The following is a 288358-nucleotide window of genomic DNA, read 5'->3' as shown; positions in this document are numbered from 1 at the left end:
GAAAATACAAGTTCCCAAGTACCTCTCTGATCTCCCAAATTTGCTCTGCATCTCCTCACACTGCACACCTCAGTGACAGTAGCATTGTTGCTCAAAGGGGCCCCAGTCCTCCATCCCCTTCCTCCTAGGTCTTACATGAAGAATGGGGGGGAGGAAAGGGCTTCCAAACTCCACCTTGCTGTTCCCCAAGAGCTCGCTGGGCAGCCAACTGAAGCCCACGGGGACGAGGTCTGAGGGGGGAAGGCAAGGTTCCCGGACCAGCTCCCAAAAGCCGCTTGCAGACTAGTCCGGCTAGGCTAGATTTGGGGACCAGGGCCACTGTTTCGACCGAAGTCGGCTCCTTTTTTCCTTTTTTGTCTGGAAAACGAGCTCCAGATCCCAACTGCCAATCTCTTCAATGACCATCCAATGTCCTCCACCAATGACTATCTCTGAAATAGCTGGCTCTCTACAGAGAGGGAAGAACAGGGCTGAGGTGAAGGGGTAGAAAAGTGCACAGTGGAGAAGGGAAGGTCGCAAAGATGAGGTAGGAAAGCAGGGAGGAGAGGTAGGGTCTCTTGGGGCAGGAGAAAGGGACCTTCCAGGTGTACCAACAGTCCCCCATCAGAAGCTAACGGGAGTTGGTTGGAATCAGTCCAACCATTAAGGAACCTTAATCTAGAACTACAGGGGGGTGAAATTGTGCACACCCTAGACCTGGAGATCTTGTTAGGCAAGTGCAAATGCGCCCCAAGGAAGTCAAAGACAAAGGGGAAAATCTCATAGCAGCACGTTCTGTGACATCAGGGAATGGGCGTCAGTCAGGAGATGGCCAACCCGGGTGCATCGATACAATGGACTGTTACTGCAGCATAAGAAAAGGCAAATAGAGAAGCATTCCGAGAAAAACCTTCCTAAGAATTGACGATGAAGTAAGCAGAATTAATTCCTAACAACGTAAATGGGAAGAACATCAAATGGAACAGTGTGTAAACATAATGATCAAGCTTGACTCCAGAAATGAGAACTGCCTCCCCCCAAAGAGTGGGGGGCCTATGAGTGTGGAATGGCACACATGCTATCTATCAGTAAACCCTTTGTTACAAAGGAGGCTGGCTGCACGTGTGAGAAGGGCATCAATCAATCTTTGTGAGAAACTTGGGGTGATTAAAGAGAATTTTTAAAAACCCACAGGGCTGGGCAAATCTTAAGAAAAACTACACCAAATCAGTAATAAAAGAAATACACAACAAAACGATCCTTGAAGTTCATCTCCAACCCAATAAATTATGAAAGATGACAAAATACAGAAATAATTGATGGCGGGAGCTCTAGGGAGGCAGGCACACTGTGAACTAGTCCAATGTTTCTGGGAAACGAGCCGGAATTCCCACGAGCTCATCCGCTATATTGCTCACACCTGCCGACCAGGGATCAAGAACAGGGCGGGAAAAAAAGGCCCATCGCTGACCACAAGTCTCACAGCAACACTTTTTTGGTAGCAAAAACACTAGAAACACAATGTGTGCCGTTTGGTAGGGAATGGTTCGACAGATGGATACTATTCTGTCACGAGAAATGGTGGAGGTTGAACAATTCAATGGGAACCGAGACATCACAAAATAAGCAGAAACAAAGCAACAGACACGCCACAACACAGATGAGTGAAGGAACGCCAAGTCCGAGGCCGAGAACCGTTCTCGACCCTGCGTTCCGTTCTGTTCCGGACAACAGATGAAGGAAGAGCTGCACTGCCCGCCTTCTATGGAGGTGGGTGAGCACGGGTACATAATGGTATATACACTATCAGATGCAGGCACTGAGAGGCACTTTGGGGATGGGGCAGGGGGTGCATCAATAAAATTTAGAGTTGAAAAATATATTTAGAATAAAGCAATTTGTACTTGGAGTGGGGCTAAAAAGGCTGAGCGGTTGAGACCTGGATTTTGATACTTAGGAACAACCAAACTGGGGAAAGGTACCCAGTCTGTGCCCAGAGAAATGGGAGACCCAGAAAACAAGGGCAACCGGAACGTGGGTGGGCCCCCGACTGCCACCACAGGGCCTCTCTCTGTGCTCGCGCCCCTACCTGGGGGCCTCACAGAGGAGAGAGGCCCCGGGCGGTGTGGGGCCCCGGGGAGCCACTGATTCCTCACTGGGTCACACCAGATCACAGAGGGACCTCTCTATCTCTAGGCACCAAAAAGCAAGCTGTTCTGGAAATAAAAAAAACTATTTCAGCATATATTTACCAGGGCTCTTGGCCAGGCAACCTTTTATTACACGGGGAAAGACACATACCAGGCACTAGATACTGCAAAATGGGTTTTGATCTTTCCTTATACCAACAAATATTCCTTCAAATCTTCAGAAAGCGGAAGCAGCACATCTGGATGCTTTTAAATTTAAAAAAACAAGTTAAATACAAACTTTCGTATGTAAAATAGATTATTCAGCAACAACCTCAGCCCGGTAACAGGCTCTTTCACAGATTTCAGCTCAGGAAAAAAAAAAAAAAAAAAAAAGATCCAAATAAGTACAAAAAACTTAATTTTAGTTTTATATAGAAAAAAGAAACTTTGAGAAAAATAGCTTTACCTTGGATAGTCTCTCTTGAAATAAACAATTCTTGTCATCTCTTATAACGGGGGGACTTTACCCCAATCAGCTGAAAGACAGCAGTAACAATCTTGGGTTCACAGTAATTACAAATCCAGTTACAGGAGCTAAGCCAAGTCTCTTCCTTTCCAGAAAAGGGAAAACCAAGTCTCCATAATAAAAGCAAGTCAGTGTTCTGAAAGTGAGTGACTATGCAGGCAGGAGTTCCGGATGGGATGGGACTGACAGGCAGGAGCAGCTGCAATCACACTCAGCTGTAGCGGGAGGGACCCGCCGACCTGCCCGCTGGGCCCAGCAGCCGCTGGGCTGTCCCACCCAGCCGCCTAAACTCCGGGGGCTGGAACCAAAGCACATCTGTCTGTCTGTCTGAATCTTTCAGTCGTCCTTAAGAGAGATCCCTCTAGCTCCAAGGTAGCAGCCACTGATGTATAAGTTAAAAACCTCCACCCCTCCCTTCTCTCCTAGTTATTAACCCCAAGAACCAGCAGGAGGGAGTGGCTCAATGAATAGTCCTTTCAGAAATAAATATTCATAGAAGTAAATCTAGAGTTTCATTTGGGTGGGCAGATTTGGCCTCTACCCAGTTTTTGAACACAAATATACACACGCACACGCACGCACACACACTCTATATAGATAGATAGATATACACGTACACGGACACATACACACAGAGTAAACCCTGCAATTCCTACATTCTTGAAGAAAAAAAAAATGTCCTTTAACCACACATTAAATTAGTGTTTGTTTTCATAGGGATTGCCCGGCAGAGGATTCTGCAAGAGGGCACAGAGTTACAAGAGGGCGCTCAATCTTCTGCACCCCCAGGCTGAGGCTCCAGATGCCTCCCCGCAGGCCTTGACCTGCTACCTGCAAAGCAGCCGAAGTGATGCTGGGACTTTCTAACTCATGAGGCATGAGGTAAATCGAACCATCGGGGGAATGTCCCAAGCAGCTGCAGGGAACAAGGGGAGTGTTTTCAGAGTAGTTGCTGATGAAGGATTTCCCACACCATCCTCTTCCGGAAATGAGGCATCTGATTCTGTAAGGAATCATCCGAGACATTACACAGAATCTCACACAAGGGGGACGGTGGGGGGGAGAACCACTGTCATTTCATCGATGAGATTACTTGGGTCCTTTATGCTACTTTGGATATCATTAAGAAAACCGCGTTATCCGCCGCTAACCTCTTCCGCTAGAGGAATTCCTACCTATTGATCCATCATAAACTCCCCAAGCCTGCAGAAGATTAAACTTTTGGTTATCTGGGAAAAGCTGGAGAAGTGTTCCTGTTAATCCAAACTGTGGTTTAATTGATAAATCACCACATCTAAAAATCTACCAAAATCGCTGACTGGCAGAATGCCATCGAGACCAAGGTGACGCGTAGCTGCCAAAACTGTTAGCAGCCCATCCCAAGGATTTGGGATTTTCCAATACAGAAAGTGGAGCAGAGGCAAGAAGTCAAAAATTATGAGCTTAAATGCCATCTCGCCATCTGGGAAAATCTTTTCTCTTTGGGCCTGAGAATCATAGAACTTCAAGAGGTGAAAGCAAACGGCTCTCACCAGCGATAATGTCAAGTCTCTCCACCGCTCTTGACAAGTGGTTGCCCGCCACCTCCAAGGCAACCCATTCCCCTTTCACCCTGGGAAGAAGCTAATCCTTACTTCAAGTCTATATTTGCCTCTCTGCCTCAGGCTCCTGAATGAAATGGTTTCTATGTCCCTCCCGGATCGAAGTCTCATACAAATTACAGGAGGAAGAGTGAACTTCCAGCGAGTGAACTTCGATTTGTGGCCCAATTCTCAGAATTCTCAGACCCAGGAGAAAGTCTTCTCAGCCATGTGTTCTTACCCACATGTTTTCTCGGGAACAGAAAGAATTCTGTTTTATCCTCTCTTAAAAAAAATACTATCTGGCCTAGGGGATGGTTCTCAGAAAGGAGGAAGGATACATAGGGCACTATGGTGATGGAATAAAGAGCAAACATCAATAAAAACATATTTCAAAACTAGGTAAAGAAGCGTCCCCTTGCATACATCTGGGCTGTAAGAAATAGGACACAGGGGGGATAACAACCAAGTATAGGAAGGCCAGAGGCTTCACAAACCTGTGTGAAGGTGATGGGCTTGTCCTGAGAGAGATAATCTGCATATTTACAAGTAAACATTCCACAATCACTCCCGTTGGTTTGCTGAGGAATCTCCTACAAAGAAGGAAAAGGATAAAACAACAACCTTATCTAAACAAAAGCCCCTTTTCTTCAGTGTAAGTATATAATATAATAAAGTAAGGATTCAATTTGCTTTTATTCCAAAGTTTAAGAGACCCTTTGCAGAGGATGTTGGATTATCAGTTTAGGATCAAACTCCTAACTTTGCCTCAATTGGGCTTTAGGATAGCACTGGCAGACAGGGATGCTCGTCAAGGACGTATCAGCCAAATTAATAGTCTTAATGAGCTCCAATGTGGTTTAAATAGACACTACCCCAAGTCACAAAGGGACAAGTCACTCTGGTAAGTTTTTCAAAAGTTCTGAACCATTCTTTCCTGGGCTTTAATAGAGCCAGGGGGACAAGAAAGGATTCTTGCTAACTTTAATTCATTGTGATCTTGTCATCTGGTTTTCACCTGTTGCAGTGACACTGAGACTAAACAGTGTTCCGGAAATGAGGCATCTGATTCTGTAAGGAATCATCCGAGACATTACACAGAGTCTCACACAAGGGGGACGGTGCGGGGGAGAACCACCGTCACTTCATCGATGAGATACTATCAACATGACAATGACTCAAAGGTCAGAGAGGTTCAATACCCAGGGAAGTAAATCGACACGCAAATTCAAACTCGGTTCTTCCGACTCCAAGCCCAGGGTTTTTTCCATTGTCCCCACTTGCTCCCCACTTAAAGGCTAACCTCTGAGAACCTTTGAAGACATGATTCATTCTAACACGTTCTTCCAAAACCCCCTCTCTCAAAGCTTCATGTTCCAATCTGCCAGTTCAAAGGTGAACAGCCGTTATTCTACAATGTTGACTTACTCCAAAGGGTGGGGTTGGGGCTTATTATCACTCAGTAGAGCTACAATGTGGTCGCTAGACATTGCATCATGGTCAAATCTGGCAAAGCAGGAGGGAGGAGGCCAAGAAATATTACAATTAATTCATGGTGAGCATGGTGGGCATGGAGGCCAGGAAAAAGAACAAGGATGTGAAACCCACAAGTTCACATACTACGTCTGCACTTAAAAGATCCAGCCTCCTGCCTCGGATAAACTTCTTCTCATGCTCAAAAGCTGCTACTCAAACCAGCCAGTCATCTTTCCTTCACCTTACTAAACAGGACTATAACGAAGTTAAAATGGACCTTTAAAAGGAAATAAAAAAGCAAATGGCCTTGGTTAATTCTCAGGTGAATAATCAGGACTTGGCTCAAGTGGAAGAAAATATTCGTGTGAACATAACAATGAATGGAGGGAGCCCTAGAGGGCCAACTGTAAAGGCCAGAGCAATCATTCGGCCTTTCCTTTTTCCAAAGCACTCTGGGAATACAAAGAGAGCATCCTTATCATCCCCCATTCACCGGGAGACAGCCAGGGACATGGTGGGGCTAGAACATGGTGGGGCTACAGCCGGCACTTAGCACTTACGTAGGGCTTGGCGCTCTCCAGACTCCACTCTGCAGGAATTAACTCTCTGTTTCTTTTGGCCTTGCTTTCTTCTTGTAGATATTGGCTGAAAAGGAGAACAAAGAAATGCCCATCAGTCCCATCAGAGACCCAGGATCTCACCAGGCCCATCTTCCCCAAAGCAAGTCCTCACTACAAATTTTTAAAGGAAATCCTACACAGGGGCTGGAACACAAGAGCGAAGAAAAACCTCACCTAATACTAACTATCCTGAAAGGGACGAGAAAGCATAGACTATGGAGTGCAATCTTTAAAAGGAAAACTAAGCCCCTGAGGGCTAAACCCTCTTGAGAGAAAGCTGACCAAGGAACGCACTGCTTTCAAGCTAACGGTATGAGAGCAAATAAAGTTTATCCAAAATAATCGGGACAACTCGGAAGTAATTTATATTGATATGTGACTTGGGAGAAATCCTGAAAACAACAACAAAAACCCAGCAGAGAACTGGAAACAAATCGGCAGACATTTGTCTTCTAATAGGATCCTCAATACAAACCCTACCGGCTGGGTGACCAGTATTGTCATCAGATGTTGCCCTCTTGAAATTCACTTAAATTAGGTCATCCTTAAACAGACTATTCCTCCTCCCCGGCCCTTCAAGTCCTGGGAAAGGGGGAGGGTCAGAGATGTTACCTGGATATAATCAGAAAAATGGGAAACCAAAGATCCTGACAGTAACGGTTAAGGATCCCTTGGACCTCAAGATACATTTTCTTCCAACAAAGATTAAAGGGGTCAAAATGTATGTCATTTCCTTCCTTGCATTTCATGTGAATCTGAATCAATTATACTAAGTTTAACAATACGTTGATTCATTATAAACCTATGATGTACAAAATCATTGGTGCTGACCAAAAGCTAACAGGAGAGAAACAAAGGCAAACAAATCATGCAGATCCTTTGACCTAACAACACCACTAACGGGCATGAATCCCAAAAGCTATTTAAAAAAAGAAGTAAAGCAAAGGACTTAGATGTAGAAAAATATTTATAGCAGCTCTTTTCTCAGGGCAAAGAACTGGAAATTAAGGGAATGCCCATCAACTGGGGAATGGCTGAATAAATTGTGGGATGTGATTATGATGAAAGTCTTGTTCTAGAAGAAATGATGAGCAGGATGCTTTCAGAAAAACCTGGAGTCTTCCATGAGCTCCAACAAAATGAAATGGACTGTGTACAAAGTTAACAGCAACGTTGGGGGATGACCAGCTGTGAATGACATTGCTGTACAATGATCCACGACTACTCGGAAGGACTTCTGATGAAAAATGCTATCCATACTCACTGATTGTGTCTGAATAGAAGCATTATGTTTTTAAACTTTATTTTTCTCAAGGGCTTTTTCTTGGGGGGGAAGGGAGAGAGGAGAGATCTATATTTTCTTTCACAACAGGACTTAGGGAAATGTTTTACAAAAGTTCACATGTACCTTTCTCAATGAGGGTGGGGAGGAGAGAAAAGGAGAGAATATGGAACACCAAAGTTTTAAAAAACAATGTAAAATATTGTTTTCTATGTCAATGGGGAAAGTAAATATTAAATTAAAACACAGTTCCTGTCCTCATGGAGCTTAGAGTATGACAGAGGCATATGGCACATAAACAGATGAGCCAAAACACAAAAAGATCCAATTCAACAAGGCTTTATCAAAGCCCTACCATGCATCAAGCACTTGGCTGGATGTTCATTTACAAAGACTTTTACATAAATCATCTCAAACACGTGAGCTTCATGAGAACCGTGTTCTAGGAATTATTATTCCCAACTTTAGAGATGGGCTCAGAGGGCTAAGTAGTCTGACTGTTGTCACAGCATAAGAACTAACTTTTGAACCCAGCTGCAGAGGTCGTCATGAATAGACAGATTAAGTCTTGTATTTTATAATCGTATACCATGAATGAGCTATTCCAATCCTTTCACTTTACCCATTTGGAATCTGGGGTGTTAAATAACTTACAAGGTCATTCCTGTAGTTACACATGTGACCAAGTAGGCTTTGAACTTGGGTCCCCTGGGCTCTGCCCACTCACTGTGAAAGGCAAGCAGGAAGGGACGGTGCACTTGGCTATAGGCCTGTGTTCCATAAAGACGAATATTCTAAGAAGAAGAATTACTTACCAATGATACAATGAACATGGACTATCACAAAATACAATAGATAAAATGAATGTCAACAGAACAGGTCATTACTCTTTAAGAGAAATAGTCTCAAAAATGTTTTTAAATGCTCTTTGTTCTTCAAAATATCAGAACCAGCTCAAGCTCGGCCAACTGTGTTATGTTCTCTAAAGCCTTCAATCCAAAAGTCACACAATTTAACTTAACTAATACAAGTGCCAATGTTTACGATAAAAAATGTCACAAAGGTAAATTGTTATTTTTCCCACTCCCCACACACGATCCTTCTGAAAAAGATGGAGGACCCCACCCCTTCCCTTAAAGAGGCTCTCTCCCCCTACTTCCAAGGAAAGATGGTTCCTGCCCAATGCCTTGGGTCTCCGGCAAGACCCTTCACTGGCTTCCTCAACTACTTACAAACCCAATCCTTCCTTTATTCTTGATCTTCTCCTTTTCCCTAGGAAACTCCTGAAACAAACAAGCCACAACTCACTCCCTCAGGTGGAATCATGCCATTTGCTCTCTACCAGGCCAATAATTGCCAAGGAATTTAATGGGGAACCCAGGGAAGAACAGTGGTTCCAAAGTCAGGAGTTAGATTCATATCTCCCTTCTGACACCTACTGGGGATTCTGACACCTGGGCCTCAGTTACCTCATCTGTAAGCCAGCTGAACTTAAAACTGTTAATTTTTTTTTTTTTGGTGATCAGACTACAATTCTTTGCCCAATGCCTGATGGAGAAGAGAAGCTCAATAAATGCCTGTTGATGGAGTAAGATGGGGGTGCTGGAGTAGGGGTGGGAGGGCACCATATCAAGCAAAGCCTGCCAACTCTAGAGCCAGGAATCCATGGCCTGTCGATCTCCTATGAACAGTTCGGTCACTGCTTTTATTTCAGGTTCCATTTTAGGCCCTAACAGTGTAGGGAACATGGTAAACATTGGATAAATATTTACTGAATATTACAAGTGAATGACAGGACCTAGAACCATATTCCCTAAAGTCCCCTGCAGGTCAAGATCCAAGAGAGTTGAGCAACTCTCAGGAAAAGGTGTATGAAGGAAAGCTGGGGAAGAGGGTCTTTATTTACAAAACCCAAAATTAATATGAAGAGATTTCTGGAGGGAAGGCCCAGCTCTAACAGTATGTGAACAACTGAACCATGGTTCCAGGGGCACAATGCAGGGCTGGGGCAGACTGTGACATGCCAAATGCAGGCTAGGGGAGCAGCCCGGTACAGCTGTGAGGGGCCCAGAACCTCAGGTCAGACATCCCACCAGCAATGGGGCTGGGGTTAAGCTGCCTTTCTTTGCCGAGTTTCTGCATGTGCTGTGGGAGCCAGCTGGGGGCAAAGGCTCTCTGTGACATTCTGTGATGCTCTGTCCCCACGTTCAGGCCCCCAAGCCGGCCTAAGTTTCCTGTTATTGATCAGGTGACAGTGCAGTGCTGGGAGCATGTGACAAAGCATCTCAACCACAAATAAAGTTCACATGTTCTCTCTTGTGAACCTCACAACATGCTCTGTAAAGGAAGGAAGGATCACAGGTACTATCCTTATTATACGGATGAGGAAACCGAGGCTCAAGCTAAAGTTGGAGACAACCGAGAGCCCCGCCCAAAGGCAGAATTCGATGACTATGCATTTGGACCTAAGCATTATTAATAACAGATCAAGCTGACCCTGGAGTGAGGGCTCCAGTCCTTAGGCCTGTTCTGATATTTCTGTAAATGACTTGTTCAAAAACTATCACCATTAAGTATATTAAATGTGTGGCTAACACGAGACTAGGAGATAGAGCTGTCCCATTGGACACAAGACTAGAGGTCCCTAAAGACAGGGCCTGAAATGACCCCCGAAGTAAACAAAGGAGAAAGTCGCCTCCTTAGGTAAAACAAATCCACAGTGCCAGGAAACGCTAGAGGATATGCATCTCAAGAAGAATTCGTTTATAAACCTCTCAGGGGTTTTCGCTAACAGGGGCCACAGCCAACCCAAGAGACTCCCAGACTCCTAGCCATGACAGAAGGAAGATGACCCAGGCGGATGAACTCTCAGATGCTCTTTCCAATTTTCTGATACCTCAAGCAAGAATCAGACTGGGGGAGGAAACAACATCTATTCTGGCAATCCTCATCTTGACCCGCCTACGTGGGGTGAGGAGGTGTGGCCCAGACCCCCAACGTCTGTGAAGGGGACCCCAGAGCGGGGGCACAGCTGGCTACATGTTCTAAGGACCGTGTTCTAAGACAGTGTTAACTCAGGGTGACCAGCAACACCATCATCCTAGCTCAGAAAGGGGCATATCACACCAGCTATGCCCTACAATGACCAGTGGTGACACTTGCCTACCTGCACCATACACAGTCTTAAACATGATGCATCTCATTTGAGAAAAACAGTGCTCCGAGTCGCACCCAGGACCCGGCTGAAGCCTAAGGACGTGTGGCCATTTCTCACGAAGGAAGGAAAGCGCCGGCCTGACCAGTGCAGCAGGAGGAGCTCCTCCAGAGCCAGAACTGTCCTTTCTAACCCCAAAGACACTAGCTTCATGTCTGGAGAATGTAGATGACTCTCTGAAGTGTAGATGTGGACCAGGACTAGCACACAACCCAAAACAAACCAGGATGCTGCAATGTCTCTGGGATTGAAGTTAAAACCAAATATTCAGCAGTTTTTCCATCCATGAGGCCCCAAGATTGGCAGAGAGATGCCCAGCTGGTGATCGCTATGACCCACAAGGTAGTCTGCCTTTACTTACAGCATCAGGTTACAGATACGGTGACTCTTTTGCCCCATGGAGTCCAGGTACCGAACAGCCTTCTTCCTCACATCTATCACCTGGAATGAAAAAACACACACATCAAAAGCCAGAAACCCGGGTACTACTTATACCAGAAGCAGAAAACTCCCCTCACTTCTAAATGAGGAAAGAACAATCCAGCCCCTCCCCTAAAACCCTCCCTCCTACTCCTCTCTGACGAAGCAGGATGGTGGCGGCCGCGGCCACCGCTTCCTTTCCACAGAGCGCGTCTCTGCTGTGGGTCGCCCGGCCCTGTTCTCAGGTGTCCCGGGAAGGTTTGTGTCACACACAATACACCAAGATCCCCGGTGCTAAGGGAGCGCTTTCAAAGTGTTTTTAAAATAAACCCAACTCACCACCAAGCTCCAGTGCACCCTGCGGTGAATGGGCACCAAAATAATGTCTTGCTCAAAGAGGTCCACTCCTTTGGTCCACCTTCTCACTGACTGGTAACCACCGGCATTCAGTTTGGGGTAAAAGAAGGTGCTAAAGGCATGAAGCCTTGGCAAGCCTTGCTTTTTATTTCTCTCCACCAGAAGATTCATGTAAAAATTAATTATCTATAAAACATCAAAGAGGAAGGTCAGGACAAGTTTAAACTGGAAGAATGCTCTTTCCCACCACAAGGGGAAAGCCCAGGGCTGAGCCTGACACATCACAGCTGCCCCACAAATGCCTTCTGCCTCCATGAAGGCCCACCCAGGGAGGAAGGTGTGCAAGAGTGAGGACCCAAAAGGCAAGAGAACTAGAAATAGGAACAAAGACGGGTCACGGGGAAGTGTCAACACAGGAGACAGACAGACAAAAAACAGAAAGGGCACAGATCCAAATGTGAAAGAGAAAAAGGGAAAGAAGAGGGTGGAAAATGCGAAAGAAAAGTGTTGGGAAGAGGGCAAAAGGAGGGAAAAAAACAAATCTAAATTTTCTAGATTGTGATCAAGTCACAAAAATGTCTGTTGGGACAAGGTCAATTTGATTCATTACAAGGGCCATTGAGCCCCTACCTTCTTTGTGCCAGGAACAGGGCACACAAAAACCAAAGCCCCAAGGCCAGGCCCTGGTGCGGGGGAGGAGCAGCTCCCACAAACAAAACCCAGAGAACCTGAAGTGGAAGAGTTCTGCCAGAGAGGTGGAGGGGGGAGACCAAGAGGGCAGGCCGCCCCAAACTGGAAAGAGGATGAGAGAGCAGTCCAGGATGCCGGCAAGACCAGAGGTCCCCAACAAGCAGTGGAGGGCAGACCGAGGCCAGGCTGAGGGGGCAGCAAGGACCCCCCCAGTCAACCATGCTCCTCTGGCAGTTCTGTGCTGGAGGCAAGACTAAGCAGGCCACTGCGGGGCCCAGGCCGGGACTGGGGGGCTGTGTGAGAAGAGAAAGGCAATAGAGAAGAGGACAGAACTCTTCCATCAGAAGGAATGGAGGTCTCCTCAACAGACACAGGCAAGCCTGGAAAACGGGCAGGGTCAGAGGGAAGGCAAAGAACTGTTTTAGACCCATTAGGTTTGAGAGGTCCTTGAAACACAGGGGGTCCAACACCAGAAACAGCGATCGTGTCATCGGGGGGATGACTTCATTAGCATTGGCTTTGCTGCTGCCCCCAAAGGACCAGGGGACTTTTCAATGACTTCTACCTGAAACCTCCGTGGGTGGCTTCCCCAGTTAGAAGGGGCTCCCTAGTGCAGGGACTTTCCTACTTGTATTCCCAAAGCTTAGCACAGTCAGTGTTCTGTAAGTTCTTGATTAATCATTCTGGGATTCGGGAGCAAGACTGCAGCTAGAGATGTAGGTAGGAGCTGCTCGCCTGGAAACTGAATTCCAAAGGGAAGCGGCCCCGGAACAGAGGCTGGGAGAGACAGAGGACAGCGATCCAGCCGGGGAGTCTGAAAAGGGGCAGCCCCATGCCTTGCAGAAGCAGCAGCCCAAAGCAGCGCCAGCCCCAAGCCCTTGCTTGGCCCAGCTGGGCCCAGAGCTCCCATTTCCCTGGAAACGGCGATGAGTCCAGCAGTTTAGGCGAGCTGGTGCCAGACAGAAAAGGGCAAGGGTTAGGAGACCAGCTGAACCCCAGGAAACCCCAGGGAGGGCTTGTCAACTCTGCCAGGCCCCAGCCCAAAGTGGATCCTCCGGCCTGGTAGCCGTGTGTATCTCTGGCAATGAGTCCAGCAGTTTAGGCCAGCTGGTGCCAGACAGAAAAAGGCAAGGGCAGCAGTGAAAGGCCCAAGAGAGGAGACTAGCACCCTGGGGGTGAGGAGGGAGGCTGAACCCCAGGAAACCCCAGGAAGGGTTTATCAACTCTGCCAGGCCCCAGCCCAAAGTGGATCCTCCGGCCTGGTAGCCATGCGTACCTCTGGGGTGTCCTATGGGTTTATAGTCATTCAGATAAAATTCTCTGGTTTGCCCTAGGCTTTTTCCTCTTCATAAAACTTAAAAAGCTGTATTTAAAAATCACTAAAACATTATGAATCAAAGGTTGGGGGGGTGGAGGGAAGAGAACCTGACCTCATCATTGAGCCAGTGATAATTCTTCAAGGTCTGTATATCCCCTCTGGTGATTCTTAATTTGAAAGCACTGCTTAGGATCTCATCCTGGGGGCCACAGCCTAGGGCACTATTAACCTCTTTTTCCATATCCTGAAATACAAAGTCCATAGTTTACATCGTTAATTTTAGAACCACACAATACAGAATTATGACTTATATTAGGTACATTCATTGGAAGTAACTCTCAGGAACACAATTTTAATATAATACATATATCGACTAGCGACCTAAGTGGAAAAAAATAATTTCTGATTTTTTTTTTACCCAAGATATTATGCAATATTACCACTGGATGAGAAAATACGCCAACATGCCAGAGTTGTTACGTCCAGTAGTGACGTCTACTACAATATGTCAGTAGAGTACATACACATCACGAATTTGCCCAAACTGCCATTTTTTGTAGTTTACCCATTCTCCCCATGAAGCTTTTTATAAATGGAAAGTGACAAAGATGTGGGGTTTTCTGCCTACAATAAGAACTCAGGTATCAGGAAATGCTTTTTAAACCAATCCTCTTAAGGATCTCCCTGGGCCTCTGACCCTAATAGGAAAACACCGAGTGCAATTGCATACTTTATTTACTTTGTCCTGGGAGAAAATGAACAGAACCTAAGAAGGAGGAAGGAAGGAAGGACAGAGAATTGAAAACCCAGGCAGCTGAGGGGCCACCTCACTGCTTGGACAAGATGTAAATTCCTAGATGAAAGAATGCCTTAGTAAGACCAGGAGGAAGGACTTTATCATTTTCTCCTCCCTCAGCACAAGCTATTGCGCACACACACAATAACAAGAGCTCGAGAGTCGATCCTGTCCCGGTCTATTTTTTTTTTTTTTCTTTTACATCTTTTCATATCACCTGATGAAACAGCCCCACAAGCATTGCATGGGTCCAGGCCCAGCACTGGACTCGTGTACACATATGTAAGATGGGCAGCCCAGCTCAAAGGCACCCTCAGAGACAGACAGACAGACAGATCTCCCGGCCCAAGGCTGGGGCAACTCGACCTTTCAGTCCCACCATGGCTCTGACCTGTCTGAGCCTCACCTGTCACTGGGGGGCCACAGGGTTGGAGGGGAGGGGGGTTGTTCTGGCTTTACAATTCCAGGACTCTTCAGATGAAGAACAAGAGCAGAACAGGGCAGGGTGACTGGAGAACCCTCTATGGAGTTAGTCCTTGAAGGACAGAGGAGAGGAGAAAAGGACCACATGCCCTGAGGGTGAAGGACTCGGCCTCCCTGCTGGAGAGGGTCCATCCCGGGGAAGGGGACGGGCTGGGTGACCAAGAACTAGGAAGCTCAGGCTGACCCCCCACATGTGGAGGGAGAGACCCCATCTGCCAGGCCTGTCCACAGGAGACCGGGGAGGCTCAGACTGGGGAGCTCAGCCAGGCTGAGCGGTCTCAGGTGGGAAGAGATCTAACTGGGCTTTCTGGAGATGGTGAAAAAAGAGAAGAGTAAATGTGAGACGGTCCCAAAGGAAAAAACAAAAGGAACCAAGGATGGAGTAAGAAGCAGAAGGCTGGAGAAGAGGGACCCAGGATGCCTTCCCCCATGGCATCCCAGAGAAGGATTTGAGGAAGTCCAAGTGGACGCCTCCCTAGGGGGACTTCCAAGGACAGAAGGCAACGCTGACCAAGAATCCCTTTGGGCACTCATTTGAGCCCAGGATTCCTGTCTTTCTACAGGAGGGTAAGAAGAGATTTTAATTAGGCTCGCTGCTTTAACGTCAACCTGTTTTTGTCATTTTCACGGGTGCACAATCCTGACGGTGCAGAGATGTGAAGCATCCCGATTTAAGCTCCCCAACCCGGGCTCATTTGTTCTCTTGCCCTTGGCTCTGGCCATCGAGGGCTAGCCCGGGGCCCTTGTCGCTCCCTGCTCTTGGATTTCTCGCACACTGTGTATCTATCTGACCAACCAAAGGTTTGATCGACGTTCCAAGCAACCTTGCCCCAGTCCCACAGGCCAAAAGGGGTTTATCCGTGCCAACGGCAGAGGACCAGGCGAGCTGGCCGTGCCCAGTACCTCGGTGAGCTCAGCAAACTCCTCGGAGCTCTTTTCCTTCTCTTTGCCTGAAGCCTGCTGTTCTTTCATCTCGGGCCCAGAGTGTCTCCGCTTGAACATGGCCGTATTTCCATTGCCCAAGCGAAGTCTGGCTGATACTTCCTCTGAGAGATCAGACTCCGACGACGGCTGCGACTGCCCCTTCCCCTTTAAAAAAATATTATTGTTTGATAGTTTTACCATTTTCAATGCTAGACTTGAAAGCACTGTTGTCCACATAAAACCATGTGGTTTCTCTGAAATAGAAAGCAGAGCAGAAGCAGGAGAGGAAGCCAAACAGTCCATCCTGTAGCTCTGACCTCACTCTATGAAGGCGCTCATCTAGCATTATGTGAGCTGGAGGAAGGGGACATGCCCAAATGGCTCCATCAGCCGTACCCATGCCCGCTTCTGCAGGAAGAACAAAATCGGCTTGTCGGGTCGCACACTAGACCCGTGACTTTCAGTAAAGAACTTCACAAAGACAAATCCAATGCTTCTTTCCCCCTTAAAGGAGCAGCCCCTGGAGGCATGAGGTTAGCGGTCAGCAGGTCATCTTCCATCGGGCCTCTGGGTGGTTCAGCTGCCAGGAGTCGGTGTGGATTGCTCCTATGCCAATACCAAGCAGTGGCCGACGGCCCCAGGAGGGGACTGAGCTGGGCTCACACATGTCTTTTATCTGCTCTGTGGAGTTTTATTCACCAGATCATTAATGGCTAAGAGACTTAAGGGGGATGTGGGCAAGGGTTTACCCTGGGGGGCCCTCAGGGATATAGAGGGGGAGAGACTGATATGATCAAACTGGGGTGACTAGAACTACCACTGTGGTCAGATCCTAAGGTAACCAAGATTGGGTTTTTAATAAGCAAAAGCCTTTGTGCCAAGAGCGACAGAAGTAGGTAGGTTAGTAGAAAGGCTCTCTTCAAGGAGTCCACTTTCTAAAAGGGAGTTTTCTCCCCATGTCTCAGTACTTGATCATCTTAGCTCCTTCTCCTTTGCTGAAATCATGAGCATTTGTCGAGTCTCTTGAGCTCATCTGGACCCTTCCTAATTACTTAGGCCACTGCTTACAAACATTCGGAAGCAGGTCTGAAACCTCAGCCCCCAAAAAGCCAAGTACAAAGTGACCTTCTTCGAAAAATAAACCAAGGGGCTTCTTGGAGTGTGCCCGCCTCTCCTGCGTGGGTGGGCACAATTCAATTCCTTCCCCAGAAGTCAAACAGCCTGGCTCGATTCAGAAATGCCAACAACCCTGGGGGGGGTGGGCAGAGGAGATGATGCCCCCTCCTCGACCCTCCTCCACCACTGAATTTCTGGCAAAAAATCAGGGAGAGAAGGATCTCAAGGCAAGATGGAGAGAGTTTTCTTTCCTCTAAGATTAAAAGAACACATCGAGAACAATGAAATTATAGATGAAATGAAAAGGCAAACCTGGGATGCGGGAAAACCTGCTTTCTTTGCAGTATCATGAAGCCACAGTATCAAATTCTCTAATTTTGGGGGGAGGATTAGGAATCAGAAAGTAAACTTTATTTAAATCAAACAACAAAAATATGCTACAGAGAGTCCCATACTTACACTTTCATTTTCTAATTTCTGTTCACTTTTCTTTTCTTCTGTTTTTGCCTTAAAATGCCTAAAAAGGGAGAAACAGAACAGTATCAACTTTGTCGATAACTACAATCATGTATGATTCCAAACTTTTGTGAGACTTAAGTCGTGTAGAAGAAGAATGAAAAGCAGTATTTTACAAAAATTATGATTGGGGCCAGAATTCCTGACCAAAAAAGAATTACACAAATTATTGATAATAATATAAAAAATGACAAATAAACGTAAACAAACTTTCAAGGTTTCCCCTCCAACTCAGGAAATTGGCAAAAATGGTTATAGACCAAAATGTTGGAAGGATTGTGGTTAAGATAGGCACATTAATACACTGCTGGGGAAACCCTACTGAAGAAAAAAGAATGCTTTTAGAGACTAAAATGTTTACACCCTTTAATTAAGCAATCCTACTCCTGGGTATATACTTCACTTTACAGTTTAGGAAACTAAGGCAAATGGGGTTAAGTGACTTGCCCAGAGTCACATGCCAAATAGGATGTACCTAAGGCTCAATTTGTACTCAGGCCTCCTGACTCCCAAGTTCAACCTCTCTCCTCTGTTCAAGCAGAATAAGGAGGATAACATACTCAATGGTCACCACTACGTAAAAGAAAACTTTCAAGAAAGCAACTGAACACAGATGAAGGGCAACCACGCAGCTCTGACCTGGAGAACAAAGGATGGCCCAGGGCCGAGTGTCTGAGTACCCCTGTTCTTGGTCACAAGTAAATTTAGCTGGGGAGGAGTGAAGTGGGTACACTGGCGAATGAATTAGGTGCGAAAAAGACAAAGAAACCATTTTCTTAATTGGGAGAGAGATCTGCTTGCTACAAGAGGAGTCTCAAGGCCTGGCTACACTACGCCCTCCACATGGGTCCTTTGGCACCCAGGAAACCTCTGAAGCTGTTTCCTTTCCAACAAAGTGAGGGAATTGGGCTTGATGATTTCCTTCCAATTCTCAATTGATAACCCCAGTGCTCAAAATAACTTTAGGGATGGGTTTCCCCTTTGGCAACACAGAGAGCAGAACTCTTGACAATTTGGCTGTGCCCACAAACTGCTCTGCAGCCACACTCAGACATGGTCAGACTGGTTTTTGGATGCCAGGCAGACAGGTTGTTTGGGGATCTCAAGGGGAACCCTTCTAGGTGAGAAACAGAGCTTGCCAGAGCTTGCCTTGGGGTTCTTGCCACAGAGAATGGGACTTTCCTACCAAAAAAAGAGAAGCAAACAAAAATCCCTAAATCCTGTCTTACTTTTCCTAATACATTTAAACTTTATTGTTAACATTAAGGAAGGTGTAAAAAAGTGAAACATTTGTTAACAAAATGCCAGAGCACATCTGGCACAAGCCAAATCTAACTCTAAGCCTTTTCTGGGCATTGATCGCTTGGTCCTGCTTGGGTTCCAATCTATGGATGACACAGTGCTAAGGGCACTGGCCATGGAGCCTCCTCAAAGAGAGGGAGGATGGTCACAATCCAGAGGAAAAAGGACAAGGGAATAGAGATTGCCTGTTGTCCAGACTGTGACACACAAATGGGAAGTCCAGTGAGTTAGCAGTACCCGAGGAAAAATGTGAAACAGAGAACCTTTGGTCTCCCCAAAATGAGGAGCCAAGAGGCATCCTTGAGAGCCTTCTTGCGGAAGGTCCACACAAAGGGAAGCACCCAGGAAGGCCTCGACAGGAAGAGGTCTTCATGAGGAGGAGGTGGCGGCGCCCCTAAGGGGCTGGAGCACCCACTGAGGATTATGGGAGAAATGGAAGACAAAGGCAGGATGGGACTGACAGACAGTCGGGGGAGGCCCTCCGGGAGGTCTGGCACACGGTTGAGATATGGCTGTGCAGACTGTCAACAGGGAGATGCTGAGAGTCTGAGCTCAGCACAGGAGTGCAGGGGGCCCAGAGCTGCTACATACAAGGAAACGACATTCATCAGTTCCTGTCAAACCGTGACATCAAACACTGAGCTTAGACTCAGAGGCGACATAATGCCTCAAGAAAGATGCCCAAGGAGACTGTTTACTCTTTCACCTGAAGAAGTCCTGAGAGTTCTAGAAAACATCTAGAAAAGGGGAACCACTACAAAAACATTTCTTGGAAGCACCCAGAAATCAACAGCTGGTTACCTCTTCTCATTTCTCATAACCCGAACAGGTCCCCATGATTCAGTAACTCTGTCTGTAAGGAACAAAGACGAAGCCACGATTAAACTTGATCACAAGTGAAATACACACTTTCCCACCACCCATTTAATATTTTATTTTCTGCAATTATATAAAGATAGTTTTAAACATTCATCTTTGCAACATGTTGAGCTCCACGCTTTTCTCCCTCTCTCCCTTCCCTTCTTTCCCCAAATCAGCAAGCAATCTGATAGAGAAGTTACACATGTACAATTCTGTTAAACATCTCAAATCCACACTTAACCATGCTCATGTGCGGGGCTCTCTCTCTCCTCCCCCCCTCCCCTTTGCCTTCTTCCCTCCCTTCCTTCCTCTTTTTCAGTTTAGAGAGCTGCTAACACATCGAGCCGCTGGTTCCCAGGAAAGGCTGAGACCAACATTTCAAGGGAGGTCAGTCAATTCACAAAAAACAAGCTGTCTAATGAATAAAGGCCTTCATTTTTTACTCATGATTTTTATTGTGAACAAATCCCATAGGTTCAGAGCTGCCATTTGGTGAAAGGTGGAGAATCTAAAGAACTAAAAAGCTACCATATATTTGGATGATAACAAAGAAGCACCTTTTCCCCCTGAACAACTCTTGCTAAATACCTTAATGTTTCAAAACACTGTCCTTCTGTCCTTTACAATGCATAATTTTTCAAATTAAGATGAAATGAAATATGATATATGGACTCCTATGATGAACTAAGTAGATGAGTGAAAAAATCAGGCCACAAATGGGAACTCACATTGCTTTGGAACAAGCTGACCTGCTCTCATCCCGAGGTGTTGGTCTTCCCCCCAGCCACCATTCCTTACTCCTTCCACATGACATCGATGAGAACTTAGGAACAGCAAAATTTCAGAAGATCAGCAACAAAAGAAAGGTCTGTGACACTCATTCATTTCCTGTTCAGCAAGTTTCTCTAAACAGGTATTACAAAATAGCCCAAGGAGATGCAAGGGAGCAGAGGAAGCCACACTGGCCAGGCGACAGCCAGAGCATTGCTGGGCCCATCCTGAGCCCCGGGTTTGACAGAGTGATTGACCGATTCGATCTCTCGGTTGTGCTCTAACTATAAAACCTGGATAATACTGGTAACGCAAAAAAAAAACATGGAAACAAAATACTGAAAAATACATTAAAAAAAATCCTTTAAAGTCATAAGCTAAAAGTTTACAGACACAACTCAGTAGGTTGAAAGATGTCAGAGTGATAGGACTAAAAATTAACGTACATCTTTTACTGTAGAGATGTGGCTGAGAAATTTGGGAGAAAGATGCTGGACACTAAAGGCATTCTTGCTAAATCCACTTTTTTAACCTAACCAACTCCACATTCCCATTGAGCTGCTGCTTCTTTTCCCAACAGTCCTTAGACCAGATTGTGACATTTCATCAAAATATCTTATGTAATTCTCCGACTTCCTGGTTAGACTATTGAACATTCGAGAAGAATCAAAATGGAGCTTAAGAAAACAGTTCTGCTGACTACTCATGTCACAAATATAACTCCCATGTGAAAAGAGTCTTTTTACCAAAATTTCAATTGAATTTGGCTACTTTTGTACGTGCTATTTCACATATATAGGGGCTTTAGAGTGAAATCCAGTATCGATTGTCAGGCCTGATTCAGAGTTTCATGGCTGCAAACACATCTCTGACCTGCCACTTCTCCCCTCCCCTCCCCTTACTCTCCCCCATCAATGCTTTTCTGCATGAGCTTTCACCCACCCACTTCTTAAACAAAGATCACAAGGCTTTCTTTCTCTTGCAGGCTTAGAGAAAGGCCTGGGAAAAGGTCTGCTTCCCACTTTCACCAGGTGCTCTTTCTCTCCCTTGCTCACATCATGGAAGGAAACTGCAAGTTCCTGGGATAGAACCTTAGCAGAAATCATTCATATTCTTAGCCCAATTCTCAGAATTCAAACTATAAATGACCCTATGGGGAAGAGAAAAACACAAAGGGGATGTCCAGGCTTCAATTGAAATGGGTAGTTCCTATTTGCTGCCCAACATCACTTCCAGGCCTATCAAGCTCTCATGGGAACCAGCATCATACCAAGGGGGACGTCTCCTTTAATGCTAACTTTCCACACCTGCCATGACTCCACCTCTCACTCCAGAGCCAAAGGGGTTACTTCCTGGCCAGACTAGTCCAAACACTGGTTCTCCAAGCTTCTGGGTCCCTGCCCTTGCCCATCATCCACCTCTGCCCTACCCCTCCCACCCCCGGTTCAGCCTGACTTTCCCCTTAACCTGGATTCTCTCCTATCACCCACAAGTTTCTCTTCCTCTGACACTCTTTCCATCTTCTGGGACTCCCTCCGTCCCCTCCACCTAATGCCAGTGTCTTCCTGGCCGCACCTTCCCTTAGCCTCCCCCTCACTGTTACTTCCAGCACCCCCGACCTCAGCCACCCATGTGGCTCAACTGCTCTGGAGGTCACCCCCCGACCCCCGCCACGGGCTTTGCTCAGTAGGCTTCCTCTCAGCCTCAGGTCAAGCCCTTCTTTCTCAGGCTTGGGGCCTCCTTCTCCAAGGCATCAGATACTCCTCTAGTCCCCCTACCCCCCAAAACTCTCTCAGACCCTGTGCTCAGGCTTTCCTTCCCCTGCACTGTCTTCGCCCCCCACCTCCTTTGCCCCTGGTCCAGCCATCTCTATGCCTTGTCCAACTCTACCCCGGGATCCTCCCACTACCGCCCACCTCACTCCCCTTCAGGTCCAGCAAAGCAATAGCCATGCAGCTGGGGAGGGGGAGGAGGGGCAGGGTCCTCTGCCTGTGTGCCTTATGATCTCTCTGGGACCCTCCCTGCACTGAGGCAGTCCTTTTAAAGCCCTGGGATTCTCTGTGCATTGCAACTGGCCCAATCTCTCTCACCCTCCCCCCACAGGGCCCCTTACTGTTTCCAGAGGCTTTTCACCACAAGCTCCTTCTTCTCCACTTACACCCATCTCACAATCCCTGACCTCAGTCCCCACCCTTTCCGATCCAACCCTTCCACTCACATCCTCAATCCAATCCCCTGTGGCATTCAGCAGGATGCCCACCCTGTCCTTTCCCAAGATGGAGGTCCCCTCTTTAGCCGGCAGAGCTGAAGGTCTTTTCTCCTCCGTCCTGACCCACACCAGTGGCTGGCCTCTCTTCCCAGAGCCTCCCTAGGGGTTGTGCTCTTCTCTTGCTTGTCCCCCGTCTGCTGCTTCTCTGTCCCCCCAGACCACGCCAGATCTCTAGATCCTCACTGTCAACTGCCTAGCGGACATCTTGATGCAGGTGCCCATCAGAACTTCGTGTCACTTCTCCCCATTTCTGTCTTCCAGTCACCTGAGTTCCCGTCCTTCACTCGCCCTCAGCCCACTGCCAGTCAGTCCTGTCCAAGCCCCCTCGTGTCTGTCCTCTGGCCATCCAAAGCACCCTCCTGGCCAGGCCCTCCAATCGCCTCCTGGATCACTGCCCACGCCCGGCTTCCCAGCCTCTCCAAGTCACTCCCTCTTCGGCTCACAAAGCGGCCATGCTACCTGGTCATGCCAACCTGTCTGCTCTTTGCTCAGGATGCTTCGGGATGCCCCAGCACCCCTCCCCCCCCAACCGGCCTGGTCCGCCTTTCCTCCCGACTCCCAGCCCCTCCTCTCATCCCAGCCTAATGGACCTTGCTATTCATCACCAGGACGCTCCTTCTTCCTCTCCCTTCCCTGGCCCACAGCCCCCATCCTGCGCTCCTCCCAAGCCCTGCTATAAAGCCCCACTTACTTCAGAGCTCGACTCATCCTCCTGACAAATCTTAGGACTTCGCATATGGTCATTCATGTACTCCCCCAAAGGGAATGGATGCTCCATGAAGACACTTAGCATAGTGCCATGCACACAGTAGGCATTTAATAAATGCTCACTAACTGAGCCCAAAGGGAAGAAAAATAAGCTAAAGAAGATAAGAGGGAAAGGAAAGCTAGATTTTGGGAAATCGCTAGATTTCTCTGGATAGCCCAATGAATTTCACATTCCCTCACATAAAGAAATTTTAAAATTTTACCAAAATCCCAAAAAATGTTTTGAAATTTAACCAATTCTAAAAATCTAAGTCTGCTTTTCGTTATCGTGACATGTTCTACTGTCACCAAACTAGAATCACAAACTGTTTTCGGGTCTTATTACTGGTGATGCTAGAATGAGCACCAGCTGTGTCTCAAGCACTTTCCATATGTGAGTCCATTTGGTTCTCAGCACGACTGTGTGAGATCTAAAGGATCCTTGCATTTTGTAGCTAAGGAAACATCTGGTTCAGCAAGGCTAAGTGACCTGGCTGAGGTCAGTTTTGTGACTATTGGAGGCAGGATTAGAACCCAAGTCTCCTGACTCCAGTTCCAGCACTTAAGAGCATTCACAATCAGGACATCAGAAAAGGAGCCCAGGGTCCAGGTGGAAGCACAGCATCCCGGCGGCTGTGCCAAACCGAGCAGCCGAGGCCTAGGGCCGTGAGGTCCACCTCCCCCCGCCCCCCCCGAGGAAGCGGGGGCCCCTGTCCTTCCTGGCTGTCAGTCTTTCCCAAGACACAGCAGGAGCACCACACCGCGCCCCTCAGCCCACCGCCTGTCATTACCCGTGGTGGTTTGCAGTGACAGGAGTGAGACAGTTTCCATGGCATCCTTCTTTAAGTCGCTGCAACAGCCTCTGATACTTCTCTCTTTCCTCTCTCTGAAAACCCTAGGGAAAGGAAGGAGACACTGACAAATGCCAAAAGAGAAAGGGCCGGCCCACACGCTGAGAATCCATGGTGGGAGCCCGGCCTTGGTGCCCACCAGGGGCAGCGCCCCGGCCACGCTGTGGCCTGTACATGGCCACTGTCTGAGGGTGCTGATGGCCACCATATTTAAAGGCTTTCATGTCAATGGACATTTCCTAAATACTAGGTCAGGTTTAATGTCCACTGTTCTAGGGACTGAGACATGATTCCTGGCCTTGGGGATTCCTCATTTGACTAAAAGCTGCTCAAAAGCAGGGGTTGTTTTATTCTGTGTCCTTTTATCCTCAGGGCCTAGCATACAACAGGTGCTTAATAAATGCTTGTCAATCAACTGATATGGAGTTTGTCTAACAGAAAGATAAACATAAATGAACTAAAGTCAAAACGACAGAAGATCTGGTGCACTGGAGAGCTGCAAAGTGTTAGCTGAGGTTTGAGGGAGGTATGGGGGACAGGACAGGAAATGTCAGCGTGGTGACAGTTAACTGGACTTTGAAGATGATTGGTAATTCAACAGATGAAGAAAGGGGAGAGAGGAGATTCCCAACCCAGATAACAGTAAGAACAGAAAGGCAGAGAAGAGGCTAGTTTGGCCACAGTCTGGAGATCCGTGGAGGGAGGCAGAAGAGAAGGACCAAGGGAACCAGATCCACACCCAAGGAAGATCCACTAAGCCAAGGATGGGCTAGAGTGTAGAGGGAATGGAGCAGGAAGACCTGTTCGGAGGGCATTGGAGCAGCCAAGGCAAGGGCTAATAAAAGTCTGAATGTGGCAATGAGCACCAATGGGAAGGAAGAAAAAGGGATAGTCGAGAGAAATGCAGCAGAGACAAAATCAACAAGATTTGGGAATAAAATGAATATAAAAGGTGAGCGAGGGATAATATTAACATATTGAACACAAAAAGCGAATTGGGATACACCTGGCAGAAAAGGAGGAACCACCAATCTCTAGGGAGAAACACTGAACTTAATTTGGAAAAGGCCGAGTAGGTTGGTGGTTGCCCTTCATTCTTGAAGAGGACCCCATCTTAGAGTCAAGTTACAGCGCGTTCAGTTGGGGCTGATCAGACCAACACAAGTCCGGAATGCTCTGCATTTGGCACGGGCTCCCTAAATTTGTGTCTCTCGTATTTCTTTTGAATTACTTCAATTCTGTATTGTCTATGGAGCTGAGCATCTTCTCTGTCGAGGGCAGTGAATCAAATCCAAAGTTCTTCTAAGTGGCTTTAAGTGTATCTTTGTATCACTTCTTCTAAGCTCCGGGTGAGCGCTTGCCCTGGGTTCTCCCTAAGTCTTTTGGGCACACATATAGTTGACATGTGAACAACGTGGTCAGCCTATCAGAATTGAACTCTCTAGAGTAGAATACGGATGCTTGGCAGTTTAACTTGAGAAAGGACCTCAGAGTCCGGGACCTCGTCCTGCCAGGGGATCTTCAGGATCTTCCTAAGACAACTCAGATAAAAGCAATTCACAGTTTGGCTCTGGGATGCTATCCAGGTTTCACAAGCATCCAACCACGAGACCAGCACAAAGGCTCTGCAAACCTTCATCTGGGGGCAATCTATTTCCTCTCCCACATTTGCCTTCGGAGCCTCCCAAACACTGAGCTAGCTCTGGCACCCACCTCATCACCTACGTGGACCTCCCTAGAAAATATCCTGCCAAGCTAAGTGGACTTTTCCATTTATGGTAACCAACGGCTCCACACACAGACGGCGTGGTGCTGGCCGAGGGAGCGCCTGTGTTCTCTCGGTGTTGGGCCAAAACGAGCCCAGCAGCAGAGAACGGAGCCACATTCTGCCGCGTCCCAGCTTCAGGGGCTGCACGGAGCGCACCATTGTCTGCAAACAAAGTCACGTGCTGACACTCCCTCTACTTTGGCCTCGGCTCGTAGCCTTTTCAAGCTCAATAACCGACCATCGGCGCTGTGGCGTTCCTTGACGCTATGTATGCCCTCTTTGAAGACATCTGAAAGGCGCGGTTGAAAATATCATGCTACAGAGCAAGGACCCAGCCTTGTGTCACTCCGCCGGCGACTGGGAAAGTTCAAGAACACTGACCATTATCTAGAACCCAGGCAAGAATGACATCATGAAACTGACAGACAATACTGGACCTCCCCGGGCAATCAGACTTTGACACACATTTCTGTAAGCCCTGCTGACTGACGGGTCAGATAAGATGGATGCTGTGTACAAGTCTCCGTTCTGCACCCAGCACTTCTCCTAGAGTTTCTGGGCAGCAAATGCCATTTCTGAGCTCTGGCTTTCAGGTAGACAATCATTTTCAGGTGAAGGATCAGCCTATTAACAACTGTGGCATGAATCTTGCTAGCAATGACTAAGAGAGACCCCTGTGATTTTCACGGGCCAATCTAAATGGAAAATGGAGCATCCATGAACTCCTAGAGGATACCCTCCTCCTGCTACAGAATCCTGAAAATTTCAGTCAACTTTTCTATAAGCAAGGGACATCTCCCCATCTTGTTAATCTCATCTGGGATAAAATCAGCACCAGGTGCTAAGGAAAATATTGTGTTGAGGGTCAACTCCCTTCAGGTGATTGGAGTCCAGAGGCAGCTGGGTTCAGAAGAGCAGTCTGGTCTGGAGATCCCAGCATCAAGGTACTAGTTCATGCCATGACAGGAAATGAGGGTGATGAGGGACAGCGGGTCAGAGGCAAAATCTCAGGGAGCACTCACCATGAAAGGGTGGAAAGAGGATGAGAACCCAGCAAGATAGAAGAAATTGGAAAGATAGGAAGAAAGTAAGCAGCATATGATGTCTCCCAAGTCAAGAGAGAAGGTCCAAAAAGAGAGAACAGTCAAGAGTCTCAAATGCCAGAGGACAGGATGCTTTAGGACCTAGAGTGCTGATTTAGCAATTATAAAGATTCAATAGTGCCCTTGGAAAGGCAATGCTGACCAGAATGATGGGGATGGAAATCCTAGTTGAAACCAGTAAGGTGAAGGCAGGAAGACAGAAGTTTTGATTAATAGAAGAGAGGAACTTAGAGAACTATGTCAGTGTTCTCAGGAAAATGGGAGGTTGAGCATCTTTCCTAACTTTTAGAGGATAATCATATTAGGGACTTATCAAGTCCCTTGTATCCCTTGATACAATTTATCAAGAATTGTCGAAGTGCCCCAAGACTCTACTGGTAGGCTCGTGTCCCAAGGAGGTCAACGACAAAACATGTCCAAAATGTAGTTAAGTACCCACTGACTGGAAAATGGCTAAATGAGTAATGGTACATGACTATAATGGTACAATGACTACTACGCTGTAAGAAATGATGAGTGCAAAGAGCCACGGGAAGACCCGAGTGAATGGATACAAAATGGCACAGACCCGGGCAACAACAGAAACAGGACTACCACCTACATGGAAAGAATAGCAGCAGCAAAGCCAAATGGAAAGTTCTGAAATAAAGACCGAGCCCTGCCCCCATGCCTCTCTACAGAGGCACAGGCACAACACTGCGTGTAATATCAGATTTCTTTCAGTATATTGATTTGCTTTATTCAAATTCTCTTTCTTCCCCTTTAAAGAATGTACTGCTGCCAAGCAGCAAAGTCAGCATTGCTATATCATACACAGTGCATCCATGGGTAGGACTGATTTCCCCACTGGATCTCAGAATCTTGGGAGAAAGGTGCTTCCTACCAGTAGCAGGAGCTGCCAGAGCTGAGGCTCTGCGGTTGGGCCCCAGGGGTATGCTGGCCATGTTGGGCCAGAGCTGGCCACAGACACAAAGATCAACAAGTAAGAGTGAGAATGAGAAAAGCAAGAGAGTATAGGGAGCATCAGTGAGTATAGACAAAGTGAAGGGGCACACGAGGCAGAGAGACCTGTGAAAGTGTGCCCACGGAGGAGCATCTGAGGTGGGCCCGGGAGTCAGAAGGACCTCTACAGAAGATGGCAGGACAGCAGGGAGGGAAAGAGGCAAGTATGGTGCTGCTGCTCCTGAAAAAACAGGATGAGGGAACAAGTGGTCAGGAAGAGAGCAATGGTGATGGGAAGAAGGCAGCGAAAATGTGCATGCAGTCCCAAGAGGGGCTGGGAAGAGCATGAATTTGAAGGGTCTGGGTCCAAATCCCAGCTCCACTCCTTCCTGCTTGTGTGTGCCCGGCCAAGTCACTGCCCTCTCTGGGCCATGCCGGCAAGATAAGAAGATGAGACTGGATGTCCTAAGCCCCTCCTCACGGAGGCAAGAGGACAGAGGAGGGCCACAGTGCAGCCCGAGGCTGGCCCTGGGCAGGGAGGGGTGCAGTCAGGGCAGGAGAAGACTTCCATGGTGTAGAAAATTCAGGGGGCAGTGGAGGAGGCTCACCCCCGCCCTCTGACATGGCCACATTCAAGCCGCCACGACCAATCAGAAGCGTCCAAGCATCCAGGAAGGCAGGCACCGTCTGCTGACGGGGTCCTTGCAGCTCCGACACTAGCAAACAGAACCAGAATGATCCGGGGGGACTTGCCTCTTCCACAGTGCAGCGCGGCCTCCTCGTGGCCCGGCCGGTTTCTGCAGAGCGGCTCTCCGAAGACTTCCGGTCCTGAGCGGGCTGTTTCCGGGCTACAGAACTGTCTGGGGGAGACTTGGCAGAGTGACGGCCACTCATTCTTTTGTTAGAAACTTCCTGGTTACGAGGGAAACTATTGGATAGAACAGAAAGCATCAACAAGACCGCAACCCCCAATGGCTTGGCATTCAAGCTCCAAGAGCGGCAGGGCCCGGGGCTAGACCGCCGGGGCGCCCCAGACCCATCCTTGCAGCATGCCGATCTGCAGCGTTCCGTAAGCGGAGGTCCAGATCCCAGAGAGCCTGGCAGAGCTTGGGGTCCAGCCTGGGCCTGCCTAGTTTTCCAAGTCCTGCCACAGCTCCCGGCCCCCCCCACCGGTAACAGCTCTCCCCAAAGCCAGAGCCGCCACATCTCTGCCACTGAAGCTGGCGCCTCCTTCCTTCCGGGGCCTGACCTCTTGCGAGAACCCCCATGCAGTATTTTCTCACCCGTTCCACAGGACCCAGAAATTGGAGGGATTTAGAATATTCAAGGCTCAGAAGCGTTCATCTAAGTATACCATGACAACTATTTTAGCTTTTATTGGGGGGATGGCTGGGGACCCTAGCCTTCATTTAAAACAACACTCAAGAATATATTTTTTAGGATGTTAACTTCAGGATTCAACAGAATCCAAAATTAGGGACTTTCCTGCCTTGGCTAACAAAGAGCCAGCCAGCTGTCCTTCTCTGTTGGAAGCGCTGTCTATCTCAGAGGTTTTGATCGAGCCTCCCCAGGGCTGGTGGTGCAGGGCAATGGGGTCAGCACAGAGGGTCACCTTCTCATCCCTAATGTGTCTTTCATCCACCTGCTGAGACTATGAGGCAAGGACAGATTTTTTTGTCTGTTGTCTTTTTAAAGACTATTAATGATGTGCTTTAAGCATCCTAAGCAATCAGGTAACAGGGACAAGAAAACAAAAACATTTTAAGAGGTTTCATAATGTGTTACTATTAAGCTGGTAAATTTCTATGTACAGACAAGCAGAATTATCAGAACGCAACAATTACCTAAAGGAAGGCATAACGTGGCGTCGGTGATCTCGACTCACTTTATTTGAATGTTTACTTGCTCCATTTCGTGTTTTATTACCTACAAACAGAAGTGTATTAGTAAGTGTGGGGGAACCAGAGAGTTTAACTAGTTTGCACTTGGAAAGCATTTTGATTTTCTAAATTAAATTACTTCCCTCCACCCCTGTCTTGGAAACCTCAGCTTCTTGCCTCCTAGAGCAAAGAGCATCCAAAATGGGATTCTGAACATTCAAACAACTTGGAGGCAGCCTTTCAGAGTAAGGGACTTTTCCTGGGCCATCATCCTATGATGCTTGTACGTTAAACAGTTCTGAGAGAATTACTTTAATTATCAGCAGAATTGGCCAAGCAGAAAAGAAGGATGGCTCAAAAGCACCAGCACAGACCTAGTCCAACGTGGGCACACAAAGGTCCTGAAACATGCACAGCTCCACATTCTGTGTCACAAGCATCATCAAAGGCTTAGAGGAAGAGGCCAGGACCCAAGGGGGGAAGCAAAGCAGTCAACTAGTTTGCTTCCCTTTGGAAAAGAGTTAATCCTTGAGTCCAAAGCTGCTTCTAAAGTCCAGGCCTTCTTATCCGGCATATCACACTCCCTCCCACCTCCTAACCCCCAAATCATCCCATCTCCTGGGTGGGAAGATAGACTATAGCCATTAGCCTTCAACAAGAGTTGGTACCACATAAAGTGGTCAAAAACAAAGTGAAGAGTGATGGGCAAGCAGCTCTGCTCAACAGAAGCTGTAATTCAAAAGAAAAGACATTCCTGAGGTGTTCAGCATTGGTTTTATCCCTCCTCTCCACCACAACTCCAATTTGATTAGAAAGGTTCCCTTTGAAAGGGACCTGTATGTGCCAAAATGTTTGTGGCAACCCTGTTTGTAGTGGCTAGAAACTGGAAATTGAATGGATGCCCATCAATTGGAGAATGGCTGAATAAGTTGTGGTATATGAATGTTATGGAATATTATTGTTCTGTAAGAAATGACCAGTAGGATGAACACAGAGAGGACTGGCGAGACTTACATGAACTGATGCTAAGTGAAATGAACAGAACCAGGAGATCATTATACACTTCGACAACGATATTGTATGAGGATGTATTCTGATGGAAGTGGATTTTTTTGACAAAGAGACCTAACTGAGTTTCAATTGATAAATGATGGACAGAAGCAGCTACACCCAAAGAAAGAACACTGGGAAATGAATGTAAACTATTTGCATTTTTGTTTTTCTTCCCGGGTTATTTATACCTCCTGAATCCAATTCTCCCTGTGCAACAAGAGAACTGTTCAGTTCTGCACACATATATTGTATCTAGGATATACTGCAACATATTTAACATAAATGGGACTGCTTGCCATCTAGGGGAGGGGGTGGAGGGAGGGAAAAAATCGCAACAGAAGCGAATGCAAGGGATAATGCTGTAAAAAAATTACCCTGGCATGGATTCTGTCAATAAAAAGTTATTATTTAAAAAAAAAAAAAGAAAAAAGAAGAAAAAGAAAGAAAGATTTCCTTTAATGAATATAAACTGCTTGCATTTTTCTTTTTCTTCCCGGGTTATTTCTACCTTCTGAATCCAATTCTCCCTGTGCAACAAGAGAACTGTTCAGTTCTGCACACATATATTGTATCTAGAATATACTGTAACCTATTTAACATGTAAAGGACTGCTTGCCATCTGAGGGAGGGGGTGGAGGGAAGGGAAGGGAAAAGTTGGAACAGAAGTGAGTGCAAGGGATAATGCTGAAAAAAATTACTGGCATGGGTTAAAAATTTTAAAAAAATTAAAATTAAAAAAAAAGATTCTCTTTCATATATTGAAAACTAAAAGAAAAAAGAATCATCTGCTATTTTTCTCACCCGATGTAAGCACATCTCTAGAGGGTCCAGATTTTGTCAATTTAGGAGATGAACGTTTGGGCAATACCTTAAAAATAAAAAAGGAACCATTATGGTTAGAAAATTTGTCTTAAAAAAAAAAACTTCATATCAAAATCATCCTAGTGCATAACTCAACTGTCTTCAAAAATGCCAAACTTCAATTTTTAAAACCTCTTAAAATGATGTAAAATAAAAATCACAGATGCTGAATATACATTTGTTTCTCCCATTAAAATATTAGAAATTATCTTGTTTATATAGCCCTTAAATTTTAAAATCACGTCTCCTGCCTTTTGTCATTTTGACAATAAGGACACTTGACAAGGATCAATGAGCTGAGTGTGGCTTTCATTCCCACTGACCTCTCTGGGAGAACTCCCAGTGTGTGCGCCATTGCAGCCACTAGCCTCCGGGCACCTCGGGCTGAGGTGGACCGGAGTGCCAAATAAGTTGGTGATATCCCAGACGCTCTTCTTGACCCGGTGAAACAAGTAATCTACAAATCCAAGCAGCACAAAATGAACATTTCACAACAAAAGTAGTTCCTCTTTCAGAAGGGGCCTGCACAGCACACGTAGATATATTTACATATACTAGAAAGGTAAAGGTTCCAGAGACTGAGGGCCTAGATTCAAAACATACTTCTGATACTCACTACCTGGAGCAGATGGCTTCCCCTCCATGGGTCTCCTTTCCTCCTCTGTAAAATGGGAATGGGAGTGGGAGTGGGGATGGGCAAGAATTGAGCTTAACAGCCTCTGAGGTCCCTTCCAGTTCCATATCTAGCACCAATAATCAGAACCCTAATGCGCAGAACACACAGCAGCTACCGAATGCCTGGCTCATTTTAAAATGGCCCCAGATCTCCTGGATGAATAATTTTATTGAACTTATAAGAAACTGGAGAAGATTTTTTTCTACCTAGAAACTTTTTGAAGTGAAAGAGCCAGATTTTCCGTTTTCTCCATCACACAATAACAGTTTGGGAAAACCAAACACCGCAACAAAAACAATCAATCCTCGACTCTCCCCAACCTTCAACTCTGGGCAGGCTCTTGCTAGAGAGATGAGGCCCTAAGGTACAATGAAAGCTTGCTTGAGGCACCATCTCAGCACCTTCCCTCCAACTGTGCTTGGATACGTCAGATCAAAGGTCACTGGCCTCCCTGATCAGATTCTGTACAGCACTGATTGGGTCTCTGTGAATCTTGGGCCGACCAGCACCACAGCCTTCTCTGGCTCTACTTCCATCCCATCTTTCTGATGGGATCCTGGACTGACTTTGGGTTATCATCCTATAAAGAGAGAAAACTCCTGGGCCTTTACTCACTCATTTGCTCCCTCTAATATCACCCCACCCCCTTCTACTCTACCCTGCCGGTCTACTATAATCAACACAAGCAGAAAATGGCTCGTTTACCCAATTAAATCTTCCAGTCTAAGAGGGCACCCAAAACAGCACAGTTTTATATATGTTTAAAAAAATCTCTTCCCAAAACCGTTTAACAGAAAAGCAATTCAGATCAAGATCATATATCACAAACTACAAAAAGGTCCAAATGGGTACTCAACTTGAATATCTGAGGTCATACCAGAAAAAAAAAAAATACAACCTCAGAAGGGAATCAGACTAGGTAACCTTTCACAGGTAAAGATAGTGGGAAGAACTTTTAAACAAACAAGGGATAGTGACGATCAAAAATTATAAATTAGACTCATTTTCATTACATGAAATTGGAAAGCTTTTGCTTAAATAAAACTCATGATGCTAGGGTAAGGAGGAAAGATATCAGATGGGAAGAAAAAAATCTCCTTCAAAACTTTCTAAAAAAAAGTCCTAAAGTCCTAGACATAAGGAAATATACACCTACACATACCCACACCCACACCCACACCCACACATACACACACAGACACTCCAGAGCTCACCCCAAATAGGTTAAGTGTTCAAAGGATACTAACAGTACTGAAAAGAAGGATTGCAAATAATTGACAATTTTATAAAAGATTGCTTCAAGTCACAAAGTCAAAACAATCCGGAGCTTTCGTCTCGATCCAAACTGGCCAAAATGACCAAAGACTATTGTCCGAGAAGACACAGAAAGACAGTCACACTAAGATATTGTTGATAAAGCTTTAGGCTGGGCTGAAAGCCCATTTAAAATTGCACTTAAAAAAGAAAGGAACTGAAATGTCCATCCCCTTTTTTCTAGAGTACATACGTACCAGGAGGAGGTTAGGATAGAGATTCCGAAAGGATCCACAGACACCAAGATATTTAAAGCAGCCATTTCTCCCAATACTAAAAACTAGAACAAAGCAAGTGCCCATGGACTGAGGCATGGCTAAACAAATCGTGGCACATGAATGTAATTATTATGTAACAGGAAGCAAGGAATTATGAAGAATTCAGAAAAGACAAATGTAAACTATTGCAGAACCAGGGAAACAACACAATGACAACATAAATACCAAGGGAAGAAATGAATGAGATAGCTGTGTGATCACAGTGACTATTCCTTCCTCCATTCAGCCTCCCCTCCCCCTCCCTGCTGGGCCCAATCCTGTCCTAGGGTCCTGGCTGCGCCCCCAATCACCCCTCAATCCCTATGCTCTCCATGCTCTCCCCACTCCCACTAGCAGTTCCCATCCTGACCTTCTGGTGGATCCACTGGCTCCATTCTTTCCTCTTTTCACCAGTCCCCTGCCCCTTAATCCTACTGGAAAGTGAAGCTCAGTAGTGGTGGTGGGAATAAAAAGGTGGGAATGGACGCAAAGGGTTCCTAGTCGGACTCCCAGACCTGAGCACTGCAAGGAGGGAGGGGAGGCACTGCTGACTCCGGGAAGTGCAGCAGAGGAAGGTCTGAATGCCTGGGTGCGTGAGGGGCCAGACTGCCCATGGGGACTGATAAAAGGTCAGGGATGAGATGTGCTGGGTCAGCAGTGAAGGGACCTCAGGAGTGGAGGCAGCTAAAAGTCACTCAAGGCCTAGTGAACATGTGAGGTTCTCTAGTGAAGAACCAGGATTTCAGTGACAGAGGGAAATCCCAAGGAAGCCAGGCCAGCATCTTTCATCCTAAAATCGTCTGAGGCACTTAGGCTCCTGGGTTAGCCCAAGGCTTATGCAATGAAATTTTTCATGTAAAGATATCTATCTGTAATGTTCTATAGGAGACAGAGAAATGGGGGACGACACTAAAGATCCACCTATAATCTGCGTGCTCTCCTCACGAAGGGGACCTGCCATCCCTTCCTAGGATGCCGACTGGCTTCAGGAAGTTCTACGGCCAAACACCAAACCATTAACTGACTGGTGACAAACTGAACCTCGTGAGGCCTCCAAAGCTTTTACAACTCGTGAACCCTGCCTGAGCTTACAGCCACCACAGCTGGCATAGAGGGAAGTATCTGAAGGATGATGCAGACAATCCACTCAAATTTAGAGGATAACTGACAATATTTTCCCCCAAACAAATTTTTTTCCCATCTTTTCTTCTCTCCTCTCCTTTTTCTTCCTTCCATTTCTTCTATTACTACTACAATAAATTCTCCTGCTACTTGTAATACTACTAATTTTACTATTGCTAGTATTATAACTATTACAACTTCTACTACAACATCAACATACAGAGAATTGAAAATGAATATTTAATACCTAACCGTGGTCTTTTGGCTTGTATTTCATCAGTGGCTGGAGTTCTGAGGAAAAAAAACAGAAAATCAACATCATTACCTTATCAGGTATAAATACTCCATTATTCATAAATAAACCAAATCATTCCATCATTCCTCCACTTCCATCTTATTATCAAATGGGTTCCAAAAAATGTTCTGAGATAGAATGACACACTATCGATCACTTCTGTTCATATGGGGGAAATTGTCATTAATTTGTCAGTAATTAATTGTCATGACATTTGAACTAGCTAAATAGCTCATTTTTAAAATGCCATTAACACTGAAAACAATCATATGCAACAGAAAATCACCTAAGCAACCTGCTCTTTTTGTACTGGAAAAGGGCTTACACTGAAAAAAAAAAAACTCATTTATACTGAAAAAAATCTCAGTACTTAAAATACACTTAAGATTTTAACAAACAGTGCTCTTAAAAACAGAGGGGGATACAATCTCACTCATTTGAACAGCGTATTAGTGCCTCAAGTCCTTCCGAGATTTTAGAAGGGCAATCTGAACCCTCGAATAGCATCCCGAGAGTCCAGCAGGCTCCGCACCCGCAAACTCCCCCAAGCAATAAAAATACAGGGACTTTGGCTACAGAACAAGCACTCCACCCTGACCCCGTCCGTGGGCTTCGGGTTAAGCGATCCTTAAACTCCTTCAAAGACAAAGCCAGACAAGCAGCTGGAGCAGATTCGTTAAGGGCTCACAATCTGGCAGGAGTTCGCAAAGGCACAAGACTAAGCACACGGGCCTACAAAGGGAACTCCCTGAGTCCGGACCCCCACAACAACCGTTAACAGGGTCACAGCTCACAGACCCCAGGGGACGACCCTCTGCCCAAAACTACTCAAGCTCCCCGGAGCCTAAGGGAGGAGCCAGGGAGTAGGGGAAGGCTTTCCAGAATTCCCGGTAAGGAGAAACGGAAGGAGCCGCCTGCGCTCGCCCTCTCCCTGGCAGATCCCCGCGTTGTGGGGGCGTCCCGAAGTGCGGACCCTTCCAACAACATGGCCTTGGCAAGTCACTAACTTCTGGGAACCTCCGTCTCCCCGAAAGAAAAAGGCAAAATCAAGCACTAAGCGTGGGCATTTTACAAAATAACAAAGAAAAACGATTTAAGAAATTGGCTCAGGGCTCCCCAGTGGTTTCTAGGCCCCCCCATTCTCCTCAGCGGGGATTCCTCCTTTTCCCCCCTCCCCATCCTCGGTACCTGCTTATCTGCGCAAGCGCAGTATGTCCTCGGGAAAAGGCCAGCTTTCCCCCTCCCTCCCCTCAGCCCCCCACTGCGGACCCTTACCCGCAGATGACAAACGCAGAGAGGGCAGGTGGACCAAAGGTCGATCGTCCCAACCCCTCTTCCGAGTCCGGTTGCCGGGTCTGCCAGACCGGCCCCAATAGGCCGTCTCTGCCCCGCCCCCAATTCTAGGGACCCCGGGTTGGTGGGAGCGATCTCGCGGGCCCCGTTTTAAAGACAAGGAAGCGGAGGCGCAGCGGAATACGAAGGGGACAGGCCTGCGGGCTCTCCGAACAGAGGCCCCGACAGGCACGGCCGCAGCCCCGTTCTCAGAGCGCACCCAGCAGGAGCCTAGTAACTGCTCCGAGCCCCGCCCGCCGCCCTCACCTGTCCGAGAGCCTCCTCTTGAGCAGGGGTCGGGCTGCGAGTTCGGGGCGGCCGCGCGGCCTCCGGAAAACCGAGTGGAGGACACTAAGCAGCCATCTGTACATAACAGGCCGGCGCGGAAACCGCGGAGGCCAACACAGGCCTGAAGCCGGAGGCCGGAACCGCAGCAGCAGCCCCAGCCGGAACCGCCTGTGCCACTGCCACAGGCGCCGCCTCTGCTGCTGCCCCCGCAGCCCCAGCTCCTGCTCCTGCTGCCGCTGCCGCCGCCGCCGCCGCCGCCGCTCAGGCTGTAGCCCAGGCAGTCGCTGTCCCCGCCGTAGCCTCAGCCTCAGACGCCAGGAGCCCCACCACGGCAACGTCGCAGGCTTTTGACACCACCTCAGCGCCAAGCGGAAGCGCGTACCCACGACGTGGGCGCCGGTCATTGACGTCACCGACCCCCTTGCCTAGTTGCGCCGCCGGGGCCCGGGTGCACCGACGCATGCGCAGACGCCCCTGCCCAGCCCCGCCCCAGCTCCACAGAGACCTTAAGAACGCGGCTCTGCCCAGCTCTGGCCCGGACGGGGCCGAGCGGTTCAGGGGCGGAGCTATCGCCGCCCTTCCGCCAATCCTGCGGCGCGGGCAACGGAACGCGACACCGCCCACTGCGCCCCACCCTAACGCTCTCTTTCTGGAAAATGGAGTCGGAGGCTCCTGACGGGCGCGGGCGACAGTTGGGCTCGAGCGGGCCGTGAGAGCAGACGTCGGGCGCGACACCCGTGACCGTTGGTGCCCGTCTCCCCTCGCAGAGGCGTCTGGGGCGGGCTGTGCCCGCGCATGCGTTGTTGCATCCGTGGCCTCCCCCTAGAGTGGGCTTTGGGTCTCTCCTGGAACCCCCAGGGAGGGGGGCTTTCTGCCCCACCTGCGGGCACGCCAGAAGTCACATGGTCCGGGATGGATGCCCGGGGAGGCACACGCTCTGCACGTGCCGAGATACCTCCAGAGAGGGGGGGCTCCCCATCCTACGGGGCAGGGCCCATCCCACCACCTGCGGGGATGCCTGAGGTCACGTGGTCTGTGATGAATGAATGGGGCGTCTCCGGATCTGCACGTGCTGGGATTCCTCCAGAGAAGGGGGCTCACATCTTACCAGGGTGGCGCCTTTCCCATCTGGGAGCAGCTTGGACCTCCTCCGCTCCTCCTTTTGCTGCTCGGGTAGCTGGATGCTCCTCCTGGCGTGGTTCTCTCCCCACTATATTCCCCCTTTCCCCCCCACCGCCCCGTTAGGGTTACTCCAGCGCCTGCTGCGGCATTCCCACCATAGGGAGGGCTCCCCCTCCCCCTCCTGTGACGTTGGGAGAATGAAGGCTACAGACTCAGGATGCCGGGCACGGGGCTTAACTTTTTTGGCTGGGGGGGGCGGGCGGGGATAGTGGTCCATCTCGCCACCACCAATATTTTCTCTCCTAAATTTTTTTTAATTCAAAAAATACTGATACTAAATATTTGACAAAAGTTGCACTCTGCTTTTAGAGACCAATTAACAGGAAGCCCCTCTAGGTGCCAGGCCCTGTGCTCATGGTAGAGGATATGGGAGAGACAGCGTGCCGACAAGATCTGAACAGGACACGTTGGAACTAATCATCGGGGAGGCGTTAGCAATAAAAAATGAAATTTATTTAAGATAAATATGTAAATAAAATTTAATTGGACAAAAAATACAAAGGGAGAGAAATAAGTAATAATTCAGCAAACAATTCTAGCTGTAGCCCTGATGCATTATTTTATTTGTATTTACTATATATAAGCACACTGCTATTTTTCCTGATGCAATAACAAAAAAAAAAAAAAAAATTAGGAACACAAGGAACAAAAGACTAGAAAGCTCATGTGCTACTTCTCCAGCCATTATTGTCTTATCTTGATTTCAGCCTCATTTCAGCCTCTGACTTATCAAGCTAATGCTCACAATATCCTACACATATCTTGTAAATACCGGGTTTTCAATTCATAGAAACAAAGGGTAGAAATCATCTGGTCCAATCTGTTCATCTTCAAAATAAATCCCAACAGGTAAATATGAATAAGAAAATAAGGTCAAAGAGGTAAATGAATTTACTTAAGGTCCTAGTTCTCAAAGGCTTGCTTTACTTCCATTGGATTGGTGCCAGTCATTTTTCAGGGCCCAGGCCGAAGTCCCATCTCTCACCTAAGACTGGTCCAGCCAGCAGTGACCTTTCCCTTTAATGTATATTCAATTACTTGATACCACTACTGCTAATAATTCCTTGTTGTGGTTGGGTTGTGTGTTCTCTGTGATCCCATTTGGCAAAGATACTAGAGTGATTTTCCATTTCAGTTCATTTTACAGATAAGGAAACTGAGACAAATAAGGTTAAGGGGCTTGCCCATGGTCATACAGCTAGTTCCTGAGGTGAGATTTGAACTCCTGATTCCGGCATAGTGCTGTTAAAGACTCTGCCATCTCCTGCTCTATTCAGAATAATATTTGTTGTTAGATTGTGAGCTTTTTGAGGACAGGAGCTACCTTTTGTTTCTTTTTTGCCTGATTGATTGATTCAGTCTAGCACTTTAAAATATGCAAAGTGCTTCATACATATCTCACTGTATCCTTTATTCAAATGGATCCATATCAATTCACCATTTCTCTCCAACATCCCATCCAAGACAATCCATCCAAACTGGCCCAACTTGTATGAAAGTATCAAGATGATAGTCCTCTGTTTTAGCATTCCTTGATGTCATGAAGTGACCTTCCCATCTTCTCTGTCTTGCAATGTCTTGAGGGCATCCCTTACTCTTCTCTTCTGCATTCTTGTTGGTGACATATTGCAGCTCCTCCATACACCTCTCAATTTCTCCCAGCATGATTCTCATCTTTAGTTTTCCAGAAGCAGTGACCTCTCTTATGGAGAATTGCCAGTAAAAATCTTTGCATTGAAAAGATGGGCATTTGCCATAATGGAAAATTTAGGGTTTGTTACAATGAACAAACCTCTGCAATTTTTGAAAACATATCAACCCACTTCTTCCTGTTCAACTCTGTCCCTTTGAAATGCTGATCCCAGACAGGTACTGTCTGACAAGGTCTATAAGAGTTTCCTTCAGATGCATGTTGAAGCCAGAACAAAAGACAGCATTCATCCAGGTCAGACTAAACTCCTTTTAGTGATTACAGACTCCTGACAGAAACTGTAGAATCTTGGGACCTGAAGCAATCAGCACAATGTCATCTGTAAATTGGAGTGTTTGGAGAATGGACCTCACCATTTGTGGGAAATCCTTCCTTAACTTGTATTCTTCATCGAATCTTCTCAATCTCCATGTCTTGTTAGATGATTATTACCGAAGAGTCATTGAACAGAATTATTTTTGTTGTTAGATTTTCTAAGGAACCTATCCTGCCTGGTGATTGCATCCAAATTTATGTTACATAAACTATGGCCTTATTGCAGTGAGGCATTGCACTTCCACAGAGAATACAAAAAGAGGATAATAAGCAAAATTGTCATCCTCAAATCTTTCCCCACATTTCCATTTTGTTGTCAGATCTTTGACTGACTTGGTGAAGTTAGAAATTAATCAGCTAACAGTCATTTAATAAGCACTCACTGTGTGCCAGGCAGTGTGCTGTTGTCTTGTAATACAAACAAAGGGCAAAAGGGACCTGTATATGCCAAAATGTTTGTGGCAGCCCTGTTTGTAATGGCTAGAAACTGGAAAATGAATGGATGCCCATCAATTGGAGAATGATTGGGTAAATTGTGGTATGTGAATGTTATGGAATATTATTGTTCTGTAAGAAATGACCAGCAGGATGATTTCAGAGAGACCCGGAGAAACTTACATGAACTGATGCTGAGTGAAATGAGCAGAACCAGGAGATCATTATATACCTCAACAACGATACTGTATGAGGATGTATTCTGATGGAAGTAGATTTCTTTAACAAAGAGAAGATCTAATTCAGTTCCAGTTAATCAAGGATGGACAGAAGCAGCTACACCCAAAGAAAGAACACTGGGAAATGAATGCAAGCTGTTTGCATTTTTGTTTTTCTTCCCGGGTTATTTTTACCTTCTGAATCCAATTCTCCCTGTGCAACAAGAGAACTGTTTGGTTCTGCACACATATATTGTATCTAGGATATACTGTGTGACATTTAACATGTATAGGACTGCTTGCCATCTTGGAGTGGGGGTGGAGGGAGAGAAGGGAAAAGTCGGAACAGAAGTGAGTGCAAGGGATAATATTGTAAAAAATTACCCAAGCATGGGTTCTGTCAATAAAAAGTTATAATTATTTAAAAAAAAAAAAAGACAGTCCCTTCCCTGGAGGAGCTCACAATCTAATGGAAGCTACAAATGTCTTTGTACAAAAGAGATAGGAGATATTCAGCAGGAGAGAGGAACTAGAATTACAAGAAATAAGGAAAGGCTTTCTGTAGAGAGATAACTCTCCCCCAATTGAGAAAATTTTAAAAATCAAAAAAAGACACACTCTTGAAAAAAGTGCAGTTAAACAAAACCCACAGTGTTTATACCCAAAAATGTCTGTGCACATTGGTCATTGCAATAATCAGAGTTCCTAGTCCAATGTTGCTCTATATTTAGGCTGGCTTCAGGAGAGTACTTAGCTTGGTTTTTGGAGGGGATATCCTGCTGACTGGAATCTGCAATAGCACATGACTCAATGACAGGAAAGATAGTATTATGCCTTGTTGTATTTTTTTGCATGTGTTGCCACATTGAGGCTGTTTTTCTTGCATATCTTCTTTCTGGACCTGGGTAACAGCAGCTGCTGCAAGCAGAGGCTTCAGGTATATGTCTCCTTCACCAGAGTGGCAAACAAGCTGTGTGCCCAGCCTACCTGGGCCCTAAAAGGAGTAGATATAAAAAGTAGAGGTTATTTCTTTTATTTTTTATTAAAGATTTTTATTTTTAAAACATATGCATGAACATATCCAACATATATAGGACTGCTTGCCATCTAGGGGAGGGGGTGGAGGGAGGGAGGGGAAAAATCGGAACAGAAACGAGTGCAAGGGATAATGTTGTAAAAAAATTACCCTGGCATGGATTCTGTCAATATAAAGTAATTATTAAATAAAAATTAAAAAAATTAAAAAAACATATGCATGGATAATTTTTCAACATTGACCCCTGCAAAACCTTGTGTTTCAAATGTTCTCCCCCTTTCCTTTACCCCTTCCCCTAGATGGCAAGTAATCTAATATATGTTAAACATGTTTAAAAATATATGTTAAATCCATTATATGTATACATATTTATACAATTATCTTGCATAAAAAAATCAGATCCAAAATGGAAAAAAAAATGAGGAAGAAAACACGGTAAAAATATATGTTAAATCCAAAATAGTCATAAAAAAATAAAATTCAAGCAAAGAACAACAAAAGAAGTGAAAATGCTATGTTGTGATCCCCACTCAGTTCCCACAGTTTTCTCTTCATCACAAGATCATTGGAGCTGTCCTCCATCAGAACTGATCATCGTATAATCTTGAAGTGTTTGTGAAGTTATTGAAGTGTATAATGATGATCTGGCTCTGCTCATTTCACTCAGCATTAGTTTTTGTTAAGTCTCTCCATGTCTCTCTGAAATCATGCTCCTGATCATTTCTTATGCAACAATAATATTCCGTAACATTCAGTTACTATCACTTATTCAGCCATTCTGCAGCTGACGGACATCCACTCAGTTTCCAGTTCCTTGCCTACAAAAAGGGTTGCTACGAACATTTTTGCACATGTGGGTCCCTTTCCCTCCTTTAAGATTTCTTTGGGGTAGAAGCCCAGTAGAAACACTGCTGGATCAAAGGGTATGCACGGTTTAATAATCCTTTGAGCATAGTTCCAAATTGCTGGTGGAGCTCACTTCTTGGATTATCTGTCCTCTTCTGATTTAGCTCATGTCAGAAGAGGAGCCTCTTCATTATCTAGGCTGCCTTTTGAAATATATTACTAATCCTATTCTTAGGAGTTAAAAGTAAAAGGATCTTACATCCTGAGTTGTTTGATGGAACATTTTCTCTACTGACCTACTGCGGTTGGAGTGCAAGCTCCTTAAGGGCAAAAGCTGCCTTTGGCCTTTATTTGCATCCCTAGCACTTAGCACAGTGCCCTGCACATAGTAGGTGCACAGTAAACGTAAGACAGAAAACTTCAATGTTTTCCAACACTACCCAGTATAGAGTGGGTCTCACTCACTTTGCTCAAGAGGGGATTTCAGTTCTAAGTTATGCATTCCCTATCGAGTGGGAGCCATGTTCTTTTTGAGCAGGGGGCTTGGGCTACTCTTTGAGAAGGACACTCACTTTCCAAGCAGGTATGTGGTTTACCCGCCTTGGCGATGACTCATATTAGAAATGAAAGACTGACTCAGGACAGGTACACTCTGCCAGAAACAGACCTTTGCATTGGGATGCTGCTGGCGGTACCCTGAGAAATATAGCTGCAACTATTCTTTGAGTAGCCTCTCAAGGGGGTCACTAGGAAAAGCTTCCATGGCCAGAGGAGAGGTCAAAGATAACCTGGGCTGTGGAAGTACTTGGGTCCTAACAAATATGGCTACACTCTGAGAATGCAAATGAAGAAATTAAAGAAACGATATTACCCATGGAAATGTCATAGGTTCTCTTTGGTAGTAGTGTTTCCAGTGATTTCATATGTATAAATGATATATTGCTTGTTTCTCAGTGGTTGGGAGAAGGAATGAAAGGGAAGGAGCAAATTTATAATTCAATGTTTTTAAAAGAATATTAAAAATAAATTGTAATTTTTTAAATAGTAAGTTTCCCTAGTACTTTTTTTTTTTTTTTTGCTGAGGCAATTTTCTGCTGACTTCAGAGCTGGTGCTCTATCCACTGTGCCACCCAGCTGCCCCTTCCCTAGTACTTTTGAAGTGCTTAATTGGACAACATCTCATTTATTTAGACTGGGGGTTTCATCTCTCATATAAAGTGAGTGAGCATATCCTGTGTAACATCAGATTACAGAAGAAAAAAATTATCCTGTATTAAAATATGTTAGAACCCCTGTCTTTCATAAGAAATGCTACTTTGGGGCTCTAGTTTTAGAAAAGTCTTGTGTAGTTTTGAGTGGAGCAGTACTAGAAGTCGTAAGCAATTTCCAAGTCTTTCTGCCACAGCCCAGGTACATAGGGTTGGATTTCCTTGAATTTCCCCAGACTTTCTGTACATGATAAGAAAACAATACCAATATCTTAGTGTTTCTATCCTGGCCTGGGTTAGCACTGATGAAGTGACTGCTCTAGCCAGGCACTATGCCAGGGGCTGGAAATACAAGATCAAAGAGTGATCCCAACAAGCCAATGTACACAAGTGTACATGGGTATATGAAGAATAAATGACTTTTTTTGTGCAGCATGATAATTGTGGAAATTATATATATATATATACATATATATATATATATATATGAAATTACACGTGTTTAACATATATTGGATTACTTGCTGTCTAAGGGAGAGGGTATGAGGAAAGGGAAAGAAAAAAAAATTTGCAACACAAGGTTTTGCAAGGGTGAATATTGAAAACTATCTCATATGTGTTTTGAAAATAAAAAGCTTTATTTTCACTCTCTGTTACTGTTTGTTTACATTCTTGTTTTCCTTCGCAGATTTTTTTCTTTCTAGATCCAATTTTTCTTGTATAGCAAGATAACTGTATAAATATGTATACATATATTGGATTTAACTACCTGCCAGCTAGGGGAGGGGATGGGGGGAAGGAGAGGAAAAGTTGGAACAGAAGGTTTTACAAGCGTCAATATTGAAAAAATTACCCATGCATATGTTTTGTAAATAAAAAGCTATAATAATAATAAGAAGAAGAAAATAAAAAGCTTTATTTAAAAAAAAAACTCAAAATATAAAAACAACCTCTGTAAATAGGAGCAAGAGGTGTCCACTAGAGGCCCAACAAGAGGTGTCCATTAGTGGCCCAATCAGAACTGACCAGCTGGATAATACAGCTCCTTTTCTTATCTTTTCCCTTCTGTCCACACGGAAGATCATACCCTTACCTACAGATGCTTTGCCCAAAAGAATGTAAATTTTGATCAATGAATCTCCCAAGATATCTTAGAGTTTACTTGCTAAATTTCTTTTTTTTTTTCTTTCTTAATAGTATTTTATTTTTTCAATTACATGGAAAGATTGTTTTCAACATTCATTTTGGAAGATTTTGAGTTCCAGAATTTTTTTCTCCCTCTTTCCTTTACCTTCCCCCTTCCCCAAGACAGCAAGCAATGTGATACAGGTTATACATGAACACAGATTTCTTTCTTAAGGAACATGCCTTAATCCAAATCATTCTGGCTGTCATTGATGATCCAATAATAAGTCCCAGGCCAAGTCCCATTTGGTCTTTGGTTGGTCCTAATTGGCTCAAAATGAATGTAAATAATAATTATTTCTAATTTTAGCCATAAACTCTGAGGATCTTTCTTTCTTTCTTCCTTCCTTCCTTCCTTCCTTCTTTTTTTTTCCTCTCTCTCTTTTTTAGACTAAATAAAAGAGATCATTCTCTACCTCATTTCTTACCTAGTGTTAATCACTGTTTGAACTTTGTCTCAATCATCCGGGGCCATCTCTACTCATCTAAGACATATCTTGCCAATGTCTTCAAAGGGTATTGAGATTGTTAAATAAAACAAACTGAAGTCCTAGGTTGAGATGGATTGATTCTGTTCTGAGAATTTGAGGAGGAGAAAGAGAAAGGAGGATACAATATACTATTATAAAAAGGAAGAAAGGGGGGGTAGAACTTGCTACTTGTATAATTGAGGGACAAAAGAATAATACAGAAACATGAAAGAAGGTGTGGGGGAAGTAGATCAGATGAACTTCACTCTTATCTGAAACAGAGGTTGAATACATACAAAGAATACATCAAACTTATTCGGAAAACAAGTGGAGATGGAGTATAAGAAAGGAGGATAATAGTGGTGAAAGATTATCACAAACAAGGTAAATTTCTTAATCCTGATGGGGTGAGGGAAAAAAGAATTAAAATCTAAAAGGTTGCCTTACAATGCCTCTTGTTTTTGTCCTTCATTCTTTTTTTATATATAGCTTTTTATTTATACAACCTATGCATGGGTGATTTTTCAACATTGACCCTTGCAAAAACTTCTGTTCCAACTATTCCCTTCCTTCCCTAGATGGCAGGTAGTCCCATACATGTTAAATATGTTAAAGATATGTTAAATACAATATGTTTTCTTGTTGCACAAGAAAAATCGAATTTAGAAAGGGAAAAATAACCTGGGAAGAAAAACAAAAATGCAAGCTGTCCACATTCATTTCCCAGTATTCTTTTACTGGATGTAGCTGGTTCTGTTCATCATTGATCAATTGGAACGGAATTGGATCCTCTCATTGCCAAAGAGAGCCATGTCCATCAGAATTTATCCTCATTTAGTCTTGCTGTTGCCATATATAATGATCTCCTGGTTCTGCTCATCTCACTCAGCATCAGTTCCTGTCAGTCTCTCCAGGTCTCTCTGAAATCCTCCTGCTGGTCGTTTCTTACAAAACAATAATATTCCCTAACATTCATATACCATGACTTATTCAGCCATTCTCCAATTGGTGAGCATCCCTTCAATTTCCAGTTTCTGGCCACTACGAAAAGGGCCGCCACAAACAGTTTTGCACATAGAGTTTGACCTTCATTCTTGAAGAGAACCATGACATCAGGGAGGACACATCATACAAATGAACTGGATTTAAGTGAGAGAGGCCTGTACAAAACCATCAGCCTCACTTTTTCCACTGGAGCTGTCTGGATCCTCTGGCTAGATATAGATCAGGATGCCTGGAGATGGACCCAGATGCAATGGGAGATGTTGGCCCTTTTAAGCTAAAGTCTTTAACAGATCTCAGTTTGAGGCAGACCAATTAGTGATTAAGACTAGGTAAGTGCTTTATTGCACTCAGTGTAGTAGTTACTCATGATTCCAGAGAATTGATAATGAAACTTGACTGTTATCTACCTTTGGACCCAGAAACGATGGAATCCTGATGAGGAATAAGACGAATATTTTTTGAACGTGACCAGTATAGAAATTTATTTTGCTTGACTATTTTGTTGTTGTCAACGAGTTGTTTTTCAGTTGTGTCTGAGTCTTTGTGACCCCATTGGGGCTTTCTTGGCAAAGATACTGAAGTGGTTGACCATTTCCTTTTCCTGCTCATTTTACTAATAAGGAAACTGAAGAAACAAGGTAAAGTGACTAGCCCAGGCACACAGCTAGTTAGTGTCTGAGGCTAGATTTGAACTAATGAAGATGAGTCTTCCTGATTCCAAGCTCAGTACTCTATGCAATATGGTGCCCTGTAGCAGCCACTCTATAACGACTTGCTAATTGTTATTATAATCATTTCACATAAATCTTCCTATGGTCCTCTGAATTTTTTTTCTTTTAAAATTTATTTTATTTGAAAAAAAAAACAGAAAAGAAATACAAAACAAAATAAAGCAAAATAAGATAATATTGGTATATGCTCAGCAGAATATAAGGATTCAAAATAAATAACAAATTACCAGATCAAGAAAGCATATATGTTTAAATGGACATTCATGAATACATATATATGTGTGTATATATATATATATGTAGAAGAAATATTCATGAATGTCTATTTTTTTAAATTTCCTTGTAAATTGTTCTTTGGTTCTCTGCTGCACATCTTATTTACTTTATTCTTCTTTCCCTCTTTCATCTTTGCCACTCCCAAGCAAGCTACATTTAAGAAAAAGATATATTTATATATACATATGTAGATATATACATACATACATGTACTCACACTCACCCCCACATACACATACACACACATTTGTTTCCTATTCTTGATGCCTCTTTAATGAAATTCTGCTCCATAATCTGCCTTGCTATTACTTAACCTCCCCCCACCCAAGGATCCCTCTTCTTATCTCACCCTTTGCTTCTCCATCTGCCCATCCCTCCCTCCTTATTTATTTATTTATTTATTCATTCATTCGTTTGTTTGTTTGTTTGTTTTGCTGGGACAATGAGGTTAAGTGACTTGCCCAGGGTCACACAGCCAGGAAGTGTTAAGTGTCTAAGACCAGATTTATTTGTTTATTTATTTATTTTTTCTCTATTTTATTTTTTTATTTTTTTTAATAACTTTTTATTGATAGAACCCATGCCAGGGTGGTTTTTTACAGCATTATCCCTTGTATTCACTTCTGTTCTGATTTTTTCCCCTCCCTCCCTCCACCCCTTCCCCCAGATGGTAAGCAGTCCTTTACATGTTAAATATTTCACAATATATCCTAGATACAATATATGTTTGCAGAACCGAACAGTTTACTTGTTGCACAGGGAGAATTGAATTCAGAAGGTAGAAATAACCCGGGAAGAAAAACAAAAATGCAAGCAGTTTATATTCATTTCCCAGTGTTCTTTCTCTGAGTGTAGCTGCTTCTGTCCATCTTTGATCAATTAAGGCTCTCTTTATCAAAGAGATCCACTTCCATCAGAATACATCCTCAAACAGTATCGTTGTTGAGGTACATAATGATCTCCTGGTTCTGTTCATTTCACTCAGCATCAGTTCATGTAAGTCTCACCAGTCCTCTCTGTATTCATCCTGCTGTAAGACCAGATTTAAACTCAGGTCCTCCTAACTTCAGGGCTGGTGCTCTATCCACTGTACTACCTAGCTGCGCCGCCCCCCCCCCCCTTTCTTTATAGATTTTGGAAATATACCTTCATAATATAAATGTAGTGTTGCCTAATGAACCCATTCCCGATGTGAGGATTTTTCCGTTCATCATATCTTACACTGAAATAATACACTATTACATTGAAATAATCCAGTATTATTCAAAGTACAAGACTGAGCTGATCTTTGAGGTTTCTTGGATCTCAAAATCCAGTTGTTCAAACTTACAGGACTCTTCTATATCATCACCTGAGAAGTTGTCCCGGTTTTCTGGGGTAGAAAAAATCATGGTTGGGTTCTTCCCATACACAATGATGAAGATGACACATGGATGGGTTATTAGGGACCTTTTTGTGTCACCAGAGAGCCAATCATGATTAGGATTACTAAAGGAAATCACTCCCATTTATCCATCAAATAAAGAGTACATCTAGCTTGCCTCTAAGGACCCTTCCTCTGGGAGCCAATACTTGTATTTCTCCCGTTGACAGGCCTCCACAAAAAACATACACACCTTCAGGTAACCATCATTTAACACAGTGCTAAGCACACAGTAGGGATGGTCCCTAAGCATTTATTGATCACATTCCTAGAGTTACTTCATCTCCCATAAGATCGGGCCGGACTGGCCGGATTTGCAGTTTGGTCCTTGTGCACATTTCTAAGTGCTGCCCCGTCCCTAGAATGCTCTCTCTCCTTGTTTTTAAAATCCTCGGCTCCTTTTAACTAGGTTTTTTTTTTTTTTCCCAGCAGTTAGTGTTGCCCCCACTCCAAATCGCTTGGTATTCTGTTTGTATTTGCATCCACTTATCTACTTGCCAATACTCCCTCCCCTTTGATCCTGGCTTTTAGCCATTTCAAGTTAAATAATTTACATCATACAGTAACTGACCTCGATGCTGTTTTTCATCCTTGTTGAAGGCTTCTGGCAACATCACAGAAAACATCATGAAAAGACATGGGAGCAAACACACAGCCCTGCTTCACTCCACTGGTGACTGGGAAAGCAAGAGAGGGAGACCCGGAGAGGGTCCTTGTTACCATCCCTCATTCAGAACCTGTGAAAATTCTTATGGGCCAGAAAGTGAAACAAGGTGCTAACTCACTGGAATTGATAGAAACGATGCTTATGTACTTAAGTTCACACTTTTAAGAGTTTTAAGAGTTCACACATTAGCATTCAAGATTCACAAGTCAGGATTCAGTTGGGAGATTCACAGGTCAAGAACCCACAATCCCACTCTCTCGGAGGAGGAGTCAACCTTTGGGTTTACATCTTTAAGAGATCATATATAAGAAACTCTTGGAGCTTCAGCCAGGAGTCATTTGGGGAGATTGAGAAGCCAGAGAGTGCAGTCGGGCAGAATGGGGTATTCCAAAGAAGAGAGGCTGAAGCTGAAAGAGGCAAAGGACTAGCAACAGGAGCTCTTGGAACTAAGATCAGGGCTATTTTGGAAGAGACAATAAAGGATCTGGACTTTAACTGCTGCATTTGAGGTGATTATTACACAGAACTGAAACTGAGGCTGCCTCCAGAAGCTCCCCAAGAAATCTGCTCCCAGAGAACGATGGTATTTTAGAAAAGAAGACTCACCATGCTGATCTCATGACTGTATGTCTGTGAAATCTTGCCATATCAGTGCCATGCCAAAAAAGGGATCCATTTATATTAGAATTATTTTAGAAAGAGTGTGAAAATCTCTTGGCAAGATAAGGTCCTTTCTCAAGCTCAAGAATTCTGACTCTTCCACAGAGGCGGCAACTCTGATGGGCTGGCCACACGGTTTGAATGCCAAACGTATGTTTGCCTAAAAGATTATTTCATGGGGAACGCATACAAGGCAAGCACTCACGGAGGTCAGAGCAGGTGATACAAGGACATTGTCAAGGTCTCTCTGAAAAGCTCTGGAATCAATTGTGAGATGTGCGAGACACCGGCATAGGACCGCCTAACATGGCATGGACACGGCAAAGATGGTATGAATTCTACAAGCAAGGAAGTAGTAGTTCAAAAGAAATGTAAGATGTACAAATTTAGAAATCTCTCCACTCCAAATGTTCAAACAGACTATTTGTGCCCTGCCAGTGGCAGAGCCTTTGGAGCTTGCATTGGTTTGATTAGCCACAGTCAAAAAAGGAAAGATAAATAAAAACTTGTCTCTTTGTGTTTTCCTCCTCCCTCTTCTGGAAAAAAAGATACTGCTTCTTTATTGCTGATCCAAAAAAAGGGACAAGAGAACTTGTTAACTGGCTTCTACCAACAAATACACTAGGATCACAAGTTTGGACCTGGAAGGGCCCTCATAAGTTCTCTAATTCAAATCCTCCTTTATTTTAATGAAAAGAAAACTGAAGCCCAAAGTGGTTGTAACTTGCCAAAGTAACAAGCATTGGTGCATTTTGAAGGCACCAATGCTTTTGTTTTTAATTCTTTATATATTTTATAAATTTTATTTTCATTGTCAAGTATTTTTCTCCTTCTCCTCACCCTTCCCCAGAGAAAAAGTAAAAGAAAAAACAAAATCCAACAAAATAAGCATAGTTGAGCAAAATAAATTCCCAGATTGGCCATATCTAAAAATATATCTTATTTTGTATATTAATCTATCACTTCTCAGTCAGGAAGCAGGATGGCAATTTGCAACTGGAATCATGGTTGCTCATTGCACCTATCAGTTTTATGAAGTCATCAAAACTGTTCATCTTTGCAATTTTATGTATAATGATGTCATATATACCATATATGAAGTTTTATATATACACACACAGATACACACACACACACACACACACACACACACACATATACATTATAAATTGTTTTCCCAGGTTCTGCTCTCTTTACTCTGAATCAGCCTTCTTAGGTATCTCTGAAACTTTTTCTTCATTTTATACAGCACAATAATATTCCATTGTATTCATACATCATAATTTAGGCGCCATTCCCCAATTGGTGGGCATTCCCAGAGTTCCCAGTTTTTTGCCACCATAAAAAAGAACTGTTATCAATATTTTTGTAAGTCTAGGTCCCATTCCTCTTTCTTTGATCTCTTTGGGGATATAGGCCAGTAGTGCCTTGCTCACTTTGATTTGGTGACTTTTGGGACCCTACATTCCTTTGGGAAGATATAACATAATTAATTAATCAAACAACGCTTCCTATGTTCTAGCACTTAAATGCTTTTTTTCTTCATTCATCCATCCATCCATTTACTTACTTATTGTGTTAAGCCCCAAGGATACAAAAGCCAAAACAGACCTAATTCTTCATCTTTGCCATCATACCATCTGCCTTCTGGGAACAGGAAAGAAAGTTCAGGTTGCACCTGAACAATTTTTTTTTTATTTGTGAAGTCCATTGCTTGAGGCAAAGAGAAGCAGGGCAGACATAGCTATTTTGTAGATTGCTTTGCTTTAATGAGCTTTTAAGTGCTGGCTAGGAGCCGTTACATGCCAAGCAGTGTGGATTTCTTGCTAGTCTTGCTCATTTTCTTCTTTGCCTGGCTGCGCTGGATTGAAAACCAGGGACAAAATGAGGTTTCCTTAGTCTGAAATATGGTTTTTAATTAGTTCCATGCAGATGCTAGTGAACTCTGGTATATTTTGCATTCTTCTTTAAGTTTTTTTTCCTATAAAATGTTTTTATTCATTCTTTTTTTTCTTTTTCTTATACTATCAGATCCCAATGACTCCTCTGTCAACAAATACAACAGGACCTTCCCTTTTAAAAAAGATTTTTTTTCTCAATTGTTAACATTCTTTTATTAAAAATAATTTTTGAATTCCAAATTCCCTTCCATCTCTTTGCTTTGAGAAGGCAAGCACTTTGATAGAGATTAGATAGCTACAGTTATGGAAAACATTTCCACATTCACCATGTTGATAAGAGAATTAAAAAAAAAGAAAAAAAAAGAGAGAAGGAAAGAAAAAGCATGCTTTATTCTGTGTTCAGATTCCCTCAATTCTTACTCTACAGGTGGATAGCATTTTTCATCATAAGTCCTTTGGATTCAAAAGAAGAATAGACACAGAAGCGTTAGAAGGAGGAGGAAGGCTTGTGGTTCTAAAAACCTACTCACATTAGAAATGGGTTTAATAGGCAACACTACATATATAATAGGAAGGACATAGCATCCTCCAAAATTTATAAAGAAATAAGCGGGGAGAGATAGATAGATGGGAAAACAGAGAGTGAGGGAAGAAGACATGGGAGGGATCGTTGGGTGGAGAAAAGTTAAGTAAGAGCAAAGCAAGTTATGGAACACAAAGCAAAGAGTCTGCAGGGATAAGAAAGTTCTCTCTCTCTCTCTCTCTCTCTCTCTCTCTCTCTCTCTCTGTGTGTGTGTGTGTGTGTGTGTGTGTGTGTGTGTGTATCTACATATATATACATAAATATATTTTTTCTTAACTCTAGCTTGCTTCTGGGAGATGAAAGAGGGAAAATGAATAAAGTAAATTAGATGCACAGCAGAGAACAAAGAACAATTTACAAGAAAGTAAATAAAAAATGGACATTCATAAATATAATTCTTCTATAAATATATATATACTTTCTTCATCTGGTAATTTGTTATTATATATTTTGAATCCTCCCTGATGTTCTGCTGGACACATGACAATGTTCTCTTTTGTTTTACTTTATTTTGTTTTGTATTCTTTTTCTGTTTTTTTTTTTTTAATTTTTTTTTCAAATAAAATAAATTTTAAAAAAAAAGTCCTTTGGAATTGTCTTAGATCATTGTATTTCTGAGAATGGTTAAGTCATTCATAGTCCTCCTCACTCTAGGGAGCCAGTGCTCTATTAATTATATAACCTAGTTGCTCTAGTCCAGGGGTCCTCAAACTTTTTAAATAGGGGGCCAGTTCACTGTCCCTCAGACTGTTGGAGGGCCAGACTATAGTAAAAAAACAAAACCTTTATTTTGTGGGCCTTTAAATAAAGAAACTTCATAGCCCTGGGTGAGGGGGATAAATGTCCTCAGCTGCTGCATCTGGCCCACGGCCATAGTTTGAGGACCCCTAGATTCATAGTCAATCACGGTTAAAATGTTGCTATTCATTTTTCTCCTGGTTCTGCTCACTTCACTTTGTTTCAGTTCACATAAATCTTCCCCTCTCATCATTTCTTATAGCACGACACTACTCTGTCACAATCATATACTTTAACTTGTTCAGTCATATCACAATTGATGGGTATTGCTTCAATTTCTAATTCTTTGTCACCATAGAAAGAGCTGCTGTAAATGAATAGGGAGTTTATATTCGTCCACGTAGGAACTTTTCCTTTTTCTTTGATCTCTTTGAGATACAGACTATTTTGGGATATGGATTATTTCTGAATACAAAGTATTTCTGAGTATGCAGTTTTATAGCCCTTTGGCCATAGTTCCAAAATTAATCTCCAAAACAATGAGATCAGTTCACAACTTTACCAACAATGCATTAGTGTTCCATTTTTCCACATTTCCTCCAATTTTTGTTGTTTTCCTTTTCTGTCATACTAGTTAATCTAATAGGTGTGAGGTAGCACCTCAAAGTTGTTTTAATTTGTATTTCTCCAATCAATAGTGATTTCGAGCATTTTTTTTCATATGATTACAGATTACAGATAGTTTTGATTTCTTCTTCTTCTGAAAACTCCCTATTCATATCGTTTCACTATTTATCAATTGAGAACTCATTTAAGTTTTTGATTTCATTTTCCCCACCAAACAACAGCAACAATGAAAAACCAGAATTCCAACGTCCATGCCTTTGAAGCCCAAGTTCTAGCTAGTCAAAGAAGGATAGGTTCATACGGAGTCCGGAGCTGGAAAGGAACCTCAAAAATCAGGTAGTCCAACTTCCTCATTTTTTACATCAGATAGATAAAATGACTTCAAGTCCTACAGATAGAAAGCAGCAGAATCCAAATCCTATAACTTCACATTCAACCAACAGACATTAAGTACCTAATATATATTATATTGTAAGGATACAAATACAAAAACATGATCATTCTTGCTCTGAAGGAGCTTATGTTCTCTTTTTCTATTTTAAAAAGTTTCATAATTTCTTTTTGCATCACTTTCTTTTCCAAACATATCCTCTACTGCACTCCCTAGAAAACTATTCTTTGTAACAAAGAATGCAAACAAAAGAAAAAGAGAGAATAAAAGCAAAATTAATCAACAAACTAAGTCTGTATGCAATGCTCCATACACAGTCATTTGCAAATGGAGGGAAAGATGGAAGGCATTTAACAATTGCTTATTGATTGATTAATTTATAGTCAATTTATTTGAGATAATGTTGTAACTCTCAAAAAACAAAAAATAAGCTCCTTATTGTCACTGAACCATATAAAGGGCTTATGTTCTACAAGGTGAAAAAGTGGGAACAGTAAACCAGATTAGTACATTCAGAGAAGGTTGGCCACTAGGGGCTGATTATTTCCCTCACATCAACGTACAAATTGTTTTCAAAGGCATGGGGAGGTTGGAGTCCATGTGTTTGGAAAGAGTACATACGATTATAAAATCACACATCTTTGAAATATCAAAGTAAATAAATAAGTAAGAACTAGCATATAATCTGAAACACGAATCCATGAGAATTGTATACAATCTGAAACAAGGCTCCATAAGAATTGTATACAATCTGAAACAAGGCTCCATAAGAATTGTATACAATCTGAAACAAGGCTCCATAAGAATTGTATACAATCTGAAACAAGGCTCCATAAGAATTGTATATAATCTGAAACAAGGCTCCATAAGAATTGTATACAATCTGAAACACGGCTCCATAAGAATTGTATACAATCTGAAACAAGGCTCCATAAGAATTGTATACAATCTGAAACACGGTTCCATAAGAATTGTATATAATCTGAAACAGGGCTTCATAAGAACTAGTATACAGGGGGCAGCTAGGTGAGGCAGTGGATAGAGCACCAACACCAAAGTCAGGAGGACCTGAGTTCAAATTTGAACTCAGACACATAACACTTCTTAGCTTGTGTCCCTGGGCAAGTCACTTAACCCCAATTGCCTCAGCAAAACCAAACCAAACCAAAAACTAGTATACAATCTGAAACAGCTCTTTGGGAAAATGCATTTTTGTAACTGAATGGAGCATAATAGATCATCCATAATTTGAGAAGCACAGATGTAGTAAAGGCAGGGAAGGGAGAGAGGAAGAAAATAAAGAGAGTGAGGGAAATTGGGTTCAAATTCTGCTTGTGGAAGCAGACATGCCCTTAAATGGAAAAAATAATGCTTAATATATAGGATTGCTGGGAAACAAATGAGACAAAGCACAGCGTTGTTCTTGTTCGGATTGTTCTTAATTTCTCCAGCAGAAGTCTTCTATCCTGGGCTCCTAGTCTCAAAACAGCTTGGGACGTCATTTGATGCATCCACAGCCCTTTGCCTTTGCCCTTTGCCCAAAGCCCTTGCCTGCTTCCCGGCGGCCTGAGAACAACAAGAAAATGACTGTACTCCTCACTGATTTCCACACCCCAAGCCAAGCTCCCGTGAGCCACCCACAGAGACCTGAAACTATTTGAATTCATCACTTTGCAAATATGAATTCTCGAATTCAAATGTGCCCAAGAACGACTGGGGTGAGGGTGGGGATGGGGAGGTGGGAACCACATGACGTTTCCTTGAGAAGAGGAGGAGTCAGACTGAGCAGGTAGGAGTCGGAGGCTCACCTTTCCATTCACTCGCTGCTGGTAACTTCCTGCTGTCACTCCACCTCTGGCTCACCCATCCTAGCTGAGGCTGAGGGAGCTTTGGGACCTAGAGCGGGGAGACTGCAGGGAAGGAAGCTGGCCCTCCTGACCCCCCAGTCCTGCCCTCTGCCATTCCCCATGCTGAGATTCCTCCTCCTCATCTCCTTGGTGTATTTGATCAGCTCCGGTAAGCTCCTTCTTTCCATTTTTTTTTAATGTCATTTTTAGAAGAAAAAAATGATTACTATGTTGTTATAATTTTGTGTCTTAAACATCTGCTTTATGATGTGAAACATTTTCCAAAGAAGTTTTTTGTTTTTTAAAAGAAAACTATGATTTTATTTATTTCCTTTCCTCAGACAGACTTGTGGCTCCTTCAAGATAGTTAAATAGGTTTGCAATCAGAACCAATGGGATTGCCGTTCACAGCTAAAATCCACCCTGTTTTTCATGTGCCAAGAAATGTTGTCAAGTTTTAATTGAGTAGTTTGCGGTGTGTTCTTTCATACAACCAGATCCTTTGGGAATCTCATCTTAAAAAAAAAAAAAAAAAAGGAAAAAGGAAAAATTCCAGCATTCCGTATGCTTGAAATCCATATTGAAATCACAAAGTTTAAGCTTAAATACTGTGACCAGGCTCAGTCTGTTTGTAAATGTTGCTAGACTTTCCTGCTTGGAAGCAAGTGCAAAGCAGAATTCCAATGGAAATGGAGCACATGCCTTATGGAAGACAGACTAGGAGTTTGGGATTTTCCACCGAGGGGCAGGGATGATCAGGTGAATAGCTGGGAGTAGGATTCGATCGATAAGCATTTTTAAAGCACCTAGAAGTCAATTAGTGATTTTAAAAAGGGCAAAACTAGTTCCGTCCTCAAGAAACTTACCTTTTTAGTAAGGAGGCAAACACAAAAATCATGATTCTGTATACATAAAAATCATATATTGTAAATAGAGTAGATGTAGACATAAAAACCGTATATTGTATACAGACTAGATGGAAGTAGTCCCAGAGGGAAGGTGCTAGCAGGGAAAGGAAGGGGAGGAAGGAGAGAAAGTGGAATTTGGGCCATGGAAACTGAGAGGGGAAGGCCAGAAGTGAAAAAGTCCTTGTCTCATTGGAGGAAGTAGCATCCATATTTTTATAAGAAATTAGGTATTTCTGTTACATTTGTTTAAAAGAAAAAGAAATTTAGGTCAAACACAGTCGCCGCATGTGTGAACTCTTCTACAAGCAATGGTATTTCATGGGATTGTTGCAGGTAGGGAATCTAGAGCTTATTCCCCAAAAGAGTGCCAGTGTGTTTGACTTGCTCAGCTAATAGTAATAGTAATCATTCCCATTTAGTGTAGTACCTACTATGTATCAAGTATGAACGAGATAAGGTGAGATCTTTCAAGACAGTTATGAAAATCGAGTAAGGCTTCATCTATTTCAAAGTTTGAGTAGGCCTGAAGGACTTTAAGCATTAAGTTGAGGGCATACTTAAAGTGTCTCCTCCCTGCTATCCTCCTAAGGACATACTTAAAGCCCCCTTCCTGTTATCCCCCTAAGAGCATACTTAAGTCCCCTTCTTGTAATCCTCCCTATTTCAACCAAATATGGGCAACTATGTACTTATTGGTCAAGTTCAATTTCTTGGGTAGTTCCCTTGTTTAGAATGTAAGATCCTCAGCCTATAAGGATGAGGGTCAGTGGTGGGAGGGGGAATTTGCATTAGGGATGAACCTGACCCCTACAGTGCTTCCTCCCTTTGATTATCTCTCTGCTGGATGGGTGGGATGCCCTATTCTCACGAGAATGTATAATAAATTTTGCTTTGCTTCTAGAGATCTCTTCAGCTTTTTTTATTAAATGGTTTCTGACCCACACAGGTACTTAACAAACAGCATCTCCTTCGATCGTCAGAATGATCCTGTAAGGGAGGTGCTTTTGTTAGCCCCATTTTACAGATGGGGAAACTGAGGCAAAGCGATACAATGATTTGGTAACATTTTTACAGATGGGGAAACTGCGGTAACACAACTACTAAGGGTCTGAGGCTGGATTTAAATTCTGGACTTAATGACTGTCATCCAGAGCCCTTGAATTTCTTTAAGGATAGTTTTCCTGCCTCTGTAAAATCAGGCTCAACAGTCTTTAGAGGATTCATATCACAAAGTGCTTCAGTTATTCTCCCCATCTGCTGATGCATTTTAATGAAACATACTAGTAAGAAATCAGAGCCAACATTGTTTAACTCGGTGACTACAAAGTAAGGCAATCTTTCGCCAGAAATCAAGTACAATCAACAAGAAATCCAAATAATCTTGTTCTAATGGTTTCTAATTCGTGTTTTTCCCTTGCTTCTTCCCTTCTCTTCCTTGAAATTGTAAGGATGATGAACATCTGTGTGTAATCTATCTACCGATACATGAAGGGCTAGAAATGGGAGAAAGAACGATTATCCTAAGGAGAAAAAAAGATCAGGTAGTGATTCAAATCAGAAGTCTCAAAAGTACAAATTTTGAGCATGTGTCTTAGTCCTTTTTTCTTCTCCCCTAAGATGAAGGGGGTCGAGGAATTGGGTTGGATCAGTTCTGAAGGGCTCTGGGATCTGCTCACCTTTAAACTCTGCTCCCTGAGAGATCTTTTACCAAACTGACAAAATCCTTCAGATTTGATTTATCAATGGGATTTTTAACAGGAAACTCCCAGAAAAGACTGTAAATGGCTAAGAATTGATCAATTAATTGACAAGCATTTATTAAGTATTTACTATATACCAGGCTCACACAAAGAATGAAACAATAGGAGTTTACTCAGGGATTTACTGTGTGAAATCACAGGTTTAGGACTCGATTCAAAAAAGCCAGGTTGGATTCCAGGGTGCGGCTTGCTGCCTTCACAGCCCCCTCCCACAAGTCACGGGCAAAGTGGACTCTGACTCTGATGTCAGGGGACAGTATTCTGCAGGTGCCCTTTTTCTCTCTTAAACCTTTGGAAACTACTCCCCTTCCCCCAGAGGCTGATAAAGGGGACTTTGTGAGCTTGTGTGCTGAACATACAGAGACCTGGGCTCCCTGAGCTCAGTAAATATTGAGAAGTTTAATGATTAGAGAGTTCCAGAAAGTTAAAACTCGAAGGGAACCTTAGAAATCTGTGCCAAATCCCTCATCTGACAAGGAGGAGACTGAGACATGGAGAGGAAAAATGGTAGAAAGTGGTGTTGCAAGACGGTGCTCTTCCCAAGGGAAGACAGCAAGAGGATTCAGGGAATGGCGCCCTGAGAGGGGACTTGGGAAGTCCTGAATTTAAACTGGCTTCAGACACATCTTAGGTGTGTGATCCTAAGCTTGCCTTTTAACTTCTTAAACTCTGTCTGCCTCAGCTGCATCAACTGTAAAATGGGACACCTTACAGAACAGGGCTGTTGTAAGGATCAGATGAGTTGGTAGTTGTGGCTGGTATACAATAGGAGTTTAATAAATGCTTGTTCCCGTTTCCTTCAGATGTGGCGTTCCATTCTGCATCCATCCTCGTGCCTTTGCAGCAGGCAGTGCCTGAAATGCCCTCCCTTTCTCTTCTAACCCTTTAACTTCCTTTAAAGCTCAGCTCCTGCCACTTCCCACCTGGGACTTTTCCTGATGCCCCCAGACTGGCTAGTAACTCCCACCTTGCATTTCTATCTTATAGCATTTTCTATGTACGTATCATCTTTCCAATTAATATGCTTTCCAAAGGAATGGGCCACTTAATTTTTATCTTTTTTATTCCTGGCATTTAGCATAGTTCCTAGTATACAGTAATACTTAGAACACAGATGCTGTATGTGAATGAAGGTCACTTTTCCATATCCCATAAATGCAGCAAATTCAGCAAATATTTATAAATAGTAATAATAAAAATCAGCAAGTATATAGCTGTAAGGTTTGCAAGGAATTTTAAAATGTATATATATAATGTGTATATATGAATATATCTGAATGCATTTCTAGAAATAGTTGAATTCTATATAGGAATATATTTGATTTTGTTCCTAGACAGCTGGCCAGCACAGTGGATAAAGTGCTGGCTCTAGATAGAATCTGTATATATGAATATAAATATATATGTTTGTATATGACATATCAATATATTCACATAGATATATAATATATAAGTCTATATAAATACATATTGATATATACATAGATATATAATATATGTACATATGCATATTGCTATATACACAAGTATATAATATATAGATATTGATATATACATAGATATATTATAGGTCAATATAAATAGATACATATAATATATATGTGCATGTATACATATTGATTTATACATATATAATATATACCTATTGGTGTATACATAGATATATAATATATAGGTAATATACATAGATATATACATACATATAATATATATGTGCATATATACATATTGATTTATACATACATAATATATATATACCTATTGGTGTATACATAGATATATAATATATAGATAATATACATAGATATATACATACATATTAATATATGTAGATATATGATGTTTACACACTCAAGATATACCTACATAGATATATAATATATGTAGCTATACATATTGCTATACACACAATTATACATATATACACATATTGATATACATAGATATAATATATATACACATATCAATATATGCATAGAGAATGTATGTGTACATATTGATAAATATACATAGATATATAAATATATATTACTACATATTCTATATGTATAGAATCTATATAGATAGATATTCTACATCTTGGCTAAGATACTGGAGTTGAAAAAACCCAAGTTCAAATCTGTCTTCAGACACGTATTAGCTGTGTGATCCTAGGCAAGTCACTTAACTCTGCTTGCCTCAGTTTCCTCATTTGTTATATGAACCGGAGAAGGAAATGGAAACCCCTCCAGTACTTTAGCCAAGAAAATCCCAAATGGGGTCACAAAAAAGTCCAACACCTGCCCAAAAGCAGTGACAACAAGCTCTTACGGGAAGCTAAGTCCTGTGCTGGATGCTGGGAATGGGCGAGATAGAATGAGACTTTGGCCAACTCGAGCGGCCCATGCACTCAGGTTTAGAACCGGGAAGGACTCACAAGTCCCCGGGTCCAAGCCTTTCCTAGTCCTGAGCAAGAATCCTCAAGCCTGAGAGAGGGGAGCCAGGAGCTCATAAAGGAGCAGGAAGTTTGGTATGTCCAGGAAATCATCTGAGTTAAAGAGACTATTAGCCAGCCAGAGCCACAGCGAACCTCCCCAGGTTTGGACGAGAGCTTGGGGGAGGAGGGGACCGGGATTCTGAGTCAGGGGAGGGCTGGGCAGGAAAGAGTCCCTGGGAGTGGCCTGGGTGGCTCCACTACAACAGTTGAGGGAGATAAGAATGAGGGTAATTCCGGAGCCTTTTTCTGGGAGGAACTTTGGCCTCCGAGGCCAGAACTGGGACAGTTTCAGGTGTGGGATCTTGTTTCAGGGCAAAGCAGATAAAGAAATAAACGCTCACCTGTTATAGAAAAGGGGAAATATCCCACTCTGATGTCATGAGCCCAACTCGGGAAATTACATTTCTATCAATTAAGAAAGGCAGGTACACCTTGGCAGCTAGTTCTGCAAACGTAAGTAGGGAGGCGTATTTCTTTTACTTTATTTTTCTCTCTTTCGTTCTGGAAACATGACCTATATGGAAACATGTCTTTCCCACTTTCACATGTATAATAGCTATCACATGCTCGCCTTCTCACCCGTGGGAGAGGGGCAAGAGAGGGGGAGATCATTGGAAATTCAAAATTGTAAGAAGTGGATGTTAAAAATAAAAATGTCAAACGACAGCTGAAGGCGATGTGAGAGAGATCCATTTCACAATCATGCTTTGGATATTATACGTTGCTGGGGTCGACATTTGGGCTTCTACCTCCCAGACCCGTGTTTCCTTTTGCCCTCATTCCCTTTTTTGTAGAATCAGAGAATGACAAAGCCCTCCTGATTGTCTTCCTTCTACTTCTCTTTTGCTTCTTTTTTGTTTTCCCCTTCTTCCCTTGATTCCATTCTCAGAACTCTGACTAAGAGGTTGACCTGCGTCCTGGGCAAATCCCTTCTGTGTTTGTTTCCTCATTGGTAAAATGGTCTAGGTGGTCTTTAAGGACTTCTTGCTCTGGGATGCTCTGATTCTGTCACCTCTTCTCTCTGGGCCACAGTTTCCTCGTGGTTCGATTGGGTTCTCTTCCAGCTCTGACTTCAGATCCTAATCCCCATGATCCTATGATTGAGGCAGTAAATTTGTATGGTCTCCTTCCTGATATGTGAGTGGCTATGTGGTCTGGTGGAAAGACTATATGACTTGGAAGAGAGAAAAACTGGCTCTGACGACCTATCTGACATCTTACTCCTCTGAGCCGCAGTTTCCTTGCCTGTAAATTGGGGATGCCCCTTTAACACAGCCCAACAGATGATCTAGCTTGGGCTTTCCCCGGTCTCTTCAGCTCGGTTAAATCAGAGATACAGCAAATAAAACTCATCACACAGATACTGACTAACAGGTGGATCTTGTTCACAGTCATCAGAGGGAGTGGCCCACGTGTTAGGTGCTTTCCTGGTTTGTCAGCTTGTGGGAGCCCGTGTCGCGCTTCAGGACTGTAAGCTCTCGGGGGGATTTTGCCTCTTTTGTCTCCCTAGCATTGTGCCTGACACATAGTAGGTGCTTAATAAAGGTTTACTGACTGACTGTACTTGCATGTGAGTGTTCTGCCCAGTGCCCTATAAATGTGGAACGCCAACAAGGAAACCGGACCCAGAGCTGGAAAACCGGGTCTAACCTCGTCCTTAACTCTTCCGATGATCCGCAGGTAGCACTTAGAAGGAACTGAAACAAAGGGCCTGAATAAAAGATTAGCTCACCAAGCATCAAATAAACTCCCCTGGAAAAGGCACAGCTTCCGAAACCTGTTCAGCGTGTTTCAGCCGCCGGTGCCTTCTTCGCAACCAGAACAACAGCTTTGGCTGCAACTTAGCAGGTTTTAGATTATAAAGTAAAGAGGCTGTGGGCGACCACTTTGGCAATGCGAGGAAAGGCCGCAGACTATCAAAGAACGGTGTGTCCCCTTCAGCGTCTGGGGCTGTAAAATAGTTTCAGTGCAAACCAACCGACATATTCTTCGTGCATTCTGTCTGGGATTCATCAAATATTTGCCCTCATTTTTTCCCCACAATTCCATTCCATTCAATCCAATAAACATTCGTTCTTCCTTCTTTCCACATTTCGATTCAGCAAACGTTTATTTTTCCTCCTTTATGCCTTAGTTCCAAATGTGAGTTCAAACTTGAGATAAACTTTGAAGGGCATTAGGGTTTCACAGAGACAGAGGTAGAGTGTGAGGGATCCGCTTATATAAAGGACAGGGGAGGGTTGTAATATTATATGTGAGAAAGAGCGGGAAGGCCAGATTGTGAACCAGGTGACAAAGAAAGGGGGAGGGACCCATAACAGAAAGAGAAAAGTTTGTAAGAAATGTGGATATGGAGGAAAAGACGAGGCATTCTGGTTTGACCAAATTGAGATGAATATGCCCTTGGGATTATTTTATTTTATTTGGGATATTTAATTTTTGTCTCTTTTGTTTATCAGGTTAGCTAATGGTTTTTCAACTGCTTCAATGTCTTTTTTAAAAAACAAGTCACTTTTATTTATCATTTCAATAAGGTTTCTTATTTTTCTATTTTATCTTTTGTTTAAAAAAATAATCTGCTGTCCCTGCCTGCCCAGGAAAGGAATGCTCTTGGAATGGAGTGGGTTGGGTACAGGGAGGGCAAGGGCCTCTTCAGGAAAAGTGTGTTATTTACAAAAGGTAGCCTCGTTTGGAAACGAATGAGGGAAATGCTATGGGTACTTCTCAAAATGGGAATCTCGGTCCCGAAAGGGCCAGAGGTTAGACGAAAGGTATTGTGGGACCACAGAGAGCCGACATCTCCAGCCAACTTCACCCCCGTCATCCATCTCTTCCCTCTACGCTTCCATCCCTCCAAGTCACTTCCCCCTCTCCTTCTGACTTTCAGAGCCAGACGAAGAATGCCCCACATTCACCAGGCTCCACTTCCACAACGCCGTCGTGGGCACAGACCTCAAGGTGAGACTGCTGCTGTACACACGGGAGAACGCCACCTGCGCCAAAGTCCTCGAGTCTCCCTTCCCCGGGAGCTTCAACCTGACCAAGAAGACCACCTTCATCATCCACGGCTACAGGCCCACGGGCTCCCCGCCAGTCTGGCTGTCTGAGCTGGTGCAGGGCCTGCTCCGCGTGGAGGACATGAACGTGGTCATGGTCGACTGGAACCGGGGAGCCACCCACATCATCTACGCCATGGCCTTCAAGCACACCAGGCCGGTGGCCGAGAGCCTGACTGAAACCATCAACCAGATGCTGGTAAGGGGCCCGTCCCTGGGACAAACGGTGCCGCCCGCCCCCTTTCTTGGAGGAAGTCAGGGGTCCCGCAACTAGTGCCTGAGGCTGAACTTGAACTCGGGCCCTCCTGATTCCTTTACATGGGCAGTTTATGGTACCCTGCCACTGCTTCTCATAACCATGGGAGATGAGCTGAATGGTGGGCCCAGATCCTCTGGGCTGGGTGACGTGTGAAGGGTCTAGGAGGGGCAGCATGTCCAAGAGGGTCTTTGGGAGCAGGGAGAAAGGCATGTGACTCCCACTTCCCCTCCTTCTTCCCTTCCCGGTGGAGTAAGGTGCAAATTTGTTGTTTAGTCAATTTTTCAGTTATGGGCGTGAGCCCCTTTGGGGTCCTCTTGGCAGAGATCCTGGGTAGTTGGCCATTTCCTTCTCCAGCTCCTTTTACAGGTGAGGAAACTCAGGTACGTGGGGTGAAGTGACACTAGTAAGTGTCGGATGTTGGATCTGAACTCAGGAAGATGAGCTCTGGGCCCAGGGTCTCCTGAATGGCAAAGACCTTGCTCTAACCTTCCATTCTCCTTCCTCAGCACCCTAAGGGCCAGGGTCCCACTCCCTTCTGCCCTCTCCCTGTTCCCATCCCCTCATGCACTCTCTCAAGAGTTTCTCCTACCTTCCAGTCTCTTCCACCTCCAGTCTGTCCTCCATACAGTGTCAAAATATCCTTCCTAGAACACATCATTTTCCCTATTACCCCTTAAATAAGATAGAATATCCTCTACTTTAATTTTTTATTTTAATTTTATTTTTTATTTGATTTTTAATTCTTTTTTCTCTTTCACCTTCACAGTCCCTAAGATCCGGCCCCAGTCTTGCCATCCTCATGGGCTTGGATCTCTTTCATGTATTCTGTGTTCCAAAGAGACCGGCCCACTCACTGTTTCTCTCCCATCTCCACACCTTTGCTTAACCTGATCCCCCTGCCCGGGATGCCCACCCCTCTCCGCCCTTCCTCATGGAATCTGTCAAGGTCAGCTTATCTGTCTTCCTATGGAAACCTTCTCCTGGTCTCCTACGTCGTTCCTCCTAGTGACTAAATATTCCTTGAGACCAGAGACTTTTTCATTTTCCCTTTGACTCCCCAGCACATGCTCAAAAAATCATGTATTTGATAATCTCAGCAACGTGGAGGTTATTTGCATTGATGGCCTGGTAACCTAGAGACAGAGTCCCAAAGAAACCCTGAGTTCAAATCCTGACCCTGACACTAATTAGCTGTGTGACACTTAACCTCTGCTTGCCTCAGTTTCCTCATCTGTAAAGTGGGGATAATAACAGCCCCCGCCTTCCAGGGTTGTTGAGAGGATTTGGTGAGTTTGTGTATCTCTTGTCAAGTGTTGGGTGACCGTGTGAGGGATGTCTGAGTGTTCACTGTCATTATTGGGCTGTGAGCAGCACCTGCTGCTGGTGGAGGCAGTTTTGAGAGTGCAGTGGGCAGAGCTCTGGGCCCGGACTCAGGAAGGCCTGGGGTGCAGCTGTGTGATTCTGGCCTTAATCCCCCGAGTCGTTTCCTTATCATGACTTAGGGGTAAGAAGGGTATCTTCCTCCAAGAGTTGTTTTGTAAAGCGTTTTGCAAACCATAAATGCCATAAAGACACCAGCTCTTGTCATTATTATCGTAATCTCTCCTTGCCTCTCCATCCTGGGGTCATCCCGTAAGAACGTCACGGGGAGTCCACCGTTTGTGCTGGGAGCCACTCTCTGCCATCCGGGGATGAAGGGAGCTGCCCTTCTTCACCCCCTTCTCTCTCTCCCAGGCTGTAACCCCCTTTCTTCTTAGGTCAAACAGCTCTTTGGTGACTGGCTAGCCCCCAAAACAAAGACAAATACAAAAGGGCCCGAGCCCCCACTTCTTTAGTGACAGGCCAAGGGCTAAGGGGGTTAAGAATCATCAAGTCAAGTTTTTGAAAATTATTTTTAAATGTTACACAATAATTTTAATCATATAATAAAAATGACTCCCATCTGTAATACTTAGAGCTTACAAAGGGCTTTATTTGCCCATCTTGGCAGCCGGGCTAACACAGGCTGAGGTAACAAACCCACCGATGAATCAGGGGGATGTGACTGACCCCAAGCACGTAAAGACATCCCCCTGAGGCGGATGGGCGGATGAGCGCGACCCTTCCAAGGGCCACAGAGGCAGCTGCGGGGCGCTCAGGGCTTGGCCAGACATCCAGCACCCTTGGCCATACTGCGTCCCATCGCCGGCCATCTTGAACTTCGTCCTGCCCCTGGACTACGGTGACTGGAGGAGGGAGGGAGGCCGAGGACTTTGTGCGAGTCTGCCTCGTTTAAATGCAATTCCTCAGCAAGTCGAGACATCGGCCCATGATGTCATTGGTTCTCCCCAACAACAACACTACATACCATTAGAGCCTCCCAACAGCCCCATAAGGTGTGGGCTGTGATTAGTCCCATTTTACAGATGAGGAAACTAGCTGAGAAAGGCTGAGTGGTGTGTCCAGGGTCAGCTGGAGAGGTCCTCCCGAGCTCAAGTCCAGCCCTCAGAGGCCTCTGGGTCTCGCGTATACAGTAGATGCTTAATACTTGCTTGTTGGATTGGATTCGATTGCTCTGATGAGATACATATATGTGGGTGCACTTTTGTTTTTGGCTTGGGAGATTCAAAGGTTTAAAAGACATCCATGTAGGTTTTTTCAGAGAGTCATGGGGGATTAAGACCTGGGGGAAAAGCTTTGCCAAATGTTCCCCACGGCTGCTGCTTGCCCGCCTGATGGTCCTCCCTCTTGGAATCACAGGCCAATGGAGCGTCTCTTGACAACATTTACTTGATTGGAGTCAGCCTCGGGGCCCATATAGCCGGATTTGTTGGACAGATGTATGATGGGAAAATTGGAAGAATTACAGGTAAGGCTTCTGGGGGCCTGAACACAGCTTGTTTGTTTCATGGACAATTGTGCCCAAATGTTGTTTGAATTCTGGGGCTCCCCACAAGGTCAACCCCTAATTAAATGTATGTGTACAAACACATCTAAATATATACATACGTGTGTGTGTGTGTGTGTGTGTGTAATATATACCAGAGACAAATATAGATAGATATCTATATGTGTAGTTATCTTTTTTTCCTGAGGCAATTGGGGTTAAGTGACTTGCCCAGGGTCACATAGCCAGGAAGTGTAAGTGTCTGAGGTCAGATTTGAACTCAGGTCCTCCTGACTTCAGGGCTGGTGCTCTATCCACTGCACCCCCCCCAGCTGCCCCATGTGCTTATTTTTATTTGATAGAAGAATCAGCTCTGATTTCACCGATACATGGGACTCTCCAAGGGAAAAACTCCTCCCCATACAGATCACCGTGTCCTCTGCATTTAGGGTTGCTGGGAAGGTCTGGATGTTAGGTGACTTATTCAGGATCACACGGCCACCATGTTACTGGTGGGACCCGAACCACGGGCCTTCTGCTCCTAGTGCCATTTTTCCTCTCACTTTTTACAACCATTTCAGTCACTTGAGTCTAGCTCATCTTGGCGACCTTCTACTTTACCCCATTGTCCCCTGGGGTAAGGCTTTAATGCATCGCGTTACTTCCTTCTTCATCAGTTCGCACAGATCTTCCAGCGTTTCTCTGAATTCCCCATTCTCCGCTTCTCACCACACGATGGCGTGCCGCCACACCCATGAGCAAAGTGGTTTGGATACAGGGCAGAGTCCAGAAGACCTGGGTTCTGATCCAATTATGTGACTGGGCAAGTCCCTAACCCTCTGTCCCTAAATGTCCTTTTTCTCTGGGTGACCCGGAAGCATTAATTTTTACTCTGAGGATATTCAAACAATTCTGATTCTTCTTAGCAGAACTGGACTCTTGTGTATCCCACATTCCCCCCCTCATCCCCCCAAACAGCGTAACAGATCTTAGACAATTTGCTCGGTGCAGTCCACAGCTACAGTTGTCTCTGATGTCTACAGACTTACTCGTTTGCTAACCATGTAAGAAAAAGTAGGTGTTTCTTGCCTAAGCTGTTCTGGAGGAAGCCCTGCTGGTTCTTGGTAATCACTTCTCCTTCTTCTCCTCCTTTTCCTCCTCTTTTGCTTTCTCCTTCCTTCTTCTCTTTCCATCTCCTTTTCCATCTCATCTTTCATCTCCTCTTTCTCCTCCTCCTCCTTTTCTTCCTCTTTCTCCTCCTTCCTTCCTCCTCCTCCTCCTCTTTCTCCTTCTCTTTCTTATCTTTCTTCTCCTTTTCTTCCTCATCTTTCTTCTCCTTCTCCCTTGCCTTCTTCCTTGAATATATATGGTATTTGCGCTTCTCCATTTTCCACTCATCCTTCTTCATCATTCAAGGCTCATGAGCTGTGTTTCAGCCATTCAGTCGATCCTCGAGGACGTTGTCCATCTATCTGGCCCAGGTGGCCTGAATCCAACAAGAACTGGTTAGTTTCCATACATTCCAAAATCATGGATATCAACTCCCTGCAGATAAGATTCATTCTCTGCAGATAAGAATTCATTATTTGGTTTAAAAGATTGTTGGGAAAACTGAAAAGCAATATGGCAGGAACTGGGTATAGACCAGTATCTTATATCTTATATTTGCCAAGATAAAGTCAAAATGGATACATGATCTAGATATAGAGAGAGATTTTACAAGAAAATTAGAAGACTACAGAAAATATCATTTGTCAGACTTGGATAGATGAACAATTTCTGAATAAATGAGAGAGTGAGCAAAGTTAGGTGTAAAACAGATAATTTTGATTACATTAAACTAAAAAAAATTTGTTCAAATAAAAGAAATTAGTTAAGAAGGACATCAGGAAATTGGAGAGAAATTATAATTTATCAGATAAAGTTCTCATATCTACAATATGTAAACAACTTTGTCAAATCTAGAAGAATATAAAGAATACAAAATACAAGAAACAAAGAAAACTTGTATTCTTCTAGTTATTCTCCAATAGATAAATGGTCAAAGGATATAAATAGAATGTTTTCTTTGTTTGTTTTTTTTAGTTTACAAAAGGCAAGTTTAATAAGATCACTAAAATTTATTTTTAAGTTCTTACAAATGACTAGTATTTTAATACATAAGAATATAATAGAGTAAGCATTTCTCTTTTTTTTAAATTTTTGTTTTTAACTTCTTAAGCAAGTCATGTTAGCTTTTCTTAGCATTCATTGCTTCACCTGTAAGACAAGGAAACTGAACAAGATGACATCCATGTACTAAAAATATTTTTATTCTTATTTGTGAAGATTGTTTATTGCTTAAAATGTACTAACAAGATTCACTATGTAGCAAAAATAAGTATTATATTTAAATCTTATGATTTAGAGCTAAAGTGACCTCGGTCATCATCTAATCATCTGGTTCAACTCTTTTCCTTTACAAATGAGCAAACTGAGACTCAAATGGTCAGTTGACTTGCTCAAAGATCACAAGACAGTAACAAACAGAGAAGGGATTTCGAACCCATTTTACAGTAAGTTGTAAAATGAGATTACAGATATTGATGAAATTAAATTGACCTTGTATTGCCTTTCTCTTGTCTCCCACAAGTAGTGGTATTTCTCCAGATCTTATTAAATACTTCAAAATGAATAGCTAAGATGACTAAAATGTATTTATTAGCTGTTATATGTGGAATCAGCAAGATTTCAATAAAAAAAAAGATGTCCTGTCCAACCTCTATAGATTGAGATAATCATCACTGTGTCACCATTTAGGAAAAAGGAGGCTAATTCTCCCATTGATAAATGGTCAAAGGATATGAACAGAAAATTTTCAGATGAAGAAATTGAAACTATTTCTAGTCATATAAAAAGGTGCTCCAAGTCATTATTAATCAGAGAAATGCAAATTAAGACAACTCTGAGACACCACTACACACCTCTCAGATTGGCTAAGATGACAGGAAAAGACCACGATGATTGTTGGAGGGGAAATGGGAAAACTGGGACACTGATGCATTGTTGGTGGAATTGTGAATGCATCCAGCCATTCTGGAAAGCAGTTTGGAATTATGCTCAGAAAATTATCAAATTGTGCATCCCCTTTGACCCAGCAGTGTTTCTACTAGGTTTATATTCCTAAGTGATATTAAAGAAGGGAAAAGGACCTGTATGTGCAAAAATGTTTGTGGCAGGCCTTTTTGTAGTGGCAAGAAACTGAGGTGGATGCCCAGCAACTGGAGAGTGACTGAATAAATTGTGGTATATGAATGTTATGGAATATTATTATTCTGTAAGAAATGACCAGCAGGATGATTTCAGAGAGGCCTGGAGAGACTTACATGAACTGATGCCAAGGGAACTGAGCAGAACCAGGAGAATATTATACACCGAACAACAAGATTATATGATGATCAATTCTGATGGAATGGCTCTCTTCAACAATTAGATGATTCAAAGCAGTTTCAATTGTTCAGTAATGAAGAGAGCCATCTACACCCAGAGAGAGAACCATGGGAACTGAGGGTGGACCACAACATAGCATTTTCACTATTTCTGCTATTATTTGCTTGAATTTTTGTTTTCCTTTTCAAGTTTTTTTCTTTCTAGATCCAGTTTTTCTTGTGCGGCAAGTGTATAAATATGTATACATATGTTGGATTTAACATATATTTAACATGTATGGGACTACCTGCCATCTAGGCAAGGGAGTAGGGGGAAGGAGGGAAAAATCAGGAACAGAAGGCTATACAAGGGCCCAGTGTTGAAAAAATGACCCATGCATATGTTTTCTAAATAAAAAGCTTTAATAAAAAAAAAAAAGAAAAAAAAAAAAAGAAAGAAAAGGAGGCTAAATAAATAAATATGTTTTAAATGACTGCCTTGCTGGCGATACTGTAACAGTTGCTACATTAGAAAATTAAGATTGGGAATTTCCATACCTTGTGAACTGAATTTCTAAAGATGCAGCTAATGATTTTGAGCAAATTGCTCAGAACAAAGCAATTTTACTAATCAGTGCTGCTGAACAGGAAGTTTTCAAATGAGGAAATCAAAACAATTTGTAATCATATGAAAAAATGCTCTTAATCATTATTGATTAGAGAAATGCAAATTAAAACAACCATGAGGGATCATTTTATGCCTATCAGATTGATTATGATAGAAGGAGAAAGTAACAAATATTGTAGAGATGTGGAAAAATTGGGACCATCAATTCATTGTTGGTAGAGTTGTGATCTGACCCAACCATTTTGGAGAGTAGTCTGATATCACCCTCAAAGAGTGATTAAATTAATTATAATGTTTGACCCAGAAATATTACTATTTGGTCTATTTCCAAAGATGATTAGGAAAAAAAAAGGAAAAGGACCTATGTTTTAAAATGTTTATAACAACTGTCACTGTGCTGGCAAAGAGCTGGATATTACAAGGGTGCCCCTCCATTGGGGAATGGTTGAACAAGTTGTGGTATGTGATTTATGATGGAATACTACTGTGTTAGAAGAAATGATGATTTAACAATCAGCAGACTGATTTCAGAGAGGCCAGCAGAGATTTACATGAACTGATGCTAAGTGAAGTGAGCAGAACCAGGAGAACATTGTACACGGCAACAACAAAATAATACGATGATCAACTCTGTTGGAAGTGGCTCTTTTCAATAATGAAGTGATTCAGACCAGTTCCAATGGACCTGTGATGGAGAGAGCCATTTGCATCCAGAGAGAGAATTATGGGGGACTGAATGTGGATCACAACATAGTTATTTTTTCCATTTTTTGTTGTTGTTTTCTTGCTTGTTTTTTCTTTCTCATTTCCCGCCCCCCCCTTTTGATCTGATTTTGTACAGCATGATCAATGTGGAAATATATTTAGAAAAAAATGACATGATAATTTTGTTGTATATTTGAAAGGAATAGCAAATTGTGCATAATAGATTCATATACAATCATCTTTTTATTGTCCTAAATTATGGAAATGTTTCATTCCATAGATTAAATATTAAAAAAAAGAAAGAGGGATTTGGATTGGATCAGCACCAAGATCCCCTCCAGATTTGGATCAGTGTTTGTGGGATCCCTTGATCTCTTCCAGCTCCAAATCTCTAAGATTTGAGGATTCTTCTACTTTGAGCAGATAGGACTTTGGGCCATTTCTCCAAAGCACTCACCACGCGGTGAGCAGCATCATCTGAGATGATCTCTGAGTCCATCAGACAGACAGAACAAGGATGCTTGATTGTACAGAGAGAAAATGGGCCCCAAAGCCCTCCTGATGGCTGTTCCTCTCCAAGCTCCGTCTCACTCTATTCCAGGTCTGGATCCCGCAGGACCCCTCTTCAATGGGAAACCCCCAAACGAGCGGCTGGATCACACGGACGCCCAGTTTGTTGATGTCATCCATTCAGATACCGACTGTATGTACTGCTTTTGTCTGTTTACTCCTAACTTTAGAAACCTTGGGAAGGGGAGAACAAGGAGAAAATCAGTGTAATGTGTCTATCACAGCTTGCGGGGCACTGGGACTAAATCTTTGGTGACTTAAAATGTTGTAAATGACTAGATCACAGCTCGTGGGGTTAGACCTAGCGAGGGCTTTGAGAGACAAATTTGGCAGCTCAGTTTACTGAGTTCATTAAACCCCCAAAGAGGATGGTTTATCCATGACTGATGTGCGTCTCTTAAAATAACTAACAAAAGCAAATTGAGATTGACGTTTTGCTGTAGTAGAGACGGATGTGACTACCACATGTCAAAACTAGACCTGGTTTCTTAACTGCCCAGTCATTTCTTTCCAGCTATTTTATGTTGGTGAAGTCTATATTAAGGGACCAATAGAATGTAAGAGGGATAAAAAATCTTAGCTTCTGAATTCTTTTTATGTCCTGGACTTTTTGGGAAGGCGGCTATGGAGCCTTCAGGAAAAAAAAAAGTTTTTAAACCATAAGGATATGAATATGAAGAAACCAATTATATTGAAATAGGGGTTTCAAAAAATTTTTAAAAAAAACAAGTTCACAAGGGGCAGTTAGGTGGTACAGTGTATAGAGCACCAGCCCTGAAGTCAGGAGGACATGAGTTCAAATCTGGCCTCAGACACTTAACACTTCCTGTCTGTGGGACCCTGGGCAAGTGACTTAATCCCAATTGCCTCAGCAAAAAACAAGTTCACATACCCCAGGTGAAGAACTGATCTAGCATAACTGCTTCATTTTACAGATAGGAAAATGGAAGCCCACAAAGTCAGGATTGGGACCATAACCCACATCTTTGGAAAAGATTCTGAAACATCACTTCTCTTTATTTTTGGCTTATAGGCTATTTTTAATCAGATGTCTTGTGGAATATTGGAGGATTTTTCAAATTCGAAGAAATATAAGCACTTACCAGATGTTTGGATAAACTTTGCCTGGGGGGAAATGGGTAACTTTAAAGTCTGCTATGAACGGGCTTCTTCAACTAGCTATATGGGATATGGGGGAAGTCACTGGACCTCCCTGAGCATCAGTTTATTTGAAAAATACGAATGTTAATACCTAAGAGAAATGCTAATTCTAATAACTATCCTGCCTGTCCCTCATTCTGCAGATAAAATAACACGTTTAAAAGCTTGAATAAGTTAAAAGCAGCCCAGAGACCCGCTGTGCTATGATGATTTCTTTGTTTTTTAGTCTTTGGCTTCAAAGAAACATTAGGAAATATCGATTTCTATCCAAATGGAGGACTGGATCAACCCGGTTGTCCCCAAACAATACTTGGTGGTAAGTACAGATGTTTTGTAATTGGAAAATGTTAAGAAACATTGCATTAGAAGGCATCTTCGGGTAGCGATTTTATTAATATTAATGAAGAAATGTGAACCTGGCTCTGCACTCTGTTGTCCCATTACAAGGATTTCTGTTCTATTATAGGCAGATTTTATTTCCTCCTTGAGGTTTTTCTCACCTTCTGACTGATCTTCCTTAAAACCCTGTCAGCCTTTTCCTTCTCTGGTTCCCATTCCCTTTGGACTTAGCAGGAGAGGAGAGGGCTCCCATTTGCTTCTGCTCACGAGCCTCCTGAGTGAACAACTACAAGGTTCTCATTCCAGCTCTGGGAATCAATCCGTTTGCCTGCCATGGCGGGGTGAAAGATTCCCGATCCAGGGTCTGTAGAGTTACATACCTGAGAATGAAACGGAACTGGGGGTGGCTCTGGGAATTGCTCAGAGATGAGCATACCCCAAGTAAATATGAGTGACATTGTGGAGGCAGCTCTCTCAAACCTGCTTTGCCTGGGAACTGAGTGAACCCTGTCCTCCGATCCAACTGGCTATTCCTTTTACCCTGGTGTTTGATGAAGAAAGAGAGAATGAATCAGGAAGAATTAAGTCAGGGACAGTAACCGATGAATTCAAGGCTAGAAATCTAGATACGTCTGGGATATGAGTCATTCCTATTCTGGTGGGTAAATATGATTGGATAAATTCTACCAGAGAGACAGTGAAGGGAATAGCAACGTAGTTAGATGCCACTTGCAGAATAATATGGGAAAATGGAATGACTTCGGACAAGTTGTTGGCAGGGAAAGGAAGACCGTGTGTTACAATTGACGGTAGTTTCACTCCTAGTATGGTTTACTAAAGGGGTAGTTTCACCTCTTCAGAAGAATTAGTAGAGCATTCAGGGATTAATCATCCATCCTGTATAAGGAAATCTGTGTAGAGGTTAATAGACTTTTTTATGAAGTATTAGCCAAATTTGAGGGGCTAGAAAAAGATGTGAAAAATTATTTTAAAAGGGAGTCCTACCGCGGCTACCTGAACGGCAAGTGCATCAGCTGTGGGGACGACTAATCGGTGCCGTGTCCTCACCTGGGTAAGCACTGTTAGTGATGGAAGCCTGGGCTCCTATTGTCCTTTCCCATATCTCTAGCGTTCTTCTCCTTACTCTAGCTAACTCTGGTCAGTCTAACCTGCCAGACAATGGCTTTCTCCCACCTGGTGGAGTACTTTGTTTCTCCTGGTTATTTGTGAGTTCCCTGGGAGAACTTGTCCTTTTCGGTTTCTAACTATATGCTCTCTCAATTCTATTTCATAGCTACCATTGTTGGTGTCTATTATATCCCTTCATTTTGTCTGTAATCCTTCCTCTAAATAAATCTACTTTTATCAGAGAGAATGGCCGTTGTGAATCTGTCACGGTTATTTTGAACTAGGGGTTGCTATCCCACCACATCGGTCAAGATCCGGAAGGAAGAAGTAGAACTAAAACCCCATCAAAAGGCTTGATCTGGCTCCTGTGGGGATGTTCCCAATCCTGGGAAGGGGGGACACCCATTCTTTCAAGAATGTAAAACAAATCTTTCCTACATTCAAAAAACAATCTACAGGGTCCCTGCCCTCAAGAATACTTCTCACCTAATGGGTGGGGAAATGACTTATACATAGATAAATGGGGAGGAGGCATGCAGGAGACTCCAGGCCCCAGGGTCTCATGGAATCGACACCTTGGGTACTGCAAGGTCATAGTTAGAGAGACTCCCACCCGGGGCAAACAGGATTGACCAAGATGGGAAAGTAGCCAGCGGAGGAGTTGGGCCAATAAAGTAGCCACCTTCAATATTCTTGTTAGCTATTTGCTAAATTCTATTAGGTTGAATCTTCACTCTCTAAATTTTGGCATCTTGTGGCAAAGTACCAGTCACCCACTGTAATCAAAGCTCTGGCTCAGATCCCTGAGGAGCCAGTCTGGCCTAGTAAATAGCGTGTGACTCCAAGTTCAAATCCCATCTCAGACGATGACTTCCTGCCGCAGTCTGTCCCTCCGTTTTCCCATCTGTAAAATAAGGGCTTGGACGTGACGCTGCTCAGGGCCCATCCAGCCCTACTTCTGCCAGGAACTTGGCTCTCCGAGGTCGGCAGAAACGCCGCACTCAGTGTCCTCAGACTTCCCTCCTCGTCATCTTGCTTTGCCGAGAGAGGGAAGCTGTGGGTCACCTGTGGGGGGCCCGGCCCTGTCGAACGTGAGCCAACTGTGACTCTACCCGTTGCTGTTAGAGTGAACGTCAGCATTCAAAGGTAACCTAACCTTGTGTTTGTGATGCAGGGTTTGAGTATTTCAAATGTGACCACCAGAGGTCTGTTTTCCTCTACTTATCGTCTCTGGAAGAAGGCTGTGACATCACCGCTTACCCGTGTGAGTCCTACCGCGACTACCTGAACGGCAAGTGCATCAGCTGTGGGGACGGCCGGCCCGTGCCGTGTCCGCACCTGGGTAAGCGCTGCTCTCTCTCGAGGTGTTAGTGATGGAAGCCTGGGCTCCGCTTGCCCTTTCCCAAAGGGGACCTTGAACAAAGCTGGGAAAACACTTGGTACAAAGGACAGAGTCTCTCGGGTGTAAGAATGATGGGTACCGGCTGGCCTGTGGCAACCGGACTCTTGGGTCCCGCAGAATGAGAAAGCTGAGGGGATGTTTTACCACCTGGCAGAGTTTGCTAAGAAGTTGCGGAGCTCTGGTCGGGTCTTGGGAGAGCTGAGTTAGTCTTCTGAACTCAGGTTGCCTCAAACAGTAATTTCTGAGAATATGAAGACAGGTAACATGGGTACCTCGGCGTGCTTAGGTGTTTATACCCCGTCCGCTAAGTGGGACATCATAAAACCGCAACTCAGAAAGGGGATGTAAGTCTCCTGCAGTCTTGTTCCATTCTTATTCCAGAACCAGTGTGCTTCCTATGCCACCATACTGTGTCCTACAAATGTTTTAATAATAAATGATATGTGGATATATATGTGTGTGTGTATATATATATATAAAATATATATATATTTGAATATACATATAAAGTACAGTATGAATTGGTCTCCTGATACATATATATATATATAAAATATATGTGTTTGAGTATATATATAAAGTATAGTGTATATATATAAATATGTGTTTAAGTATATATATAAAGTATAGTGTATATATAAATATATGTCTTTATATATATAAAGTATAGTGTATATATAAAACAAATATTATTATATTTTATATATAATAAATTATATATAATATTATATATAAATAAATAATAACAATATAATGTATTGAGTGTGTGTGTGTGTATAGTATAATATGAATTGGTCTACTAATATATTTTATATATAATAAATTGCATATATTATATAGAAATAAAAAATAAATAATAATAAAAATATAATGTATTTGAGTATATATATATATAGTACAATATGAATTGGTCTCCTAATATATATATATAATATATATATGTATTTGAGTATATATATAAAATATTATATATATATATTTCAGTATATATATAAAGTATAGTATGAATTGGTCTTCTGATACATATACATATATAAAATATATGTGGAGTACGTATATATATAAAGTATAGTATATATATAATATGTATTTGAGTGTATATATAAAATATAGTATATATATAAAGTATAGTGTGAGTATATATGTATTTGAGTATATATATAATGTATATTATATATGTATTTGAGTGTATATATAGATATATAGTATGTGTATATATATATATTTGAGTATATACATATAGTATATATTTATAAAATATATGTATTTGAGTGTATATATAAAGTATAGTATATATCATATGTATTTGAGTATATATATAGTGTGAGTATATATGTATATATATATATATATAAAGTGTGCATATATATGTATTTGAGTGTATATATATATATATAATATAAAGTATAGTACATATATAAAATATGTATTTGAGTATATATAAAGTATAGTGTATATGAGTATATATATATGAAGTATACTATATATTTATAAATTATATATATTTGAGTGTATATATAAAGTATAGTATATATAATAGATGTATTTGAGTGTATATATAATAAAATATAGTATATATATGTATTTGAGTATTATATATATAAAGTACAGCATATATAATATGAGTATATATATATAGTATATATATAAAAATATCTATTTGAGTATATATATAAAGTATGTATCACAGTAGCAGGAGTGTTCCCTGAAAAGAAAAAGAAATTAAAGTTTATAGAGTCAAAGATTTAAAGCTGCAGAAGCTCTCAAGTTCAGCCTCCTCAGTTTATGGATGTAGAAACTGAAATACAAAGAGGTTAGGAGATTTTTCCAGAGCCATACAGGTAGTAAGTATCTGAAGTGAGACTTGAACTCAGGTCTTCTTGATTCCAGGTTGAGTGGCTTAGCCACTATACCAGACACAGTGGGATTTGGATGAACCTCCTGAAGTAGTCCTACGGACTCATATCCTATTAGCAGTTCCAATTTTGGAAAGTAGGGTCTGTCATTCTTTTTCTTGGGAATTCTTTGTGACCTTATACAGGTGTCTTCATTTTTCTAGGCCTCAGTTCCCTCATCTATAAAATGAGAGGGTTGGATTTGAGCCCTTCCATTTCTAATTTAATAATTCTGTCATTTGTACCCATGTGTTGTAGTGCCAAGAGTCTTGGTTTGGAGTCAGAGGAGCTGAGTTCGAATTCTCCTTTGGGGTTTTAATCTCCCTACTTTCCTTGTTTATAAAATGAAAGGCTTCCACCAAACGATCTCTTCTAAAGTCCTCTCTGGCTCCAAATTTATGAAAAAGCAACACTGCTGTGACAAGAGATGAAGGACTCCTTAGCCAGCCTTTTTTGGACCTTCTGCTCTCCTGTGTGAGAGCATCCATTTCCTAATCTGTGGTCATGGCAACATTTGGTGCCAAATAAATGCTCTTTCCTTTCATAACTTTTTTATGCCTTTGCATGACAATGTCACCTAGTTCTCAAAGAGCAGCCTCTAAATCTGCAGTAGCTTGTTGCCAGCTCACCTTCAGCGGATGACTCTTTTTAGCCATAAATGTTCTCGAGGACTTCCTCATACACCCCTGGTGCTTAATAAATGTTTATTGACTAATTGTTTAAAACGCGATTGATGAAGACATAGAAGGGTCACAATCTGCTTCAGTGAAGGGAAAGCCCCCGCCACTGAGTCATAGATGTCCGGGAAAAATTAAAGATGTACAATCAGATCTGCTGCTGTTTAGTCGACTTCATGACCCATTTGGGGATTTTCTTAGTAAAAATTCTCGAGTGGTTGGCCATTTCCTTCTCCAGATCATTTTACAGATGAGGAAACTGAGGCAATCAGTGTGAAGTGACTTGCCCAGGACCCCAAATTAATAACTGTCTAAGGCTGGATATGAACTCAGATTCTCCTAACTCCAGGCTCCGCACTCTACTCGCTGCGCCACCTACTGCCCTTACAGTCAGGTTACATTCACTGTTTCCCCTTGCCTTCCTAGGTTATCATGCTGACCAATGGAAAAACTACTCATTGCTAAAGGACCCTCCTGTGACAAAAGCTTTTTTTGCTACAGCCAATGAAAAGCCATTTTGTAGTGAGTGACCAGCGCTCTTTGCTTTACCCCCAAATGTCCCTCAAAAAGCATGTTCCCTGAGGGTGGGTCAGATCAATAAGGAAGCAGACGGGACCACTGAGGTCTTGGGATTGAATCAATGAAAACTTGGGCCTCAGTCTCAGGCTCTGAGACTACATGACAACCAATCCCTGTAATTTGGTTCAATTCAACAAGCATTTATTAAGCTCTTACTGAATATCAGGTCCCAGGTGCTTGAGATAGACAAAATAAAATCATTCCAGTCCATAAGGAGCAAGTATTCTATTGGGGAAAATGGCGTGGAGACAGAGAAGACTGCATGAGATATAAAGTGCAAAATCATTTCAAGGCACTAAGTCCCAGGGAGATTGGAGCAGACGTCCCAGAAAAGGTGAACTACCTTCAGAATCTGGACAGTTTACTCAGGTGACCTTGTTGAGGTCTAGATTTGGGATACCTAAATGAAATTAGGGCTTAGTGGAGGTCTAGTGGCGCGAGTCCCCCATAAAAGCATTTATTGGCCCGAAGAGCTAGACTGATAAAAGAGGTTTATTGTTGGGTTTGGAAGTAAGGAGATAGGTGAAGATAGAGATAAGGAGGACAGAGGGTCCTCACATGGCTACCATGTTTGGAATCTCCGCAAAGAGGGGTTCCCAGTGTGGCCTTTTTATAATAGGAGACTTAACTCGAGGGGCTTTTGGGTGTAGCCCCAAAGTTGGCTCAGATCCGGGTGGGGCTGGGACAGGTCCAGATCTTCTATTGGAATTCAAAGGCACCAGGATTTGTGAGTCAAAGGGTAATTACATTCCCTAGGAGGGGATGGGAATCTAGAAACTAATCTTTCCCAGCAATTTAATCGCTCCTCTGTCCTCACTCTACTCATCTATAAAATGCAGGAGCTGAGTGAGAATGACCTTCAAGGCCCCTTTCAGTTCTAAATCTGTGATCTCAGCATTTGCTATTTGAAAACCCAGTTGTCACATGGCAGCTGCACCAGTATCCCAAGTCTCCGGGCTTCCCATGGCATTGGCCCCCAAGCTTGTGGGTACCTGACCACTGCCTTCACCCCCACCTTTACCTACCTCCATTTCCCCTGTTACTTCCCAGGTTCTGTAATATCATTATTGAAAGCCCCCTCTCTGCCACCTCCTGTTTTATGCACTTTTCTATGCTCCAACTGGAAAAAGACAATGGAGAGAAAGCAGATTTCCCATGAGTCACTGAGGCTGGTGCCTTAGCGCAAGAGCCACAAGTGGGTCCAGGAGTTATGAAGTTCAGACCTCCTCTTGGGATGGCGTGTGGGCGTGAGATTCATGAGCTTAGAACACAAAGCCATGGGCTCTACAAGGAAAAGTGTCTCCCTTCTTCTCAGCAGACAGAAAAAAATCTGAAATCCATTTTTACTGATCTGTTCTAACAATACAGATTTCTCCCTGTGTACAATCCATCCTCCATCCCAAAGAGTCATCTCATATAACAAAGAATATTATTTGAAGGGAAAAAAAGAAAAAAAATCAGCAACATTATTCAGTACGTTGGGAAAAAAATCTGACAATAGTCATCAACGTTCCACCCACCTCCCACCTCTGCAGAGGAGCTGGAGGGAAGGTGAGACTCGCAGAGAAGAAATGCTCAGCGTCTGCAGGGGATGTCCCAAGCAAATGGCGTTCTCCTGCTGATGAAACTCTGGGGAAAACTGTGCTGTCCACGCCCACAGATGAGAATGGGAATTGTCGTGAACTGAGAGGGGCATTCACCCATCCCTCCATCCATGTACCCACCATCCAGCTGGATTTTGGGGTCGGAGTCTCTGTCCAAGTCTTTCTCAAGGCAAGGATGCCTCGTGGTGGGAAGGCGATCCCTCTCTCAGAGCAGGGGGGCTCAAACTGCGGCCCGCAGGCCAGATGCAGCAGCTGAGGACGATTATCCCCCTCACCCAGGGCTATGAAGTTTCTTTATTTAAAGGCCCACAAAACAAAGTTTTTGTTTTTACTACAGTCCGGCCCTCCAACCGTCTGAAGGACAGTGAACTGGCCCCCTATTTAAAAAGTTTGAGGACCCCTGTCTCAGAGGCTTTGCTGGCCGAGAACAAATTCTGCCCAAGCTCCCAAGCTGGGTCTGGCACTGGATGGCGAGTCTGTCATCGGAAGGTCAGCCAGTGCGCAAAGGGGACGATTTTTCCCAGCCACGTGTACTCTGAAGACTGTTGAGGCACAGAGGGAATGAGCTTGTGTCACTGAGGGGAAGTCCCCCAAAGACAAGCTCCCCATTCTGGAGCTCTGTTCAATGAGGAGATGAGACGCGATAAGCTCGGAACTTTTTTCCAGCTCATCCTGGGCACTCTGAAGTCACCCTGGGCAAAGCGCTGTCCTAGGTGCTAGGGGCCATCGAAGACCTTCCCGGTGCGGACCACCTGTCCTTCCCTGTCCCGGACATCTCTCCCACTGCCATGCCTTTGCACAGGCTGGGCCCTGGCCTGGAAGGTTCTCCCTCCTCACACCCACATCTTGGACTCCTCGGATCCATTCCACGCTCAACGGAATCATGAGGTTCTTGCTTGATCCACTTCAGTGTTTCCATTCTTCCTACCCCTAAATGAGTGTGAAAACAATTAAGTTGGCTTTTCTAAGCCCCTTATTTTCATCCAGTTAAAAGTAAGCCCTTAGAGAACAAAGACGGGTGGCTTTTGGTCTTATATCTGCTGTGCCTAGCACAGTGCTGGGTCTATAGCAGGAGCTTCATAAAGGCTTGTTGAGTTGAACCAAGATTCAAAGAGAAATAAGATAAAGCCCCCAGCCTCATCATGGCCAGGGGGAGGGGGAGATGGGACCAGCATAACCCTGATGTCAAAGGCTCCTTCCTCCTCCACAAGTGCTCAGACTCAGTGGGCAACAGAGAACAGATTTTATTTCTACAGTAAAAGAACATAGGAAAACTCAGGCCCAAACCCATGTGGGGTACAGGGACCCGGCCCCCAGGAGGCCTTCTGTCTCTCCTCGGGAATCCTCACCTAAAGACTCTGGGAGGACAAGGGGAAATCATTCGGGAGATGCCCGTGGGGCAGATACGGAAGGAGCCGGTCTGATGCTGACCAAGGCTCTATCTCTTTGCAGTATATCACTACTTTGTGGACATCATGACTTGGAACAAGAACACGCGGAAAGGTTACATCACCATCAAGTTAACCGATCAGGCTGGGAACACAACAGAGTCCAAGATCAGTCAGTAAGTTGAGGGAAGGGGGGGTAAATTGGACAGTGTGAAGTCACTCGTGTGTATGTATGCATTTCTATGTGTGTGCACATGTGTGCATGTATGTGCTGCAACTTGGGTGTACATGTGTGTATGTGCCAGAACCTGTGTGCATGTGCTGCAATGTGTGCACATGTGCTAGAACCTGTGTGCATGTGTGTGTCAGAATCTGGGTGCATGTGCTGCAATCTGGGTGCACGTGAGCATGTGTGCGTGTGCCAGGATCTGGGTACATGTGTATGTGTGTGTGTGTGTCTACATGTCATGGAATCCCTGTGTTCTTGCACATGCCCACACACCTATGTAAGTGTTCACGTGCATCTTTGTGGGGCGCAGTATTTGGCTATCTTGTTAAAGGGCATAAGTGCAGTTTGCCGAGTTTTTGACCCTCTGGATAAAGGACAAGGCTTTGCTGGGGCTCCTTGGGACTCTGGCTCCAGAAGCGACGCCGCCTCCTGCGCTCTCTCCATCGCCTTTCACCTTTTCCCACTGCTGTCACATGACCCGTTAATGCTCAAACAGGTCTCTCGCAAGTCCTGGCTATAGCCTTCAGAGCCCAGAGGCTCCCCAGTACCACGGTCCTCCCCCTCAGAGATGTGTTCCATATGGTTTTATTTAAACTGACCCGTTTAGACACTCCTGAGACTTGGCCCAGTGTGGTGGACAGAGTTGGGACAGCAAGCTGGCTCCAGAGTGCACAGAGCACGGGGCTGGGAGTCAGAGACTCCCCTTCATGAGTTCAAAATCTGACCTCAGCTACCTATTAGCTGTGTGGCCCTGGGCAAATCACTGGGCCTTGTTTGCCTCAGTTTCCTCATCCGTCAAATGAGCTGGAGAAGGAAATGGCAACGTTTCATATCTTTGCCAAGAGAACCCCAAATGGAGTCACAAGCTGAGCATGACTAAAAAATGGCTGAATCACAACATTAATATTAATAATCTTTGTGTGATGATCAACTACGATAGTTTGGTTCTGGACTTAGTAGTCCAGGGATCCAAGGCAATCCCCAAAAGGATGGATGGAAAACACCGTCCACATCCAGGGAGAGATCTACGGAGACGGAACCTAGATCAACACACTATTTTTGCCTTTTTTTTCCCCTTGTATTTTTTCCCTTTTTGATTTTCATCTCCCCAAACGACTCATATGGAAATAGGTAAAACCAAATGCACACATTTAACAAAAAATGCTTTACATGTAATTAGGGAAAATAAAGATAATTTAAAAATTAAAAATCCTTCCAATCAACTCTAGGATCCTTGAGGGCAGAAACAGCTTCCTTGCTTTCTTTGTGTCCCCAGTGCCTAGCACAGTGCTCCAACAGATGCTTGGTTGTTGACGGATTGGTTGGTTAAGCACCAGTTTTGTGCCAGACATTTTGCCAGGCACCAGGAGGCATGGCCAAAAGTGAAGCTGTCCCTGCCCTCAAGGAGCTTACATTTCGTGATCACACGGTCATAGATTTAAAGCCTTCTCCCCAGATAACATCTAGTCGACGAGTGTAGGTTCAGTTCCCGACTCTTCTGCTTTGGGAAATCAGGCACCTTTCCCTGGGATCCTCAGTTTCCTTCTCTGTAAAAATGAGTGGGTTGGATTGGCTGGCCCTTAACGTCCCTTCCAGCTCCCAATTTGTCATCCTGTGATGTCTGTTGATCAAAGTCAGCTTTGCCAGATTGGGAGAGGGAAGATGGGAATGGAAGAGTAGAAGAGAGAAATGAGAGGAAAGGAAGCCCGGTGGCTTTGGCTGGGCAGACTCGGGTGCCGGCCTCTGCAGGAGAAGGGTGTGGAGGCAAGCAGGGAGGCCACAGATATATGTGGGCACAGAGATAAAGCATGTGTACATGTAGATAGGTGGACAAGACCCATGTATGTGGTACATCCTTATCCTCATGTTCCTTGAGGTTGACCTATTTAATGACAAGATATCTCTTTTTAAAAACCTATTTCTCTCTTCCAGCGAACCTGCCACATTTCAGAAGTATCAGCAAGTGAGTCTCCTTGCCAGGTTTGCTCAGGATGTGGACCAGGTGAAGGGCATCTCCTTGGTGTTCTCCACTGGGCCTGTGATCTGGTCCAAGTACAAACTCAGGATCATCTGGCTAAAGCTGAGGCCCATCACTCGCCCTGAGAAGTAAGCAGGACAGCAGCACGGTTGCCCGATGGGTCTTCTCACGTGAGGGTCAGAACAGGTCCAATGACTGCTCCGGGGACAGAACGAGAGCTTCCAAAGCGAGGGAGTGAGGGGGACCAATGGTCTCAGGAGGGAATATGGCAGATTGTCTAGTAATGGGCCCAAGAACTGGATAGATAACTCAGCTCTGGGACATCCCTTACTTTGTGGGGTGTTGCATCTTAAGGCAAACTGGTTGCTGATGTTTGCCTGAGGGGGATTATAGTCTGGCTGGGCCTGTGTATATTTTCAGCAGCTGCGTGGCCCAGGAAAGGCGTTCACCTTTAAGCTATCCCTTTCCTGCCCTCATTTCCTCATGTCAAATGGGGTGGGAAATGAGCATTATATCTCCTTGGCAACCCAATGGACAACATCCCTTCCAGTTCTAAAATGTCAATACTGCAAACACTTGTGGAAGACATTTGACCCACACAGGGGGCTTCTGAGGAAGAAGTGGGTGTTCTATGAGTCAACACAGATTTCTGAAGCAACCCATAAGGTGCCTGCCCTTGAGGAGTTTACATTCTAGATAATTTCACTTTTTCTTTTGGGGGTTGCTGTGAGGATCAAACGTAAGGTGCCCTCCAGATGCTGGTTATTGTCACGCCTTGGGAACAAAATGACTTTTGCTTCCATTCTATTGGGGAGATTCAGCATGTAGGTCTGGGGTACACACAAGAACAACACTTAATAAATAAAATAAAGACTAGGGAGAAATAAAAAAAGGCAAACTGGGGGAAGGGGACAAACTGTCCCAGACAGGGACAGGAGAGTCCTCGGGTCCAAGTTCTTTGTTCTGTGGAGGGATCTCCCCTCCGAATGGAAGCTCCTTGAAGGGAGGGCCTTCCTTTTCTTTTCGTCTCCTCGGTGCCCATGGCATTTGAACAACCTTAATAAATGCTCGTTTTTGTGTTCTTCCTTCTCCCAGGCCACAGATGTGCAGATATGATATCGTCCTGACAGAAAACAAAGAAACGGCTTTCCAGCCCATCCTTTGCTAGATGCCGATGTCATCATTTCGTTATCGGTGGACCAGAACACATCTTCATGGCTGCCTGGAGCTATAGCCCCCAGTGCCACAATTTTAGAACCATGAAATAATTATGGAGAGTGAGAAAGATGGGGAAGCCAGAGCATCGGTTGGGGCCGGCCCCTTTAACCTCCTGCACTTGGACTCAGTGGATGCGGGACCAGCCAACACCGTGTTTCTGGATGTTTAGAATAACACGGGGTGGGGGTGGGGGTGAGGCTGGGCCCAGGAGCGGCAGGAAGCCCAACTTGGATCTCACTCCTCTGTGCCTCTTGCTCTGAGGCCTTAGCCTTTCTCTTCCTCAATTTCGGCCTTTGCCAAGACTCTGAACTACCTCTTGGGGATGCTGGGAAGGAGAAGGATTCCAGTCTGTGAAGGGGCTGGAGACAGGAAGTGAAAATTCCTGTTCATGTATATTGTCTATGTAATATGTGAATATCTTATTTATTCTGAGGGGTCCAATGACACGTGAGCTTTTGGAGGGCGGGGACTGTTTGCTTTTGTATCTCCAATGGCTTGTTTAGTGCCCGACACAAAATAGGTGCTTAATAAATGCTTTGGACTGAAATTTAGGTGTTGGAAGGCCTTCCTTCCCCAGATTCCGTCTCCAACAAACAGTACTCTGGGTTTTTTCTCTTCTTGGGCAGGAGGGGGGTCCCAGAGGCTCCGGGGCTCTACCGTCAATGGATGACAGCAGAGGGGCTAGACGGGCAGAGGGGCAGCGGGAAGGAGTGGAGGCCCCCAGGGGGCTGAGGGGCAGAGGGCATTCAGAGGGAGGAGCCTCCATGGCAGCAGAGGGATTTCCTTGCCAGGACTTGGACGGCCAACCCCGCGGCCATGAGAGGGCCAGGACGGGGGCGGCTCTCTGAGAGGTGCTGGAGGCGCCGGGGAGGGGCCGGACCTGGCCTCAGGAAGCCTGCGGTGCCGCCTCAGGTAGCTTCCAGCTCTGAAACAGCAGCCTTACGGAGGCTTCTCGAGCTGCGGCCCTGCTGGAAGCACCGGTGGGGGGCAGGGGCGGAGGGGGTCGGCCACAGGGGTCCCAGAGAACGCAGATGGGCTTAGATTCTGTGCGTGGAAGGTCCGAGCGTCCGCCCGCTAACCCGCGGACAGCGGAGAAAGCTCCGGGACCGCGTCTGGACTCCAAGGTGGTCTTGTTAGCCAGATCACGCCACACGAGGAGGAGGGGGCGCCTTTCCCGGGCCAGCCAGTCGGCCTGTTAGGCGAGGTGGAAGGCGGGGTTGGACGCTGGAGCCGGCGAGCGACAGACAGCGCGGCCCCCGGGAGCTGCCCGGAGAGCTAAATGTCCTCGTTTTTTAACAGATGGGGAAACTGAGGCCTAGGAAGATTGTGCCTCTCTGGGGCGGGGATTTGAACCTAACTGGGGCAAGGAAGAAGCGCTGAAGCCTTGGCTTGATCACTGGCTATTTGAGTGACGCCTCTGGGAAGTTTCTCCCTCCAGCTCAGAGTGGGACCGCGACCCAGAGCTACCAGCCATTCACACCTGCCCTCAGGGGGCGGGTCTTCATAAAACCCCGCCCACAGGCTCAGATCAGAGGCCGGCCCATGTGGGCGGGGGAGGTGGAGCTAAGACTGACCCCACCCCCTCAGGGGAGGACTGGCTCCCGCTGGTTGGCACAAACGCAGCTCCAGGTGAGGCACAGTGGGTCAAACCCGACTGTGGCTCCGCCCCTGCCCTCCCAGTCCCTCTTCCTATTTGTCAGATCTGGATCAGGCTGGGGACAACGTCCATCCTTATCAGGTTTGGGCATGAGTTTTGCTCCAACAATTTTCCCTCCTCCCCTTTCTTCCATTGGCTAGAGATAAAGCGGGGCCGCCCCCAGGTGGGCGGGACCATCCCCGATCGGCTACGCCCCGCCTCTCTGCCAGCAGAGTTCGCACTCTGGCCCCGGACGGGAGGGGCGAGGGCTGGGGTCCGGTGTCCGGCGCGCGGCCATGCGGCCCCTTTTCGGCCTGCTCCTGGTCTTCGCCGTCTGTACCTTCTCCCTCTACCTGCTGTCTACGCAGCTGCCGCGGAGCGCGAGACGCGATGCCCGCCAAAGCGAGGAGGGCGAGGATCCGGGCCCCAGGTACTGGGAGACCTCGGGCTCGGGCCGGGGTCGGGGCGTCCAGGAAGGCGCGGGGAGGCGGGAAGGGAATCCGGGTCGTGGGGAGCGTCTGAGCCGGCGAGATGGGGAGGGGAGAGCGGCTTCGACTCCACTTCCGGCGAGAGGGTCGCGCCCCTCCCCTACTTCCGGTGAGTCCTCGCCCCTATTTCTGGTGGGTTCAGCCCCGCCTCCACTTCCGGTGGTCCCTGGTGTCTTCCCTAATCCCCTCCTCTCCTCTTCCCTTCCCCCGTTCCCCTATTTCCGGGTTAGTTAGGGGACCTGGGTTCGAGTGACGTTTCTGAACCCCCTCTTTGGGGCATGTGAACCAGACCATCTCCCCGAATTCTGCTGCTAAATCTGGGCTTGGATTGGGATGAAAAGCATTGATTGAGCACCCGCTGTTTACCTACTCCCGTTGTAAGGGGAATAGCTTAGTGGGAGAGTGCCTGCGGTTCTAATGGGGAAATCCTGCTGCACTGCACTTAGTGGGGGAGGGGCCGGCCTCAACTCCTTCTTTGCTAAGGGTTATGTTTTACCCAGGGTGTTACTTAGCTCATTTACATATCCCTTCTTACCTCATTTACATATCCTTATAAAAGATGACATCCCCCTCAAGGACCAGAGAGAAGGGGCCTTAACCTGAGTCCAAGAGCTCGGTTTGTTTTTTGTCTCCTCATGTTTTCCTGCGTAATCCCCCGAGTTCTGGTTTTTCATTTGAAGCCATCCCGAGAAGAGCTTCCCGAAGGGTCACCACAGAGACGGGCGGCCGGGCGAGGGGCCGAGCCTGGGCCCGGGATTACCGCCCCGTGGGCTGGCGCCACCTTGGCCTAGAACAAGAAGCCCCCGGGGTCTCCTGTGTCTCATCCACGAGGCTCCGCCAGGATGGCATCGGCCCGGAGGCAGAGCCCCCGATAACCCTCGGGGGGCTGTCAGCTCCTTAAAGGAGGCGGCCGTGACCCGGGAGCTCCCCAGGGCTCCCTCCGTGGGCTGGTAGCGGAGGCAGGACTCGAACCCGGGTCCGCGTAGGAATGAGTTAGAGCCAGGGCGTGGCCTGTGGCTTCTGGTGCCCCCCGCCCCCCACCGCGTGTCTCCATGGCTCTCCCCTCCCCCGCAGGGTGCTGAAGTTCCCTTCGGACCTGGAGGAGCTGCGGGAGCTCTCGGCCTTCCTGCAGTCCTACCGGGGGGAGCACCAGGCCTACGTGCTGCTGCTCTTCTGCAGCGCCTACCTCTACAAGCAGTGCTTCGCCATCCCCGGCTCCAGCTTCCTGGTAAGCGCTGGCCGCGCTCTGGGAGGGGGCGGGGCACGGAGCCTTCGAGTAACCTGGGGGGCCGCGAGAGTCCCGGGGGGGGGGGGGGCACAGAGCCTTCTGTCCGGGTAACCTGGGGGGCCTCGAGAGTCCCGGGGGGGGGGGAGGGAGGGGGGCGGGGCACAGAGCCCTCTGTCCGGGTAACCTGGGGGGCCGCGAGAGTGCGGGGGGGGGGGGGGCACAGAGCCCTCTGTCCGGGTAACCTGGGGGGCCGGGAGAGTCCTGGGAGGGGGCGGGGCACAGAGCCCTCCGTCCGGGTAACCTGGGGGGCCGCGCTCTGGGAGGGGGCGGGGCACAGAGCCTTCGAGTAACCTGGGGGGCCGCGAGAGTCCCGGGGGGGGGGGGATGGGAGCCCGGGCCCGCCCCCAGGTTCTCTGGCTGCCCTGCCCCCCCTTTTCTCCGCAGAACGTTCTGGCCGGAGCCTTGTTTGGGCCCTGGGTAGGCCTGGTGCTGTGCTGTGTGCTGGCCTCGGTGGGCGCCACCTGCTGTTACCTGCTCTCCAGGGCCTTCGGAAAGCAGTTGGTGGTCTCCTACTTCCCGGAGAAGGTGGCCATGCTGCAGAAAAAGGTGAGCGGGGCGCGGGCGGTCCCGGCTTCCCGCCCTGGGCCCTGGGAGGCCCTGCTGGGGTGCGGCCCCACAGCCTCTGGATCCGACCCGGCCAGGCCACCCGCTGTGCCCCGGGGCACCGCCCTTCCGGCCGGCCCAGCTCTGCTTTCCCTGGCCCCCAGTTAGCGACGTCAGAAAGAACATCTCCCCGAGCGCCGTAGAGCAGGGCGGAATGATTCCTGGGAGCCCCGTCTGGCCCCCCGATGGCCCGGGTGCTTTGTCCCCCATCACTGCTCCGCCCCTCACCCCCCTGCCCGAGGCTCCCACAGGGCCTGAGGCCCCGCTAGCGCCCGAGGCGGGCTGCGACTTCTGAGGGCCGGTCTCGTTCCTGGCGCCCCCAAACTCGCGGAGACTCTGAGGCCGCCCTTGGGGACCCCCGCCCACCCCGTGCCCTCTCTGCAGGTGGAGGACAACAGGAACAGTCTCTTCTTCTTCCTGCTCTTCCTGAGACTCTTCCCCATGACGCCCAACTGGTTCTTGAACTTCTCATCCCCGATTCTGAACATCCCCATCGTGCAGTTCTTCTTCTCGGTCCTCATAGGTGAGCGCCTTGGGGGGGGAGCACTCCCTGTGGGGGGGGGCACCAAGCCTGCAGCGGTGGGAGGGCCCGGGCCCGGCGGGGGGCACCGTGGGGGGGGGCACCGTGGGGGGCGTCACCCCGCCCAGGCAGCCCGCTCGGTGGGCACATGAACAAGGGCACGAGCCTCCAGTCAGGGATCGGAGCCGAGGGCCTGCACAGGGGCAGGATCAGGTGCTGGGGGGTGTTCCGGGTGTCCTCAGGGGGCGGGCCTGGAGGTGGCCCCCCCCCCAGGATTTCAGAGCCAGGCAAGTTCTCAAAGGTTCCAAAACTTGGGCTTTTCGAAGAATTAGGGCCCAGGAGAAACGGCTGTTTTAGAGTGAAAGTGAATGGGAGGGGCAGTGGGCAGTGGCACAGAGAGACCCCACCTGACCCCAGCTGCCTCCCCCAGGCGAGGGCACACGGGCAAACACAGGGAGGGCCAGCGAGCTGCTGGTCGGGCTGGAGCTGGGGGAGGAGGGGAGACAGGCCAGGGGCAGGCCAGCACGCCCCCGAGGGTCATCCCCAGGATTCCCGGCCGGGCTGCAGCCTCAGGCCTTCCCGCTTCCCTCCCGCCAGGCCTGATCCCGTACAACTTCATCTGCGTGCAGACCGGCTCCATCCTGTCCTCCGTCACCTCCCTGGACGACATCTTCTCCTGGGCGACCGTGCTCAAGCTGCTGGCCATCGCCCTGGTGGCGCTGATCCCGGGCACCCTCATCAAGCGCTTCAGCCGCAAGCGTCTCAGGCTGGACGAGCCCGGCGGCGCTCACCCGGGGGGCGCCAAGAAGGGGACGTGACGGCCGGCCTCGGCGGGGGGCCCGGCGCTTGGCGGGCCGCCTCCGCACCTCGCCTCCCCCAGGAAGGTCGAGGGGGGCTCGTGTCCCCAGCCTAGCGCGGCCGCGGGGGCCTCTCGGTGGGCAGCCCTCCCGGCCTGTGGGGAGCCCACCTGACACTCAGGGACACTCGGACAGACGTCCTCTGCATTTGCTTGGAGGCCCCCCAGCCTTTCCTCGGCCCCTGCTGGGTCGGGGCTGGCGCCCTCTGCCTGCCTGCGTCAGGAGCCCCGCGCTCTCCTGTCTGTCCAGGTGTCGTTTCTCTCTGTGAGGTGACCCGACCTCCCTGAAGTGTGTCCCGTGGTCCCGCCCATGGTGCATCCGCCCTTGCTTGGGACCTTTATTCTGGTGGTCTGGGGGACCCTGGGGCTCTGTAGGCGGGGCTTACGGAAGTGGGGGAGCTGTGTGTAAAGGGGCTTTCTCCCGGCCCTTGGGACCAAGGCTGTGGGCAAGGGGAGGGAGGGTGAGGAGCCGCTGCCCACTGAGGACCACAGGACAGTGTGGGAGGGGTCTCCGAGCCCCCCCAGTGCGGTGCCTTTGGGCCCTGGCCTCTCCCGTCCCCCTGATCACTCTCCATCTGCCGGAGACAATCTGAAGCAAGGTTTGGGACAATCTGCTGATGATCTTGTAGTCGCCACGAATGATTTTGGGGACGATTTCCTTTTTTAATTCAGACAGAAGGTCCTTTCTGTTATTTATATTTTGTGGGTTCCCTTCGGAGCAGGTCTGCAGGAAGGGAGTCCCTGGGGACTTTGCTCAGGATACGAGGCCCCCTAGCCACGGGGGGGACCGGGACCCTCCTTCTCTGGAGACATCCTGGAGGGCCCGCTCGGGGCCGGCCTGCGGCTGGCACTCAATAAACGCTGTCTGCCTCGGCTGCGCTGTTCCTCGATGCCGACTCTTGGCCACGGTTATGGCCTTGGTCACGTGGCACTTTCAGGTTTACAAAGGGTTTCCCCGACGTTTTGTTTGAGTCCCCCACCCCCTTGGCGGGGACTGTCCTTGTTGCCATTTTGCAGGTGATCCTAGGCTCGAGGGGCTTCCGTGGGGGCCCTCCCTCTGCCTCCTCATCCACGCTGGTGCCGGCCTGGCGGCCCTGCCAAAGGAGGCAGGAAGCCACAGCCGTTGTAGCCAGGCAGGACAAGGAGCACCCGGTTCTAATGCAGGGCCCGGCTTTCCCCTGCAGCCTTGGGCCGGTCCAAGCACTGGGGCCTCTCCGCCTGTCTGTGGGAGCAGGAGCTGAGGACCAGTGCTGGGAGGGGCCGCCCGCCCACCCAGAGTGGCTCCTGTGGGCACGCGCTTCCAGGCTGGCCACGGCTGCAGCCGCCCCCGGGAAGCAGAGCCAGGCCCTCTCATTCAGCCAGGAAGTGCTGGAGGCGGCACTTGAACCCGGGCACTTTTTATTCCATGCTTTTCCTTGCTCCGATTGATGGTCAGTGGGTACAAAAAATGAGGAAACCATTCCCGGGGAAGCCAATGCAGGAATTAATTAGGGGACCCCTAAGTAATGCTCCCAGGCAGTCAGGTTGGCAAAGTAGCCTGATCCCTGCCCGTGAGAGGGCCCTAGGTGCCGTGAAGGGGTGGCCGGGGGGCGAGTCTGACAGGCTTCCCCAGGGCCCGGGCCGGGATTTTGGTCTGTCCCTGCGGGTCGCCCACGGGACTGATTGGGGTGGGCGTGGGAGGTGAGGGGTCAGAGTGACCTTTTTCCACTAAGTGGACATGTCCTAAGACTGTTAAGTATCTAGGACTGAATTTGAACTCTGTCCTCCCATCCACACCTTCCTCACCAGAACGGGAGCTCCTCAAGGCCAGGCTCCACTTTGCTTTTTGTCCCCAATGCTGAGGGTGGTATTGGGCACACAGTAGGCACTTCATAAGTGCTTGTTGCCCGAGTGAGTGCAGATGCAGAGTTCTCTGGAAGGACAGCCCAGTTCTCTTTCTGCAGCTGCGTATGGGGGTGTGTGGGGGGTCATATGGACAGATGGCAGGGAAGGGGGTCCCCAGTACCAGATGGGGGTGGGCCCAGCGCAAGATTGTCCCCAGGAGAGTTGGTACCGTGTTTCCCCGATAATAAGACACTGTCTTATTTTTTTTTGGACAGGGGGGAAAAAAAACCCACCAGAGGGCTTATTTTCAGGGGAGGGCTTATTTTAATGCTCTCAATGGCGCCAGCAAGCAAATCACTGGGGAAGAACAGGATGACGCGCTCACTGCTGCAGCTCTGATTGGATGCAGATTGGAGCGCAGCGTGCGTTTCAATGGGGGGGGGGGGAGACAGTGCATACAGAGGGTACCGTAAGATAGCATGTAGCGCAGGGGATCACCTTCACTACAGTAGCAATCTCAATAGGGCTTATTTTCGGGGGAGGGCTTATTTTAGAGGAATCTTACACAGTAAGGGGAGGGTTTATTTTCAGGATAGGTCTTATTATCGGGGAAACACGACAACAAGACAAGATGACGGTGTTGCCCTGAGACTGGTTGGTGTTAGGAAGGGGAGGGATGCAATTGGGGAAAGGGGAGGACTTCCGAGGAGGCAGCAGTGAGTGGTGTCCCCCTCCCTCCCTGGAGATGGCCAACAACCTGGGAGAGCCAAAGGCGGCTGCCAGGGGTCAGTTTGGGATTGGGCTCTGGAGGAGAAAGGAGCCCAAACTGGATCCCCGCTGCTTCTTAGACATCCACCCAAGGACAGGGAAACATGGTGCCCCCTGCTGTTGACCTTGACCTTGTTTCCCCTCCCATGATATGAAGGGCTATAAATGTAGGAAATAAAGTTAAATTGAGGGAGGCCTCCATTTTGAGGGCAGAGCTAGCTTCCTGAGGCATCTGTAAGATGAGCATCCCAGATGCTTTAGGGGAAGGGCGTGGGGCTCACGAAAGCCAGATTCCCTTTGCCTTCAGGGTCGCAGTGGCCCGACTGCCCACCGGCGCCACAATACCCACTGGGACACACCAACTTGGCGGGCTGAGGGCTGCCTGGTTTTTCTGACCCTCCTCCCTCACCCGTTATCAGCTGAGACAGAAGGAAGCCAGCGGGTCTCTGGGAGGGAAGAGAGTTTTATTGCCATTTCTTATTTATTTCCCTGGGACACAGCGGCTCCGCCATCTTGTTCGTGGGGATGGAACCCCAAGTTTGCAGGGCGGCTTTCCCTTTGCTTCCTGGTGGAGCCCAGGGCTTTTCCTCTGGGGACTGAAGCCCGTGGCCGTCCCTCGTGGGTTCATCTCCCTGCCCAGGAGCCCCCGCGAGGCGAAGGCGTGGACCCTTGGTTTTTGTTCCTTTATAAAATCGGACAGTTCACTGGCAGCAATAAATACGTAATCGTTTGTGTTCGACTGTAAACCAACCCTTCTGATCGACAGAAAAACGATCGTGACATCAGCGATGACAAAATAATAAAATCATAATAAAAATGCCATAACTTAAGAGCTTCCGTGTAGTCCAGCTACAGAAAGTTTATAAAATGGAATAATTTATCGGGCACAATACTGCTCTATGGAGAAGGAATCCGGAGGTGCCTTCGCCTACCTGGTGGCCGTTAATTACAGCCACAAAATTAAAATCGACATCTCATCATTACATGTAAACAAACAGGCGGACCCAGTGAGTAAAGGAAACTGGCCTCCGCCCCTCCGGCCGCCCGGCCGGACCCCCGCGGGGAGGGGCGCATGTGTGTGGGGGAGGGGGATGACGCTGCTTTGATCTGGAACCGTTTTAGGCCTCGATAAACAAAGGCAGAGTGCTGCCAGGACCCACTGGGGCAGGTGGGACCAGGATGGAGCCTGTCTGGGCTGTCAGGACCCACGGCTGTCCCCTGCCCAGCCCCATCCTGCCTCAGTGTTGGGGGGGGGGGGGGAGGGGGCTGGGAGAGTCCCCAAGGTGACTGGCTCTTGTAGACTAACACTTGCCCTGGTGAGTGAAGGATGAATGAACACAGACTACAGGGTCGGGTCTGGAACTGCTCGGGGGAGCCCGCGTCCTGCCTTCAAGGTTAGCCCCGAGGCCCCTGCTCCTTTCTGGGCAAAGCAGACAGGAGGTCGGCGGGGCCGGATGCCCCAGGGTGTCCTGAGCTGTGGGGGGGCAGCGGCCTCAGAAAGAAAGAAAGCCGGCCTCCCTTCCCAGAGGAGGCTCCTGGCCTCCGGCCAAGCCCCGGCCCCTCGGGGGGAATCTCAGCCCGTGCCATGATCTCGCTGGGATTGCTTCCTGCTTCCCGTTTGCCTTCCCATCATCACTAGGGCCGGAGGCCTGGTCCCCGATGGATCAGCAGCACTAATTCCTGCCCCAGAAACTCCGAGGGACACTGCTCTAAATTCTATTTCCTTCGTAAGTTTTTTGCACAAATTATGGTGTCTCTCTCAATGTATACATAATATATACATATACCACATATAGTTCACTCTTTACAGTACAAAGTGTTAAAATGTCAAACAAAAATAAATATTCATGTTACAGTAGCTCGAAGAGTCAATAAAAGAGATCCCTGCCATTCGTGATTGAAATGCTCAGTGAGGATTCACTTCGTTTGGACGCCGTTTGCCCCGAGCCGGGGCCAGTTATTGCCGAGCGCTCCGGGGAGGAGGGAGAGGGAGCTCGGCCCCCGCGTTACCACGTGGCCGAGCTGTAATGCTTGTTGGTCCGGACCGTGGCGTCCGAGCACTCCCCGTCCGAAGAGTCACAGTCGGATTCTCCCAAGGGCCCGGGATTCTGTGCGGGGAGAGAGCGCTCAGGGGGAGCCCGGGCTCGGGGCTCATCTGCAGGTGGGGGCGGGGGGAGAGGGGGGAGGGGCGGGGGCAGAGGGGACACCACCCACCTCGTAGCCGTGCTCCTCCCCGCAGAGCTTGCCCAGCGACATCTGCGTCTTCACCCTGCGCACGGCACACTCCTTGTCCGAAAGCCCGTCGGACTGCGTGGAGATCTCGATGGGGATCTCGGGGGTCTGGGACAGCAGGTCCTCCAGGCGCTCGGCCAGGCGGTCCTCCAGCCGGCGGCCCAGCTCGTCGGGGCTGTTGGAGTGGTCGCTGGTGTTCCCCTCCTCCCCGTCGGACACGGAGAAGTTTTCCGAGCTGAAGGTCGAGTAGGACTGGCAGCTGCTGATACAGCGGTGGGGCCTGAGGCCCCGGGAGTCCGTCAGCTTCCCCGGCCCGGCCCGCCCCAGGCCAGCCTCGGAGCTCCCATCCGGGCTCCCCCACGTGCTGACACGGGGAGGGCCCCAGCCTCCTCCCCCAGACAGGGGCGGTGACACTCCCCCCCCCTCGCTGTTTTGGGCGCTCCCTCCCTATGGCCCGACCCAAGGATGAGCCCCCCAAGGGTCCCAGCCGGGCCTGGCCCAGGCTCCCGGCTCCCAGCTCCCTCCTCGGGACCGATTTTAGCGGGCATCGAGCCGTAGTTGGGAGCAGGCCGCCCAAGGCGGACCCGGGGCTCCGAGCCCGCAGAAGGCTCCAGGCGGGGCCTTCTGTGTGGAGGCTGTCCCCAGGGCCCCAGAGAGACCCCCCCCCCCCAATCTCAGCGGGCTGAGCCCAGGCTAGCCCATAAGGAAACAGGCTCGGGGTCTTGCGGGCAGGGAGGCTGCCCCCTTTCCTCTTGTGCCTCAGGCCTGCCACAGCAGCAGCTTCATGAACATGTGCCAACCGGACATCTGTTACCCCTGGGGCCGCCCCAGCCCAGCAGCCCCTGGGCCACCTGAGCGCGTTACCTCTGTCTTCGGGGAAACTCCACTTCACTGTCCACTTCTCCTTCCTCTTCCGAGGAGTCGTCCCCGCTCTGGGAAGGACAAGGAGAGACGGGCTTTAGGGCCCTTTCGAACCTCCCCAGAAAAGAAGCCGTCATCATTGCCCCTCATTGGGGACCCTGGATGCAGGCCAGGGAGGGCACGAGCTCGTCGGGGCCTTTCAGAGAGAAGGAAGTGGGGGGGAAGGGGGGAGACACCATCCCCCCACCCCTAGCCCATGACCCCACCATGATTTGAACCCATGGTCTCTGACTCACAAGCCAGGAGTCTCGTCCTCCTTATCCCGGGCTGTCCCCCACACCCAGTCCCCATGAAGCCCAAATCCAGACGGCTCGGCCCCAGGCTCCTGCCCCCCCAACCCTTCAGTGGGGGGGCCTGTGCCCTCCTTGCCCCTCCACCACCATCCTCTACAGGAAAGTAAGAGTAAGAAGAGAATTTCTGCTGGGAAGCCAGCAGGACCGTGGTCAGTGTCGAGGAAGAGCCAGAGAGCCTGAGCAAGTGCCCAAGGTCACGCTGGCTCATCCCCTGGTGCCCTGAGAGACGGCGGCTGGCCGAGACCCGGCCGCTTGGACAAGGTGCCCCCGGGGGCAGACACCCCCACCCTCCCAAGCTCACATTCGGGGGCGGGGGCAGCAAAGGTCATTTGGGCCGATTTTCCCTTGAGAGGCCTCAGTGAGAAGCCATGGCTGGGAGCCACAGGAGGCCCAGGGGAAGCAGAGTGTGTGTGTGTGGGGGTCCCATCATGGCTGAGGCTGCTCCCAGCTCTAAACTCTGGCCGGGACCTGGCACGTCGCCCCCTCATGTTCAGGGTAGAAAGTGCCGAAGGGACGATGTCCAGGGCTACTTAGTGGCAGAGTGGGGACTCCGGCCAGGCGTTCCGGCCTTTCTGGGCAGAGGGACCCGGGTCAGTCCTTAACTGGGGGAGAAGGCTCTTGTTTCTATGACAGCCGACTGGACGGGGGTCACCGGCCCCCGGGCGGCCGCCATCACCGGCCTTACCTTCTGAAGGGGTCTCGTTTTTCGAGGTAGCATCGGAGGGGTCATGTGCTGGCGGGGGCTGAAGGAGGACAGAGGCTGGCGGCCGTGGAACTGCGGAGCTCCCATCTTCTCGGAGCCCTGGCCAGCTTCACAGAGGCCGGCGTGGCCCGGGGCCGCGGGCAGGGGGAGGCTGGCGCTCTGGGCCTCTGGCTCTGAAGACGCTTCCTGCGGCCGGCCGGCCTCGGGCTGGCACTGGAGGCAGGGGTCGTGGGGGTCTGCCTGGCAGCGGGCCCAAGGGCCGGCCGGGCCCCCTGGGGGCTCGGAACTCTTCCAGCAGTCTGCCGCCATGGCCGTGGAGATGAGGTCGGGGCTGGAGCCGGCCACCTGTCTTTGCGCGTGGTTACTGAGCGGGCTGCGGAGGGCCGCCGCCGGCCCAAAGTACCGCAAGTTGTTAGCGCAGTTGGCGATGTCCTGTCCGTGCAGGTTGAGCCTGGGGTGGGGGTCAAGGGGTGAGGGCTTCGGGGGTGGGGGGTACTGCTGTTGCTGGGAGCCGTGGGGATGGGAAGGATGGAGGGGGGCGGGAGGCGGGCAGGGCGCCGCGGGCTGGGAGGAGGCCTCCTGCGCTGGCTGGTTTTTCAAGATGGCCACAAAGTCACTATGGCTCCCTTTGCTGTTGGCGCGACGGTGGCGGGGCTTGCTGCGGTAGCGGCCTTTGCTGCCCGGGGTCGATATTCTGGGGCTCCCGGAGCCCGGGGATGCCTGGGGCGCCACCTCTGTGGCGGGGATGCCTTCGGAGCGCAGGAGATCCGGCCTGGGAGGGAGGAAGCAGTTACCCCGACCTGGCCGGACTCAAGCTGAGGGACAGTGGTGGCCATGGAGGGAAGGCCACTGACCCACACACACACACACACACACACACACACACTTCAAATCAAGGGAAGCCTGGGGCCCAGTGACATCAGAGGTGCCTTCTGGCTTTGGAGCTGGCCAGGCCCGATGCCGCTTCCCCTCCCCCAGTGCCTCCAGGGTCCAGGCCCGATGCCCCCAGAGGCCTGCAGGATCCCAGGGCGGGGGTGGGGTGCTGGGGCCTCACCGTTTGGTGGGCAGCCCCGGCTTGTGAGCCACGCCCTTCCGCTTCATCAGCTTCTCCACGGCGTTGGGATGGATGATGGGTCTCACGGGGTGCCCTTTGTACGTGCCCGGGTACTTCTTCTCCACGGCCTGCTCGCGCCTGCGTAAGAAGACAAGGCGGAAGGAGGCTAGAAACCGCTGGCAAAGCTCCGCGCTCCCGGTCATGGGGCAGAGGAAGGGGCTCCCCAGAGGGGCTCCCGGAGCTCTGCCTTTCAGCCCCGAGGCCCCTGAGGAGCGGCGGCTATTTCCCAGAAAGTCACCCTCACAAGGAAAGGAGGAGGAGCCTCGGGATGATGGAGGATCGCCATGGGCACAGAGCCCTGGGGGCACAAAAAGAGGCCCAGCCTGGCCACAAATCTGTTCTAGACAGAGTGGGCACCTCGTCCCCTTGGGCTTGGGGGACACCTCGTCCCCCTGGGCTCCTGGTCCCCCTGGGCCGGGGCACTGGCGCCCTATTTCACCAGGGCCCATCAAACTGTGTTGGGGCTAGTCGGGCGCCGAGGGGACCCGGGGCCACCCCTGGGGGAGGGGCAGACCCCGCGGGGGGAGGGGCAGACCCCGCGGGGGGAGGGGCAGACCCCGCGGGGGGAGGGGCAGACCATGAGGGGGGAGGGGCAGACCCCGCGGGGGGAGGGGCAGACCCCGCGTACTTGATGAGCTCCTTCTCGCGGACCTCCAGCTGCAGCATGATGGCGCTCAGCTCCATGTACAGGTTATTGGCGCGCTCGAGTTTCCGCTCGTAATGTTCCCGGATGTCCAGCGCGTGCCTAGCCAAGAAACCACGGGGTTCAGGGAGAGCCGTCGCCCGCCGTCCTGCGGGCGACACCTCGGGGGCAGCCATGGGCGTGGTCACAAAAAGAGCGGGAAGAAAACGGGTGAACGGGCAGGGGCCCCAGCTCTCCCAGACTGACAGGGGGAGCCGGGGGCGGGACCTTGGGGGCGGGACTTCCGGGGACACCGCCCAGAAAGAAAGCGGGAAAGATCTGGGCAGAACCGGCCGGGGGTCAGACGGCAGCAGGAGAGCCCGAAGGGAGCCCCGGGAGGAGACCTGAGTTCTTCTCGGCGCCGCCGAATGAGCTCCTCGTCCAGCCGGTGGATGCAGGTCCCCTCGCTTTTGATCTTCTCGAAGTGTTTCTTCACTTCCTCCCTCCATTCGGCCTGTGAGAAGGGAAACCGAGGCACGGTCGGGGCCGCCCGCGGGGCCTCGGGGATCCGCAGAGCGACGCGCCCCCCGCAGCGGGGGCGGATGAAGGCTCCCGGACCGAGGCGGGCTCTGGGCCCTGGGCTTCCTCCCAGGGGGCGGGCGGGACCCCAGGCTGGGGAGCGAGATTCAAGGGAGCGCTGCATGAGCAGGGTCCGGCTGGCTCCGGGAGGCGGAGGGAGGGAAGCCGGCGCCGTTTGGCCGAGCACGGGCGGCCGCCACAGCACGGAGGCCTTGAACGCCAGGCTGAGGAGCCCGGATTTCGTCCTACGGGCAGCGGGGAGCCGGGGCCTTCTTGAGGCAGGGAGGGACGGCGGGGCCGGGCGGGGGAAGGGCGGGGCCGGGCGGGGCCGGGCGGGGCCGGGCGGGGCCGGGCGGGGGAAGGGCCCTCACCTGAGATTTGAAGTAGGTCTCCTGCGGCGTGGCGAGCACATCTGCAGAGGCGATGTCCAGATGCAGGAGCGTCTGGCGGAAGGAAGGCCGGTTGCGGGGCTTGCTCTGCCTAAAGTGGAGGCGGAGGGGGGAAGGGGCTGTGAGTGCCTCCGCTGGCTGCAGGGGCCGGGTCAGGAAGGCCCCAGGTACCGACGGTCTGGGCACATTGTTCACCTTCACCCGCCTCAAATTCCTTGTAAATGGGGATTCTAACCCCACTCTCCCACAGGCTGGCATTCAGTAGGTGCTTAATAAATGCTGGCTCGTTTCCTTTTTCCCTTCAAAGAATCACAGGTTTCAGGCTGGGAGAGATTCGAGGCCACCATAGGTAACTTCACTTTGCCGATGGGAAGACTGGGGCCCAGAGAGGCTGAATGTGTGAGGCTGGATTATCCAGGGCAGAATCTGAACCCAGTGCGCCCTGAGGCCTCCTGGCCGGCAGGGGCCGCCAGACCTTGCTGAGACCTAACATCTGGGGACCAAGCCTTGAGAGCCAGGACTCGGGCAGGTCTCCAGGGCGCTCCTCTCCTCCCCACTCAGACCTTTGGGTGGGAGGAAGGGCCTGGAGGAGGCACCGTGGGGGGCTTTGAGCCGCAGCCCGCCCTCCATGGGCCCCGCCCTCTCTGAGCTGGGGGGGAGGCCGGCTCACCAGGTCTGCTTCATGAGGATCTTGAACCCATCGGGACACGTGGAGGGGACGGGCAGGTGCAGGCTGTTGCTGCCCACGCCCCAGATGATGGCCGAGGAGTCCACGTCTTTGTACGGGATCTCCCCCGTCAGCAGCTCCCACAGCACCACGCCAAAGGACCTGCAACAAGGAAAGCCATCATGGGTACGTGGGGAGTGGGGCTGCTGGAGACAAGAAAGCTGCTAGCGGGGTGGCCACGGCCTCAGCTGCCCCCTCTGTGAGAACGAGGGCAGAGGACACGAGGTCCCTGAGCTGCCCGGGGGTCAGGGCACGGCCAACAGGGATTTTTCACTTTGCTTTGGCGGAAGAAGCGGGGGGAGCTCAGCTCTCCACGCCTCAGCCACTCCTAGGTGGAGAGCAAAGGTCGCTGGGCCTGTGGGGTCACTTTCCACCTGGGGCTCCCGTTAAAGCTGGCCAAAGGTGGCGGCTGCCATCTAGAGCCACTGGGGGCTCTGGGAGAGACTGTGGGAAGGCGGAGGAGCCCTCTGATCTCACAGATGAAGAAACTGAGGCACAAAGAGGGGAAGGCCCTTGCCGGGGTCACCGAGCCGGGAAGTGGCCGAGGCAGGATCCCAACAGGTCACTGTCTGGTCACTGTGACCGCCCCTGCAGTTGTAACTGGGACTGGGAACAGACTGAAGGGGCCGGCCTCATGGCTTACCTGCTGATGCCAGGCCAGTGGACATCACACCTGGGCTTCTCTGGGGCTTTAAAGTTTGAAGGGCTTTAGATAATCCCAGCAATGGGGAGACAAAGGTCAGGACATCAGTAATCCCATTTGACAGGAAGAGAGGCTAAGAGACTTGGTCAGGGCTGCCTACTGCGTGCAAAGCGAGGCTTGGGGGGCGATGAGAAAAGAGAAACGGGCGTGTTTTGCCTCTGGGAGCTGGTCCGGGCCTGGAGGGGGCCGAGAGACCGGATCCCCACTTCCTTTCTCTTTTTCAGGGAGCCTGCCTAGGTCAGCTACACAAAGACCATTGCAAAAGACCAAAACAAAGCACGAGGAGCCCACAACAGAGATTGCAGCGTTTGAGGGAAATGTCCCCAAAGAGGACCCTGGGTCTGCCGCTGCCTCTCTGTTCGGGGCCCAGGGCACGGCCATTCCCAGGTACATGAAGGTGAGGCCTTCTCAGCTCTGGGGAAGAACTGCATTTGTGAATGCCTCCTCTGTGCCGAGTGCTGAGATTCCGGGACAAAAATGGAACCATCCTGCTCTCCAGAGCCTTCCATGTGCCAGGGGCTCTCGGACTACAAAGACAAAAGTGTCATTGGGGCTCCCCTCTCCTGGGGGTCACAACACGGGCACAAATGGGAATCTTGGTTGTTTGTGTTTAGAGCAGGGTTAGGAGGAGATGCCAGGGAGCAGCAGAAGGAACTGAGCTGCCAACAGCTTGCCCAGGGGCCTCAGGCAGCCTTCCCCGTGTCTAGGGGACCCCACGACCACCCCTGTCCCCCCAATGCCCCGTTAATAGCCACAGGATCCCAGGCTCTCCAGCTGGAGTGACCTGCCCTTCTGGAAGGGGGAAAGGAGCCAATTGGGGGGTGGGGGGAGAGAGAGCCACTCACCAGATGTCCACTTTTTCCGAGACAGGCTCATTTCGGATCACTTCCGGGGCCATCCATGCCACGGTGCCAGCAAAGGACATTTTTGTGCTTTTATCACTGAGTTCTTTGGAGGTGCCGAAGTCAGAAATTTTGACCGCGTCTGTATGAGTGACTAATACACTAGAGAGAGACAGAGATTTGCAGGCTCGGGATTACTCCATCATACGGCACACAGCACCATGTACTCTGCTCCACACTTGGGTACAGTCACACAAAGCGAATCTAGCCTGTGCTCGAGGGCTTTACTGTGGAGGGACATGGAGCACAGCCGGAACTCGGGGAGGAGTCAGAAAGTGTGTCCATAGAAAGGACAAAGGAAGAGAGCAGGTTCTCAAAGCTGCCTGGCTTAGCCTCCCGCAGGAGGGCCTATCTGTGGGAAGCAAGCACAGGCTAGGAGAGCGTTGATTCACAGGCGAGATCTACAGCCTCAGCTCTCACTTCCTGCCACTCTTCCCCCATTGGGTCCCTCCTTCCCCCTGCCATCCCTCCCCCACTGGGTCCCTCCTTCCCCCTGCCATCCCTTTGGACTCCACTCACTTAGGGGATTTGAGGTCCCGATGGATGATCTTATGTAGATGTAAGTAATTCATGCCGCTGGCAATCCCTGTGGACCAGTCCACCAGCAGGCGGGGAGTGATCTTTCTTCCAGCTCGCAAGACCTCGTAGAGCTGTCCATGAGCACAATATTCCATGATGATGCAATAACACGGGGCCTGGGTACAAACACCCCTTCCAGGAAGAAAAAGAAAAAGGCCCAGTGACGTTACTAGAGGGTCATTTTTAATGCTAGACAAAGTTTCTGAAGAAGAGCCTTGTTAGGAGTAATGATGAATCCAGGGCCCAGATTAAGCACCTGCTCTGGCAGCTCGGGCACCGAGTGTGCCAAAGGAAAGTGGAAGCAGTCTGCCTCCGGCCTTCTACTCCATTTGTTGGAAAAACAAAATGCTTGTGAATGTGTGTGAGTGTGCATGTGTGTGTATATGTATGTATTTGTAAATGCGAGTGTGTGTATGTGTGTACATGTGTATGTGGGAGGGTGACTGTGAGAGGGCGTGTGTGAATGTATGTGAGAGTACGTATGTATGTGTGGGTGAATTGTGTTTGAGTATTGGGGGGGGGTGTCCATGGGAGAGTGAGTGTGATGTCTGAGTGTATGTGTGAGTGTGTGTTAGTGTATGTATGTGAGTGATTGTGTCAGTGTGTGTTGCCCACTAGGATCCCCCAGTCTAACCTCATTTTATAGAGGGAAACAGGCAAAGGGAAGGGCCAGGACCTGCCCCTTACCAGTGCAGAGGCAGCAGAACTGACCCCCCCATCCTCCCTCTTATCCTAGCATTGAATTAAGGGACCTTCAGGGCCATCTGCACTCCCTACGCCCCCCACTTTTACAGGAGAAGGCAAGGGCTGCAGAGGTCAGAGGTCATCATGTGGGGCACTCTCCAGACACATGTCCAGAGATCCTAAGGAGGAAGGGAAGGAGCTGAGGGGAGAGCCCCGGGGGTCCTGACACTCAGGCAGCCCCTTATTTGAGTTACACCCTGGGACAGCGGCCGCTGGCATCAGACCGCACTGGATAATGGGGACTAAAGCACAGGGGGCTGACCCTGTCAGGCTCTGCCGAGGCTCTACAACGCTCACCTCGCTGGCCCCTTACAGCCCTGGTGGGGCTTTAAAATAGGAGAAAGCGGCCCGGCCGTCCGTGGCCTGCACTCACTGGCTGATAGCCGGAGCCACCTCCTCTGCACGCTGGAATGACCGCCACCCACCAAGGGGACGGGGCCCACTTACTTGAAGGCGATGATGTTGGGGTGTTTCAGCTTCCGCAGGTGCTTGATGTCCGTCTCGTTCTGCTCCCTCACCTTCTTAATGGCCACCTCCTCTGCCCGGAACTTGCCCAAGAAGACGGCCCCTTGGGCTCCGCTGCCCAGCCACTGCAGCTCCGAGATCTCCTCGAAGGGGACTTCCCACGTATCTGGGCGCACGAGGGAGAGACGGACATGAAGAGATCCCTGTCTGAGGCCCTGTGGGAGCCCCCCACTCTACTGCCCTCTGGGTCATGGCACGTGGACCCTGGTTTATGGACAATACAGGATTACAGGACACAGACTAAACCATCGGAGGTAGAGCTAGAAAGAACCGGGTCTCCTGGGCCAGACACTTCCTTTTGAAAAATGAAATATCTGTGGATCACAATACAGCATTTTTACCTTTTTTGTTGGGCGAGGGCAGGAAAGGAGGGAGAAAAATTTGGAATACAGGTTTTGTAAGGGTAAATGTTGACATTTATCTTCACATGTATTTTGAAAATAAAAAGCTATTAGAAAATAAAACTCATTAGACAAAAAGAAAAATGAATCTGCACCCTCTTTTGTTTTCATCCACATGGCCCACTGTATGCCATCTGATCCTCCCTTGCCCAGAGTGCCAGCTTTGCAAGAAATTAAAAACGGGCTGTGAATGTCGATTCTGAGAATACAAAGACAAAGATGAAAACAAGAGGTTTTGACTTCAAGGAATTTGTGTTCTACTTTGGGGGCTGCAGGAGAACACAACATGGAGGCAGAAAAATGAACCCACGACAATCTGAAGGAGAAGGTGCCGGAGCAGGCAGAGGAGGGTCGATTCAGTGAGCCGAGAAGGTGCAGTTTTAGCTCTGAAAGAAAACTGACTCCCCATTCATTGGAACAGTGAAGGATGAGCAAGTTGGAGGAGAAAGGGAGACATGGGCACTGCACATGCCAGCTCTGATGTCGGCACTGCCCAGAGATGCACCATTCCTGATTTCTCAGCTTGGAAGTTTGAAGGCAGGGACTCAGAAGCCATCTAGTGAGCCTCGCTCTCATTTTACAGAGCCTGCAGATGTCCTGTGATTCTGATTGAGTGATTCTGCCAGGCTTCTTGCTCCCTAAGCAACACACTTACACAGGCAATGTTTGATGGTGTTTGGGACACTCGACTGGGTTAGATTGGATCCCTTACCTAAAGAGAGCAGGGGATCTGCAGGTTCAAATGGCTGCAGTGATTAGGAATTCTGTCAATTTAATTCTCGCCACAATGCCTCAGTTTCTCCTCAATTTGTCCACTAATGATCGCTTTATTTAAAGCTGGCGGGACCTGCTTACCCTGTAGAGTTGGGTTTATAAAGGTTTCTGTAGCTCCCTTGATTCACTTGAGTAAAATTCTGACCCGCTCTTTGTCAGGCCATTCAGGGCTGCTTGCCTGGCTCTGCCGTGTACATTGCTTCCTACCTCTCAGAACGGGAACCACCAGAGTGAGGAGGAGATGGGCACACGGACACACCCTCGATGTCCTTTGTCCATTTGAGTAACCACATAACTCAGGGAGGGTGGGCAACAAGGGATATGAAGATTTTTAACCAAATTTTAAAAGAATCATTTTTACCCCCTGTTCACCAATCCTTGCACAAGCGCTGCTAAGTAAAATCCCTTTTCCCTGGACACTCTGTAGCAGCAGTGCCAGGGATCACGAACATGGCAACAGGCAGTTGGAAGGATTGAGGAAAGTCTGGCCCTTTTGGATTGGAAAGTTGAGGACTGGGCTGTCGTTGCTTTGGGATGTCCTGACCCTCTCCCCATGACAGCCTTGATGCCTTCTCTGCCTCATCTCCACAGCCCAACATCTGTGGCGGGGATTGTTCTACAGGGACCCCCATCACTCTGCAGAGTTATATGAGAAGTCATAGAATATTTGGCAATTCCAGGATAAAACACAATCTCCTTCGCTGGGCAAACAGGGCCTTCCCTCCAGCCCACCTCTCCAGCCTCATCTCCCAGTATTCTCCTTCATATAGTCTGTTCCAGCCAAGCTGGCTTCCATGCCGTTTTCAGATCTCAGCACGTCCTTTCCTAAACTCAACTAGAAAAGGGGGCCACTAAGCTGTGCCTATAGATCCCTGCTGCAACATCCCAAGTTTTAAAATGCAACATTATTCCTATTTTGTTGGATTTCCCAATTACTTTTTAATTTGGTCTGGGTGGCGTTCGGGAGGGGGACGCCCCGTGTTGGCTGCCTTAGACTTAGACCAACCTTCCCATGCCTGAATGCACTCCCAAATACCATCACCTCCTGATCCCAGAATTCTTTTTTCCTTTAAGGCTCAGTTCAGTGATCACCTCCTCTGAGAAACCTTCCCCAGTTTCCCCTGGATGAGAGCTTTTTTTTCTCCTCAAATGTTCCATACACATACATGTTATCTAGCCGTCTCCTTTGACCCCATCATTCCCTATTTTGTGTAGTATTTAACTGTGTCCATATCACACATCCCCTCAGTGGACTACAAGTTCCGCAAGAACGGGGACCGCTTCATTTCTGTCTCTGAAGCCCAGTTTCACACCGGGCAGGCTATTAATTCAGCTTATTTCTTCATCTGGCCAAAGGAAACGAGCAGTTGTTAAACAAAGACACTCAATCACCTGAACACCCTAATTGTCAGAGAATTAATTACCAGCCCTAATTGCCCGAGACAACACTAAATCAGACCAGCAAAAATGGCACAATTAGGAACAAGCCAGTGTGGCAGGAGCTGTGGAAGAGACGGCTCCATTCATTTGCCGCTGGAGGGTTGGTTCAACTATCCTGGAAAACTCTGAGACGATAACTAAGAGCTACCCAACTACTTGTGCCCCTTGTTAAAGGAAGTCGGTGTCAGATAGAGATGGACCATAGTGTGAGTGCGTACACACATGTGTGTTTATGTGCATCTACTTACATCTACATATGTACACAATGCACAATACAGGTGTGTGTACATTTATGTACATATAACATATAAATGTGTATCTATTAGATGTCAGCTCTATTTGTCCCAGTCCAAACCTGAAAATAAATTATGTCCAATGATTCAGGAAGGAGATGTTCCTGCACTATAAAGAACAATGAACATAAATAATTCAGAACCATATGGGAAGACTAGCATCCAGCAATGTAAAGTGGAGAAAGCAGAGCCAAAAGGCTCTGTGAGAAAGTAAAAGAAAATGGGTCTAAAAGACATTCAGACTGAGATCAAACAATTTTAGGCCAATTTTAGACCAAGTCCTTCCTTTCTGTTAATAAACCGTAAAGGACAGAAATGGCAAGTGACAGGCCCGTCAAGAAAAATCACTCAAGGAAGCACTTTTGCTGACTTTGTTTTTTTAAGGGAACATACTATGTTTTTTGGGGGAAAGAGAATGAGTCAAAACATTTCAATTTTTAAAATCTTGTTGAATTGAACCTCATCTAATGGCGTCATTTTATTCAGGAGGAGACCCAGTGAGAGGTCACGGAGGCTATATAATAACATGCATTTTATATAATAACTACATTATAGTAATAACTATCTAAAATTTCAATGTGGGTTAGCACTAATTGTTAAGAACTTCTTCCCCTTCCTCTCACGGACTGGACAGAAAAAAGCTAATGTTTCTTCTATACATTGGGCCTTAAAATATTAGAAAACAGCTCTTGTGCACCAGAGGCGCCAAATATGTGCTGGAGTTGGGGGAATGTGGCCACCAACACTCTCAAGGGTGGTCCAAAGCAGATTAAAATGCAACTGGGAAACAAAAGGAACAAAAGTACAATAAAGCATTGATAATAATATACGACAACATGTGTCCCAGAGATCCTTGTGCACGACTTTGTGGCCTCTATTCCTATTTGACCTGGACACCACTGGGGTAGCCCGTGCTCCAGGTCAAAAGCTCCCCATCTCCTTCAGGTGATTCTCATAAAGCACGGCCTCACTGCTCACAACTTGTGCGACCTTGGGCCCAGCATGTAACCCTTGGCCCTGATTTCCTCATTTGAAGAAGGAGGTTGTAATAGCTGGTTTCAGGGATCCTCTAAACTTCAATCCATGATCCACAAGATCCCTCTATGGGATCTTTCCCTCTGTCTGACCTTCGTGGGCTGTAAGTCTTATAGAACATATACTTATGTGTTTCATAAGCACCGATTCACGACTCCGTTAATAATGAATGTGCTTCTCTTTGATCAGCAACTCCAGAAAGTGCCATTTTTGTCTTTTGTTACCTTGGCTAATCTGAGATGTATGAAGTGAAACTTCAGGGTAGTTCTGATCGTCATTTTTCTTGTAATAAGTGATCTGGAACAATCTTTCATGTGATTGTTCATATTTTTCATTTCTTTATTTCAAAATTGCTCGTTATATCCATTAACCCACTTACCTATTGGATTTGTATGAAGTGTAGTTTTCAGTTCCACTGACTTTTGTGCTGTTCCTGTACTTTAATCTCTTTTTCTTGAGGATTTCTAAATTTAGACTAGGAACTTTTTAGAGCTAGGGGACTAGGGATAGTATCTGCAATGTCTTTGATTTGGGAAATTTTTAAAAAAAAACTTTCTTTTATTTAATATTTTTATTTTTCCTCAGTTACATTTAATGTGGTTTTTTGAGTTCCAAATTCTCTCCCTCTTTTATTTCCTCTCCCTTCCCTGAGATAGTAAATAATTATTTTACATAGAGTCATACAAAAAGATCTCTATACTTGCCATGTTACAAAAGAAAACACAGACCAAAAAAAACCCCCTGATTTGGGGAATTTGGATATGAGACCTCTCTTCTCAGATGCAGGTCACCCTCCTCTATAACTTGGAACACCGCCTGGAACACTGAGAGATTAAAGCATTTGCCCAGAGACAGAATTAAGTAAAAAACTATTCATGTCCCCGATTATGGAAGACAAATGGAAAGGGACTTTGATGAATGATCTCAGCCTTTAAATAAACTGTCCTGTTCTTTTGTGGGTGGGACAACAAAGTAGCCCGAGTGGGGAAAACATCAAGCAAGAGAAGATGTGCTAGCACCCCCAGCCCTCTAATGAGGGGCCACCGGGGTTGTTTCAGAAAAGTTGAAAGGACCATTGAAAGGATTTGGTGGGCTTTGGGGGCTTCTCTGCAGTGGGGAAAGACATAGAAAATGAGGAGTGAGAGGATACTCTAGAAGTGAGCAGGAATAACAGCAGCGCTTTGGATTCAGTGCCTCAGGCTGAAATTCATGTTCTGCTATTTAATCTCTCTGGGTTTGTTTCCTTCATTTGTAAAGCTGGACTCCAGCATTAGAACCTCATGGCCTCTGAGATGAGGTCCAGCTCTAGAACCTAAAGGCCTCTGAGGCACAGCCCAGCTCTAGAACTAGAACATCTCTCTCTGGGCCTCAGTTTCCCTGTCTGTAAAACGAGAGGGCTGGCTGTTCCCCCTGGATCCCCAGGGCTCCCCACAATCCAGCGCATACCTTGCTGCTGGAGCTTGTAGTCTGTGGAGTAGGCTTTGCCTATGATGTTCCACACCGGCCTCAGGCAGCCGAAAAGTCCTTCGAGGAAGCCGCCGCTCCCGCTCCCTGATCTGCTGAACTGGACCTTGACGTCCTCGGTGCCGCTGGTGTTCTCCCCATCGCCCGCATGACCATTGCCCTGAGAAGTGGCCATCTCAGATTCCTCTTGTTCCCTGAGCTGCAGGACACTGTTCTCAAAGTGGTCCCTTGAGTCCTCGCTGACACTAGTGAGGGCAGTTGTGGCGATGGGGCTGGTCAGGCCCTCCGTCAGCTCGGCTCGCAGAACCCCCTTGTCTCCCACGTCCTCAAAGAGCTTGGGAGAAGGGTGGTTCCTGGGGGACGTGCGTTCCTCATGGAGCCCGCCAAAAGCTCTGTTCTCACTCAGGGTCAGAGTGGGAGAGGAAGCCCAGCTTAGCTGCTCCTGAGGGCTGCTCATTGTGCCATGGGTGTGCATAAGAACTGGGGAGGATGTCTGGAGAATGGCTTGAGGACAGTCCCGTAGCAAGTAAGGGCTTCAGGATCTAGGGAGAACAAAAAAAAAAATGTATGAGTTCATAGAATCATAGGTCTGGAGGTGAGGAGGAATCCCTGGGGGAGGAAACTGGGCATGTGTGGGTTCCTGACTCTACATCCACTGCACTCTGCGTTACTGAATTGGGGGACCCCCATCCAGGAGGCATTGGCAAGGATTCAGAGCAGACAGGAAAGAGGCAGAAGGGGAGGGCCTTGTAAAGTTTTCCCAATGCTGAGCCAGTGGAGAAGCTGAAGAGCACTATTGCTTCCTTCATGGTCAAGCAAGAACAGAATCTCATCTGAGCCCTTTGAGAGATAGGAAAGAGAAAAAAGGTAACACTCAGTACTGCATTTATTGGAGGGGGTTAAAAAAAAACTTCTGCTTATTTGTATCCACATCCCAAAGTCCTTGATAGAGAGTGAAGAAGGAAAGTGGAGAAAGTTGGGGAAACTTCAGCACCCTGGCTAGCTCCTACTTCTTGGGAACAGTAAGGGACTTGAGAGCCTTTTTGTTTAATCCATATTAGACAGGAAGTCCTGAAACAAAAAACTGGACAAGCAGTCCTCTAGACTCCCCTGGGAGATGTCTTAGAGACCAAGAAGCAGTCCGTTCCATGTTCCTTCATCAAGCCTAAATGTGCCTCTTTGAAGTTTCCCCTACAGTCCCTGCTCTCTGTTCTGTCTTAAACATATGGAAAAGCCCTTCTAATTCTGGAAGATGACTATCCTGCTCTCCGTGAGATTTTTCTTCTCCAGGCCAAGGATTCCCATTTGTTCAATTGAACACAGCTCTTCCCATCATGGCTGACTTCCTCCTCCATCCTACTATTGTCCTTCCTGAACTGTGGAGTCTCATTTTTGAGCGGTAGCCAAGAATGGAACCAATAATATTCTTGTTCCAGACTCTAGGCCTCTTTTACTGAATCTCAAGTCAATAGGATCTTTGTGATTGTTCCTGTATCAAGGCTCTGCACACACTGGGTTTGCAGGCTTTATGCCTTCAACCTTCCAAACTCTTTTTTTCCCTAGCTAGATTTGGTACAAGAATCTTCAAGTTCATGCATTGGATTTGGGATCAAAAAAGACAGATTCAAATCAGGCTCCGACACTTAATAACTGCATGATCATGGGGGTAAAGGGGAGAGACATGCACATTTAGGCTTCTTTGGTCTCAGTTTCCTTATCTGTAAAATGAGAGGGAATAGAGCAGATCAGCTCAAGTTATTCTTCTGTCTCTAAGGTTTATAATCCTAAATCCCTTTACTCTCAGGTCCCTGCTTTCTTTGTAAAATGAGGCAAATTAAATTTGAAGCATTTGTTCTTGCTCAGCATTGTTCTCACCATTGGAAGCCATACGTGGACTTCATTATGTACTTATACAGAAAAGCAAGCTTGACAAAACAGATTCTTAGCATCCCAATTATCTCTCTCCTTCTGTTACTATCTATAGAAAGATTTTATTTGCTATTGGGCAGGCCCAGAAATTTTTTTATAAGAAAGACCGCCAAAATCAGAAGAAATAAATTCAAATCCCACTTGTCACTCATATTGCCTGTGATATGGCCCAGTAAGGGAACCTTTCTGAGCCTTGGTTTCCTCACTTGTAAAATTCACAATTCGAACTCAATGGCCCCTAAAGTCCCTTCATCTCGAGAAATATAAGAGCCAATACAGAGAAGGTCCAGCGTGTAGACAGAATCATCTGATTTTAAAATGATTTTTAATCATTTCACAATAATTTCTCCTACCTGTGCCAAAATATATATATACATATATATATATACACACACACACATATATATATTGATTATAAGGAGATATCATAATAAACAAACATTTTCATCCTACTATCTCTCGTATGTGCAAAAGCTTTGTATCATTTGATGCTGTTTGGTCCTCAAAGAATTCTTGACTTCTGCTCCTTCTAGAGCAGAGCAAAGAGGGAAAAAGAAGGGGAACAACAGCTGTTTGCTCCCCAGGTCACATGGGCATGCTGCCAGCCACCTTGGCTCTGCTCCAAAATCATAGAGAGAAAGAAGACTTGATATGTTATCCTAAGATGTCCTATAATTCTCATATTTTCATTTGAACTCAGGACATCTTATGACTAGTATTTCCTCCCTCGATTAATATATACGGAGGAGGAAAAGTATGTGATTGCAAGGATTCAGTAGAAATACGGGTGAAATTGGCCAATTTTGATCTTTGACCCCTAATAGAATTTCTCATCTAACTATAGTCAGATTTAAAGCTGAAACCTGGCTTTATTCTTCGCATTCTTTTCTATGCTGCTCTGCCATGCTAAGCATGGGCACCATCTTGCCTGTTCCTGAATAAATTTCTGGATATTCTGGTCTAAATACCGAGATGACTCAAATGGCTCTGTGATCTCATCTATTTGTCCTTCCAGCAATAAAACTCACCATCCACCTCTGCTATGTGCATTTCACACAGATGATTAGAATATCTACCATAAAACAGATAGTCTCTTTCATATTCGAGTATCATTATTTTAATCAATATCTTAAAACTAAATTACTTATTTGTAGTCATAAAACCAGAGGGTCAGCTTAGGAACAGACTTTTCCACCCAGACTCCATTTTAGTTTTGTTTAGAAAAAAAAAAGAATAAACAAACATGTTTTTCCCCCCAAATAGAATAAAAAGAAAACCATAAAAATATCAAATATTATCTACAGATTTCCAAAACAAATGTACCTAATTCTAAGAAACTTGCGAATAGATTTATACGTAGAGGAAAGAGTCAGGACCCAGGGCTGAATCTTGACTGCTCTTTTTCACCTGTGTGACCCTGAACAAGTCTCTTAATCTCTTCTTGTGTTTCAGTTGCTTCATCTGTACAGGGAAGTCCATAATGATATCTTAGGCAAGAGTGTGTTCTGATTTCTCCAATTCTATAGTACAGGGAGCTATCTGCAAAGTTGAAACTATATTAAATAGTGCAGAGAAGGGTGAGTAAGACACAGTTCTTGCCCTCTAGTGTTCATGGGCTGCAAAGGAATCAGAGATTTTCAGGGACCCAGAGACAAAGACTGGGGCAGTTTAGAGCCATTCTGGGACGAGGAACAACCTAAATCACTGTGATCTAAAGAAGGACAAAGACCCAGAAAACAGGCCCAGGAGGGCAAGAAGATAGAGCTGGCCAGCAGTTAACAAGCTGCCCTGGACACGGGAAATTGGATGCTACAATAAGAAGCTTAGCAGACAAGCTGATTGCCGAGTTATCCCAGAGGGAGACCCAGCTGGTTAGGAAGGCAAAATGATTACTGAATTATTCAAGGAGACCTAGCAGTATAAGAAGCCTACGGTTTCAGCAGCACTTTTATTATAACAAAGAATTAGAAACTAAGAAGGTGTCCGTCAACTGGAATACACACACATACACATTCATATCGGGGAATATCATTATGTGATGAGAATTGAAAAATATATATTCAGAATTGATGAAGACTAAAGTGAGCAGAATGTTAGAGAAATAATTTTTAAAAAACACCACAGCCTTAAAAGATTTTGAAATCCTGATCAAAGCAATGAGCAGTCATTTGGTTCCAGGACAATGCCCGTTACTTACCTGCCATGAGGCTGTGAGATGGGGAATGAGATGCTTGAACAATGTTTGAATTTCTTTTGCTCAACTAGATTTATTTTTGATAAAGGAGATTGTTCTTTTTTGAAGTTGGTGAGGAAGAGATAGTCGAGGAAGGTACAAGGAAAAAATGTCAGTAGAATTTCTTAAAAGTACAAAAGAAGATTCTTAAAAATTTCAATAGTATAGAAAGAGATACAGACAAGCAAGGTAATTTTGAAACTAGCGAGATAAATTTAACAATGTAAGTTAAATGTATTAGAAATCTGTGGTTTCGCATTTAATTCTTTTTATGGAAGTATTCCTGGTTGATGATGTTTGTCAAGTACAAAATTTTTTTTAAAAGTGTATTTTAAATTCGAAATCTGATTGCTGATGGATGAGTTATTCACGAGGGAGACCCAGTAAGTTAAGGAGCTTAGTGGGCAAGCTGATTGCCAATCTAGCCATGAGGGAGACCCTGCCGATTAAGACCTCTGCAGTCTTGGGTAGGTTTTGCCCTCCCCCTCCCTTTTCTCGGAGGATGGCTCTGTGGTAGCTTGACAGGCAATAAGCTGGTCTCTTTGGAACGCTATAATATAATTGGAACTCTTTGGTCTAAGAGAACAGATTCACCCTCCAGTCTGACAAGGGAACAATGCTGGAAGGTCTATCGCAGACAAGATTTCTAAGCAAGGTAGGCAGGTGGCCTTAGCCTTGCTGAGCCGTGCTTGCTTTCAGGCACAGTTAACACAGCCAGGAAAGACTGCTCTTCACACTGTTCAAAAACCTGACACAAGTCTTGGACAATGTTTTCTCCAAACTTTGCATGGCCTGAATGACACTGCACCTCTTTTTCCTGCTCTTAAATGAATAGTATTTTTGCCTAAAGGTCTGCACAGTGATGGGGGGAATCAGTGATGAGAAAGGGAAGCCAGAGAGCAAGGGTTGCTGGGAGAAAATAAGTGGGAATAGGATGGAAAGAATGGAGATTCTCCCTTGCCTGATCTGAGAAACTGGCAAACCAGATGCCCATGTAAGGGAGCCATGAGAAATGCCAAGAAGGTAGAGAAAGGAAGGAGGAAGGAGGCCATCAAACAGTAGGAATTAGCTTAGACAAGAGGAGGGAGAACTCAAGATCAAGGCTACAAATGACCTAAGGAACTTACACACTTAATGGACATTGAATGGGGGGAAAGGAGGTCGTCATCTTCTTATAATCCTCTTAATAAAGTTTTTCCCTTGAAATCCACATATTGGGCTTTAGAGTAGATAACATTCAACTAATTCATTAAATGTTAATTAATATATAATTTACATGTTTCCCCAGTTTTCCTGGCTGGGGACTATTAGTCAGTAAAGGGACAAGTTCCTAGAGATTGTATGGGACAGGTCGGGTGCAAGACCCCCTTCCCAATCTAATGAACTAATCAGAGACATCATCAGGTACAAAGAGAAGGCATTTATTTAATTCCTGCAGGGAAAGGCCTAGGCACACACTTGGGAGCTATCCCAGCTCCCGCCATGTGCTCCTGGAACCTGACCTGCTCCCGGCTTGTCCAGGGTTTAAACACAAAAGACTCAAGCCTTCTCATTGGATAGATTGGATAGATAGATAAGATGTAACTGTCCTTGGCCAATGATCACTAATGCTGGCTACCTCCCCCATCTCCTGCAACTTCCTGCATTTCCAGGTTCAAAGTTCACTCCTCCAGAGAACAAATGACTCCTCAAAGTTCTAAAATTCTGGGAACAGGGATCATGTGACAATTCTGAGAAATATTTCTTCCAATCAGTCCCATTCAAGATTGTCCCCAGACTCAGGATCTGGAGAATCGCTGATGATGGGGCTCCATTTTTATTCCTCTACCACTAGCACGGAGTTCTGCACACAGAATTCACTAGATCAATGTTTATTTGAATTACATTAAATTGAATTGAGCTCAGAGGATCATTCCGATTCCTGGGCTGAGATTTACAGGAAAGGGAAACCACAAAGAACAAGACTTCCTGGAGAGGACTGGCGGAATTGGAGGGGATTCGGGCCTGTTTCATCCAAGGGGTGGGGTTGGAAGAAGGCCCAATTCAATGCAATTGCTACCAGGTAGCAATTCCACAATAGATAAAGGCTCAAAGGACAGGAATAAGCCATTCTCAAAAGAATAACAACCTATTAATAAACATTTGAAAAGAATATTCCAAACCACTATCAATAGGAAGAATGTAAATCAAAACAACCTTGAATTTTTACCTCACTCCCAGCAAACTAGCAAAAAATGACAAGACAGAAGCCAAGATTGCAGGAAGATAGACATACTTGTGCATAGTTGGTGGAACTGCAAATCTGAGAACTATTTTGGAACCCAATTTGGTAGCAAGTAAATAAAGTATCTCTGGGGTCGCTATATACTCTTTGACCCAAAAATTCCATGACTAGGCTTGTAGCAGAGGAAGTCATTGATAAGTCTCCATATAGAGCAAGATAGTACAGCAGCACTTTCTGTCTTAATAAAGAATTGAAAACAAAGTCGTGGTCCATCAATGGCTAAGCAAACTGAATATTCCTGTGCTGTAAGAAATGATGATTGCAATGAGTACAGAGAACACTGGACAGAGCTATATGAACAGATGCAGACAGCAGTAAATTGAGCCAAGAAAACAATACACACAATGTAGCTGTACAATGTATAGATATAACAATCTACACAACAATGTAAATGAAAACACACAATGATTAATGTGAATGTTACAAAATTATGAAGAAATATGAGAAGACTCTCCCAACTCACTCCTTTGAGAAGGTAAAAGGTCCACAAATATTGCACATTGCTCATATTGTCAGACCTTTAATGTATTGATCAGTTTTTCCCCTTTGTTATATGAGATGGCTTTTTGGAGAGGCAAGGTAAAGAATATTATTATGCTGTTTAAAAAAAGGCATCAAGATAAATTTCTAATTATTTTTTGATGTTGTTACATTCTTAATAGCCTACTATGAACAAGGAGCAATGAGGATAAAAAAATAAAAAATCAATCAGTCCTTGATCTTGGAAAGTTCATCTACTACTGTGTACGTTCCAGGTTCCAGATTAAATAAAATGGAGGTGAGGCATTCACAGATGGAAAAGTCAAGGCAGGTTTCACTGCAAAGGGAGGATTGGAGCCATGGCTTAGAGAAAAGTGGTTTGTTTGAAGCTATCGTTTTGAGAAATCAGTAGGTTCACCTGAAAATATTATGAGTACAATGTGGGAGAATGTGCCTTAGGATTATGGGAGAATTCTCTGTCGCTACTATTCTTATTATGTTGCTTTAATAAATGCTACAGATTTGAGCTGTGTCAACTGGATAACTGGGATAGTCCTCTGGGCACAGTTCCATATTGCTCTCCAGAATGGTTGGATCAATTCACAATTCCACCAGCAATGTGTCAGCATCCCAATTTTCCCACATCCCCTTCAATATCTGTCATTATCTTTTCCTGTCATGTTAGCCAATCTGAGAAGTGTGTAGTGGTACCTAAAAGTTGTCTTAATTTTCATCAGTCATGTCTGACATATATTGGACTAGGGGAAGGGTGGGGGAAAAGGGGGGGGGGTTAGAATACAGGGTTTTGTAAGGGCTAATGTTGAAGAATTCTCCAGTTTTGAAAAATAAAAAGCTTTAATAAAAAATAAAAATAAAAAAAATTTATCAGAAAAAATTTCTTTAAAATACTTTCAAAAATTAATTTTTTTCCCTTCAAATACATCCAAGACAGGTTTTTTTTTTTTAATTTTAATTTTGAGTTCCAAATTCTCTCTCTCCTTCCCCTCACCAACTTGAGAAGGCAATTTGATACATATTAACACGTACAGTCAGTCAAAGCATATTTCTACACTAGCCATCTCCAGAATAAATTTCAGCTCCTTTGTCTGAAATTCAAGGCCCTTCAAAACATTCTATCATCTCCTATACTTGCAAGCTCTCTATTCTTGGACCAAGGAAAATCACTCTCTGTCCTTATCCCTACCCTGACTCTAACCCTAAACCCTAAATGCTGCCTGACTCTGTCTGTTGGAAACCCTAAACTTCTTCAAAGCTTAACTCAAATGCCAAGCTCTACCTGGGACTTTTCTGATCCCCCGAGCTGTCCTATCGCTGACAAATGATTTTTCCTTCATACATATGCTGTATTTACTTACATATTTCCCTTGATAGAAAGTAAACTCCTTGAGGGCAGCGTCTGCTTTGTTTTAGTTTCTATATTGCAGGCACAGTGTCTATAGGAAGCGCATAAAGAAGGTGTTTAAAACAGACACATAGATGACAAAGGAAAATAAGCACTGCCTTGGAGTCAGAGGACCTGGATTCAAATTCTGCCTCTTTGACCTTCCTATCTAAGTGTTCCTTGCAAATCAGTTAACTTCTCTTGGCCTTCTTCATCTAGAAAATAAAAAAAAAATTGGTCTCTGAGGCCCCATCCAGTGATAAATAAACCAAATCACTTCACCCTTCCTGGGCCTCAGTTTACCCTTGTGTTGCACTCATTGGTTTCTGAGGTCCTTCTGGCTTTAGATATATATGCCCATGTTCACCAGCATTTTGCCCCATGCCAGATCTCTTCCCTCATTACTTCTATTAATGTTCTTGCTTCCCACATCAAATCTCCATGCTTGGCTTTCTGGACAACTGTGCCAATTCTCCCTACTCTTCCTGGTCTAAGGGGCAAAGGGACAAGATAGAAATGGGTGCCAAAGGACCTTATGGAAGATCTTGTTGAGTTGGAAAATCCTCACTCTCTGAACATGTACAGTCTGTCTCTCAAGGTCTCTCACTCTCACTCCCCCACTCTTTTTCATTAGCCTCTTTCAGTCTTAGCTCCAGTTTACCCATCAGCCATAGTGCTAGAAGTGAACCATCCCAGGCAGCTTTAACACCATCTGGCCCTTTCCATGGACCCATGTGACCCTATCCTTCTTCTGAACAGTTTTCCATGATTTCCTGAATTTAGCCTTAAAGGGATCAATCATCCCAGTACCAACTGTACCGAAAAGCAAAGTTGTAATGGGCCAGAATTCTGGCCCTTAACAAGGTGTTAACTCAGTGGAATTGATAAGACAATGGTTATCTAGTTTAGTACGGTGATTGATAGTTCTCTCGTTCAGAACATGTACTTAGTACTTAATATAGTTCTACAAGGTTCACGCCTACAATGGCCTATAATAAAGCATATAAGCTGGGACAAACTCAGCCAGAGACATTTATTCCATCTCACACTATCGTGGTGGCTGGCCTGTGCTCCTGCATTTCCCCCACTGAAACCAAGTCCAAGTCAAGTCTGAAGAACTCCGGAAAACTAGCAGAGCCCCAGGCAAGGAGACTATAAAGATTTTTGGACTTTATCTCTGGCTGTTCTCGTGATGATTACTCTACTGAAATGAAGGCTGGTCCAAGACCTCCAGAAAGCTAAACCAGAACATTACAGAAAGTAATGAGCAAAAAGGAGAAAACACTTTATAAGTGAAATGTGGATACTAAGATAAAGAGGGAGAAATAGATTGCCTAAGTATATTTTGAGCCATATGGCCTAAATCACTCTCCATCCTTTCTTCCCTCCCAGAGGGCAAAACTAGAGACATTTTGACTGCATCCAAACAGCTGGTACTGGGCTGGATAAGTTCCACAGGGCAGGATGAACAAGTTCCCAAAGGACATAGCAGGCCCATCTGGGTGTATGCTCTTCTCTGGCACAAGTCAAAGTCTAGTTGTTTGTTCTGAACCGTCAGGAACCTTCTGGAACCCAAAGGTTGCTTGTCCTGAGCTTTGACTAGCCTTTGAATGCCTGGAGGATTTCTCCCACCCCCAAATCCTACAGCTCTACTAAAACATTTAAGTTTCAGGAACTGGACGACTACAGACACTGAACAAATGGTGCATTGCCCCAGCTTGGCAAACCTAGTCCCTTCAGCAATCGCCACAGAATCCCAGGGTTGGAAGGGACCTCAAAGGTCAGCTGGTCCAAAATCTGCCAGGAAAGGCATCATTTTACAGTACACTTGGCCTTTGAGTCTCTGTTTGCCTACCTCCAGGGAGGGAGGACTCTCTACTTCTCGGGTAACTCATTCTACTTGGTCAAACTTCTCTTACAATCAAACCCAAGTCTGCCTCTCTGTGATTCCTCTGCCCCTGCCTTCTTCTCTCCTCTAGGGCAAAACATAACAAAGCTAATTCTTCCAATAACAGCCCGCTTAGTTCTGCCTCAGTTTTCCTAAATATTCCCAGCTTTTACAGCTGATGATCAACAACTCTTCATCATCCTCAGGGGTTTCACCTACCCAGGCTCCTTTTTTTCCACTGTCTTTCCCAAAATGCAATGCCCAGAAGTGGACACAATGCTTGGCTCTGGTCTGGCAAAGGCACTAAGAGGGATCTCTCCTCTCCCACTCGAGAGCATTTGATTCGAGATCTTACACTGATCCAAACGCCTCCTTTTCTCCTCAGCCTGCACTTCTGATCTCATGTCTTTTCTTCTCCTCAGGACCTACTCCAGCTACCTCCTTCCCTTCCTTCCCTACACACCTGAGCCTCTTCCTTCATGAAGTTTTCCCTGATTTCTCCCAGTCACTAATGATCTTTCTATCCTTGCAATATTATCAGCACTTTGGACATCTCCAGCACCCTTGATAAATGTGATTTTTTTATGTCCCAGAGGCAAACTCATGTCCATTCTTCTCTGGGGCCGGCCAGTAAGGAAGAGCCCACTAACTCCTAACATAACCAGTCTATTTACACTGACCCTAAATACTCCTCTTTGTGACTTCCACCCTGTGCTCCCGGGACAAAAGAGCATCTGTGCAACCTGAGTGGTGTGTCATTGTGCATAGAAGTTGAAAACCTCGGTTCAAATCTCACCTGAGACATTCAGCTACTGTGAGATCGTGGGCAAGTCACTTCACCTGTCTGCCTCAGTTTCCTTAACAATGATTGGAGGATTGGATTGAACAAGATGGTTCCTGAGGCCCCTTCCAAATATAGCTCTGTGCTCCTCTACTCTCTTTTAGGTTCAATATATGAAAACATTTGCATGAGCCCTCTCTTCTCCCAGCTAAACATGTCTAGTGCCTCTCCCCAGACTTCCCACGACCCATGTTCCTTTATATGCTCCCTAGCTAGTTGAAGTATGGAATCCAGAAATGAATACAACACACCAGATTGGGGCTGACCAAGACACAGGTCAATAGGAAGTCCTCATTAATTCAATATTCTGGTTAATAAATAGCACATAGATCACAAAAAAGATGCTCAATTTGAAAAATTTAAGATAAACAAAAAACACTGAAAAAACTCTTGAGCATAACCAAAAATCACATGAGATATTCTGGTGCCCATAATGAATGGAAATGTGGCACTGCCACATTTGGCCAAAGCTAAGGACTTTTTCTTTTAGCTTTACTGGGGGCAAAACAACTGTAGAAGGGTAGAGCAATGTTCCCTTGGCTGGGAGCCATAAGCTCGCTCCTCAACTCTTCTAACAGAGTGAAAGTTGCCCTGTCATGACTGTACCAAGACTGGGAACAACTTGAGCTTGGGCATTTCAGACCGCCTAGGACTGGCGGCTGCCCATGAGCCACAATCAGGAGACAATTACACCCTAGATTGGACTCTCCCAAGAATTCTCATCCCTTTTATAGGGGGAGGCACTTCTCAGATGAGAACCCTGAAGCTCAAAAGGGACATAATGTACCCAGATATTGATCTCCAATGTTGCCTGGAAGTGATCTCAAATGCCTTTGCTATAGAGATTTTGTTTTGTTCTTCTCCCCCCATCTTCACCCCCTACCCCACACTCCAGAGTCCTCAAACACCATCGGTGGCTTTGTTGGATGTTTAAAGAACTTTACATTCTAGAAATTCTTCTGGATCGAACATAACCCATTCTTATTTCTTACATTAATGTCCTTTCTAGGTAATAGCCCTCTACCCTAGGGAACTGAATGATCTCCTTAATAAAGAAAAACTACTATCCAGAAACAACAGTGTCAGTGTCCGACAATATATTTATGATTTGGTCCCATTAGTTTCCCATCTCTTGGCAGGAGAGGTTCAGAGATCTAGATCTAGAGCAAAAGGGACTTCAAAGTCCATCTAGTCCAACTCCTTTGCTTCACTGAGAGGAAAGTGAAACCCTCAAATCAAGTCCTACTGATAACTAAGGTTTAGGTCCTCTGAGCCTACTGCTTCATTCTCTTTTATTATAATGTTCTTGATATGGTTTAAATGTGTTTCCTCTTTGTCAGTCAAAAATTCGAGTATTTGAAGAAATCTAGGGCCATCTTGATCAGCCCATTAAGCTCTAGGTGGAGCAAACCTATTCCTAACCTTTAAGGAATCTTTACCAGAACATCTTTGTTAGATGGCCATCTGGCCTCTCCAACTTCTTCCTGCCATCAGCTCTCATTCTGTATCACTGTAATTATGTAACAACTTTCTAGTTGCTTCTTTACAAATTTTTTTCCATAAGCTATTTATCAAATGTTGTCACACACAGATTATCTTCCATCCTTTTCATCAGGTGAAGTGACTTGCTCAGGGTCACACAGATAGGAAATGTCCAAGGCCAGATTTGAACTCAAAAAGATGAGTTTCTTGACCCCAGACACAACACTGTACACAGCAGCTGTCCCGCACTTGCTAGACTTACAATGTGGAGACTAGGAAAACCATGGTGGTACATTATGGGAAGGCCTTGGAAAGAATATCAGACTGAGGCCCACTGCCATTCACTAAATGGGGCCACTCACTTCCCTTTCTCTAAATCCAATCTCCCTGAGGCAGGCCTTATGGCTGCTCAGAATAGTTCCCTCCTGCCTGCCCCCCACAATGGCCTGACCTTGAAGCTATCACTCAATCTAACTGTTGCCTTTTCTAGCCAACTCTCAGCTACTCTTTTAGCCATTCTTTGAATCCATCCTGCACTTCCCCACCTGGATGTCTCTGCTTCTATAGTTCCCTCTCTTTTGAATGCTCTATCCTTTCATCTGCAACCATCCTTCAAGGCTCAGCTCTTCCATAGTTTTCTATGATTTTTCGATTGTGATATTACTCATTTGCTCTCCCCATATTGTATACTTAAAATTTAGATTCTACTTATCAACATTATATTATTATATTGCTACTATGTGACTAGCATTTTATACCTCTCCTTCCCTCACTTCTTGTGCTGAAAGAACCTGGGGAATAGAAATAAAGTGAGAGGCAAAGGCTATTAGAAACTTCTGTCATACTGGCAATAATTTCTGGGGCACAAATTAGTAATATCCCAACTTCTTGAACTCATGTAATCAATTTTGAACTCTGGATCCAATGTCAAAATTTTTTAAACAACAACTTCAACTAAGAAGTTTAAAAAACCGAACACTAGAATGCTACTCCAGCCTTGTCAATGTAGGCTATTTCATCATGTTGAAGTTGCCTAAACACTTAATAAGCACCTCCTATATCCCAGGTAGAAAAAAAAACAAAGATAAAAATGAAACAGTCTATAAAACTTTGTGGGGACAGGTAACTGAGAAAAGGAATGAATGAAGCTGAAAAAGTAGATGATGAAGATGGAGATGAAGTTGGTGGAGAAGAAAAGGGACAAAAGAGAAAACAAGAACCAGAAGAGAGGAGATGAAGACGACTAAATGGAATAACCTATTTTGAAAATTTCCTATTGTGATTTTACTGTTTTTGCCCATATCTTCTAGGATCTCTAGGGGCACAGATTCATTGGCCTAGGCAAATGTAAAACACCTCAAAGGCCCCCTAGTCCAAGCACCATGTTATGGAGATGAAGAAACAGCCAGGAGCAGAAGTAACTTACCCAAGATCACACAGGTATTAAGTACCTGCTGTAGGATTAGAACCCTATCCACAAGGTGATGGACAAGTGGTGGGCTTCAGTTTCCTCCTCTGTAAATAGGGGTTGGATTGAGGGTCTCTGGGGTCTCATTCAGCTTCATAACCAAGGCCCCATAATCTTTCTACTATGCTACACATAGCTCTCCGATTCTTTTGGGAACATCCAAGGATTTGGCCAAATCCAAGTAGAAGTGGGAAGGACCAATAAAGATTAAGTGGAGGAGCAAAGTGTCCTGTACCCCGCCTTCCTGGCTTTCCCCACTTGCTCTCTGAATCCTGAGGACTCAGCCATTAATGTCACTTGAAGTTTCGCCATCTCTTCCAGTCACACACCTGTCTCAATAGATCTTTGCATCATCCTCAGCACCAAGGACAGCGCTTGATGCCCAGCAAGGCAGCCTTTAAGCACTGAACTCAGTTGAACCTGGTTCAAAGGATGTAACCACAACAACAGCAGCTTGATATTCTGGGGCAGGTGCCCCAGAAGCAGGGGTAAAGGATGAGCTCTGCTTATTTGCGTGTCTTTCCTATATGAAGGAAAAACAATTTTGGTGTAAAAATAAATAAAAACTAAAAGGAAATAGGACAGCTTTTTAAAAACGGAGAGTCACCATCACTTTCGTACTAGAGATCAGATTTGCAGGTTTAAAAATATATAACTAGTTAAGAGTTCAGTTATATTGAAGAGACCAAAAGCTGAGGGAAAGCGTTCTCTGTAAATCCCAAATCCAAAGAGGACTCAAGCTCCTGCCAATTAGGGGAACATTTGTGAAGAGCCCGGTTCAATCCCCCCTACCCTCACCCAGTGGGACCACACAGCCATTCCAAAAAGGCAAAAGGCGGAGAGTGGGAGCTGCTGATAGAGATTAATTAAAAGCTGAACTTTGTACAATGTTCTCAAATTCACAAAGTGCTTTATGTATGTGATCTTCTTCCACCTTTGGAACAATAGAACATTGGGAATAATAGGTATTATTGTCCCTATTTCAGAGACTTGTGCTTCTTTGATTTTTGAACAGATTAAAACAACTATTTCTGTGCCTTGGAAAATGAAGAACATTTAGCACTGGAGCCGGCAGGAACCTCAAAGTCTACCCAAACCAACCCCCTTATTTAGCATTTGCCCAATGTCACCCCGACTGTGATGGAGCCATGATGAACTGGGGGGAGGCAGGAAGATTAATCAATCAGGAAAATGTCATAGTTAAGACTGTGGCAAAAAAAAAAAAAAGGGAACGAAACATAGGTTGGAGATGGATGGAAGGCCTAATCCAACACTTAGATTGTCAAAGGAAGTGCCAGATTGTCAGCAGGACAGACAGGGTCTCCCATAAGAGGGGAAATATTGATGTCAGGAGAAGTGGAGCTTGAGGTTCAGACATGCTCAGAGCTTGGGGCATAGGAACCTGGAGATGAAAGTCCTGTGGTCCAGGGCAGAAGCTGTTCTAAAGACCCCAGGATGGAGATGGAGGCTGGCTTCTGTGGGAAGGTAGCCATGAATGAGGATTGGGAGAGGGGAAGGGACAGTGTGAAAATCACTTCAACTCTCGGGGTCTGTTTCCCTAGAAATTCTGAATTCCACCTCTGAATCTTTGTTTCCCCAAGAAATTGATCCCTAATTTTTCATTGTTGACATAGTGGGGAGAAGAGAGGAGATGCACACTGGCTGCAGAAGTGCCAATACGATTTTTTTTTTGGCAAGAGGGAGGGTTGTTTCTGTTTCTAGGACTGGGAGTCCTAAGCTTGCTTTTAATACTCTTATTTCTGCTTTGCCTTCTTTTTCTGCTGACAGAGTTTTATTATCTTTCTGGTGATATTTTAATCAAGGAAATGCCCAGAAAGTGTGTACAAGAACACCATGAACTTGGGCAGAGCAGAGATTTTGCCCGGGGGAAATTAATCATTCTCTCTTGGATCAGATCATTGTCCTAGAATGTCCATTTCCCTTTGCACCAGAGAGAAATCGATACAAGTCACTAAATAATTCAGGGGAAGCTGGCTCAAGTTTCACTGGGAAAGAAAACTCCAGGCTGCGCATGGAACAGCGTTAATAGTCTCTGGTTTGTTTTTTTTTTTTTCCTAAAGGATTCTCCCAGTATTGTTGTTGTTCAATCTTCATTTTCTAAGAGGACTGTTCTAAAATGGGGATGAAAATGGTCATTTCCCAAACACTTCCTAAGCTTCTACCAGGAGAAGTTGTAAAGCAAGAACAATGACCCGCAGCAATCGGAGGCAGAGAGAGCCTCCTGGCTCATCTGGCCTCCAACCCCTCAGATGAAGGAAGTGGGACCTGAGAAGGGGAAGCGTCTGAGGAGTAAGAAACAGAGGCAGGATGGGAAACAATCAATAAGCATTTAGTCTGTGCCTTTGGCTTTGCAGGGGATGTGTTTGAGAGTCTTTTAAACGAGGGGGAGAGACAGAGAGAGAATGGAAAGGGGAGAGACAGAGACAGAGAGCTGGGAAAAGCCACCAGGGGGTGCTGCAGTGAACAGAATGCTGAGCCTGGAGTCAGGGGAAGCCGAGTTCAAATGCAGCCTCCGAATTTATTGGCTGTGTGATCCTGGGCAAGTCTGTGGGGGTCTGGGCAGCTCTTAGTCCAAGGAGGAGGGGGAGCCTTGGGCTTTCCATCATGGCAAGCCCTTGACGGCCAAGGTTATCGGAGCCTTGTCCTAGGAGCACAGAGTGAAGTGCAGCCCTCTTATGGGGAGGACTCGGGTGTCCAGGGAGTGACTCCGTGGTGGGGAGCCTCCAGGGTGGCAGATGGCCCTCCACTGTGCAGCTCTAGAGCCAGGGCCTCCTTCCACTCTCCTCCGCCGGGGAAGCAACAGAGCCAAGGTTGCCCAGTCCTTTGTCTCCCATGAGTTTATAGACAGACGACCTCAGAAGGAGCTCATTGCTGTGGCCCAAGGTGCAGTGGGGAGGGTGGATGGACAGACCGAAGTCCAAAGCCAGGCCCTGTCTGTTAGCAAAGCTCAGGCTCCTGTCCCATTTGATTTCCCCGACCAGCTGGCCCTGCTTCTCCCTCCCGGCTCCCTCAGCACCAGCGGTTCCCTGGCCTGGCAGCCATGGACTCTCCAGAGAGAGCTCCCGGGCCAGTCTCGTCCAGCACGGGCCTCCCTCCGGCTCGAAGCCTCGGGTCATTGTCCCTCTGCCCACTGGGCAGCCATGGGACAGGGCAAGTTCCCAGTGACTGAGCAGTTGCTCTCCACAACATTTAAAACACCTACTACGTGCTGTGCCGAGGATTCACACACAAAAAGGAAGCCCAGTCCCTGCCCCGAAGGAGGGAAGAGCCGAGTGTGACACAGAGAAGGAAGCACAGAATTATCTGAGGAGCAAAGACGCTTCCTACCTTCATGCGGTATATCCCCAGGTCGGTATTTCCGTCCCCAGAAGAGTTTAGCATCATCTGCAAAGATGGGGCGTTCACTGGCAGCTCCCGTCTTCCCGATTATCTGCAAACAGATCAGAACACGATCAGTGCGTGTGCAGCCCTGATCCTGGAGGAAGCAGGGCCCAGTGGGAGGGGACTCTGACCCTCTGAAGGGGCAGCTTGGCCGGGACCAGGGCTGTGTCCCCGAGGCCCTTCCCACTCGCTCGTCGCTCTGGCCAGACAGGAGCCCAATTAGAGACCGGCTCTTGGGGAGACTCGGGGAACCAGATTACAGCGGATGGCCCGAGGTCTGGGGACATGACCTGAATCCCACGGGGACTGTGAGTGGGGGAGAATGACAGCTGGTGTTTCCATAGCAACCAGGATTTGCAAATTGCTTTGTAGACAAAGACTCAGGAAATCCCTCCAACGGCCTTGAAGAGGCTGCCTCCATTACTGCCATTTACAAGTGAGGAAACTGAGGCTCAGAGAGAGTAAAGGGACTTGCTCATGCCCTGCTTAGTAGGACAGCTAGAGGGCACTGCCAGGCCGGGAGCCTCAGACTCTTCCTACCTGGGAAGCCCTCCGGAACCTCTGCCAAGAAAACCCCAAATGGGATCACAGAGAGGAGGACTCAAAAAGTGAGCGGGAACAAGGAGAGCTTTTTCATCAGCACAGTCCGAGTTCTCTTTACTCGAGAAGAAAGACCACTGGCTTTGGGATCCGGGGACCTGCGTCCAACTCCTCCGACCCGACGCTGGGCGACGTCCCCGCGCCTTTTTTGGCCCCATTTCCTTCTCTAGACCTCGGACCTTCTGTCCCGGGGGCAGGGGTGGTGGGGAGGCTGCCTATGGACAGAGATGTCCTGTGGGCTGCTGGCCCTTGGCTCCTGTCTTTTGCGCACTTAAGTTAAAGCTGATTTAAGTGACTTTTGTTCTAAGTTTGAGGCTTATGACTGACCTGACCTTCACTGACCTTCCTCATTTGAGGGTTGAGGGGAGATCAGCTGACCAGGCCAAAGGACCTGAAGCTCAGCTGGGGATCCCATTACCCAGGGGACCCCTCCCTCTCACTGCAGCACGTCCCTGGCTGCCTCTTGCACTTTTGTGATGCCTTTTCCCTTTCAAAATCCCCCCCCCCCCATTTTTCTCAGCTTGATTTCACAGATTTCAAGCCAGAAAGACCTTAAGAGACCCAACTCCTTATTATACAAGGGAGGAAATCGGAGTCGTTATAGGTGAAGGGACTTCCTTACAGTTGCACACGTATAGAGGCCAGGCTGGTACAGCACCGCAGCGCAGAGTGCTCCCCAGGGTAACCCCCAGCTTTTAAAGGATGCAGCTCTGCAGGTGGCTGGCTTTTTGGCCACTCAGGTTATTGCCATGTTGGATCACAGTACTGGAAAGCTCACTGAACCACGAGTAGCCAGAAGGTTGGGATAAAAGAAAGTGGGGGGAGGGAGGGAGGAAAGGAGTGGTGTAGACCATAACAGCAAATAAGCATTTTTATATGAAAAATAAAACAGAAAAATGGAAAGGAGTCTGTGGTAGAAGCTGTAATTTTTCTTCTGTACTGCTTGATTTTTTAAAAAGTCTATCTTACATTTCAAAGTTGGTCTCATTTTCCTTCAATTCATACTTCCAAGATGTTTTCTCATACTTTCTCATACCTTTCTTTAAGCAGACCTATTGATAATCCTCACTCCCTTCCCCTCCACCATTTCACCCAATTAAAAAACAAAACTCTCTTAATTACTGCGAACAATAAAGCAAAATAAATAGCTAATAGGATAATTCTTTACCTTAAGTCCATCACCTCTCCTCAGGAGATGGGATAGTTTACCTCTTTATTTGAATGAGAGGAGAAACCAACTCTCTGATGGGTGGTCACAAACCTGACTCGCTTTAGGTAGCTTTAGTGAAGCTACCTATGGAAATTAATCTTTTATCAAATTTAAGGTTTATGATGAACTTGACAAATATTTCATTTGATCCTGACAATAACTCTGGGAAGTAGGTGCTGTTATCATTTCCATTTGACAGATGAGGAAATTGAGGCAGAAATCAAGTGACTTAAGTTTGCATCACTCAGCTAATAAGGGTCTCAGACTGAATTGGAACTTGGGTCTCTTGCCTCCAGGTCTAGTGCTCTATCCACTGCGCTGTCTAGTTTCTGTATTTTACTGCTCATGGGATATGGAAAGAGTGCTGGATGTTTGATCAAAGATACCATGTTTGAACGAGTCCATTGCTAGTTTGGTTCCATTAGGGTGGGAAGTTGTTTTTCATTTTTTTCTTTGTATCCTCCAGTGCCAAACCCAGAGGCCTATACAATGACAAGAACTTCATAAATCATTCAACAAATCATTCAACTTTTTCACTTCCTACCTACAGAACCTTGGACAAGGCCTTTCCTCCCTGTCTGGGTCTCAGTTTCCTTATCTGTAATAAGAAGGATTCAGAGAATCCTTCACTGAGAAGAGAAACAATCCTCCAGAGAAGCCCTCTTCCACAAAAAGGAGGAAAGGGAGAATCACCACCCAGTAGCATAACATGGCTAAGATTGTTATCAGAGCTCCCTGTAATCTCAGAGAGGGGAAAGTGAGGCAGATGAGCAGCTTCACAGCACTTCATCGAAGTCATGGTCCTCTTGGAGAACGAAGGACAAACAAAAACAAACCCAAAGCGCTCTGATTCTCATGGATTGGCCACCAATAGGTCACAATCCAAGCCCCATTTGGTTATGGTTCGGGTCCAGATTGACTCAGGTTGAATGTAAATAGCAGTGATTTCTGCTTTAGCCAGAAACTCTGAGGATCTCCTCTCAGCTATTCATTTTTCAGATTGTTTTTTCTTTGGACTAGGTGAAAGAGGAGATTCTTTGCCTCAATTTCTACCAAGCCCTAATCACAGAATGGGTTCGAACTCAGTTTCCACCTTCGCTTAAAAAGACCAAGGTCTCCCATTTCAATCCTGGGCCATCTCCAGTCATCCCGATCTACATCTGACCATTGGAACCAAGTGGCGCTGGAGGGGAAAGTGAGGCCTTGCCCAGTCCTCCCTCACTTAAATCCAATTCACTTGCCCATCATGGCACCCCCTCCCTGATATCATGGGAAACTGAAGGACAAATAACAGCTGTTACCATTGCCATCTTCATCAGATTAGTGAGAGCATTTAAATCTTAGTCTATTTCTTAAACTATAACCAGGAGCACAGCAAAATAAAGAATAATCAAGCCCCCTTCTCCTTGGATTTATTTCTGTTCTCTCTAGCACCTTTCCAGTGCTAGAGATCTTATTTGGACATCAATTCATGCTAAAGGGTATCTTAAGACTAACAAGTAGAGGGCCCATTTCTTCTCTAAATAGAGAAACAGGTTTTAAACCTTTTGATTTCATTATTACATAAAAGCCTGGCTTGGCTTTTCTCCTCTGGGTAACTATCAGGCTAGATTTTTTAGCCCCCAGATTTATTTCTGAGCACATTTCTCCCATTCTGAGATGGGACAGCAACCACACAGATAAATGACAACAATTACCAAACCTTGACAATAATAGGAGACTTCTGGGGTAGGTTTGACCAGCTTGGGGAATTCTTCTACCTGTGCAAAATGGCAAACTTGGAACAAAGCAGTGGTTTCCAAAGTTGGAGCCGGAGCCCCTGGGGCTGTGATCCATGGAGTGTGTGAGGAACTAGAGTGAGAAAGTACATGAAAATCTTAACCCCCCTGCCATCATGAGGGCTCCTGCCCAATACAATCATAATCCAGCCTCATCGCCCAACCCTTTTCAAACCCACCCTTTCCTGTGCAAGTTCCTGTGTGTCTCTCTCAGGACAGTTATACCCTAATTACTACCTGAGTGCCAAAGCCATCAGATGTATAAATACCACCTGGCCTCCTCCCCCTTTCCCAGAATAGGTACCCCTATACTCCTAGACCATCTGCAGGCTACAGCAGGCTTCCAGGAACTGTGGGCTCTGAGCTCCACAGCAGTTTCTAGGCAGGAAGAATGTCCCCTACAGTTTTGGTGGAACAGAATGAGTCCCACCAGATTAATAAACAGGAACAAGATGGGATCTTCAATGCTAATCTCATTACACTGTCTTCTTCTCTGGGCTCCCTCCCCTCCCTTTCACTCTTGCCAGCTGGCTGAGGAGGGTACATTGTTCTCCCAGAAGCAGGTACTAGGAGTCACTCTCACCCCTCCCCATATACAAAGGGTTGTTTCCACATCTCCCTCCCTCTGACACCATCCTGGTGCAGATCCTCACCTCTTCACACTCACTTTTCCATCTGATCTTAAAACTGATCTGACCATGACACCCCCTCACTCAAAAAACTCCCCACTGAGGCAATTATTTCATTTCATCTTGTGCTTGTTGAGTTCATAATCTATGCTCAGTGGTCCATGGAAATGATTTGTGAGCAAGTAAATATTCACCTACTGGGGATCTCTGCTTAAGCCTTGTTTTACTGATTCTTGTCCCTGACTCAGAAATTCAAGTTCTGGAGAGTTGCCTGAAAGATTCAGTTAAGTTAAGGGACTTGCCCAAGTGTATGCAGTTAGTGGAAGAGGCAGGATTTGAACCCGGGCTTGCTATCCACTAGTCTCCTGCATAATGTGTAGTTTCTGTTGCCCTACCCCCACAGACACACTACATACAGCCATTGCTTCATTTTGTTAAATGAAGAGAGCTTGGGAATAAAAGCACCTTGGCCAAAGACACCCATTCCTTGGGTGCTGGCTCACTGCCCTCCCAGCTGTCTCAGGGTCCCAGCCACAGGCTACTAGGGCCCAAAGGAGCTGCAGAACAGGAGGGTGAATTGGGATGGAGGGATGAGGAGGACTTCCTGAGTGTTCCTAGAGGGAACTGCTTTGGGCCCCTGTCTTCTCTTTCTCAGATTAGGGTGGACACATTTTGTGTGCCCTTCCACACCTCTTCCATAGCCAGAATACTTTTTAATCTTTCACCTGGACTCCTGTAATAACGGACTATCTGGTCACCTGACTATGGGCAGAGCAGAGACGTGGTCTGGGCAGGGGGAACACTCTCTAGCTCCACATCCATGGCACTCCAAAGGATCCAAGTGGAAATATCGATATAAAAATGCTCCTCCATTTGACAGAGATGATTGGAGTTTCCAGATGAGCTTGCAAAATTGGCTGCTTTCTGTCCTGTGAGTCCATTTCCGCCTGACTATGTGATGCTTTTCATGGGCTCCTCTGCTTAGAGAGACCTCCCAGAACAATTGGACTGGCTGATAACAGACACAGGCCCATCAGAATTCCCAAGTTAAAATACCTCGCATCTTGGCAGAGGGAGAAGATTTCTGAAGCATTTTATTTATAGCCTTTGTTTTTATATCATGTTAATTTCTCAATGTGTTTCCTCCATTACCTCAAATAATTTTTGAAAAGAGGACAAAAAATAAGTCTAGCAAAATTCAAAATATATTAACCCAGTTCAGCAGAAGAGATAATGTCTATACCCACAATGCCCTCCCTCTGCAAAGAATGAACTCAGAGATCCAGCCCCATGTCTTTTCTTTGGGATAGATGGGTATAGAACCTCGACTAGCCCCAAAGGGTGCTGGGCCAGAAGCCCAAGAAATCACTCTCCCGACTTCCCATCCCAAAAGGATTTGATTCAGTTGATATTCTTAATAATATTTAATAATTACTTATAGATAATATCAACTGAATCAAGTACCTACTACATGCAAGGTACTGAGCTGGGCCTTCCGGACCCCAAAACAAGATACCCCTGCCCTCAAGGAATATATGTGCTATAGAGAAAGATAGTGTGCTCGCCAATAAGTAATTAAAGACTATGTATAAAATATGTTTCAAATTCGAGTTCCAGGTGGAGTGGGGCCTCCTTCGAGGAGAACACCGTACACAGTAACAGCAAGATTATGGGATGATCAACTGTGATGGACTTGGCTCTTCTCAGCAGTGCAATAATTTAAGACAATTCCAGTAGACTCGGGATGGAGGGTGCCATCCACATCCAGAGAACTATGGAGAAGGAAGAAAGGAAGAGAGGGAGAAAGAGAGAGAAAGGAAAAGCAAAAGCAAGGAAGGGAGAAAGGAAAGAAGGAAGGAAAGAGAGAGAGGAAAAGGAGAAAGAGAGGGAAAGAAGAAGGAAGAGAGGGAGAGAGAGGAAAGAAGAAATAAGTCTTTGTACTTGGCCAGAAGACAGCTGGATGGATTGAGGTGCATCCATTATATACCATGATCTTTGGGGTGAATGGCAGTGGAATTCTTGGGTCAGGATACCATTGAGACCCCAGGTAGCCAAGAGGTGAGAAAGCATTAAGTGTTGCAGTAGAGAGGGCCCTGGGGTCTGGAGTCAGGAAGACCCGAGTTCAAACCTGCTGCAGACACTTATAGCTCACCTAGCTTCTGCTCTGTAAAATGGGGTTTATTCCTTCCTCTCGAGGTTATTGTGAGGATCAAATGAGATAACAACTGTCAGGTGATTACCACAGTGCTATGTAAATGTTACCTGTTTTGATGCATTGTCTATAGTGATCTGGAAAGTTCACAGGGAGGTCTGGCCATGGATGGGAAACGTCCCCTAGATATTTATCTCTGCTCTCCTTTTTGAATGTTGGAGGCACTCGGGGCTCCCGCGGCTTGACTGATCTAAGATGAGTGTTGGGTCCCTTCCAAGTGATTGCTAGGATCTCTTTCTTCCATATGGTGTAATTCCCTTCTGTCTTTGACAGTTTTCTAGAAAAATATGCCCGGGTTTAGAGTGTTTCCGGGGAGATGCTGGCTGTGATGAGGTAACTCCCATTGTCCCTTTGGGGCATCGGTCTCTATAACAAATGGCCTGAACAGGCAAGACAAGGGCCTAAAGGAAGGTGGCTGCTGTGCGGGTGGAGAGAAGGGGACAAGAGCTGTTATGGGAGAGTGTGGTAAGGAGAACAACCCTGAAGTAGCGAACCAAACCCGGGAGACCAGAAGGATGGGGCACCCAATAAAAATGGGGAAAACCTTGGAAGAAGGGAGGGGCTGAGGGGAAAGATGATGACTTTGGAAATAGCCCACGAACGGTTGGTGGTAGGAACAGAGCTCAGGAGAGCACTTGGGGTTAGGAACATAGGTCTGGGGGTTTTCTCCACAGAGAAGATGACCACAGATCTACTTCAGGGAAGCTGCCCTAGCATGGGTTCCTGTACCTGCCTTCTCTAAAGACATGTGCAGGGACTTGCTCCTGATCACACTGATAGTAAGATTATGACTGGCTAAAGGCTCAAATGATAGCATTTTTTGACAGTAAAGTATGTATTAATTGATGTATATACATTGTTTTAGATATAACAGACTAATTTAAATAAAACTTTTATAGGCACCGGGAAACGCAAAATTTTGTGTGACCCACTTTACTGCAATAGTCACTTTATTGCAGTAGTCCGGGACTCACAATATCCCCGAGATACACCTCTACCTTTCCAGCTAATGGCTAATGGGTGAATTTGTTTTCCAGATTATGTGACAGGGAAGTATGGAGAGCTGTACTTATTTATTTTTGATTTGTTCATTGGAAGGGAGGGCAGGGGAAGAGACAGAGACAGGGCCCTTCTATGACCTGTTCTAACTGCCTCGTCTCCTGTCTGATTAGAATGGCTACCCGGAGATGAGCCCCATTATCTGTCCCTGTGTGTTCAGCTGTCGTTCAGTCTGTTTGTCCCCGGACAGTTTTGTGTACGTTTTTGCACGTGGCCATTGTCTCTCTCTCCACGGGATCCAAGGACTCTTTTGAAGGCTGCAGTGTCACGTCCCTGTGGGCCTTTGGGAAAGACCATGTGGCCCAGAGATGATGGCTAATGATGATGGGGGCTCTGCCCTCCTTCCTGGATGAGCCATGTGGCGCTCCACGGAGCAAACCACTGCCTCCTTGGATCCCAACCAATCAGGGCCATGTGTCTGGGTCCAGGCAGTAGGAGTAGGGGCTGGGCACATAGTTAATCGAGTTAGACTTTACCAAATATGGCAGATCTGGAGGCAGATGTCCTTCCTTGATTGCTCTAAGACCTTATGATTAGATTACGCTCATTCTCTTAAGGAAACAGGAATGTACCAGAGGCCACCAAGTAGTTTTCAAAGCACCAGCTCATTTATCCGCAGTTTAGTCCAGATTATTTCTCTCTTCCTATATTGTCTGCTCATTTCAGCTCCAGGGATCCGGATGCCAGTCCTCAGAACCCCGGACCTAGGCAGGCTTTTATGCTAAAAAGACCCAGGGACAACTCACAGCTCTCGGCTTTAGGCTCCCACAACTGCTGCTTAACAGCATTAGCATAAGTAGTTCAGCCAGAGGGGAATTGGACAGCAGCTGAGGCAGCCTAATCACCCCCCCTGGGGAAAGCCCGGGGAATTCGCTGACCAGCTGGAGAGAGCAATCGAATCTGGGCTAATGATAATTCTTCCTGTCTCGTATCTGGGGTCTGCTTTGAACACATGTGTGCAAACGCTGGGGCCGGCAAAGATCTCCAGGATCACTTGGCCCAGAATGGAAAGCATCCCCAAACAAGAGCCTGGCAGCTTCACTTTACTGAAGCTCAGTCTCGAGAAAACTGGGGACAACGGAACCTTTCCTGACAAGAGTCCCAGGCTCAGCGTCTTAGGTTCAAAACTGGCCCCTGGGAGCTGCTGGACAAGACAATTTCCCTATTTATCCACAAAATGATGGGCTCCTTGACTTCCAAGAGCCCTTACCCAAGTTTCCAATGTATTTCAAAGTCTTCCATGAACTATGTAATTAATGGCTGATTATTTCTTGAAGGCCCCCATTAATAATGCCAACAGCTGCCATATACAGTACAATTCTTGAGGTTTGCTAAGTGCTCACCATAGCTCGTTTTACTGGAGCCTCACAATAATCCGTGGCTTTTACCCTCCCCCTATATGCTATATGGCAGAAATGGACTGGACACACAACTACCACTGACCATGTAGCCACGTAGCCATTGGAAATAGGATCTGGATCCTGAGTGAGTTCAGCAGGCCGGTGCTTATCACAGGGATGGCACAGGCTGCTGTCCACCCATTCACTTGCAATATTTGCTCATATAAACAGAGTGAATGAGAAGATTCTATTAGTTGCTGGAGGCAAACAATTAAGTGATACCACTGTGAGGTATACACCCAAAGGAGGTCAAACTGACAGAGGGGAAGGTCCTTTCCACACCAAAATAGCTAGAGCAGCACTTTTGGGAGCAGCAACAAACTGGAAGTGGGCGCTCATGGACTGGTAAATGGCCAAAGTGTGGTATAAGAATATAATTATAATAATATAATAATATAGTGGGATATTCTTGTACTGAAAGAAGTGGAGGATATAAAAAATTCAGAGGGATCTGAAAAGAATAGTTAGATGAACCAGGGCAGAAGTAAGGAGAATCACAATATTGACCCAAAGGAAACGACACGGACAGACTTTGGAGCACTGAGCGTTGCAGGGGCCAGTTGGGACTTTGGAAGGCAAACATAGTGAACTATGCCTCCTGCCTCTTGTCCGAGGTCCAGAGTTAGGAAAGACGTCAAGGGTGCAAAGAAGCTCGTATTTTCAGACAAAGACACTGTGTTCATTAATTTTGCTGAACTGTAATTAGTTACAAGAGAGGGGTCTACTGTGGAATCGGTGGAAAGTGGTAGCAATTAAAAAAAAATAAAATATTTTTTAAAGGAATAATAATAATAATAATAAATACCGATAACCTGTGATTTTAATGCAGTGAGCAGGGGCCAGTGTTATTTGTGGTTGAGACATCTGCTCTAACTACAAGTTCAAGGACCAATTGCTGATCATTAGGGGCCCCTCTGAGAACTATGTGCTGTCATCCAGGACTGGTACCAAAGTTGGTCATGATTCCAAAGACCAAGACTAGCAGGCTCTGCCCCCATATAAGGACAGTGGCAGTCCATCTTGTCAGATGTTTTATAAAGCGATTCTCCACTCTCGTTCACATACTTGTATTTTAGGCTGGTTTAGCTAAAATTCACCTATTTATCAATCAATTCTTTTTTCTAATCTCTTACCACCTCGCATTCTGCATTTCACAGAGTATGTTGAATATGTTTGTTGAATTTTTAAAATTTAATTTAATTGTTGAATTTTTCTAATTTTAAGAATAAAAAAAAATCAGTCAGAGGGGATCTCCACACCTGTCAAGTCTGACCTATACCTGAGAACCTCCTGCATATCCCAGACAAGTGGTCATCTGGCCCTTGTCAAATTATTCAACTAAATCTTGTTTGAAATCTTTCTGTCAGCAAAGACTCTCAAAGTGGCTTCTACATTCAGAAACAGAAGCAGAATTCTGGAGCTGGAAGGGACTTAAGGGGTTGCCATCTTGTCTAATCTGTTCCCAGCCAAGAATTTCCTCTATAACATCCCAGAGAAGTGGACCGCTACTTCTTGTTGGAAGACCTCTAGCAATGGGGAGCTCACCATCTCCCAAGCAAGCCCATTCTACTTGGGCATCATGCACCTATGAATGTTCTCCCAGAGCAGGTCTAAGCCTAATAGTGCTAATAGAGGCACACCTGTCCCTTTTTTTTTTTTTTTTTTGAGGGGTGGCTACAGAGCCTGGGGGAACAACAAATAATGACTTCAAGAATCATAAATCAATAAAAATCAATACATCATTTACTACTGAACAAACTATCTTAAAACCAATTTAATAAAAAACATGGTTTTAACAAGATCACCTCAACACCATCCCTCTCTGTAGCCATGGAAGTAGTAGATTTGTTATCTTTATTATTGAAAATCCTCTTTTCCCATCACTTAAATTTATGTGTATTCCCTTTTCTCTCTTCTGCCCAACTCCTACTGAGCCATTCTTAAAATAAAAACACATTTAGCAAAAGCAGCCAACAGACTAGAAGGTCTGATGCTCTACTCATTGGTCTTCACCTCCAATCTTCCACATCTATATGGAAATGGAAGAAGGGGACATTTATCACAATGTCCATCTCCTCTAGCACCATCATTACCCTACAAGGCACTTTTTCCTGAGCAGGTTCTGATGCCAAGAGTAGCTTCTAGACACAACTGGATCCTCACTTATTATACCTCCTGGCACCTTCTGGCTGACCAGATCAAGATAGTGGAGGACAAAGAAGAGGAAGAGCATCCTGGGAACCCTAGGCAGAGGCTATCTTCTTTCCAGATCAACTTTAACTGGCTGCTATCAGGAGATTAGCATGTTTGCCATGTATTCTCCAAAGTATTCTCCAAAGAAAGTGGAGGATCCTGAGAAATTCTTTGAAATACATCCAACAATCAAATAACGGGGATCGTTGGGAAGAGTTCTAGACTTGGGCAGACAGGGCATAATTGGATATTCTGGTTCAAAATTCTAGTTGAATTTTTCTGTAATTTCTCATTAAAAAGATTCTTTTCCTTTATCATAACTCATAGTATGGTATGGTAGGAAGAGAATAAGAGCTAATAGATGGGAAGTCAGTAGCTGTGGTCCTTCATTTTTAAAAAGGACCAAGTGACATCATGATGTCAAGGTATAGTGTAATGCCCTAGGGGCTGCCAAGATCAGTACCAGCAGGTCAGACCACAGTTCGGGCAGAGAATTCACAAAAGCATCCTAGGTCTAAGCTACAAGGGACCCGAGCAATTTCTCACCCTCATTTTCAGATGAGGAAACAAGGTTTAACTGGTAGTCCAAGGTCACGCAAATAACGGCAGCATTTGAATCCAGGTCCTCCAAATCCTTTGGGGCTACTTTCTAACTACAAATGGGATAAGTTTAGCCTACCTGAAGGTGCTCAGAGCTAAAAGGGAAACCTTGAGAAAAAGGTGCGAAGCAGGCTTCAGGGAATTCTGTCCCATCATCCACCGCCCAGTTCCCAGCACACATTAGGTACCTTCTCATGTACATACTGATGCCCCCCACCCACCCCCACTTCTGCCAAAGAACTAAGAACGCCCCCTTCCTCTGACTCCTGAATCTGACAATCATCCTTTAGGGTAGGATTTCAGAAATATATCATTCATTCCTTCAGTGAGATAAGAAATTTGAAGCACTTTGGAAAACTATGGTGTGTTTTTATATGAACGTTAGTTCCCAGAATCCCAGAATTTGGAATCCCAGAATTCCTGAATCAGAAGATAGAAACCCTGCACATAAGTGTCCAGCCTTTGCTTGAAACCTCCAGGCAAGCTCCTTTGACTGTTCAGTGGGCATAATAATATGAATATGAATGAACATGAGAATTGAAAGGATCTCAGAGACTCTCTAGTGGGGTCTGAATCTGACTCAGAATCCCCTTCAAGTCCCAGGAAGTGGCCATCCTCCCTTGAAGAACCCATAGAAAAGTGAGACCCTCTCTGCCCTCCAGGAGGTTACTTCTAAATACGAGGGACAACTCTAAAAACCCAGGTGATTCTTCGAAAGCAAAGCTTGGCCCACACAGACAAATCTGCTTTCTTATGTTCGGGTCCCAGGAAACAAAAGAAATCCTACGTGTGACCTTGGACTACACAAGCCTGGCGAGCAGACCCGGCTCGGATCCTGTCCTACAGGCTGCCACTTCCGAATCTCACATGTGGCCATGAAATCGTATTTATAAAACTAATACCTTATAAAAAGGAAGGCTGAGAAGTTAAACCTTCTTGGGATTAACATTATTGAGAGCTGTTAGGATGAGCCAGTGCCTGGGATGTAGACGGGAAAAAGCCAATGAACAAAAGCAGCACAAGGGAGCAACCTGCCCTCAGCCCCAGCCTTGGGGGCTCTGTTACAGGCTCAGGAGGGGGATACTGAGGCCACAGGTCACGGTGCAGTTGCATAACCACCGAGCTGGGGTCCTGGCCCACCAAGAGCTAAGGCTGGAGAAGGCGTGATGTACATGACGACACCCCGAGCCAGCACACGACTAGTGAGACAGACAATAAGCCTGTGGGAGTTCTGAAAGAGGAGAGAGATCTCTGTGGGCTGAGCTAACAGAATGGGTTCCCGGGGGAGGTAGGATGGCAGAGTGGGTAGGGTTAAGCTGGGGAGAGAGAAAAGAAGGGAGAGAACAGGTTGGGTATTCTTATGGGGGAGGCACAAGCAGGGACTGGGGTTGGTGCTCAGGTCAGTCTGAAGAGCTCAGTGGGAATGGAAATTTTGTATCAAGGAATGATGGGAAGTAAGACTGAAGGGGCAGCTATAGGATGGGGTCTCTGCTCTTAAATCATTTACTCTCTCTGGGCCTCAGTTTCCACAACTGTAAATGAGGGTGTTGGACTAGATGGCCTCCAAGGTCCCTATGAATGAAAAGCTAATTTAAAAATTTATTATTTCTTTTTAAGTAAAAAAAGTCAGATGGAGCTGCAGATTCTCTCTTGCCAAGTGATACGCTCGACTTCAGGGGTAATTTGAGGTAGCTAGGTGGGCTCCATGGATAGAAGATGAGATTCAGACTCGAGTCAAATGCAGCATAGGATACTCCCTAGTTAGGTGACCCTGGACAAGTCACTTGGGGGCTGAATGCCTCAACTTTCTCCACTGCAAACTGGGGAGAATATTAATCCATAACACCTCAGATGATGAGGGTAAAAGGAATAAATATTTCTAAAGTGCTTAAAGCAACATATAAATATTAATCACTGTAATCATTATCACCATAACCTCCCAGCAAGACTGCCCAAGAGTGCCCATGTGCTTTCTAGTCAGGATTTGGGACATTCAAGGCTATTTATCTGCTCAAGATTTCTATTACACTCGGACAGACATGACCTTCTCAGTCCTCCCAAAAGCTATTCACTATGGACAGAAAATAATTAGGCCTGTTTTTACCTTCTAAGCCAGCAAGGAAGAGGCTAACGGGAAAGGAGTTGGACCCTGAATGCAGGAGAGCAGAAAGGAACAAAAATTTGTTAATTCTGAGGTTAAGAATCTGGGTGAGCCAAGGACAGTGGTGCACTGGACAGAAACGGGGAACTCTGGGAGATGAGCAGAGCTAGAGGGAAAGATATCGCAAACTCAGCATGTTTAAAACAGAACCTCTCTAGTAGATATCCAGGGCCAAATGTCCAACAGGCAGATACAGGACAGGAGCTTGCGGCGGACTCTCAGGAATGGGCCCTCTGGGTCTTCAGGAGCACCTGAATCCATGGGAGCCCATCCACACCAGTGGAAACACATTGTAAAGCTCAGCCCAGGCTGGTGGATTGTGTATGACGGGAGGCTAAGTTATTAGGGCCTATGGACTGCAGAATCCAAGACCACTTGGGAACAAGGACAAGAAAGAGAAAGCTCATGTAAAGAGATCATGACTAAGGGCTATTTGCAGGACTAGAGAGGACCTCAGAGGCGGTCTAGTCAAACACTCTCATTCTAGACAGAAAGAAATCCAGAAAAATTAAGTGCATCTCCCAAGGTTCCCCCAGGCAGGATGGGACTCAGGCAGGAGTCATCCCCAGGCCCTTTGCCTCCAAACCCACGCCTCCCTGGAGTACCACACACACACTGAAGTGTTTGTTCCCCATCCAACACAACCTGATTTAGCTTGTGTTCTCACCGGGTGACAGACAAGCTGGATCCCCCTTTGGAGGGGAGTGACGTTGCGCTCTTCCCACTCTCCTTTCTCTGATAATCTTACTAGCTAGCTCTCATTTCTCTTGGTCTCCCTTCCCCCAGGAATCATCTCCTCCCACCCTTTCCAAACTCAACAGCGCTCCTTTTTTTTCAGAGCCATCTCTTGATTTCTGATCTCCTGAAAATGAAAGGGATGGCAGAAGACTGATGCAATCTCCCCTTGCTGATTCTCTAGGTGATCGAGGACATGAATGGCCATAAATGGCTGGAGGCTTTTTTGGACATTATGGGAGTTTCAGAGTACTATCCTAATGCAATAAACATCCCCTATTACTGCAAAATGAAGTAACAGCAACCTTGGGTAGATTAAGTCTGTACATTATCAAGGCAGAATCAATGAAAAAAGCTTCAATTTGTCCTTTCCTTCAGATGCCGTGCTCCCCCCAAATTAATGAACTTCCTTAAGGAAATTAAAGAACAATGTTTATGAGAATTTCTATGTGGAAAAACAGGTCAGTTTTGATCTAGAGTGAATCGAGATTATATGCTACGTCACAGCACTTGGAAGGATGAAATTACTATTATTATTACTAGTATTAGGCAACATTTTTTAACGTTTCTAACAATTTTTTCAATTAAATAACTGTTTGGGTTGACTAGTTCTGTCTCTAGATGGGGCAGAATACTGGCTCTGGTATTGACTGGAAATCTGGACAATTCACTTAACCTACTCCCTGGGCCTCAGATTCCCCATAAATTGTACAAAGGGGGTAACATCTGGAAAATGAGGAGAGTTATACCAGGCAACTTCTAAAGCCCCTTTGAGTTTAAATTCACACTCCTGTGGGAATTGGATAATAATTAGAGCTGTTCACTAGGGTCTGGGCTTCCCTGAACTGATAGATATTTAAGAATGAGATGAATGCCCAGGCTTTCTCCTCCAACTTTTCCCTGTCCCCAATCAGGCTTGTTACGCCTGTGTTTATATCTTAAAGTGACTCCAACCTAACTTATCAGCCTTACTGTCTTCCTCAGCCAAACTGTCCTCAGTTCCTCACATACAATGTTCCATCTCTCAGTCTCAATGTCTTTGCATTTCTTGTCCCCATCCCTGGAATTACAGAGAATGTCTTTTCTTCTCTTCTGATCTCAAGGAATTCTTTAAATTTCTTTTGAGACACACCTCCAGCACTCCCTTCTACAGAAAATCTTTGCTGCTCTCCCTCCCCAACAGTTATCGCTCAGTCTTCCTAATTATCTTTATCTGGTATAAAGGAGTGACCATTCACTTGGCTGGAGTTTTTGAGAAAAGCTAATACTCAGACAAATCTGCTTTGATAAACTTGTGTGGGGCATAGGTCTGCTCAATTTACAAGGAAAGCAGTTAGTCTCACTGTGAGTTCTGAGACCAGCATTTGCTCATTTTGAAGATGACAAATGAGTAGGAGAGTGAATGGAGAATACAGCATGCTTTGGCCACTTGGATTTAAAGAAATAGAGATCTTTTATATCAATATTGGGGGAAAATATGGATATCAGAGGGAATTTATGACAGAAGTAATTCATTTGATTGTACAACGTGAGAGTTTGATTACTAACAGGAAGCTTAGAAGAGTTCCTTTTCAATCTGAACTCAGAGAGAAGGCAGAGAGGAGGACTCAGGTTCTAACTCATTTGCATTTAACTCTCTAGCAAGGGCTCTTAGCCATATTTGTGTATCATACTCCTGAGCAGCTTTCTGAGCAAGCTCGGAATCATGTCTTTAAATGTATAAAGTAAACGACAGCGGATTCCAAAGTAAGTCAATTAAATGGAAATTCAGCGAGTGAAATATTTCTTAAAACCAAGTTTGTGGTTCCAGAGCAAAGAATTCTAAATCTGAGGTCCCCAAAAATACTGCAGCATGTGTTGAGTGCTTGTCACCAAGGAAATGGCAGGCCCAGTACCTGTCTGTTTGTCTTGGGCAAGGTTGCCACTGCTGACTAGTGCAAACAATTGTGCAAACACAATGCCTCTCACAAAGGGGCTGAAATGCCTTCGGGCTCTTCAGCTGGACCACGTGTTTCCTTCAAGGGGTTTATTCCTGGGTCACCACAAGGCCTTTTAGTCACTAACAGCTCTGGCAGGAGGGGAAAGACACTTGGGACACCAGACAAAGATGAACACAGAAAGAATTGAAAGAGATCACCAATGAAATGACAAGGTGTCCAAGGGTTCCATAAAGTGAGGGTTTGCCTCAAGGACTCTGGGACCTCATCATTGAGGATATTCTCCCCAGTGGGGCACATCATACTCCATTCACTCCTGCCCACCATCTGTCCAGAGCACCTCTTGTTCACACTCTTCCATAAACACTCTGGAGGAGGCGGCTCCATTGACCATGTTCTTGACATGAGTGTGGCTACCACCACCACTTACCAGCAGATTCTTTTTTACTCTCACTACATGATTTATCTTCCCTTTTCTTGGCCATACAAATTTGCATCTAAATATATTAAATGTACTTAGATTCTATATCATAAAATACATTAAATATATAATGTATGTATATGTTTAAACACCCTACGTATCTCTAACAGGAAATAACACAACAGATGCAAAAAAATTGCAACTAAAAGGCAGAATCATTTAATTAGGTAATTTCCTAACTTGGGAAAATCATAGAGAATACCAGGCAGTCACTGAAAGATCTCCAAATATCCTCAGTACTTTCAAGAGCTTCAACAAATTAATCTCTGACCATAGCAGAATGTAGCAAGGGGTAGTCAAAGACCACAATAAAGCAATCAGTAGCTAGTGAGAAAGAGGGTGGTGGGTATGGAGTCAGCAGAGACCCGGATGTGTGTCCCACCTCAAATAGTTATAAGATGTGTGACCTGTTTCCTCATGTGTGAAATGGGGAGATATAGAGATGACTGAGCCTAGAGCCAGGAAGAGCTGAGTTCAAATCCAGTCTCAGACATTTATTAGCTATGCAACCTTGGGCAAGTCAATTAAGCCCGTTTGCCTCAGTATCCTCATCTGTAAGATGAATTGGAGAAGGAAATGGCAAAGCACTCCAGTCTCTCGGCCAAGAAAACCCCATATAGGGTCACAAAGAGTTGGACATGGATGAAACCACTGAACAACAAAAATAACTATAAGTATATCCCTCCCTTACAGAGTTTCAGTCAGGCTCCAATGAGATTATGTAGGTAAAAGGGTTGGCAATTTTAAAGTGCCATAAAAATGCCAATTATCATTATCAGCAATGAGCCTTGGGGATGCTGGTCAAATGACTGCTTGATCATCCCTGAAGGCCTGCCCATGCTCGGGTGGCAGTGTGGCAGCAGAGTTGGCAGGGGATACCGAAAGACAAACTTTTCAGTAAGGTCATACATGAGCAGGAAGTAGCAAAGACTGAAAAAATTCTGTCCCTAGATAGTGGGCACTAGAGAAACAGGTAAAGTCATAAAAGAGTCATCGGAAATTGCTGCGGTGTTCAAAGACAGGCTCGAAATAGATCCTGGGCCAGAAAGGCTTGTTGTGTCTGAGCTAGCCAACCTGGGATATTCAATTTATGCCGCAACCTTGCAGGGTAATTCTGGAGACACACGACAGCAGAGCAGTTAGTGATCCCGGGAAGAGAGCCAGGAAAAAAAAAAGCATTTGGATCAGGTGATAAGCATACCAAGAAACAAAGGTCTCCTGCAAAGGCTACAGCTCTTGCCATAGCTAAATTTACATTGGTTTGAGATTGGAGCAGAGCAGGAAAGTTCTCATTTGCACCTGTTAGAACAGAGGTTGAACCTGACTGTAAAGTCCAGATGGTCGAGTTCTGGGAACCCACATTGCTCCTATTAGTGGCTTTTGAGGTCACTTGCTATTGGGACTTTACAGATTGTAAACCATGCCAAGGGAATATAGGTTTCTGCAGCAGAAAATTGGTAGTCAAATGGACAATTGGCAGAATCAGAAAAATCAAGAGAAATTTTGTTTCTCTGCTGATAGTTTGTAGTTCGCCTCTGATTTGAAGCCAGTATTCACATTTTATACTTAGTCAAACAAGGCAGCAAATATTGTATGGTAATTGGAGTGTAAGCTGAAGATAAAGACCAATATGTTTATTATATTGAACAATTCTTAGCTGCAAAACTGGAGTTGACCATGATGTGGAAATCTAGCAATGTTTCCATGAGATACTGACCATAAGTTGCAGGACTAAGGTAAAATGTTTTTGAAAAATATGTTTGCAAGGGCAGCTGGATGGTGAAATGGATAGAGCACCAGCCCTGGAGTCAGAAGAACCTGAGTTCAGATCTGGTCTTGGACAGCTAACATTTACTAGGTGTGTGACTTGAACAAGTCACTTTATCCCAACTGTCTTGCCTATATATATTTGCAAATGTTCCCAGTAAACAGATGGAAATGGATAAAAATGTGATCACAAGAGGATAGATACAGAATGGTTGTTATTGCTATTAGTTTTTATTTTATTTTATTTTTATTTTTTCTTTTCTTTTTTTTTTTTGTTATTGCTATTAGTTAAATTATATTGTTATGATCAGTAGTCCTGATTATATAGTCGTGTTGGGTTTTAAAATTTCTTTCTATTTATTTTGTTTGCTTTTGTTAGTTGTTTCCAACTTATTATGAAATTTTTAAAAGAATCATGTTAACTGACAACTTTTGAAAAAAAGTCATGAAAAAAAGGAATTAACAGAAATTCCTTAGGTATACAGAGCCAGGAAAAATGATTGGCGTTAAGTGACTTGCCCAGGGACACACAGCTAGGAAATGTTAAGTGTCTGAGTTCAGATTCGAATTCCTGACTTCAGGGATGGTCCTCTGTCCACTGTGTCACCTATATGTCCTCAGATAATTTACTTTTTAACAGTAACGAGTAACGAACAGTTACTCGTGTTTTTTTTTTTTTCTTTTAGACAAACTTATACTAAATATCAGATTATTTGGAAAACTAAAAAGTAGGAATATTTATTTATTTTTAAAAATTATTTAATAAACAGGAAGGTAAAGGCAGTTAAGAACCCAATATTTTGAGTTTTATTATTGCTAAAACAGTTAAGGCCCAGCCAGGCCTTCTAGATTTCTGATTTAGGGCTTTTTAAATCTCCCACAAAGGATCTATGGGAGATCTTTTCCCTCCACCTTATGATCTTTTTGTGGATACCAAGGCATACTTAGGATGTCTATCTATTCTCATTTTTTTTCTCCTTCTTTTCCCCCTTCTCCTCCTCTCTCGCCTTCCCTCTTTCTGTTTGTCTCTTTTTCTGGTCACTCATGTCCTTCACAAATCTTATGCTACTTCTCTCATGGGAATCCTCTTTGGGAATATGTAAAAGTCTCCTCGTATTTAAATCGAATATAACAAGCACCCAATAGTTTTTCTTAATTCAGTCATGTCCAACTTTCTCTGACCAAATTTGGGTTTTTTAGCCAAGATATTGGAATAGTTTGCTATTGCCTTCTCCAGTTCATTTTGTAGATGAGGAAACTGAGGCATATAGATCAATAGTTAAGTTTAAAAATCTATTTTATACCAAGGCAGTAGTTGACACTTTTTTGCTTCCACTCAAAAAAATTGTCAAATCCTGATTGAAAGGAATAGCTTCAGATCTAACAAAGTTTGGTTAATTTAAATAGCCTTCAGAGCTCTTTTGAATGCATTTGATATCAGATGCTTCTTCCAGAAATGATTCCCATTCAAGAAGTCACTGCATCTTAGGGAAATGATATAACTTGTCCAAAGCACACATTCAATCCTAGAACTGAGGCTTGAACCCAAGTTGTTCGAGTCCTTTTTTCAAATTTATTGTGTGCGTGTGTGTGTGTGGGGGGGGGGTTGTAGGGATGGAGGGAGGGCAGTGTACTGGACTAAATTGCTCAAAACATTTTAGTTGTATAACCTTTAGCAAGTCACAATATCTTAATTTCTTCCTCTGTAAAAAATGGGGGTAGACTCAATGACCCCTCCTGTCCCTTAAGCTTTTAGTCTATGATCCTTCGATTGGTTTAGAGTTAAGCATATATTTTGGTCTAGAATTTTTAATGGGGTGAGATTCTTGTGAGTCTTTCAAACAACATCTCTATTTCCATTTTGTTCCAGCAATAATAGCAAGAGTATTGACTCAAAATTTATAAATTCCTGTGAAGCAGGTAATACAATTATTATTTCCATTTTATAAATGAGGAAACTAAAACTCACAGAGGTTAAATGAGTTGGCCACAGGTTTTAACTAAGAAGCATCTGGAACAAAGTTCAAATATTGGTCTCAGGACTCCAAGTCTAGCATTCCCTTCAAACTGGGGCCTAGAGATCATGCCAGAGAGAAGCTAAGCCTTATAGCTCCCTATTCTTTAGGACCTCCTCTTTACCCAGGGGCCAAGTTTCAGTGTTCCTATAGGTATCACCTCTGAGAAGTGCAAACAAACCCCCACTCACACAGTCTTCAGATGTGGAGGATAACTGGAATAGTAAAATATTCCATTTACCATCCCTGGATTTTCCTAGGTGAAAATTTGATTTCTAGGCAACAGTATCTCTATGTATCCTCTCGCCAATTCCTTGAAATTTTGTGTTTGCATCCCTAGCACCTAGCACAGTGCTGGATACAAAGTAATCTCCAGATGCTTTCCATTGCTTCAGAACAGATGAGATAACATGTTAAAACACTTTCTTCCTTCTTCCCCGGTTCCCAATCTAGGAGTCATCCTGGATTCTTCCTTCTCTCTCAACATCCTTTATGAAATATGGTGGCAAGGCCTGTTACCCTCCCTCTGCACCAGCTCTTTGCACTGCCCCCATCCCAGGGCAGGCGCTCAGCTGCTGGTCTCAAAGCTCTCCTCATTCCAGGTGATTTTCCTAAAGGAAGGTCTTATGTGCCTCTATGCCTCAATAAACTCCACGGCTTCCCATTGCCCCCAGGAGCAAATACAAAATTCTCTGTTGGCAGAAGGACTCTGGATCTTACTCTTCACAGGGGTTTTTCCTTAATCACCAAACCTAATGGCCTTCACTCAGTCCTCATCCTTCTGGACCTCTTGATGATCTTGGACAATGTCACTTTCCCATCTAGGAAAAGTTTCTCCTTGAGGTTTTTCTTCTATTTGTCCTTCCACCCCTTGGCCTCCTTTACTGGATATCTCTATATAGTCACTTCTACCCTTTTCTCTTTCCCTTCTATATACCAGTTTTCTTGATGATCTCATCAACTCCCAAGGGTTAAATTACTATCTCTATGCAGATGGTTCCCAGATCTGTACAGGGTGTACCAATTGCCTTAGTGCAATTTTAAACTTAATAAGCTTTTAACAATATATATTATTTACTTTAAAATTCCATTTTATTTTCAGTTCCAAGTTCTTCCTCTCCCTACCTATAGGGTAGGCAAGAAAAACAAAATCTTTTTCAAATGTGTATAATCATGCAAAACAAATTTTAACTACATCCAAAAAGAAAGCAAGAAAGAAAAAAGCCAAATGAACAAAGAAAATATGCCTCAATCTGCCCTCTGAGTCTGTCAGTTCTCTAGCATGTTTCATCAGATACCCTTGCAGAATTGTGATGGGTCATCGTGTGGACTGGAGTTCTTAAGTCTTTCAAAGTTTTTGTCAAAATTGCTATTATAATATAAATTGTTCTCCGATTCAGTTCACTTCGTTTTGCATCAGTTCATACAGGTTTTCCTGAAACCCTCTCCGTAATTTCTATACTGCATTAGGATTTCATTACTTAGTAAACCCTTGGGATTCCCTGTATATTTAAGCTTCCTCAGTTCCACTGCTTCCTCAGTTCCACTCCCCTACCACAATTGTTATTTGGCTATTTCAAGTTGAATGTCCCTTAAGTATTTCAAACTTATAGAACCAAAGCAAGATTTATTCTCTTTCCTTCCTCTTTCCACTCTCCTCTTCCTGCTGAGGGTCCATCTGTCCTTCCAAGTCATCCAGGCTCACCACTTTGTTCTCACTCCCATGCATGCCATATATACCCCACCCACTGCCAATCTTGTCTCTTTTACCATGATATAATCTCACCTATGTCCTTTTCTCTCTACTTGTATAGGGCCTGGTGACTACTTTCTTGAACTATTATAAGTTCCTGCTAATTGGATTCCCTTCCGCACTCTAGTAGATTGTCTACTCTGCTTTCAATGTAATTTTCCTAAGCATTTTGACCACGTCATCCATCTGTCTTCTCCCAGTCCCCTAAACTGAACAACCTGCAGGATGAAATGCTTGGCCTTTCTGTTCTGTTTATTCCCTCCCTGGACTCTCTGACCCAACTTCACTGATCGGCTTTCATTCCTAGATGCTTTCTCCTCATCTCCACCTCCCAACTTCATTCAGGGCTTTGCTCAAAACGTACCTTCCAACCTCTTCCCCTGGTAATCATGAGACCATTCATGTCACGTATACATGTAATTACTTGCATGTTGTTCCCCCTTTCCCTTCAAAATGTAGCTCCTTGATTTACATGAACTGATGCTGAGTGAAATGAACAGAACCAGGAGATCATTATATACCTCAACAACAATACTGTATGAAGCTGTATTCTGATGGAAGTGGATTTCTTTGACAAAGAGACCTAACTCAGTTTCAATGGATCAAAGATGGGCAGAAGCAGCTACACCCAAAGAAAGAACACTGGGAAATGAATGGAAACTATTTGCATTTTTGTTTTTCTTCCCGAGTTATTTTTACCTTCTGAATCCAATTCTCCCTGTGCAACAAGAGAACTATTTGATTCTGCATACATATATTGTATCTAGGATATACTGCAACATATTTAACATATATAGGACTGCTTGCCATCTAGGGGAGGGGGTGGAGGGAGGGAGGGGAAAAATCAGAACAGAAGTGAGTACAGGGGATAATGTTGTAAAAAAATTTACTCTGGCATGGGTTCTGTCAATAAAAAGTTATTATTAAATAAATAAACAAATAAATAAATAAATAAATGAAATGTAGCTCCTTAAGGGCAGAGAGTGTTCCCAGGACACTACCTAGCACATAGTAGGTACTCAATAAATGCTTATTGACTACTCCAAACCTTTGGTTTTCTCTTTAAGGACATGACTATCACTTTCTCTCTCAGCTGAGGACCTCAGGCTCACCTCACTGAGAAGTCTTATTTGCCCTCATCTTTCCCTTCCCACGCCTCAAAGAGAGGTCCTCTTGTCTTTGCTCTCATAATACAAAAATGAAGGCCTCTTTTTCAAGGCTGATGCCTTTACTCCTGCTCTTTTGGTAGGAGAAACATAAATTCCATACAAATAGGGCTAATTTCTTTCTTTAAAAAGCAATGAATCAGATTTAGAATCCCAGGAACTGAGGTGTGACCTTTGACATCATGCTAGTCAAGTAGAAGTGAACAAGACCTGGGTACCTTCCCAGGTAAAGAGAAGTGTCTATTCTATTTACTGGAGGGACTTGGTCATATAGGAGTAATTTGGACTTCAGTCCGAAGTCCTGAGGAAGTCTGCCTCAGGAACAAAGAAAAGAAAATGAGGAGGGCCGCCAATTCAAGCCTTTACCTGAGACCCAGCAGAAAAGCTGCCGTAGACCTAAAGAGCTTCAGTCAAAGTTCTTCTAGAGCAGGGGGTTATGCCTTAGGCATACTAGCTCTCTAAGTCAGAGCTTACTTTCCCCCTAATACCAGACAGACTCTTGGGGGAAGAATGGATCACAGATTTGAGAGAGGGTGTCTTCTGACATTCTCTGTAATTTCACTAGGAGCTCACTTTATATCACTTGCTACAAGCTAATCAACTCTGGCTGACTGATAACAATAAACTCTGACATTGGGAAATCACCCTACAACCCATAAGAACTCTTTTAGAGTACCAAAGGTAGCTAGTATCAACATTCTGGGAAACTGACACAACAGTGAGAACTGGAGTGTCATAAGGAAGGAAGGAAGGAAAGAATGAAGGGAGGAAAGAAGAAAAGAAAGGAAGGGAGGAGAGTAAAGAAAAAAAGGAAGAAAGGTGGGAGAGAGAGAGAGAGAGAGAGAGAGAGAGAGAAGGAAGTTTTCAATTTTTCAAATGCCACTGTTTGCTCTCCATGCCACCCAAAGTGAATGACAGCATGGTCTACCTCTCAGAATGAGTTTTGGGATCAGGGAACTTGGTTTTGAAATCTGGCTCCTGACATGTCCTAACTGTGTGACCTTGGGAAATGTCACTTAACCTCTCTGACCTTTCTCATCTGCCAAGTCGGGAGCATCATCATCCTTGCACTACCAAAGTTAGGGAGAAAGCATTTTCTTTGCTCTAGAAATGCCATCACTGCCATGTGGCACTTCGATGATTTCAACGAGTTGATAGCAACTGAGAGAAATTTCAGGTGTCATTGTGCCCATTGAGAAATTGAAGATCAGTGATGTTAGCTGCTTTGCTTGGGGTGGTAGGTATTTATCCAAGAGGGCAGATATTTAAGGCTGGTTTGCCAGACATGTTTTAGCCACAAAGTGGTAAATTATAAGTTCTTTGAGGGCAGAGATGGTCTTTTGCCTCTTTTCTGTACCCCCAGAATCTGGCATAAATCTCACACTAAAGCGCTTAAATGTTTACTGACTGATTTCTGGCTTGAGGGTCTCATACCCGTGACAGTTCTCAAGGATTCAACATTGGCTTGACTATTTACAAAATAAATTAATTCCAATTTCTGGAATAGCTTCAGTTTTGTTTTGTTTTGTTTAAACAGAATGCCATCCATTGAGAGCTGCTGCTACACTGGATTTTATTGTTTGCTATTAAACAGTGGGAGAGTTACTGTCTGCTGTTTTGCTTTTCTACAGGCACCACAGACATGGAAATAAATATATTTTCAATTGAATTAAATTTTAAAAATTATTAGGAACCTATAGTTTAGACCCTGGGGATATGAAAGATGCTTCCCCTCAAGGGTCCATTCCACAAAAACAAAACATTTCCCCCAAATAAAAATACCAGGTGTGGGGGAGAGAAAGGAGATGTTGTGTCTTAGAGGGGTGGTTTTTGTGCCTTATTTTCCGTGATCCTATTTAAGGGCTAGAAATACTGGAGTGGTTTGCCACTTTCTTCTCTGGCTCACTTTACAGATGAAGAAACTGAGGTACACTGGATGAAGTGACTTGTCCAGGGTCACACAACCAGAAAGTGGCTATGACCATGAGTCTTTCTGCCACCAGGCCCAGCACTCTACCCACTGTGATGAATTAATTTCATCCATGACAAAGAAAAACTCTCATGGGAGAATGTACTGACCCTGACAGGTTTTTATTTCTTTTAAATATCATCATAGATTTATAGCTGAAAAAGAACTTAGAGGCCATCAATTATAAGGTCTTTGTTTCACAGGTGGGGAAACTGAGGCCCAGAGGAAGGATATTACTTGGCTAGTGTCTCTTCACTTTATAGCAATCAGGAGACTACGCAATCATATGGGACAAAATGAGAGCCAGGATCTGACTCCCAGCCTCGAATTAATAATCAGCATGTCTTCTCCGGCACCACTCTGCTCATCGTATCCTCAATGTGAACTCTCATTTCCATATGGTCTTGCAGTACTTCCCTAAAAAAGGACTAAAGGAAGTCTCCGTGTTTCAAGTCAGGAAATTCAGACTGAGAGGTTAAAGGATTTTTGTGGGCTCTTATATAGTATGTAACTATTGCTTGCCAGAGGCAAAATTTGAACCTGGAATCATTGCATTTTCTCCACTACAGACTCTAGCAAACTAGGGATTTTAAGAAGTCCTTTGTCTTTTGCTCCAGTCAATGCAAAGGATTTTTTTTTTAAAAAAAAAGTTTTAATAAAGCAACCTCCTATTAGAATGCATGAACAAAAGAATAACCTAAGAAAGTTAGACTACAATCATGAGTGCCATTTTAAAGATTTGTCTTAAAAGTACGTCCAGAGAATACCAGGTTTGAAGAGAGAACCAAACAATAATGCAAAGGATTATTGATGTGATCTGTATATGTACCATACCTCGCCTACCATACTGAGAGCTGTGTCTTAGCCCCCAGCCCTTAGCACCATACGTGGCATATAGTTCCTGAGGCCTACAAGGATTTGAATTGCGAAAAAAGTAGCTGAAATTAGCTATGGAGAGATAGCCACAAACAAATAAGCAAAACAACAAACAAAAAAAAAAAGTGAGAAAGCATAAATGCTGAAAGATCCTGAGAAATTTCTGGATTCAGGATGGAGATCCAGAATGCAGGTCTTCATTCTGAACTACCCTGAAGGAGAGATGGAAGGCAGCATGTGCCAGCTGAGTCAAATCAGCAGCCTGACTGTCAGCTCTCCTCAGATACTGGTGGAGATAGCCAGGATGTTGAACCCACGAGCACTGGGACATCAGTGGCCCTGGGATGGATAGCCCTGTTCCCAGCCCAGCCTTAACCTCTGTAAGTGAGGAAAGCAATCATGACAAAAGAAGGGCTCACTCTTCACATTGTCATCAATATCAGCTACTGACCGTTACGAATGGGGAGGGGAGCCCAAGGAAGCCCTGGGCTTGGCAGGGCTCACACTCTCAAAATACTCAGCCTGCAAACCCTGGAAGGAGTGCCCCCAATCTAATGTTTTGGGAGGGACTCTAAACCCTTCTTCCTCGGAAGCTACAACAATTGAATATCCAGAACCAAAAGTTCTTGCCGTTGACGTTTTTCACACTTTCAAATCGTTTCACCTCAAAATTGGATAGGGATTATTGGTGGAAACAGGGATAAAGTGGCTATGCTCTACAAATTGTGTAGATTGACCTTTTCCTTGGTGTTGAAGAACACACACACACACACACACACACACACACACACACACAAGTTTTCTTCTCATCTTTTTGGCCCTGTTCCTGACATAAATGAAGCACATGTCCTCTCTCTCTCTCTCTCTCTCTTTCTCTCTTTGTCTCCCCTTTCTCTGCCTCTCCCTCCCACTTCCCCCTATCTGTCTCTTCTCTATTTTCTCCCTTCTCTCCCTCCTTTTCCTCTCCATCCTCTAGCTGTTAACGTTCTCTACCTCTTGAAATCACTTTGTATTATTTTGTCATGCTTTTGATTTACTTCTCTGTGTGTGGGTTGGATTCTCCCTAAGGAGCCAGGTTTTGTTTTTGTATGCCAGCACCTTTATATACCTAGCACCTAATAGCACATAGTAGGTGCTTAAGAAAAACTCCTAAGGCTTGCTGAATTTATTTCAAATACCTGATGATGCTGACAAACCGACCCTGAATGTGCAGTTGGAAGACACCGGCAATATCTGAAAGCTTTGCAACCACAAATCAAAAACTTTCAACGTAAGCTCCACATCCTAGAAACATATTCGGAAGAGAGAATCATCTCACTGAGGTCATTTGAAAACTAAATAATTGATCACTAAGGCAAACGCTGACTTTCCTTACTTCAGGGTGTGATCTCATCCCTCCAACGGCACAGATTGCAGCCCATCCATACCTGACCATCCCGGGTGAGTCATGCCAATGTCCTCCCATCGATCTGCCACAGGAGGGCCACCCTAAGTGCTGCGGGCTTTCCTTTCCTGCCATTGTGAGGCTCTCAATGGAGCCCAGAGGCTGTCCATCAGTCATTCCCCATTCCCACCATGTGACCAGCCCATCTTTTTTTGATAACATCCTTTCCCCTGCTTCTCTTTTGTAAACAGGATCAATTTGGAAAATAAGGAAGATTCTCTTGGGAGGGAGCCCAGTGCACGCGTTAAGTACGCTGCCATATCCGAAGCCTGCGCTTTAAATAATAGTCTCCAGCACAGAGTGTGCCCCCACTTCCCTTTCTCCCGGCCACTTTAAATAGCCCTGGGCACCTAAGATCCTCGGAGAAAAGCTTCTGAACTGAAGCACACAGAAAGCTGCCAATAAAAGAACAGATCCGAAAGCCTTCTTGCCGCCCCAGCTTCTACCAGAAAGAGAAACATCATGCCTTTTGGGGACGGCTCGACTTGCGATAATTCAGGACCCGAGCCCACCGCCTCGCTAGCTTTTCCCGGGGACAGTAGGCGCTGGTTATCACTCACAGGGCTGCCCCCCCCCCCTTTCCCTGCGCTTTCTGATTGAACTTTAAGCTTTCCCGTTTTTTCCATCCAAATTTAAGTAAAATCGACGGCCAGAAGAAGCAAAGAGATGCCAGTGGCTTCCTCTCCAGACCCGGAAAGCAAGCTCCTAGGAGCAGCCCCCATCTTCTCCGAAACGCAAGCGGATCCCGAAGGGAAGGCTGGGGAAGGAAGGGAGACCATCGGCCAGGTTGCAGGCTGCCGGCTCCCCAGCGCCGGCCGGGGCTTTGCCCCCGATGCCCTCCACAGACCCGAACGGGCTCGGGGAAGTTCAGCCCCGACTCGGGACTGCAGGGGCAGCGTCAGGGGATAACGTGCGGGATGGGAAAGGAGAAATGTCCACGGCGAGCACGCAGACGGGCAGAGGCAGAGCAGCTGTCAGCGGGCTCGGGGAGCGCGGCTCCTCTCCCGGAGCCGCGTCCCTGCGCCCAGCCTCCGGAGCCTGGCGGGCGCGCACGCCCCAGCCGGCCAGCCATCTGGCCCCGCGGAATAAAGGCAGATGCGAGCGGGACGGAGAAAGCCCACGAAATACTCACGGCCGGGAGGGATTCCTACACACGCCGCTCCATTTTCGGGCTGCGGAGAAGATGGAAGGCCGGCGGCCGGGCACGGTGGAAGGCCGAAGCCGGGGACCTGCACCCCCGCGGTCCTCCAGCCAGCCCACTGCAAAGGAGCCCCAGCCGGGGCTGACGTCACGGATTCATGAATGGATGTAAATCGGGCCGCTTTAGGATTCCGCGCAGCCCTGGCTGTGCCGTGTGCCACGCGAGAGAGAGGGAGGGAGGGAGGGTCCGCCAGGAGGAGCGGCCAATCAGCGGCCCTCCGCCGTGGCCTGCCTGCCGGGACGAGGAATCTGGGTACAGAATAAACAAAGCCCGCCAATCAGGCTTGTGCCACAGGGCTTCTGACACAGGGCGATGACAGAATCTGGCAGCGCGCACGGGAGTGGGAGTGCGCGCGCGCGCGCCTGCGTGCGCCCGTGTGTGTGTATGGATGTGCGCGCGCACGCGCGCGCCTGGGTGAGTGTGTTGGGGGGCGGGGAGGGGGGTGATCGCGTTGGCGTTTGTTACCATTGCTGAATCAGGCAGCGAGAGATCTAAGTTGGCTGGGGCAGACAGATCGATGCTAGCCACCCTCTGGGCTGTATCTCCAGGACTAGCTCTCTAGAACCTCCTCGATTCAGCGGCAAGGGGCTCCGAGGTCACGTGGGACGGCCCCCCACATTTACAGAGGAGACTGAGGCCCAAGAAAGCAAAGGGCCCTGCCCTCGTCCACGCAGGGAGTCGGCCCCAAAGGGAGCTTGGGAGCCAGACCCTTCGACTTCAGGCAGCATTTACTCCCATTATGCCAGGACGATCCCTGGTTTTACAGATGGGGAAACTGAGCCACAGAGAAACGAGAGCATCCAGATCTGGAGCTGGAAAGAGCCACCTAGTCCGATCCCCTCTTCTGAGGAACGAGGCCCCTGGGAGGTTCGGGGACTAGCTCAGTCACACTTGTGACAAAGGCAACATCCCAGCCTTTGGCTCTTTCCCCTGCAGGAACATCCGCCCCCCACCCCCTCCCCATTAGAACCTTCTGCCAGTTTCTAGTAGCCCTAGTCCGACAAAGTCGACCCAAAGTCGTCTAGCTGATTTCCCTCTGAGAGAAGAAGATCCCAGAATTCCGGTCGGAAAGGACCTTAGTCCCACGTGAATTTAAATCAAAGAGACATTGGAAAAGCCATGCCTATTTTAAAGTCATTTTCTTCCTTGGGTAAAGGGCCTCAATTACTAAGCCCCGGGGAATCCAGAAGAAAAAGCAAAAACAAACTCTTACCTCAAGAAACTAGTATTGTAAAGAGACGAGCAGTACGTGCATAAAGGAATACACAGAGTAATAATACTGAGCATTTGCTTGGAGCTTCAGGCTTTGGGAAGTGCAGTACTAATATTGCATCAAGGTTGAGACCAGTTCCGATGATCTTGTGATGAAGAGAGCCATCCATCCACCCCCAGGGAGAGGACGGAGGGAACCGAGCAGGAGCACAACAGAGCATTCTCACTCTTTTTGTTGCTCGTTCGCATTTTGTTTTCTCACTCGTTCTTTCCTTTTTGATCTGATCTTTCTTGGGCAGCAAGAACATTGTATACATGTTGACATATATTGGATTGCTTGCCATCTGGGGGAGGGGGTTGGGGAAAAGGGGGAAAACTTGGAACACAAGGCTATGCAAAGGTCAGTGTTGGAAAATTATCTGTGCATATGGTTTGAAAGAAAAAGCTTTAATAATAAACAAATAAATAAATGGATAGATAGATAAATAAATAAAATAAGGGGAAAATTCAACTTCTCCCCATCCAGGTGACATTCTTATTCCTATTTTAGGCATAGGACTTCCTCTCAGTCACAAACTTAGTAAATATCCAAGACTGGTCGCCTATCCATTTGGCCCGTAAGTGTTTATAAAAGGTAACTAGGGAGCAGCAGAGGGAGAGGAGGGGAGGGAAGGGCAGGAGAGAGCCCCAGTGCTGCCAGAGCCGAGTCTAGAAGGAAATTTGGCACTATAGGGGAACATGGGGCTGGCTAGCAAGCTTGGTGGGAGCAGAGTGGTAAGAGTGGGTGAATCCAGGTCGGTAAGAGCAGGTGACCCCAAGTCAGGCAGGCGGCATTTCCTGTCCTGTCTGCTAAAATGTCTCAGGACAAGTCAGCCTGGGAGAAGGCTGCATCTGCCATGAACTGTCAGAGTTCGCTTCCTCAGGAGATTTCATTTGTTCTGAACAAAAAGAGGGAGTGTCTGGCCTAATTAAAAACACTCCTCCCCTTCCCCCCCCAAATCCCATTGTTCAAAGAGGACCACAGGCGATTAGGGAACCCCTCCCGTCCCAAAATAAGCCCTAACCAGTCAAGTCTATGTCCCTGCTCTTCCTCAGCCCCGGAGATGGGCTGCAGACCCGACCATGTTCTCAGACACAAGTCTGGGTGGGGGCCCTGTTTCCTAGTAATCGTTACCTCCAAAAAGCTCTTCCCAGACCCCCCACCCCCCCACCGCCTCTGGCACACAAGTGCTGGCCAGCAAGCTCCCACTAGAGACACTTACACTCAGGGAACTTAAGGATCCCAGCACTAGAGTTGGTAGGAATCTAAGCAGCCGAGTCCAATCTCCTCATTGAACGGAAGAGGAAACTGAGGTTCCAGGTCACACAAGTAATAGAAAGGACCAGGTTTCTTTTCCCTGGAGCAGTGTCAGGGTGTGAACCCATTGGGGAAATGGCTCCTTCCTTCCGAGGCTCCCAGGAGCCCTCAGGAGCGCACAGTTCATTGCTTTCCCCAGGCCAGAACTACCCAGCATGCTCAGGATGTGGGGAGGATCAGACAGAATGATCAGATTACCCCGGTCAGACCCTACCTGGAAGGAGCAGGGTTGACATGAACACAGCCACTTCCTGGTGGGGGTGTGGTCATTAAGAAACAGTTGTGATCAGCTGGGCCCTGGACCGGAATCTTCCTCCCTAAGGGCTTTTCATGGTGACAAGAGGAGCTTCTGACCGCTGCTGATTAGTAGAGGCTGCACCCCATTACTCTGGGGCTCCGGAATCCTCCCCTGTACTGTGGGGGTCGGGGGTGCTGCCACATGGCGCGCCTCCCTGGTTCCTGAGTCCCAAGTCTTGGTAAAGGCAAGCTGGACTCGGACAGTTTCAGGGGCCTCCGGGCCGGCTTCTGTGGCCCCTCTTGGTTCCTCTCTCACCACGCTCCTTCCCCTGCCCCATCCTCACATACCAGCTCAGGCTTTGGTATTCCTGGACACCCCCTTTAGGACTCTGTCCAGGGCCCTGTAGCTCACCCCACAATGGACACAGTGTGCCACGGGAACTGTCCCACTCCAGGGCCGTGGAGGCTGCAGCTGGCTACTAACCCTTTCCCTCCTCTCACTCAGTGCTAGAAGGAGACGACCGTCAGCTAGACGGGCAAAAGTCTCTGCTAGGAAGAGAGACATTCCTACCAAGACTGTGAAAGCTGAAAGACTCCTCTTGGGAGGAGTCTGTCATCTAGAGAAGCTATGAACGTCAGGCATTAGGAGGACAGCAGACATGGCGGAGTGGGCAAAGGTCAGCCTTGAAGTCAGGAAGGCCGTTCCTGCCCAGTCTGCCCTGACAGACGCATCCGGCTCATGTCTGAGCGAGTCTTATGTTCTAGAGCCATAAGGAACCATTTCCCAGGATTATTAGGAAACGAGGGTTCATGACACTGAGATGTGTGTACAGCAAATGCTATAGAAACAGTGGCCAGAACAAGAAGGATCTTGCCAGTGTATTTTCAAAAACTTGTCACTGTTTCCTGTGCAGTCCTGTACAAGTCCCTTCATCTCTCTAACCCTAACCCTAATCCAATCAATCAATGGCAGATCAGGTTCTAAACGTGTGTAAACAAGATGGTCTACACCTTGTGAACACCTTTATTCTAACCTGCATTTGGCAATCTGATAATCAGGGGGTTTAATCTACCAGTGGAAGGCCTCTACTGTGGAGGATTCTAATTCTCACAGAGAAGAGAATCTCTGGGGAGAAGAGGAAAGAGATGGTTTTGTGGGGGGTTTGGCTTACTCCCCCCTCCCCCCTTTGACTTTGTCATTGGAGAAGTTGGTCCAGTAGGAGACCATGGATCCAGCTGGATCAGAGGGAAACTCACTGAGGTGGGACACTGAACAGCACAGATGCATTTAGACTGCCGCCTGAAATGCGACTCTAGAGCCTGGGACTCTACAGTGGCCCAAACCCTCAGACCTCAGTAAGAGACCTGGGTACACGTAAAGGGAAATCCCCGAGGGCTCCTCAGAGGGAGAGAGCTCTAGTGGCCAAGACTAGTGAATGCCCTTTCAGCCATGTGTGCCCTCTACACGGGTGATTCAGAGGCATCTAATGTTTCCCACCATGTAAGAGTGTCCCAGACTTTGGAAGTAAAAGGCGGTGGTTGTAACTATAACTGTTGCTTTGAAATAAATACACTTCACCAAAGCTAATTAAGGCTGATTATCAAAGGGAAGAATACTTGGACTTTTAAGTGACCCAACTAGAAACCCTGAGAGGACAAGTGCTCAGCTGCCCTCTGGACACTCGTTCTACTGATGTAAGAGGTAGCAAGAGGTCTCATAGCCGGTGGGAAGTGTAAAAGGAGGGAGATGATAAGATCCATCTGGGATCCTGTGAACTACGGCCTTGGGAGCCCAAAGCAAAAGCAAGCCTAGAGCCCCCACTACAAAAAAATAGTCCAGACTTTGCTTGCTTTGAGATTAACTGAGTCTTTAAGAAAAGGATTCTCTGTTTTATGGGCTGAGGCAAGGATGAGGGATGACAGAGTGGACAGCCCCAGGTTTCCCTGGGATGTCACCGGAAAGCAAAGAAGGGCCCCTGCTGGATTCTGGGTGTGGAACTCATGGGAGGCCATGGACAAAAGACACAGAGATGAGCAGCAGATACACGTGGGCTACGATCTACAGCATGGAAGAGAACAGCCAGATCAGGGAGGACACAGTCCACTGGCTCCTATAAGTAAGAAAGGAATAATGATCAAGGAAACCAAGAAAGTATTTCACAGACTGAAAAGATTCCCTTTGTCTTTAAGGGGGAAAACAAGCCAGCCAGCTGAGCTCGTTTCACTGAAAAGTAATAAACAAACAAAGAAATAAATTAAAAATAAAACAAAATAAGCCCAAAGTCAAAACCTCCCTATGTTAAGGAAGTGCTTAAGAAAATCCTGAACTTTGAACCAAGAATGAAAAACAAATATTATCAACTAATATTCTTGGCATTTTAACCACGCCTCCCTATTACCTCTAGGGTTAACTTTATCCCTTGTCAACTTGACCTTATGATTTATTCCACATTATTCCCTTTCACGGCCCCTCCCCCAGGCAACCCCAGAGCCCATAGGGAGACCAGTCCTGGTTGCCCAGCAGGGTCCTCAGAACCTCAGCCCCTTCCCCTCTTCCCTGCATGGCAGAAGCACCCTAAGGGTCCCCATCAGCCCAACACTGAAGTCCTGGGACATTTGCATAGCTCTGCATCAGAATTTGCCTACAGTAAAGGTGTTGTCTTCCCTAATTAGAAAAGAGAGCTTGAAAACAACTGTGGAGCTTTTCTGTTTATACTCCCAGATTTTAATAATAAGCACTTAGCAAACTTTTTTTCATTCTTTCCTGCTCTCCCCTCAGGTCCATCCAAAGCAGCCTTCTAACTCTTCAGCACATAGGGGAACCACCTCCTACTCATTACTCTCCAGACCTTATCTCCCAGGCCCCAAGAGGGGCCCCCTCCTGCCCCGGAATCCACAGGACCCTCTTCCTAGGACTGGATGGCTCCTCTCACACCCTGCATTTCAGGAGGTCACAGGCTAGTCTTGTCCAAGTTTCTGACTTTCCTAGACAGTCTCACCTACCACCGGACAACCCTCTTTTATGTATCACCTTCCCCCATTAGAATGTAAGCTTCTTGAGGACAGGACTGCCTTTCTTTCACTATTTATATTCTCAGCACACAGTAAGTGCTTAATAAATGTTTGCAATCTCTCACAACTGGCCTTTTGTACCAAGGCCAGAATGCCCTCCCTCCTCGTCTTGGAATTTTTTAGAAGCCCCCCTCCCCTCCAATGTCCCTCTGTCCTAATTTATTTTGCAGATAGCTCTCCATGTACATGTCTCACCCGGCAATTCCAAGCGAAGCTCTCTGAGGACAGGAACTGTTCGTCTTAGTGGTTCTTGGAAGGCTAAGGCCGGGCTTGTCATATAACAGGCCCTCAATAAATGCTTGTTGACTGAATGATCCTTGTGATTAAAAAAAAAAAAAAAAAAAAAAACAAAAACTCCCAATAACCCCTCCCTGAACACTTCTCCAAGATTTTGAAACCCTGGGGACTGTGAAGAAAACTTCTACTTGTTAACAAAGTTGACTTAGCCAATGTTTTTATTAAAGAGAATAAGCCGGCTTGGCTTGTCAGCTAGGGAACAGAGAGTGCTTAGTTACAAGCGATTGAAAATCCTTAAGCGCTTAGGGCTGTGTCTTCCTTTTCAGGAAGATGGCTAATGCACTAATCCATTCAAAAGTAAATGGGTCTCTAAATTAATAAAATACCCAACTTCCCCCAAATGTCCCTTTCTCTAACATCTATTTTTGGATGGAAGCCATGGCTGGGGTATTGAAAAGACTACCTGGAATTGCTTCACACACACACACACACACACACACACACACACACTCTCTCTCTCTCTCTCTCTATCTCTCTCTCTCTCACACACACACACACTCTCTCTCTCTCTCTCACACACACACACACACACTCTTTCTCTCTCTCTCTCTTTCTCTCTCTCTATCTCACACACACACACACACACACACTTATTCTCTCTCTCACACACACACATTCACACACTCTCTCACACACACATACACACACATTCACACACACACACTCTCTCTCTCACACATACACACACGCATACACACAGTTCCTCCAAAGAGATAATTGACATTTCATGCCTCCTTTTATTTTTTCACGTGGATCTTTTGCCTTTTTTTTTTCCTTTTAATGGAATTTGGGGATATTTACAAAATAAAGACCTTGAGAATGTCCTTCCTACTCTTTTCGATGGTGTGTCCCTTCTCCCAATTTCCCTTTGCCACTGGACATCAACTATTATTGTTCCAATTTCCCTTATGGCTCAAGCTGTCAACACAGATGAGCCCCCACAGGTCGTGCCCACAAACTCAAGGGGAAAAGAGGCAAACCCCTAAGGAAGAACAGGGCTACTTCTCTTAAGGAAGATGGAGCCAGGGCCCTCCCAAATCTGGCCCCTCTGTGGTAACCCTAAGCCTAACCCTAAATGTCCACAGGACCACAGATTGAGAAGGGCCCCAAGACTGACTTTATGGGTCTCTTTCATTAGAATATAAGCTCCCAGAAGGCAGAGAGTTTTCCTTTGTGTTTGTATTTGTATTACCTGAATTAGCTCCAAAAATACAATTTAGTTTCCCTAAAACTTTCCATTTCCTTTCTATTTTGATCTAAATGAGCGGGTGCCCTCTGCTGCAGCTGGGTACTCTCATTATCCGAGGAAGAACACGAACGTCCACAGATTGCCAGTCTCCATCGCTGGGACCAGGAGGCTCAGCAGCGGCTCTTCCCAAGGCCTCACTGCTGGCCTCCTTCCAGCATGCGGCCTTTGGCCTGGGAGCTCAGGGAAGGCTCACATGGACTGTGTGCAAGGAGCTTCTCCAAAGCAGAAAAGTTCCATCCCAGACCTCCCAAAGCACTTGGAGGAGCTAAAGACCCGAGACTTCAAAAAACTAGCCAAGCCCTAAAGTATTTTTGTTTTAACTCAACGAAAGCCATCGCTTGGTTAATTCTGAGGAGGTCTGAATCAAACTGCTCTAGCCTAGAGCAGATCCCTCAGGATGTCAGGCCCATCTGCAAGAAGACCAACTTAACTTAGGTTTGGGCAAATACTCCAAAAGAAAGACCGTGCTGTGTGGAAAGAGGAAGGCCCTGCTTTCAGAAGAACTGGGTTCAAATCCTGACTCATCCTTACGCAGCCAAATTCTCATCTGTAGAAGGGAGCTAATAGAACTGGTACTTCCTGCCTCATACGTCATTTTAAAGGCAGGACCTAGAATTTCAGTGGCACTCCCAGGTGAGGAAACTCCCTCCTTGCAGATGCTCGGCTCCTCCATCTCAGAGAATTGAGGGGGGGCCCTGAGAGTGTGAGTGACTTATCTCTGGTTGGGTGGTCACCGTACCTGAGGCAGGAAAATTGTTATTTCTAGCTGGCAATAATGGCCAGGAATGATGAAGGAAAAGCACTGCACAAAGCAATGTGTTTAACCAACTTAAAAGGCTCACTTGGATCCCGTGAAGGAAGCTGCACTAGACACTAGAGACACTAGAGAACAGTCCTTGCCCTAACCCTAACCTTAACTTGGTTACATTTCAGTTAGTTTACAAACAGTAAATTAGAGTATACTAAATAAAGTTTTTAAAAAGAAAGAATGAATGAAAGGAAGAAGAAAAAGGAAAGAAAGGAAGCAAGGAAGAATAGAGGACCGGCTCCCAGACCTCATTGTGGTACCGGGTGACCCTGTTTAACCTCAACAGCTAGAAGTAGAGGAAAAGTTCAGGTAGGAGCCCTGTCATGTGTCCGTCACTGAAGGACAGAGCGGGGGGTCCGGCCTGAGGGGAGAAACTAGAAAGCCCACCTCCTGTGCTAGGTTTGGCTGGAGGAAGGCCGCAGTCCCACAAAATCATAGATAATTGAGCCAAATACTGAGGTTGGGGTGCCCAGGAGGCCTCCCAAGAGGCCTGGAAAAAGGCTCTGCTGCATCTGGTTACTCAGGGAAGACCTCATGGAAGAGGTAGCCCATATAGCCTGGACCCTGGAGAACCAGTGGAGGGGAAGACAGGCCGACGGACATAGAAGGGACAGCAAGAGTGGCGTGGACATAAAGGGACCGCTAGAGACAAAGGCGGGAAGGCCATGATGGGAGCTTCGCCTTCGGGGATCTCTGCTTCCAGGTTCTGCCCTAGCCAATCCATCTTCCTAAAGCACAGATTCGTTCAAGCAAGCAAGCCCCAAGCATTTATGAAGTGCCTACTACATGCTAAAGACTGGGCTATCTTGGGATATGAAGCCAAAAAAGCTCTCGGTGATCTCACATTATATCAATGAATCAACAGTCATTTATGAAGTGCCTACTGTGCACCAGGCTCTGTCCTCCTTTCCGGGTGCTCCCGAGTCCGTCCAGGACAAAATGTAGGCTACTCAACCTGCCATTTACATTTTAATCAGTCATTGGGCCTTTATGAGGCACCTACTGTGTGTCAGGCACTGACTGTGCTAGACACTGAAGACATAACTACAAAGGCAGGAACAGTCTGTGCTCTCAAGGATTCTGCATCACCTTCCTTCTCATCCCTGATCCTGCACTCCCATTTCCTACCCCCAGGCCTTAGGACAGATTTTACCCTCTCCTTCCCCTCCCATGCCCAGAAAACACCCTTTTCTCCCCTCTGCCTGTTCCAAGCTCAGCATAGGGGCCACCTCCTCCAGGAAGCTCTTTGGGATCCTGCTAGTTATTGGTGCTCAGTCCTCCTTCAAATGATCTCACTTTCAGCATATTGGGCCCATTCCCCAGGGGACTGTAAGCTCCCTGAGGGCAGGAACACCTTTCCCTCTTTTTGGTTCTAACACTGGGACAGAGCCTTGTAGAGAAGCCTTAACAAAGGCTTAACAAAGTGCAAGAAGCCTAGAGAATTGGGTTAAAATTCTAATAATAACCATCCTTGAGGAACTTGGTGTTCCTGGCACAGGAGGAGAACATGAGAGAGCCCCTGATCTTGTCGCATTAAGTGTGACGGGTGCTTCATCTTGGCTTTCTGCCATTCAAGACAATTGGGCACCTGCCACATGGCTTCAGTCCAATTTGCATTTAATAATAATATCCAACACTGACTGTGCCCCGGACGATTAGCAAAGGGCTTTTCAAATTCTTCTTCCTCTTTTGGTCCTTATGAAAACCATGGGAGGTGGGTGCTGTTATTATCCCCATTTTACAGATGAGGAAACTGAGGCTGAGAACAGTCAGGGTGTGCCCAGTTCAGAACTCGGGGCTGCCTGTCCTGCTCTCTGTCCACTATGAACCTTCACCAGCTAACTAAGCATCCCAGGGATCCGTCGATAGCTTCCTGGAAGCCAATGGGCCGGACCATGGGATCCGGGAGCACAGAGAGGCTGCCCAGAAATCAAAAGTCTTGTGCTGGGGACACAGCCATCATGGCAGATTCAGTGGATGGGGTCCCTAGACTGAACCCCAAAAGGGGAAAGGAGATGGAATAGTTCCCTGTTCGGAAGCTCGCCAGCAAAGCAGGCTCCATCTTCCCTGGGCCATGATGGTGTTGGGACGGCATTGGACCAGGGGGACCCGAGAAAATAATCGTGCCCAGTGGGGGAGTCCCGGCTCCTCTGTCCTGCTCCCCGCTGGATAAGCCCTGTTATTACATGGAAGATCATTTTATTATATGACCATTAAAACAGACCCTAATAAGAATTCCAAGAAATAGGAAAAGACAGAGAAAGGCAGAGAAAAAAAGACAAGTCCAAGAGCAAGAGGCTAGAGCACAATAATCATACGGTTAAAAGCAAATTCATTTTCTCTGCACGGTGGTGAATGCCTCCAGCGGCATTTCTGAAGGGACCATTTTGTGCCTGGCACTGTGCTAAGCGACGAGGATACAGAGAAGCAAAAGTCGGCCCCGGCTTCCAGCGGGGGAGACGATGAGCAAAAGCGCTGCAGACTAGATAAATGGGGGCTGCTCCACAGAGGGGAGCTCTAGGAATAAGGGCAACTGGGAAAGGCCTCCTGTAGAAGGCCGGGTTTTAGCTGGGATTGAAGGAAATCAGGAGGCAGAGGGTTTTCCAGGCAGGGAGGACAGCCTGAGCAAATGTCCAGTCAGGAGAAGGAGCATCTTGTTGGAGGAAGAGCCAGGAGAGGGGAGGAAGGTGCAAGAAGCTTGGAAATACAAGCAGGGGCAGGGTACAAAGGGCTTGGATGGCAAACAGAGCATTTATTGCAAAATGCTTTACAAATATCCCATTTACTCCTCAGAACACTCCCGAAAGGTGGGTGCTGTTATTATCTCCATGGTCCAGATGAAGAAACCGAGGCAGTTCTGGAAGTGACTGGGTGCTGCTGGGGTTTATTGAATGGAGGGGGTGACATGGTCAGACCTTTGTTTTGGGAAGTTGATTTGATAGTTTGTCCAGGATGGAGTAGCCTGGGAAGGCCTGGGACAAGCAGATTAATCAAGATCAATCAAGGTGATTGCAATGATCTAGATGGGAAGATGAGGGCCCATCCCAACGGCAGAAGGGAGGAAAGAAGAAACTTGAACCACTGATTGGTCTGGGAAAGAGAGGGACCAGGGTATAAGCTGGGCATCTGGGACGGGTCAAGGTTAAGATGTCCACTTTGGGATGTCTAATGGACAATTACAGGTGAGAGAGTGGAGGTCAGGAGGGGAGCTGGGCTGGAGAAGCAGAGAGATGCTAACTGAAGCCGGAGGAGCTGATGAGGGCAGAGGAGAGGGCCCCAAAGTGGGCCTCTGGGGAGATCCGCCTTTAGTGGGGCCGATCTGGATGAGACCCAGCAAAGGAGATAAGAGGGGACAGAGCTGGAGGACGAACCCCAGGCAAAGGCCTTTGGGTTTGGCAAGAAGAGCTTATGAGAGAGAACAGGGTCAGTGGGGAGGCTGGAAGCTGCGTGGTAGAAGAGGAAGGAGTGCGGGGACCTTCCTCAGGAGTCTGGCCACAAAGGCGGGAGAGCTGTGGGATGGCAGACAATGGGATGGCTGGAGCAAGGGAGGATTTTTGAGGCTGGGGAGGAAAAGGGGGGGCTGGTGTTCAGTAAACAGTAGAAGTGACTGCCATGTGTGTGAACGAGGACAGTTTCCTGGCCCTTTGCCCACTGGCTGGCAGCAGTGAAGACGCCAGCTTTTCTTAGAGTCTTGTTTCTATGTGGATAGATGCTGGGCTTGGAGTCGGGAAGACCCGACCGAGCTTAAACCTGGTTGTATGAGCCTGAGCAAGTCACATGACCCTCTGTCTGCCTCAGTTTCCTCATCTGGACAATGGCATAATAATAGCACCTTCCTTTCAGGATTATTCTGAGGATTAAATGGGAAGTTTATAAAGCATTTTGCAAACCTTAAACCTCTGTCAGTACTTATTATTATTACTATAATCATTATCACCTTAGTAAATATATGAGTACTAGTATTTGTCGGTGAAAGTACAAATTAAATTTACATTTAAAATAAAAACTTTTCTAAAAATAAAGAGTGTAATAGAAATTCTAAGAGGCACCTGATCTCATTGTTTCCAGCAACAGGGAGAGCCCACATCCTTCATCTTCCGTGTGCTTCCCCATGAGGTCAGGAGAAGGGAGCCATCTTTTTGCAGTCACACACGAAGCTCTTCGGGAGTCTTCTCTCTGAAACAACCAACAAGAAAAAGACTTGAACAAAGTAGCCACTGCCAAATGGCCAAGGACCCCTTCCCCGAATGGAGCTTGGACTACAAAAGGTCAAAACAAAACCTTGTTTTCTTACACTAGAATGCAAGGAAACGTCTTCCCATGACTCCAAGCACCATGGGATGCATGCTAAGAGTCATATCCCCATATTCATGGCACTAGATGCCTGAGAGGGTAGAAAACATATGGCTCATACTTAATGTTATGAAAGGATAGAAAACATATGGTCCATACTTATTGTTATGAACTAGTGAAATGAACTTATTATGTGCCAGGCTCTCTGACGACAAGTAGAGAAGAGAGAAGTTTGCTGCTTTGGAGGAGTCTGCGCTTGTTAAAGGCTGTTTAGGGTCCCCTGAAATTTCTTTTTGAGTTGCCCTGTTTTTCAGAAACAGGGCCCAGAGCAGGCAGGAGGCCAGGGATGTGTTGGGGACAAAGCCCTGCCCCTCTCCCTCAGATGACACAGCATCCTGAACTGGACTTCCTGTGTGTCCTTGGCAATCAAGACAGGTGCTAGACAGTCTGCACTAGGCTTATGCAACTGGGAACCCTGAAGAAAAGACCACCATCTTATCTTTGTGGTCAACAGTTCCTCAAGGGAAAGAAATGTGGATTTTGCCCTTTCCTTGCTCCTCCCTATTGGGAGACTTTTAAAAATATTTTTCTGAGGCAACTGGGGGTAAGTGACTTGCCCAAGGTCACACAACCAAGACGTATTAAGTGTCTGAGATCAAATTTGAACTCAAGTCCTCTGAGTTCAGGGCTGGTGCTCTATCCACTGCACCACCTAGCTGCCTCCTGGGAGGCTTCTTGTCCTTTTCCCACCTTTACTTTACCCTTCCCTCTCATGCTACAGCATTTTAGGTGAGATTCCCAGCACCTCCTTCCTTAGTCGAGCTTTTATAAAAATGTTAATTTCTGTATGGATGGTGAACTCCTTGGGCTCCACATGCCTGTTCATTTCTCTCGCAATAAATTTTAAGTTTTCCATGATTGCACATGTATAACTACATCAGATTGTTTGCTGTCTTGGGGAAGGGACGTGGGGAGGAAGGAAGAACAATTTGGAACTCAAAATCTTATAAAAATATTCATATGTAATTGAAAAAATGAAATGACTATTTACTAAAAAAAATTAAGCCTAGTTTTTTTACTAATAGCTTTTTATTTTCAAAATACATACAAAAATAATTTAATTCACACTTGTTAACCCTTATGTTCCAAAAATTTCTACCTCCCTTTTCCTGAGCTCCCTCCCCTAGATACCAAGAAATCCAATATCTGTTAAACATGTACAGTTCTATATATTCCCACAACTATCAAGCTACACAAGAAAAAAATCAGATCAAAAAGGAAAAAGAGAAAGAAAAAAAGTGACAACAACAAAAAAAGTGAAACTATTATGTTGTGATTCACTTTCAGTCCCCATGCTCCTCTCTCTGGATGCAGACGGCTCTCTCCATTCCGAATCTATTGGAACTGGCCCGAATCATTTCATTGTTGAAGAGAGCCACGTCCATCAGAATTGATCATCACATAATCTTGTTGCCGTGTACAAGGATCTCCTGGTCCTGCTCATTTCACTCAATATCAGTTCCTGTCTGTCTCTCCAGGCCTCTCTGAAATCCCCCTGCTGATCGTTTCTTACAGAAAAATAATATTCCATAACATTCATATACCAGAACTTGTTCAGCTGTTCCCCAACTGAGGGGCATCCATTCAGTTTCCAGTTCTTTGCAACCACAAAAATTTTTGCACATGTGGTCCCCTTTCCCTCTTTTATGATCTCTTTGTATACAGATGCAATAGAAAGAAACACAGCTGGATCAAAGGCTATACCATTTGATACATAGTTCCAAATCACTCTCCAGAATGGCTGGATTCATTCACAACTCCACCAACAATGCATCAGTGTTCCAGTTTTCCCTGCAAACCATTCAACATTTACCATTATCTTTTCCTGATATCTTAGCTATCTGAGACATAAGATGGTACCTTAGAGTTATTTGAATTTAGTGATTCAGAGCATTTTTTTCATATGAGTAGCAATGAAGAAGCCCAAGTTTTGTAAAATTGTGATCGTCTGTTGACACCTTCCATTTGGAGATGACAAATTAGATATGGTATGAAGGCCAAGAAAGGATGGCGAGTCGAGCCACGTGTGATGCTTTGTAGCTTACTGGCAGGATTCATTTGATTATGTTTCCATAATGGAAGGGAAGGGGCCAGGGACATAAGGCGTGGTCGGTCTATCTGAGGTACCCAACAATCAGCTCCAGATGGCTATCAATGAGGAACCAGACAAATTAGATTTGTAAACTTTTAAAGGATGGAGGCTCAATCAGCGATGGCGATCACAATAACGTCCTCGGAGGACATTAGAGTTAACAAAGCATTTCTAATATCTGACCTCACTTTGTCTTGTAACAACCATATGGGTGGGTGGGTGAGCTTCCTTTTCAAAATGAGAAGTTGGAAGCCGTGACCTGTTTACAGTCACACAACAAGAAACAGGGCAGGAATTCTAATGTAAATCTTCTGATGTCCGAATTCAGGAGATCCTCTGGCACATGGCCTCTCCAGCATTTTGGGTTCTCTTAAAGAACCCTAACATTTGATCTATTATCAGAGAATCTACTTGGCACGGAGGAAAGTGAGTTGGATCTTGGAATCAGGGGAGACTTGAAGCTCCCTTCATCGCCATTAGTTGAGCAATTAGCTAATTGATCATTGAACCTCAGTTTCCCCACCTGTAAAACGGGGATGATAATAATTGTACTATTACCTTCCAAGGTGGCTATGAGGCTCGAATGAGATAACATAAGTTGCTTAGCAAACCTTAAAGCATCTGATCAATGTCAATTATCATTGAAATAAATAGATGGAAATCTAGCAGCTGATGGAGGCTCACACTTCTTAATCAATTCAGAATTGAAATTGTTTGTTCAGATTGTGTGGCAACAAGTAAGCAGAAATCCTTAAATGATGCTCCTTCTACAAGCCCAAATCGCTCACTGATCTTCAGAATTTCAGGGACAGAAAAAAAAACAGGGTCTTGGACTAATCTTGCCACATACAATTTGGACAAACTAGAGAAAGTATGAAAGGTAAGGGGGGCAAACTAGAACCAGAGGGTAAAGTTCCCCATTTCTCTGGTACCCTTTTCCCTCCATAGGCAGAAATAGCTCTGAAGCCATGCCCTCATCACAAGAGGGTTGAAGATTATATATTCTGAAGCCGGGGGACAATTTCCTCTCAGAAGCTCTTCTTTCCACGCATCCCTCCCCATTCCTAGTTATGGTTTGGGATCTGGAAATAAGATGCTGAGCTTTCACTCCTGCCCCGTCTCAAACAGGATCTACTTTTTATTTGGAAAAATGACATTCAGGGATCATTCTGCCTAAGACAGAAAGGGGCAGAAAAGCTTGATGATGCTGAAAGAAATCCTCTTATTTGGCCTTTTTTGAAGGGTTCCTTGGCTTGATTGGAGGCAGGAATGACATGGGAAAGGTTCTGGAGCCACATTTCACATGAGGGCCTGGACTGACGCCCTGGACAAGGACAGCCTCTTGATCTCCACACACTTGGGTTAGGGACCAGCCTCTCCAAACAGGGATAACCCGAACCCCCTCACAGCAGGGTCAGCCCTGATGTGTCTTGGGTATGTGGCCTCAGGTATTGCAGGAAGATTAGGCCATAATGATCCTGGGTTCCTGCTTCAGGGTGTCTAGAGCAGCTTAAAGATTAGATGTTCAGGTGTTGGGGTGATTCCAGCTGTTCTCGAGGGATGGGAAGGGATCACAGACAAAGGAGATCCCCCTCCCCTGAGGAAGTGGCTGGGCCTCCCAAGACTGGCAGAAATAATTGTGCTGGACTCAGTCACAGTATCAGATCACAGTGGTCTTGACAGCTGAAATTCACCGTTAATCCCCAACTTTGCTAAAGCCAAGTATTTCCATTCTTCTTCCGACAAACACTCCTTCGGGATTACCAGCAAGGAGCACAAATTTCCCTGTATCTGTGTTCCTTGCATTCCCCTCGGTGGAAGTACTCACGGATAAGGCTGGAGCAATGAAGCGGCCCCGTAAATAACAAACAGGTGGCTATGCATGTTAGAGTGTCTTTTGGGAAGCCCTGGGACTAGATGAAGTTGTACTGACCATGGAATATTCCTTGATCAGCATTGCCTGAAAGTCTGTTGTTCCTCTTTCCTTTGAGCTGATGTGTGCTTTAAGGGTCAAGTACCTCTGGCAGCCCATTAAGGTAGCTCCTGGTTTTTAGTCCTAGTATGAATTTTCTTTTATTCATGATTTAGTAGTAAAATCTCTACCTGAAGCACAAATTGCTTTTTTCTACCATCACCAACAAAACAGCTTTTGCATCTCCAGTGATGGGGAACTCACTAACAAAGCATTTTCCAATTCTGTTAGCAAGTCCTTCCGACACTAAGAAGAAACCCAATTCTCTAAAACTTCCATCGAACTGTTCCTAATTCTGCCCTTTGGAACCATAGAGAATAACCTTAAGCTTCTGAAGGCTTTCCAATATTCAAAACCAACTGTTATGTCTCCTTAAGTCTCTCCTTTGTCTCCTCATATTTCCTCCCTTTATTTTATTTTTTTATTTTAATTTTTTGCTGAGGTAAAATTGGGGTTAAGCGACTTTCCCAGGGTCACACAACTAGGAAATGTTATATTTCTTCCCTTTAAGTTAATTAACCGCCATTCCTTCAGCCCATAGAAGCCATGGTTTTGAATCCATTGGACATCCTGGCCATCTAAAGAATCCATGGAAGATCCACTCATTGACCTGGACAGAGCACAAACTTTTGCATGTATAATGATTCCCAGGGCCTCCCTTCTTCTCTGGACCTGTCACAGGCATCTGGATGACTCTCCTTGTTCAGGCCCAGCCACTTCCTCAGGGGAGAGGGATCTCCTTTGTCCCTGACCCCTTCCCATCCCTCGAAAACAGCTAGAATCACCCCAACATCTCTAAACTTTAAGCTGCTCTAGACACCCTGAAGCAAGAACCCAAGACCATTATGGCCTACCTCTCCCTGCAATGCTGAGGCCACATACCTAAGACACGTCAGGGCTGACCCTGCTGTGAGGAGGTTCAGGTTATCCCTGTTTGGAGAGGCTGATCCCTAACTCAAGTGTGTGGGGATCAAGAGGCTGTCCTAGTCCGGGGTGTCAGCCCAGGCCCTCGTGTGAAAGGCTGCTCCAGAACCTTTCCCATGTCATTCCTGCCTCCAATCAAGCCAAGGAACCCTTCGAGAAAGGCCAGATAAGAGGATTTCTTTCAGTATCTTCAAGCTTTTCTGTCCCTTTCAGGACTGATGCATTACTGAATTGTCTTAGAAAGAAAGAGCTTTGGGAGTGACCGGATCACACTGCTACTCCCTGAGCTTGCCATCCACTGAGACCCCTGAGTTTTTCTCACACCATAATATGGTGACCCTCCCTAGTTTGTGCTGGCTATAGAAAGTACCCCAAACGGTTCTGAGCCTGAGCCACCTGCAAGAGTCTTTTTGGACCCCGGTCTCATTATTTGACAAATAATGAGCATGTCCACATCTCCATGACAACAGCTGATATTCCCATAGTTTGTAAAGCTCTTCCACAAATTAAGTTGCTCAACCTCACGAGCTCTCAAGTACATCTAGCTCGGACCCGCATTGTATAGGGAAACCATTGAGACCAAGGAACTTGCCCCAAATCACACAGCTAGTTAATACTGAAGGCAGGATTTGAATCCAGATCTCTAAAGACCTTTTCAACTATACTACCTTGCCTGTCAGTTGATGTCCTTGATGACCAGAACCACTGATCCCAGAAGCTTGGAGCACACCAGTCATGGGCCTCCTGCCATGCTCTTCCAATACTCATCCAAGCAGTTGGTTCCTAAGCCATTTGTAATAGAGCATCTAGTGTGAAATTTCTCTATGGGACTGGAACCAATTCAATCTAAAAAAACCCTTAGTTACCACACTATGAGCCAGATACTAAGAGAGATACAAGGAAAGTATAGCAGCTTTCCACCTGAAGATTTTAAGTCTAATAGGGCTGATACACAATAAATATGAACAATTACAATGTGAAACACAATATAGTAAATTTATAACTGAGGTACAAGCATTCAATGGCCACACAGGATCGTGGGAGGGGATCTCAGAGGTCATTCGAAGCCAACCTCTTCAATGTCCTACAGGCAAAAAGAAGCGGAGGATCCCCCCTGAAGTCAGCAACTCCAAGTTTGGTTTCTACCGGGTCACAATGGCTACCATTTTAACTTGGTAGAAGATGGCTGCATTATGATACCTTCATTTTGGAAGCCAGACATCTTAGATTACCCCAGGCTCCTTCTCTAGTATCTAAAAAGGATCTGTGTTGAGTTGGGTACAGTTTGTTCTACACAAACTTGTCCTGGTTTCCGGGGCTCACAAGGCAGGTTCCAGAATCTAACCCAACCTACAGAGAGCAGCAGGCAAACAAGACCTTTCTCCTTTGGAGCACCTGCCAACCGCCATCTTCCTGCTCTTCTACAATTCTGCAGTTCTTTAAGGGTCCCCCAAAATCAGTCATCCCCAGAATGAGAGGCATATTGCAGCTATTGGCTCGGCCCCCAAAGCCCTTTCTTAGATTCAGCAATGTGCTTTGGCCCTGCTTGCCCACTAGGAGACACAGCCAAGTATAACAGCCCACAGATTTTTCACACCAAGGCCTCTCCTGATTCAACCTCCTCAACTTGTCCAGGTTGATTTTATTTACATCGATTTGAGTAAAGCCACTGGTTCAATGATCCCCTGTACCCAAACCTAACACTGTGCTTTCTCTGGCCTGGGCCTATCTAGCCAAAAATGTTTTGATACAAAATCTCTTCAGTACCCTCCAGCCTTAAAAAAACAAACTCACTCTTTTGAACCTGAAGACTGCTCAAACAATGCCTACTTCTGCTTATGGGAGTATTTTACAGATTTATTTCACTGTAAGCTTCTCCACTGGCCACCCCAAAGACTGCGGGGAAAAAACTCAAGCTTAGAAGGTGAACCCAAGGATCTCAGCCCTGGAAAGTCTCATGCAAAGGGAAACACTGGGTCTTGCCAAAGATGTGGCAGCCCATAGCTGTACCAGATCTAAAATTATATTATAAAGCAGCAGTTACTAAAACCATCTGGTATTGGCTAAGAAATAGACTAGTTGATCAATGGAATAGACTCACCAAAAAGCTAGCCGAGCCCCAAGTGAAGGAAACAAGAGATTCATTCCATCTCTGTGCTGGTTGGAGGCTGAAGAAAGCAGAGGCAGAGGCTAAAGGACAAAACCCTTGGATTTGGCAACATTTGAATTCCAACAGTTATAAATTAAAGATTTGGGAAAGGGGAAGGAAGTGTCTTCAGGGCCCTGCGTCTGGAAGGGTACTTCACAGGCAGGGCTGAGAAGAAAGAATGAGTATTCCAGGAATGGGAAAATAGGTGAACAAAGACACAAAGACAACAAAAATAAGTCAAGAATGAAGGATATGTGGGTAGCCAGAAGCATGGGCAAGCACAGAGCATCACTTTGGGGTACCCAGGCAAACTGGAATACCTTGGAATAAACATTGCCACTGGTTCTTTCTCTTAACTTCAAGGGAAATGTCTCAGATAATGCTTCCACTTGACTGGCTGGTCGCAGAAGAGAGTTCAGCTGCATTGGAGAGGAGTTGGTGGCTGGGCTCCTGCACTTCCCCCACTGAGACCAAGCTGGTCTGAAAGACTCACCAGAAAGCTAGCCGAGCCCCAAGTGAAGGAGACAAGAGATTCATTCCATCTTTGTGCTGGTTGGAGGCAGAAGAAAGCAGAGGCAGAGGCTGAAGGACAGAACCTTTGGATTTGGAGATATTCGGAGGGCTCTAAGCTAAACCAGCTGTGTTTTGAGAAGAACAAGAATTCCAACATTTGAACTCCAACATTTCAAAGGACAAAACAGCCAATAATTTTAATAATCTAGTGTTTGACAAACCCAAAGACTCCAGTTTTTGGGATAAGAACACATTATTTGACAAAAATTGCTAGGAAAATTGGAAATCAGCATGGCAGAAACTAGGCATTGACCCACACTTAACACCGTACACCAAAATAAGGTCAAAATGGGTTCATGACCTAGGCATAAAGAATGAATTTATAAATAAATTGGAAGAGCATAGGATAGTTTACCTCGCAGACCTGTGGAACAGGGAGGAATTTATGACCAAAGAAGAACTAGAGATCACTACTGACCACAACATAGAAAATTTTGATTATATCAAATTGAAAAGTTTTTGTACAAACAAACAAATGCAAACAAGATTAGAAGGGAAACAATAAACTGGGAAAACATTTTTACAATCAAAGGTTCTGATAAAGGCCTCATTTCCAAAATATATAGAGAATTGACTCTAATCTATAAGAAATCAAACCATTCTCCAATTGATAAATGGTCAAAGGATATGAACAGACAATTCTCAGATGAAGAAATTGAAACTATTTATAGACATATGAAAATATGCTCCAAATCATTATTAATCAGAGAAATGCAAATTAAGACAACTCTGAGATACCACTACACACCTGTCAGATTGGCTAGAATGACAGGGAAAGATAATGGGGAATGTTGGAGGGGATGTGGGAAAACAGGGACACTGATACATTGTTGGTGGAATTGTGAACACATCCAGCCATTTTGGAGAGCAATTTGGAACTATGCTCAAAAAGTTATCAAACTGTGCATACCCTTTGATCCAGCAGTGTTTCTACTGGGCTTATACCCCAAAGAGATACTAAAGAAGGGAAAGGGACCTGTATGTGCCAAAATGTTTGTGGCAGCCCTGTTTGTAGTGGCTAGAAGCTGGAAAATGAATGGATGTCCATCAATTGGAGAATGGTTGAGTAAATTGTGGTATATGAATGTTATGGAATATTATTGTTCTGTAAGGAATGACCAGCAGGATGAATACAGAGAGGACTGGCGAGACTTACATGAACTGATGCTGAGTGAAATGAGCAGAACCAGGAGATCATTATATACCTCAACAACGATACTGTTTGAGGATGTATTCTGATGGAAGTGGATCTCTTCGATAAAGAGAGCTAATTCAGTTTCAATCGATCAAGGATGGATAGAAGCAGCTACACCCAAAGAAAGGACACTGGGAAATGAATATAAACTGCTTGCATTTTTGTTTTTCTTCCCGGATTATTTACACCTTCTAAATTCAATTCTCCCTGTGCAACAAGAAAACTGTTTGGTTCTGCACACATATATTGTATCCAGAATATACTGTAACCTATTCAACATGTAAAGGACTGCTTGCCATCTGGGGGAAGGGGTGGAGGGAGGGAGGGGAAAAATCGGAACAGAAGTGAGTGCAAGGGATAATGCTGTAAAAAATTACCCTGGCATGCGTTTTATCAATAAAAAGATATTAAAATAAAAAAAAAAAGAATCTCTGGAACTCCAGAGTAAAACATAATTCTGCCAGAGGGGGAAAAAAAAAGAATGAGATTATAAATAAATTGGAAGAGCATAGGATAATTTACCTCTCAGACCTGTGGAAGAGGGAGGAATTTATGACCAAAGAAGAACTAGAGATAACTAATGACCACAAAATAGAAAATTTTGATTATATCAAATTGAAAAGTTTTTGTACAAACAAAATAAATGCAGACAAGATTAGAAGGGAAACAATAAACTGGGAAAACATTTTTACAGTCAAAGGTTCTGATAAAGGCCTCATTTCCAAAATATATAGAGAACTGACTCTAATTTATAAGAAAGCAAGCCATTCTCCAATTGATAAATGGTCAAAGGATATGAACAGACAATTCTCAGATGAAGAAATTGAAACTATTTATAGACATATGAAAATATGCTCCAAATCATTATTAATCAGAGAAATGCAAATTAAGATAACTCTGAGATATCACTACACACCTGTCAGATTGGCTAGAATGACAGGGAAAGATAATGCGGAATGTTGGAGGGCATGAGGGACACTGATACATTGTTGGTGGAATTGTGAACACATCCAGCCATTCTGGAGAGTGATTTAGAACTATGCTCAAAAAGTTATCAAACTGTGCATCCCCTTTGATCCAGCAGTGTTTCTACTGGGCTTATACCCCGAAGAGATACTAAAGAAGGGAAAGGGACCTGTATGTGCCAAAAGCTGGAAAATGAATGGATGCCCATCAATGGAGAATGGTTGAGTAAATTGTGGTATATGAACGTTATGGAATATTATTGTTCTGTAAGAAATGACCAGCAGGATGAATACAGAGAGGACTGGCGAGACTTACATGAACTGATGCTGAGTGAAATGAGCAGAACCAGGAGATCATTATATACCTCAACAACAATACTGTTTGAGGATGTATTCTGATGGAAGTGGATCTCTTCGATAAAGAGAGCTAATTCAGTTTCAATTGATCAAGGATGGATAGAAGCAGCTACACCCAAAGAAAGGACACTGGGAAATGAATATAAATAAACTGCTTGCATTTCTGTTTTTCTTCTCGGGTTATTTCTACCTTCTGAATCCAATTCTCCCTGTGTAACAAGAAAACTGTTCGGTTCTGCACATATATATTGTATCTAGGATATACTGTAACCTATTTAACATGTATAAGACTGCTTGCCATTTGGAGGAGGGGGTGGAGGGAGGGAGGGGAAAAATCGGAACAGAAGTGAGTGCAAGGGATAATGCTGTAAAAAAATTACCCTGGCATGGGTTCTGTCAATAAAAAGTTATTTTAAAAAAAATGTGGCAGCCCAGATGCTTATTGGCAGATTTCCATCTCCTCTGCTAGGATGTCCCCAAAACAGAAAGCAATATCTTTTCCCCAACCAATTTCTCCAATCATGGCTGCTTTTCCCTTAGAAACTATCACCAGTGGTGGCTGAACTACAGTCCCTTCCAGTTCTAAAATGGTTTATCAGCCACTTGTCTCTTCTTTCACCTTCAACCCTCCTGCTAGTTGGTTGCCAACCTCTGATGGTTGATTCTACCTCCACAATATCCCTCTTGGGGTTCCGTCCCACCCTCCATGCTGATGGATCCAGCCCACTCTTCTAGTTCAGGTTATTTATTCTTTGACCTCTGCCTTCTTCCCTAACTCTTTGCTCCACAGCTGCCAAACTGATCTTCCCAAGACACAAATCATACCATCTCCCTCTTCTTCTGTGATTCCTTATTACTACCAGGAAAAACAATTAAATTTAATTTAAGTTTTAATTTTGTTCCAGCTACTCATCAGGCTCTGTGTGCTAGACACCAGACATACGGACAAAAATTAAAACATAAAAACATAAAAAAAAAAAATAAAAGCTGTCCTCAGCAAGCTTCCATTCTAAGGAAGGGGAGGGGAGGGCGATGGATATAGACGCATAAAATAATCACAAACATATTAATACCTGGGGGGGGGCAGCTAGGTGGTACAGTAGATAGAGCACCAGCCCTGAAGTCAGGAGGACCCGAGTTCACATCTGGTCTCCAACACTTAAGACTTCCTAACTATGTGACCCTGGGCAAATAAATTTAACCCCATTGCCTCAGGAAAAAAATAAAACAAAACAAAAAAACCAAATCCAACCTCAGACTTTCCTAGCTGGGTGACCCTGGGTAAGTCACTTTACCCTGTGTGCCTCAGTTTCCTCATCTGTAAAATGAGCTGGAGAAGGAAATGGCTAATCACTTCAATATCTTTGCCAAGAAAACCCTAAGAAGTACAGGATTGAAACAAGTTACAACATCAGCTGATCAAATGACATATACACTGATTCTTGGAGAGAGCTTAGGATCCTGAGAGGCAGAAATAGTGAAGGGACAACATGCTAGGATGCAAAAAAAGGGTTTGCAAAATGCACAGGGCATGTGGAGGGAGATCAATAAATATTTACTGAGCACCTACTGCCTACAGGCAGTTGGGAAGCCTACAAAGATAAGAGACTCTGGGGACACTGCATGCTAAGATAAAAACCAACCACTGGCCTGATAAATTACAGATACTTAAGAAGGGAAGTATGAGAAAAGGGTTGGAAAAGATAGCTCGAGTTGTAAAGGGTTTTCAAATGGTGGCCGAGGGATCGGTGTTGCTCCCTAGGGAGCCATGGGAACTGTGGAACAGGGCAAGAGTCTGCTCTAGGAGACCCACTCTGACAGTTCTGGGGAGTATAGAGGATAGAAGGCAGCAGACATGGAACTTCCCTCAGCTGGTACCTTTTGTGAGTTGATGTGTGTGGGAACAGACTTTGAGCTTAATGATAAATGAATTTCCATGTGGTTTCAAGGTCTACAGAGAGATTTCCTTCGAACAACTTATAAAACACACGGATCCACAAGGATTTCTACCTCCGTTTTCCAGAACAAACAAAATAGTGGAGCCATGAAGTGAGCTGTCTGCTGTAGCATAGCTAAAGCCAGGATATGAACTCCGGCACGGCACTCTCAGAACCAGGGCTCCTTCCACCGAGCAGCATTGCCCTTTGGGTGTCATGCCGTGGCCTGCATGATCTTGAGAGGGGAGTGAGTCCCTGAAGTCACTCTACTTGGGGGGTGGACTTGGAAGCCTCTAAAATCCCTTCCATCTCTAAATTCAGGCTTCTCTGGTCCCATAATCCCCTGGGCTTCAGAAAAAACCAATGGTCTGAGTCACCCCCTGGGAGCAGATCAAGCTAACAGAGTTTCTCTGTTGAGAGCATGACAGCCGAAGAGATTGGCGGGCAAATACTGGCAGAATTCTTGAAGGGATCATCATAGATCAATAGACCGCAACAACGCCATCCATTATGATTTTTTCTTCTTTTTTTAAATAATTTTTTATTGACAAGATCCATTATGATGTTTATTTCTTCGAATTAAAAAGGTTTTGCACAATACCCTTGGATCCAGCAGTTCTGCTACAGAAGAAATCATGAAAGACAGACAAGGATCCACGTGTGCAAAATGTTTGTGGTGGCGAAAAACTGGAAACTGAGTGACTGCCCAGGAGCTGGAGAGCGGCTGAGGAAGTTATGGGATAGGAATATAACGGAATATTATTGTTCCATGAAAAATGAACAGCTCGATGTCAGAAAAACCCGGAAAAGTTTCTATGAACTGATGTTGGTGGAGCAGCAGCACCAAGAAAACATTGTACGGGGCTGTGTGCTCACCAACTAGGCGATTCTGTGATCCAAGACAAGTCCAATAAACTGGATAGAAAATGCTAAAAACACCGAGATAGGGATCTATGGAGAATGAATCTGGATCAGAGCACAGAATTTCCCCTTTTGGTGTGTGTTTTTCACTTTCTCATGGATTTTTCCCTTTTGGTCTTATTTTTCTGGCTCAGAATGACAAATATGGAGGTGTGTTGGGGAGGGCTGAATGTGTTTAACCTGTATGAGGTTGATCGCTGTCTTGGGGATGGGGAAGGGCAGGGAGGGAGGGAGAATAACTTGGAACACAGGGTCTTACAGGGTCTTGCACACGTTTGGAAGGCTGGAATAGCACTGAGGAAAAACAAGGGCATCTAACTGATCCCAGGATTTACAGAGGCCTGCTCGGTGCACCAGGGGAGGACGGCACCCACTTTGTTCCTCAGAACTGGGGAGACATTGGGCACCAGTCGGGCGAGCAGAAGAAGGGCCGGGCCCCTCACAGGACTGTTAGGTGGAAAGCCCTTTGTGACGTCACTGCCGGGGCGGGAGGGGATGAGGGGTCCGGAGGCCCAGGCAGAGACACGGGAGCTGGGCACAGCATGCCCCTCCCGGCCACATCCCTGCCCAGCAGGTGGTGGAGCCCCGCTGACTGAAGGTCCTCCTCCCCGGGAGGGGGCAGACGCTGTCCGCTCTCCAGCATGCTTCCCGGTGGCCGCTGCTTCTGGGGCTGTCTCCTCCTCCTCTGCCTGGGAAGGATTCTCAGGGAGTGCCGGGGCTTCTCGGCGCCCCCTCCCCTGCCCACGGGCCGCCTTCCCCATGTGGAGCGGTACGAAGTGGTCCAGCCTCTCCGGTTACCCATCTCGGGAGCCCTGAACGAACTCTCTTCAAGCCCAACTCTGTATCCCGAGACCATCCGCTACCTCCTCGGCCTGAGGGGCAACAACTTCACCCTCCTCCTCCGCAGGAACCGGCACCTGGTGGGGTCCGACTACACGGAGACCCACACCCTGGCCAATGGCACCGAGGTGACCGAGAAGCCGCAGGCGGGGCAGCCCTGCTTCTACCAGGGCCACGTGGAAGGGCACCAGAGCTCCGTGGCCAGCATCAGCATCTGCCGAGGGATCCGGGGCTTCTTCAAGACCGGCTCCACCGTCCATCTGATCGAGCCCCTGGACCACGAGAACCACGGCAGTTCCCAGGAGGGACGGGGCGGCGCCCAGGGACAACACGGCGTCATCCAGGGGCGCCATGACAGCTCTCCCAAGAGACGCAGCAACGGCACCGACCAGGGCTACGAGCGGCAGCAGGAGAAACCCGGCAGGGCCCACAAAAGCCCGGGCACCACCGAGACCACGCAGGGCAGCACCCGAGAGCGACAGGGCACCGGTCCGGAGAGCCCCGGCACCACGGAGAGTCAGCAGAGGAGCAGCAGCGCCCAGGGCCGGTACGTGGGCAACGAGAAGCGGCACCGGAGCGACCAGGGCAAGCACGCCATCTACAGGCAGCAAGACCTCAAGGAGAAAAAAAAGACTTGCGCCGTGGGCAAGGTCAGCCTCAAAGGGGAGCTGGAGACCATGATGGCGGCCGTGCCTTTGCCCCAGAACTGGATCCCGGGCTCCGCCCCGAAGGACACGCACTACGTGGAGCTCTTCGTGGTGGTGGACAACGTGGAGTACAAGAAGTACAACAGCCTCAAGAAGATGCGCCAGCGGGTGAAGGAGATCATCAACCACGTGGACCGGCTTTATCAGGAGATCAACTTCCGGGTGGTTCTGACCGGCTTGGAGATCTGGGACAAAGGCAACAAGGCCCCGGTGGACACCAACATCGAGACCACGCTGTCCAGCTTCCTCAAGTGGCGGGTCAAGGACCTGGTCCGGAAGAAGCAGCACGACAACGCGCAGCTCATCTCGGGGGTCAGCTTCGGGGGCGCCGCCATGGGGCTGGCCAGGCTGGCCTCCATGTGCACCGAGGGCTCGGGCGGCGTGAGCCAGGACTTCAGCGCCAACGCCTTCGGGGTGGCCACCACGCTGGCTCACGAGATGGGCCACAACCTGGGCATGGACCACGACGAAAACATCAAGGACTGCCAGTGCGACAACGCGCAGAACGGCGGCTGCGTCATGACCTCCAAGTCGGGCACCCTGCTCCCCAAGAAGTTCAGCAGCTGCAGCAAGTACAACCTGCAGAAGTTCCTCGGAGGGAACATCTTCTCCTCGAGCTGCCTCAACAACTTCCCCGTGCTGGAGACGCTGGAGGAGAAGCCCGTGTGTGGGAACAAGTTTTTGGAAAAGGGGGAGGAGTGCGACTGCGGCTTCCCGGAGGAGTGCTCCAACCAGTGCTGCAACGCCAAGAGCTGCCGGCTGGCGGCGGGCGCCGAGTGCACCGAGGGCGAGTGCTGCCAGGCGTGCCAGGTGCTGCAGGCCGGCGAGGTCTGCCGGGAGGCGCAGAGCGCCTGCGACCTGGCCGAGTACTGCGACGGCAAGCAGGCCAAGTGTCCCGAGAACGTGTACAAGGAGAACGGCACCCCCTGCTGGCAGGGCTACTGCTACAACGGCACCTGCCCCACCTACTCGCAGCAGTGCCAGGCCCTCTGGGGCGTGGGCGCCGACGTGGCCAAGGACAAGTGCTTCCTGCTCAAGCTGGCCAAGGGCTGCACCGAGGCCTTCTACCCCTCCCGGAAGGGCCTCGACATGTGCGGCCACCTGTTCTGCTCCCGGCCCAGCCACATCCGGCCCACGCTGCGGCACCTGTGCAGCTTCCTCCTGGAGGAGCAGCGCTGCGACCTGGCCATCACCCAGAGCGAGTACCACCAGCCCTTCGTGACGGTGGCCACGGGCACCAAGTGCGACAACAAGAAGGTGTGCTTCCACAGCAGCTGCCAGGACCTCAGCGTCTACGGCGCCAAGAACTGCTCCCAGAAGTGCCACCAGCGGGGCGTCTGCGACCACAAGCGCGAGTGCCACTGCGACCCCGGCTGGGCGCCCCCGGACTGCCAGAAGAAGCTCCCCATGCTCAGGGAGGACCTGCTGGACGCAGACAGGCTCAATCTGGCCCGCAGGATCAATGTCCCGCTCCACGTAAGGGTCAAGAACGTGCTGGTGGCCCTGCTGGTGTCCCTGACCCTGGTGGTGGCCATCGCCATCCTGCTATTTATCTTCTACAAGTGGAAAATGGGAAGGAAGCCGGTCACAGAGGAAGCCCCCGCCCAGAAATAGTTACAGGAGGGAAAGTGTTAGGAATCTCAGTCACACTTGGCATCGGGCTACCCTGGGCTGCCTTAAGCTGCTGGCCCCCCTGCCTGATGTCCAGTATCCCAGAGCCACTTTTTTCCTGTTTTTCTTTCTTGTTTCAAATATATATACACAAATTAAATTTAACATGGTAATACCAATATTGTTCTGCTACTGTGTCACCCTCCGAACTTTTATTTTTTTCTGAGTCTAAAAAAAAGTTTCAATTACTGTCCTTGGCAGGGGGGTGGGGGAGAAGGGAGAATAATCTTTATGACAATCCCCTTCTGACAACTTCTTCCCCACCCCCAGCTCCATAAAGATCTCTTTTGTAACAAAACAAATGTGTTCCATTGGTCCGATTATGAATTTTGTACCTACGGTCACTGTTCTAGGAGAAGTGGGAGATGTGCTTTATCTTAAGTCTTTTCGAGTCCTGATTGATCAATCATTGCACTAATCAGAATTCTTAATTTTTTCCAAGTTGATTAATACTAAAATGCTGCGGTCACTGCATAAATACCTCCTGGGTTCTGATTTCTTGATTCTGTATCTGTTCATATAACTCTTCCTAGGTTTCTCTGAATCTCTCATAAACTGTAATTTTCACCTTAGGTTTTTTCCCCCATTTCCCTTGATATTCTTAAGCTTTATTCTTCCCATTGAATTGTTATTATTTTATATAGTAATATAAAGTAATCCTTTGGTAGTTTGAGTACGACACCAAATCTTTAAATTAATTAAGGAAGTTTTGTCATTTTATTGAGTCTTATTGGCAAGATTCAACCACAAGCAATTAACTTTCACCAATTTGTGCTCTTATTTCTGCAAAGAATGTTTTGCAAAAATCAATGCAGCCAAGATTAGAAGAGAAGCAGAAAGCTGAGGAAAAATTTTATAGCCAGTGTTTATGATAAAGGCCTCATTTCTAAATATATAGAAAATTGACTCTTGTATTTTTATAAATAAGAATACAACAATTCCCCAATTGATAAATGACCAAAAGGATATGTACAATTTTCAGAAAAAAGAAATTGGTTATACCTAGTCATATAAAACAAAGCTCTAAATCACTATTGATTAGAGATATATAAATTAAGACAACTCACTACATACCTACCAGATTGGCTAAAATGACAGGAAAGGATAAACATTGGAGGAGATGTGGGAAAACTGGGACACTTAATACATTGTTGGTGGAGATGTAAATTGATCCAACCATTCTGGAGAGCAATTTGGAATTATGGCCAAAGAGTTATCAAACTCTGCATACCCTTTGTTTCTAGTGGGTCTGAATCCCAAAGAGATTTAAAGAAAAGGACCCACGTGTGCAAAAATGTTTGTAGGAAGGAACTGGAAACTGACTGGGTGCCCATCATTTGGAGAGTGTCTAAATAAAGTTATGGTATAGGAATGTGACAGAATATTATTGCTCCATAAGAACAATCTGATTTCAGAAAACCTGGGACTTATATGAACTGATGCTAAGTAAAAGGAGCAGAATCAAGAGAACACTGTACACAGCAGAAACCAGAGAAAGAATTGTGGACACTGAATGTGGATCAAAGCATAGTGTTTCCACCTTTCTTTGTTGTTGCTTGCTTTTTTTCAAATCTTATCTGGTTTTCCTTGTGCAGCATGATGAATGTGGAAATAGGTGTAGAATTGCACATGTTTAACATAATTTTGAGTTGTTTGGTGAGAGGTGGGAGAGAGAAAAATTTGGAACAATTTTTATAGTTTTATAAAGGTGAATGTTGTAGATTATCTTTGTATGTATTTGGAAAAATAAAGTACTATTTAAAAAAAAAAGTGTGTTTGCAGTTCTTCCAGTCATATTATCTGTGAAAATGAGGATCATTTCTTACTCATCTTTTGCTTATTCCCTCACTTTGTTTCTTTTTCTACTTCAATAGCTAGTGCTTCTAGAGCAGAAATAGGGAATTTTTCTCTTCTGTCAGCTAAAAGAACTGAAGCAGTGGGAGATAGCTGTCACCAGAGGTTGATTTAGTAGGGCCAGATCAAATGATTTCATGGGCAGGACATTCCCCACCATTGTTATATATCAAATGACAATGGTGACAATGAACATCATACCTTTAGTCCTTATTTTAATGCCTTTAGTGCTTTTGCATCACCAAGTGTGGAAGATCTAGGTTTTAGATAATTGGATGCCATTAAGATCCCTTTGTTCTTATGCTTTCTAGTGTTTTAAATGTAAAAGGTCATTATGTTAAAAACCTTTTCTGCATCTATTGATATGCAATTTTTGTTGTTAACATAATCTATTATGTTTATTATTTTCCTAATAATGAAACAACCCTACATGGCTGGTATAAATCTAATATAGTAAAGGCACTTTGTTAATATTTTATTTTATATTTACATCAATATTAATTTAACATCAATAATCATAAGATATGTAATATATAGGATTTCTTTTTCTCCCTTATCTTCCCCTGGTTTAAAGTATAAGAATTATATTTGTCTTAGAGGAGTTCTATCTATATAATTGGGAATGAATTGCTGAGTGTTTGATTGAATTCAATTGTAAATTCATCTGTCCTTTGAGTTCTTTTTTCTAAAAAGTTCTCTTGGTCAATATCTTTTTCCGAGGTTAGATTATTTGATGAATTCTTTTGTTAATCTGTTAATCTGGCTATTTTAAGTTTTGCAAATATTTGTGTATGTCAAGTTTTAATTTTTGTTGGCATAGTTATCTAATTATCATACATTATCTAATTTGTTTTTAAAAATTAGTGTATACAATATATCTAACATATATAGGACTGCTTGCCATCTAAGGAAGGGGGTGGAGGGAGGGAGGGGAAAAATCAGAACAGAAGCGAATGCAAGAGATAATGTTGCAAAAAAATTACCCTGGCATGGATTCTGTCAATATAAAGTTATTTTAAAATAAAATATATAAAACTAAAAAAAAAAAAATTAGTGTAATGTACTTAACAAAATAGATAATGCTTTTAGCCTTTACCCCTAAAAATGTTCCTACTTTCATCAATTAAATATATTTTTGTTTTTCATTTTTCTTTTCAATTATTTTCATAATTTCTATTTTTGTGTTATTTTAGTTTTTAAAATTTGTTGCTTTCCTAGTTTTTATTTTATTTTATTCAATTCATCAATCTTCTCTTTTGAAGTGTAAATGCATGTGCATATACATATGTATGCATGTATATTTACACACATGTACAGCTACGTGTTTATATGTATTTTATTTTATTTTATTCAAGCACATACACATATAACTTTTTGCTATTTTGGCTGCATCCCAAATTTTAGTCTATTTTTACTTATCAAATATCTACTGTTTTGTTTCTAATTTTTTTTTTTAATTTAAATTGTTTTCCCATTTGTTTTTAAAACTTTGAGTTTCAGATTCTCTCCCTTCCTCCTCACTCCTCCCTTCACATTAAGGCTCATGTACAAAACATTTTCACAAGTCATTGTGAAAGAAAACATACATCTCTCCCCAAAAACATTCTCAAGAAAAATAAAGTTAAACTTCAATCTGTATTGAGATACAATCAGTCCTTTCTCTGGGCATAAATAGCACTATCATAAATCCTTCAGAATAATCTTGGATCATTGTATTGCTGAGAACAGCAAAGTCATTCACAGCTGAAATACTGTTTCTAAGAGTTGTTCTTTGACCCATCAATTTTAAAGATCAAATTATCTCCATGTATGTTTGGATCCTTTCTGCAAATGTCTTTTGCTGAATTTTTATTGCATTGTTGTCAGTAAAAGTTCTGCATGTACAAATGAGAAATATGTATATTCCTTTCTTTTTCCATTCAGTAATAACCACTGACCCATCATATCTAACTTTTCCAAAATACCATTCAGATCCTTAATTTATGTATTTGTTAGATTTGTTAAGGTCTGAAAGGAATACATTGCAAATTTTCCTAAAGTACTTAAATGTTATGCCATTTGGTATATATATAATAATGTTAATAGTATTTCAATATTCATCATACCTTTTTGTATTATAGTTTTCTTGCTTATCTCCTTTAATCAGGTCTATTTATATTATTGCCTTGTCTGAGATAGGCTTCTTTTTTGAGGGTTTTTTTGATGCATTAATCTTTGTTTCAAATGTGTTCCTTGAAAACTCTGCATTCTGCTGTCTAATATGTTCCTATTCACTTATTTTCTCTTATATCCTCATGCTTTTTCCTTTTTCTCTTAGCCTTCTTTTTAACCAAGAAGGGGTGGATAATATAGAAAAGGAATCTGATGCACAAGAGTAATCTTTATTTTATCCGATTTGTTCCAATTCATCTATTCATACTTTATTTACCAAGTCCAGAATTTATTTGTGTTTTTACCCCTTCCCTTTTTCCTTTCTTAAAATCTCCCAAACAGAACAAACCCATCTTCTATTCTGTTTGTTTTTCTTTAGTTCATCTGTGACCCTGAAGCTGGTGAGATTCTGAAAAGAAACTTTTCCCTCTTAGAATGTAAGCACTTCATAACCATATAGCTCCTTTTCAATGTTCAAATGCATTTATTCCTCTAGGTTTTTTCTCTTGGGTTCACATTTGAAAGATTTTACTCAGCTCTGGTTTTTCATCAGGAATGCCTGAAAGTCCTCTAGACTTTAATAGATGGTTTAATAAGTCTGTTTTTAATTCTTTGGGATTATATTCGACTCTAATATTGCAGTCTCCAGTTGTCCTTTTCAGGATCATAGGACCCATTCCCATGTGTTTCCAGGTCCTAATTAACAGGCTACTCTTTGCATCCTGCCTGAGAATGAAGGCCTCCAGTATGCAGGTTAATTGCCACGTCCCTTGACAGGCTACAATTGTGTAATGACAGAAGAACTGGGATATACTCCATGTAACAAAAAAAAAATGAAACCTGGTCCTTTGGGTCTCAGATTCTCTGGGATGGTAGGTGGTCTAGCTGAGTAACTGGTGCTGCTGCTTAGCACATTGTAGACTTCAATCTGATTTGGCCTGACAAATTTGTCAAATATTTCTCTATATGTGATGAAAATTTGGTAGAATTTTGTTGTTGTTGATCCTTTCTAAAGGCTTGATAGGGTAAAATGATCCTGGCCAGAGGATCCATTAGGACCCAGAGGGACAGCTTCTAAATTCTTCCTCAGAGCCTCTACTACAGGTTCTTTTCCCTCAGAGAAACCAAAATCCTTCAAAATGGGGCTTTTGAAATGAAGCTCCTTTTCTACCTCTTATTATGGTCTTAGTAGTCAGCATTCTCTTCTGTACAACATCCTTGTGACCTGGCAAATCAAAGTTTCCTTCCCTTGCCATCAATTCCCTATATATGCTTTCACCATGTTGGAATCAATTAATCTTTGTAAAATTAAAAATTAAAGGTGTTACACTTTTTGCAAAACCAAGGCAGCTAAAATTAGAGGAAAAGAAGGAAACTGGGAAAAATCTTTAGAGCAAGTTTATCTGATAAAGATCATTTTGAAAATATAGAAGAAACTAAATGAAATTTATAAGTTTAAGAACCATTCCTTAACTGATAAGTGTGGCTTTGATTTAAAAATTGCTGGTTCATATGAAAAATGTTCTAGGTAATAATTAAAGAAATGCAAGCTAAATTAGCTTGATGAGAACACCTCATATCCCTCAAATTGGCCAAAATGAAAATGTAAAAAGAATAATGCAAATGCTGGAGAGGATATAGAAAAACACACTAATGCACTATTGGTGGCACTGTGAACTGTCCAAACAATTTGGAACTTTTTTGTTTGTTTTGTTTTGTTTACTATTTCATTTATTTTGTTAATTTGATTTCCTATAATTAGTTGGTTCTTCCAGGAGACCTATGGTCCTTAAGCTGCTGCTGTGTATACAGAGGCAGTGGTTTTGAGTAATATAGAAATGATGTGCTCTTTTAACATTATGTCCTTTATTTTTCTTCTGACAGCTTTTTCTCCAATTCAGTATTTTTTTTTTCATCCATGTTCATTTCTTTAGCTTCTTTGAAGAACCTGCTTAGTTTTATTCTCTTAATTTCTGCATTGAAGCTGTGAATTCTGAAATATATATATTCCTTCCTCATTTCTTCTCTTGTAGTCTTCATTTTTCTTTTGAACTATTCTAGAATCTCTTTATTATTCCATGTTTTTTTGGTATTCCATAGGATCCTACATTTCATTAGACACTGACTCACTTATTTTGAAATGTTTGAGTGAGATAGCTTTGTGCTTTCTTTGAAGATTTAATATTCATTTTTCCTTCTAATTTTGGGATTCCTTGTTGACATAATTACTTGTACATGGTTTTTATTTAATTTTCTTCTTGAAATCCTTATATTGCCCTATCACTTTTTTTCTTTTTCTTCTGGTAGATAGTGATCTTCCCCCTCCCATTCCCAATCCAATCAGGGCTAGACTGAAATTCCCTCAGCTTCCTATCATATTAAGGGATTAAGCTTTCAACAGGTTTCTGACAGCCGAGATAGCTAGATGGCACACTGGATAGAGCACTAGCCCTGAAGTCAGGAGGACCAGAGTTCAAATCTGACCTCAGACACTTAATACTTCCTAGCTGTGTGACTCTGGGCAAGTCACTTAACCCTAAATGCCTCAGGATAAAAAAAAAAAAATGGGTACTTCAGGCCTAAGGTAGCAAGTCACACTGGCTTCCTGATTCAGTTCCTTTATTGGTTTCCCCTCTTTATCTTCCCTATGTAACACCTGTTATGTTGGGAAGGAGTCTACAATTCTTTAGGTCTCTAATCTAAGGCAGAAAACTCATCTTTTTTCTTATGTGTTTAGGCAAACATTGTCTGTTACTTGCTAATAGGGAGATAAACCAGCTGAGAAAATCACACTATGGATCCTGACCGCAATATAATATATCCATAACAGAGCTCAGCCTTTCCCTACAAATATATCCTTTTCAAAACTTAAGCCTAGAGCATCGCCATTTTTCTGATCACTAACTGTGCGCAACCTCAACATTATCCCCAGCTCCTCACTCCTACTAGCTCCACATACCTAATCTGTTGCCAAATCTTGTCATTGCCTTCACATTAGCTCCCATATTTGTCCCTTTCTCTCCACTGATAGAACCACCAACATAGACCAAGACTTCATCCCATCTTAAATGGACTATATTGCATAGATTCCAAATCAAAGTCTCCTTGTCTCAAACCTTTTCCTACTTTCTTTCTCCACACATTCAACTAGAAATAAGTTTGGAAACAATAGACAAAAGTGATGGATTTATAGACTGTAGCAAGAAGAGATTTAAAATAACGACTTATGAAAAACAAACCTATTAGAATTTCAGCAGATTTTTCTTCTAAAGTGAGTAACAGCACAGATATGATACACCACAAGATAAAAGATTGAGAGCAAAACAAATTTCCAAGAAAGATGAAAATATTTGAAGCCAAATCTTGACATTTAGAAATGAGGAAAGTGAAGAGAAGAGTTCAAATGGCTACTTTTAGGTATAAAGATTAGGGGGGGGGGCGGTGGAGAAGCTAGGAAATGAGAGTAGCAATGCAGCCCTACACAAAAGAATTTGGCTTATAGATGATAAATTTTGGAAAGGAAGTAATATTACAAAATGAATAATCTAGCAAACACAATGGCATGGACAAGTGTAATTATAACCTTCAATGTAAATTGACTAAATTCTTCCATTTAAAAAAAAAGGGGGGGGGGGAAAAGATTAACAGGTGGATGAAAAACACATCCCAAATATATTCCTCAAACATTCTGTCTAGAAGAAACTTGATCTAAAAAAAATTATAAAATTTAAAATAGGATGGACTAAATTTTACCATATTCTAAACAAGGCAGAAAATCTGGAATTGCCACGATAACATTTGAATAAAACCGAAGTGAGTCACTCAATGTATTTTCTAACCAATCAATCAGTATCTATTATGAGAACTAGGTAACATGCGAAGTACTGAGGATAAAAAGAGGTAAAAGACAGTTCCAGGTCAAGGAACTTAAAAGATGACCTCTGACGATTACTGAACAATATTTCACTTCTAGCGTTTAGTAGTATGTAACTTAAATGTATAGAGTATCAGGTAACTGATATATGCAAGGAAAATGATAAGTCTGATAAAGATAACCAAGACATACAAATGTGAGTACTAAAGAAATTAGATATATGGAGAATACCGAATTGATAGAAAGGAATAGTTTTCAAATATACATGGAATATTCATAAAATTGACCATTGACCAAGATAAAGTCTGAGGTAAATTCAGAAAGGCAGATATTTTAAACACTACATTTAGTAAATAAAGACAATATTATCAAGTGATGCAAGGCTATACAGAAACTACAAATAACTTGTTGCTAAGGTAAAAGAATAAATTATAGAAACAGTAACAGATTGTAATGAATAAAGTAGCAATATAAATACAACACATTAAAATGTATGAGATGCAGGCAGCAGTACTCAGAGACAACTTCATATCCCTAAGAACTCATATTAACAAGCAACAAAAAGAAGAAATTAATGAGTTAGGCTTGCAACTAAAAAATTAGAAAATAAAATGAATAAACCAAAAGGATAAAAAGGGAATTATGAAAATAAAATAAACAGTGAAGAAAAGTAGCTGACATTTATATGGCACGTTTCCCAAATGCTTTAAATACATCACCTCCTGTGATTTTTTTCCTGTAGCCCTTAAGCTTAATACTTCAAGTATTACTATCCTTGTAGAATTCCTTGTTCAGTCACTTAGCTAGTGAGTAGCAGAGATAAAATTTGAATGTAATTTATTTATCCAGTAGAGTGACTATTCTTTTCTGATAATGTTAAAAAGGGGAATGAGGAAAATTAAGGTTAAAAATTGCAAATGATAAAACGAAATCTCATGATGAATGCAAAAGAAAAAAACCAAAAAGACAATCAAAAACATCAAGGTAATGGGGCAGCTAGGTGGCGCAGTATAGAGCACCAGAGATTTGAACTCAGACATGTAATACTTCCTAGTTGTGTGACCCTGGACAAGTCACTTAGCCCCAATTATCTCAGAAAAAAAAAGAAATAAGTAAGAAATGGATTGGAATGTCACCAAATTTGAAGGAGACTGTAAATTTAAAATGAAAAGAAAATAATCACAGTGCTGCAGAAGAATTCTTATCTAAATTCAACAAGTAAATGGTAAGATGAACAAGATAAAATAATAGTAAGATGAAGATAAGCATAAAAATAAAGAATTTTTTCCACAATCAATAACAAGTTGGGGGAAAATCTTTGGCAGAAATACTTTTAATAAAACTGACATCTGAAATATTTATGGAACTGACAAATTAATAAGAGTAATACCTATTTCCAAATGGAAATTAAGGCCAAAGAACAGGGAGTTCTCAAAAGAACACAAATCATCAACATGATTGAACAACTACTCAAATTCCCGAATAACCAAAGAAATTAATAAATTTACCAACATAGAGAATAAATTGAATCTCTATTTAATCAGCAAACATATTTTAAAATGATTACAAGTCAAATGATATGGACTTACTCTCTTCCCCAGACAGGAAGAAGTCCATCTGGCTTTTATCAGGTATAACCAATTCCCAAACTATCCTGTTTGTATAGAGGGATTGTGAAGATGGAATTCTTTATCAGCCTCCATGTCCAGTGCCCCAACCTCTGGGCATCTTTAAACAACCTTTGAGATATTGATTAGCTTATCTTTTAGGTCTTTTATCTTCAGGTCTGGGATCTGATCTATCAGTTATTACATTCGGCTCCTTCCGGACCTCTCACTCTAAGCTACCAAATTCTTCCTTAGTCCTGAGAAACTCCCAAGAGGGTATTTCTCCTATAAAAGATCTAGTTATGATGAAGATCTTTGCTAAGTTCTTTTTAGGCCTAAGGTCACTATGAGGTTACTCTCCTCCCCCTCCTCATATTTAATGGTGGCTTTCTTCTTATTCTAGCTAACTCTGGTTAGTCTGCTAAACTTCTCTATAGATCTAACCTGCCAGTCAGCGGCATGCTTAGACCTCATGGCCTATTCCTTTAATGGATTCTTCCAAAATCCTTTCCTTTATAACCCAATTGTTCTCCCAATTTCATATTTGCCACTTCTGGTGTCTTTTTTTTTTTTTTTAACCTTTTATTTTGTCTGTAACCCCATCAATTAAACAAATATGACTTTTGGTGAAAAGAATGACTGTTGTGATTTTGTCAAATGTTTATTTCTTTCTTTTTTTCTTTTTTTTCTTTCTTTCCTTTTCTTTTTTCTTTTTTTTGGTTTGCTGAGGCAACTGGGGTTAAAAGCAAATTGCCTAGGGTCACACAGCTAGGAAGTGTTAAGTATCTGAGGCCACATTTGAACTCAGGTCCTGTGCTCTATCCACTGCGCCACCTCGCTGCCCCCTACATGTTTATTTCTATCCTTTATTTCTATCTATTGCTATCCTGACCTCATCACAAGGATAGTACAGCTGTTGAAAACAAGGATGCTCCCAAGTCTTCTGAAAGGTGCTATTTGACAGTACAGCAAAATTTACGCAACTATTATATGCAAGGCACTGTGCTAGGTGCTGGGAATAGAAACACAAGAGAGAGAGAGAGAGAGAGAGAGAGAGAGAGAGAGAGAGAGAAATTTCTTAATAAAAACATACAATGGGATAATATTATAAACAGAAAGTAAAGAGGGAGATCATATTAACAGAAAAACCAAAATCACTGATTCTCATTGATTGACTACCAATAGGTACCAGGCCAAGCCCCATTTGGTCATTGCTTGAATCCTGATCGACTCAGATTGAATGTAAAAAACATTCATTTCTGTTTTGGCCAGAAATCCTGAGAGTCTCCCCCTCCCAGACTGATTTATTTAGATTTTTTTTTGGGGGGGGGGGAAGAGAGGAATAGATGAAAGGATTTTTTTGCCTCAATCTTTACCTAGCCCTAATCACAAAATGGGGGTGACCTCAGTCAAATTGAGACCTATTAAAGACTTGATCTTTAAAAGGCCAAGGTCTCCCATCTAGGGTGGTCTCCAGTCCTCCTAATCTATATCTAGTCACTGGATGGGTCCAGACAGGTCTGGAGGGGAAAGTGAGGAAAGTGCCCTTGCCCAGTCCTTACTTCCTTAAATCCAATTCACTAGTATGCCATGGCATCACCTCCCCGACATCATGGTCCTTTTCTAGAACAAAGGACAAATAACAGATGGCAAAGACCTCGTCTCTTCTTTTACCAAAAATAATGGAGCCCATTAGCTGTGAACATCCTTTGTTTCCTCTTCCCGTCCCATCCCTCAGAAGCCTTTGGCCACTGTCTCCTCCTTCACCTTGGTCTCATAAATCGACATGTACTTACTCCTCTACTGCTCAAGTGAACAGATTGACCCTTTGTTATCCTTACTTTCTCATTTAGCTTCCATCTCTCCTTGTATACTGGGCACCTTCCCTATTGCCGAGAACCATGCCCATATCCCTACCAACCATCTTCCGCTTCTCTTCTGCCCTCTGTAGCTCCATTTCTACACAAGGTATTCTACAGTAGGAGTCTCCACTCTTATTCTTTCTTTTCTTAACCCTTCCTACTTCATCATTCACCAAAAATGTTCTCTCCAAAGTTACTAATCATCTGACTTGTCAAACCCAATGGCTTTTTCTCACCCCTCATTCTTTTCGACTTCTCTGTGGCCTCTGACAACACTACTGATCACTCACTCCTCCTTGATATTCTCTTAGATTCAGCACCATTATAGCCTATCAAGTTCACTTTGGAGATTTCTGACTGCTATGCCATTTGTTAATTATCTTTCCTATTTTTGTGTCACTTGCACATTTGATCAGCATGTCATCCATGTCTTTCTCAAAGTCACCAATTTTTAAAAAAGTAACATTAAGCAGCATAAAGCCTGTGGCACTCTTCCAAGATGACAAGGAATAATTTGACAGCCTCTCTTTTGAGTCTAGCCATGCACTTAGTTCTACATTCACCTGTACTATTATCTTGCCCAAAGGAATAGCATGAGAGATGGTATTAAAACCTAAGTTATAGTCCAGAGACCTGGAAAATTAGCCTCAATTTAGACTCAAACCACATTGAGGAAGTGATTGCTAATGAGTCCACAAAGTCTAAGCCAGTTAAACACAAACATAAGATGGATAATGGATCTATGGCTTAGCTCTTCCAGTAGTTCAGACAATGGACTGCATTTGTTTTCCAAGGATCAGTCCAGCTAGCAATGGAGAGGCTTATTACCGGCAGTCTGGTTAGCAGAAAATCAATTCACAGCATGGTTAGCCGGGGATCCGTGCTACTGGAGAAAGGGCCCATTAGAAAGATCACAAATGCACCGAAGCCCTGATATGAATTCAAGTTCCAACATCAAAATCCAAAGAAATTTCCTCCACTTCAGCAATTATGCCATGTCCCTTCTCTTAGGAATAATATCCTTGTATTCCAGGTTTTAGGTTCTGATGTTCAAGGAAGATGACCAAGAGAAATGCTCTCAGAATAATTCATCTTCTAGAAACAGCCCCTCAAAGTATAATAGACCCCGGTAAACAGAGCACAAGCCAGGAAGGGAAGCTTTAAAAGCAATATCTTTAAACAAACACACAAGAATCCATCCCAAATGCTGGCATAAGTTACCAAGTATAATAACCCTGAGGATGCAGACAAATCCAATGGAGAAAGAACTCACAAAAACCTCGACTCTAATGCCAGTTGATGGCTCTCAACAAGCAGTAAAGACTTGGTCCTTATATTACAATAGCAGTAGTGACTGGGACAGAGAAAACCAATTCTGCTCCTCATGCTTTGGGGAAGGGATTTTTAAGATTATCTAGGATGTCACGTGGAATGGGCCACTCCATGGGTCTCTGCCCCTTCCTAGGAGAGGGTAGAGGACCCTGGGTGGGGAGAAATGCATATATTATCCAACTCAGGCTGTTTTGTTGATGAATTCAGAGGGCTTCTGAAGACCTGAAGTGAGGGGCAAGAAAGACCAGAACCGATCCAGTATGCCATGGTGGAAAAGGGCCAACTTTGAATCCGGACTATGTACCAGGAAGACCTGCGTTCAAACCCTATCTCTGACGCACTGACTGTGACCTTGAGCAATTCACGTGTATCTTTCAGGCAATCCTGTCTTGGGAGCCGAGATAGGGACCAGAACCAAAGGAAGATGGCAGATTCCAAACCCAGAGCCATCACCAAAACCTAATCAAGTCGGACAACAGAAGGCTGAGGGGTCTTCTCTGCTTAGATTTTCCTTGACTTCATTTCCTGATCAGCACAGGCCACTAGCATATAGTGCTTCTCTGTTAGGATCTGGTCTGGCTTCTCTAAGCTCATGGGAAAGAGAAAGAAAGGGAAACAGCAGAGCTCACTTTGAGATACAAGACAAGGGGCAGGGAGAGAAATGGAACCCTCCCACCACCACCACCATGAGAACCTGTCTACCCCCTTTGTCTCTGCATCATCCTGAATTCCCTCCGTTTTATCAGCACAAGGAGCCATGGCTACAAAGTGTCCCTTAGGTGCCTACAAAGGCCCTTTTCTGTGGATGGGGAGCTCATCTCTCCCACACACTTGCTCCCCACATGAAGAGTCTCCTCTCCACTCTGCCCTCCCACTGTCTCTCCCCCCCAAAAAGGACTTGAAACTATGTGTTCACAAAACCCTACAGCTGGAGCTCCAGTAGCTGGTGGAAGAGGCAACAATTTAATCAGGGCACAGTTAAAAATCAAAGTAAACATTTTGAGAGAACTGCAAGATATAAACAGAAACTTGCACCAGTGGTTTCAGATTGCTGAAATAGGAAAAATCATTCTGGAAGAGAGCTAAAGGATGCAGATGGACACCCCATGGCCCTGAGAATATAGTTCAAGGGTTATTTTCATTAATAAACAACAATCCATATAGCCCCAAGGTCAGGCCTTAAAAATAACAAAGTCTGAGTTGAAGTGTGGCCCCTAATAGTGATTACTGACATAGCCAGGGAACCTCTCAGATCTCCCAGATCAGATCAACCCACCAGAACATCTAACTGCATTGGGGGCAGCTCGGTTTCCTGAGCACTGACCCCTCTGAATTCCCTACACCGAGAGCTCCTCACACTGATGACAGGACTGGCCCTTCTTCATGATAGAAAAACAGCTGTGCTTTAAAATGCTTTGATGTTAAACAACAAAGTAAATGGAAAGAACAAGGAGAGTCCTGAAAACTTGGTCACCAGTCACCATGCAGAGAGAACCTGCTTCCTTCCATCAGAAAGCCCTAAAGCTAAAGATGCCCAATAATAAATATACCACTGGATGTAGCCACTGCATAAATCTGTTTTGCTGAGCTCAGTATTACTGTTAAAAGGGACAATTTTATGGGTATGTGGGTAAAGTAGGATGGAAATCACAATGATGTAATTTAAAAAGCACTAAAGCAACACTTTTTTTTTTTAAATGAAAGAATAAGAACTCAGTAATAATATATGTAAAGTTTCCTATTTGGCAGTAAAAATGAAGCAAAAGCAGAAACAAAACAACCTGACCCAGCTAATGCCTGTGGCTTTCAGTATTTCTGACATCTCTCCAGTGTCAGGTAAGCTAAACCCTCCTTTAGGGCTCCCTTAGAAAGATCCCTGCCCACCATGCCTTGGCAGCAGCTTATTTCCCTCCAAAATTACTGGACTTTGCAAAACCTGGAAAACAAAACCAAGGTTCTGAAGTATGCCATTTTCCTAAAGCTACTGGTTCTAGGCCCCTGCATACCAACCCACAACTTTTCTTGAGATGAGGACTCCTTATCTCCTCATTCCCCATGATCCTAAATTCTAAAATCCTCCCCAGGGGTCTTCATGTGTGTAGAAGGGTGTATTTTTTTTTTTTTTTAGTTTTCCCTAGATGGAGATTGAGCAGTCTTTCCTCCAATCCCCCAAACAGCGGACTGTCTTCCATGTAGTTTGGGGAGATTCCAGTGGCTACCAAGCAGGAGTTTTTCTTTCCAACTTCCCTCCATCCCTAACTGGTGGGGAGGAAAGGGGAATGAAGGGAAGAAATAGAGAAAAGAGAACCTTAAAGTTTAAAAATAAGCCCTTGGAGAGCCATGAGCTGCTGCCATTTTTGCCCTAAGGGGCTATCTGAAAAAACTTTGAGCTTGTATCTTTCAGATTCTGGGCCATCACCTCATGTCTCAAATAGTTCACTGCCACCTTAAAAATTTAGGGGATCCAGGAAAATGGATTTAAATGTCAGATAGTTTCAAGGGGTGAGGACTTATACCTTTTTTTAACCATTTCATAAATATTTATTTTTTCATTTTAATTTATTATTTTTAATAGTATTTTATTTTTCCAAATATATGCAAAGATAATTCAATATTTACTTTTGCAAAATCATGTGTTCCAAATTTTTCTCCCTTCCTCCCCTTTCTCCCCTTTCTCCCCCAGGACAGTGAGCAATCCAATGTAGGTTAAACATTTGCAATTCTGCTAAACATATTTCCACATTCATTATGCTGCATAAGAAAAATCAGATCAAAAGGGAAAATACAAAAAAACAAACTAACAATAACAATAACAAAAAAAAGGTGAAAATACTATGCTTTGATCCACATATAGTCTCTGTATCTCTCTCTGGATGTGGATGGTGCTTTCCATTCTAAGTTTATTGGAATATCCTTGAATCACCTCATTGCTGAAAAGAGCCAACTCCATCCCAGTTGATTGTCACATAATCTTATTACTTGGTTTTGCACATTTCACTTAGCACCTGTTCATGTAAGTTTTTGCAGGCTTATCTGAAATCAGCTCATTCATCATTTTTTATAGCATATATTCCATTACATTGATATACTATAACTTATTCAGCCATTCTCCAATTGGTGGGCATCCACTTAATTTCCAATTCTTTGCCTGTGTACAAAAAGGGCTATTACAAACATTTTTTTGCAGATGAGGCTGGCACCTTTTGAAATCAAAACTGGCATATTTAACATTTCTCCCGATTCACAAAAGGGAAGAGTTTTCTCCCCAAAGTGTAACATAAATTTGTTATCTGAAATCTAATTCTTTTATAGGACTAGAATCACATTTAACTGATAAGTACTAAAATTGTGAGCTTAATTGTTTATCTGGACACAAAATGTGCGATTAAAAGAGTTGAAGCCCTTTTTTGTGGTGGCAAGGAACTGGAAACTGAATGGATGCCCATCAGTTGGGAAATGGCTGAATAAGTTATGAAACATGAATGTTATGGAATATTGGTATTCTACAAGAAACGATCAGCAGGATGATTTCAAAAAGGTCTGGAAAGACTTGCATCAACTGATGCTAAGTAAAATGAGTAGACCCAAGAGAACATGGTACACAGCAACAAAATTATGTGATGATCAACTCGATGGACTCTTTTCAACAAGGCAGTGATTTAGGCCAATTTCAATAGACTTGGGATGGAAAGGGCCATCTGCATCCAGAGAGATAACTATGGAGACTGAATATAAATCACAACATAGTATCTTCACCTTTTTTGTTGTTTGCTTGCTTTTTTTTTTCTTTTATTCCTTTTTGATCCGATTTTTCTTGTGCAGCATGATGTGATAATATGTATAGAAGAATTGTACATGCTTAATATATAGCAGATTACTTGCTGCTGTCTAGGGAAGAGAGTGGGAGGGAAGAGAGGGAGAAAAATGTGGAATACAAGGTTTTTCAAGGGTAAGTATTGAAAACTATCTTTGCATATATTTTGAAAATAAAGCTATTATTTAAAAAATATGTCCATCAATTTTTAATATTGAAGTATTATTAATAGAAATATAAAATTTCTATATAAGGAAACTTCTCTCAACCTAACTTGGTCACATGTTTGTATCTCCTTTAATTAGATGTAATTTATTTAAAGTGTTATGTTGTTTTCTGAATTATATATTGTGCAATTTGTTAAAAAAAAAAAAAGTATAAATGATGTTAAAATTCTGTCAGTCCTGCTGAACATATGCTATAAGAAAGTTCTGTAGAGTTTCATCCAAAATTATTTAGCTATTGCCTATGTTCTGAATTTTCTCCCTTAAACAAAGACATTTACTTAGTGGGACGGAAGAAAAACGGCCTGACTTTTTTCCTGTGAATCTAGCACTGACCAGGCTGGGTCTAGAGAAATAAAATTTATCTAGACAGGTTAGGGGTCACAGGGGAGTACCTGACTAATTTAAGGCTAGGAATCAGGTAGCCTCTGGATTTGTGCAATTCCTATTTTGGTGGGAAATTTTATTAACAAAAACATGGATTGGACCAACTATATATAAAATCAAGATAATTACACCAAAGATACAGTGAAGGAAGTAGCAGGACAGTTAGATGCCACTGGCTTTGGACATGTTAGTGGAAAAAGGAGGGGTATGTGTCATGATTGGAAGCAGTTATACCTTCATTCCTAAAAATATTGCTCCAGATGAGATCACAACCAAAGCTTTACAAGGCCTGATGGTCCTGTCAGAAGAACTGGGAGAAAATTCAGGGATCGACAATTCATTGATTGGGTGGTTAGAGTCATTGTCTGGAATATAGAAAGGTATGGCTTTCTGTTTTAACTTCCTTAATAGTAGTTGCTGGAGCATTGACAGGGATAGGCTGATGTATAATACCTTGTATAAGAGGGCTGGTACAGAGATTAATCGAAACAACTAAGCAAATACCCATGAGCACTCAACCAAATAATCTATTTCTACTAGATAGAGATTGAGGGGAACCCTAGTTATAAAAAGAAAAGTGAAATAATGTTATTAAGATTAGAATCTTTTTATGACATGATGAAATACAATGCAGGCGCAACAGAGTGTAAATAAAAAGAAAAGGGAAGATTGTAGAAAATTTGGGTGAAAATGTCGCTTCTGTATGGGGGGAGGGGAATGTGTACATAACAAGCCACTTGCCAACACTAGATGATAGAGAACATGGAAGTGGTTATGGGAAACTAGGACCAAATAAGATCAGTGCCAATGGGAGATGTAATCAGGGATGAGGACTCTAGTTCAGGTGGGAGAATTAAGTGTTCTGGACAGGCTGTAATCTTTGTGATACCCACCTAATAGGGAATCAGGGGAGGAACTTGTGTTCCAGGACAGGGTACCAAAAGCTTCTTTGGTCCTTTAAGGTATGTGTCTATTCTTTTGGACACCTATTCTATGAATAAAAATCTTTTCCTGGCTTCATCAGCGAGTCTGCAGACTTCTTGGTAAGACACTTGTCTCATGTTAAGAAAACAGAGGACGAACATAATGAAGCAAAAATGCAAAATAAAGGCCAGTGAGCTCAAGTTTTTTAAAGGATTTTTTGGAGAATAAAGAAGGCCCTATCTGCTAGCTGGATGGATGAACATTTTCCATATCCCATGAATACAGAAATACATTTTAGAGAAATGTACATATTTAACCTATATTGGATTGCTTGCTACCGGAGGGCGGGGGGAAAGAGGAATGGAGAAAAAAATGGAATACAAGGTTTTACAAAGGTGAGTGTAGAAAAATAAAAGGCTATTATTAAAAAAAAAAAAAAGAATGAATGAGTTGGTCAGGATAGAAAATATATCCACCAAAATAAAATGGATCCCTATACATGGAGACAGAAAAAACAATGGAGAAAAGATACCATTTCACATAGTGAAAATGCTTAATATTAGATAATACTTTTCTTTGCAATACTTCAAAGATTTTTGGTAGGGAAAGGCAGAACAGATCTTTGACCTTAGGTCTTCTCACTTTCTAAATTCAGAGATCTTTCCACTAAACCATGACCCCCCAAACCCCTAAATAAATTGTCACTGAGACATGATTCCTCATCCTGTAACCAAATTGGTGATGAGCCTCAGGCTGGGAAAGGAGAATAAGGACTAGCAAAAGGCCACTGAATTTGGCAATGAAGAGGTGATTGGTGACTTTGGAGAAGATAGTTTGGGTAGAATGATGAGGTCAGGAGTGAGAATGTAAGAGTGAGAGTGAGTGATGGCGAGAAGAATGAATAGAGAATATGAAGACTCCTACGGTAGAGTCACAAAGGCAGTGGAGATTTAGAAGAGCCATGGCAGCTAGCATCACTGTGAAGAATTTGGTGGTCACAACTCCCTAAATTTTAGGGAAGAACTTGGTATGGAGCTAAGTTTTTTCAAGAAAAAATTCCAAACCTTAAGGGTTCATACCCTACCAGAGGAAGTTATGAGAACTTGAGTCTAGAAAGACTAAATCTTGAAAAAATGACTAACCCTCCCTCCCAATCAATATAGGAATGCAAAGCAATAACAATTTAAAAGCCCATGAAGTTGTTATTTCAACGAATGTGCAGTAAAATATATCTGGAAGAAAGATGGGAGGCAAGAATAATCAACTAGATTTTGTATTACCTTTCTAAAAAGACAATGATGGTGGATTCTCTGTGTAAGATTTTAAAATCTACTAAAAAGTGGCAATTATCAAAGCTGTCTGGTACTGGATCACTGGATCATTGAACCAGAACAGGCATTCCAAATGGGTATAAACTGTGCTAAAATAGTCTTTTTTTTTAACCTGTGGAGGGCGTAGTTCTGATAGGTTGGCCGCATTGTTCCTATGCCAAACATATTCTTGTCAGAATAACCATCGATTCGGGTATGGCTGTAATGTATGTAATGGAATATAATTGTTCTACAAGAAAAGATACGCAGACTGATTTCAGAAAAGCCTGGAAGGACTTGCTGAATAAAGGAAGCAGAATCAGTAGAACACTGTATAAGATAAACAACTAGACCGTGTGATGATCAACAATGACAGACTTAGCTCTTCTTAGTAATATGGTAACCCCAGATAATTCCAATAGACTTGGGGTGGAAAATGCATCTGCATCCAGAGAAACTGAATGTAAATGAGAGCATCCTATTTTCACTTTTTTATTTCTCATGATTTTCCCTTTTTGTTCTGATTTTTCTTTCCCAATATGACTAATATGGAAAAATGTTAAAAATTGATTGGCATGGAAGACATTGCCACAAGAAACACCCAGCATGGTGAGCCCTCACCAGAGAAGGCGCCGTGGTCAATGATCAAAGCAGAATTTCAATAGCTCAAAAGAAACAAAAATGAGTCAACTTAGAGAACCCACCCCAAATGTTCACGTGGATTATTTGTGTCCTATCTGTGGTAGAGCATTGCAAGCTTGTATTGGTCTGATCAGTCACAGCTGGACCCACTAACTTATCACTAACATAGTTCTGTCATTTTGTTCCACTTCAAGAATGAAGGACAACAAATTATTACAGCAACTTATAAATCAATGAAAAGTATTCTTACTGTGTCAGGCACTGTGCTAAACACTAGAGATACAAACATAGTTCCTGGCCACAAGGAGCCTCTGCTCTAACAGAGTAATGATGCTAAGGAGGACTGAGTAGGTTGAGCAAATGAATATAAGCTCAGAGATTTATGATAGAATCGGGTCTTAACATTCATCTAATCGAGCTCCCTCATATTACACAGAAAGTAGAGCCTCAGATTTGGAGTCAGGAAGGTCCGAGTTCAAATCCAAGGTGTATGATCTCTAGGCAAGTCACTTAGCTTAGTCAAATTTGCTTCAATGTACATAAGGGAACCTCCTTTGAAAGGTTGTTTTGAGAACTAAGTGAGATCATTGGCAAGTTCTTTGCATGGGACCAGGCACATAGTAAGCACTTATTACACACCGACAGTGGCAGCCCAGAGCATGAAGTGGCTGGCCAGCCATCCTCTGGGGATGACGAGGGCCGGGGCTGGCGCTGGAACACAATACGATTGCATATTGAGTTCTCTTCCATGGTACCAAGTTCCCTCCCCTCTGCTAAATCAGAAATAACACAATAAATTCCTATTTTGCCCAGCCCTTGATTTTATTCCCACTGGGAGGGAGCGCCCCAGGCAGAGAACACCAATTGGCAGCACCTGCTCAGCAGCTCACAGATGGAGCTGAACTATTCCAATGAACGGGAAAGGAATTCAACCGATTTTGGTGAGACAAATGGAGGTCAATGTGGAGGAGAACGAATCTGGGCCACACTTCAAACCAAGCAACTGCACTCATTCCAAATGTGGCGAAGAAATATGAAAAAGGATCTATTTTTAAAAGAGCTAGAGGAAAATAGAAAACCCTATGTATCCCAACTGTGGGAGAAGGAGAGATCACCAGAAGAGAGACAGAGAGTCAGAGAAAGGGAGATAGATTCAAATACTTTTGGTCGGGGCCTGCATTTTTGAGCGTGAGAAGCTCCCAATGTGGAAACCTTGTCCCTTGGGGCACTAACCATTTCTCAAGAGAAATCTGGCCATCCAAAGTACCACAATATTCATGCACTTTGACTTGGTAATTCCAATTATCCTTGGGGAACATCATTAAAACAAGCCCAAAACACAACATCCAAAGGATTTCAAAAAAGATCCCCAGGTCAGCGCCTTTCATCAATGCCGACAAAACCACTTGCATGTCACGGCAGCTGATATCATGGTCAGCTTCAAGAGTGAAAGACAAATAACACAAGAACAGACTAGAAAAAAATTCAAATGTCCAAGAAGTGGAGCGGTAAAGCCGGCTATTGAATGATATCAATAATAATATCAAAGATCCCATCGCCAATGAAAAGTGTTCATGAAATAATATGAAGGGAAAACAAAAGCCAAAGAACAGTGACAGTCTGGTTCCCAAATCTGCAGCCACAAGAAAGAATATGGGAAGGAGGCAAATAAATCACCAGGGTTTGGTGCTCATTAGTTAAAGATCCCAATCAGTCTTTTAAAAAGCTACAACTAAAATACAAAACGAAAAAGGTCTTAGTTCTACCTTTTCCCATTTGCTTTCTCCTTTTAGAAAGGAGAAACCCAGAGGGGATACTGTATACATTTGCCACGTGAACAAAAACAGTTGAAAAGTCCTTTCAGGAGATCCAGTGAGCGACAAGCCACTTGCAATCAGTCAGCAGGCGCCCAACTTCTGTCTGTTTCTTGGCCTTCCACTGAAAATGAAATCCTGACAAGGAATTTCATGACAGCACCACCTGTTTCAAGAGTGAAGCATTTACTGGAAAACTGACATTCTATCCCACTCTTGTCTTTCTCCTCACTCTGCACATGACAATTTGGAACTTTCTTAGGCATCTCACCAGCTGACACCATTTCCCCCGGGAGAAGTCTGGCCTGATTTCTGGAGAAGGCCATCCCTAGTCACTTCAGAGCAAAACCACAGCTATTAGAATTATTATTTTAATGGCTACTCACAACACAGCAAGGTGAAGTCTGGCCAAATGGCCCCAAACACGCACCCGAACAACAGCCGACTCTTTCCTCACAGACTAAACTTTGTTCCCTTCCCAGCAGTTTCTGGATCAGGTTCCCACTGATACACAAAGACTCAGTCGGGCCTTGGAAGCTATTCCCCAGCTTAGCAAGGTGGGAGGGGGCAGGTCTGGCCAAGTTAACTCCGGTAATAGCGGCTTATCAAGGACTACTCAAAGGTCAGGTACAAAGTGTTTAAAAAGCTTGACACTGGGAGAAGATACCGAGAAACTTGCATAATCCCAGAGAGCAGGTTTGGGTTTCTGAGGGGCAGTGGTTTCTACCTTGGGATAAAGGTTGAAGTGAAGGGGAATCCCCAGAACTCCAGGCTCCTTTCCCCTCCCCCCACCCCACCCCGCTTTCTTTGTAGTCCGAGTGCTTAGTACAGTGCCAGGCAAAGTAGCTAATTCTTAATAAAGGCTTGCTGACTGATGGGAGCCTCATTTTGTGAATCACAACTGAAGAAACATGGAAAAAGGGAACAAGACTCTGAGGGGCAGCCGAGGAGCCAGGAGGCCCGTCCTGGGCAGAGAGGCCTTGAAGAGCAAAACCACCATTGTGGGGATGTGTGAAGGCCAGAGAGTGGGCCGGACTGGCTGCCAGGGCTAGGAGAGGAGCTTTCCCATGGGTCGGGCACCCTGCTAAGACCCGGAGAGACAAAGAATGGCAGAAATAGTCCCTGCCCTCAAGGAGCTCGAAAGGATAAGGCCCTGGGCAAATAAGTAAAAAGGAGAGTCCAGTCACTACCCTGGAAAAGGAGGTAGAGGAAGGACTTTTTTGTGCTAGAGGTAAGAGGGAGCAGGGGAGGGACTTGGATCACTGAGAAATCCTGACACGATGGATCAGCCCAGTCACAAGGGAAAGGCTGGCTGCAGCCAGTTCTAGTGGATGGATTCACAAAGAAGGATCGAAAAGGAAAAAGAGAAATCCGAGGACCAGACAACCCTGACAGATGATACGATAATTTATCGGGAAGCCCAAGGCAGTCACCAACAAAAAAGGCAGAACTAAAAACTCGTTTTACAAGCCAGCAAGCTCTAAGGTAAAGCCACAGGAACTGCCTGCCTTCTCACAGGCACAAGGAGAAAGCAAGCCCTCCTCATCTCCCAGACCTCCTGGAACCACCAGCGGGGTTCGAAGAAGGATTCCTTACCTCTCCCCCACACTCACCACCCTCCCAGCTGTCCTCCTTCTGCTAAGAGCACCTCAATCCTTCCAGCAATCCTGCGATAGTTGTTCAAAAACTTCCCACAACAACATCCCAGCCTTCCAGCTGACAAACTCCGGGCCATCCTCAACCCGGGGCTTTTATCCCTCCCTTCCCGGCAGATAGCCAATCAATCACCACGTTGGGTCACCTCCACCTCCTCAGGTCTCTGATATGCATCCCCTTCTCTCCACAGACAGCACAAGCATTTTGGATCAGCCCCTCGTGTTCTCTCACCAAGACCACTGCAACAGGCTTTCTACCATAGAAGCCAATCTGTCTACAGCTACCAAACTTGTTAGGAAGCAGCCCTGGATGTTTAAAGCTCTTAGTGATCTGACTACAGAGTCCCTGTACACACTCATTCACACACACACATATTCTCTCTCTCTCTCTCTCTCTCTCTCTCTCTCTCTCTCTCTCTCTCTCTCTCTCTCTCTCTCTCTCTCTTTCTCTCTCTCTCTCTCTCTCTCTCTCTCTCTCTCTCTCTCACACTCACACACACACACACACTCACACACACATTCTCTCTCTCTCTCACACACACACACACACACTCACACACACACATTCTCTCTCTCTCTCTCTCTCTCTCTCTCTCTCTCTCTCTCTCTCTCTCTCTCTCTCTCACACACACACACACACACACACACACACATTCTCTCTCTCTCTCTCTCTCTCTCCTCTCTCTTGCTCTCTCTCTCTCTCTCTCTCTCACACTCACACACACACATTCTGTACCTTCCAGCCAAACTATCTGCCATTCTTCAGAAATCACATACCACCTCCCATTTCCAGGTCTTTGCTCAAGCTGTACCTCATGCCCAAATACTGTCCCTTCATCTCTGTGAATTAGAATCCCTGACTCCCTTTCCAGGCTCAGCTCAAGCACACCATGTCCTTCCAGAGACTTTTATTGAGTTTCTCAGTTGCCAGTGTGCCCCCTGACCATCTAGCTCCAAAATAATTATCACTTATTTTGTAACTGTCCTCAGTTACTTATTTGGGAACATTCCCCAAGTGGGTATAAAATGATGTTGATAATAGAATATCTAACGTTTGCATCCGACCCCTTAGCCCAGAGCCTGCTACATGAAGGCCGATGGGCTGTCCTTCATTCTAGAAGAGCCCCAAATTGTCATCCTTCTGTTAGGGTCAAGTTCTATTTGGCTGTGGCCAATCCGACCGATAGGAGCCCAGAATGCTCTGCCAAAGGCCAGGCACAAATAGTCCGTGGGAACATTTGGTGTGTTTTGTGTTTCTTTCGAGCTCTTCAATTCTGCTTTGCCCATGGAGCATGGCACCTTCTTTGATGAGGGCACGCCATGTTGGGCGCTCTCGTGTCATAAATTAACTCCAAAGTTCTTCAGAGAGATCCTGAGTGAGTCTTTGTGTCACTTTTTCTGACCTTCACTGGAGTCCTTGCCAGTATTTCTCAGAGTGACTTATCTGATCCAACAAGAACCTTTCCTTGTCAGGTCATCTTCAGAATTTTCTTGGGACAATTCAAATGGAAGTGATTCACTTTCTTGGCATCGTGCCCAGCACGGCGGGCCCTCATCAGAGAAGGTGTCATGCTCCAGGAGCAAAGCAGTCTTCCCAACAGGTACCTTTCCACCTTGGGCCAGTACCTACCCCCAGACTCCCTGATCTGCCTTCTGGGGAGTTAGGACCACAGGCAAATCAAGACTATGATAGCCCCAGGAAAAGGTGAGTCCCTCTCAAAGGCTCCACTGACTAATCTAGGACCTTCCCTAACACCACACCCTATTAAGGGTCCTCAAACTATGCCCACGGGCCAGATGCAGCAGCTGAGGACGATTATCCCTCTCACCCAGGCTACGAAGTTTCTTTATTTAAAGGCCCACAAAACAAAATTTGTTGTTTTTACTATAGTCCGGCCCTCCAACAGTCTGAGGGACAGTGAACTGGCCCCCTGTTTAAAAAGTTTGAGGACCTCTGTGCTAGATCTTTTGTGCGTCCTAGAATAGAAGCTGCTTGAGGGCAGGGACAGACGCTTAGCTCTCAGCCATCTGTTTATGCCTTCTTTACTAGGGGAGACCTCCCTTCCTCCAGATCTCTATCTGGCCGCTGGCTCTGGAAGGAGAGTGAGCTGAGTGACTTTGCACTGCCCTCCTCACTCCATCTAATTCACTTGCAAATCATGACATCACTTTCTAAAGTCTTGCTCCTTGAAGGACAAAGAACAGCCACCAGAGGAGAAATTTTTCAGACACTTTGTTAATTAAAAGAAAGCTCTTATCACTTACAAAGCTTGTGTTGTGAGCCAGGCATTGGGTAGGGAAGGGAAAAAAGGAAGGAAGAGAGGAAGGGAGGTACTGAGGGAACTCAACTGGGATCTAGAAAAGTAAATACAAAGACATTTTAAATAAGCATTTATTAATGATAAATATTGGAGACAGAGATAAAAGGGTATCAGTCCCTTCCTCCAAGGAGTTTATGTTCTAAAAAAGGGAGACCCCAGGAAATTTAGAACTTTCTACCACGCAAGGAGCAGTTTGAGGGGAAGGGCATCGGCATCAAGGGGTGGGTGGGAGGGTGATCAGGCAATCAATAACCTTCATTAAGCACCTACTAATCACCACTTTGGCAGCAGGGAGGGTCTCAGTGGACTGGGTGCTGAGCACAGAGTTAGGAAATCCTGGATTCAAATTCAATCTCATTAACTCACCCAAGGTGAGTCTCTTAACCTGTTTGCCTCAATTTCTTCATTTGTAAAGGGGGGACACACTAATTCCTCCCTCCCGAACATGTTGTAAGGATCAAATGCTTGGCGCATAGTAGGGGTGCTACGTAAGCAGGCTTCTCTCTTCCCATCAGTCAAAACCTGAGGCTGCACATGTACTCAGAGGAGTGCCAAAGTCCCTTTATCTATCTTTGAGCCAAACCCCCTAAATGGTGTGCCTCCATTTATCTCTTCTGGGCAAAAAGCTGTCCTTTTGTCAACCATAGGTTGGGGTGACTCTTAATCCTCTAACAGGAAGGTAAATGTCTGAAAGGGACCCCTGAATACATGCCTTTCATCATTGCTCTCATTGGGTATCTTTTCCCCCTGATTCTGCTCATTTCTCTCAAGCTCAGTTCATACAAGGCTTTCCATCCTTCTCGGAATTTCTTGTAGTCATCATTTCTTATTGCAAAATAGCATTCTTTCTTTTCTCTACCACCATCTGTTCAGCCATTTTCCCAATCAACCTTAAAAGTGCTGTGTTGAAAGTTGTCATAGACAGGGTGTCCCCAAAGTCTTAGCCCAGTTTTGAGCTATTCATCCTATGGATAGACTCTCTCTCTCTCACTGCCCTCCTTGGGGAATATGACCAGCAGTGGGATCTCTGGATGAAAGGCTGGGAACACTTTGTGTGACTTTTCTTTAATCGTTACAAACTATTTTCCAGAATAAATGGACAAATTCACAGCTCTGATAACAGACCTTGGCTCTCTGTCAGGCCATGCTGTTGAGTATGAGATCAGGGCTTCTGGATTCCAAATGCAGTAGGAGAACAAATGAGTTAATAATGCATTGCAGATGGAAAGTTAAAAGGTACTACAGAAAGGTCAGTTATTTTCATATTCTATGAATTTTGTTTGTCACCTTAGCATGTTCCTTACAGAATTTGAAACTTAGAGCTCACAGAATCTAAGACTTGCTTTATTTTCAAAGACTGTTATGTCCCTGACCCATGCCTGCAGATCACAAGATAAAGACATAGGCCATCTCCATCGAAGGTCAGGTGCTCTCAGGTCAAGGGCTACTCTGGTGGGCTTTGGGTCTTCACCAAGAAAGCCCTGAAATCCTGGCTCAGGGGTCAATTGTTGGATCTGTAAAGATTTCTACCAAGGGAGACCTGAAGACAAAGACAACCTTGGGGAATCACCTGTGCAGCTTGCAGAGTATGAGGCTTCTGGATTTCAAGTCCAGCGCTCATTCAATCACCTCCTATTTTCCAATGAGTGTCAATGATCTGACATTGCTGGGGACATGCCTAATGTCACTCTGAGCTAACCTACCCTAGTGCTTTCAATCCTGGGATTTTCCGATGTGAAAATTCAAGAGCCCTTCTTCCTGCTGATGCTCAGTGGACATTCAAGTTCCCAGACCCTCCAAAATCTAATGGGAGTCCATCAACTCCCTCCCACTCTCCAACATGGACTCTTCAATCCAGTGACAAAGGGCATCTGACTGTTCTACCAACCTGTTCCTACAGGAAACCTTCCCTAAAAGCTCTTAATTTCGGTGCCTTTCCTCGGTTCCTTATTTTCTCTTTATCCTGTGTATAACTTGGGGTATATTCATTTGCATGCAAACCTCCTTCCTTCCCCCTATAGTAAGTTGTGAGTTCCTAGAAAGCAAGGATGGCCTTGCCTCTTACTGTATCTCTTTTTGATCTGATTTTTCTTATACACATGAGGAATATGGAAATGTATTTAAAAGAATTGCATATGTTTAATTTATATCAGATTGCTTGCTGTATAGAAGAGAGGAAAGGGGAAGAGGGAGGGAAAAAATTTGGAATACAAGGTTTTGCAAAAGCGAATGTTGAAAACTATCTTTGCATGTATTCAGAAAAATAAAAAGCTTTTGTTAAAAAAAAAAAAGGAAGGACCTTTAATAGTCTAAATGCAGTCGTTATTTTGTTTTCTTTCATAGTGCACTTGAATTCTCTGATATCTTTCAATCCAAATGCTATTAATCTAGCTACACTGTTTTTATAATCACTATTATTATTTCAAACAAAAGCATGTCTCCATTTCCAATTTGTATTTTTTTTTTTTTAAGTCAGGTGGTTTCAGGTACTTAGTCTAGACAAGTCACTTAATTTCCACCTATCTCAGTTTCCTCATTTGCAAAGTGAAGATAAAAGCAGCATATACTTTCCAGGATTGTTGTGAAGATCAGATAAGATTTTATAAAGTGCTTTGCAAACTTTAAAGACTGATACAAATATTAGCTAATTTTATAGCCAGGTTCTGGTTAGTAAGAAGAATGAATTCTTCCTCCTTGTGACATGGCGCTCTATTGGAACTTACAGTTATGTAAAATATGGTTTTAGTCTACTGGAAATATGCAATGAAAATCTGAATAACGTGAGCATTTCCCAAGAGCAATTATTGGGATTTAGCTGTATTACTACAACAACCACTACTGCTATTACTACTACTACTACTTCTACTACTGCTGCTGCTGCTGCTGCTGCTACTACTACTACACTACTACTACTACTACTACTACTACTACTACTACTACTACTACTACTTCTACTACTACACTACTACTACTACTGCTGCTGCTGCTGCTACTACTACTACTTCTACTACTACACTACTACTACTACTACTACACTACTACTACTATTATTACTACACTACAAATACTACACTACTACTACTACTACACTACTACACTACTATTACTACTACTACTACTACTATTACTGCTGCTGCTGCTGCTACTACTACTACTACTACTATACTACTACTACTACTACTACTACTACTACTGCTGCTACTACTACTACTTCTACTACTACACTACTACTACTACTACTACTACTATTACTACTACTACTACTACTGCTGCTGCTGCTGCTGCTGCTGCTGCTACTACTACTATTACTACTACCTGATGTTCTTTCCTATCAAAAGGTTTTTAAGTCATGACTCACTCAGCATCCTAATTCCCTCACATACCATTGCCACCCAAACTATGATCTTCTACACATATGACAAACATACCAACTCACAGACAAAAACATTAAGTAGAGGGCCAAGAGCTGATCCCTGGACCCTTCCCTGAAGCAAAGCGGACAATATTAATGACCACTCTTTGCCTCTGACCACCCAATTAGTTACTAAACCAATTAAGAGGCTGGTCTCTAGCTAGATCTCTCATTGACTTTCCCACAAGAACACAAGAGTTTTATCAAAGGTTTTGCTAAATTCGAGGTATCCTCTATCTTTAGCATTCCCCTTGTCTACAGGTCTGTTGGTTGGTCACAACCTGTTCTTGATGAAGCTACGCAGGACTTTGGGATCCCCTCCTTCCTTTTTAGATAGTGACTGACCTTCCCTTTAATACTCCATGCTAGGGTTTGGCCAGAATCGAGTTTCCTGTTCTGTAGTCTATATATAGAGGCCCCATTTCCCATTCTCCATCATCTGTGTGAGATCAGTGATAAGGTCTCAATAATCACAGGTACAAATTCTCTTGGTATCCTAGGGTGGAGACCCCTGGGCCTGCCTTCTTGGTGCTTAGCACAGAGCCTACACCAAGTAAATGCTTTCCATTCATCTACCTTTCTTTCTTTTATTCTAAGAAGTGATCTTATATCCTTTGACTGTCTCCCTCCCTCCCCCCTCCCAATAAAGAGCTAGGAATTGCCTGTATTTAAATTTTGTAAGGAAGTCATTTTATCCTAGATACAGAATTTGTCACATAAGCTGTAACTTATATATGTATAAATGTATATGTCTATGTATAACACATAAGTTGACACTGGTTCCTTTACATCCAATTCTGACATGCTCCAAACCAAACTTCCTTTCTTTCTTCCCAAGTGGGCTTCTCTCCCATCATCCTTCCTTCTGTTGGAGAGCTATCTATTCCATTGAGGCATCTGCCCTTTTGTAGGTGTCCCTCCTTTGCTCCCCACAGCAATCTGAGTTCACCTCCTCCTCTTCTCTTCCCTGGACCACAGAAGGAGCTTCTTCCATTGAAAAGGAAGTCCTTTCATAGTCCCTGGAGTGAACTAAGTAGCTGTGAGAATGACTTCTTTTTGGGGGGTCATGGGGCACTTTCTAAAGCGTCCCCCCCCTGCCCCTTGCTATCAAGAGAAGGAAGTCCTCCTCAGTCACTCATTGATTCAGATCAGGGATGGAACAAAAGCCTGCCATCAAGTAAAACATCTTCCTGATTTGCTAAGAAGGAGAGTGAGGATGGGTAAAATTCAGGGGCCTAGATGGACAAACCCCAAATTCCCTTGGGGAGTTTTCTGAGGGTAAAAAGTGCCATGCTTGGGAAAACAGGGGTGGGCATGGTCAATTGTGGAAGGGCAAAGAAAGGGGAGAATACAACAGGACCGGGGATAGAGAAATTTAATTAGGGATGGGACACCACACACTCTCTGAAGCCAGGGAGCTCAGAATGCTCAGGGACCAAGAAGAGTAAGCTGAGGCCCAAGGGGCCATTTTGGTTTGTTTTTGGTCCACATTTGCAATTTCACTGGCCTAGAGTAATGTCTGCAAAATCAAATAGAAACTGGACCACTGAACAGAGAGTATAGTAGAAGAAAAGCATGACTTAGAAAACCACACTAATTTTATTTCTGTTCAATCGTATTCTTGCCTAGTTTGTTAACATATTTCCCACTTATATTTAAATCTGGTTGGGTACAAGAATTTGACATCTATGGCTAGAAGCTTGTGTGGAAGAAAATCCTTTTTATCTCCGAGGAAGGACCTCACCCTGGTTCTGGCACTTTCAGTCTTGGAGGAGAGCCTGGGGCAGTCCCCACCTACAGCCCCAATGCCCTGGGGGCAGGATTTGAACTCAGGGCTTCCAGACTCTAAGAGTAGCTTTTTCCACTTTCCTCTGCTGCCTCTGATCTGGAGTTCTGACATTTTCAAAGTTAGGGTGTGCAGGGTTGTATCAGAGTGAGACCTGCGCTTTAAGGGGATTCCTTTGGCAGTATGGGGAGGACAGAGCAGAGGGGGCAATGTAATGCGAAAGAAGGGAAGTCCAGGAGAGCCCCCGTGGCCACACAAACACAATTTGGCAACTGAAAGGACAACGGAATGAGTCAAAATCATAGAGAGGCAAACTGGGAAGCATCTGCTCCAACTCTCTCCTTTTACATGTGGAGAAGATGGGGTCCAGGGAACTTAGATTTGGGTAGTAAGTGACAGGATCTGAACCCCAGGCCTCTAATTCCAAAGCCTTTGTTCTCCATTACACTGCTGGAGCATTTCTCAGCCATGTCTGACCTGTGGACCTCGAGTGGAGAATTTCCTTCCTCTTCCCAAGCCCCATTGTGAAACTACTCCCAAACACAGCTTAAACACACACACACACACACACACACACACACACACACACACACACACACACACACATACACATACACCCCTTCAGTTTTTAGTTCTTTCTTAATATAATCTCCATAGAAAACATTGGAAAGGGAATGGAGACTCTCTAGCTTCCTTTAAGTCTCAGCTCAAAGGCTACACAAGGTCTCTCTTGATCTCTCCTCCCACCCCAAATCTGAGCTGCTGTTTCCCCCACAGAATAAGCTGCTTGAGGGATGGGACGGGTTTTTGTGTTTGTTTATCCAGCAATTTAAAAGTTGTGTACACAGTAGAAGTACACAGTAGGTACTTAATAAATGTTTGTTTAAATGAAGGAATCTGTATGTGATGATCAACTGTGATGGAGGTGGCTCTTTTCAACATTGTGGTCATTCAGGCCAGTTCCAATTGGCTTGTGACAGAGAGCCATCTGCACCCAGAGAGGAACTGAATATGGAAAACAGCATAGTATTTTCACCTTTGTTGTTGTTTTCCTTTCTCACTTTTCCCCTTTTCTGACCTGATTTTTCTTGTGTAGCAGGATAAATGTGGAAATACGTTTAGAAGAATTGCACATGTTTAACCTATATTGGATTAATCCAATACTAATCTACTAATTTTGAAATTCAAATTAAACCCCATGGGATCATAAATGCTTATTATTCTAAGGAATATAGTATTTTTTAATACATCATTCATTACACATGAGTCTTCGTTTAATTTTCATTTAGACAGCAAAACAAACGTCTTTCGCCGCTCAAGTGAACATCTCTATTTTAGTAAGGGAAAAAAAGGACAGCAGAGGAGTTTTAATAGAATGTAAGTTCCATCTAAGCCAGCAGAGAATGGCACGATAGCCTTGGGACCAGAATCCTTAGGCTGCCTCGAGAACTACACTGTCCTGGAGAGGAGAGGCCATTGCCTGCTTGCACTCAGCTCTGGCCCAGCCACAAACGTGTTGCCTTCTGGGCTTTACTACCTCTGAGTTCATCTGTGATCAGTGAGGAGATTCCGAGGCCTATATATCGGATGAGAAGGAGATGAAGAAACATGGAACGGCCAGCCTGGAGAAGAGAAGGCTGAGGGGAGGCAGAATGACCACCCAGACATGCTAAGTCTTGCTCTGGCTTGGCCCCCAAAGGCAGAACTGGAGCCATTAGGTAGAATTTACTGGAAGACTGTCCCAAGGTGCGATGGGACTGCAGGAGTCGGAGCCTGGGCTTCCTGATTTGGGGATGCTGGAGAAGAGATTGCTACTTCAGGCTGGGCTAGACTAGGTGACCTCTGAGGTCCCTTCCAAAAGCTAAAAGACCATCTCGAATCCGCTTCTGGGATGAGGAAGCTGGGTAGAGAAGTGCCCCTCCACTCCACCAGGATGCCGCTTGCTGTGCTGTGCCCTCGTCCTCCTGGCCCGGTGTCCGCCTCCAGCTTTCTCTCACCCACCAACCCCTTCTCCAAACCGCCGCCCGCCACCTCCAGCTGCACCCTGGCTGTCCCCTGGGCTGCTGACTCTATCTTGGGAACTCCCAGCTTCCTTCAAGACTCACTCAAGCAAGAGGTGCTTCCTATTTGCTGCTACTCGGACTGCCTCTCCCGGCCTAACCTTGGGGACTCTCTTCTGTACGCTCCGGGCAACTGCAGAGGCGCACGTGTCCCCCCGTTAGTGCCAGCTCCCTGAGGACAGAGAGCTGCTCCATTTCCCCTGTACCCCCGTGCTTCGCATGGCGCCCCGCACAGAAAAGGGGTGTGTGGGGTGGGCAGCACGGACAGGACCTCTAGTGTGAGCTATTTTTCGGGGCGCGCATCCACCTTTGGGATTCACCTTCCCTCGGCTCTCACCTGCGGCTCCAAGAAGCTGTAGCACGTGCAGTGGCCACGCTCGGGGAAACCACGTAGGCAGATGGGCCAAACCAGCTTGTCGGGCCTCAGACTGCCGGAGAGCTGGGGGACCTCTACCCCAAGCAAGTGGGGACTTCTCCGGGCAAAAAGGGGGGAAGGGAACAGTTTTTCCGATGGCCACGAAGGCAGCAGAAGCAGGCACCGTCTGGGCAGCGAACACCACCCTCTGCATCGGGGACCATCTCCAAGTCACTGGACAAAAGAGACTCCAAAGACTCTGGAAGATGATGAAGTCTTTGAGCTACTCTGCTTCCCTTAATGCAATTCCTGTGCAGATCTAGACACCACCGTGATTTCACTGGTCTGAGAAAACAAAGGACAAACTGCAGCCCGGAATAAGGGCCTAACCAATGCCGGTGGGCTAATGGATGGGTTACTCACTAAAAGCCAGGGGGAAAACTACCCCTCAGAGTCCCCAGTGGATAAGGAAATGAAGACCAACCACTCCATTACCTGTGGGCCAAGAAAAGCCCACAAGGGCCACGAAGAGCTGGATGCCACGGAAGTGACTGAAGGACAGAAAGGTTTCAGAAAGAGGTTTTCCACAAGCATCATGAAAACCATATAGAATACCAGTGACAAGTCAAGTGAACAAGCATTTATTGAGTAACCACTATTTGTCGATATAAAGCTAAACATAGGAGTTACAAGGAAAGGAAAACAAGCACAAAAAAGTCCCAAGTGTGGTCAGACCCTTTTATTAAACGAGTATTTATTCAACATCTACAGAGGAACAATCAAGCCACAAACATAAGCACCTACTGTGTGCCCAAGGCACTAAGATAAAAAGACAACCCCTCCCCCCCAAAAAAGTTTATATTTTATTAATGGAGACAAGCACACAAAGTAAAAAATAAAATATATACAAAGTAAATTTGTGTAAGGAGAAGAGCACCCCGGGGAGACAGAAAAGATTTGGGTAGTGAAGTGGAAGGAAGGAGCTCCCAGAGGTGGAGGCTGTGGGCAAGTTGAGGCTCTCAAAGGCATGAAGACACTAGACTTCTGGTACAGAATGTTGTTGTTCCAACTGCATCTGTCAATAAGACACTCCAGCTTCCTCCACAAAATCAGCAGAAAAGGAGATTTGCAGGGCAGATGGATAAGAATTTAAATCGATGGGCAGCTCCATCAAACACGATTTCTGAAGGCCCCACATGTACAAATGTTAATCAGTGAATGAAATGAGGGAGATGTTGGATGAATAGAATCAGACCAGAGGGAGGCCTGCCAGCTGGGAGGAAGGATTCCTTCCACCTCTCCAATCTCGTTCTGAGCTTTCCATCCCCCCCTCAAAAAACAAAACAAAACCCAAAACATTGGCAGCGAAGTTTACACAAAGAATCAATGCTTTCATCCACCTTAAAGAGGAGGTGCTTAATAAGTGTTTATTGATCGGCTGATTGACCTTAAGGCTGGATGTTTGCATGGTCAAAAGTGTGGTGGGAGCTCCCTATGCTGTTGGCAATTGCCAGCTGAAGAAGAAGGGACCGTTTTGGTTTGATCTGATACAAGCGGATCCGGAACAACACAGTGCAGAGGGGACACATAATGGGCTTTTTGATCATGAATCCCAGCTAAGAATTCCTCTCTGTGCTCTGTGTGTGGCTCTGCCTGCATTCTGCCCACGAGGTGGGAAGCCTGGCACATTTTGGACAGTCCGAAGGCTCTGTAAAAACAACAGGGAGTCTGCCTGCCCTCTGAGGAAGTCACTTGTTCCTTCAATGTAATAAGAAATGAAAGCTTCATTCCTCATATAGGATCTCCTGAAAGCAACTGGGTTAATGTTTATCCAAGGCCTTTTTTGTCAAAGAAGCTGAGGGAGTGACCTCGCTGGAATTCCCCCATCAGGTGCCCAGTATCTATCCGGGAGTTTCAGGCAGGGCTTGTTTCTCACATGATCCCATTAAAAGGGGATGGTGAGCCAGGTGGTGTCTAGTGATGTGCCTGGACCTTGACCTTCAGTCATAGCAGAGGAAAGAGTAAACTTCAGACTGAGCAGGAATTCTCCCCCTCCCACGTCGCTGGAGAACAAGACTCATGCCAGTAATGCTTTGGCCAATATTGACCTAAGGTCAGTTACACAGACTTTATATCTTCCCTGAAACTTGTTTGAGGCTATTAGTCAAAAACATCCTTGTGCCTTTAACTGATTTGGGGGGGGGGGGGGAGAGGAGGAGGGATGAAGGGAAAGTCTGATTCTTGGTTACTCAACTGTCATCCTAAACAACTGTTCTGGAATTCTGTCGACATTTCCAGACAGAAAGTCACTTGTTTTATGGTATTAAAAAGAAAGAAAGAAAAAAATGTTGTCCTTTTTCTGGTGTATATGATCACTTGTGAAACTACCCACAACCAACTGGAAGCCAGAGTCCCACAGAAGGCAAAGTAAAAAAAGTGGGGATTTAGACCTGGCCTAGATCAGGGATCTCTGTTGTTGTTGTATTGTGAGTGTGTGTTTGTGTGTCTGGCTGGGTGGGCACAGGAAAGGAGAGGCAGTGACTGGGCATCTGAAATCAATGGCACCTCAGCCCAGGCCTTCATTCCTTCTGTCAACAATTACGTTCTGGGCGCCTACCACTTTCTTCCCAAATAGGACCCGTGCCCCTAGTTCCACTATCATTTTCTCTGCACGCCAAGCTCTGTTGCTCATCCAGGTGCCTAGAATGTGCTTTTTCTTCACTTCCACCTCTTAAAACCGTTGGCTTCCCTCTAGGTTTAGCTCATCTGCCAGTCTGCAGGCCTTTTCCAGTTCTCCACAGCTGATGTCTCCTCCTAGAAGGTCTACACTGACCCTGACCCTAAATCTGGTATTTATGCAAGTGATCTTCATTAGGATGTAAGCTCTTATCCCTGTGCAATAAGAGAACTGTTCGGTTCTGCACACATATATTGTATCTAGGATATACTGTAACCTATTTAACATGTATAGGACTGCTTGCCATCTGGGGGAGGGTGGGGGAGGGAAAAGTCGGAACAGAAGTGAGTGCAAGGGATAATGTAAAAAAATTACCCTGGCATGGGTTCTGTCAATAAAAAGTTATTAAAAAAAAAAAAAGATGTAAGCTCCTAGAAGACAGGGATTATCAACTCTTTTTTCAAGTCCCCAGTGCTTAGTGCAGGGCTGTCAGCAGGTTAATTAACTTGGGAATACAGACCCTGCCATCCCCCGAAGCTATCTCCCCTCCCCACAGAAACCAAACACTTTACAAACAATTTGCGGACTATACCTTTGAATGCCATTTCCCAGGTGCCTAAGGGAAGACCTCTCCCAGGTGTGACTGAAGTATAAACTAAACGGAGAGTCCCGGGAGTTAAAAAAGAGGAGACCAGAGTGTTTGAAGAAGCTGGGCTGAGGGCCAAGAAGGCTAACACCGAGAGAAGGCCAATGGGCTGTCCTCCCTCCCCATCCCCCCACCCCAGTGTCCAGATTGCCTCTGGGACATCTTTTAGTTCTAAAACCTATGACAGTAGGACCAGTATCTTGGGGGGGAGAAAGATCGTGTATCTATTGTGAACTAGACATTGTGGGCCAGACGCTCAGTCCTACAATCTGTCAGGGTCCCAAGCGATGAGAAGAACATTTATACGGTGCCCCTTATATGGCAGGCACTGTGCTAAGCACTTTACAACTGTTAGCTCTTTTTATCCTCAAGATATCTCTGGGAACTTGGTGCTCTTCCTGTCCCCAATGTGAATTAGGTACTGAACTTTGGGAAAAGAGAGTGACCTGTAGGTCCCCAGATCAGAGCAATAAAGATACTGGCAGAATGGACAGCACTAGATGCTGAATGATGGCAGAAGGAAGGGGCTGAAAAAGGCATTGGGAGTAAGTCAGCAACTCCTGGTCCTTTGTCTTAGGGGGTACAAGAGGAAGAGCAGGAAATGTGGTAAGATTGAAAAGAGAGCCAGTGAATAACAGAAGATGGAAGGACTGTTAAGAGTAGATTTAAGATAAAAAAAAGAGTTTGTTAATAATAGAAGTTTCCAAGAGCATGGTGGGAAGGGAAGGCAGAGGTAAGGTACACAGGACCTTGGAAGAGGCAGGGCCCAGTTGAGAAATCAAAGAGTTACGGTCAGCAGATCTCCCTCAGTTCCCACCCTGTTAAACCTCGGTGTGCTGGTAGCCTGTAGTCCAACAAGATAAGGCTAACTGTCCCCTCATTCTCAATGTAAGAACCTAGGCCAAAGCCTTGGCCCGCCAGTGTGACTACTGTTTTGGGAAAGAGTCCTAGATTTGGAACCAGAAAGCTTTGGTCTTTCCAAGGCAAAAACTCAGCTCTTCCAGTTTAGGTAGGAATTAAGCAAAGATTCACATCTCTGAGCCTCGATTCCTTGTTTGAAAAATGGGCATTACAATAATAACAGTAATATGGCTATTATGAGGAAAAGAACTTTGAAAAGCACAAAGCATGTTATAAAGCACAAATTATTATGGTAAGGGTATTTGGACATTGTCTTTAATCTTACAAGCTATTATGAATTATTCTTTTAACTTATTAGCATGGCACCAATATTGGTATACAGTCCAATAAAAGGCACCTCAGGCCTAAAAGTGGCTACGTAATGTCCATGCTTTTCTTTTCTCCTCTAGGTCACATCCATGACTTGTAGCTGATGGAGTTTGGACGTGGGGTAAGGAAGAGGCGAGTTCAAATCCTGTCTCCCACAATCACTAATTGTGTGATCCAGGGCAAACCTCTCAAGCTTTCTGGGTCTCAGTTTCCTCATCCATCAAATGAAAAGATTGGTCTTGGAAGATGACAGACTGAGATTGATATTCTATTATCTTGCCCTATTTTCTCCTTAGCTAGTGGCAAGGATTAGGACAGAGAATGATTAGGCCTCTTTCCCTTCCCTTTACTTGACATTTCAAGAGGGAAAAGATCAGAGTAGAGAGGGGATGGAAAAATGGGGGATGGGGAGTAATTAGATAGGAAAGGTTTTCCCAGGCAATTTTTCGCTTTATAAAGATGGCTGAAAAGTTGGTGAGATGTCCCAAGTATGTAGCCCTACCAATAATTTCCAAAGGTGCAACAGAAAGATTTTGATGTAAAGTGATCAATTCTATCATTCCTGGACTCTCAGGACAAATATTCCCAAACCTCAGGAAGGAACTCCCATTTTGTTCCAGGAGAAGGAAGAAAGAGTTCCTGGCTTCATTTACTGGTGAGACTTCTCATTGATTTTGGAATTACTATTAAATGAAACATGCATTAGGGAAGAGATACAAACTGAGAGATAATAATATGCCAGAGAACAAAATAAAGTATTAGCAAAATATTACATGATTAAGGAGAGACATATGTTAAACTCAGCGTATGGTTGGTTATCTAAAATATCATACCAAACCTATATAAGCAGGCTAATGCTGAGGGAAGGCCGATGGGTTTGGAGTTAGGGGAATGACAGGGAGTCCCCTGTGCCTCTGGGGCACCTTGTAGCTCTAAGGTCTATGACCTTAGGACAGATATCTGGTAGATTGTGTATCTATTGTGGGTAAGGCATGGTGGGCCAGAAGCTCATCCTAAAATCTGGCAGTGTCCCAAGGGTGCTCCAGAACTGAGAGGTGATCAAGCAATGAGAAGAGCATTTATACGGTGCCCCTTACATGCAGGCGCTGTGCTAAGCACCTTACAACTGTTAGCCCTATTTATCCTCAAGACAACCCTGGGAGCTTGGTGTTCTTCCTGTCCCCTATTTAAACAGGAGCAAAGTGACTTGTCCGAGGTCAAAGGGCCTGTGAGTGTCTAAGGGCAGATTTGCACTCTGGTCTTGCTGACTCTAAGCCTGGTGCTCTGGCCACTGCACCACCAAGAAGCCCTACGGGCAGGGCAGAGATTGGGAGGTCCTCCAGTGCTCACATACAACAGCCCCTGGGGTGACAGGGGGGATGAGGTGGGGGGGGGGATGACAGGGGGGGATGAGGGAGGGGGATCGAGGATCACAGGCACTCCAGCAATGTTATCCTGACTCCTCCGGTGAACTTCCTTGGGCTTTCATGTCCTTTTCTCCCTTGGCATCTCAGTCCCTCTCAACAATTCAACTTACACACAGCAGACACTTAATGTTTGTGGAATTTAATTTAATGGAATAGTGATATATTAATCTCCAAGCATTTACCAAACACCTACTGGGTGCTATAAAGATCCTGGTGCCATAAAGATAAAGTGAGACTCATCCAGCTCTCTGGGAGCTTACAATCTTGCTCAGGGCAACTCCACCCACGTGTACAGGGAGTTACTCTCCTGGCCTCCTCCCTTCCCCTCCCAAGTGAGACCCTGGGGATTAGTGCTGATTTCTCTCTCCTCCCTCACCTCTCACCTAACACTTTACCAGGTCTGATTGATTCTATCTAGATAATGTAAATGTGTTTATTGCCTCCCCACCCAGCCCCACTAGACAGTAAACTTCTTGTAAACAAGGATTGTTTCATTTTCTGTACTTATGACCTAGTGGAGAATAGGCAATTAAAAACTTTCTGATGGATGGGGCTCTTATAGTCTCACTTTCTCTCTACTTTCAGGTGAGGAAACTCCCTCCACTAGCACAGGTCACCAGCTGATTGACATCTTACAGGGAGTTGCCCAAGATCACCCAGCCAGTAGATGGGACTTGAAAGCAGGTCTTCCTGACTGAGGCCAGATCTCTTAGCTGGTCCTTATGTTTAAACCTAAATTTCATGGATGACTCAAACATGCCTTAGAGCAGTGTTGGGGTTTTGTCTCCCACTACACAGCTAGCTCTCAGAGAGCAGGAACAAGATTCTTCTGGATATTCTTTCCTTCCAAACTCTGAAAACTATACATTCAAATTCTCCTAAACTACATATAACAGGTTCCCAGGGGATGCTCCAATCACACTTTTTTCAGTCCCCAAGGGTCTGATTTCATGCTCTTTAGAGAAATACCCTCATGGCAGACTAAAAGCAAAAAGCTGCCTCAAGCTAGTTGTGTTACTCTGAGCAAGCTGTGGAATCTCCCAGGGCCTCAGTTTCCTTCTCTGTAAAATGGAGATGCTACATTTGCAATATCAGCTTCTCAGGGATTATGGTAAAAACAAGGTAATGTATGCAACATGTTTTGTGAACCTGTATATAAACAAAGATCATTTTTATTTAGATTTTCTTAAATCCATACTATCTTGTCTCCCTTTTTCATACTTTTCTTTTTTGTGTATAGCTTCATTTTTTCTTTCCTTTCCTTTTCCCTTCCCCTTACTTAAAAAAATGAAAGATAATAATCCCCCTTTTCCTAAAGCTACTTTTAAGAGATTAATTATTGTTTAAATGCTAAAAAGCTGAATTGTTTTCATACCATGTCTTGAAGCCTCCATTTTTCATTATGCCATAATAAGTATTCCAGAGTTCCACAACTTTTTCATGTTTAGGACTTCTAATTTTCTGTGTACTCTTCCATGGTGATTAAAAATCGGGTTTGTTAAACCATTCACTATCCTTTGCTTCCAGTGGGCTGCAACCATAAATTTTGAGGGCGCTGTCGTCTTTATGACAATCATTTTTGTTTTCTTTCTTGAATTTCTGAAGGTAATATTCTCAGAAGAGCCACTTTGGGAAAAAAGGGGATAGGGATTTTTGTTATTTTCATGATTTATGCCTATTTTTTCCCCAGAATATATGAACTGTTTTCTAAGTCCCCAATCAAGAAAACCTACCTTTTGTTCAATTCTAGCCAAACAGGCCCAAATATGACATGCCAATCTCTGCCAGTTTTCGTGCTTACAATGCCCACCCTCCTCCAATCTGCGTTTACTCACATGACCACCTTCCTTGTATTATGTCTGTGTGGATAAAATTACAAGATGGAGTCCTTCCACGATTCAGAAGAACATAAGCCCCACGAGGGGAGGAGCTGTGACTTTTTCATTTTGTATTCACAGCACTTAGCATAGGGCCTTGCGTGGGTAAAGTACTTAAGTACTTAAGGTCTGTGTGTTTTTAAATAGGTGAACAAAATTCTAGGCACTGTCCCTCTATTTTCTAGCTTTAGTTCCACTGTACAATTTCTAGCACAAAATAACATGATTGATTTTTTGGTAAACATCACATGAAAGCAATCGCTATCATTACTAATATATTCTTATAAATTGTTTTGCTTTCTTTTATTAGCAAAGTCATGCTCACTTTTTCCTCATTTAAATTATGGGTTTCTCTTCCAGATTTCATTATATTATAGAATGTTAGAGCTGGAAGAGACCCGAGAAGCCATTTGATCCGACCCTCTCTTTTTACGGATGAGGAAACAGACCCTTGGGAGACAAGGAGGACTAATGACGGGATAGAGGTGTGGCTCTCAGCCGGGTATCCTTTTCACTCGACTGCACCCAGGCCTCTGGAAGGGGCTCATGTTTGAGTGTTTCCCTCCTATTATTAAATTCAAAGGCCTCTAGTTCAGGGGCTCAGGTGGGCACAAACACTTACAGTTTCGAATGTGACTAACAGCCCGGGAGAAAATCAAAATGAGCCCCAAGATATAGCCCCTGAGGGAGAGGTCTCTGAAGGAGGGGCAGGCCGGGTGCAGCAGCTGGGCAATAAAGGAAAAGAAAGCTTCCCATCAGCAGCAAATGGATGTTTCTCCCAAGAGGGTATGTTGGGAGCCTGCGGCCTTCCCAGCAGGCCATTCTGCCCTGGAGCCTCAGCATTCAAGGGCTGCAGAAGGATGAAGAAAGGCAAGCATCTAGGAAAGTTGAAACTAGACTGGGGAGGCTTTGAATTCTGGGAGAAGGGCTGTAAAAGGTTACCATTTCTGTCTGAGGCGTCAGACTCTATTAGAAAGTGGCCACGTGCAGAACTTCGAAAACTACAAATTAAACTTTCTCTGTAGCACCTTTTGTTAAACATTTCCTAATTACATTCTAATTCACCACTTCGGAGTGTGGGGGATTGTTTGGGTCTGGGGACCACAGGATGACTCCTCCACTTTAGTCAATAGGTAACCATGGATGGCTTTTCAGTAGAGAAGGACGAATTTGGAAGATCAGTGTGGGTGTTAAGTGGTAGTTCAGGTTGTATGGGCAGGGGAGAGGCTGGAATCAGAAATCAGAATCATTTTCATGTTATGAATGCTCTGGCAGTCCCTTCTCTCAGAGTCCTTTAAATACAAAGAATGAAATATATTAAGAAATCGCTGAGGAAGAAAGTATAGACAAGAAAGAAAACAAGACAAATGGCAGGACCTGGAGAGAATGGTCCAGAGTTAAGATGAAGGAAGAGGAGAGAGGTCAAAATATGAGGAGAACGGACCGCCAAAAGATGATCAAGCGGGAGAGACTCAACAGTGGGAAAAAGCCTGAAAAAGGACCTTAGTGTTAAAAATGTCACTGGTGACTTTGACCCAGTCACTGTGCTGAGGGTTGGAAGCAGTGGATTGAGGAGTGAGTAGATAGTCTACTTTTCCAAAAGTCTACTAAGTAAAGAGAGAGCTAGAACAAAATGTGAGGGAGGTGGGGGAAAGATTAGATGTGGGTAAGCAGGGGTGAATGACTCAATCTAGAGGATACTTTGGAGAGTGGGGCTGATAAATGAATCAAAGTGATGATAAGATAAAAATGTACAAGTGGAAGAATTATCCTTGTTAAGGAAGAAGGATACTTTAGCAGTTTGGAGACAGTGAATTTAGTGCTGGATTTAGAGTCGAGAAAACTTGAGTTCAAATTATGCCTCAGTGACCTAGCAATACAATTACTCAGGCTGTATCCCAAAAAGAATTAAAAAAAAAAAAAGAAAAAGAAACAATATGTATATTATTTTATATATACATATAATGTATATTATATTTTATACAATATATAACATATATTATGTTACACATTATATATTATTATATATAATATATATTACACATATACATATTATATAATGTATATTATATGTATATATAGTTACAATCTCTTTTCTAGTAAAGAATTGGAAATTGAATCAGCAGGATGATTTCAGAAAAACTGAAAAAACTTACATGAGCTAATAATATAAAGTGAAATGAGTAGAACCCAGAGAAGATTGTACAAAATAACAGCAATACTGTATGATGATAAATTGACTTGACTCTTCTTGGCAATACAATGACTCAAGACAACTCTGAAGGACTTAGGATGAAAAATGTTATTCATTTCCAGAGAAAGAACAGATGGAGTCTGAATACAGATCAAAACATACTTTTAAAAAACTTTCATTTTTTAGGGTTTTTTTTTGGGGGGGTCTGTGGTTTCTTTTACACATGACTAATAGGGAAACATGTTTTGCATGATTACACATGTATAACCTATATAAAAGTGCTTGCCTTCTCAATGAAGGGAGTAGGGAAGGAAGGGAGGGAATTTGTCTCTCAAAATTGACAAAGAAAATGCTGAAAATTGTTTTTACATGTAATTTGGAGAAAATAAAATACTGACATTAAATTTAAAAACATTATGGCTCAGACATGTATTTTGCTGTGTTATTCTATATCTCCCCTCTGATGCTCATCTGTAAAATGGGAATAATAGTACCTACTTCTTTTATCTTTTATCCATATTAAAGCCCTCAAACAAACCCTGGGCAAGTCACCTAATCCTCTTTGCCTCAGTTTCCTCATCTGTAAAAGGAGCTGGAGAAGGAAAAGGCAAACCACTCCGGTATCTCTGCTCAGAAAACCCCAAATGAGGTCATAGAGTCAGACATGACGGAAATGAACAACAACAAAATAATCCAGTCTCTTGTTCCACTTTAATCCCCTCCACAAACTCTATCCAGCTATTTGGGCGCATGTGCAGCCCCTTAACACCACACACCACGCTCATGCCTGTGCCTCTGCATAATTCCTCATCCGACAATGTTCTGCCTCCTCCCTTCTTTCCTTTGGTAACCGGGCTTCCCCTTCTGCCCTCTGACTTAGGGGGAGCTGATAACCGGCAGTGATTGCTGACCTAAGTTGGGAGTCATTTGTCAGACTGAGAAGTCAACATTAGGAACCACGGGCAAACCTGGAGCCCATGGCAGGGAGGTTCTTGAATTGAAGAAATACAAGACTTTTTTCCCTGGGCAGGATCTTGGGAGACCAATGTCTGGAAAAGAGGAAAGTCCTGGTCTGGTACTGCATTATTAAACTATGATGCATGGAGGGAGGATGATTGCTTTTAAAGGCTTCTTTTCTATGGCAGGAAACATCTCAACAGAAGATTTGAGGAGCCAAAGGACAGCGGGGATGGCCAAGACGGAGAGCAGCTGGCGGGGCACTGTCCGGGCCCTCCAAGGGCTGCTGCCCAGGTTAGACAAGAGCTGGGAGCAATCTGGAGGTGAAGGAGAAACCAAAAGGTCGGCCTTGGTGACACCTAGTGGGAACCCTGGGAACTGCAGGTGAGCTGGCTGAGAGACAAGGGGGGACAGCAGAGCGTGGGGCTTGCTGGACAATGCTGGTGCCCTCATATTGGGCATCCATCGATTTTAAAGCAGGCTGCACGTCCCATGCTCAGTAATCCCTTCTCTTCCCCATATGGAAATGCTCACAGTTCATGATTTGCTACTTCCTGGAGCCCGGGGATGTTGGGGTTTGTAACGGGGCTGGGAGACCCAGGATGTGAACAGGGATGGGGGTGAGTTGTTTCCTCACTTATAAAATGGAGATAAAAAAGCCTGGAGAACTGCTGGGAACATTACATGAGAGTGTGTTTAAAAGCACTTTGCAAACCTTAAATTACCATGTAAACATCAGCTATGATTATAGCTCTTTGGAAAAGTTTTTTTTTTTAAACTATTGTTTTTCTTTTCTCTAATCATCATCATAATAATGATAAATAGTATTTACATAGTGCTTTAAGATTTAGCACTTTATAAATATTATCTTATTTGATCTTTCCAATAATCCTACCAGGTAGGTGCTATTCTTCCTTTTACAGAAAAGGAAACTGAGAGAGGCAAAAGTGCCAAAGGTCATGCAGCCACTAACTGTCTCAATAAAATTATCTTGCTTTAATCTGCAGGGAGTTGTTCTCCATAAAAATAATAAAGCCATGTAAACATTTTCCCGGGCTTCCTGAGCACAAATTACAAGCCAAAGAAGGAATCCATCAAAATGAGCTCGAACCCTCTGTTCTAAAGGAGTCCAACACAAAGATGACACAAATTCACGTAGTTTGAGCGTTCACAATAATCATTGATGTAAACAGGAAGCATCAATCTACCCAAGGCTTAAGTGTGTAATTGAAGGGGACCAAATTTAGGAAGTTCTGCTGATGATAGTTCCTTCCAATTAAATGATGCTATGACAACAGCAGACTGCACCGTCTGCAGCTGGAGGCAGCGTGGAGGAGCACTTACTGTCCTTGGGGAAGTGACACTCTCTCTTTTTGGAAGCAATCGGGGTTAAGTCACTTGCCCAGGATCCCACAAGTAGCAAGTATATTGAACTCAGTCCTTCCAACTTCAGGACCTACTGTCGCACCCCCTATTTGCCCTGACTGGATTTCTGAGTGATTTTCTCTTTATAAAATGAAGGTATTGGACGTGATAAGATCCCACCAGCCTTGGGCCTCAACCTCATCAATACCTTCAGTCCCTGGGAACCCCCTTTTAAGGAGAGAGCTCAGCTTGGAACATCCCAAGTCTCACCTAGCCGCTCCACTTGGAAGACATGTCACATTCGAGTCCCCAGTGCCTGGCCCAGAGGAGATGCTTAAGAAATGTTTTCTGACTGACAAAAGTCCCTCCCAGCTCTCAATCTGTGATACTCTTATATTATCGATGGGAACCTTCCCTAACTAATCCTCTTACCTTAGATGGGTATAAGGAGCTTTCTACATGAAGAGGATTAATTCAAAGATACTCTAATGACCCTGGTGTTATCTTGAACACAGATTTTAATAAAAACTTAATCTAGACACAAGGGTTTTTGCCTTTTTTTTTAAGGTGGAGAGGGTGTTTTTGGTGGTCATTCTCCCCTCCCCCAGAAAATTAAAGTTTCTTTCTCTAAATCATTTATGATACTTATGTCACAGTGACCACCCTTCTCCACTTTCCCCAAGATAACAGATCCTTGTAAGATTAAAACACACACACACACACACACACACACACACACACACACAATTCCGTCAGGTATTTTCTTAGTTACTGAGGCCTAATCAAACAGTTCTTGATCCAATCTCCCCCTCAAAAAAATCCCAAGCTAAAAAGCTGTATAAATAACGTAACTGTCTCCAACACAAATGAGATAATCGCTGTAAAGGGCTTACAGCACCAGCCTCGCAGAGCAAGCACTGCATAAAGGTAAGCCACTGCTAGCACTAAGAGCTTGGCAGCCAGTCCTGGGGTGACCAGATGCAGAACAGGGATATCGGACCGAGGCCTTTTCACTGATGTGCTTCAGGAACTCCAGCAAAATTCCAGCTGATCACAAGAACAAGTTTCATCGCAGAAGTAACCCGCACCGTGTTGCACGTCTCAACCTTTGATGAGTCCTGCTATGGGCTGAGGGCAATTTACTATCCACAAGGACGAGCTCTAGACTAGGAGAGCTTTGGGCCCCGGGACACCTTCTCAACAGTATGCTTTAAAGTACAGTAAACAAAATACAGATGATATCAAAGGACACCAATCATATTGAAAGAGTTATCAAAATATTTAAACAGCCACATTCACAGCTTCTTGCTCTGGACTCTTCCTCTTTTCTGGAATACAGAACATCACCAGGGGAAAACGAGTGGCTTCAACATGGCCCACGCAGGACAATAGCAACCATGGCTCCTCATACCATGTGTCCAGAGAGAATAGTATGTCCTTCATTCTCTGGGTTGCTCTCATAAAAAACTTTCCAGATTTCTTTGAATTTATCAGACTTGTCCATCTTAGCATCATAGTTTTCCACTACAATTTGTCTATTCCTTTACTGTTGGATACTTTTATGGTTTCCAGTTATTAATATGTAAGAATGTTCTTTGGTTTTGATAACAATTTCAGGGAATATTCCCAACACTAGAATTTAATGGGTTCAATGGTTTGACCTCATATGGGCAAGATACATAACCTTATTTAGCTTCAGTTCTTCATCTATAAAATTAGGAAAACGGACAAGTGACTTTTAAGGTCCCTTTCACATCTAAATCTGTGAATTTATAATTTTTCCTGTAGGTTGAATTAAAATGAGATAAAAGTTATTTTTGTCATTTTAACTCTGCATTGTAAAAATGTTCTCCAAAAAGATTCACATTAGCAAGTTTACCAGCAATGAGTGGTACCCCTTGTTCTTAAACTCCACCAGTATTCAGTTTTATTCCTTTGCTTTATTTTTTTCCAATTTGATAGGAACTTAACACCATGCCTGGCACATAATAGGCATTTAATATTTATTGACTGATTATGTGTTACTCTCACTTGTTTAAATTTGACTATTAGTGAGGATAATTTTTTAAGCGATTAACCATGTATTTCCCTTTTGTAAATGATATCCTTTAATCACTCTAAATTTAAAATTACTTTGATTTTTAAACAGCTATTAGATGACATTTTGTTTTGCTTTTTTTACTTGTATTTTATCCAATGTTATTTTTTAATTATATTATTTTGTGGAACTTTAAAAAGTATATCTATCTTGTACCTAATAATGCCTTCAATTTAGTAAATTAAAAATATTACAAGATTGTATTCTTTGTGAATAATTAATATAACAAAAGATTATTCTTGAAAAGCCTGAATTAGTTCTGCTATGGATCTAGCAGGGTCAGCTGCTTTTCTGATAATTCTATGAGGATTGGTCTTATTTCTTTCTTGAAGACTAGTCTATTAGATATTAAATTTCTATCACATCAGTTTGCTCAATTTATATTTTTGTTGCTAATCTATTTCCTTTACACTCTTGATTTTTTTTTTTTTTTTGGCATTTGTGAGGAATATTTCCTAATAATAATTCTTTTTTTTTTTTTTTCCTAAGGCAATTGGGATTAAGTGACTTGCCCAGAACTCAGGTCCTTCCAGACTTCAGGGCTGGTACTCTATCCATTGTGCTACCTTCGCTGTTCTTCTAACAATATTTTTTACCTCTTTTAGATCATGATTTCTCCTTTATTACTGTAATATTTATTCAACAAGTCATTCAAATCTGTTTACCATCAATCCTATTATTTTATCCCATTCTATAAAGGAGAGCTAAGGCCCCTTTTACTATTATAATTTATTTCCAGTTAATATCTTTTAAACTATTGAACTGCTTGGTATATACCAATTGAGAACTGTCATACACATGTATGTATGTATATATTTCTGTTTCTATACACATATACCTTTATACATCTTGTCTCCAATTTTTTGGGTAATTTAAATTCTATTTTATCAGATGTCATTAATGATACCATAGTTGGTTTTTTTAAAACCTGTAGTGGCCTGACAAATCTTAATCCTCTTAATTTTAATCTAATTATGCCTTTTGCAATGATTAAATCAACAAGCATTATTAAGCTCCTACTATAAACCCCGAGTTTTTTTTTTAATTGAGTTATTTTTTATTGGATTTCTGTTGAGTTATTTTGATCTTTTATTCTTTTTTCTCTTACAGGATATATAGTGAGGGACTCTGGATGTGAACTGGGATTGTTCCATCAGAAAGCTTTGGTCTGGGTTAAGTTGGGATGGGGAGTTGTGTGCTCTTTGGGGTCTGGCTGGTTAAGGGGAAAGAGAAGGAAGGAAATCTTATCAGCTTTAGGGAAGAAGAGGAGAGTTTGCCAGGTCAGCAGAAGAAGTGGGACTGAGCTTTGTCCCAAATGCCAGGAAAGCCTAAGCTCCACTTTTTGTCTTTGGCTGAAGAGTGTAGGATGATCACAGCGGAGAATAGCTCCAGGCTCTAGCCATCTAGTCCAAGAGGGGCAAGGCAAATCAAGAACTTCCTAGACTTTGGACTGTCAGAAGTTCCCAGAACTTGTTCCTGTGGTAGGATCAGGAAAAGTTGTGCATTTAGTTCAATAAGTCAATAAGCACTGTGTGCAAAAGTGCAAAAGCACTGGGAGAGTCCTAGAGTTTCCATCACCATTCCCCAAGATGGCCACACCTTAGACTTCATAATCACTCAAAACTGCTCTGCTTCTAAGCTCCTGAAGACCAATAGGTGGCCATTTCAACAATAATTTTAACCTTCCTGACTCCCCACTCATGTGGACTAGCCTTCCCTGGCTCCTTTACTCCCTCCTCTGGCTAATTCTCCATCTATCTTTTTTACTTCCTCTCCAGAACTGCCAAACACAGCTAGGAAAAATCCTGCAGCTTTTCTGACCAAATCCTCAGATTTATGCTCCTTCCTCTCAGGGGAGCTTCCACTGTTGTCTTTGGACCCTTCATTTCTTCCTCATTCCCCATCTCCTCTTCTCTACAGTGACTGTGGTAAAGCATCTTTGCTTCTCTTTCCCTTTCACATGACCCTGCCTTGAGATAAGGCTAAGAGGGAATGACCTCCACTCCCTCTTTGCTTTTTTAAACCTCTCTGTCCTCATGGAGCCACTTATGAATTCTTCCGATATGACATTTTCATATTCTACTTTATCTTTGGTACGGTTATAAGGCCTCAAGGGACATGGGCTGGACATTAACCTAATCTTGTACCATGCAGTAGGTAGAACACTATCATCATTCATTCAAGGTTTCCATTCACCAAATATTTACTGGGCTCCCTCTACTCTGCTCCTTCTAAACCTATGTCCCATCCCCTCCTCTCCTGCCTCCTGACAAGATGACCCTCCCTCCATGAATGCCCTTGATTCCATCCCTCTTGTCTTCTTGCTGATGCCACTTTGTTCATCTGCTCCCAGTCAGCTTTAATCTCTGTCCAGTAATCCTTTGTCCTCAATTTCCTTTTTTTTTTTTTTGGCTGAAGCAATTGGGGTTAAGTGACTTGCCCAGGGTCACACAGCTAGGACGTATTAAGTGTCTGAGGTCAGATTTGAACTCGGGTCCTCCTGACTTCAGGGCTGGTGCTCTATCCACTTAGCCACCTAGCTGCCCCCTGTCCTCAATTTCTGAGCTCATCTGTCTCCCTCACCTTTTTCCTCCTAACTTCCCAGAAGAAGAGATGATGCTCCGCCTCACTTAATCCAACCAATCAGGTTACACAGCCAGGAAGTGTTAAGTGAACCTTAGAGATGCTTTTTACCATCTCTACTGGGGAGACTTTTAGGGCTGCATCTCTAGCCCCCAGCCTTCCCACAACTGCTGCTGGACACCTCCCACGACACCTCCACTTCCACAAGTCCAGAGTGTCCCAAACCAAACTCCCATTCTCTTCCCAATGCCCAATACACTAGAGCTGCTCCAAGCTCCATCTTCCCAATCAGCCAAGATCAAAACCTCCCTCTCCACTTTCACTAGGCACTTTCACTCCCCTCCTCAGCTTCAGTCCCGTTGCTGTCTCATAATGGTCCTCCCATTTGTACCACCCCTCAGAGTTCGGAGACTCAAGCTTCTGGACTATTATGATAAAGCTCTTCATTGTTCCTGACCTCTCCCCAATCAATCCATCCTTCAACCACTGCTATGAAAACGACCCTACTCCACATCCCAATCAGGTCATCCTTTGGTACCAGCTGTCTGCCAAATAACTTCTGATGCCCCTGCCACAATTTGGCTCCAGTGGCCATCTTTCCAGATTTCTCTCACACTACTCCCCAATTTGTGGACCTGATGCCACGGTCACGCCCCACTCCTGCCTTACTCTTTTCCACCTTTGTGCCTGTTGATGTGACACCTTCTGCCTGTGAGAAGACATCTGCCCATCTGCCCCTGCTGAAAGCCCTTTCTTTGAGCTCCAGCTCAGGCGTCGGCTCTTCCAGGAAGCTTTCCATGTCTTTCTTCCATCCTCAAGCTCTCTTAAGCTAGAAGTGTCATCTCCTCCCAAAACTTCTGATAATACTTTCTCTGGATGCTTGCCTCCTCTGTAAGAATGCTTACAACCTTCTGCCTCGAATTGCAGCCACTGGCTTCACGGACCCCCTGCAGATGATAAACACCCTGGTCTTACAGACTGTCTTGCATGCAATATGCCTTGAACCATTATTTGTTCGGTGAGCTGAGGATTGACCTCTTTCCTGTCAAGGCTATCTTAAGAATGAACACATAAATGCACATGAGCCCTTATGATACCTCTTCTAGATCATTAGGTTTGGAGCTGGGAGGTGTCTCGTGTCTTCAGAGATCAAATTTACCCCCTCCTCCCCATTTGACAGATGAGGAAACTGAGGCTCAGAGAAATTCAGTGGTTTCCCAAGATCCTAATGAGTTTGTGGCCAAGCCAGGATTTGACAACAGGCCCTTTCACTCCACACCTCAATGTGACAAGGGAGGAGTGATGTTTCTAGCATGATTCTCACAACAATCTCTTCAAATGATGGTGCTGAAAAGGGGAGCTTGGAAAAGTACAGCCTGACCTTTTCCAAAGATGACCCCACTTGATGACAAGGCTCACCTGAGGCTGCTCTGCACCAGAGCCACAGAGCTGGGATGGAGCATTACCATGGAATGCTTCTTATTTTTCTTTGCCTTAAGGATTTCAATCTTAATTCTTCCAATTAAGTCCATGCTCCAGTCCCCAGCTCTGCAAAACTGAAAAGCTCAAGAGTGTCACTACCCTCCCAGGAATCATGCTGACTTCTGGGAATGAGCTTTATTGATGGGGTTGCTATCATCACATCAAACTGGCATGAGGGTGCATCATACAGGAGACTACGGTAACTGGCAAAATCAGGCAGCTCAACAATTGAGCACCAGGAAATAGAGACAAGAAGAAACGATCCCTGTGTTCAGAGAGCTTCCATTCCTGAGAAGAGGGTTCTAAGTAGATACAAAAGAAAATAAAGGTATTATAAAAGGGGGGGGGGGATGTGGAGGTGCTTTCAATTTCATTTTGAATTTCTAGCTTTACTTTCTCTGGAAAAGCCTCCAACATTTCCCAGCATCCTAAGTGGTTAAAAAACAGATGTAGGAAAACTCTTGAAGTTGAAGCCTGAAGCACAAATGACAAAACCTTTCCCTCTCCAGACTCAGTTGACCTCAATAATCACTGCACTTGAACCCAAACCCTGCCTACTCTTGGGGAGCAGCTGGTCCCATTCAAAGTCTTCAAAGGACTCGGTGGACCTTGTCTGTTTATGGCCTCTATGCGGCTGGCCCTCCTGACAACCAATGCTAAAAGCAGCCAAGAGAACTCAGGAGAAATACTTCCGGGAATCATACAAAGCTGAGTAAAAGCCCCCAGATCTAAAACAAGTTGGGAACCCTTCTAATTTCTGCAAACTACAAAAGAGAATTAGGGGCCTGCAGATTTAATTTGGATGTCTGAAATTCTGCATCCACATTTTGCCTTTTCCCCATTTTTAACATTTGAGATTCTAAATTTAAACACACAACAATAGGGTTCACCAGTTTCCTCCATATTGAAAAAGTTGTCCTTCCCCCACCTTATGACAAGATTCTGAACTCTTAGAACCGGGAATGAGACCCGGTGCAGGCGCTTCCCCTCACACCCAAGCTTGGGGTCAGTGCCCTTCCTGGGGCGATGCTCCCTCAGGGACACCCCCAGCTGTCCCTCCTCTTGGGCTTTCTCTGAGCAGCTAACACCTCTTACTTTAAAACGTTTTATAATTTTTCATGACACAAAAAGATAGGATGAAACAGAACCGGGCTGTGGAGACGTCTGTTTAGCGCACTCGGAAAGCAGTTTAAAAGGGCCTGGATGAACGGGGTCCTTCCCTGCACCGCAGAGGGCCGGGGCGCTACAGAAAGGCTACATTGTTTCACCCGAAGGAAGAAAGAAAAGGACCCCCCCGATCGGGGCAAGTAGCAGGAACAACCGATGGGCGGCTCGGCCCAGAAAAAGGGCAACAGTCAGTCAATGAGGCAGAAAAGTGCACCTTGAGTAGACAGGACACGGGTCACAAAGGGCCAAAGGGCACGGAAGGGGGTTCACGGGATGACCTTGGTCCAGTCTCCGCCCCATCCTGACCCCTCGGAGGCTCCGCGTTCCTCTCTGTGGAATGGGGGCACCGCGGGGGCTACTGCACCAACATCTCCCGGGGGGCCCACAGGTTCACACAGACCCCAGGCGGTCTCTAACTACAGTTCTCTCCCCGGCCCGGCCCCTCCTCTTCGGGGGCTTAAGGAGTAGCTTCTTCCGAACCCGGGGGTCCCTCGGGTGCCAGCCTGCCCTGGTTCTCCGGGCTCAGCTCCCTTCTGTACAAAAAGGAGGCTGCCCTGCTTGGCCTCCGAGGCTCTCCCAAGTTCCAGCTCTGTGCCCGGCCCGACGGCTCCGCGCCTCGTTTTCCCATTTGTGTATGAAGGGAGGGAGATTACCGAGCCTCCACCCTCCCCACCTTCTCCCCCGTGCCCTCTGGGCACACAGTAGGCGCCTCATAAAGGCTCTTGGGCGAGCGTCAGCGGCCACGGCCTGGCCCGAAGGGGCCACGTCCACCCTCCGCGAGCCTCCCCGCGCCCCGCGGGTCCCCACGCCGGGACTGCCGCCTCCTCCAGCCGTTACCTGTCACAGCTGTCCCGTCCCGGGCCGGGCGCCGGACCGAGCGAGCCCCGCCCCCGGCCGCCTTGACCGCCGCCGCGCGCGTCACGTCCTATATGTCACTTCCGGACACGCCCCCAAGCCCTCAAGTGCCCTTCGCCATGGCGGTCCGCACACTGCGCACGCGCCAAATGCTCCATTGCCCCGGGAGCTTTTGAGTCTGAGGCCACGCTGACTCGGTTGGCCCCGCCCCTTCTGGTCCCTTCAATTATGTTTTTAAAAGGCCGCTAGGTGGCACAATGGTTAGGGCGCTGTATCTGGAATCAGGCATACCACAGACACTTAGTAGTTGTATGATCCCGGACAAGTTTCCTCATTTGTAAAATGAGCTGGAGAAGGAAATGCCAGAGTTGAATCTATTAAGCACTTACTGTATCCAGGCATTGACAGCCACGCTGGGACAACAGCAAACCACAGAACCCGAGAATCTGAATCAAAATCCCCGAATCCCATGGAATCCCGGATCCTTCCACAGAATCTTCGGATCGCTAATCGCGGAATGAGAATTTCTCAGAAATCCTCTCATCACAAACTGTCAGTCAGAGCATCTTCAGCACACACTTGTCTGCCTGTCTAGTTTGCACGTGGTCTTCCTTATCAGACTAGAGGTTTTCAGAGGGCAGGGACCGGACCGTTCGCTCCTTTCTCCGGGTCCCCACGGTGCGGTACATAGTTGGCACTTAATAATTGCTGATTGTGAAATGAGAGGCCTTTTTCTACAGAATCACAGAATCTCTTACTCACAAACTCCCGGGATTACATAGTTAGGAGTCCGGACGCCGTCCAGTCCATCCAGGACCGTTAAAAATAAAAATCATTAGCTTGGGTAGCTCATCTCTCAATTCCTTTCATCTAAAACAAATGATCAACTTTCAATTAAAACGAATGGTAACTTGTGGCAGTAACCAGTAGTAGCCACAAGATGGCAGCACTTCCGCCTGCCGGGTCCAAAGTGTCTTCTATTCCAACAGCCTCTGGGAATCCTTCTGAAGGAACCTTAGAGATCATTGAATCCCCTGCTCCCCTGCTTTGTGGTTCTCAGTATTTCCTGTTTCTTTCCCAGCCCGTGGGATCCCTTTGTGATTGCTCAGTCATTTCAGTGTCCGACTCTGTGACGCCATTTGGGGTTGTCCCGGTAAAGCTGCTGGAGGGGTTTACTATTGCCTTCTTCGGTCCACTTTACACATGAGGAAACTGAGGCGAACAGGGTAAGTGACTTGCCCAGGGTCAGACAGCCTCGCTGAGGCCAGATTTTAAGGCATGAAGATGAATCGTCCTGCCTCCAAGCCCAGCACTCTATCCACCGAGCCACCCAGCCGCTCCTGCCAAAGGGGGATCACTTTGCGATTGCAAAATCACTCCAAGAGCTTTAAGCTCAAATACATTATCCCATTAGATCCTCACAACAAGCAGGGAAGGAAGTACTAGTAGTTATATCCTCATTTTACAGGGGAGGAAATGTTACTTGCCAAGTGCCAGAGAGGTAGTGTCTGTGGTAGGATTTGAACCCAGTTCCTAGTGAGGGAATCATCTTTAGTCATTGTTGGAATCTTTACAAACTGTTAAGTCATTAGAGTTGATAGAGACAATAATTACCTAATTTAGCCTGGTTCGGTATCATTGATCTGATCCTACAAGGAGATGTTATGGGCCAGAAGAAACAAGGTATCAAGTGGAACTGGGAAACAATGCTTGTGTTCACACCTTTATTCATTGGAGTTCACAACTATGGGAGAGTCACAAAGTAAACTTTGTAACTTTGTGAATTCACACCTCCCTTGAAGCTCTTAGGGCCAGAGAGCACTCTGGGAGAAAACCCACAATCCCATTCTCTCAGAAGAGATCATATATAAGCCCAGTCAAGGGAGTTCAGCTGAATTAGCTTAGAGAGGAGCACTCTGGGACAGACACAGATTGAGATGGGAGATTGAGAGCCAGAAGCCCTCTCTCGGAGACAAGACAGATTCAACTTGGTGCTGGCTGGAGGTTGAAGAAAGCAGACGCAGAAGCAAAGGACAAAGCTGCAAGAGTTCTTAGAACCAAGCAGAGATAGCACTCAACTAACCGGGCTATTTTGGAAGGAGAAAATAAACGTCTGTATTTTTACCAGCTGGCTGCATTTGGGGTGATTATTACTCTTAACTGAAACTAAGGCTGCCTCCAGAAAACCTCCCCAAGAAACCTGCCTTCTCCCAGAGAGAACCATTATTTATATTTTAAAGAAGAAAAACATCACAAGTCATGTTCGTTTAAAATGGATTTTTTAAATTCTTTTTTTTAAATAAGAGCTTTTTATTTTCAAAATGCATGCAAAGATAATTTTCAGCATTCACCCTTGCAAAACCTTGTGTCCCAAATTTTTCTCCCTTCCTTCCTTCCAGCCCTCTCCCCTAGACAGCAAGTAATCCAATACAGGTTAGCCGTGTGCAATTCTTCCAAACATTTCCACATTTACCTTTGATTCTTTTTTAAGTATTTCATGCCACATGTTTCCCACATGTATATGTCTCGCTATCAGTGTACTTTAAGTTTGTGCCCATACTTCCAGTAGATACCAGTAGATATTGGTGGGAAAAGAAACCAAGGTTAATTATAAACTTTGAGTCTTACTATTCGATCTCAACAAACACCTTTGCTTTGAGTTAATTGTGTCTGCTGGGATCTCTCAAACTATAGTTTTACGTGTGGACACATAGAAGAACGCTTAGAACTTAGACATGAGTTCTGAGCTGGGAAGGTAGCCCAATGGAAGTCCAAATCTGGACTATGACTTTCTTTTATTTTTTTTTTTATTTTTTACTTATTTATTTATTTATTTTGCTGAAGCAATTGGGGTTAAGTGACTTGCCCAAAGTCACACAGTTAGGAAGTGTCAAGTGTCCGAGATCAGATTTGAACTCAGGTCCTCCTGACTTCAAAGTTGGTGCTTGCTTCACTGTGCCACCCTGCCCCCTCTCTATCCTAATTTAATGATTTTCCTACCATAAATCTTTATACAAATAGCTGACATAGAACAGAGGCAAACTCAAGGATCTTCATGTAAAATAACTAACATCGAAATGGAGAGAAAAACCTGTGACTTTCTTGCCTTGTGAATGACAGAAACATGAGGATGTTTTTTTTGAAAGGTCAAAAAGGAACAGAAAAAGAAACCAACATTCACAAGGTTGGGAAGAAGGAAAAAGCAGATAGAAAGAAATACACTTACATATTCCTGCCAGAAGAAAGCAGAAGGACATGAGTGATGTAATGATTATTTATGTTTAACAGTCTAGAAAAAAGATCTAATCGGCCAATAGCTTTTGACTTTGGCTCATCTGCAGACTCATGATTACTGAATTCAGCTTTCTAGATCTTATAAAGAGAATATATTGGACTGGTGTTTGGAGACCAAGACTATTAATCAATTGATCGATCAACAAAATTTTTTTCTCTCTATCCTACTAATTTTAATCCCATTTTCAACATGCTGCCAAGAATGGAACTTTTACATTAACCCGTACATTTACACAGGGAATCCCAATCAACAATTTAAATTTTTTTCAAATTCTTAAATTTCACGAAAAGCATGACTTTCTCATCTGTCCCCTGGGCTTACAGAGAGGCATTGCATTGATCAGTTACAAGATTTTTCAAAGTTATTTTTGTCTTGATTATGTTGTGAGTAGAAATTGTTTTCTTGGTTCTCATCAGTTGATACAAATCTTTCTAGGTTTTTCTGAAGCCATCCTTTTCATTATTTCTTATAGTACAAGAATATTTTATTAGATTAATTAATTAGATTTAATCATATAAATATATAGTAATTATAATTAATACCTAATTAGAATTAATTAGATTAATTAGTAAACCATAATTTGTTTAGCTTTTCTTCAATTGATGGACACTCCAGTTTCTAGTTCTTTGCTATAGATATTTTTGTATATATGGATGCTTTTCGTTTTTCTTTAACCCCAATAATAGCCTAATAGCAGTATCTCTATAAATAATTAATTAAATAATTATGAATAGTATTATCATAAAACGGCCTGAATAGTTTAGTGATTTGGGAGTCATATATTCAGAATGGTGAGATCACGTCACAACTCCACCAACAGTCTAACAGTGTGCTAGAATTTTCTCAGCCCTTCTAACATTGCCATTTTCCATTTTTGGCATCTTCATTGATCTGATAGATGTGAGACTCAACAAGCATTTATTAAGTACCTACTAAATGCTGGGGCAACTAGGTGGAGCAGTAGATAGCGTGCTGGGCAGGTGGTCAGAGGAATTTCTCTTCCTGAGTTCAAATCCAGACTCAGACACATACTGGCTATGTGACCATAAGCAAATTGCTTAACCCTATTTACGTCAGTTTCCTCATCTGTAAAATGAGCTCGAGAAGGATATGGCCAACCACTCTAGTACCTCTGCTAAGAAAACCTCACTTGGGGGTCATGAAAAATCAGATAAGGAAAAATGCCTGAACACACACACACACACACACACACACACACACACACACACAATGTGCTAGAAAGAGCAGTTCTATTTCAGTATTTCTAGCTCACACATGTTAACCCATGAAGCAATTCAAAATCTCGACATTAATTGTTCCCCCGAGAACATTCAGTTCCTGTTTTCCCGATGACCCAAATAAAATGCCTCTGCTACCAAATAGATGATATAGGGTTGATTTTATTAAATCAATCAAAAATGTGGAACTGACATACTATAACATTTAAAAAGTTTGAGAGATAATAAAAGAGATCAGTGACACTCTTGAAAGCTAAAGATCCTCAAGGGGGCCCTTGGAAAAGTGGGTGCTCCAGAGGGTGACAATCAACTCTGATTGGTTAACAATTAATGAGCCAATGAATATTACAATGAGAAATGGACTCACTCCAGTGAGGGGGTTTAGAGTGACATCATGTCACCCAAACACCCAAACATCCAAACCCGATGGACTTCCCCGCCTTCGAGTCAATTCCTCATAAGATTGGGTTGGATATGATCAAGATTGAGGAGAGTTAATTCAATCTCATTATTAGCAACTCCTTCAAGAGACTGAACTTTGAAATGAGAACTACAGAAAAAGGGGGAACTCTGGATCTTCCCAAATTATGAATAATCTATTATTAAATGATAAATTGTTATTATAAATTATTAATAATCATTTCTGTCAATACTGAAATCCCTCAACCATCGTGAAAACTCACCTCCCTTTTTTGGAGGACATCAAGTTACCCTCTGGTTCTTTCAGTTTTCCTTTTGAACCTAAAAAGTTCATTCAGAGGGATAACTTTGCCGTGGGCAAATTCAGTTGTGAGTTGGTTAGATTTGTTGTGGTTTATTAATCTTGTCCCACCCTTGTGACGCCATTTGGAATTTTCTTGGCAGAGATATTAGAGTGGTTTAATATTTCTTTCTCCATTTTACAGGTGAGGAAACTGAGGCAAAAAGGAATTAAATGACTTGTACGAGGTTACAGTTATCTTGGTGAAGATGGAAATGCCATTGTGGCTCTGATTGCTTTGGAGACTCCAAATAGGTTAGAGTTAAGGCCAGGTAGACTTAGAGTTATTGCTACATTCTCTCTAGGAACTACACATTAATTCCTCCTCCCACCAGGTGTCAGCACTCTGGGGCAAAGGTCTAGTGACCCTGTGCAAGTTACACTTCTGTGCCCCTGGAATTCATGCAAACGGTGAAAAGTTGCTTCTTCGTTTATAGAGTTCCTCCTCCCTCAATCCTTCCTCCCCCTGATGACTGAGCAGACGGTATCTGGGTCTGTCTTGGGGGAGGCAGCAGGGAGGTTGGGCCACCTCATCTCCTTTCCCACCCTCAATCTTTGGTCAAGGTTCTGTCTCCTTCCAAAGCTACCGAGTCCTGAGCCCCTGTTGGTTTCTTAGAGAAGCAACAGGATGTGTGAGTCTCTCTGGCTAAACTCTACCCCATATCTCTGTCCCTCTTTGTCTGTCTATGTGACCTGTGCCCAGGCCGGGTCCTCTTCGCAATTCTAAATTATCTTGTAGCTTTGAGCCCTTCGGTGAGGATATTTCAGAAAGAGAGAGCCAAAGGATCCCACCCCATCCCCTTCTCCCTCTGGGAGTGTGAGCTCACAGCGGGCAAGAAGGCCTAGGACAGAACAAAGGAAATGGAATCTGGACACAAGCACTTAGATTTGGCTGCCTCAGTTTACCTTTCACTCTCCTTGAAAATAGGGAATCTGCTTTAGGCTGCTGTTTCTGTGAGATGGAGACTGCATTTGGAAACATCTCCACTCTTCAATTGCCCAATAGAGGACGGTGCGTTTGCCACAGAGAGGACGGGGAGTCCCTGACCCTTGGGGAGCCCCGGGGGGACATCAGGACATCCAGGCTTTGGGGAGATCCCTCTACCACGTGCCGTTGCTGCCTTTTGTGTTCATATCACCTTCATTTCTGAATTTATCCTCCTCCCATCCCAGCAAATCAGCGTCCCTTGTTGCAAAAGCACTTTTTGCTAAAGTCAGCAAACCCAAGCCGTGCACCTGAGCGCTGGCCATGGTGGGGATTTGAGGGGGAAAGAGGGGAGAGGAGGGAAAGGGGGGGGCGGCTCGGATTTCCGAGTTTCTCTGGAGAGTGGCTCTGGCTGACACCGCTGGAGCCCGTGGGAGCTATGGCTGGTGCTTTCTCCACGAGGACCGGGCCATTAACGGTGATGTGGTGACTTGCAAGTACATTGGCTTGAAATGAGGAGGGGGGGGGGGCGTGGCGAGCCGGCAGCGTCCCTTTCTCTTCCGGAGCCATCGAGGCCAGACAGGGATGAGGAAACACGGCAGAATGGAAGGGCGAGAGGTCCCGAGCTGGGGGAGCACGACAGGCGGAGGGGAAGGTCGGAAGACCCTCGCTGAGAAGAGGGAGGGGCCGCAGCGAGCGCAGGCGGAGGCCTGAAGTCTGGCTCGGGGGCAGAGGGCAGCCTCCGGAGGCTGGGAGGGGGAGGATCCCGAGTGGGAGGTGCGGGCGGGCCACGGGCCCCATTGGCCCACGCTCGATCCGCCCCTCGCCAGGCCAGCTGAGGCCGGGCCCGAGTGCCGGGTCAGTGGCTGGAAGGCAGCATGGCTGACTACGCGCTTTTGGACAGCTCTGTGGCTGTGATCCGCCTCCGGAACCCGCCTCTCAACACCATTAGGTAGGTGGGAGCGGCCCGAGCCCCGCCGGGTCCGAACTGCCCGAGCCCCGCCGGGTCCGAACTGCCCGAGCCGGGGGGCCCTGGGCGCTCAGCCCCTCCCGGGCAACTCCCACTGCGCTTCCCGTGGCGGGACTTCTCCCGTGCCCGGCATTCCCACGAGCCTAGCAGGTAGTTCTCGGGGGGACCGCCGGCCCGCTCCGCAGGAGCTGGGAAGGGATCGCGGCCCGCGGAGGCCGAGGCTCCGGGCCCACTCCGTGGGCCGCCACCTGTGCTTGACACACACGCATCGGCTGGACGTCAAGTAAACGAGCAACGAGCACCGAGTCAGTCTCGGGGCGTCCGAGACCGAAACCTGCTGGTCCCCGACCAGGGAACCGGTGGGAGGGTCATCGAGGTAGAGTCAGGGGGACCTTAGGAGACAGGAGTCCGACTTCTTCACTTTTCAGGAGAAGAAAATGCTTAGATATTAAGAGGAAGGATCTGAACCCAAATCTTGCTGATTCCAAGCACGCTCACTATCCCCCTAATAGGGTATGAGTTGGAAGGGACATGGGGAGCAGCTGGAGTCTGGGAACTTTAAAAAGTTGTATTTTAATATAATATATTTAATGGATATTATTATCTTACATTATATTATGTCAATATAATCGTATATATCACCTTCATTTCTGAATTTATCCTCCTCCCATCCCAGCAAATCAGCACCCCTTGTTGCCAAAGCACTTTTTGCTGAAGTCAGCAAACCCAAGCCCATATTACATATTATATTAACATAATATGATGTATTTCATATGATTGATTCCCATGGAAACAGTGAATATTTTATTTTGTGCATTAAAAAAAATCTTATTCTGAGAAGTGATCCATGAATTTGCTAGGTTCTAAAAGGAAACCATGATATAAAAAATTAAAAATTAAAAAAAATAAAGGATAAGATTCTTTGCTCTAGTAACATAATTTTTTTATCGATGACCTCCCACTTCTGCCACTCCCAGCATCACAGACTTCATTCAAATCAAGCCTGGAAGAAATTCGGCCAGACTAGACAACAGAGCATCCTTGGGCATCTCCCAATCCCTCCCAGTGTCCAGGTGCATTTCCATAATGTGATTTCAGCTCCTACTGGAAGAGCTGGAGAGATCCTTTTTCCAGCCAGGGTTGGAGGTCATCCTGTCTCTCAGCACCCATGGTCTGCATGACTTGGACCAAAGTGTTTCTCTTCTAGGAGTTTTATCTGTAAAATCACTGATTGCGCCCCCTCTGGTGGCTCCAAGAGACCTCCCAGGGCCTCCCAGTGCCCTTCCTGTTCCAGCCTCACCATCCCAAGATGTTTCTCATACAATTCCCTCAGTTTTGCAGTCAAAGAAACCCAGTTTCAGAGAAGTGAAATAACTTACCCCATATAGCACCTCACCAGCATTCATCAACTGCAAAGCTGTATATTCTTTCCACTACACCTAATCTCCTTTCCCAGTCATTATCATTTGATATAGATTTTTTTATTTTTTATTGTTAAAAATACTATTATATTTTATTTTTCCAATTACACATAAAGATAATTTTAACATTCATTTTTGTAAGATTTTGAGTTCCAAATTTTTCTCTCTCCCCAAGATGACAACCAATCTGTAGGTTATACATTTGATATCGATTTAGAGCTGGGATAAATCTTAGAGATAACCTAATCTAATGCCCTGATTTTGCAAATAAGGAAACTGAGACTCAGAGAGGTGGAGCGAATGAATGAAATGCTATCTTCCATCTTCCAGGGAAAGCCCCAACCTGGAAGCCAGCCTTCTCTTACTTTGTGTGTGAAAGCCGCTCCTGCTTGGTCTTAGATTGTTCTTGAATGACCATGACTTTGGTCATAGTGATGTCATGGCATGAAAGTGAATTGGTTTAAGTGAGGGAGAGATAGGCAGAATTACCAGCCTCATGTTCCCCTCCAGAGCCATCAAGGTCCAGTGGCCAGATATGACTGGATGACTGGAGATGGCCCTGGATGAAATGGGAGACCTTGGCCTTTTTAAGTTAAGTCTTCAACAAGTCTCAGTTTGACTGAGGCAACACCCATTCAGTGCTTTAGGCTAGGTAAGAAATGAGGAAAAGAAGGGCCTCTTTTACTTGTCAAAATAAATAAATAAATCAGTCTGGGAGGGGAAGACCTGGATTTCTAGCCAAAACTGCGACACATATTATTTACATTCACTCTGAGGCAATTGGGGTCAGAACAAAGGCCAGGGGTGTCTTGGTCTAGGACCTTAAGGAGAGAACTAAAGCAAGGAGCCTTTTTTGAGCCTTCTTTGTAGTGGAAACTGGAGTGGACACTGGTCCGGAAAATGAGAATTAATCTTTTCCTAAAGCAGCTTAACCCAAGGACTTTGGGCTTTAGTGAACTAGACTTCTAATCCCCGGGACCAAATAAAAGCTGATTAGATGTGGCCTTCTCTGAGGAGCTAGCTTACTGAGCAGTTTTGTCTACTTTTATTTCATAAGCTGGTAATGTCTTTGTGAAAACCGTTTGGCCTTGGCTTTTGCAAGACTTTGGAAGTAAGTGAAAAAATGCTTTGAGTAGAGCAGAAAGGGAGCGGCCTTCTTAAATCACTAAATATTTCTTGGGGGTGTTTGAAAGATTAATAAAATAATGTAGATGCAGTCCTTTAATCTGGTTGAAAAAAAGAGGGGAAGGGTCAGGTCATAATTACAATTGTTCCTACGTGCAAAGTCTATGTGAATCATTGCTTTTCTACATGCTTTTCATAATTTGTCTCATTTGAGCTTCTAGATTATAGATTGGAAGCTGGGAAGGATTTTTAGAGATCATCTCTTTTGTTTTCCAGATGAAGAAACTGGGTTGAGAGAGCCTAAGGGATTTGCTTTCGTTAGTAGGTGTCTAAAGTGAGATTTGAACTTGTCTTTGTGACTCCCATTCCACCCTTTTATACTGCTGCCCTTCCTAGCAGTCTCAGTAATGATGACTACAAAATTCACAAAAACAAATGTCAGGAAGCATTGGTTTTAATTTAATTTAATTAACTCTTTTTTGGGTTAATTTTGTAGTTATCATAGATCTAGAAAAAACACGACTTTTAGACCCTGTACCATTATGCAATGGTGCCAATTACATGTACCTGCAGTTTAGTTGGAGCTTAATTAAGTGATCAAAGGTGAATGTTTTCCTCTGGTTTAATGATGGAAGAGAAGTAGGTGAAAGGTATTTATATATTTACTATTATCCTTCTCCCCCTTATTTCCACATATGTTTGCTTCAAAATGATGGGGGTAGGATTTAAAAAAAAGAATGAGAGAATTGGTTCTTTTTTATTATTACTTGTTTATTTTTAACATTCTTTAAAAAATTGTATTTCAACCCTTCAACCCTCTCCCACTGATTGAGGTTAAGAAATGTGACACCAATTGTGAAATCATGCAAAATGTATTTCTTTATTAACAATGTTGCAAAAAAAGTGAAAAAATTGTTTTATATATTTTTTATAAATATAGTCTCTCCTGCCCTTTTAAAAAAATCTCTTTGGGAGAGAGACTTATAATAGGTATTTCTGAGTCAAAGGGTATGGACAAAACTTTTCAGCCCTTTGGGCCTAGTTCCAAATTGCTCTCTAGAATGGTTGGATCAGTTCCCCACTTCCCTTCCAATATTTATCATTATCTTTTTCTCCATGTTAGCCCAATCTGATTGGTGTGAAGGGGTACTTCACACCACTTTTTAAAAATAAAACCACTGGTTTTAATTAAGATACTTGCTATAAAATTTTACTTCATTTCCTGCTTTCCTTCTAATTTGGCTGCATTGATTTTGTTTTGTAAAACATTTTAAATTTAATATAATCAAAATTATCCATTTTGTGGATGTATGATTTAGTTATAAGGGTATGGTATCAAATTAGGGGAGCAAGAAATAGTTTACCTATCAGACCTATGGAGAAGGGAAGAATTTAATGATCAAGCAAAAGTTAGAGAATATTATGAAATACAAAATGGATAATTTTGATTGCATTTAATTGAAAAGTTTTTGCACAAACAAAACCAATGCAACCAAGATTAGCAGGTAAAAAGAAAGCTGAGAAACATTTTTTTTTTTTAACAGTTAGTGTTTCTGATAAAGACATCCTTTCTAAACTATATGGAGAACTGAATTAAATTTATAAGAATACAAGTCATTCCCCAATTGATAACTGGTCAAAGAATATAAATAGGTATTTTTCATATAAAATTAAAGCCATTTCTAGTCATTTGAAAAAAAATTCTCTAAATCACTATTAATTGGAGAAATGCAAGTTAAAACAACTGAGATGCCACCTCATACCTATCAAATTGGCTGATATTATAGAGAAGAAAAATATGTGTTGAAGACGATATGGGAAAATTGGAACACTAATGTTTTATTGGTGGAGTTGTGAACTAATAGTCATTTTGGAGAACAGTTTCAAATTCTGCCCAAAGAATTATGTATGTCCTTTGATCCAGCAATCCAACTGCTGGGTCTGTATCCCAAAGAGATCATTAAAAAAAACACACACACACAGAAAAGGACCAACATGTACAAAAATGTTTATAGCAGCTCTTTTTGTGGTAACAAAGAATTGGAAATTATGGGCATGTCTGTCATTGGGGAATGGCTGAACAAATTGTGGTATATGTTTGTAATAGAATACTGTTCTATAAAAAATGATGAGCAGGCAGATTTCAGAAAAACCTGGAAAGACGTATACTAACTGATGTTGAACAGAACCAGGAGATCATTGTGCACAATAACAGCTACATTGTGCGTTGATCAACTATGACAGACTTAGCTCTTCTCAGCAGTATAAATTCCAAGATAATTCCAAAAGATTCATGATGGAAAATGATGTCCACATCTAGAGAAAGAACTATGGAGTCCGAATGCAGATTGAAGCAGAGTGTTTTCATTTATTTTTGTTTTTTCTTTCTTGTGGTTTTTTCCTTTTGTTCTTCTTTCATAACATGACTAATGTGAAAATGTACCTGTATAACCTATATCAGATTGCTTGTTACCTTGGGGAGTAGGGAAGAAAGGAAGAGGGAAAGAATAATTTAGAACTCAAAATCTTACAAAATTAATGTCGAAAACTATTTTTACATGTAATTGTAAAAAAATATAATACTATTAAATGCAAAAAACATTTTAAGTTAAAAGTTATCCATTTTAAATTTCATAATGCTCTCTCTTGCTTAATGGTAAATTCTTCCTGTTTTCATACATCTGACAGGTAAACTATTCCATACGCCCCTAATTTGCTTATAATATCATCCTTACTGTCTAAATCATGTTGAACTTATTTTGATATACAATGTAAGATGTTGCACTCTACCTAGTTTCTTTTAAGCTTTCCAGCATTTTTTTGTCAAAAAGTTATTTCTTATTCCTAAAACTTTAATTTTTGTATTTATCAAACACTAAATTATCATGGACACTACATTATGTATCTTATGTATCTGATCTATTTTGCTGATCAACCATGTTTGTTTCTTAGCCAATACCAGATTGTTTTGATGATTACTGCTTTAAGATCAGTTTAAGATCGGATATGTTTAAGCTACCTTCCTTCATTTTTTTCATTAATTCCCTTGATTTTTTTGATCTTTTCTTTCAGATTAATTTTGTTATCTTTTTTTCGCTCTATAAAAATAATTTTGGGGAATAGTTTGATAGGTATGGCACTGAATAATACATTAATTTAAAGATAATTTACTATTTTTATCCTATTGACTTGGCTCACCCTTAGGCAATTAGTATTTTTCTAATTGTTTAGATCAGACTGTATGAAAAGTGTTTTATAATTGTGTTCATATAGTTACTGGATTGTCTTCGCAGATGGACTCCCAAGTATTTTATATTGTCTATCATTATTTTAAATGGAATTTTTCTTTCTATTTCTTGCTGCCAGACTGTTGATAATGTCAATTTGGTGAAGTCCACCTCTCAAAATGCAGAGGAGTGTAGGCTAGGTTGAAAGAAGAAAAGAATTATTAGGAATAAAATCAGACATTAGATTTTCCTCCTTCCCCCCCATTCCTACCTCAGTACAAGGCACGAAGGAGCTCTTAGTCCAGGAGAGGCAAGGAGGTTTGTGCTTAAAATCCACAAAGGGGAGGTTCCAACTTTCCCAGAAATTGGTGAACATAGAAACATTTTTTTTTTGTCAGGGACAGTTAATCAAAAGACTGATTTGGGCTAGTTTTTTTTTTGGGGGTGGGGTGGGCACAGTTACAGACAGAGAAAATGAGATCCATCATTGGCAAAGCCTTCCTGCCAGGGCAAACACCAGTTGATTACCTATATGCCCATCATGTAGTGAGTGCCCCAGGCTCTCAGTTTAGCTGCCTGCCTGAGCCAGATGTTCTGAAGCACTTTCCTTTCCTTCAGGGAAACCTAGAACCCTGGAAAAAAGCAACCTTCATAGAAATTTGCTGATGATGTCATTTCTCTGTAACATAAACTCCAATTATCACCAAATTTTAGAAAAGTTGACAGTTGTGTAGTTTGATGGGAATAGTGCAGCAGAAAGAATAGAACGTTATTGATTATTCAGGGAAGACGTCATCAAAATTTGTTCTAGGTAGTAGCGGTGGGAGCAGGGACAGAGGGATGGGTTCCAGAGAGGTTGTGGTTGGAGAACAGACAAGACTGATAGAAGGTGAGGGTCAAGGAAGAGCCGGTCTCAGGAAGATGGTAATGCCTGTTCCTGGGCATGTTCCCATAAGCCAGGGCAGGAATACTTCTTGATTACAGCTACCTTGATTAAGAGATGAAAACAATGATACACAAAGCAATGGGAGCAAGCGGGTGCTTTCCATCCATGGAGCGGGGAACCCGTCATGGCGGGATGCCGGGTCCCGAGCCTTCCTCCTCGGTTTCACATGTTTCTTTGTCTCCCAGTAAGCCGGTGTTAGAAGGCTTAATTGACAGCTTGAGGAAAGCCGAGACTGACCTGGCTGTGAAATCCATTGTCATCTATGGAGCAGATGGAAAGTTCTCTGCAGGTAAACGGGGATTTCTGGACCCTTCCCCCTCATCCTCCCAGGTGCTCCGGCATCCTTTGCTGAAATGTGTGCCTCAGTGGGGATGCCTTTGGGCAGCGCAATGGGTATAACTCCTCACACTTCTGGCTTGCTTTAGAGAGTCCTCATGGTGTTGAGATAGGACTCATGCTTCTGACAATTAGATTCATAGCACTTGATCTAGTGCTAGAGGGCTCCTCACAGTCATCTAGTCCAGCCTCCTTTATTTGCAGATGAGGAAACTGAGACTAAGAGGAGCTAAGTTCAAATAGGGAGGAAGATGGAAAGGAGGAAAGAAAAGAGAAGGAAAAGAAGAAAAGGAGAAAAAAGAAAAGATGGAAGAGAGGAAGAGATTAGAAGGGAAAAAAAAAGAGAGAAGGAAGAGCCAGGTGAGGTTCACAGAAGTAAAGAGTGACAAGAAAGTGAGAAGAGAAGGAAAGAGAGAGGGAACAGAGGGGAGACAGGGAGAGAGGGAGAAAGAGAGGGGAAGAGAGAAAGACAGAGGGGGGAAGAGAGAGGAGGGAAGGAGGGGACAAAGAGGAAGAGGAAGAGAGAGAAGGAGAGGAAGGGAGAAAGGAGAAAGGGAAATAGGGGGAAAAGAGGGAAAGAAGGGAAAGAGAAAGGGAGGGAAAGAGAGAGGAGGAAGAGAAAGGGGAGGGGGGAAGAGGAGAGGAAGAAGGGGGAAAGAGAGCACTAATCTGTCTACTAAACAATGCTGCTTATCCTCTAGAACAGCTGGGAATATATATTTTTTTTCCCAGCAGGAAAGAGTAAAAAGGAAACTTCCCTTTTTTCCAGAAACAAAACAGAACAAAACCCTAAAAACTCTGCCCCAATGGAGTCTGTCCCCCCAGAGCTGACTACTCTGTATCTACCAGAGTCCTGGGCCTCAGTGGTCCCCCCCGGTGTCTGAGGGGCAAGTGCCCATTCACTCCAACTTCCAAGGGGGCCCCCAGGAGAACCAGAGCTGTCACTATCCCTTTCTTAAAAAACTATGGGGATGGGGGCTCCCCTGAAAGAACAACAGGGAGAGATCTTGGACTCACAGAAAGTCTGAGGTGAAAGGAGAGTCAGACTCCATGGAGCCAAACCACCTTGTCCATCACTGCCTGGAGGTCACCTGCCACCCCTGACCAGTCCCGGTCTTTGGGGAGCACCGGGGCGGATGACAGGGGTGCTTTGGGCCGGATGGAAGCGTCCTGAGCAGCCAAACTGCGGGGCCGCCCCTCGCCCGGCTCGGTCACTGATGGCTCCCTTCAGTTTCTGGTGGCCATAGTGAGAATTTGGATAGCGGGAATTTTCCGACCTTTAGCACCTGCAGAAGCCGTTTCCAGACCCCATCTTGGGAGGGATGGGGGCAGGTGAATGGCTGTCTGGGAGGGTGGTGGGGAGAACCAGACTGGAAGCAGGATCAGGGGTCCGGGGGCAAACCGCCTTCTCACCTGCCCATGGGCGGAGGCTGGTAAGGAACTGGGCTGCTGTTCCTTAGGCTCTCACTAGCCTGACCCTGGGTGAGTTATTCTATTCTAGACCTTAGTTTTTTCATCTGGAAAACGGGTGGATTGGATTCAGCCTCTGTGGTTCTATGTACTCTTAGTTTTACAACTAAGGAAACTGAGCCTAAGAGAAGCAGAGAAAGTGGGTCCCTTTCTTCAGCTTTTTATGCCAAGCTGGCAAACCTCAGTCAAAACAGTGACGTCCCCTTGGCAGGGCACGTTCCACTGGGAAACTCTGGCTACCATTTCTGCCAACATACACGCTCATTTTCCACTTAGGGAAGAAAACCCTTTTCTCACCATCACCGGTGCCAGTTTTTGCCAGGCTGGCCCCAGCTCTCTATGATCACGTCACCTTCCCAGGTTACTGCTCTAGAACACTGATGTTAGCCGGCAACGACCTGCTTCCCTGTATTTCCCTGGAACGGATCTTTTACTGGGCCCCTTCCCCAGACTCACCGGCTAATTCTCCCTCTGGTTTGGGGTGAAGACGCGCCTCATCCCCTTGGCTTTGGAACTTCCCCTGGGATGGAGTGGTCTCCCTGGCGAGAGGATGCAGCCTCCCCAACCACAGCGGCTCCAGCGAGCCCGGGTCCGTCCCTCACGCGCCATGCAGACATCCACCGGGGCATCCCGGGACCATCAGAGGCTGACTCCTTGTGGGACTGGGCACATCACTGCATTCCCCCCTGGCCCTCGCCAAGCCACTGCGGCATCTTTGCCAAGAAAACCCCAACCGGGGCCACAGAGTCAGACATGACTGAACCACACTGCAACATTTCTGTTCCAAGGTGGAAGGTTTTATATTCATCCCCATTAGAGGGAATAAAATTGGTCATTCCAACTCAGCAATAAAAAAGGAGCCACGCTCTGCCATCTGGAATCCTAGAGCGTCCAGGGCTCAGTTCAGTGCCTAGCACATAGTTGGTGCTTAATAAATGCTTACTGACTGACTGACTAACCGTCCTTCATGGCTGTAGATTAGCTTCAGAAATGACAAGTTTGCTCTTGTCCAAGTCATCAATAAAGACATTAACCAAAACTGCACCTCCAATATTCTTTGTCCACCTGTTCAGAACTCACCAAACTTTCATTCCTAGTATATAGTTCTGTTTGTGGCGCTCTTGCTCTAGAACCTTCAATGGCTCCTCATTGCCTGGAAAATAAATTTTTGATAGATTAATCTAAATTTCAAATTCTTCCATGATCCAGTCCCACTCTAATTTTCTAGTCTGGGGACAAATGATGGAGGCAGGAGAGTCTCCCAGATCTTGATTCGACCATAGAGAGACAGTCTCTTGCCTGGGGAGGGAAGAGTCTGGTCGCCATGCCTGAAGCACATTCATTCCTCATGTCTGCCTCTTACTTGATTGGCTCCATGCGATAGAAGTACTTAGCCAGGGTCAGAGAGCTCACAAGGATCACGTGTGACTGCCCATCGGGCCAGACTGCCTCTTCCTAGCTTTCTCATAAGTTTATCCTGAACAAGGTTCTTTCTGTTCCCACAGGCGCTGATATTCGGGGCTTTAGCACCCCCAGAACGATGACAGATTCACTGGGCTCAGTGATCGATGCCCTTCAGAGAATAGAGAAGCCTGTGGTGGCCGCCATCCAGTACGTGGCTCTGGGAGGAGGCTTGGAATTGGCGCTGGGATGTCACTACAGGATTGCAGACCCCAAGGTAGTGGCTCCGGGGGTACCGCCGGGCGCTCTGACGCCAAACGGGCCCAAACGGCGGTCGGAAAGCAAAAGACGGGGGAGGAACGAGTCCTTGTTCTGTTGAATCTTGTCCAACTCTTCCTCATCCTGCGGTCCGTACTGTCCATGAACTTTCCTTGGCCAAGATGCTGGGATAACGACCCCTCCTTCTCCGGGGAATGGGGGCAGACTGGTCAGTGCCTTGCCCAGGGTCACACAGCTGGTCAGGTCACACTGGCCCTACGCCCAGTGCTCTAGCCACTGAGCCACCCTAGGGCCCCGGGACTGGGCAGTTAGCAGCTGCATGGAGACGGTCTTACAGAGAGGGCCTCTATCAGGGGTCTCCCAGCCTCTCAGAGGATCTCCTGGCCCACGGGAAGCACATGCTTCTCTGCACTGCATTCAGTCACTCAGTTAGCATGTATGTGTTACGCTCTTACGGTGTGCTAGATGTTAACACGAAGAGAATCGATGAATTGATAAGCATCTAACAAGCTCCTACTGTGTGTCAGACACTAAGGATACAAAGAAAATCAGCATTTATGGAGCTTCTCCTGCACTGGGGATACAGAGAAAAACAATCTGCACTCATTTATTAAGCTCCTACTATGTTCTAGGAACTAGAAATACAAAGAGTTAATCTTATCAGCAAGCATTTATTAAGCTCCTATTTTGTGCCAGGCACTGTTGTATGCACTGGAGATACAGAATCAATCCAACAGCAAACAGTTATTAAGCTCCTATTATATGCCAGGAACTGCTGTAGGTATTGGAGATATAAAGGCAGTCAATCCAATAACAAGCATTTATTAAGCTCCTATTATTTGCCTGGTACTGCTGTAGGACTGGAGACATAAAGAGTCAATCCAATGGAAAGCATTTATTAAGCTCCTAAATGTGCCAAGGAACTGCTGTAGGCATCGGAGATATAAAGGCAATCAATCTAATAATAAGCATTTATTAAGCTCCCAATATATACCAGGTACTATACATTAGGAATTCAAAGATCAGAACAGAATAATCCCTACTTTCAAGCAACTGACATTATGTTAAGGAAAGTAACATATTACTTTATGTCGATTCTGTATCTAGTTTGTATTTAATCACCTGTGTAGATATTGTATCTCCCAGCTCTTCAAAGCCCTTAGATTCTTCCGTTTCAGTCATTGTTTCTTCACTTCCCAGCACGGTAGCTGACGTGTCGTAGCCACTTAACAAGCGCTCGCTGATTGATGATTCTCTTGGTATCCCCAGTGATGTAGACAACGTAAATGCCCATAGTTGATGCTGGTTGATTGAATGATTGAATGTTCAGACCGAGCAGGAGATGGCGTGTCATCTGGGCAGCCCAGGGACAAGACGTCACCTGCTAACCTTGATCTGCCTTTGGATCTGGAACCCAAAGGTGCCCTCTTTCCTGGGGTGGCAGGGGACTCCTCCACTTCTTCCCGTTTGAGATCTCCTTACTGGATCTCCATCTAAATCACATCTGTTAACTCTGGGTCTTCCCCAAGACCATTTTCTCTCTTTCTTCTATTTCACTTAGTGAGCCCATCAATTTTTTCTTTCATTTAAAAAAATAATAGATTGTTGTTTTCCAAATATTTGCAAAGATAGTTTTCAGCATTCACCCCTGCAAAACTTTGTGTTCCATATTTTTCTCCTTCCCTCATCCTCACTTCCTCCCCCCCACTTCCTCCCCTAGACAGTAAGCCATCCAATATATATTCAACATGTGCAATTCTTCTAATACATATTTCCACATTTATCATGCTGCACCAGAACAAAAAGGAAAAAAAGCAAAAAAAGCAAGTAAATAGCAACAAAAAGGTGAAAATGTTATGTTGTGACCCCCATGAATCCCCACAGTCCTCTCTGAGTACAGATGGCTCCCTTCATCACAAAAGCATTGGAACTGACCTCAATCCCCTTGCTGTTGAAGAGCCAAGTCCATCCCAGTTGATCATCACAGACTCTTGTTGTTACTGTGTACAATGTTCTCCTGGTTCTGCTCACTTCACTCAGCATCGATTCATGTGAGTCTCTCCAGATTTTTCTGAAATCATCCTGCTCATCATTTCTTATAGAACAATAATATTCCAAAATAGTCATATACCATCACTTATTCAGCCATCCCCCAACTGATGGGCAACCACTCAGTTTGCAGTTTTTTGCTACTATAAAAGGGCTGCACCAACATTTTTGCACATGAGGGTCCTTTCCCTTTTTTTTTTGACCTCTTTGGGTTACAGATCCAATAGAGACACTGGTAGATCAGAGGTTGGCCCAGTTTGGTAGTCCTTTGGGCACAGTTCCAAATTGCTCTCCAGAATGGTTGGATCCGTTCACAATTCCACCCAACAATACATTAGTGTCCCAGTTTTTCCACATCCCCTCCAACATTTGTCATTAGTCCTGTCATCTTAGCCAATCTGAGAGATGTGTAGAGGTACCTCAGAATTGTTTTAATTTGCATTTCTCTTATCAATGGAGATTTAAAGCATTTTTTAATAAGACTAAGAAGTGGTTTTAATTTCTTCAACTGAAAATTGTCTGTTCCTATCCTTTGACCATTCATCAATTGGAGAATGAATTGCATTCTTATAAATTTGAGTCATTTCTCTACATATTTTAGAAATAAGGGCTTTAGCAGAACCTTTGGATATAATAATTTTTCCTGGTTTTATGCTTCCTTTCTAATATTGTCTGCATTGGCTTTGTTTAGTCAAAATATTTTTAATTTAATATAGATAAAGATTATCTATTTTGCATTTTATAATTTACTTTGGTTTTTCTTTGGCCACAAATTCCTTCCTTCTCCATGGATATGAGAGGTAGACTATCCTTTGTTCTTCTAATTTGCTTATAGTATCACTCTTTATGTCTAAATCATGAACCCATTTTGACCTTATCTTGGTATAGGGTGTTAGGTGTTAGGTGTCTAGTTCCTTTCATACTATTTTCCAATTTTCCCAACAATTTTTGTCAAATAGTTCTTATCTCAGAAGCTGGGATCTTTGGGTTTATCAAACACTATGTTACTATAGCCATTGACTATTGTTTCTTGTGAACCTAACCTATTCCACTGATGGACTATTCTGTTTCTTAACCACTGATCGACTATTCTGTTTCTTAGCCAGTAGCGAGTGGTTTTGATGACCGCTTCTTTTATAGTTTTAGGCCTGACACAGCGAGGCTACCTTCATTTGCTTTTTTTTCCCTGGTAATTCCATTTTCTAAACCAAGAAAAGGGCAGGTAGGGAGTACAGCAGTGGATAGAGCATTGGGCCTGGAGTCAGGAAGACCTTCGTTTAAATCTAGCCTCAGACACTTTCTAGCTGTGTGACCCTGTACAAGTCACATAATGTTTGCCTCAGTTTCCTCATCTGTTAAATGGAGATTAAAACAGTACCTACCTCCCAGGGTTGTTGTAAGGATCAGATAATAATTGTGAAGTACATGGTGTGCAAAAGGCACTACATAAATGTCAGCTATCGTTCATAGGGTCATGCTGTAAAGGGCTGTAAAGGGCTTTCAGTGTCGGTTAGTCCACTCTTCTCACTTTGTAGAAGCCGGACCAGACTCAGAACACGATTGCCCAAGGGCACTCAGTTAGTAAGTGGAAGACTCTCACTTTCACCCTCCAGGTCTTGGTGCCCACGTTTACAAAGGCTGCGGATGAGCAGAGGAGAGTGACCAGCCTGGGGGTGGAGGGATGGAGGTCATACCCTGAGATGATCAGTTGAAAGAGCAGAACCTGTATAGCCTGAAAAAAAGAGAACACAAAATGTTTGCATTATGAAGGACTGTTGGTCATACGGCAGAGAGATCAGACTCGTTCATCTTGGCTCTGAACATAGAACCGAGAAGATGAACAATGACCAATTTGGGTTTGATATCAGGGAAAGGACTTGTGCCAACTTTGAGCAGAGACCGAGGCACCCTCTCCCAGGAAGTGATGGTGGGGATCCCTTTTTATCTCTTGGTGACTCAGAATAGCTTCCAAGGTCCCTCTCACCGGCAGATCCTAAGTGGAATGCTTTGTAAATGCTTCTATCAGAACAACTCACTGCATCTGAGTATACTTCCATATTCTATAGGCTCTAATTGGTCTCCCAGAGGTCACCCTTGGAATTCTCCCTGGCGCACGAGGTACCCAGCTTCTCCCCAGACTCATTGGAGTCCCTGCTGCCCTTGACCTGATCACCTCAGGTAAATCCAATTGTCTGTCATTATATATCCACAACAGTGAAGCTGAAGAGGACGAGCAATCCCCCGTGCGTTCCAGTCCTGCTCATTTCTCCATCTCCCAGATGACCTTGGGCTTGACCTCTGGCCCTCGGTTTCTTGATTTATAAAGTGAGGATAATGGCACTTGGCCAGCTTGGAAATGCTATGACCAAATAAAGTCTCCACTTTATTTGGTGTCATGGGGAAGGTTGCCTATAGAAGATGGCACTTGAACTGGTCTTTACAGGGGGGGAAAGGAAATGTGGAGGAGAGGGTAAGATTTCTTGCATGAGAAAGAGCATGGGGAGATCTGCTTGACCTCACAAGGCTTGGAACAGTGGATGGAAGTCTCAGGGTGACAGATTTGGGTTGGATGTCAAGGAAAAAAATCCTAATAATTAGAGCTGTCCCAACGTGGGAGCAGGGATTTCCCCTTCCCTTGGAAATCTTCAAGCAAAGACTGGATGGCTGCTTGTTGGCCATGTAATGGTAGGGACTATTTGGTTGATCTAGAACTAGAACTAGAACTAGTTTCCTCAGAAACTATGTAGTCCACTCCCCTCATTTTATAGGTGTGGAAACTGAGGCACTGAGTAGCCAAATGATTTGCCCAAAGTAACTACTGAGATTTGGATTTGGAGGGGCAGTGTGATCTAAGTTTGGAGTAAGAGGACTGAGTTCAAATTTTGCTCTGTCACCATCACACTACTGGGACGACTCCGGGCAAGTCACTTCCTTTTTCTTACTTAGCCTTAGTTTCCTTATCTGTAAAACAAATGGTCTCAACCAGTTGACTTTTCCAACTTTAAAGCTTTCATGCTGACTTGGACTTTATGGCCCCAAAGCCAGGTCTAACTCAGTACCATCCTGCCAAGCAGGTTGACTTCCAGCTCAAACAATTTGGGATTCTGAGATGATCATGGCTTTTCATTCAAACACTTCTTTGTCGTAGGGAGACACGTTCTGGCTCCGGAGGCGCTCAAACTGGGGATACTGGACAAAATAGTGAACACCGATCCAGTCGAGGAAGCCATCAGATTGGCCAAAAATGTCTCGGGTAAGGAAGGAGCTTTGAAGGATTATTCCCACTATTTTGAAAACCTTTCAGATGCGACTCAGGCCCGTTCTTATGCAGCGAGGCAGGCTAAAACAAGTCTTAGGATTTAAGGGCAGGGGTGGGGTGAATAAATCAAGTCACTCCACACTTTTTGAAGTGTTAAGATGCTAAGCCTGGATATCATAACTTGATGAGAACACTTTTCTAGTGAAAAAAATCCATGATAAACCTTGGATTAAGGGAGAGAGGCCCTCACTCAACTGGAAATCTGTGTTCAGATTGACTGAATGTCAACTAGCTAAGAAGCTGAGAGATTTTGTGCTTTGAGCTAGTGGAGAGAAGAGCTTTTTCCCATTAACCCTTGAGAAGCAATTGATTGTGCTTGCCATCTGGGGGAGGGGGTGGAGGGAGGGAGGGGAAAAATCAGAACAGAAGTGAGTGCAAGGGATAATGCTGTAAAAAATTACCCTGGAATGGGTTCTGTCCATAAAAAGTTATTAAAAAAAAAAAAAAGAAAGTATATATACTTAATTGAAAAAAAAAAGAGAGAGAGAGAAGGAATTGATTGGGAGAAGGGAGAAGGGATCAGGACTTCAGTCTCTATCTTAGGCTCTTCCCATATTGAATAGAATTGGACTTTGTGAGCTCTGAAGCACCTAGTGGTTTTGGGACTTTCCATCACATCCTGGTAGCATCCCTGGAAGAACTGAGGACAGTGGGAGCCAAAAGACAAACTGGACTAGGATTCAGGGCTCTACAAGGAAGCCCTGCAGAAAACGTACATTGGGAGTGTCTTGAAGTCTCCAGAAAAAGCATCCAGGAAATGTATGTTACCCCTTTGCTACTACGCAGGCTCTCGAAATATGACCTTATTTTCCTCGGGGATCATCTGTATCCTAATAGGAAGTATCACAGATTTCAGGGGGGATGTTTTGTATCTCCCATATAAAAACACTATCAATAATTTCAAAAAACTGATAAAGTTGGACTGACTAATAATAATAGGTAACATTTATATCAAGTATTTTAATGTCAACAAAGTGCTATATGTGTTATTCCATTTGAGTCTTGCAATCGTTCTTTGAATGCTATTATTATCTCTACTTTATAGATAAGAAAACTGAAACAGACAGGTTAAATGACTTCCCCAGGACCAGAGAGTTAATTACATGCCTGAAGCAGAATTTGAACTCAGATTTTCCTGACTCCAAGTCCAAAACTATGTTATGTCCTTTAGCTGACTAATTGATAGTCAGTTCACAGTCATGGTAAGAAGCACACCGATGGGGGCTCGGGAGCCGTAACTTTAGAAAGATACCTTCTGATCTTTCAGGACTACCCTAATCGTTCCAAAGGGAAGAGCGGTCAGGCTCTGGGTACCCAGCTCTTTAGTGGGAGTAGAATTCAAAGCATGAGCTGCAGTGAAAAATGTCATCTCTAGTTCCTCAGCTTTGTCCCGATAACACAAAAATGACAAGCTCTCTATCGGGGTTCTAACATGGTTTTGGCTCACAAGTTTTCCAGATTCCATCTTCCAGAGATGTAAGAAAGCAATCAATCCACAAACATTCATGGCTTAGTTTCTGGGCTCGGTGCTTGTGGCCCAAACACAAATGTGAAGCATTCCCTGCCCTCGGGGAGCCTTCATTCTACTGTATTTATACAAAAATTATATAAAAATTTATGCAAATATATATTCTGTATATATACAAAAGTATACTTAAAAGGAGGAGTATATTTTTCCTGAATTTTTATCTCTAGTACATAGCACTATCTCTGGTCCATAGTGGGCAACAGCAAATGTTTTTACTGCCTGATTAATATCTCAGTATAATTTTATCGTTTTTAAAAAATTGATTAATTTTTAATTAATTAATTTTATAATTTTTAAAATACATACATTATAAAGTATATCACTGGGGAAGGACGTACAGTTGGGGAGATCAAAGTCTGACATAGAAAGTAATACCTGAGGTGAGCTTTGAAGGAAGCCTGAGATTCTGACAGGTAGAAGTGAAGAGGGAGGGCATCCTAGGCATGAGGAATGAGCCGGGCAAAGGCACATAGATGGGAGAGAGACCGTCATCTGTGGGGAACAGCAAATGGCTCATTTTGGCTGGAATATAGACTGTGTGATGTTTCTCTAAGAAGCACAGAAGGGTAGGCTGGAGTCTGTTAGCCAAATAGCATTATTAAGTACCTACTGTGTGCCAGGTGGAGTCTGTTAGCCAAATAGCATTTATTAAGCACCTACTGTGTGCCAGGCGATGTGCTAAGCACTGAGGATACAAAGAAAGGCAAAAATGGACCCTGCCCTTGAGGAGCTCTCAGTCTATGAAGGAGACAACATACTAACAACTCCTGGGTAAATGAGTGGTGTCTCAGAGGAAAAGCACAAAAATGAAGGCCCGGCAAAGGCGACTTGCTGGAGTAAGGTTGTGAAAGAATTTAATGTAGCAGAGGAGCACAGATTTTCTCTTTGGAGGAGCAATGTGGTCATATTTATGCTATAACAGCATAAGCATAGGAATTGACATAGAGCCTTAGAGTTCCTAAAGGACTTTATACAGGTCATCTCATTTGATTCTCACCACAAACCTTACAAAGGAAGTACTGGTATTATTCCCATTTTTTTTGGGGGGGAGAGGTTTGTTATTATCCCATTTTGCAGTTGGACAAACTGAGGCAGACAGAGAGTAAGGGACTTGCCCACACAACTTGTAAGAACCTGAGGCCAGATATTCTTGATTCCAGGCCCGGCGCTCTCTCCACTGCATCACGCAGCTGCTTCCGAGAGCCAGAGGCAGGGAAACCGATGAGGAGATTGTTGTAATAATCCAAGCAAGAAGTGAGGAAGGGCTAAATTTAGAGACAGCAAATAGAGTGGAAAAGAAGGTTATTGGGAATCAGGATCTCAGCCCAAAGCCTGGCTATCGAGAAGAGCTAGTATTTATATAAAGCTTTAAGATTTACAAAATGGCTTAGAAATATCATCTCATTTGGTTGTCGCGATAACCTGGGGAAGGAGGTACTTGTTATAATCCCTATTTTACTGATGAGGAAACTGAGACAAACAGGTTAGGCAACTGTCCCAGAGTCACACGACTAGTGAGTGTCCAAGGCAAGATTTGAATGTGGCTCTTTCCAAGTCCAAGTTTAGCATTTGTCTGTATAGAGGGGATTCTTCCTCAGGAAAGGGCTAGCCCTTAAGCCTCTATAGGTCCCAGCTCAAAAGGATTCTTCAAAAAGGAAAAGGAAGAGGAAGATGAATTAGCTTATTTCCAAAATTTTCTATTGCTAAGATTTCACAATTTAGCCACCAGAGGGCGCGCAGATATCGAAGAATCCTTCCTTGGGAAATTGGCGATTTTAGGAGAAGATATCTGCATGTAAATAGAGAGGGACACTTGAAGATGCTCTGGGTTCAGAGGATCCTAGAACTGGAACTGGAAAGGACTCCAGAGACTATCTAGAACATACTCCTCATTTTACAAATGGGGAAACTGAGGTCCAGAGAAAATGACTAGCCCAAGTTTATACAGATCAATAAGTGGAAAAGCCAGGATTTGAATCCAGGATCTGTAGGATCAGAGGAATATGTTGTTGTTACTGTTCAGTTGTTTCAGTCGTGTCTGAGTTTCCCTGACCCTATTTGAGGTTTTCTTGGCAGAGATACCGGAGTGGATTGCCATTTCCTTCTCCAGTTAATTTTACAGATGGGGAAACTGAGGCAAGCAGGCTAGTAATCCTCTGAAACTAGTTGAACTCTAGAAGATAGCAGATTCCACATCTGCTCTCTGTGCTCTATAATGTCTCCTGGTGGCCTTTCATAAGAATATAGCATCCTAAAATTAAAGCTACAAAAGACTTTTTAAAAAAAGGTTTTATTTTTAGAAGGGACTTTGGAATTGACAGCAGCAGAATTTCCGAGTCCAGTGCTGATGCTTTCCCACTGAACCTCACAGTGTCATGGGGGAATCCGAACTTAAGCCTTCCTGGAAATTCTTTTGAATTAAATATTTTTTTCAGAGAATGCCTTAACCCGAGTACAATTTTCCTTTAAAATCCCATAAACAGACTCAAGTTCTTTTCTAATTTCAAATGAAGATCGGGTGTGAATGGACCAGTGGGCGGATGTTCATTGTCGTGATGGAATTAAAGAATGGAAAATGTCTTCGAAAGGATAAAACGCTAGCTAGGGAGGACAGGCGCGAAGTGAGAACGTGTCACAGCTGCTATTATTAAAAACGTACTAATTGTCCTAATGAGTATAATTAAAATCTCAACATTAATTACTTAGTGAAATGAGTCTTGTTTGTGTTTTTTAATTTCTCTTCTCCGGAAAAGCTTGCTCATCACAGGTAACCTTTGGAAGGTTCTAAATTAAGTTCTGTTTTCTTTCAGGTCAGTCCGTAAGCTCTCGAAGACTCGTAACGAGGCAGGTGCAGAACCTGCCAAATATGGACACCATTTTCCAGGAAACCCTGCTTAGGATGAGGAGACAGTACCCAGGGTGTATTTCTCGGGAAGCCTGTGTCCGAGCCGTCCGGGCCGCTGTCCAATACCCCTATTCGGAAGGGAAGGAGAGAGAGAAGGAGCTATTCTTATACCTTGTGAATTCAGGACAAGCTCGAGCCCTGCAGTATGCTTTCTTTGCTGAGAGAATTGTGGGAAAATGGTCAACTCCCTCCGGGGCATCATGGAAGACGTCCTCAGGGAAGCCCATCTCATCAGCAGCGGTAGTGGGTAAGAAATCCCTGTGGTCTGTGCAGTTTTCCTCACCAGAACATGGAAAAACCCTTGCTTAGGTCCCAGGGCAAGAAGCCCCATCTCTTCAGGGTCTGTTTCTTTGATGGGTTCGACCCCCCTTTCACAAACACAGACACAATCCCTCTACGACTTAGGCTTTCAGGAGTTACCAACTTTGACAGTTTGGTGGATTTCTCTTCATCCGTAGAATCACAGAATTACTGAATCAGAGAGAGAGAAGGGACCTCAGAAGCTCTTGGGAGCTTCTCCCGGTGGCTCCTGGCTCCATCCTCTAGGATCCAAGAGAACATGTCTAGTTTCTATGTGACAGCTTTTCAAATACTTGAAGACAACTTATGGCTCCCTCAGTCTTTTCCCCAGGCTTAGCCTTCTCTGAGTTTCTTCAAGTGCTCCTCCCCTAGCATCCCTTCCAGGCCTTTTCCCAACCTCATCACCTTCTTCCGGTCGCCCATCGAGCTTATTATCGCCCTGAATTGTAGCACCCAAACTGAGCACCCTGAAGACTCTGTGGGTGACATTGGACAAAAGTGGAGTACGGAGGGATTGCTGCGTTCTTATTCCCAGAAGGTACGGCTCTTACTTCTGCTCAGGATCATCCACTGTTTCCGCTACCGCGTCTCAAGGCTGACAGATACTAAATGTTTCATTCACTGAAGTCCCCAGATCTTTTTCAGAACGATTGTTTCCTACCCATGCTTCCCCATCTTGTTTGAGTCATAAATATAAAATCTCAATTTGGAGGATCCCAAAATCACATATACAAGACTGGGGAGACATACAATGAGGCAATCATTTGTCTGAAAAAGATCTGGGGATTTTATTGGAACACAAGCTCGATATGAGTCACGTCAGCAAAGACCGCATTAAGAGAGACCTAACATCCTTCTGTGCTCTGCCTATTTACTAGTGTCTGAAGGAAGGTAGCCAGAATACTTTGCCCCCAGGCTCTAGCTGCCTTCTCCGCCGGCCCTCTGGCATTGGTGGATTCTTCCCATTTTGAGGAAGGTCCAGACAAGCCATCCTTCATTCTCTGGACTTTGGTACCATGCCGTTAGGTGGGTGCCATCTTTCAATATTAGCTGGGATTAGGATGCTTTCCACTTGGAAACAGGGACCATCTTTCTTTATGCTCCCCAGTATTTGCCTGACGTGTGGTAAGCAAAAAGTGCTGGACTTGGAGAAAGGGAGGACAGGTGTAGTTCCTGGTTTTGTTATTAACTGCCCGGTAAGTCCTTGACCCTCTCTGGACCTCAATTTCCTTCTCCGTAACATGGCTGGACTTGAGGGTCTCTAAGGTCTTCTCCCTTTCTGGGCCCTTTATACATTTTCTTACACATAAAGTGAGGGAGTCAAGCCACATCGCCTCTGGACACCGAGGGAGGCCTCCAAGACCAAAGTAATGGGTTCTGAACTCAACTCGCAATTCTGTTCTGGTGGGAAAACTCTCCCGCTGGGTTGGGAGCCATAAATCACCCGCAGCCCATGGCTGGGCTTGGGTCTCCTACGAACAGCACAGCCCTGACGCGCCTTTATCCAAATGCAGCAGTGCTTTTGCGTAGCCCGAGTGGGGAGGGCTCATTATGGGTTCCCTGCAAGGGAACTAGAATAAATCCCTTTCTCAGGGAGCAGCGCAGTGGAGACAACACCAGCCCTAAAGTCGGGAGGACCCAAGTTCTAATCTGGTCTCAGACACTGTGTGACCCAGGGCAAGTCACTTAACCCCAATTGTCTCTGCAAAAAACAAACAAACAAAAACAACCCTTTCTTGTGGAATGAGTGAGCCTGGTCCCAGATTGAATGAATTAAATTGATGCATCGATTAAATATCTAGTAATTCCAAGGGCTTTAATTAAGTGCTTGAGGTTCCAATACAAACATGAAACAGTCCCTGAAAACACCCACGGGGCAGACAGAGGGGCAGGAAAGAGAACGAACATGGAAAGTCACGGAGATGGTGAGAGGAACAAGATGGCGTCTCCAGCCTGTTTGGTCAAGCCGAAACGGCCACATACCGACTACGGTGTCAGAGGCAGGATTCAAACAAACTCGGGTTTTCTGGGTTCTGAAGGCGGCTCTTTACCCATTACATGTCGCTGCCTCTCATAAGTGATAACGCTTTTTTCATGCACAAATCTGATTTCAGCAGCATAGAGAATGAGGAAAAGGCTCATGTTTGGGGAAAGAGCCCCCCGTTTATCACTGCGTGATAGCCAGTCTCCTTCCCTTTATATAATGGAACATTTGTGTCTGTGTGTGAGTGTGTGAGTGTGTATGTCAGTGAGTGTGTGCAAGTGTGAGTGTGTGAGTGAGTGTGAGTGCATGTGAGTGTGTGTTTGAGTGTGTGTGTCAGTGAGTGTGTGCAAGTGTGAATGTGTGTGTGTTGTGTGTGTAAGTATCTAAGTGTGTGTGTGTGAGTATGTGTAAGTATCTGAGTGTGTGTGAGTGTGTGTGGTGAGTGTGTGTAAGTATCTGAGTGTGTGAATGTGTGTGTAAGTGTGTGAATGTGTGTGTGTTATGAGTGTGTGTAAGTGTCTGAGTGTGTGAGTGTATAAGTGTGTGTGAGTGTGAGTGTGTGTGTGTTGTGAGTGTGTGTAAGTTTCTGAGTATGTGTGTGTGTGTTGTGAGTGTGTGTAAGTATCTGAGTGTGTGTGTGTTGTGAGTGTGTGTAAGTATCTGAGTGTGTGAATGTGTATGTAAGTGTGTGCGTGAGTGTGTGTTATGAGTGTATGTAAGTGTCTGAGTGTGTGAGTGTATAAGTGTGTGTGAGTGTGAGTGTGTGTGTGTTGTGAGTGTGTGTAAGTATCAGTGTGTGTGTGTGCGTTGTGAGTGTGTGTAAGTATCTGAGTGTGTGAATGTGTATGTAAGTGTGTGTGTGAGTGTGTGTTATGAGTGTATGTAAGTGTCTGAGTGTGTGAGTGTATAAGTGTGTGTGAGTGTGAGTGTGTGTGTGTTGTGAGTGTGTGTAAGTATCTGAGTGTGAATGTGTGTGTAAGTGTGTATGAGTGTGTGTGTGTTATGAGTGTGTGTAAGTGTCTGAGTGTGTGTGAGTGTATAAGTGTGTGTGAGTGTGAGTGTGTGTGTGTGTTGTGAGTGTGTGTAAGTTTCTGAGTATGTGTGTGTGTGTTGTGAGTGTGTGTAAGTATCTGAGTGTGTGTGTGTGTGTTGTGAGTGTGTGTAAGTATCTGAGTGTGTGAATGTGTATGTAAGTGTGTGCGTGAGTGTGTGTTATGAGTGTATGTAAGTGAGTGTGTGAGTGTATAAGTGTGTGTGAGTGTGAGTGTGTGTGTGTTGTGAGTGTGTGTAAGTATCTGAGTGTGTGTGTGTGTTGTGAGTGTGTGTAAGTATCTGAGTGTGTGAATGTGTATGTAAGTGTGTGTGTGAGTGTGTGTTATGAGTGTATGTAAGTGTCTGAGTGTGTGAGTGTATAAGTGTGTGTGAGTGTGAGTGTGTGTGTGTTGTGAGTGTGTGTAAGTATCTGAGTGTGAATGTGTGTGTAAGTGTGTATGAGTGTGTGTGTGTTATGAGTGTGTGTAAGTGTCTGAGTGTGTGAGTGTATAAGTGTGTGTGAGTGTGAGTGTGTGTGTGTTGTGAGTGTGTGTAAGTTTCTGAGTATGTGTGTGTGTGTTGTGAGTGTGTGTAAGTATCTGAGTGTGTGTGTGTGTTGTGAGTGTGTGTAAGTATCTGAGTGTGTGAATGTGTATGTAAGTGTGTGCGTGAGTGTGTGTTATGAGTGTATGTAAGTGAGTGTGTGAGTGTATAAGTGTGTGTGAGTGTGAGTGTGTGTGTGTTGTGAGTGTGTGTAAGTATCTGAGTGTGTGTGTGTGTTGTGAGTGTGTGTAAGTATCTGAGTGTGTGAATGTGTATGTAAGTGTGTGCGTGAGTGTGTGTTATGAGTGTATGTAAGTGTCTGAGTGTGTGAGTGTATAAGTGTGTGTGAGTGTGAGTGTGTGTGTGTTGTGAGTGTGTGTAAGTATCTGAGTGTGAATGTGTGTGTAAGTGTGTATGAGTGTGTGTGTTATGAGTGTGTGTAAGTGTCTGAGTGTGTGAGTGTATAAGTGTGTGTGAGTGTGAGTGTGTGTATGTGGAGTCCATCCAGTCGTCAGGGCTGATTTCAGCCTCTTCCTGCTGTTCCCCACATACTCCAATCTCTTCTCTCGCCTCCAGGTCTGGGAACAATGGGGAGAGGTATCGTCATCTCTCTGCTCAGGGCCGGCATCCCCGTGATCGCCATGGAACAGGACGAGCAGCAGCTGGACGGGGCCAAGAGGACGATCCTCTCCGCCTTGCAACAAGAAGCCTCCAAGCGGAAGGGGAGCGGCCAGGAGTGGAGGCAGCCCAGGCTCCGGTTCACCACCTCCCTGGACGAGGTCGCGGGCGCGGACTTGGTGATCGAAGCCGTCTTTGAGGAGATGGGGCTGAAGAAGCGGGTGTTCGGCGGACTGTCGGCCAGATGCCAGCCCTCAGCCCTGCTGTGCACCAACACCTCGGGCCTGGACGTCGACGAGATCGCCCTGTGCACGGGCCGCCCTCACCAGGTCATCGGCACCCACTTCTTCGCCCCCGCTCACCACATGAAGCTGCTGGAGGTCATCCCTAGCCGATACTCCTCCCCCACGACCATCGCCACCGTCATGGGCCTGGCCAGAACCCTCCAGAAGGTGGGGGTCGTCGTTGGAAACTGCCTGGGATTTGTCGGCAATCGGATGCTGTTGGCTTTCAACGAGCAGAATTATTTCTTATTAGAGGACGGGAGCCGGCCGGAGGAAATCGATCAGGTGCTGGAGGAGTTTGGCTTCAGAATGGGCCCTTTCCGGGTGGCGGATCTGTCTGGGCTGGACGTGGGCTGGAAATCCCGCAAGGGTCGGGGTCTCACGGGACCCGCGGTGGCCCCAGGAACGCCTCTGCGCCAACGCGGCGGCCGGCGGTATTGCCCGATTCCCGACATCCTCTGTGAACGTGGAAGACTGGGCCAGAAGACCGGCAGAGGCTGGTACCGGTACGACAAACCCATGGGCAGGAGCCACCAGCCCGACCCCTGGCTCTCCCAGTTCTTGTCTGAGTACCGGCGGGAGCACGGGATCGAGCCGCGGGCCATAACCTCCGAGGAGATCCTGGAGCGCTGCGTGTACTCCCTCATCAACGAAGGCTTTCGCATCCTGGAGGAAGGCATGGCCGCGGGCCCCGAGCACATCGACGTGATTTATAACAATGGCTACGGATGGCCGAGGCACAGGGGGGGGCCCATGTTCTACGCTGCCACGGTGGGACTCCCCACGGTGGCGGAGAAATTACAGAAGTATTACCAGAAGAATCTGGACGTCCCCAAGCTGGAGCCCTGCAACCTTCTGAAAAAGCTGGCTTCCCAGGGGAACCCCCCGCTTCAGGAGTGGCGGCGCTTGGGGGGGCTGCAGACCAGCCACCTGTGACTCCGCTCGCCGAGACCCACCAACCTCAGGCAGACGTTACGGAAATAAATCAAAACTCAATTCAGGGCTTTAAAAAGTTTGCAAAGCAAAATCTATGGGGAAAATCATGGGCGTGGTGACCCCTTCTGTGGGGTGCTTCTACTGGTTCATACCATAAAACAGCAGGATCAGATCTTGGGAAGCACAAAACTGCTTCTGAATCCACCTCCTTTCACTTGACTCCATGAAAACAGTTTGACCTCGGTGGCACCGGAATCATTGCAGAGAACTGGCGGCTGCCCTCTTACCAAGCCCGGCGGCCCCTTCGGGCAGGAGTCCCGTCTGCGGGGCCAGGGGCTGCAGCTTACCTGCAGGGCTGCTTCTGGAGACGGGGATCCCAAAGTCCTCCCTGTCAGGATCCGTGCTGCTCAAAGAACTGCTCAAAGAACAACAGTTAGTGAATGGGTGAACAAGTCGTAGTGCCAAGGAATACTTCTGTGCCATGGGAAACGACAGGCAGGATGCTTTCAAAAAAACCTGGGGATCCTCGTAGGAACCGATGCTAAGTGAAATGAGAACCAGAGGAACATGGTGCAGAGGAACAGCAAGACTGGAAGGATGGGCAACTGGGCAAACTTAGCTGTTCTCAGCAACACCGTGATCCAAAACATTTCTCAAGGATGCTCTTTGCCTCCAGTGAAAGAACTGATGGAGTCTGAGTGTTAGCTCAAAGCATACGTTTTTGTGTTCTTGCTTTTTCATGCGTTTTTGTTTGGATCTACATTTTCTTTTGCAGCATGGCTAACATGGAAATGTTTTGCATGAGTGCATGTATATAATCTACATCAAACTAGGGGTCTTCTTAAGGAGGGAGGAGGGTGAGGGACAAAGAGAATTTGGAACTCAAAATTAAAACAAATGTTAAAAATCTTAGATGTAATTAAGGAAAAAATACAATAAAAATTAAAGTTTAAAAATTGTGAAGACTCTCTGGGACGAGGTAGGAAGAACGCCGCAAGGAGAAATTTGGGTGATACAACAAAAGACATAATAGGAGTCTATTCAAAACAAAACAATAAAAAGGAAATAGGAAACACATACTCATTACATTCTGCATCAAGCCTATATTAAAACATATTGTTCATACAAAAATAATTTTTGTCACTGTCAAATGTACAACAGAAGAAATGGAGAAAATTTTATCTGTGAAATGATATTAAGGAAGAAGCCTCCTATGCTGCTGTCTCATCAAGATCAGGGGACTTTTCCCTTTGATCTGCAGCTATTACTTTCCCTGTATTAGGATGGAAGCTCCTTCAGGATCTGTCTTTCTTTTTCTTTGTAATCTATGCTTTGCATATACAGTAAGTGCTTAATAAATGCTTGTTCATCCATTCTTTCCTGGAGTCACTCATTTAAGGGCACCCATCTCCTCCCAGGTTTGCACCTTCATTATCCTTCCTGACTCTCATTCAGCACACATGTAACCAGTGGCCACGTCTGCCATTTTCATCTCCCCAACAACCCTCGAACACAGTCTCCTCTTCAATCACACAGCCAGCGTCTTCCTTCAGGCTTTCATCTCTTCTCTTCTGGACTAATCACCTCATAATTGGTCTCCCTGCTCCAAGTCTCTTCCCTTTCCAATCCATCTTCTGCACAGCTAGCAAAGTGACAAATGTCACTCTCCAAAAACTCCTCCAGAGCTTCCCCAGTGGGTGTGAGAATCCTGCACCTAATGTCCACCATAGTCAATGTGTGGGTTAGTTTTTTGGAACTCTCTTTTTTCCATGATGGAGGTTGCAATTGCCTATGTGCTGTAAAATTTGAGCTATCCTGGTTCTTTCCAGCTGACCATATGTGCCGGCTCCTTGTGCGCTCCATGAGAGGTGATGCTATGTTAAAAAAAAATTCATTAGGAAGGAAGTTCACTGGCTAGACCCTGGGAAGAGGGGCAGATCTGGACATTAGTGTCATGTTAAAACAAAAGGTTTCAGGGAAACAAAAAGGATTCTTTTCCAATGGAGACGGCCTTCCATCATCTCTTGGTACCATTTCTCTTCTGATTAGCTTGAAAATAGAGAACAAATCATCCTCCTTCCAGGGAACTCCGTTTCAAGGGTACAGACCAGAGACTGTTCCTTGTAAGTATTCAACCGTATCTTCCTTCACTAAAAAAAATTAGGATGACAACAGGAGAAGAAAGATCTCTTCAGATTGACGTGCCCGGTGGGACCAGACCTTTGAACGAGGCCCCTTCTAGTCGGTTCTCAGTGTTCAGACCAGCACACAACACAGGTCAGCACTTAGACACGTGGACAGGCCTTTCAAGTCTTGCCTGCAGACATTCAGGCATCTTTATGCAATATTTATTGGCCAGCTTTCTTCTGCCTGAAAATAGCCTGTCAGGGTGAGAACAGGGAATCAGGTTATGCCGGAACAAACAGACAGGGCAGCAACATTACCACGGTTACGCGCGGGCTTTCCCAGGAGAGGGAGAAGAAGGGCTGGCCCTGGGGTCCGTTAAGATGGAGAGTGTTAGAAGCAAGCAAGAGGCAAAGTCCAGGTCAGTTGACTCCCTCCCCCAATCACCAAACTGGTGATGTAAATGTTTTTGACTCTTAGAAAATGCTTTTTTTTTTTTTTTTTCTCTCTGAGGCAGTTAGATTTAAGTGACTTGCCCAGGGTCACACAGCCAGGAGGTATTAAATGTCTGAGATCAGATTTGAACTCAGGTCCTCCTGCCTTCAGGGCTGGTGCTCTATCCACTGCACTCCCCAGCTTTTCCTAGAAGATAATCTTGACCCTGAGAAGATGAGAGGCTCTAAAGACAGAGTCTTCTGGTCCATGACAGCCAAGGGTGCTGGTGAAGCTGAGTTGGGTTGAGGCAACCAGGAAAGGGAGATATTATTCGCTGAACCATGAAGAGGAAATATGAACCAGCCTGGAAGAGCAGAAATAGTGGCTGTTTTAGAGTCACATGTCATGGGTTCTCCCTGACCTCGGTTTCCTCATCTGAATGGTGGGCTTTTAGCAGATGTCCCCACCCCCACCCTCATCCCCATAGCCTCAATGAATATTAGTTGTGGGAACTAGGTGACAACTACACCAAACTCCAACCCTCCTGTTACTTGATCCCCTCCCTTTATTAAATCTCATCCTGAATTCTAACACAATCAGAAGATGTATCCTGATATTTCATCCTAAATTTATGGAAATGTATAATATCAGTTATTAATCAGTTAGCCTAATTCTCCACCACCAGTTTATTAAATAAAACCTTTTTAATATTAATATTATTAATTATTATATTATACATAAATAATAATAATATTAAATAAACCTTTTTACCTATAACCTTTAGTTCATCTCTCCCCACTTTTTCCCCTCTCTTTCCATTTCCTTCCCTTGTTTTATCTCTGTCTCTGTCTCTCACTCTCTGTCTCTATCTCTGTTTCTAATATGCATCTTTATCTTATAGATAATATAGTTTATAGACACACCCATGTGTAATTTTCTAGTTTTATTCTGTCTTTTTTTAGTCATGTCTACTCTTCACGACCTCATTTGGAGTTTTCTTGGCAAAGATACTGGAGTAGTTTACCTTTTCCTTCTCCAGTTCGTTTTACAGAGAAGGAAACCAAGGCAAACAGGATGAAGTGATCCGCTAGTATCTGAGACCAGATTTGAACTCAGGAAGTTGTTTTCCCGACTTCAGGCCTGTGCACAATATGTCACCACCTAGCTGCCTTTCCCCTAGTCTCATAGGTTTAAACAAATGTTTAATCAATATTTTAGGCTACACAGTTATTAACAGTGAAACAAACAATACAGAGCAACATTTAAATATTTTTAACAGTGTGTATCCCTGATTTGCAGACGCAAGAACTTCCCAAATCCCCAGAGATGGATGTTTTAGAGAGAAAGTCTCTGTGTGTAGGTGACCAGGATTAAGGAGAGTTCTGAAAAGAAAGAGAAGGAAGAAAGGAGAGAGAGACTGAATTTCAGAAAAGTTTCCCACCTTGAAGAGAAGGTAAGGGACAGCTGGGTAGTGCAATGAATAGAGCACTAGCCCTGAAGTCAGGAGGACCTGAATTCAAATCTGGCCTCAGACACTTAACACCTCCTAGCTGTGTGACCCTGGGTAAGTCACTTAACCCCAATTGCCTCAGGAAAAAGAAAAAAAAAGAAGGTAGCATCTGCAGCTCCACCTTTTTAATCTTTCCAGCACTTGTATCTAGAAACATGTGGTTGTAAAGACCCCGCCATGGGAGGTATATTGACCAAGAATATAAATCTAATTTGGGGAGAGGTCCCTTCAGACACATTCCTCCCTCACCAATGGCTTCTGGAGAGGGGAAGGCCAGAAAGTCATTAATTATTGTATTTTCACTCGGATAATTGCTTCTTTCCCCCCATTCGATGTTCCATTTACTCCTCGTTTTATTATGACTTGTTCTCTCTGGTATTAATTAAGTATACTGGCCTCAGTTATTTGGACAGCTCTGGGGCTGTGGGAAGGTAAAGTAGGGGAGGGATAAATTCAATAGGTCCTCCATAGGTTAGCACAGAAATCAGACCCAGACAATTCTACTCCACTACTTTCTTCATCTAACTAGCCCAAAGTTATGAATGGGAGAAATAAATGACCAGAAGGGGTAGTTTATAATCAAATCTGAATTTCCCCCTAAAAAAATCTATTTACATATTACATCTCAATGAGCCTGGAAGCTAAGGACCCCAAAAAGGGTGGGAGGAGATAGAGGAGAGGATTTGGACTTTATGGGCTTTCTTGTATTCTTCTACCCTTTGGCCTTCCCTTCTCAACAATGTGGGCAAGTGAGAAAGGTTCCAACCAGAATCACCTCCAACTATCAGCTTCAGCTCCTGACTTCTTCAATTCTGGAAACACAATTTCGTCATTGAATTCTCAGGATGACAGTCAAAGTCGCTCAAGAATTCTTTTCGAGGATTCTTCTCTATAAGAGGTAAACTCAGGCACTTAAGAGAAAAAGGCTCCTTATTTTTATGCACTAGAACATCTCTCTCAAGACTGGACAGCTAGCAGTTTGGAAACGGGAGCAGTGCAAAACCAAAAGATGGCAATAAAATTTTAAAAAGTAGCCCAAAATAGATCTGCTTTTATATGGCATGGAATTCTGGGTACCAAATAAGCAGTAAATTCATGATGTTGAGTTTGAGTAAAAATACCCAAACAGATTCCAGTTTCTTCTTTTTTTTTTTAATTTTTATTTAATAATAACTTTATATTGACAGAATCCATGCCAGGGTAATTTTTTTTTTACAACATTATCCCTTGCACTCGTTTCTGTTCCAATTTTTCCCCCTCCCTCCCTCCACCCCCTCCCCTAGATGGCAAGCAGTCCTTTATATGTTGGATATGTTGCAGTATATCCTAGATACAATATATGTTTGCAGAACCGAACAGTTCTCTTGTTGCACAGGGAGAATTGGATTCAGAAGGTAGAAATAACCCGGGAAGAAAAACAAAAATGCAGATAGTTCACATTCGTTTCCCAGTGTTCTTTCTTTGGGTGTAGCTGCTTTTGTCCATCATTTATCAATTGAAACTCAGTTAGGTCTCTTTGTCAAAGAAATCCACTTCCATCAGAATACATCCTCATACAATATCGTTGTCGAAGTGTATAATGATCTCCTGGTTCTGCTCATTTCACTCAGCATCAGTTCATGTAAGTCTCGCCAGTCCTCTCTGTATTCATCCTGCTGGTCATTTCTTACAGAACAATAATATTCTATAACATTCATATACCACAATTTACCCAGCCATTCTCCCATGGATGGGCATCCATTCATTTTCCAGTTTCTAGCCACTACAAATAGGGCTGCTACAAACATTTTGGCACATACAGGTCCCTTTCCCTTCTTTAGTATTTCTTTGGGATATAAGCCCAATAGAAACACTGCTGGATCAAAGGGTATGCACAATTTGATAATTTTTTGGGCATAATTCCAGATTGCTCTCCAGAATGGTTGGATTCCTTCACAACTCCACCAACAATGCATCAGTGTCCCAGTTTTCCTGCATCCCCTCCAACATTCATCATTATTTTTTCCTCTCATCTTAGCCAATCAGACAGGTGTGTAGTGATATCTCAGAGTTGTCTTAATTTGCATTTCTCTGATCAATAATGATTTGGAACATTCTTTCATATGAGTGGTAATAGTTTCAATTTTATCCTCTGAAAATTGTCTATTCATATCCTTTGACAGTTTCTTCTTTAGAAAAGTTTTGACCCTACCTGATGCAGTCAATAACTCCCCTCTGGATAGAAGGGGACCGATCCTTCATGGGGGTGATCAGCTACTTTAGGGTCCAAGTATCTCACAATAAAATATCAACGATGGTGAGGGTTCATATTTTTTTGGTTTGTTTCCTGAAGCATTTATGGCCCCGTCTCCTGTTCCACCAAAATTATCACTAGGGTCTGCTCAGAATCAAAAGTTGTAAAAGAAAGCCTAAGTGTACTTGATGGATAGCTTCTGGGGTGTGAATGGAAAAACAGGGACAAAAATCACACGGGAAAAGAAGGTCTAAGGGGATTGTAATCTACATCAATGATGTCAAACTCCAGTCTTTGGAGTCAGTAGATGACATATTCATTGAGATGAGGCTTGCCTGGTGTTTGCAGAGTAAAAACTAAAGATGTTGACCATCATATCGACCAATGGGGTTTATATCCCATGGTTCTGCAGGAGGAAATCTTGACTACAGAGCTGGTAAAAAAAGGTTTACCTGAGTCATATCCTACAAATGAAACAAGAAGATGTTACTAAGAACTCCAGGAAAAAATCTTTTTTTTTATTAATATCTTTTTCAAAAGTAACCATCGTGTTCAAATATTCATTCCCTTTCCCCTGCTCAATAAATCTTGCATTGTGACATAGAATAAAAAATAAAAAGAGAATGGGAGAGAAAATTGGCAAAATAGTAACGGCACTTAAGAGTGTATTCTGTGTTCCACAGTCAAAGTCCCCCCTTTACTCCTCCACCTGCCAGAAAGGGATAGAACTAGACATGGAATTTCACTGAGATAGAGAATTCCCAGGAAGTTAAACTTCAACCAGAGAAAGTTGCCACATTTTGGGTAACTTAAGAGAAGTGTTATTGATCAGTACTAATATTTATGTAAGAATATACTATGTAATTAAAAAGTAATCTTAAAGAATCATCTAGAGCGCTGAAAGAGTATCATGGCCAGCTCACATAGCCAACAAGGATAAGAAGTGATGCTTGGACCCAAAGTTTCTGGTTTTAAGAAACTTTCTTCTCCTCTAAATTTTGGTGTTTTTTACAAAGAAGGGAAAGAGATAACAATTTCTTAATTCTTCTTTTAGGTCAGACTTGATCATCATCCTTATTACAGAGTATGCAGTGTTGTTGAAAAATCAAACCAAACCAAACCAAACTCTCCAATTTAAAATTAGAATTTGGGCTAAGATTTAGTCACTATTTTAACTTGTAAGTGGGGAGCCTGAGAATAGGGAGGCCCTCAGGGGTGGTCCACAGTGTAGACTCAAGAACAAAGACAAGGAGGAGGAAGGAGTCCGGATGCTGCTAAGGAAGGAAGGCTCCACCGGCAAGAAATGATGGAAGAGTGGAGTTATTATTGTCCTAGGTTGTGGGGACAGTCCGTGTTCTGGATGCTCCATCCCATCATTTCTATAACACTGAAGCTGTCATATTTCAGTAAATGGAAAATTGAATGAGTCAAGTCTGAAGTTATTGGAATTTTTTTAAAGTCCACACAAGGTGGAGGGAGAAGCACAGGTTGAAGGAGGAACACCACAATTCCTCACAAAGGTGCACATTGGGCATCCAAGCTGTGGCCACGTCTCTCATATCCACATCCCCTTCTTTCCTTAATGTTATTATACAAATAGCAGCAAATAAGATTCTACCTGTAAAAGGCCTAACACAGTCCTGCCTCCCAGTGCCCCTCACTGCGGCTTCTAGGCCACACTTACTTCGTGGAGCCCCTAACGCCCCGTTTCTTCTTTTCTTCCCTTCTTTCCCTATATAGGGGGAGGCTTGAGGACCTCATCAGCTCTCAGGACTCAATTATCGTCTCTGTGTGGGTGTTCCTTGGCTTTGTTTATCCGACCCTGACCTCAACTGCTTGGAGTCAGGCCGGCAATCTGCCAAGAGGAGCTGGATGGATTGTAGACTTCTCAGAGTGAACTTTCCAGACCTGAGCTCATCCTTTCCCCTTCTGGGCTTCTCTATTAGTTAGCATCGTGGGGCCTGCCATCCTCCTGGCCACCCACGCTCACCACCTCAGCATCGTCCTCAACTGCACCCTCTTCCAGCCCCTCCATCCATCTGCTATTCAGCTTCCAAAAGGAACCTGGCAACATCTGATCATGTCGCTCCTTAAATAAACTCAAGTGGCTTCCTTTACCAGGAGGATCAAACATAAAACATATTATGATCCAGTAGTACTGATCTCCTTATTGTTCCTCACACAAGATTCCTCATCTTCCACTCTATATAGTGTTGTCCCTCCTTCCTTTTTCCCTCCCTTCTTTCCTTCCTTCCTTCTTTCCTTCCTTCCCTCCCTCCCTCTCTCCTTTCCTCCCTCCCTTCCTTCCTTCCTTCTCTCCCTCCTTTCTTCCCTTCCTTCCTTCCTTCTTTCCTTCCTTCCTTCCTTCCTTCCTTCTTTCCTTCTTTCCTTCCTTCATTCTCTTCTTTCCTTCCTTCCTTCCTTCCTTCCTTCCTTCCTTCCTTCCTTCCTTCCTTCTTTCCTTCCTTCTTTCCTTCCTTCTTTCCTTCCCTCCCTTCCTTGTGCTTGTGACTAATTTGTGCTTAGCACATGTTAGGTGCTTCATATATATTCAGTAGATGATATTGGTTTGGAATAATTAGATTCTTTGTGATTATCATCATCATTGCAGCCAGTAATACTTTAGGCCTATAATTATTTAAACCAAATTGTGCTCTTCGTGTTTACGTGAATAAGCATTATGATATGAATAGACAAACTGCTAATTCTTACCTGCACATACTTCATAGTTCATGAAAAATCAGCTCTATTCATGCTTATTAAAATGGACAAGTAGTTTAATAAGTGTAATTAGGCAATTGCTAGACAGCAGAGTCCAACATATGTCAGAAAAGGTGATTGAGAGAATAAATCTGTTTGTTTGTTTTCCCCACTTTTATTAGGAATAGCACACCAGGATGGAGATAGAGAGTAGAGGGGCGACAGAGATTGTGGTTTGGTGAAAAGAAGTCAAGCCTGGGAGTCAAATTAAATTGAATTCAATAGTAATAACTAACATTTATAGAGCACTTATGGTGTACCCCATGCTCCCCACCTCCTCTCTGCATCCCTTGTAATGAAGAGAAAGAAGAGGAAAAAAAACAGTTCTTCTCAACAGAGAATAGCAACATATAAAAAAGGCTGATATTGTAATATTCCATACCTAGAGTCCCCCACCTCTGCAAGGAAAGGAGAGGAGTGCATTTCTTAGACAACACGCTAAGATAATTTGCCAGTTTCCTTCCTTGGAGGGGATTCTCACACTGAGAGTTTAGGTTTCTATACTGATGAAGTCACAAATCCAACCAAAATTATTATTATTATATGTCCAAGGTACGTTAGGAAATTTTCCTGTTTTTGGTCTGCTGGGATGACAGTTACGTTCAGTGAATCTATTATCTTCTTGGGATGGATCATTCTCCTGAAGATACAGATTATAATTCACTTATGCTCTTTCACCTTCTGTAATTCTTGTCCATAACTTCCCATAAATCTTCAGAAAATAGTCCACCCAAAATGCTGAAGAGCCTGTGGTAGGGCTCTTGATATTGCATGGATACCAATGTAGAATGGGAGCTGGTCATCCTCTGGCTGTTGCCTTCACTTCCTTTCCTGTCTTTGTTCCCTTTGATGAGATCTGGTACACAGCCTCTCTGGAGATCCAGACTTCTGCTAATGTGGGATGACTTACTCACTCCTTGATGCATCTCTCCCATGATCCTTTAGAGACTGTGGTGTTTCATGACTCACAACCATGGGGACCACTGGAAGAGTATTTTGTTATTCACTGTTTCAGTCACGTCGGACTTTTTGTGTTCCTATTTGTTTGTTTGACAAAGATGCTGGAGAGGATTTCCATTTTTTTTCCTCCAGGTAATTTTACAGATAAGGAAACTGAGGCTAATGGAAATGAGTGACTTGTCCAATGTGTCTGAGTCCAGATTTGAACTTAGATCTTCTTGACGTCAGGCCTGACACTCCATCCACATGGAGCCACTTAGAAGGCTGCTCAGAAGATGAGTCTTTAAAGAAACTGGGAATTCAGAAAGGTAGGAATGAGGAGAGTCCATTCTAGCCCCAGAGAATTGACAGCACCATGACACAAAGGTGGGAAATGAATGAAGAACAGGAAGAACGACAGAAAGACTGAACTTTAATGTGAAAGAAGGGAAATATGTAATAAGGTTGTTAAAGTAGGTGGGACCAAATTGTGAAAAACTTTAATTGTCAAGCAGAGGAATTCATATTTGTTCCTGGATGGGGATAGGGAGCCACAGAAGTTTATTGAGAAGAAGAATGACATGATCAGATTTGTTTCTTAAGAAAATCATTTTGGCAGCTTTAGGGAAGCTAGATTGGAGAGAGCACAGAAAGCTTTTGGAACAGTTCAAATAAAAGTTAATGTGGGCCTGACCTCAGGGATGGATGTATGGGCAAAGACAGGGGAATGAATATGAGAGGCATTAGAGAGATGGAAACTAGGTCTGAGTGAGAGAGTGAGGAGTTGTGAGTCTAGGTGACTGGAAGATGGTGGGCCCCTTCCGAATGGGGAAATTTGGAGGTGGAGTTGAGAGATAAGACAATGGCTTTTTCTTTGGTCATGTTGAATCTGAAATGAAGTTCAATAATTAATTATTGCCATAGGACAGCAGCCCAGGAGAGAGAATGCAGGCTAGATATCTAGAGTCTGCAGTCATTGGGTTAGAGACACTATTTAAAATCCCAACTCTATATGTTATAACAAAACCTCTTCTAAACTCAAAATGGAATTCCATTTAATAAACATTTATTAGTCTCTACAATAGCAATCTTCATTGGTGAAGGGGATTTCCCCACTGAAAATTTCCTTCACCAGTAGAGTAAGATGTTGAGTCCAAAAAGATGCTCCATAGTGTGTGTTGACTGCCCTATTGCATCGGCTGAGATGTGTCCAATAAATATGGCTGATCCATGCCCTCATAGAGGGCTCCTGAGAACAGCCATTCAAAAATACAAATGTAATTGCTCATGGGAGTTTAAAAAGTTCAGGTTTCATTTGTCTTTGCACTTAGCTCTGCCTTTCCAGCTTCGAGTCACATTCTCTACTTACCTTTTATATTAGTAGAATTGGGAGAAGGAAAAAGAGTACTGTATTTGCATAACTACTTACCTAATCAAGCCCTATTGATTTACATAAATTATAAAGCAGTCTGAGAGACTGGAAAGCAAAGACACAAAGAGAAAGAAGAGAGATAGATGGGATAAGAAAACCAGAGAGGGATGGAGGCAACTTTTGAGGAACAGAGAGTGGTCTGAGACAAAAGGCATCTAGAAAATATAAAACCGATTGTTTTTAAAATCAGGATGACAAGGGGAGCTGGGCTAACTGGAATCCTAGGGGAGGGAAGCATATATAGAACTATCTCATTTGAATCCAAGGAATTGGGTGTATGGAATGGGATAAATGGAATTGAAAAGGATGGGAGTATGGGAGAAGATAAGAAGAATCCAAGGAGATGGAAGTACAGAATGGAGTAAATGGAATGTAAGAAGATGGGAATATAAAACTAGGGATTCTAGCAATTCAGAGGCAAAGAACAATCAAAACAATGTGAATGCAAGAACATCAGAATAACTATAGACCATGTTCCTAGAGTGCTGAAAAGCTGACAAAACAAGAGTTTAAGTTGATAGGATCCCAGATTTAGAGTTAGAAAGGAACCTTTGAGATCATCAAATCTAATTCTCTCATTTTACAGATTAGCACACTGAGGATCAAAGAAATTTACATAACTTTAGCATCCCAGGATTATTGATTTTGAGATGGAAAGGACCTTAGAGGTTATTGAGTTGAAATTCTTAATTGAGAGATAAGTAGATTGAGGCCCAAAGTCACAGAGATAAAAGCTAAATCCTGAATCCAGGCATCCCACTTCTTAGATCAGCATATCAAACTTATTCTCTGAGATAGAAAGAAAAAGCAGCAAAGAAAGGAAGATGTTTATTCTGGAAAACAGGAGACCTTGGTAGTGTCATCAGATTATCTCCTAAGGTAGCTGGGCTAAAATTTTATTTTTTCATTATTTTTTAATGTTTTATTGATCAATGAGAGGAAGTCTAGTATTGTGGATAGAACAATCTCGAAATTAGGAACACCTGAATTCAAGTCCCATCTCTTGACCCATTTTGTCTATATGACTTTGGACAGTTTCCTTAACCTTTTAGTGCTCAGGGCAAAACTTTCGATTTCTAAGAATGAACTAACTTACCTGGTAGAGGGGAGGAACTCTCATGGGAGTTCCTTACACCAGTGAAATTTTGGGTTATATCTGAAATACAAAGGGATACAGAATTCTGCATAAGGTCTTAGATGAAGAAAAGTCATTAACCAGTAGTGGAATAGAGAATAGGGAAAACTTCCAGTTCAGGACCTTGGAGAGGTTTTCCCTTTGGGTAAAATGTCTTGAGGCCAGGTACTCTTACTTTTGTTCGTCTATCTCCATTATGTAGCAAGTTCCGGGCACACAGTGAGTGCTTAATAAATACTTGTTTCATTGAATGGAAACTTATGAGATGGACATGTTGGTAGGTGGCTGAAGTGAGGTTGGGTCAACAGGTTGTAGAGGTGGAGATAATGAAGAATTTTATGGAGTTGAGGGAGGGGATGTCTTCTCCATAAATATTATAGCTCTGGAGAATGATAACAGATATGGAATTGGCAAGGAATTTCATGAAATTAAAAGAGTGACCTGGAGATGAGTCAGTAGCTGCAACAAGAATGGGAAAGACGGTGGAATAAATGGATTGCATGAGCTTTTTTTAAAAAAAAAAAACTTAGGGAGGAATTTTAGATGGAGGATCTGAAATTGTCAGTGGGAAGCAAGAGACTAGCCAGTCCTTCCTTATGGCCTCATAAATGGGAGAGAAGGAGAAAAACCACCAGATGGCCAACAATGGAGAGAATTGTAAGGAATGCGATCTCCTCAAGTCAGATCTCCATCAGTCCCTCTGTTCAAGAACTTTTAACTGTTTCCTATTTGGCATCCAAAGCCCTTCAGATTCAACCTATCCTTTTAGGCTAATTCTATATTTGTGTTTTTTATTGTAGTAAATTTATTTATTTTTAATACGCATCACTTCATGAATCATGTTGGGAGAGAAAAATCAGAACAAAAGGGAAAAACCATGGGAGAGATAAAAAAAAAACAGAAAAAAGAAATGAACATAGCATATGTCGATTTACATTCAGTCTCCTTAGTTCTTTTTCTGGATGCAGATGGATTTTCTATCCAAAGTCTACTGGGATTGCCTTGGATCACTGAATCACTGAGAAGAACCAACCCTTTCATAGTTGATCATCGCACATTCTTGCTGTTATTTGTGTACAATGTATTCCTGGTTCTGCTTGTTTCACTCAGCATCAGTTCATGTAAATCCTTCCAGGCCTTTCTGAAATCAGCTTGTTCATCATTTTTATGGGACAATAATATTCCATTACCTTCCTAGACCACAACTTGTTCATAGGCTGATTCTACATTAATTTCCTTTTCACACATTGCTTTCTCTTCACATTTATTTACTTTCTGATCTCTGTACACAGCATTTTATTTACTGCCTTCATACTTTTGAGCATACCTCATGCTAAGAGTACTCCATGTCTTTTCCTTCTCATTTCTATGTCTTGCAACCTCTAGCTCTCTTCACAACTCACTTTTATTACTACTTCTTTCAGAGACCTTTATTGATTCCCACAGAAAGTAAATCCACATTTTCAAAGTGATGTGCCTTTATTTGATGTTTTTTCCTCTTCCAAATAGTTTGTGACTTCCTTGAGGGCAAAGATTATTTCATCTTTGTCATTGTATTGTTTTGTGTCTGACACAGAGTAGGTGCTTAACAAATGCTTGTTGAATATTATTGATTCAAAGGGTATTTATTTTTTTTTCAAAATACATGCAAAGATAGTTTTCAACATTCACCTTTGCAAAACTTTGTGTTCCATATTTTTCTTCCTCTCTCATCACCTTCCCCTTCCCTAGACAGCAAATAACACAATATAGGGAAAATGTGCAATTCTTCTAAACATATTTCCACATTAATCATGCTGCACAAGAAAAATCAGATCAAAAAGGGGAAATGAGAGAAAAAAGAAGCAAGCAAAAAAACTCCAACAAAAACAAGACAGGTGAAAATACTGTATTGTAATCACATTCAGTCCCCCTAGATTCTTTCTGGGTGTAGATGGCTCTCTCCATCACAAAACTATTGGAATCAACCTGAATCATCTCATTGTTGAAAAAAGTCACATCCATCCCAGTTAATCATCACATAATCTAGCCGTCACTATGTACAATGTTCTCTTGGTTCTACTCACTTCACTCAGCATCAGTTCCTGTAAGTCTCTCCAGACCTTTGTGAAATCATCCTGCTGATCGTTTCTTATAGAACAATACTATTCCATAACATTCATATACCATAATTTATTCAGTCATTTCTCAGATGATGAGCATCCACTCAAAGGGTATTTATTAAACACTTACTGTATGCTGG

At 44.7% G+C, this 288358-nt stretch overlaps 5 protein-coding genes across 9 annotated transcripts in view; 3 read left to right on the top strand and 2 right to left on the bottom strand.

Annotated features, from left to right (window-relative positions):
* SENP2 (SUMO specific peptidase 2) overlaps positions 1–39308 on the bottom strand; it is a 42095-nt gene extending 2787 nt beyond the window's left edge. Inside the window, exons 1-17 of one of the 3 annotated variants that reach the window (XM_052000051.1) lie at positions 37101–39299; positions 35454–35497; positions 32161–32294; positions 31778–31844; positions 29888–29969; positions 28797–28971; positions 24171–24274; positions 20321–20415; positions 19533–19584; positions 17373–17430; positions 15777–15962; positions 13707–13838; positions 11569–11772; positions 11171–11250; positions 6254–6338; positions 4715–4810; positions 1–3640 (exon numbers count right to left, since the gene is read on the bottom strand). The exon at positions 1–3640 is cut by the window's left edge and continues 2787 nt beyond it. In XM_052000051.1, coding sequence (XP_051856011.1) covers positions 3578–3640; positions 4715–4810; positions 6254–6338; positions 11171–11250; positions 11569–11772; positions 13707–13838; positions 15777–15962; positions 17373–17430; positions 19533–19584; positions 20321–20415; positions 24171–24274; positions 28797–28971; positions 29888–29969; positions 31778–31844; positions 32161–32294; positions 35454–35497; positions 37101–37525 — 2082 coding nt within the window. In that variant the 5' untranslated portion in view covers positions 37526–39299 and the 3' untranslated portion in view covers positions 1–3577. Of the gene's footprint in view, positions 3641–4714; positions 4811–6253; positions 6339–11170; positions 11251–11568; positions 11773–13706; positions 13839–15776; positions 15963–17372; positions 17431–19532; positions 19585–20320; positions 20416–24170; positions 24275–28796; positions 28972–29887; positions 29970–31777; positions 31845–32160; positions 32295–35453; positions 35498–37100 lie in introns of all 3 variants that reach the window. The other 2 variants (XM_052000052.1, XM_052000053.1) reach the window with 2 other exon arrangements.
* Positions 39309–56531: 17223 nt separating this feature from the next.
* On the top strand, positions 56532–87356 carry LIPH (lipase H). Its single transcript, XM_052000049.1, has 10 exons — positions 56532–56745; positions 64608–64975; positions 67775–67883; positions 73243–73344; positions 74599–74688; positions 77014–77181; positions 80240–80335; positions 83449–83560; positions 85546–85719; positions 86687–87356. The coding sequence occupies exons 1-10, from the start codon at positions 56697–56699 to the stop codon at positions 86757–86759; spliced, it is 1341 nt and encodes a 446-aa protein (XP_051856009.1). The 5' UTR covers positions 56532–56696; the 3' UTR covers positions 86760–87356.
* Positions 87357–88661: 1305 nt separating this feature from the next.
* TMEM41A (transmembrane protein 41A) lies at positions 88662–92257 on the top strand. Its single transcript, XM_052000050.1, has 5 exons — positions 88662–88875; positions 90008–90161; positions 90606–90767; positions 91209–91347; positions 91942–92257. The coding sequence occupies exons 1-5, from the start codon at positions 88742–88744 to the stop codon at positions 92160–92162; spliced, it is 810 nt and encodes a 269-aa protein (XP_051856010.1). The 5' UTR covers positions 88662–88741; the 3' UTR covers positions 92163–92257.
* Positions 92258–95235: 2978 nt separating this feature from the next.
* Positions 95236–240718, bottom strand: MAP3K13 (mitogen-activated protein kinase kinase kinase 13). Of its 2 annotated transcripts, XM_052000047.1 has the most exons (16): positions 240640–240718; positions 170109–170235; positions 128588–128690; positions 111215–111774; positions 105748–105931; positions 104497–104688; positions 103921–104079; positions 102316–102474; positions 101628–101736; positions 101082–101191; positions 100684–100800; positions 99996–100133; positions 98924–99713; positions 97889–97956; positions 97007–97304; positions 95236–96900 (listed from the first exon to the last, which is right to left on the bottom strand). In XM_052000047.1, the coding sequence occupies exons 4-16, from the start codon at positions 111705–111707 to the stop codon at positions 96799–96801; spliced, it is 2919 nt and encodes a 972-aa protein (XP_051856007.1). In that variant the 5' UTR covers positions 111708–111774; positions 128588–128690; positions 170109–170235; positions 240640–240718; the 3' UTR covers positions 95236–96798. The 2 variants fall into 2 exon arrangements, with proteins under 2 accessions (XP_051856007.1, XP_051856008.1); XM_052000048.1 differs by lacking the exons at positions 170109–170235; positions 240640–240718 and adding an exon at positions 157759–158062.
* Positions 240719–247202: 6484 nt separating this feature from the next.
* EHHADH (enoyl-CoA hydratase and 3-hydroxyacyl CoA dehydrogenase) lies at positions 247203–274921 on the top strand. 2 transcript variants are annotated; one of them, XM_052000045.1, is made up of 7 exons: positions 247203–247827; positions 254750–254853; positions 257876–258048; positions 262166–262277; positions 263248–263352; positions 267757–268098; positions 272287–274921. In XM_052000045.1, exons 1-7 carry the CDS (start codon positions 247754–247756, stop codon positions 273546–273548), a joined length of 2172 nt encoding a protein of 723 aa, XP_051856005.1. In that variant the 5' UTR covers positions 247203–247753; the 3' UTR covers positions 273549–274921. The 2 variants fall into 2 exon arrangements, with proteins under 2 accessions (XP_051856005.1, XP_051856004.1); XM_052000044.1 differs by lacking the exon at positions 247203–247827 and having other exon boundaries at positions 254178–254853.
* Positions 274922–288358: the final 13437 nt, after the last annotated feature.

The sequence above is a fragment of the Antechinus flavipes genome, chromosome 4 (assembly GCF_016432865.1).
Source record: "Antechinus flavipes isolate AdamAnt ecotype Samford, QLD, Australia chromosome 4, AdamAnt_v2, whole genome shotgun sequence".
Classification (NCBI taxonomy): domain Eukaryota; kingdom Metazoa; phylum Chordata; class Mammalia; order Dasyuromorphia; family Dasyuridae; genus Antechinus; species Antechinus flavipes.
This window is presented reverse-complemented; position numbering and strand designations above follow the sequence as displayed.

Bases quoted from the DNA above. Each gene is read 5' to 3' on its own strand.
- LIPH (XM_052000049.1), top strand. From the start codon at position 56,697: ATGCTGAGATTCCTCCTCCTCATCTCCTTGGTGTATTTGATCAGCTCC. The intron at 74,689-77,013 runs GTAAGTACAGAT...TTTGTGATGCAG, and splicing joins TCCCCAAACAATACTTGGTG to GGTTTGAGTATTTCAAATGT. The intron at 83,561-85,545 runs GTAAGTTGAGGG...TCTCTCTTCCAG, and splicing joins ACAGAGTCCAAGATCAGTCA to CGAACCTGCCACATTTCAGA.
- TMEM41A (XM_052000050.1), top strand. From the start codon at position 88,742: ATGCGGCCCCTTTTCGGCCTGCTCCTGGTCTTCGCCGTCTGTACCTTC. The intron at 90,162-90,605 runs GTAAGCGCTGGC...TTTTCTCCGCAG, and splicing joins TCCCCGGCTCCAGCTTCCTG to AACGTTCTGGCCGGAGCCTT. The intron at 91,348-91,941 runs GTGAGCGCCTTG...CCCTCCCGCCAG, and splicing joins CTTCTTCTCGGTCCTCATAG to GCCTGATCCCGTACAACTTC.
- MAP3K13 (XM_052000047.1), bottom strand. From the start codon at position 111,707: ATGCACACCCATGGCACAATGAGCAGCCCTCAGGAGCAGCTAAGCTGG. The intron at 100,801-101,081 runs GTCTCCTCCCGG...TTTCTTGGCTAG, and splicing joins CGGCGCCGAGAAGAACTCAG to GCACGCGCTGGACATCCGGG. The intron at 97,305-97,888 runs GTAACGCGCTCA...CCGGGGCCTCAG, and splicing joins GAGTTTCCCCGAAGACAGAG to GCCCCACCGCTGTATCAGCA.
- EHHADH (XM_052000044.1), top strand. From the start codon at position 254,619: ATGAAAACAATGATACACAAAGCAATGGGAGCAAGCGGGTGCTTTCCA. The intron at 263,353-267,756 runs GTAAGGAAGGAG...GTTTTCTTTCAG, and splicing joins ATTGGCCAAAAATGTCTCGG to GTCAGTCCGTAAGCTCTCGA. The intron at 268,099-272,286 runs GTAAGAAATCCC...TCTCGCCTCCAG, and splicing joins CTCATCAGCAGCGGTAGTGG to GTCTGGGAACAATGGGGAGA.